At 44.1% G+C, this 250,253-nt stretch overlaps 2 protein-coding genes across 8 annotated transcripts; one reads left to right on the top strand and one right to left on the bottom strand.

Moving 5' to 3' along the window:
• The first annotated feature begins 19,698 nt into the window (after positions 1 to 19,698).
• On the top strand, positions 19,699 to 218,232 carry PDZD2 (PDZ domain containing 2). 7 transcript variants are annotated; one of them, XM_082783408.1, is made up of 26 exons: positions 19,699 to 19,725; positions 79,916 to 80,719; positions 149,277 to 149,679; positions 162,208 to 162,350; positions 163,015 to 163,147; positions 165,107 to 165,274; positions 177,663 to 177,774; positions 179,735 to 179,883; positions 180,402 to 180,521; positions 183,043 to 183,157; positions 184,873 to 184,946; positions 185,099 to 185,324; positions 186,150 to 186,267; positions 188,288 to 188,420; positions 191,378 to 191,459; positions 192,457 to 192,560; positions 193,342 to 193,510; positions 194,687 to 194,983; positions 195,098 to 195,477; positions 196,658 to 196,802; positions 198,812 to 202,373; positions 203,040 to 203,157; positions 206,503 to 206,604; positions 209,752 to 210,022; positions 212,007 to 212,141; positions 213,495 to 218,232. In XM_082783408.1, exons 2-26 carry the CDS (start codon positions 80,217 to 80,219, stop codon positions 213,659 to 213,661), a joined length of 7,929 nt encoding a protein of 2,642 aa, XP_082639534.1. In that variant the 5' UTR covers positions 19,699 to 19,725; positions 79,916 to 80,216; the 3' UTR covers positions 213,662 to 218,232. The 7 variants fall into 7 exon arrangements, 6 of the variants coding, with proteins under 6 accessions (XP_082639534.1, XP_082639533.1, XP_082639532.1 ...); XM_082783407.1 differs by having other exon boundaries at positions 193,345 to 193,510; positions 194,687 to 195,477; XM_082783406.1 differs by having other exon boundaries at positions 194,687 to 195,477.
• A 4,660-nt stretch (positions 218,233 to 222,892) lies between these two features.
• Positions 222,893 to 226,091, bottom strand: PMAIP1 (phorbol-12-myristate-13-acetate-induced protein 1). The gene is made up of 2 exons (XM_082784133.1): positions 225,961 to 226,091; positions 222,893 to 225,776 (listed from the first exon to the last, which is right to left on the bottom strand). The coding sequence occupies exons 1-2, from the start codon at positions 226,004 to 226,006 to the stop codon at positions 225,664 to 225,666; spliced, it is 159 nt and encodes a 52-aa protein (XP_082640259.1). The 5' UTR covers positions 226,007 to 226,091; the 3' UTR covers positions 222,893 to 225,663.
• Between the last annotated feature and the right edge of the window lie 24,162 nt (positions 226,092 to 250,253).

Genomic DNA, 250,253 nt, shown 5'->3' with positions numbered 1-250,253 from the left:
TCATACTTAAGTAACCTTTTTTTTAAATAAAGGTTTTTAAAATATGGTCCTTAACATTTAATGCCACACTGTTCTTTCAGTTCTTAAATGCTGTTTCTTTAGAAAAAAACAAACAAACAAACAATAAATTAAAAGTATATTGTAAGGTATTTCAAACTCTGGTTTACAAATAAAAAGATACAGTGTTTTCTCAGTTGTAAAATGCTGTGTTTAAATCTTTGAGGAGCTTGGGCATGAACTTTCAGCTTGGACATTTATTTTAAGCTTTTTCAAACTTGTTTGTTTTAAATGGAGGAAAAATGAGAGTTGCTGCGTTGCTTTTACATTTGACAGCTTACAGAATTCTTTCTGTACTTGATAGTATATTCTCACTCACTGCTTTTATTATCTCGTGATGTTTTCTGATTTTCTGTAGCTCCTTGAGAGGAGAAAGAAATCAGTTGGAAGTGTCAGAGAAATAGTGAAGTATTCATGAGTAAGTTGAATGCACAAATTTTTTAAAACAGCTTTGAAAAGCTGTATTTGAAACATCCTTCAGACTGACAGTATCTTTTTGTAGTCCCTTTTCTGTCCTCTCATCTTCATTCTGTATTTATGTTTCTGCTGGGTTTCACGTTAGGTTGTGGAAGACACAGGGGTTTTGTCTCCCTTAGAGCCAATATGTTTAGAAATGTTACCCTTCTTTAGCCACCTTTAGAGAGGCTTCCACCCCCAAATAGAAGATAACTCCCTACAATATTTATCAGCTTTCTCTTCCTTCAAGGTAGAACCTGTGTGATAGAGTTTACTCTATCACACAGAGTTTACTGTGTGATAGAGTTGTACTAGGAGTATCAAAGAACCCTCTGATAGGTTTGATGTAAGTAACAAGTGGTTTGTGAAGAGCGATGGTACCTTTTGCTAGACCACCTGATATAAACCTGGGTGTATGGGGGACACAGAAGAGCTTTTGGAGTCTTCAAGTCCAATGTGCTTTAAAAAAACCCAAAGCCTCATGGGTGCTACCAGACCTTAACTCTAACAATAAAGGTAAGTTTGGTACGGTAACAGGGATTAATTTAGCAAACATCCTTGCCTTCGTTTCAGGTTCTAATAAAGTGGTTGAACGTGGGAGGCTGCTTTGTTCTGCTGAGATTCAGGTATCCTTTCTTCGTATTAGCTGCTGCTGCAGCTCACAGATCAGGTTTTAAGACAGTTCTGGCTGCTGTGAGTCTGTCTCTCACTGGCTACCTGAAGTAAAGATTGCTATCTATAGCCTGAAGAACCTGAACCTCAAGGAAAAATAAGTATTGTTATACAGGGACTCATTCTTCTAAAACAAACTTCCCCGTTAATCTCAAAAACAGGATTTTGAAGGATAAATCCACAAATGGCATAGACATACATTTAACTTTACAGTCCTTGAGATTTCCATCCTCCTGTGTTTCTAGAGATGGCTTTACAGTGCTCCTTTATGAGGTGTTAGTGAAAACTCTGTGCCATGCATGATGCTTTCAGGGTGAAAGTTGCATAAATTGGCTATAAAAGACTGGTGGCTGAGTGCTCATGTGTTCTTGCCCATTTCTCCTACAAAGCAAAGATATGTATTAAGTGTGTTCTCTGTGAACTGGACTGAATCTGTACTGAAACAAAATAAAGCACCCTTTCAAGCTATGAGCTGCAAGTGGTAAATGTGTATCACATGCATGCAATACCTGAAGGTATTTTTTTTTCATTTATTCAGTAGTTTGAGTATTTTTCCTAAGGTCTTCACCGGTTTGGGAAATGGAACTTTTCAGATTTCCATTGAAGTGTCAGTTCTATCTAAACTGAGCTTCAGGCACTTCAGGTAGTCAAAAGCCTGTTTGTGTCCTAGTTTCCCCCTATTGTGTCCATCTATCTTTCTAAATGGAAAGGAGTTTTCAGATTCAGAGAAGTACACATTTTTTGAAAATAACTCCTTTATTCTGTGGCTATGCTTATTTTTCAACACTTTAATTACTCAGGGAACGAGGTGCTGCCAAGTGCTTTATAAGTGTCAAATACAAAAGTGACTTCGGGTGGCCTTGGGTAGGAGGGATCTTTGGATGGGGAAGAGACATGGTCAGAATACTACCTGTGTTCATCTCTGGACAAGATCATTTGCAGTTTCCTCCCATTGCATCTTTTTTATCCATCCTACAAAGCAGCAATACAAAGCCTGTGAAGAGTTGATGATAAGAATTGACTTCTGACTCAGGAGGAGGAGAAACAAGATAAGCTGGCTTCTGAGACGGTGCAAAGAACAAGGAAAGAAATGCTGATCAGTAGTCTTTTTCTTTCCCTCCCCCACCCCCCCCCAAATACTTTCCCAAATTCAGTTTTCTGTTTCTATTTTTTTTTCTCTCAAAACTTTGGCACCTGATGGTTGTTTTTTTTGTTTGTTTGTTTGTTTTTTTTTTCTTCTTCCCTGTTTCTTGGTGACTTCCTCTTTGTGCTCACAATTTACCAACTTCTAACCTAGATGTTTCCACCCTTGCCTATTTATTACTAAGCTCTTCATTGCCTTCAGTTTTAGAGTCATCTCAAGCTTAGATCTCTATTACCTGATCCTCAGAGTTGCTTTCACCTCTTCTTCAATTCCCAAGTGATGCTTCGAGGAACCTCACCCTTCTTCAACAAATGCCTTTGTCTATGCTAGCTGCCCCAGTGGCTGAACTAAAGCAGCTGGCTTTCTGATCCAGCTTACAAGATGTGGTTTGTTCAGATGAACAAAAGCTGATGCTAATTTACATTGAAACTTCTCTTTGCTTGCTTCCAAAGCAAGCTATTGTCCATGCAGCAGGGAAGACTTAGAGCTGAGTATTGTGACTTTTACCAGTTCTCTAATGTAAATAGATCTTGTTCCTGAGTCAGTGCTCTAAAGACTTGCTATCTCCTTACTCAAGCTTTTATTGTAGTAAGGTCATATACAAGATTAATTCTCCCTTTTGGGCTATCTGCTTGTTAAAAAGGGAAGAGTTTGTGTTGCAGCTCTAAAAAGCATCTTCTCTAGTGGGCCATTTAATTTTATGGAAGTTGTAGACAAATTATTTTGAAGGCTGCTTCACTTCTATAATGGGATAAGTAGGAGAAGGTAGAGGCATAGATGTGTTTACAGTGTGATTGCGTTAAGTCCTGTTTTCCTGGCAAAACAGACTGAAATATTTTACTGTTCCATTTTTGCTGTCCTGACTCCCAGTACATCACTCAGTTCCTTCCCTTCTGGTGCATTCGATGTCTTCTGAGACAGGATTTGCCATCACCTAATGCACTAGTCCAGCAGTATTTAACACGTGTTGCTGTTCTCTACTCCTTCCTTTCGTACAGCTTTTTTTCCCCTTTGCCCTGGGATTGATCTTGGAAGTAGGTGTTAGGAGAGGACTTCAGTGGTGTAAAGTAAAATGGTAGGGAGTTTGTAAGCTTTCTTTGCCACTGTCAGAGCGTCTTTATAGGTCCTTCTTTGTTTTCTGCCTGTTCAAATGGAGTCATGTTATAACCAGCTCTTAGAATCCTGCTCTGACTCCATAATCTCCAGAGGACCTCAGTCACTTCCGAAAGTAAGATTTAGCTAAGTAATATATCAGTTTTGCAATGCTAAATAGTACGCCTACACGCCATAAAAAATCTCAGGCCCTATGTTCAAGGGACCTGCAGAAGAAATTTAGTCAAACCAGGTCATTTCTCCTAGCAGCAACCTTGCGGTAACCCACCTCAGCTGTGGAGAAGTCAGCCTGATGGAGAAGTCACGCTCATGCCTGAACACACATGGCTCCAGGAGGGCTGCTTCTTCCAGTGAGGCCTGCGATTCCTGAGGCACCTTATGCAATGTTCTTAATGGCATTTTGAAAAGCTCTTGCATGGCTACAAGCTTTATGGCTCTCTGCCCCACTCCTTTGTGAAAGAGGAGCTGGCCTGGGGCCAGCGGTGAGGAAGCCTCTCTGCCTCTGGGCTGGCGTGGGTGCTGCTCTTGGTCTGGGCAGGCTGTGAGCTATGGACCTGAGCTTCTTCTCCTGGAGGCTGCTCTCCCAGTGATCCTGCCCCGTGCGCACCAGGGAGACATTTGGGGTTGAAGCGCTTCCCTGAGAACAGCAGGAGAGACTGGAGAGCTGTGCATAAAGGGGTCTGGCTCATGCCCACCAGTCAACATGCTGCAGATGCATCTGGGGCTGTGCTTGTGCCTGCGTGGGAGAGGAACAGTCGACTGTTCACAAAGGTTTCAGTCATCCAGGAAAACAACACGTCATGGGGGTGAGCAGTTGTACTTGAAACAGAGTGCCTGTGACCTCCATAAGCTGGAACATGTACAAATAAAACAGGCTGAAATAAAATGGAATTATAAACACATTTAGAATAACAACTGAGGTCTGTCTGTTGGATGCATTGCAAACAGGAAATGGAGCTAAATTCACTGCATTAGTAAATTGCTTGCTGCAAAGATGTTGCCTGATGTTAGGCACCAGCACTGACAGCGGTCCAGCTGAAGATTTACACGTATTTTAATATACCCAAACCTGAGACACTCAGCCAAAGAGATACAGGATCCCTTCTGCATGAGTGGCGCTGATATGCAGGGGAATCTGCACACAGCATTTACAGAGAGACATTCGAACCAACTTCTTACGTTCTTCTAAAGGAAGAGGTCTTCTGTTGTTGGTATTAAAGTATCCTCTTTTCCCCCCCTTTTTATAGAGAATGGACAGGACGTGCTGCCAAGATCACATTGGCTGACAGTCAGCACGAGGGTTAGGGATTTGTGAGCCATGAGCAGCAGAAATAACTGGTATGTTTTCATTTACCCTGTGCAGTGATGGAGAGAAGAGACCATTGCTTCAGCTTTAATTGAAGTGTGTCTTCAGAAAGCAATTGCTTAGAAGATAACTAAAGGTATGAGCAGGTTGGTGACTATCCTGCTCTTAGCGTGTCTTGCAGGCAACATTCATCAGCTGCACAGAAAAGAGTGCAGAAATCTGAGCGTTCACCCTGTGGGGTTACAGTAATGAATGGGGTTCGAGTCTGCTCAGTCCTCAGCCCTCTGGCTGCAATCAGATGAGTTCCAGCTCTCCCACATCTGTCTCTGAGCCTCTCAAGGCTCTCAGATTTGCTGCTGGCTGGTTTCAGAGGCACAGACAATTGCCCAGGCTGCTCTGGAGGCTTCTCTGAGGCTTGTCTCCTGCCTGTGGCTTCCTGCACCCAGCACTGCAGATCTAGAGGGCTTGCGAGAGAGCTGCACATACCCAAAGTGAATGCCACAGGGCTGCCAATGGTTGGGGGAGATGACTGACATGAAACATGGAAAATGCTGGAAAAGCCTAAACCAGATACCAGTGTGTGCCCCGATAGCTTAGGATGGAGGGGGTAGCTGGCACTAGGGACTGCTGGATGTGTGTACATGTAGATCTATGAGGGGTTTCACCCCAGGGGGCTGAGAGAGATGGAGAGCTTCAACCAGGAGAAACCACAGCGACTGGGGGAAGTCCTTGGGGAGAGGGGAAAGATAAAAGTTATGCCTGTCCTTAGGACAGGGAACGTGGTGCAGTCAGACTTGTCTCAAGTGCCAGGCAAGCACAGGAAGCACGTCCTCTCGAGTCCATTTCCAGCGTGTAACAGAGAGGAAGGTGCTTGGGAGTGGTCAAAGATTAATGAAGTGCAAACTGGGCCCTACCACCTGCACTGCCTCCTGTGATGAAATGCCTGGCTGGGGGGGCTGGGGGCAGTGACTGTGAGACCACTTGGCTTCAGTAAGGCTTTCAACACCATCTCCATAGCACGCTCATAAGGAGCTGTGGAAGTATGGGCTGGAAGTCCAGGCTGTTGGGTGAGGTGAGGACTGGCTGGGCCGCTGGGCTCCTGTAGTAAGCTGGGGCTAATATTGTGCAGTAGCTTCATTAGCCACACAAGGAGACACAGAACATCTTTGGAAAAGTTGAGGATGGTACTAAGTTAGGGGAGAGTGTTTGGCATGCCGAATGGATGAGCTTCCATTTGGAGGGACACGGAGAAACTTGGAAGAGGGGTGACAGACACCTGAGGAAGTTCAGCGAGAAGTGCAGAGCCCTGTACCTGGGGTGGAAAACACCGAACACACCAGTTTGGGCTGGGAGCCGAGTGGGAGCAGGCCATGTGTCATGTTGAATATAAGCCACCAGGACATTCTCATCACAATATGAAGGTGACCAGCAGTTTGAAGGAAGTTGTTAGCCCCCTCTTCTGCGCACTGGAGATCTCACCTCTATCATGAATAACCATGTCCAACTTTGTGTTCCCTGAATCAAAAAGGATGTTGAGAAAATAAGATCTAGCAAAGGGCTACCGGGATGGCCGTGGGTCTAGGGGATGTGGCCTACAAGAAGAAGTAGAGAGAACTGGGGTTGTTTAGTTTGTGGAAGAGGAGGCCTAGGGGGGCTTTCTAACAGCAGCTCAGAACTACTTGGGAGGGAGTTAAAAACAACAGCATCCAACTGATCTCAGTAGTAACAGGTAACACAGCAGTGGATATGTTCATTTCTGGAGTGACATGTCAGACATGCTTTCATTTCTGACTCTAAAAATGAACAAATCAAACTGCACCTTTGACATTTCAGGCTGGACTTCAGGAAAAAGTCTTCACTAAGAAGGTGATGCAGCCCTGGGACAGGCTCACCAGAGGCTTTGTGGTAGCTCCACCCTTGGAGACCTTACACTTTTGCCTTGACAAAGCCATAGCTGACTGGACCCAATGATGGCAAAAACCTTGCTCCAACCAAGAAGTTGATCTGGATGGCCTCCAAAGATCAGGTGGTTGATGCCCCATGACGGTCAGAGTCCAAGTGGCGTTTGGACAATGCCCTCAGAAACATGCTTTAACTTTCAGTTAGCCCTGAAGTGCTAATCTCTGAAAGTCTCTTTCAACTGAGGTATTCTATATAACACTGAGCTTTAAACATCCTTCTCGACTAACATTCCTGTAACCCTGAGATCAGCTTCATCGCTTTGAGTGTGATTGCTAAAATGGATATTCCAGCAGGCTTCCTGTTCAACAAGCTGGTCAAATAGCAAAGGGGGAGATTGGGCTCTGGTGGTCTGTTCTGGTTTTATTTAAGCAGAAAACAAGCAAAAAACAAACAAACAAAAAATCAGTATGCATGTCTATCTGGCTTTTATACCTGCTAGAAACATTATTCAGTTCTTTCATGGGTTTGGATTTAGATGCAGATTTTTAATGTCCAATTTGACTGATGAAATGAACACATCATACCATCTGCAAAACTGCCAGCATTTGTGTTTATTTTTTGAGGCAATGTTGATATCGGACAGGTAATGCACAAAGGTGATCTCATCCAGGCAGCCAACCCAAAGAAAGGCACAAGTCCTGCCTGTAGTATGCTGGGGGGACTTTGGGACGAGAAAAGCTTTGCACCTCCAGCCACTGCTGTCAGGATAGCTTGGGCTGAGAATTTTATTGAGCTTCTCCAAAGTCATGCAAGTCCATGGGTGTTATTTAAGAAGTTGTTTCACTACTTTGAGCATTTGTATCCCCTATAGAAAGGATCCTGTTGTGGATACTGCTGTTAAACAAAAGGAGGTGAGAAACTGTTTTGCAAAAGTGTGAATTTCTGGGATATTTTCAGCAAATATGTACATCTGTCACTTTCTTCAAAGACAGGATTATGTATCTACACCAGCAAAATGCTTGCCTTTCCTAACAAATACCCATCCATATTTATAAAAGAGTATCAAGGAACTTAGTGGTGCATAATGAACTTGCACTCCACGCAGGGGTCCCTCTTTACGTACCAATCTGTACACCACGAGACTCTCATTCACACCATGGTTTTCAGCGTGGGCTCTTGGCATCTCTTATTTTGTAATTCAACTTTACTAAGGCCAATAAACAAATTGCCACCTCCATTCAGCCTCCCTCAGGAAGAGAAAAAGGCTCATGTCACTCCAGAAATGAACAGCCAGAGCGCCCACAGAGTAACTAACTGCCTTTTGGCATTCTGCTGTAAGGAGAAACATCAGCCAGTATCAATTACAGAGAATCCACAAAAAAAAAAAAAAAATCAGCTGCAATCACAGTTTGCCAAATAGTTGATTCATATCATAAATTGCGGTAATTGTTTTTTAATTTAATCAAGTGCACATATAGCTATGTAATTAAAAAGCATGTAGGCGTTCTAGATTTCTTTAGGAACTACCAAGCACTTTCAGTCTTGCTTTCTGTCTGCTTTGAGCCACAGGCAATGTAAAGCAAACTTTCTGAAGACCATTACAGTCTTTGCAAAAAAGAAAGGGAAATTTTTAAAGCAGGTGTCCCATGTTTATGTAAAGAATGATTTACAGCTGCTGCTAGAACCTGACTAGCATGCCCTCAGCTGGCTGGGGTTTCTTAGCACATGGCTGGGATGTGCCAGGGGAAGGGAAGGGAAGGGAAGAGAAGGGAAGGGAAGGGAAGGGAAGGGAAGGGAAGGGAAGGGAAGGGAAGGGAAGGGAAGGGAAGGGAAGGGAAGGGAAGGGAAGGGAAGGGAAGGGAAGGGAAGGGAAGGGAAGGGAAGGGAAGGGAAGGGAAGGGAAGGGAAGGGAAGGGAAGGGAAGGGTCTCAGACCTCTTAAAGCACAGACTGACCCAAGCACCCATGGAAATCCATGGCTCTGCAAATGCCTGCTGCCTTTGAACATCAGTTTTCTGTTCTTTTAATGCCTTTTTCTATGTGGATATGTGGTCTCTTATAATCAACTAGCTTTTATCTTAAGAGAGACCAGGTGTACATTTCAGTAAGGGCCTAATGTTTAATTTGCTTGGTTTTCTAATGAATGAGCTGGACTTCTTAAGTTTTACATAAAATACAATTTCTGTTGGTATTTCTTACTTGTGGGACTGAAGAGGCAAATCTTAATGTGGAACATGGAAGTCAAATATTCCAAGTTGTGGAGAGTCACTGGGATATTTTTGCAAAGCCACCTCTTCACTTGCCTGCTCCAAAATATCTAGGTTCTTCCTTGAAACCACATGAGTTTGTGCTAACGGAGGTGACTTTGAAGGAGGAGAAGGACTCCTAGCAGATTTTGTCCAGTCTCCTGACCAAAAGCTATATCTGTTTCCTACTGTGTGTCCTGAGTTTTGCCTAAATTAGATTTTCCAGTAAGACATCCTGCCTTGATGTGAGGCTAACGAGATCAGGAGTCTTGCACATCTTCTGTTTCATGCTTGGGTAGTTTTACTTGGGCAGGGTTAACTCTGTGCAGACATTGTGCAATTGTCCTACGTTTCTAAGCCTGACCTTCTGACTGTAACTCCCAGCCGTTATATTGTGATATTTTCCCTACGAAGATGCATTTATATCATAATTAAGTCACCGCAAAATGTTTTCAAAACCAGACTGAACAGCTTAAACTCCTTAAGGGCATATCAGTACAGAAGAGTAGACAAGTCATACTGGCATGATTATACCAGCAAAATAAAACTGCCAGGCTCCAGCGGAGTTCCCTGCAAGGACACTCATTTGGGTGTAGAAATTCTTTTCTTTTAAACTTCTTCCAAAGGGTTGTCGGTGGGAGGTGGTCGCCTGTTGCTCTCTCCTGCCTGGGGCAGGGTTTGGGGTGGTCGAGGAGCACCTGGGCTTCAGCAGTGCCTCCACCCCAGCTGCCTCATGTAAACCAGGAGATGCCCTGGGGAGGCTCTGTGCCATTTCCACGACCCCTTGGATGTGGGACATGAGGTTTTGTGAGCGCTAAAAAAGCACACAACAGTCCCTGATGCTTCCCATCCCTCTAGATGAGCACAGCACCCTGCACACTGCTGAGACCCTGCTTGGCCCTGGTGGCTCATGAAAATCATGAATCGCACTGCTATAATGTATTTTCAATCATTTGCACAGAAGAGCCATTTCTGATTTAAAACTCAAGGCTATGGTTGCCTCAGAGCTCTTTTCTGCAAGTTCAGAGCAACCAGAACATAAAGACATGAAAGTTCACCGGAGCCTGTTTCAGCCTGTAAGTGGGTCACAAGACGCCGAAGCGCTGAGTGAAATAACACCCACACAAATCAAATAAAAGAGTAGCTAACCTGTATTTAAAAAAGAATAATCTTTCTGGATGCCTTAGTCATAGACGTCTTAGGCATGAAAAATTCAGGAGACCGAGCACTTAGTGGGGAAATGGCCGCAGAGGATGCCTCAAACCTAAGAACAAAATTATCAGGCTGACATTAGCAGGTAGATCACCTCCCCTTGATGCTTCAGGGACCTGGAGTATGTGCAATTTTAATGGAAAATAATGAAATTTGTAAGTGTGAAATGTAGAAGAAACATCTAGCAAGGGCTTTAGAGGGGAAAATCTTGAAAAAAAAAAAAAAAAGTCTTATACAGGAGCCTGTGTTCATACAAAAAATAAAGAGATAGTCTTGAAGAACTGGAGATTGGGTAAAGCTGAACAAAACCCTGCATGGTGCCCAGCTGATGCTGTGGACAGAGAGATGCAGCTGTGGAGAGCAATGCTGAGCAGAGCTCTGATCCCAGTAGCTTGAGAGCCTGCTCGCGGGTTTTATCTTTGTTCCTGGTAATTACAGCACAGCCCCAGCCAGTGCTGCAGCTCATCTGTAATTACCGTGGCCCTACAGGGCTCCTAGAGGAGGTTTTGCATATTTTGGCGACTGGGCCTGGCTGCTAAGAGGCTGTGGGCTGAGTGGTGCGGATGGAGCTGCCCTTCTCAGGGCTGTTCCCCAAGGTGCCCCTGGTCCCCCAGTAAGGCTGCCTCGCCTCAGGGATGTGAGTCACTGGGGATTAGCTTACCTCCGCTGGGAAATGGAGATAAACGGTGGTAAGGCGGTTTTTCTTCTACTCTGGGCTTACACTGTCCTCGTGCTGCGGGTTCCTGGTGAAAGAGAGGAAAGAAGGGTGTTTCTCCTCCTACTGTACAAATACTTTGTACCTGAGCAAGTCTCTGGGTGCCTGGGTGTTTGACAGAGAGCAGCACTGTCCTCCCATCATCACTACCTGTGATTTTTGTTTTTTTTTATTATCCTTTTTCAATTGACAGTAAGACCAGAATGGAAAAAATTCCCAATAAGTGAAAAATGGTGTTAAAACAGCAACAACTCAAATATAGGACTGTGGGGAGGAAAGATTATTTCCATCTATTGTAGTATTCTGCATGCATTGTCCCGGCAAAAAATTGGACCTTCATCAGAGAGGTGGTTTCCCACCATCTGCCTGAAGCTGAGCACAACACAGGAGCAAAGCAGGGTCAGGTTTGCCCTCAGCTGCACCATCTCACACGACCCCCACACACCAATGGTCTGAACGCCCAGGGTACTGACTGACTAAAAAGGAGGATGCTTCTGCCAAAAATCTGGGAGGCCAAAAGGTAAAAAGAATGGCACGTTATTGAAATGTTTTCTCTGTTTGTCAAAATTTCCTCCTGTTTGGCATCAGCTTACGGTCAATGCTTTCAGGGTCCCACAATGCTCAGAGGATGTGTGGCTGTGGATGTGCAATTAGTGGGGCTTTTCTCATCAGGCTGCGGTTGGGTTGTTTTTGGTTGCTGATGAGAGCACACAATACTTTTATTGCCTATAAATACAGATGCTGTGATCTGTAGGAAGCCCACTTTGTCAGCTGAAAACCCACTTTAGGAAGAAAACTAAACCTCTCGACCTTGAAATAGCTTCCAAATTCTAAAAACAGCACATCTAGCTAGCTAGCTGCCTTAGCTACAGACATTAATCACTGCCGTATTTTACACAGCATGTAAAATTTAAGTAATAGAATCACAGTCCCCATCACCGTATTTGCAACTAAAAGCTGATAAGTAGAAGCACTGACCTCAGCTGGTCGATTTAACCTGATGAGTCATGGTCTTGGGGCCACATATGCTTCCTCTGCTAATATTCTTGTTCCTATTTATTTTTTTTTTTTTTAAAGTACGCTGGCATGCTGTGTACCATAGAAGAGCTTCTCTAATGGGCAGCTCCAGAAATAGCAATATCCCATTAGTTCCTTCTCCTTTGTAAGGGTTTCACAGTAGCTGCTCATCCTGTGCTGAGCCGCGGCATCTCCAAGAGACGGGGCCACTGCTGGGGGAGAAGGGGACGGGCAGAGCTGGGCTGTGGAGCAGTGAATTCATCTTGAAGTTCACCTGAGAAGCACCCTGGTATCTTCTTGCTTCTTGCACTGCAGGCAGCCATGCTGAAGAGAAAGGTGCAGCAGACACGGGCTGTTCCAGTGCTGCTCCTGGATGTGGCTACACGTGTGCCACAATGGAGGGAGCTTTGGTGTTGCTCTCAATGAGATTTTTCTCTGTGAAACACTGGCTTTCTGACCAGAGAGAGAATTGAGGCACGATCAGTATTTTGCTTTGTTTAGGATGGTGGTCTGCAGCAGACCACTTGCGTTGGACTGGGATCCCCCAGGGCTGGGTGCTCTTACTGCCCCAGACAGTGTTTGCAACGTAACTTACAATATCCACATAATGTTTAAATGAATGCCTGCTGCCCTCACCACCATATCTGTGCTGATCCGTGAGGGTGAACCGTGGCCCTGGGGTCCTGTGTGCTCTCACCACCGCTGTCCGGGTGGGTGCAGGGGGCTGGTGGCATGGGGAGAGGATGGGACAGGGATGAACAGGGCTGAGACGGGCACAGGGAGTGGAGCAAAAACAGCTGCTTGCACCCCTGCAGCCCTTCAGATCACAAACCAGCAATGAAATATTTATATATATATGTAAATATATATACATATAAAGGCAGAATCCTTTGGCTGCCTGCGTAACAGTCCTTTGTATCTCACCAGCATCACTTAGACCCCTTTGATGTTCATAGTGTTTATGGCGCTCAGGCTTCTTTGCTCCAAGCAAATTGACTCGAATTCAGGCGTTGCCTTCCATTAAACCTGACAGATCCCCAGTGTGGAGAGGGCTTGTTCATTTACCTCTTTGGGAAAGAAATCAGAGCATAAACAGCTGTTGTGCTGATTCACTTCCATGCGTGAATTCACCAGACTGGGGAGGTAACGGGCTGCTCATCCCGGCCACGAGCGGGCTCCTCAGTCCCTCTACCTTCTCCCTTCTGTGCCAGCTCCCTGGGTAGAAATCTGCCATATTCTGAGTCCTTACTGTCAGCAGAATGGGATTTATATCAGGGCTATTTAGTAGAATTATATTAGTATTTGACATTTCAGCTCTCTGAAGTTTTTGGTGGTGTTATTTGCGAGGGCAGTTTTTATCACTGCAGATTGCAGTTCTTCAAGAGCCATGCAGAGGTTTAATTTTTGAGGTCTGTCTCTTTGTCTCTCCCTCTCTGCCAGGACTTCAGGTGATTTATTTGATTCCCTGTTCCTTTGGATTTCCTGCGCTTGTTACAATGCACCCTTGTCTCAATGACACAGAATAATGTTCATTTGAAGTAACAGCTCTGGCTTGCAGTGCTTTAGGTTTGATACAAAAATAGCACTGTGTAGAAAACTTTTTTATTAGCTTTTTCAGAGTTCTAGACCCCGGGTAGTTCAAGCTGAATAACAGTGAGTTTCACTTAAAATGGGAAACCAGGTATTGGTTGCTCAAAACAGACACTGAGGCAAGATCTGGGAGTGCTTGTGAGAGACTTTTGCCCCTTCACAAGACTTCACATCACATGCTCTCAGAGCTAAAAAAAATTCAAGTGTGCAGCTTTTTCCGTTAGCCAGCTCGTATCTTGTCAGCCTTGTATCTCTCCCTCTTTAAAATGACTAAGCGCAAGAAATACAAAGGAAATATGAGGAAGTCTAAACGCAAAGTCATCCGGAACAGGCTGCTGTGGATGTGCAACAGGTGTGTGATGACAAAGGAATGCCAATTGCAGACCAGTTGGTGGTAGTTTATTTATTTATTTAATTATTTATTTTTTCCTTGAGAAAAATCTACTGATGAAGAGTTTCCATCAAATATAATCTGGAGAGAAACTCAGGCAAGTAGAAAAAAAAACAACTCACAAACTAAAAAAGGATGCTGTGCATATTGTAGTGGTAAAAAATGGCACTTTAAACTAAGATTAAACTCTCCATACTGTCAAATCTCTTTATGCAGTGTTACAAAGAATGTTCATGATCCCCAAAGATGCTCTGACCACGCACTTCATTTTTGCCTTGCCCTTGTTTAGCACGATTATTTTGCCTTCCTTTATCGCTTTACATCTGAGATTCCAAAGCCCTTGGAAAGCACCCTGGCTGTCTGGAGACATGCCATCGTCCTTATCTGGCATAGCAAAATATTATGACCTCGAGATGTGAAGGATTCAGAGACCTGTTGAACACAACCTGCCTTTGTACACCACACTGCTCCTTCCGAGCTGCATGAGTCTCCAGAGAAATTGTCAGTTGTGAGCAAAAGGATTAAAATATCTCTTCCCTTTTCTTCCCTCTTTTAGAAGTGCAGCTACTGACAGATGGCCTGCGATGCTTAGCACTCATTCAAACAGCACCAAAATACTGGGAGTTTCTTTCCATGTGTACAGACGCACGCGGACACACACATGCACACACAGAAACAAACCCAGGCAGTGTTTTAATGTAATTGTCAAATCAAAGCATACTTCGGGGCAGACACCAGGCCAGATTCAAGCTACATTTGTCAGCTGAGTTCATCAGATGAACACCACCACCCGACTGCAAGAGCTTGTAATGATTAACACGTGCGACGAGTTTCTGATTGAAGGGTGAGCAGGCTGTTTACGGGCTTTGTCCGCAGCAAGTGCTTCCTGCTCTGGGGTGGAGAAGACATCAGAGCGGTGGTTTGCATTTCCCCCGGCTGCAGGTTTGTGATGAACGTGTCGGGGATCTCGGCTCTCAGCCACTGCTTATGACATGAGGCTGATCCCTCATTTCTGGAGGGCTCTGATGGGGAAGGCTGGAGCCCTGCCTGTGCCGGGAAGGGGCAGCACTGGCTGTGGTGCCACATTTATTAAAAACTTGGCTAATCTCTCAAAACACTTGTCTTTGCGCAGCCCTTGATTAATGTCATCGTGATAAAGCGTTGGCTTGCCTTCCTCTGCCAGTTCCGTATTGAAGATGGGGACGTTTCCCTGCATATTGCTTTGGCAGTGCTGTATCTATGGCACAGAGTTGCTTTTATAAATCCTCGGTGCTGGTTCTGTGCAAGAAATGGTTCATCAGCACCTTCCTTGCTGTTTTGTCAGGGCAGCACACAGAAGTTAGCAACCATGGTGAAAAATATTACTGTTTCTCCAACAGGCACTTGCAGATATGGGTTTGTGTGCATGGTCAAATATAAGAAGGTGCTTTGAAACAGTAAATGACTTCATACGTGTCCATGTGTTTAACAATTATGTTTAATAAATCCTAAAATGCACAGGAAGAAGGCTGTAGACAAAGGGAGGAATTATGTGTTAATTATCTAAAAACAGAAAACAAAGAAGTCCAAACTTCATTACTTCAGAGAAAAATAAATGCAGCATCAAAACCGGTCTGATAACCACTGGATGGTATCAAGAGAAGGATGACTAATTTGCTGAGGAAATTAGAAAAAAAAAATCTCAATGAGAATTGCTAAGAGGATCTTTGGTACTTGATTTTTATTTTTATTTTTTTCAAACTTAGACTTTCGTATTTATTTCTTGAAATGTATTTGGCCCTGCAATTATTAGATCAACAGTCAAGTTCATTCAGCGAATGAATTTGACTTATGATATCTTAGGTCACTGTAATTGAAATAAGTGATGATCTTGGAATTACACGGAAGAGAGCCTTTAGAGAACTGTGTCTTATGTATATTGCAAAATAATCTTAGAGAGGCTTTTACCCTCAGGAGCTTTGAAAATGAATGTTTCTATGAAGATTTATAGCTGAATGTTTGAATCTGAGACACTTTGAAGGTTAATATTGACTTATTTTGGTCTGTTAAAGGTAGTATTTATACACAGTATATATCTGAGACTTTTGCAGCAAAATAAATTTAATGTGTAGTATCCACAAACAGCTTCCAGTAAATGTATCCAAGTGTATATTTTCTTACTTTAAAGTTCAGCATGTTTGCTCCCCAAATTTCCCCCCCCCGCCCCCCACCTCAGTATGTTTGAGGCAGATGGTTAAGTTATCTTCTATGTTTCATGCTAATTTAAACCAAGTCATACATAAGAGTTGCAAAGCTCTGTGCTCTGGGGGAAATCCATTGCATCTGGGGAACTTTCTGTGCTAGTAAGGCTTGCAGTTAGTCTGAAAATACAGGAGGAAAGACAGAAAGGGGGAGAAATCCCTAGTGATAGATTCACAGCTATTAGCTTATTTTTCCTCTTGCTGTAAAGCTGTAGTAGGATTTCAAAAGGTAGCAAAAAGGGTCCTGCACCTGGGACGGGGAAACCCTGGCTGCATGTACAGACTGGGCGATGAGACGCTGGAGAGCAGCCTAGAAGAGAGGGATCTGGGAGTCGTGATAGACAGCAAGTTGAATATGAGCCAGCAGTGTGCCCTGGCAGCCAGGAGGGCCAATCGTATCCTGGGGTGCATCAAGCACGGCATCGCTAGTAGGTCAAGGGAGGTGATTGTCCCGCTCTACTCTGCGCTGGTGCGGCCTCACCTCGAGTACTGTGTGCAGTTCTGGGCACCACAGTATAAAAAGGACATGAAACTGTTGGAGAGTGTCCAGAGGAGGGCTACGAAGATGGTGAAAGGCCTTGAGGGGAAGACGTACGAGGAACGGCTGAGGTCACTGGGCCTGTTCAGCCTGGAGAAGAGGAGGCTGAGGGGGGACCTCATCACAGTCTACAACTTCCTCGTAAGGGGGTGTCGAGAGGCAGGAGACCTTTTCTCCATTAACACCAGTGACAGGACCCGCGGGAACGGGGTTAAGCTGAGGCAGGGGAAATTTAGGCTGGACGTCAGGAGGGGGTTCTTCACAGAGAGGGTGGTTGCACACTGGAACAGGCTCCCCAGGGAAGTGGTCACTGCACCGAGCCTGTCTGAATTTAAGAAAAGATTGGACTGTGAACTTAGGCACATGGTCTGAACTTTTGGGTAGACCTGTGCGGTGTCAAGAGTTGGACTTGATGATCCTTAAGGGTCCCTTCCAACTCAGGATATTCTATGATAAGTATTGGATCAGCACTGTGACTTTTTTTTTCTTTTCCTTTTCCCATTTGCAGTGGGGAATCCAAATTAAAGCTGGAACAAAGCAGTGTGCCATTATTACAGTTGACAACAGGCCATGCAGAGCCGAAATTGCGATTGTGGCTCTGAGCCTGTTGTGACTTTTTGTGTTCTGAGCATAGCTCCTTCTGACTTCCAAGATTTCTCTAATTCAGCCCTTTTGGCCTTGTATTTACTGCAGAGGGTTAAGGAGGAGATTTATGTAATGTGTTCTCTCTCTTGGGCTTTGCTTATGCAAAGCAAATCACTGTTGGTGCTGTCGCAGGGGAAGGGGTATGGATACACTTGTTCAGAGTCAGGCACCGTCCTGCAGAAATTACTTTGCTTTCAGGGTAATTATTTCCAAACAGAATTAGAATAGAGCATCCACCTGAGGACCAAGATAACTCTAGGTTATTACAGTCGTCCTGCTGGTTAATTTTTCCGCATAGATAAGGAAATCAACAGGATAGTTCATTTTAGCCTCCTTGTGAATGGAAATTATAGTAGCACAGCCAGTGCTGGCTTGTCCCCAGTCTATTTTATACCAGCGACGTACACAGGAGAGCGTGTGTGTCTGCGTAAAGGGCAGAGATGAGGAGAGAGAGGAGCGATGTCAAAGGCAAAGCTTTTTCTCCATGAACTCAGGAAAACACCAGCCTTGTTAGCGGAGCTCCCAGCATGTCAGGAATCACACTGCGGTTTTTGAATTGCAGCCTGAATTTTGGAAGCTGCTGGGGGGAAGTCCCAATTCCAGTCACTCCACTCCAGACACATACTGCCCCACTTTGTAGCATCAGTGATGGTAGCGTTACGTACACCCCCCTTGCTTTTTCATCTGCACCTTCTGCCCTGCCTCCTGCCGGCCTGTCCCAAGTCACTAAACTGCACCAAAGCAACATCAAAGCATCTACAGAAAAGCTTCAGCACAACGTGAACCTCCCTGGCTGGGGACTGCTGAGGGCAGGCGACAGCTCAGCAGATCTGCCTGGGTCTCTGGACGCTGTCACAGGTCAGGGCAGGGAGCCCTGCTTGTGCTGGGGAAGTGTGACCAAATTGCAGATTGTCGAAGCTTGCATCAGGATGAATCATTGTTAGCGTAACTAAAGTGTGCTGTGACTTTGAAAGTGCTCCAGCTTTCTGGAAACAGGCTGCTGAAATTTGGTCCTGCTGATACATCCAGCTTGGGTTACATGATCTGAGCAGCATTTGAATCCTGAAAGCTGAATATTGCTCCATGTGCTAAACCTGCTTTTTCTCCCTGCTTGCTGGTGTCTCCCCTTTTCCTGGGCTCCAGCTCCTCTCCCAGGTTCCTTTGGCATCCCGTGAGCTGTTTTACTTTTAGCACCCTTACCTTATCTGAAGCAAAATAAAATGAGATTTTTGGCCACTCTGTTAGTGAAGCGTGGAAAACACCAAGGGATAGGCTTAATCTCTACCCAGCTGGAGTCCAAGAAAAACAGAACACTGCTGATGTTATCGGCATCAGATAATACAAATACTGCAAATCCGACCTATCAATGTTGGGAGATCCATACTCATGAAATCACATTTAGCTAAGATTTTGATGGTCATGTTGCAGAAGAGGTGCACAATCTTCAGAAAGAGCAGGGGAAAAAACGTATTGCTCAGATGTGTAAAAGAGGAATGTAAAACATTGCTGGCAGCCTCCAGAATTCCTGATTTCAGATGTAGACAAAGTCGACCTTTCCATAGAGACCTGCAGAGTAAACCCAACACGTGCAGCGCGGTATCTTTCCCACCTTTTGGCCCGATATCTAGCAGGCAGAAGCGAGATAGATTTACATTACAAAACTGAATGCCAGCAGCTGCCTGTGAAAGTGCTTAGCAAAAGTGTTGTTTATGAGCATCGGCTTTGCTTCCACAGTGTGACCCTGCCAGGAGCCAAACGTGCTGCAGCAGGAGCACTTCGTAAACGTTATCTCATGGCTGGGATGGAAAATGGGAAAACGGGTCTGCCTGACTTTACAGAGATTTAAATGACGTTGTTATGGGGGAGAAGAAAGAGAAAGCAAAGACCCCACTCCAAAACAAGGGCTTGGTGCCCATCTGGTTATCAGCACAGGCGCTGCAGTCAAGAGCAAACATCTTCAAAGGAGTGGCAGGCAGAGCATCTGGGCCAGATCGCCGTGCGACTACCTGCTGCAGCCTGTAATAAAGACAGCCCTTTAGAGATGCTTTGGTAGATCTGAGCTCTTATTTATTTATTTTTAGATTAGGCTTTAGAACAGCAGGCCTGGAAGCGTGCTCCCTGCCTCGGACGGGGCATGAGCCAGGAAGGGACTCTGGCTTGAGAGAAACCAGAGCCTCTGACCGCTTCCTTTTGCACTGCTGGGAAGAGTGGACCTAAAAAGCAACCAAACATTAAAAAACATGTTTCCACTTTAACAATCTGAAGTTTTGAGTAAAGAAGGAACTTTTTTTTTTTTTTTCTAATTAAAAAAAGATTTTTTTTTTTTTTTTTTGGTGAGTAATTCAGTGCTCGCTCCAACCCTCATTTTGGAAACAGCGCTTCCTGCTGAGGGACACCGAGAGATAAAAGCGATACGGGGGAAAAAACATTTTAGGGACTTGTCACCAGCCCGGCGCGCCCCCAGACGTGATCGCACCGCACGGTGGGCGGCTCGGGGTGGGGGTGGGGGTGAGGGTCCAGCCGATCCGACCCCAGCCTCCCGGTTGGTGCCGGGGTGGGATCCACCGGGGTGCTCTGGGGGATCCCCCCGGGGGGTTGGATTAGCGGCACCGCCCCGTGCGGGGCTCGGTCGCTGCCCGCCCCGTCGGGCCGCCCCTCTCGGGAGCCCCGCGCCGCCCGTCGGGGCCGCCCCCGCCGCTCCCCGGGCCGGGTGCGGAGCGGTGCGGAGCGGCGGAGAAGGCGGCGAGGGAGCGGCTGCCCCCGGGGGCGGGCGGGTGTCGGCCCCCCCTCTCCCTCCACGGCCCCTCCGAGGTGAGTGGGGGGCGCGGAGGGGAGCGAAGAGGGTCGGTGCTTGCCCCCCCACCTCCCCGGTGTCGGCTTTGGTCCTGCGGGGAGGGGGCTTTGCGGGGCTCTGCGGGGCTTGGTGCTCCCCAGTTGCACCGGCTGGGGGCTCCCCCCCGCCGGTACCGACCTGCTTCATCCCCCCCTCGGCACGGTGCCAGGGGGGCTTCGTCTCCGGGGGTCGGTGGGTGCCTCCCCCATTGCCCTGGGGGCTCCATCTCCTGGGGTCTGGAGGGTGCATCCCACAACTTTGGGACTGGGGTGCTTCCCCTCCCCACCGGGTGGTCGGTAGGGTGGTACTCCCGTGACCTATACCTAGGGGGGTGCATTCCCCATGGACCAAGACGACCCTATGCCCGGGGGCTAGTGGGTCGCATCTCCGTGTAGGTCAATGGGGTGCAGCCCCACAGGTGCTATTAGGGTCCATTCCCCCAGAGTTGGGGTGGTCCTATCCCTGCAGGGCTCAGTGGGGTGCATCACCTGGGCTGGGGGGTGCTTGCGGGGTCCCCTTTTGTCCTGCCTTTGCTTTGCTGCCCCCCGTGCACCCACGTGGAGGGCAAGGATCTCCGTCACCTTCTGTGACATGCGGTGGATTAGGTCCTGCGTGTGTGACTTTCTCACAGCGCAGCCTGGCTCTGGGATATGGGGAAGAGGGGTGGCAGTCCCATAAATCCCCCTCCTCATCCCTCCCCCCTCCACCTGCCTGCATGCAGCAGACTGATAAAATCAGACAGCATGAAACATCTGGCTGCTTTTTTCTTTTCTTTTCTTTTTTTTTTTTTTTTGCTCGCCCCCCCCCAGTCATCAGAAAGTAGTTCTCTGTGTCACTAAATACTCCTGTCTGCACAGAGCAGGCTGTGGTACATGCGGTGTTGTGAGCCTGGGAGCGGCTGTGGACGAGGTGAGGGAGAGGAAAACATCAAGACCCGACCTCAAACTCTGAAGTTAACTGTGGTGCCTCTCCTTTGGGTGGCCGGGGTGCTCGGTACAACCTGTCTCAGCCTGTAACTTGGGGATCAGTCTGCTTGGCTGCCAAAAGCTCTGGTGCCCCTTAGAAGGTGCCATAAATCTATAAATGAGCCTAATGTAGCTGTTAACCTCACTGCTTCCCCTTGGTAGCCTTTTAATGAACTGCAGCCCCCTCAAATTTCCCCCAGCGTGCTGTCAGGTCCCTGCTGCTGGCTGGGAGAGCGAGGGAGGGGAGGAAGGGGACATCCCTGGGACACTCTTGCTCCCTGTCCCCTCTGCACTGCTGGGGTGTTGGTACAAGGGGTCCACGAACTGTGGTGGGTGCAGGGGGCTGAGGTGCCCTCTCCAAGGTCCCTGCACCAGCCTCTAGGTTTCAGCAGAGCCATTAGGGCTTGGGCATGGGCTTGGGTTTCGTCTGCCCCTGGCGAAGGAGCAACTGCAAGAAGATCTTGTTAAACTTGCCTGCTTTGGTCAAAGTTCCTTTACCTTCATTTTAAGGTAAATGGCAACACCTGTGTGCCCTCTGTAACCCTCCCTTTCATGCCAAGGATGCACTAGATTGCAAAGATTGTGCTAATCCCCCCAGAGAACTCACCGGATTTACTGTTTATTCGTGGAGTGGCTTCTCCCTCTCTCATGTGGTTCTTGCACTGGGCATGTTGTCTGTTCAGTGGCCGAAGCTCAGTGTGTGGAAGAATAGCCTGCAATATTACTGAGTTAATTTTCTGAAAAACAAAATGCCTAAATGCAAATAGGATGTAAAACGTGTCTTTGAAGTCTTTTTTTCTCTAAAATTATTCAGTGCTTAGCCTGGAGGAAACCTATTCTTTCACTTTTATAAAACTCACCAATGTTTTACAGAAGTAGGATGTGATTCCTTTTTTTTTTTTTTTTTTTTAATTTATAGAAGACCTAAAAGTCTTTTGATTTTCGTGACATGGGGCCCTTTTATGTTCCCTTTACAATGTTGGTGGGGGATTGCTACTCTAAAAACTATGAGCAGACATTCACACTGGAAAGACTTTCCTAGAAATGAGGAGAGCGGTGGCAGCAATCTCACCGAGCAGGTATCTCCTGCAGGATTGTTTGGCAATGCTGGTTGAAGTCAAGTGTCTGTGTTGTAAGGGCCAAATTTAAAAGGACTTTAGAGTTACATGTCTTCATGGTATTGCAGTCGGTGTCTTGCTAGATTTTCAGTAGCTTCATAGAATAAAGAAATGGCTCCAGGCAGGAGTCTGGCTGGGTGCAAGAGTGCACAGTGATGGGAGGCTTTAAAGTGAGGTCCATCCACCTTAGCTCATCTGCACAAGGTTTGTGAAACACTTTGCTCAACTTATTTTAAGTAAAATTGGCTCTACTTTCTGCCTTTAAAATACAAGTTGTGACATCTGTGAAAAAAAATGTCTTGCTTTTATTTTTGTTACTGTTTTGGCCATAAATCTTGTATAAACCACATGCATTGGCTCTTGAAAGGTCAGTCAAGTTGCCCTAAGTCAAAAGCAGTAGATTTTATCCACAGAAATATACAAAAAGGTCTTATAATGCAGGCATATTTACAAATTGTTTATTTATGCCATTGCTAAACATACGTTTCTGTGCTATATTTGTACACGATTCTATACTAATATTTCTAAATGCCTTCAGTATAGGGCTTGTTCTTTCTCAGGTTTCCTGCAGGTACTAATTGGTGCTCAACATCGTGTTCTTACCCCAAATGGGTTCACACTGCTTACAAACTCCATTAGACAAATGCAGAATTAAATAAATAAATAAATAAATATATATAAAATAGAACTGGTCAGCAGTAAAAGTCAGGAAATACAGAGGCTGAGACTCCAACAGCAATATTAACTTGGCTGCAGTGCACATCCTGTGAGCTCTTTAATGGCATATGTCTCATAATGTAAACAGGAATAAGCACGTAGATGAATAAATGCAGAGAGAGAGCAGAAAAGAGCATTTTTCTGAATTTGACCCCCTTGTCCATGCGAGAGCTGGCTGCTGTGTAGAGCCTTGGAGAGCCTGGCACTGCCTTACACTGTGCTGGGCACCGACTCAGACGTACCTGCTTGCTGACAGAGGGAAAGTGACAGCAGTGGATGAGTAAATTGAGGTTTGTTTCTCTTGAAACAGTATCATTTTAATGAACTGCTTTTTGTTCCCTGTGGTCTGTTGGTTGTATGGTGGGTGTATGATCCTTACAGCATTCCCTGTTTTGTTATTCCCAGCTGGTGTGTCCAACATGCTGGGCTCACATAGTGCCTGTCCTCACCTTGCCTCCCACTCCCATTGCCCATGCACCACAGTAACAGCTCTTCTGGCTAATTTTGACTGGATCATGTACAAAAGTGCTTACGTTAATATTGTGCTTTAACACAGATCCGCATGGACCAAGCATTATTGCTCTGAATGTTGTGTTGTCTTCATTAAAAAATTGCCGTATGAATACATTGCACGAAGCTGATGCATTTAGCCTGAAGGTCGAGGAGTCTAATCTGACCTTCGCCATGTCACAAGACATCGTATCTCGTGCAGCTCCCGCTGCACGGAGCCTGAGGTTTGCATGCGATGTGGAGCCAGCTAGGGCAGCCCGCGGTGGTTCAGCAGCAGCTCCCAGCACTGACAGAGGTGGTTCGGGTGAATAAAATTAATTTGTGGTTACTACCCGGAATAAAATAATTGTAATTTTTCTCTTTAAAACAGGCTCCTCATCTATTGCTGATACGCTGATATTGTTATCTTGCTTTGCAAAGGAGGCAGGAGCAGGCCTGTAATTCCACAAGCTAATGCCTCTGCTGTCATACCTGCCTAATTGCCATGGCTCCTTCTTGGTTCAGCCTCCCAGATAGGCTGCTGTGGTAAGGTATGCCAGCTGTGCTTAAATTTTATTACTGTTTGCTGTGGCCAGAACTTGATTAACTTTCCCTGCCGTGTTAGACAGTTAGCAAAGGGGATTAGTACCTGGGCGGGTTACAGCATTTATTGTGTGTGCTTAATCTAAATTCCTCTCGAAATGGAATTGTATTAAACTAATTTGGCAAAAACTTTGAAATGACAGCAAGGCTACTTTTGGTAATTGATTTTTTTTTTTTTTGGTCTCCAATTGAATAACTGTGCATTATTAAAATGCCAGTGATTCACACTGACAGAACAGTTCAGATCAGGCAGTGTCAGGATCCCCCTGGGTTTTGGCTTTGGCCATATTTGCCTGGTGGGAAGAGCAGGTAGGCAGGACTTTGGGTCCCATCACGGGGAGTGGCCAGGTGTCCTCTGTCAGCGCTCAGAAATGGAGTGGTGCCTGTCAGGATTTGTGCGGGGGAGATTTCCAGAAAGAAAAATGGAGAAAGTGTAGAAAACAGAGTCTCTAACTGGATTAAAGACTTGTGAAACTTCCGCCGCTCTGCAAAAAAAAAGCCCACAATTTGACATCCTCCCTGTCTCAGACCAGCACAAAAAATCTATTCAGTATTACATTTTAATCATATTCCACACAAAAGACTTTTGCTGTGCTGTTTAAAACCCAGCCTCCTTTCAGCCTGTGCTCTGTCGGGATGTTTTCATCTGAAATGGACTGCTGCGGCTGACTGGAGCAGTCTGAAAAAACAGTGCTAACCTTCCTTCCTGACACTTCAATCGTACCATCCACTGTGTGAAACTAGGGCATAAATGCATTAACGCTTGTCACTGGGAAGAAAATCCCATCCGTGATGGGGACCAGAAGAGAGTGATTCTTAGATTCATGATACAAATCGGTTCATTATTTATTTCAATCAAAGTCTGTAGGTGCTGTTATAATGAAAAATTGAAGCGCACTTTGCAGAATAAATGTGAGCTGACGCTGTGCCAGCCCCAAAGCCTTCCTGACCTACAAAACGAAGGAGAGCTTTGATGCTCACTTCACTCTCCGCAAAGTCTCAGACGAGCGGGCATTGCCCAGGAGATTGACAGAGTCAGGCCCTATTAAAACAGATGCTGAACCCTCTTTGGTTGCTGTTGTGTTCCAGGGAAAACATCCTGCTGCTGCCTCCCAGTGTTACACATCTGCTCAAGAGCATCTGTCCAGCTGCTTGGTCTTCTGTAAATGCTGTGGCGTGCACTGGGTACTGGCTTACCAGTACCACCATCCCTTTGCAAGATGACTACAAGTTCAGCAGTGTTCCCATCTTCTCCAGGGTAGATGGGCAAAATGCAGCGCATTTGGGATCAGGGTTCTCCTGACGTCCAGCTGTGTGCATGTGTAGCAGCTGTATAAATCAGCCATCGCCATCTGACCACAGCTAAGAGGTTAACACACCGCTGCTTCTCTCTGCTCCTGGAGCAAAAGTGACTGCCTAGTGGAGTGGGGTAGGTCTGGCTGTGATACAGAGTTATATATTTTAGTGGTTGTGGTTGTCTTGGGATAACCAAGCAGCATGATCTGTTGGGGTATTTGCATCTTTTTCAGTACAATCAAAGATCAAGGAGAGACTTCAAAATGATGTGGGTTTTGAGAGAGTTTCTGTCCAAAGTCTGCAGCAAAACACAGCACTCAAAGTCTTTCCTGACTTAATGCAAGCCTAATGCTCAGTGTAGCCCCAGCATCTCCTCAGTGTCCCCTCTGGCAGCACAGGACCCGTGGCAGCACCTTGCTCGTCGTAATGCCCGGCCATCATCCCGTCAGCTTCAGCTGGGGCTGGCAGGGGCTCTGATGGCTGCTGACCTCGCATTGAAGACTAAAGCCCCTGTCTGGTCCATGCTCAACTGCCAGCATGAAGGATGTCAGATGACAAGTGGGACAGGTATTAGACATTAATCAGCTGTTTGGCTTTAAAATATTAATACTGCTCTTACTCCCTTTCTTACCCGTTTTCCCAGCATGACCAGGTTGGAAGGACTGGAGGCTTTCATGACTGATTACCTGTCTCATGGTCATCCATAGCCCAAATCTGCGGTGCCAGCTTCCAGCTCTTGAGCACTCACAGGTATTTCTGCTGGGAACATGCTCACCATGTTTATGCAGGAATACAACCTTGCGGGTGAGCTGACTTCAGGCCAACTTTCAGTTTTCCTTCCAGGCTCCCAACAGCATAGACTATATTATCCTTCCTTTAATCATCTTCCCCACCCTTTACTCTTCTAGTCTTTGCAGAAGAAAAACAAAGCATCTCATGCACACCACTGAGGAACCTTCCTCCATATGCACTATATTTGGATCCTCCGCTATTTGGGATGAGGAGCTGAGCAGGAACATGTCTTTGTAGGTATGATGGGGCCTGGGCAGTGGGATGAGATATAGCACATCCTATTCCAGCAGCAATCCGCCTCCCATTTTGCATGGAGTAACACACCTCCTCCCCTTTCTTCTCTGAATAGAACCACAAGCATTGCCAAATGGGATTTCTGTCCCATAGCTCATCTGGAAGTAAATAAATGCAGCAAACCAATGGGTGGCACTGCTCCAAAAGGCACGGTTATCCCGGCTGGTGTGCTGTCGCTCCTGACAGGTGTGGGGCTGCGGGGAGCTGGGTGTGATGGGCTTGTCTTGGCCCACAGCCTTTCCTTTCAGCCCGTGCCAGCATGTTCATCAAAGGAGGTAAACCTCCTTGCACTGCCTAGCCGTAAGCATGGTGAATGACAGCTCCTGGGTAACTTGGAGGGAAAGGGCCTGCTGGGTCATCTAGCCCTTTGCTCTGCTTTCAAAAGGATCCTTCCTAATTAAAGCACGACTGGTGATTGTAAGATGTCTTGTTTGGGTGGTTTAATAAATTACCTCCCTCCCTGCGAAAGAGAAAGTGTATTTACTAATGTGGCTGTAAATGTCTCAGCTGTGGGGTGGTTATTTACTGCACTATTTTAATGCAAATGTTTGTGGTGGTTTGCATTGATCATACAGGCAGCACACACAAATTTTATTTGTGGTGTATTTAGGCGTATTTTTTCCTCCTTCCTGCTGTATCTGTTCCACTGTACATTGTGCAACAGAAACTGCTTGATGTGTAATTGCCTGTCACTCAAGTGCCACTTTACAGCCTAGGAATATATCAATGAAAATATTCTCCCTCCTCCAATTAATTCTGAGTCTTAGGGATGAGTTATTCCTATCTGTCTGGAGAACACTCTCTTAAAACATTTGGTACTTCATTCATGTATTTACTTTTTAAATGTATTCTAAATGAAAGGTAATGGCCTGTAGTTATAACTGTAGTAAGGAGCATTCATCGGAAGGACCATGGCACTCCTGGTGTGGATGCAGCTTGAGTGCTCCATCTGATGGATGTGAAATCACCAGTCATGTTGTGAGAGGCTCATATGCTGCCAGAAAGCCTGCAGCTGCCCTCTTGTAATGCATGTCCTGGAGTGTAAGGCAGGGAAAGGTTTGGATAGCACAGCTGCACTTTTGCCCAACAAACTATTTCTTGAAGTTTGTGCATTTGTCCTAAGCTCTGTATCTCCTGTGTGCTTCCTTTTGTGGATGTGGGCAAGCAGAAAAAATGGTGGCTCAGCTTGGGAAATGCGGAAACTCTATAGAGTTGATATTTCCACTTTGGAGTGCCCCTCTGGTACAATGGTGTTTTTTCTCTGTACTGAGACTTTGGAAAAATGGAGTCCGTGAGTGGGAAGTCCTGCTTTGAAATAGCCTGCTTTGTGAATAACATTTTTATCTGCAGCCTTTTAATACCTCCTGTAGATGGGACGATAGCTCAGAGATAATTGCTCTGATAGCACGCAGGAAGTGTTATGGGTTGGAAGATGGGACGTGGCATCTGTTAATGTCTGTCCTCAGCATTCAGTGGGGATAATCCTACCTCAGGGTAGGGGATGCCGTTAAATCTAATGGAGCTCAGAGTAGATGCTGATTGATGTATGTACCAAATCTGTAGTGATTAAAACTATTTGTTTGGATCTTGTAAGCACACAAATAAATATATAAAAAAGTTAGGAGACTTTTGAACTTTATGTATTATTTGATTATCAAGACACTTTCATTTTAGCTCCTGGCACTTACACCACAGTGAGCTCATACTCATAGGACTGTGCCTGGATTTATTGACTTCCATCGTGGGTGTGAGGGAGGGAGAGGGCTGCAACTTGTTCTGAGCACTACTCCAAGCTGCTAAGACCAATTACAGTTGCATGCTTTTAATCATTAATTGGAATGTTAACTTGATAAAGGCTGGAAGGACAACAGAAGTGACTTGAGTTCATAACTGAACTCAAGCTGTTCTATGGAAGACCTAAGACTGGCCTTAAAAATACCTGGTCTTATTTTTGGCTGCTGTTGCCTGAAGTTTGCCCGGCAGCATGGACCATGGGAATTGGTTGATATATGGAGTCCATTGTGTAAGCTGTGAGCACAAGCACTTGTGTAGGTTGTATTAAGTGTCTACGTCCCTTATTTGTGGAAAAAACGATCCATTAGGGCCCATTTCTGCTAGAGCCAGAGCAAACACGGAACAAAGAGCCTGTGGCTCCTACAGTCATCTACTTTTTTTTTCAATTTCAGCTCCCTTCTATTTATTTTATTAAGCTGCTGGCACTGCAGGGATGGTTCACTCTTCTGCTGCTGCAGATGGAAACTTTCTGTTTGCTGGGAGGCATAGCTGCAACCTGTATTTGGCAGCTTATATTGAGGGGCAAACTGCAATTCCAGTTGAAATGAGGTGCTGTTTTTCTTAAATAAGAACTTGTTTAAATGGAATCAGGCTGAAAACCAAGAAAGAGTCTTTACAGAAGAGCTTCCAGTCTATACTTGGCCTGGTGGGGATATGTACGAGTTGCCAGCGTTTGGGAGAGGTGACCTTTCACAACGATGTCCCTGTCTCCTTCCCGAAACTATCCAGGAAGAAGCAGGTTCTCAGTTCCCTTAAATCTGGCCAAATTCTGAAGTGAGAGTGAGAAACGTGGTCTAGCTTGTGTTGACACAAAGTAAATGTAGATTTTCTGAGACCTGTATGTTTTGATGAAGGATGGATAGGAATAGACTGATCTGGTTTATCAGGAAAGGCTTAGGGAAGTGTTTGGGCCCATAGGCAGCTGCTTTTTTTTGGATTCTGGCAGGCTTTATTCTGGCTACCTGGTGGCTAACTGCTGCTCAGTCTGGGCCACCGCCTGAAGTGATGTGCTGGAGGACTTGTTTGCCTGTGGGTGACGGGCATGAGCCTGGAAGAAGGAGCCCTCTCCCTGTGTGGAGGCAGTCCTCTTGGTACTTAACCCTGTGCACTGCAAGAGCCCAAACTGCTATCCGAAATGTGAATGTAAAGGTAGTCTCAGGAGCTATACCTGCATCTCAGTTTTCCTAATCACTTTGGTATTTGTAATCCCCCCCTCAGTCCTCTTAATCGCCTGTTGCTATAAAGAAAAGCAAAACAGACAGGACACGCTGATTACGTGCTTGAGAAACAATGAAAGTTTATGGTATAGGAAATGCTGCCAAAACATGAAAAGGAAAGGGAAAAGATGAATCTGGGAAAAAAAAATATTTTTCCTTTTCTTGCATTGTGTGTGTCAGTAATGGATGGAAAATTATTTCAGACAAAGCTGTGAATTTTGTTTATCCTTACAAAAATACCATTTTTTAAAAAAGCTTCCCTTTGTGTATTATGACCAACCTTATTTCACAGTTAGATATATTAATCGCAGTTAAATGCAATGGACAAAATCTGCATGAAACAACTGCTTAAAATTATAAGTAGCTTGCATAAACATGAATTATTAAGGTCACGAAAGCTCCTAGAAACCAACAGAAATTAGTGCACAGTAGCATTTATTTTTCAAAACATGCATTAATTAATAAGGGGTTTAGTGCCCAGCTTGTTTCTCCCTCCTGCCACCCCCATCAGCTTTCCTTTCATCAAGCAGAGAGGGAAAGTGTCACCTCTCTCTCTCTCCCTCCTCTCTTTTCTTTGGCCTGAAGCACAGGAAGGTGCCAGACTTCAGCCTATCCAAGTCCGTCATTCACAGCTGTGACATCCAAAAATGTTCATTTGGGTTTTGTTGGGGGTGCCACAGTGGTGATGCATCCTCAGAACAGCCATGGGTTTCATGTAGTGTCCTCCTGGACTGCCTGCATGTCCACTGGGGTAGATGATTGCAATCAATTTGCCAGGAGCTAAAGGGTAGTGATACTAACTTACTTAACTTTCACGGATAGGGCAAGGTGCTCACAGGAGGAAGGTGGAAAAGAAAATGATCTAGACAATGTGGTAGTGCCTAAAAATCCCGCCCTCCTTCTGCAAGTGCCACAGACCCCAGAATGTGTAGGTGTGGACGTTAAGTCTCCTGTTGGTCCCCCAGATGGTGTGGGCAAAAGCACCAAGTGGTGGCCACAGTGTCCATTGGCACCAGCGCTGACGGAGTGTTTCGAGGGAGCTTTTCTCCATCGCTTTCTTGGCACAAGAACAAAGAACACAGGCCTGATTAGGAAATGGAACATTTAGGCTGCTCTGGTTGAGGGGCTGAGCCCTGCTAATATGAACCGCAAAGTCAAAGTGGATAGAAATACATTTCAAAGTCAACACTGGAAGACTTTTGCAGTGATGAGTTGAAGAAGAAAAAAACAGGAGTAGGGCAATGCTTTTTTTTTTTTTTTTTTTTTTTTTTTTTAATTTACTGTTGTTGTGGTACTGGCTAGAGAGAATGCAAGTCAGACTTTGATTATGAGGAAAGAAGAGGTTGCCGTAATCGAGGTGTGAAATGAGGAAAATCGTGCTGGTGGTGTGGTTGGTGGAGGAAGGTCATATCTTAGTGAGGTTAAGCAGGAAGAAACAGCTCAGATGAGAGATTTTATTCATTGGAGCCTGTGTTTGGGAGAGAGGACGTCTTCAGAGATGACCCTAAAATGTCAACAATATTTAGAGGCAGGAAGCAAAGTTGTGTGTAAGGGATAAGGCTGAGTCTTGGGACCCTGGGGAGAGCAGACAACTTGAGATTCTCTTGCATGGTTTGTGCTACAGGTAAAGCCTCTGACACCTCTGCATGTTTACCACGGGTCAGCATGGAGAAATGGGGATGAAGGAGGATATTTGGTAACTCTCCTGACTGTAGTGCTGGCATCTGCAACTCAGGCATCCAGTGTGGGGATTACTGAGCTCCAGAAACACAGTATCAGTATTTCTTGGACTTGCTGGGTTTTAGTCATTCCACTTCTGCTTCATGCTATAATGAAATATAACGCAAATGTCAAGACATCAAATGTGGTCTTTTAAAAATCTTCCTGGGTACTGCACCTGCTCTTTATCTGCAAGGAATCTAATTTCTGCAGCTGCTAGAGAAACAGTTCAGTGAGAGATAAATGTTAAACCATTATTCAAATGCTTCTGGTTTGGGGCCAGTGCCTAGCTTTGACTTAACAAACAGCAAAGAGTTTCTTTGGGCTGAATTTGGAGGGAGAACGTGGCCTCAGGGTGCTGCGAGATAGGGCACAAAGGCTGTGGTGCTAATGTTTACCCTGTAGGATAATGCTTATGGGGGCAGCCTTGTTAAAAAGCAAGGAAAAATGTTTGTCCCGTGCTTTATTCCAGCATGGTTTCTGAGAGTAACTGTTCAGGGGTTGCTTTTGATATGTAATAAAAAACCCTCTAACCAACAAAGGGGCTTTAAAACAAGCAGAGACTTGGCATATTTGTTAATATGCATGGCAGCAGTGCATTAATTTTAAGGAACGCTTTTTAGTTTTTTTTAAATGAAATGAGGACACTAATTAAAATTAATCTATTTATAAATCTTTCTGCATCCAATTTTAAAGCGTAAATAAAACATTTGCCTTGTCTATCTCCTTTCTCATCAAGAGACAATAAAGACCATGCAACTTTTAACTCTTTAAAGTAATAAGCACAGAAAGCTTTCCTAAATGACTTAATAGAAGATACAAAATTTGGTTGCATGGCTGAGATGGCTTTTAAAGAGTGGGGAGGATGACAGCAGGGATGTTGAGTGTGCATCAGAATAGTTTTCATGCTTGTCTTTGGGAGCAAAACTTCAGTAAATTAATCCCTGTGTAATACGAGTTATCACTCTGGGCAATGCACGTGAAGGAAGGCAGCCAACAATTGGCTTGTTTTTGTGAGAGGGGCCAAAGCGGAGGGCAGGGAAGCACTGAGGTGAGGAACAGCTCAGGCTGGCAGCTCCCAGAATCAGGAAGGGGTGAGGAACTAGAGAGGTAGCAGAGCAAATTAGAAGACCACTCCACAAAGGTGCCATGTTCATTAACTCGATAATTCAAAAAAAAAAAAAAAAAAAAAAAAAAGAGGCTTATGGCAAAGAAACTCTTTGAAGTTTCACTTATGTGACACTTGAGACTGCAGTGTTGTCAATGCTGAAGATAGTGTTCTGTGCCTTGGTTTAAAGGGAAGATAAACGTGACCTTGGGTCTCTGATTGTTGGTGCCTCTTTAATATATGTTAATTAGTAAAGACTGAGAAAAGTAGTACAGCTGCTGAGGGAACTATATATTCCCTTTTTTTTTTTTTTTAACATGCTCCAGATATTATCAATTGTGCCTGAAGAACCTTCATGCAGTTACAGTCGTGTGGATGTGGCCTGTGTGTGTGCAGTCACGTAGCACGTAAAGCTCTTGCACGTATGGTGGTGGCAAAACGGTTAGATAAAACATTTATAAGTTTATATTTTAAATTGTAACATGAAAGTTGTGTGCCTCTCATCCTTCTTAGGCCACGCAGAAGAGAAAAGATAGCACGGTGCAGGTCTGTTGTGTGTGAGGATGCTCCCTTCTCTTTCAGATACAGATTTTTAATAAGAAAAGTATGCATCTCTGCTTCTCGTCACTTTTATCCCTGGGATGTTTCGCATCCCTCGCTATCCTCTCTTGATTTCCTGCTCTTTGGTGTTGGTGTCTGTTCTTTTTAAACCTTTGAGCCTGAAATCTGCCCAGTGCTGTGCTGACCCCACCCTGGCTCCCAGCCCTTTGGGCCAGGACTGGAGCTCAGCAGCTGCAGACTACAGGAAGGTAGGAGGAGGAGGAAAAAAAAAAAAAAAAAAAAAGGAAGGTAGGAGGAGAAAAAGCACCAATCCCAAGAGCAAAATCAGCAGACTTAAACTGTCCTGGCTCAGGAAGGAGCAGCTTGCTATGGTTCAGGTAGGGACGCAACTGGGCAAAGAGTTTGTTTAGTGGATTACCAGATGGAGAGCTTAGATAGAGTTGTCTCCAGCAGTGTTTGTACTCTAAATGTTTATCCATGGTGAGGAGGTCCATTGTTAACCTTTCCCAGGGGAGTTGCTGCCCAGGTGGGGGCTTTTAGCCCTCCTTACTTCAAGGCTAATGGGACTTAGCTTGATGATAGCAAGCTTGCGGCTCCTGAGCTGGGTTTTTGGAACCTGCTGGTTTGAGCCGTGCTTCTGGGGGTCTCCTTTTGGGAAGGCAGAAGGAGGTGAATTGCAATTGCAGGAGTTAGTGCTTTGCTGGCCTTCGCTCAGGATCATCTCCCTGAGTGCAGCGATGTGCGCAGAGCAGGAGGAGGGCATGGCTAGGACTCACTCTCCACTGTGCCAGCAAATGAAAGGATTTCTTACTGCAGAAAGCCACCTCATCATCAGGCTGTGATAGGATTTTTTGTCCTGTTCACTTGGTTTTCTGTTTTTAAGTGCTGTGCAAAATAACTTCTTTGCTTCCAACTATGGATTGAAAGCTGCTAACCACCCACCGGACAGCTGCTAATGCACAGATTATCCCCACAGCCAACAGCTTTAAATAATCAAACTGGGATAATTTTACCTCTGTGACCCAACAAATAAAAAGCAGAATCAGGAAAATCCTCTTGCCCCCGCAATCCTACCTAGGTTTTCAAGGGCAGGGTAAAGAGTTTCATCAAAACCAACAGCAGTGGCAAGGTCGCCAGGGTTGTCCTGCCTGGGTTGATGGTGAGATATGGTCATGAGATGCAGTCAGGAGATGAGGCTGTGCTGTAACCTGATGAGACCATCTCTTTGCTGCTGCAGAAGACATTAAATGAGAGTAGTGTAAGCTGGAAGTTGTGTATGCAGTCCTGTTTTCACAGGAAAAATTGTGGCTTGGACTCTCTTTCGTTAATGACTTCAGTTTTTAACTCCCATTCTCCTGGAGAACAGGCATTTCTTGCAGCTAGCAGGGTTTAGTACCACTGAGAAAACACAACTTGGTGTTACATATCTCAGCATTGCATCCATGGCTTCTTCTGTGCTGACTGATCCCTGTAAACATCGAGAAAGAAGAAAATTCTAGCCCAAAAGTCATATCAGGAAACATGCTTTTTATGCTTTAAAAGTCTCCTTTGTTTTTTTTTTTTTTTTTTTTTTTTTCCTTCATTTCCCAGGTCAGCTGACTGTGACAATTTTATTTGAAACGGAGTCTTGTCTTTTTGCGTTATTAAATCCTAGCTGCTCGTTGCTTCTCTCTCATTCTCCCTGCCCTTTTCCCCTTTGTTCTAGGAAGCTCATTTCCTTATTCCCACTATTAAGGCTGCTTAGCATGTTGTCATTGGGAAGCAACGCTCATTTCTTCATGGAAAGAAGCTGCTTAATGTTTCATGTATTACAGTGAATAATTAAATAAAGAAAAAATATATAAGCCCACAGAACTAGCTGGCAGCTGAAAAGGAGAAAGCATTTGCAGTCTGCTGGGGAAAAGTGACACTCCTGGCCTGGTGTCTTAAACCACAAGGGTAAGGTTTAAAAATGAATATGTCTGGCATGACATTCAGAAATCTGGATTTTTCAACTTTCCATGCATTTAAAACATTAATCTTTAATTGTCGTATTCTTGAGCTACTGGCTGCGAGAACGGAGCTGAAATTTATGGGGCTAAAGGAAAGCAGGGTGGGAAGCAGAATGAAGTGTCCCCAGGGACCGTGACCTCGCGAGCTGCCAGGGATGGAAATGCTGTCAGCACTCCGGCAAGCAGGGAGCTTGGCAGCCCGATAGCGCGTGGCACTGGCAGTCTTCATGTAGGATGTCTAAATAAGGGCTTTTTTTGGCCTTTAGAGTTCTTTGCACCCTTTCCCGGCTGCTACAGTCATTCCCCTATCTCTTTTGATTTTACAACAGATCTTATTCTAATGCATGTAAATTCAACTGTTTGGTGCTGTGAGATGGGAGGAAAACCTGGGGAGATGGCACTTCTGTGCTGGGGGTTGGGAGAGGGGTGACTGATTCCAAAATGATCTAAATTGGCTGTGGGTATTTTTTATTTTTATTCTTATTTTGAATTTCTAACAGACCTAGAACTCAGCTGTAATTTTGCAATGACCTTTGCTGTTTTACAGAGTGAGATCAGACACCTGCTGTTCTTGTGGCAGCAGAAGCATTGTGCTAACAGTAACTCAGGGCCACATTGTAAATGGGGATGTGTGTTGAGTGGTTTTTATTTTTTTTTATTTCTTCTGTTTTGTTTGTTTGTTTGTTTGTTTGTTTTTTCCTTTGCTGTCCACGTCATCTCAAATTGATAACATGCTTTAGCAGAATTTGCTGAGACCAGAGACAGACTGAGGCTCGTGCAGAGCAGAAGCTCCCTGTGCCACCTCACATCTCTTCAAATTTGCTCAGCATTAGTCCCACCAGCTGGGGTGGGAGCCTTTGTGTTCTTTTTCTGCACCTTGTGCACTGAGGTGTGTAGGCTGGGTCATGTAATTTGCATCTGCATCTTTCCACTGCTTTTTGTGTTTCCCTTCCTGTGCATGATCTGCAGCTCTGGCTGCTGCAAGGATGCAGTGAGCAGGATGGCAGTGATGCCCTGCACCACTGTGAAAAGTATTTACTTGGATTGGGTGTGTGCAATACACACTAGAGTGACTACACTAATAACCAGAGGACATCTAGCAGCCTTACAGCTTTCACATGCTTCATCGCTCTGCCAGTGTGGCTCCAGCCTAACCTCTGCTCAGAGTGAGAGATGAGGTCCAATCCATCTTGTAGCAGAGCAGGGTGAGGGTTAGGGAGCTGTTGCATCATCCTGGACAGCATCCGAAATGAGGAGAGAGGGGACTGCTGGGTTCCAAAAAGACTGTCAAAAATTCTTGCTGAGGGCTGGGCTAAATCACGGCTGTTACCTCTTCTGTTGACTTGTCTATGTGCTGCTGAAGTAGTTGACATTGTGCCCAGCAACTCTTCCCAAAATTGACAGAATTTGCACTAAGTGGCTTATACTTGATAAGGCAGATACAGAAAAAGTGAGAAATGGTTTGAGAGGAAATGTGGATTTTAATTACTGCAACTCATCTGTGGTAGCTCTCTTTGATGGAAGTAAATGCAAATAAAGTGGTGGCTCACCAATTTGTGGTTGAGTACATGGCAGAAAGGAGAATGGCATTTTAAATGTGTCGCTTATATGGATGGCTTAGGTTTTTCATTTAGACTTTGTTGATAAATGTACTTAACCACACTTCTCGTTTGAATCACACGAATAGTACTGCTGAAATTAGTGGCACTCTTGCTGCGGCTCATTTAAGATGCGTGGTTGCAGCGTGACCCAATTCCCATTGAAATAGGTGGAAGAATTTCCCGTTGTTCTGATAAACCCAGATCAGGTCCTAAATCCGTTTAACCCTTTGGACTACTGCACTGATGTCTGCTTATCGTGATACTGCACTGGGGGAGTGGTACAAATACGGGCACGCACTGCACCAGGCAAAGTGCTTTCCGTAGGGTGTACCGAACAAGGAGCTCTCTCGGGCCCCAGATGCTCTGCAGTTTATATTCTGCTTGCTGTTACTGCGTGATTACTTCCCTGCCTCAGACTCTCTTGATTTTATCGAGGAGAAACTGCATTTTCTCTGTGCATGGCAGAGCATCTTCTGGAAGTGACAGCGACGCTTAACAAGTGCTGGTGCGTGGGGAGTTGATTAGCTCCAGGCCTGTAGGTCACCTGCGGTGATCCTTGGACTGGGAGACTTCAGCTTCATGCTGGACACGCAAGTGACAGGTAAGAGGAATCACTATGTTCAAGGGCTGTGCTGCTGGTAAGAGGGCAGCTGCTGCTGGCTCAGCAGGCAGGCCTGGAAATCCGGTAACCTTGCTGTTACAGACCCGAGAATTAAACCCTTCTCACTGAAACATGAGGCCAGCCTACCAGATTGCCTGTAATAAACTACGAAGAGCTGGGAATAAAAATGTGCATGCATCTATTTCTTCTGCAGCAACTTTGTAGCTGGAGGCTCTTCAATTGCTGCAGTGGTGAATGGCGAGAGTCCCCACCGGAGACCTGGCAGCACTCAGCAGTGCTCTGGGAGCCATGCATGGGGTTTTGTTTGTTTGTCGTCTGGATTAAAAGGATTAAAGGCTTAACCTTTGTACAGCCTTTCAAATAATAATGTGTTTATGTTCATGCTGTGTGTCAGGGAAATATTTTTTCCCCCTTCTAGTTTTCATGATATAACTAAAGATCTGGGCAGGGACAGTAATATAAATATAAATATAAATAATATAAAGTAAGGTCTTGGGTTCAAAACCCCCCACACCAGCTGTCTGTAGCAGTCCTGCTATGGCAGGACTTTTAAAATAGATTTCAGAGATTTGCCGTTTGCATTGTAGCCCTTTGAGTGAGTGGCAGTGGCTTTTTTTTCTTTTTTCTTTTGGGATTATTCCAACAGTGCCTAAAGTTTTCAGAAGCACCCAAGTGATTTAACAAATTTGCTGCCATCTGTAAAAAAAGACTAAGATGCTATTGGCTTGTAAAAGGGACTCAAGATCTGTTTTCAGCTGCAACGTTTCCTCGCATCCCTGTGCTCCTTCCCCATGTGATTAAGGGGAGGCCCAAGGCTGCCTCTGGGACCAGCCAGTCCCACCTGCAGGGATGCCATCTACAAGCACTGCCAGGACTTACTCTCCTCTGCACGTGGTATGGTGAAATTCCTGCTTGGTTTTGGGATGCCTGGGAGGCAGCCGTGTGGGTGGTGGGGTGCGGGTGGCCTAGGGGTGAAGACCTTGTCCGTGGAGCTGCTCCCCAGAGTCAGCCCGGACCTGAGATCTTGGGGATGGGGGTTTCTTGTTGTTGTGTGTGGAAAAAGCTCCCCACTGGCAGCTCACTGGCTGGTGGGAAAATGATCCCCCCCTTAGCCAGCATGGGTTAAAGCATCAAGGGGCGCATGTCTGTGGGTGCTGTTTTTCTACAGCTGGCAGAGCTGTAGGATTCCAGTAGATGCAATTGTCAACACTGGGATCTGCAAACAGTTGGTAAGAATAAATAAATAAATGTCCTTTTGACTCTTTCTGTCTACAACTGACTGGATATAACAAAGATGATATGACTTTATCATCTGGATTAGATAGCAGCTTTACCATCTGGACTGTCATCACATTCGGTAGCTGTTACCCCTCCATCAAACTGTATCTGAACAGTTCTTTTATAGTTGTAACAGTCTATATAAATAGTAATATAAAGACTACAATTCATAGAAAACCTGTGGATCTATGAATGTATAGCCAAAAGACTGTAGGATGCAGCCATGCTCAGGATATGAGTGATGACTGGTTTTCCTCCAAGGATTGTGCGTGCAATGTCAGCTGCTAAAAAAGGTGGTTACTGTCAAGGACTTTCCTCCAGGGAAATAGATTTTTAAAGAAGGGTGTGAATATTGCGTAAAAATGTTCTTTAAGGAGAATCCTTAAGCAAAGTGATGTAACAACAAGAGTATTTACTTTTCTACTCTTCCCTGGAACTGCTAAGTCATAGGTAGTTAACCATTCGCTGCATTTTACAGAAGATTTTATCTTGGAGTAAATTTTCCTACCCATCCTAAACTTAGAAGACAGTGCACAGGAAACACAAGAGAGTTCATGAAGGGAGTATGGACTGAGCTTGAGCAATATACATTAAATTTGCCAACAGTTCTCCACTGCAATAAATACATCTTGCATGCAATAAATACATCTTGCAACATAACATTGAAATCTGTGGATTGCAAGCCTGTGCTTTCTGGAATATAATAAATTTCATCCACTCCACCAAAGGCTCCTGTGGAAATTGTAAATGAAATTAAACCACTATATATGAGTGAAATTGCACCACTGGTTGATTTAGGACACATACACCTTGTTTTGAGTCTTCACTTGTTTTCTTAATCATTTCACAGCAAGTCAGGCAAGTTGGGCTGGATGTTAGGCTATGTGGTGGAAGACATGAAGAAACAGATGGAAATATGGTGACAAGTTTGAAACTTTGTCTTTGGAAACCTTGAGAAAAACTTTGTCTTTGGAAACCATTTATGAGAACTCCACTTGGCCTAGTGTTGGATAAAGGAGGTAAAAGAGATGTAAAGGCAATCAAAGTGAATTAATTGAAAAGCCTAAGTGAATATTAATACAAACTGTTATATTCAACAATATACAAGCATGTCTGGCATTTATAGGTGCACTCTGCTGTTTGTTACATATCACATTAAAGAAGAGTCCTGAACCAACATATCAAAATGTCAAACCAACACAGCATTTTTCTTTGATGTTCTTTTTTGTTAAAATGAATTATTGATAGCCTTTCTCATGGCTGGCAGGAGAGATTTCTGATTTTTATTTGCTTATTAGATCAAATCTCCTATTCCTTATGTAGGCAGAGCTCTTTACAACAATATCTAGATGGGATATGTGTAATTAGAGAGCTCAGATTCTTTCTTGTGGGGAATGTTCTTCCCCACCCATTATCCCTTGTTGCTGTGATTTCTTGAGCTGATATTTTCATTGGAAGTCTTTAAGTGAATATATAGCCCACCCAAGGAGCCGGAGGTCAGGACAAGGGTGTAGCAGTGTTGTGTGGGCCCACAGACCACACCAGTGGATCTCCGGGTCTGAAAGAGGGATCTGAGCTGGTTTACCCAAGGATCTGTGGAGAAAAATCTGCTCTGCTTCCAGTGATGTGGCTTGGGAAGGTGTTTTGCTAAAGGAAGGTCTGATTTGTGGTAGGATTCAGAAAGCCCAAGTGTGCACAGTTCCTTTTTTTTTTTTTTTTTGGAGGCTTCAGGAAATAGCAAAGTCTTTATTAGATACTGTCACCTGCTCTGGAAAACAGCAATCTTGTGGTCCCCACGAGAGCTCTCAGCTACATGCTCTGTCCTGGGCTGAGCAGTACCTTTGCCAGTGAGACGTCATTACTGGCCCTTGTCAAGGCTCAGAGGTTCACGGTTTGCAAAACCCTTCCACTTTTCAAATGTAACTCCAGTTACAGGCAGTTGGGTGTTTTGTGGGGGCCCACCTCACCCCGGAGCTTGGCAGCCCCAAGCCCATCTGCTGCGCTCCACCTACAGATGCAGAAGTGGTTTTGGCTTGTTTAATTTTAAGGTCAAAAGTCTCTGTCGGAGAAACAGAGGGAAAAAAACAAGGCTTCCTCCTCAAGGTCTGCTGTTTGTCCTGTTTAGTGTTCATTGTTTCTAATTGCTTCCAGAAGATCCTGTGTGAGCTGTGAGCCCCAGCTTTAGCCATTGTTGGGGCTCCTCCAAAACCCCTGGGTTTGTTCAGGCATCAGGGAGGAGGGTGCGAGAGGTGACCATAACTCTCATGAAGGGTTTTAAATTTGGATGGACTAAAGTTGCTTCACTTGGTTTTAGTCAGAATACAGAGACTGGAGGAGGGGCAGACTAGGCAGACCACTGTATGGGGTGGCTGGAGGAAGGGCTTACTTAGGCAGACCACCGTATGGAGGGTGGAGGGACACCCATATTGTCTCCTATTCCCCCCAGTCCCAAATGCATCTCTGTTACAGGACAGATACGGGGTGCACAGTGCCCTTTCTGTGGTTTCGGGAGTGGGGACCAGCAGCCCCTGCCTTCCTGTGCCATTCCCTGCCACCCTCTGTGCTCACCCAGCAGCTCTGCCCTCTTTCTTCATGCTAAACCCTGGTGTCTTTCCCCTTCCCAGTGACCCACGTTAGGCTTATTGCAGCTCCCAGTGGCTCTGCCTTTGGGGACTGTGTTTAGGCCATCCTCCATCACCTGCCTGAACTCCTTCAGGAGCCTTGGGGGGGCTGTCCTCGCCTTCCCCTCCCCTCATAGCCCCTCAGCTGCCTAATTTGGGGCTATGTCTCTGTATATGAGTGGGGATGCCAGCCTTGCTCCAGAACATACATGGTTATGCCACCAGCTGTGACGGGATGATTGCAGCTCTGTGGCAGTAATTACGTGGGCCCAAGGAGGAGCCGTGTGGTGAGGTGAGGTGACGCAGGGGTGGGATGGCACGGGTCCAGTGCCTGCCTTTTTCTCCGCATCCTTCCAAAGAGCTCGGTGAGTGATTTACCATGCTGCCTGGCGCCGGCCCCACTGCAGAGCTCTCCAGAAAAAGTGCGAGGCCATGTGTTTTCACTGCTTTTGTTGGTGTTTGGTGATTTCCTGCCTGGCTGGAGGATCTCAGGTGGTGTGGGGGGCTGTTTGGGGCCTGTCTTTTTGGGGCACTTATGAGCAACCTTTAGTACAAATTGTTTAATTTCCTTCAGTGTCTATTTAATCAAGAACAATGATTTCATTTTACATCCAGATTTATTCTCACTTGGATGACTTTTACTGTATCAATGTGCTTTGGGAGGCCTCTGTGCCTGCACAAAGCCATTTGGTGCTGTGGCAGCAAAGCCACTTGTGAACAAACCTCCCAGTCTTTTGCCACAGGAGACAGTATCTTGTATTTCATAGCCAAATTTATGGCCTTTGCATGGCTAGTATATTCAGCCATGTCAGGGGGAGGCCACACAGACAGGGACCCCTTGCAGTCCTTTGGTAACATATGAGCTTGCAGCTTCTTGGGGTTGATGTGTGACCATGGTGCAGGGAAGAGGTGTTCATAGCCCATCCTTTTTTCTCCCAGCATTTTTTTTGTCTGTTTGTTTGTTTAAGATGTAACCACTCAACCCTATAAAGAAGGACATGGGACAATGGATTTCTGTATTACCTCCTTGCTGCCTTGCAGGTAGAGACCAGCTTCTACCAGGCTGGGGGCCTTTTCCACGCATTGCTGTCCATGCTCTCCATAAGGACAGTCATGTTCAGGTTTTGCCCTGCGGAAAATATCATCCCAGTGTATAAAGCAGAAATTGCTTCAGCATCTCTTCTATAGTTAGGGCATATTTTTGTTCTTGTAACTTCTCTTGTTGTTTATTCTTTTTCTCCTTGTACATCTTCTAAAATTTGCCAAAAGCCTCTTTTTCCACTAAATGCCATTGCTGGTTTCCTCAACTAACTTTAATATTTATTGAAGAAAACAGGAAGCTTCTGAAAGTCAGCACAAATTGTATATATAGTTGAGTAAAAGCGGCTGGGTAATGACTCTGCAAGTTTCCCCACCCTGGTTATTTTGGTTTGGGGCTGTCTGGAGCAGAGGTGGCGGATGATGCTGTCTGGTGGTTTGTGATACATGCATGTAGGGGCTCCAGCAGACCACTGGTGTCATTCTTCTCTTGAGACCGCTCTTAAGCTCTACAATGAAGGAAAGTGAAAAAACCCCTCTCCACACACATGGTAGTAATACTTTATACATATTTGTAGAAAAGGCTGGTATCTTTCTTGGTTGTTGGTAAATAACTGGAAGAAGAGTAAAAGAGTTACTAAACGGCAATTCTCTCAATCAGGAATAAATGTGCATTTCTCTCATGCTGTCCAATAATTCCATGTGACACTGAGATTGTACCATCATTTTTGGATCTTCACACTCCTTTGGGTTAGGCTTGGATACTGAAAAACCCTACACACTGTCATGTTGCTTGCATAGTGCTATGTCTGTGGGATTATCAGTGGTTTTTGTGTGTTTTTTTGGATGCTGCTTTGAAAGCTTGTGCTTGCCACATGGTGCTAGTGGATTTTGGGCTGATATTGGGCCGCCTCCAGAAGGACACAGCTGTGGGACTGGGGTCTTTGCTCAACCTCTGTAGCAGGAAGAGAAATAGTTCAGCATTTATGCCAATAATATAGTGGTTTAATTTTTAGTAATTTCTCCAAGAATTAGCTGTTTTGTTTTTTTTTGTTTGTGTGTTTGTTTGTTTGTTTTTTGTTTTTGTTTTTCCTCCCATAAAAAATGAAGCATAAGCTTCATTTAATCAGTGTACAGGTGCCTAGTTTTTTTTTTATCTGACCAAATACATGTGCTCTCAGAGTTACTGCTCTTGCATTTAGTGCATAAAAATTGGCAGTGCTTTGGGGCTGTTCACATAGCCTTAAAGGAGATGTCTAGAAAAGTCCAATGAATTGCTCCTTAAAAAAAACAAACACACACACAGCTTTTCTCTTCCAGCTAAAATGGGCATTCAGATATATAATATAGGGAAGGTAAGTGAGGTGAAATTAATCCAATCTGTATTTCCTACAGTGACAAAATACTTAAATAACTTAATGCCAGGTTGACCCAAGATGGCATTCTGTGTAAATCAAACTAATATTACAGTTGCAAAGTACCATCTTTACTATCTAAACTATGCATACTTCTCCTCCTGGGGAGGTGGAGGGAAGAAACCAGAGGTGACAGGCATGTAAGTATTGCTACACAGTCCTTGAGTGACGGCAACAAAGGTGGAAAGGGTGTTGTTAGAAATTGCATGGACAACGCTTGGAGGGTTATTCAGCTGAAGCCAAACCAACTGCTGGTTGATGCCCAAAGCATGAGCTAATATATTTTTATCCCTTTCCATTCTTTTTGTTTATTGTTAAGGTGGTGTAATTCCCAGATGTTAATATTTTATACAACCATTTTTCCATTCTTTTATCTCCTCCCCAGAAGATAAGTCATGTGGGCATTAGCAGTCCAGAGTATGCTCCTTTGATAGGGACGGGAGTTACTCCCAAAGCAAAATCTGGCTGCTGAGGAAGCAGGGTTTCCAAGGGGCAGGTCCAAAATGATAAAAACTTTCTTCCTCCTGTGTTAGAGGAAGAGATGCTGAAATACTCAAAAACATGACAGGGTAGAGGGAGAAATGGAGTACCTTAACTTGACGTTACAGATACATTTTGGAAATTCTGAAGCCCAAAGGGATTAACCGAAGTTGTATTTTAATGAATAGAAGATTATCAAGTATGTGTTTAACTTCATTTTGTGCCTTAAGTTGCATGTGAGGAGGCTTTTTTCTCCTTGCAGAGTAATCTTTATGATTCTGCTTTAATGATTTTCTTGTCTAGCTGGAAAACAGAAAAAGAAATTTTAAAAATAATTAAACTTCTCTCCTTATCCACTTTCTCTGTGGCTGTCATCTATAACTCTTTAATGATGTACATGCTTTGCATAAATGATATATTCTAAAATGGCTTGTATAAGAAAAAAATCCCTTCCTATTTTTGCAGTGTGTTTTAATAATAACTTTTATCAGCCTACAAATGAAACTTTTCCTCCAATTTTGAACTTTCTGTAATGGAATGAGATAAAATCTAATTCTGTACTTCACATACACCATGGGCCAAATCGATCCCTTGCTTTAATTCCATTAAGTGGGTTTTGCAGGGAAAGGAGTAATTTACAGGAAGCACTTGGCCCCAAACCATCCTCAAAGTGATGGAAGATGGCAGATTAGGTACTGGAGGGGTGTAGGGGCATGTGGAGGTGGATCCCACTGCAGCTGCCTTCATATCAGTGAGAAATTAAATGAAGCTTTGAGTGGCAGAGCCTTCATCTTAAGAAGAAGGGATGTTAGCCAGCTCGGCTAAAATGGCGCCATCAGTCCGCTCAGGATCCTCACCCACCTCTGCCTTCCCGTGTCAGCCGAAGGACGCTGGCTGCACTGATGCAGACACTGATTGCATTGCTCCACAGCCTTGACAGGGTGCAACAACCTGAGATTTGATGTGGCATGACAAGACACACGCTTCTGCTCCAGTAGCCAGGCTGTTCACGTGCACTGCAGTCTGCGGGGAAGTCTCCTAGGACAGTTCGGTGGTACCAGGTGCGGTTAAGTAGAGCACGCTGGCTAAGATGAAAGTTGAATTTAAGAAGAGGCTTGTTTTCCTCTCCTCCCCCTTCCTCTGTTGTTTCACCACCGCAATGGGATGTCTTCCTGATTCCCCCTCGCTCCCCAAAACGCACAAGCCCCCCTTCCTGTGCAGTGTAACTAATCTGGTTTGCTGACTGAGTTCTGCTGGGGCCTTTAAAGTGGTGCCAGCTACTACGTGCTAAATGTAGCATGGCAGCATTTCAGAGTGAAGCTAAAAACCCAAATCCAATAAGCAAGGAAATAACCGTAAAGATGAAACCCTAGTTTCCATTCTGCCTCTCCGCTTGCTGCCTGATGGGACAGCTTTGCACTAAAAGTTGGCCATGGACCATATGCTAGAAGTATGCAGGCTTCTTTTTTTTTTTTTTCCTCTTTAAGCTTGAAACTGTGAATAGACACATTTTTTAATCTTATAGGAAAATCACTTTATTTTCAGGGATGAGCTTTTGGGCAGTTTGGATTTCTTTTTCTCTGTGCTGGGATTAGTAAACAGCAGCAAAACTCACACTTCTCTTTCTAAATCCCCATTCAGAATGGAAGGGAGGTTTTTCAAGCTCAGGTTTTGTTACTTTAAGACTTAACTGAGAGTATCAGTTCTGATCATGAATGGCATTGGCTTTCATGAAAATTAGCAGAAACATTTTTTAAAAAAATATCAAGGAAATCAGATTAGTAAGACTTTTACAGTCAAAAAGTTTTGTGGAGGATGCAGGTTAAACAATTTCTTATTTATTTAGCTTGCAGGGAGATGATAAATTTGCCAAAAAAAAAAAAAAAAAAGGCAAAAGCACAAAAGAACCTCCAAAATGCAGCCGTTGATCATGGCAGTGGGGGCACATCATGGGATTGAATAAAAGGGACAAGAGGGGATCCATCGCCAGTGCTGGGAATGTGTGCTGAAAGCAGGAAGACTGGGACTCTGTGGGCACCTAAAATGGCAGACAGATGTTTCTGCAAGGGTACCCCGAGGTAAAACTGTTCTTACAAGGTTTCATCAGGCCAGTTTTTGTTTTATTTTATTTTAATTGAACAAAAAATGAAGAAATTCACCAGTATGAGGAGGATTAAGTGTGGATAATCCATTTTTGTGACTCATTCTGATAAGAAAAGAGCTCATCAGCTCCCTGTAGCCTTACATCTGAAGACAGTTGCTGACAGATTGCATAAAATATGTCTCTGCATTTTTAGGACCCCGAGACAGCATCTTGCGAGCAGATAAAACCAAATAAAACCTGACAAACCATCTTTGTACGGGAGAGATGAGAAGGAAGATGTAGATACATTTTGTTGGAGGATTTGAATACGATGCGATGAGGAAAGGCTCTGAGTTACAATTTAAACTCCTTAAATATTTTCTTAAACATGAAGGATCTCAGTTAATTAAAAGTTATTACATAACTGTTGCTGGGGAGTGAAAAGTTTATTTTTAATTACACTGTGTTGCATAATGGTTACATGATGACAGAGGCAGCAGGATGTAATGTAGAGATTTAAGTATACCTTTTTTAATACAGCGAAATTAAAAAGTGAGGTGTTGATGCATTCATTCATTCCTGACTTGTCCTGTGTGCTTGGATCTGTTTCATGGCCTTTGCTTCAGCTCTAAGCTTTTGGAGGTAGGATCAGTCTGTTCTGTACTTGTGCAGCCTATGGCCATGGTGAAGATTTCCTGAACATGGCATTCAGCAAAATAATAAATATTCTAGTCTGCTTTCAGCTTCTCGTTTGATCTTGAAATGTTTTGGCCAACACACCCATACACACGCAGCTGTAACTAATATGCCAACAAATCACTTCTGTAATTTATCATAATTGAGGAAAGCCTATTTAAGCTGGATGATTTCTTAAGTAATTTATTTAACATTGGTTATAAAACTATATTTTTGCCTTGATACAATGAGCTGTTGGCTTTAAAAGCTGAACATGCAGCCGGACAATTAAGTTTGTTATTTTTAACCAGAGTCAGTGTCTACAGAAAAGCTGTTAACGCGAAATAGGAAGGTGAGATGGATGGGCTATGAACTAAATTTTTGCTTATAATGTAAGTAAAAGACAAACTTCTTTTTATTTTTTTTTGTTTCTCTTAAAATTATTTCCTATGATACGAAATACTCCCTTCACTCCTTACTTTTTTGAAGACTCAGTGTGTCTGCTGTGTGTTTACCAGTGCTGGAGCAGGGTCGGTTTGGTGCTTTGGGTCTCTGAAAACCTTTCCCTCTCCCTGAAAGGTGGTGGGTGGCTCTGCGGCACTCACCCTTTGAGGGACATGCTGAGGCCCTGATGGCTGAAATAGCGGGTTTTGAAGTTCAAGTTCAATGTATCCAGTCAAAATATTCACCTGGAGGTGCATGGGGTCACCGGGCATCATGGACTCCCAGTGGCTGATCAAGCCAAGCAGAAAATCAGCTAGGAAAACGGTGGCTTGACCTTTTTAGACTTAAAAAGGCTTCTTTCCAGCCGTGAGCAAACTGTCCGTTTCTCTTTGCTTTGACAAGCCATCTTCCTACAAAAGGGGTGATGATGATGATGATTGTTGTTGAGCTGGCCTATATTGTGAAGGGGTTTTAAGTTAAATGATGATAGAAGCATAACAGCTCCAAGCAGATCTGGTATGAGAACCCTCTTCTTTGTGGCCTCGGTCACCCCTTCCCCCTCTCCAAATTCTGTAATTTCTGTAAGTACCCAAGACTTTCTTGAGTTACTGAGGAAAAAGCTGGAATTGATTTACAAGCTGACTTAATGCAGCTTTCATCAGAAACTCACAGCAATTGAATATTTCTGGCAAAGTCATGTTAGAGGTTTAGAGCTTGCTTTGTGAATGTGTTTATTAATTAATGTCTGCCTCTCTTTCATGGCTTTGATTTTTCTGTTTTATTTTTGAATGGAAACCATTGCATAGGATTTAATCATAGTGATTTTCGAATTCTTTTGTCTTAAAAGTATTTGTCAGCCAAATGATATGAAATTGAATGGATGTAAAGATTAAAAATGTCAGGTCCTTTCAATAATAGGGAATTAACTTAGAGAAGATCTTCAATGTCAGGTTGTATCTGTGGAGTCAGACATGCAGAGATCCCTGTCTGAGGTACAGGAAATCTTATGGCTGGGGTTGAATTTATTGGGAATTAAGAGACATTTCATAACCATTTGTGAAGTTGTTTATAAACATGCTTTCACCCAATTATTTGATGTGGAGGTTAACCCTTAGATTAATAGCATGTTCCTGGTGTTAACACCTAGATGGACAGCAGGCTTAGTGCACTGACCGTTTTTTTTGCTTGGTCATATATCTTTGACTGTCATGTAAATATGACAAAAAGAAAAATGATTATTTAAATATTCATTTGTGAGCTGTTTTCTGGCTGCCGAAAGTATGCGTTTTTTCCTTTACCATCCTTTTGAAGGACTTAATTAAATTATTTTCAGATACCTAGAAAAAGATAGGAAGAAAGGGGGGCTGTCTGATGGTCTGTGTGAATCAGTCTGGTTTCCCCATAGGTATGGGGACTCCTAAATTGGGATTAAGATGCCTATATGATTTTGAAGGTGCTGTGCTACAATCCTGCATCCTTGCGTTGGCAAGGAGTGTACTGTGGTAACAGGGCTGTGCTGTGTAGTGTTTTTCTTTATCATTTTTCTTAAATACTACGGGGTAGTACTTGCCAGTTGTGAAACTGAAAGCAGAGCCTTACCAGGGTTGCAGGGTTGCAGCCAAGTGTTGGTGTTTGGAGAAGGACTTGATGTGGGGAGTCCTCACACTCCAGAAATACATTGGAAGGGAGAAGGACACCGAATAGTTGTAACAACAAGCAAATAACCCCATCCAGCTACCTGTCCCAGGAATACGTAACCGTGCATCTGGATATGATGTTAGTGGCAGCTTGCGTGTACAGAGGAGTTAATGGACAGTTTTGCAATAAAAGGCGGCAAAGAGTAATTAATGCTTAGCCCTGATGAAACCCCATCAGTCTGGCCAGGACACCAGAACCATCGTGTCCGCAAAGGCGTTGAAAACTTCTCTTTGCAAATTAGATAGCTTTCTGCAGAAGTGAGGAAAAATAAGCCTCTGCTTTAAACTCTGGCTCACTGAGCTCCACTCTGCAGAACATAATCTAGTTGTGATTGGGTATCATTGGCTTTTGCTGTGAGCTTGTTTATGGGAAGAGCATCTTTTATGGCTGGTTTCTCTGGGATTTGACTGAAAATGCGCCTTGTGTGCATGTGTCCCCGGGACAGATAGCACTTGGTGTCCTTTGCACCTTGACCAGACCTGCCGGCATCTTACATGAGAGGTTTATACATTTTATAAATTTTATACATTTTCAATCAATTATAAACAGGACAAGGTAGAACTTGAGGTTTGTTTGAGAGCTTTTGTCATGTTGTGTTCCTAATCTTTAATGGTCTGGTTTATCACTTGAAAGCCATTTTTCTCAGGGGTAGGAGACCTTTTGTGGGGTGGGAGTGAATTACTCATTTGTTTTCCTAGGAAAATGGTTTTCCTCCCCCCTTAAATGTAACCAAAGGAGGCGGCATCGCTTGGCAAAGGGACATTTAGGTTAAGTTTCCTTTTGCCGGAAATGTTTCTGCTTAGTTGTTAAAAACAGATTGAGGTTTTTGACAGCACAATGTGGCGTCCAACCCATGTGTGGGTGGCAGGGAAGACTTTGTAGGGGGGTTGCCAGATGTTTTCCTCTGCCTCAGGGAATTTCTTTGAAAATTCTCATCCTTTTGGTACAATACACTGCTGTACAAATTGCAGAAATGTGTGTGAACCCCGAGTGTACGTGCTGCCAGTGGGCAGAGAGCCGGCACTCGAATCCACTGGGAGCTCAGTAGGAAGCCGGGAGATCTTGATTTGATCAACTTGATTTGGAGATCTGATTTTGACCACCTGTGTCGCTCAGTCATCATCTCTAGGGCATCACTACCACACATGAATCAAGCTTCAAGAGGGTCTGTGACCGAGGTAATGTCACTTGTTGTCACTGGCAGTGCTGGCTGTCACTCATGGATTTTCTCGCCTACGATGGCTCTATGAGAATTGTCTCTGGCTGACCTGTATGATCCTTCCCAAGACTTTTTCTTGGGGATTGGAAATGTCTGCTTTTCTCTTACAGCACCTTGTTTCCCTTGATTTTTGCTTTACCGATGCTCATCTGCAATATGGATGGGTATTGAGTGCAATGAGTACATGAATATCCTGCTTTAGGGTCAGTGTAGAAAATACGTGTTTGTGTTCTAGGTGAGGGCACAGCAGTCAATAGTAGTGCAGTTGGCCATTGGGGTACATTGTGTCTGTTTTCTGCTGAGTATCTATTTTTGCTCCAAGGAGGCATATGGACCAGAAAGTTAAAAAATACAGGGCCAGAGGGACACCAGTAACAGTGGGATCCAGTTGCCTATCTTGAAGCAGGACCAATATACTTAGGCCATCTTTGATTGATCCCAGCTTACTTAGTCTGTTCTTTTAAAAACCTAAGGGAAGGACTTGCTGAAAGCAAAGCAAGTAGCTTGTTCCTTATATGCCCTGTCCTTGCATTTTTTTTCTAATGTGTAACCTAAATAGTCCTTGCTGAAAATTAAACAGATTAATTTGTGTTTTATTCTCAATGGGCTTGTAGTACAATTGACTGCTGTCCTTTTTATAACCTTACACAGCTTTGAAGACTCTCATTATGTTCAGACCTTCCTTTCTGAGAATAAACTTGTTCTTCTAGACTTTTCTCAAAGGGACACAAAGACTTGCAGTAAAATATCCAAAATCTGGAATATTTCTGTTGGTCACCTAGGTTGTCTTGGGAACTTTTTTATGGTGTACAATGGAGCTGATTCATGGAAAAATGTTTGTTATGATCTGTGGTGCCTATATTTATATCTAAGCAGTTTATTCGTTCTGAATCTGAACCTCTTTATAAAGATGACTTTACCAGACATAACAACATGTGTAATGAAAAAAAAAAAAAAAAAAAAAAAAAATCCAAAGACAAGATTCTACTGAAGATCCTTTTTACACAATAGCAATTAATATTCTACTTTCTTCCTTTCAAAATCTAAAAAGCAAATATTCAGGGCATCATAAAGTGTTTTTTTTTTTTTTTTTTTTTTTTTCTCTCCTCCCTTCTTTGTTTGAATCCCCCCTGAAGAAATCATGCATCCTCTAGAAATCTAGATGCAAGTTTCTGACTGTTGGGGCAACCAGAGCTGAGGTTTCTCCATGGATCTGAATGACTTCCAGCTACTTGGTTGCTGCTGAATATTTGGCTCTCTGGGAGGGTTTTCTAGTTACTCTCTTTTCCTTAAAGCAATGAGAAGAATGAGGGAAAAAGCACTCTAACTAAATTCTAGTTCCAAATTTATTCAACAGATCACAGCTTCCATACCATGGATACAGACTATCTCACTAATATTCCCAACAAAGAAAGGAGGCAGTGCCACAGATCTGCAATTAATATTTTGCTTCAGGAAAATATTGTGATTTACCCATCCTGGTTCTCCATATGTACAAAATCAGCATTTTTTTCAAGCGCTATTTTGTACTTTGCTTTAGTTTCTTGGGAAAAATGTAGCAGCAGAAACTGGTACTTAGTTTATAAAAAGCACTATCAGTACCACGTGGAGGGATGTTTGTGCTTTGTGATGTGGTGGATCCTCTCTTCAAATTGTAGATGGTCAAAGTTAATTGCAAGTGTCATGGCAGGTTGCAGCCAGCTCCAGGGCTGCCTGGCCTGGCCATGTCGTTGGTTTCCCATGCTATGCACCCAAAAGCCTGAGCTGCTGGCATGAAAACTGTGGAGTGGACACCTGCCTGCATGGGCTGCTGCCACCCTTGCTCCTTCTGAGGTGATCTGGGCATTGCCACAGTCTCACCAGTGCTTTGTTGCAGCTGATAAATACATAGTTGATGAAGGCTGACAGACACTGCCTTGCCTGATATGGTGCCTATCAGAGCAGTACAGCTGGGAAAACAGTACATGCAAAGAAGAGTGTACCTGGATCTCAGTCACACTGGTTTGTACGTTAGTGTTTCTGCTGCCCAGAGAAAGCTTCGTAGTAGTCAGGGTGCTCACAGTTTTGAGTGAGGGTCTGTTAAATAAAAGGTCTGAACCCTGCATAATAAAAACAGAAAACCCTCAAGATCTGGAAAAAGGAGCTAAGTGCATTTATGTAGGTTTGCATTCCCACCACTTTACAAATGCTAAATTGTACTTTATAAATAATTTTTTTCCTCTTTTTACCCTTTCACTGCCAGCATCACTTCGTGGATGCCACCAGGTGTGATCAGCAAATAACCTGTCAATGCAGCAGTGCACCTTCCTGTGTGTCAGGGGCCCATGGGGGATGCTTTGCGTGCATGAAGCTTATTTAGGGAAGTACTTGGGATTTGCAGACCTAATGGGAATTGAAGTTTGTTTTCTCTCCCATGGTAACCACCAGTTTCTGTCAACTAGCTCAGTACAAATCACTGTCTTTTATATGGAGACAAATTTTTGTGGAGAAATAGCTAAAAAACAAAAAATAACAAACAGAACTGCTGTGCATTTAGGGAAAAGATGCGTCTTACCTTAATGTCTACTTCTAATGGAATTGTTTTCCTGTTTTTTCATTCACTGAACTACTTTATTTGGTGCCCAAGCTTTGCACCCTTTGCCCTGGCCAGCAGTGACTTCCCTGTCTCCCACCGGTCCCTAGGGCTCTGCCTAGAATTTGTTTTCTTAAAACGCCTTCCTTGCAACCTCATCTCAGGCTGCAATTTCCTCTTTCTCTAGTTTCTCTGGTTTTGCTAAACCCCAAGTATCTTTGATATCCTTTGTTATGTCTTCCCCGTGCTTCACCCAGTTCCCTATGACCTTCCTAACATTTAATTGAGAGGTTGTTTTTCCTTTAGCTTGTGGTCTCACATTAGTTAATCTTGGGCTCTGAACATGACTGGTTTGTCTTGGGGTATGATTTTAACTGGGATCAAGAGTGAGCATACTGTTACTGCTGCTGCATTAGCATAGATGCTGTGTCAGTTGTTCCCTGGCAGCCTGTGAAGGGACAGCTCTCTGGCACCCAGCTTGCTCTGAGGTGCCCACTGATGGCTGTCTTCTCCTCTGGTGCAGAGCTACGTCTGCAGCCCTTCCTCTTCTTGGCACAGGGGAAATGCTGTTAGAAATGCTGCAGCCACTCTGGGACATCACCAACTAGTGCAGCTGGGACAGTTCAGAAATTCTTCTGAATTGTTTTGGGAAATCTGCTGGGCTAAACCTGGCACGGAAAACCACCCAGTGTTTGAGCACAGAGATTTGCCCAGTGCAACTGAGGATCCTGCTGAGTAATGCTTAAGATGTTTCCTTCATTTGTATGTTCATATATTATGTTTTCGGCCAGTGTCCAGGCAGTACAACAAATTCTGTTAACAGCGTCATCCTATGGGGATTAGCTAATGACTTTCCATACTGATTGGGTAATGACTTTTCGGAAAGTGAGAGCTCAGCAGAAAACAATCCTGGCAATTACTGTCTCCTCATGTCAATACTGCAAGTGCTGCAGAGCAGCTCCATGAGTGAAATGGCTTAACTTTGCAAATAAGTCTCTCTGTCTCTCTAGCCTCTGTACAGAGTCTCTTTCTTTTCTCTGACCTGAGAATGTCTTTTATGCTCTAAGCTTTTTTGGGTTTGAGAGAAGGGTTATGAACATTGTCTGCTGTGAGAGACTTTTGGGGTTTGGTTGGCATTCAGAGAGCAGTCCCACGATGCAGCTGAGCACTGCAATGTCCCCTGTCCCCCAGTTGTGCAGGTCTGTCCCCTCCTATGCACTGGGCTCGTGTAGGCTGTGGTTGCCTCGGTGCCCTGGGAGGGAGAGCAATGCTGTCACCTGGGTTAGGGTGGAGGAATGGTGGCAGGGAAGTGTTGGGGGAGGGTGAATCCAGCCTTGCTCTCGTGCCTCCTTCTAAGCTGCCATCAAGAGTGCAGCTCAGCACCCAGGCTTGGTGAGATGCTGCTGGAGGCATGCAGAGCCAGCAGGCTTTTGTGCTGGGCAAGTGAGCATGCTGGCACCATTAAATTCTCCTTTCATCCTTTCCTTTTTCAAAAGGAAAATCTCAAAATGCCCAAATCCCAGTAAAAAAAAAAAAGGAGCATTTTAGGCATCCCAGCTTGGTACTGGCACCCCTGGAGATAGCAATTCTCTCTTGAAAATGTGTGACTGATTTGTGAGGAAGTCTGTAAGCACATCCCTGGATGAAGGGCTGGAATCAAAGGCAGAAATCATTGGCTGCTTAGACCCTCAGACCTCAGAAGAGGTTAGGAAAAGGGCAGGTTTTCAGCCAGACTTCTGACCTCTCCTCCAGAGCGGTGGAGCCTAACCTCGCATTGACCCGTAGTGTGTCTGAAGGAGAACAGTCAAACAACAAGAACAACTCAGAAGAAAAACAAAAATATGCCCAAGAAGAGAACTGAACAAACCAATACTGTAGGGTTTTGCTTCCTTGTGGAAGCAAGTAAGGATGCAGAGCTTAAGTTTCCAGGCATTTACAGCCATTCATATTTTTCTAAGCACCTGCTTTGCCAGCAAGACAATAGTTAGAAGATGTGTCCATCACTGCATCTGCTAGTGCAGCCTTTGATCATTGCTGTCCATAATTATTCTGCGTTTTACCATTTCTCTGATGATCCCCGTAGTCTTGTTTGAGAGCCAAAGCACGTCATTGAGTCCCATCAGATATGCTGAAACTCTGACTGCTGTGTGCTGTTTGTTTGATCTTTCAGATTTCTCCTGGGACAGTGCAGGAGGAAAATGGCCAGTGAGATGTAGCTGGCAAGGCATGGCCAAACTGGGCATGTATTTAATGGTAACTTCTGCCACGCTCCCTTCTTGCTCAGGGTTTGGCAGGCTTGCATAAGCCTCAGGCTATGTGTAATAGCTATCAATGAAGTTCTTGCTTGTGATTTTAATTGTGGTTTGGAGCCCACCTATAGTTTTGGGATACACAACATCCCATAGTAATGAGTTTCCTTACTTAACTGTGCATGGAAAGCTTTTCTTGCTTGATGATCTGTCTTGAAGCCTCCTGCCCTTCAGCTGTGGAAAAGGTGGGAATAAATGGAGGGGCATGAATTTATAGGATGATATGTTATTTTTAAGTGTAACAAAACAAAACAAAACCATCCCACCTAGAAATGGGATAGGTAAGTTTGTAAGCAACAATAGTATAGCCTGCGTGCCACAGTTTGCCTCCTGATGGACAGAGTTTGTAACACAAATCTTTTGCAGATAGTCAGGAAGAGGAAAAATTGCAGGTATACAATGTATTGGTCCTACACCTAGCTACTCCACTCCGAGCGTGTTACTTTCTCCTACCCCGGATAAAAGTTAGTGGAAATTATTTTTACATTTCCAACAGATACTCCACAGGAAAGGATAATAAGTAGGTTTCCACTGCTGCTCCTGTTTAAGCAGAGTTGGTAAGCTTGGTTATAGACAGCAGCTTAGAATGAAGTGTTGGATAGATCATGATGGTGACCTCAGAGAACCACATGATTAAGGAAATTTTTCTTGTGCTTGTTCTTCCTGGTAGCTATTGCTTTGGAGAGTTATTTGTGATGTATACAAAGGTGTTCTCTGCCACAGCTGCTCAGCGTGGTCCCTCCTGGTACAGACCTTCCTTGAGGAGCATCATGCCTTGCCCAAGTTTCAGAGGCATTTGTTCATCTGAAGTGCAGTTATGTTTTGCCTTTGTTTTGCCAGCTGTATGCTTCCCATTCATCATAGCCACAATACAAAAGTCAAGAGGGTTTTTTTGTGCAAGCTATTTCTTCCCCCTCCTCCAAAAAAGCTGTGGCAGATCTTTCTCTGGAGACCACATACAAGATGCTATGAGCGTGCAGACCCTGGAGATTATAATGCAAACTGATTTGCAACCTCTGAGTGCAGCGAACGTTGCCAGCTGTTGGCTGCAATAAAGAGCTGTTGTGTCCCTCGGTTTGGAGCCTGCTGTCATCTCCAGCCACGCTTTGAATGGTGCCAAGCACATCCCTGCACAACCACCCGTTGGAGGGGGGACATCCCTACGGGTGTCCCCGGGAGCAAGTCCCCAGTGGTGCCACCCGTCTTGCTGTGGCCCTTGCTGAGCAGACTTGCCCCTTTCACTGTGCTTCAGCATTCAGCTGTTTTTGTCCTCGCCTGCTCCCCTCCTCCAGCTATTCTAGTTGTCTCTCTGCAGTGTTTCAAAAGACTGTGGGTAACTGCTGGTGCTCCCCGGCACTTCTGCACCTTCAGCATTTTGGATGAAATCTTACTACTTGGGCTGATTTCTGCTATTATCGTTCCTTGTCCTGATTTTGCAGATTATAAATTTAAATGAAGGGAGCTCCGATTTTCTGCTCTTCGCTGCTCTCGGGCCCTTGCTGCATAGTAAACGACCAGCTGACAAACACTGCGTGTAAAATCATGCATATTCCTGCTGACGTTGTTGACAGCTGAGCTCATGCATAAGAAAAGTGCCATAAAGCATAGGTAGCTACGCAGACTTCTGCTCTATTTAATGCCGAAGTCAGAACATTGGTCAAAGGCTCCTCTATGAATGGGAGATGACATTTCCCCATCTGCTCGTGCGAGGGGAGGAGTTTGTCACTGTGGTTTGAAAAGCAGAATAATAGTTATGAGACAAATGAGCAGGCCGGAATGCAATGTGCTGTATGGATAATTGCTCCTGAGTTGCAAATGTGTGCAGTGAGTAGGGACTGTGTAGAAATGCTGTTGGGAACACTTGTGAGGGCTTTTAAATGCTGCTGGCAAAGCAGAATGGTGCTTCTTTCTGAACATGAAGCAAAATAAGACTGAAATTTCATAATCATTTTAAAATGAGGAGTAACAAGAAAGTTTTTATGCTTCTTTTTGAACCTGTCTTCTTCCTCTCTTCCAAACTGTTCCCACTTACAAAACCAGAGACCCAAGGATGTGCCCCACAGACATAGTGATCACATCCCATGATGCTGTCTTCCTGCAGCTTATCAGCAAATCATTTATCCATCAAAAAACATGACTCCGGGACATGAGCTGCCCTTCAGTTTGCCAAACCATCCGACTGAATGCAGGGTACAGGATCTGCAGTCAGGTAATCAGACACCATCTGCATTCTCTGTCTGTTGTCCCCATGGTGAGATCATTCATTGGGTTTCCTCCTCTCCATCTAGGCCCTCTCCCACCCTACAGGAGAAGACCACCCTTGCCCCAGGGGACAGAAATATGATGGACCCCTCAACATTGAAGTTCCTTTGCTTGTATATTCTGTGTTTCAGCATTCAGAGCAGCAGGGACCTAGAATGGAGGTCTTGCCTTACGCTCGCCTTGTGGGCTGTTTTCTGCCGAATATTGAAAATAGCTGATACAAAATGGAAGTCATGAATGGGATCTATCCAAGAGCCAGGTGGCCAGGGTAAAGTCCTCCTCCCTGTGAGGAGGAAATATTGGGAAATGAGTATGACAAATATGTCACGCACCTTCTTCATAATGGCCCTATTCACCTAGATTTATAGGTGAAAGACCAGGGATTTTCTTGCTGATTTTGTGAATTATGTCTGAATCCAGTCTTCCTTTTCCATTGCTCTGCTTATGCTAAAAACATTCCCAAAGAGAAACAGTGTGTTTTCATTGGGTCATATACTTACACATGAATGAAAAACCACATGCACCAAACTTTTTAGTATTTTATTTTGGCAAAAAAAAAAAAAAGAAAGAAAGAACTATATATGTGTGTATATATATATAGTTAGTTCAAATCTTCATATAGGTTTTTGTGTGTTTGCTTCACATTTTTGGATTAGTAATGTAAGTGAAAAATCCTTTGTTCCTCTGGCTCTGCTGTCACTTGACTAGTTTGTTTAAATTTGATAATGCATGATGATAGACCTGTAGCTAATCCGTGCACTGCTGCTGCCTTACACTGCGTGCAACGTCAAAGCTATGTGCTGAGTGATTTGGCGTTTCACCTGAAGAATCTCAATTTTTTTAACTGAAGGTGTAAAACCTTCCGTGGGAAGGCGTGGGGCACACACCTTGTATCCTCATCTGCTTGGGCAGGTTTGGATATTCCATGGAATTACACCATGGGTTACTTAGAGGAGCTGTCAGTGAACCATCCATGGCCCTGACCTTTCATTGCTCACCACCCAAAGCCAATTCCTTCCTGAGGTCTGTCTGATGGGAGACAGATGTTCCAGGGTGCTGGTAATGCTGGTATTTAGTATTTCCTAATATCTTACTTCGGTGCAATTGCAAATGTACATGCAGAGGCGATGGATTGCAACCTGCTGGATCTGGAGAACGGTTATACCTGTAAGCTGGGCTTATTAATGCATACACTGGCTCCTCTGGGTAATCAGGCACCTGAAAGTGGTGCCTTTTTCAGCTGTAACTGCACAAAGCGGGGACGTTAAATATTCCAGTGTGGTGTTTTCTTCTGGGCAGAGCGTTATTTGCACTGACCTGCCTCTGTGTGTGTCTATAGGCTGATGTTTGTGCTGTCGAAATGCCAGCTGGCTGCATGCGGCCACGCTTGGTCCCACGCCGTGAATGAACAAGCGCCGTTTGGTCGGATCTCACAAGCAGCTTTTGTTCATTCATGGAAAACACTGCAATTATAAACATGCTAGTTTAATAACTGTGTTTTAATTAATGGCAGGTTAGCAAGCGATGCGTGGAGGAAAGGTTAAAATTTACTGGAGTCTGTTGCCGTGTAGCTCTTAATTGAATTAAGTGCGTATTAAGCTGGGCCTCTTCCCTGACCCTGGAGGAGCAGGCAAGGCGCGCTGGAGCGTACGGATGCTATTGATTTTAAAGAGCTGTGGTTAAAGGCAGTACAAAAATGCTCTGTGGCCACACTCCAGGTTGTTTTGCATACATAATAAGCCCAAGGCAGTGGTAGTGTAGAAAGTAAGGGAATATGCTGTGTGCTGAAGGAGTTCGCATACCTGTGATAATTATTAGAAGTACTTTCTCAAGCAGTGCTATTTAAAAATAATTGTGCTAAGTTCATAATTTTAGCTTTATTTTGCAGCTATTAGTTCTTTTTATGGTTAATCTCTGGGAGAATAGGTTGTCCTGTGTGTGTGTTTTCTCTTCCTATACATAAAAAAGCACATATATATTTAGGCACGCTGTCAAAAGTCTGTTTTTTAACTGGCTGCCTGAGGCTGTTTCTTCTTGCTTCTCTTAGAATATAGACTGAAATTTTCCCATTCCCAAACCCACCTATCTACCGCAAGAAATATATTCTGAGGAAGTATCTGAGGGAAAATGGCAATAGTCTGTTTTTTCAGCAGAAATAGGACTTGTCCAGCGAGACTGTTTGTAGTCAAGAAGAAAAACAATCCTCAGGGAAGGTTTGTAACACAGGAAAGTCAAGGCAGGACCTGCCACATCCTAGGCATTGTATGCTCACGTCTCGTTTATTCAACAGAAACTTGTTTCACGTTTGCATCATTTGTGTCCTTAGCACAGGGTGAGGCGTGCTGGAAAGTCCCACACTTAGGCAGAGTGAAGGTTGTCTCAGTTTGGAAATGAGAAAATTACGGAGGAGCTGCTCTTGCATTTGCTGGAAGCTTTCTATTAATGCTGTCATTTTATGTGATGGAGTCATTTTCGTGAACATTTGGAGTTAAACCTTCTAATGGATTTTTTAATGTGTTTTGAGGGTCAGAATTAAACACTGCAAAGGAACCTTTTCATGTTTTATGAGTATGTTTGTGTTCCCACTGTGTCCGTGTGCCCTCTTTCTGCAGAGTCCTCTGGATGTTGTTTTACCTTTGCACTTGCAACGTTTGCAAGTCGTTCCCTTGGAGTCAGCTTGAGTTTCATCTACAGGCAAACCAAGGTATGGGTTTGGATTTTATTTTTTTAGCTCCCTCAAGATACACAAGTTGTACACTCAGGAAAAACCAATTTACATGACCTAAACTGGCCCAAACAAGCTGAACAAGACTCTGCAGAGAGAGAACTTGCTTGTATTTGTTTTGTAAAGATCGCAGTGTCAGAGCTCAAATTCTTTTCAGAGATGTTGGATAACTGAATCCTAAAATGTAGGCAGCTAGTGCTTGAGTGTTTGTTTTTTTTTCTTCTATTGCATAGGTTGCAGAATCGAAAATAAAGTATGTGAACCATTAGGGCAGAGCTAGGGGAGCTCTCTTGGTGTTCAATATTTACCATTTGACCAAGCCCTTGGTTAAGACATTTTGTCAGAAAAACAGTTTTCCCTCAAGTGCTTAGAATAATTCTGTTTAGCCTTGAAAAGGCAGAATTTGTTTCCTATTTTAGTTAATTTTTTTTTTCTAGTTGTACACAAAAATAGGGCACACAGAGGGGTGCACACTTTCTTTTTGTGGCTTCCAAACAAAAACGTAACCATAGGAGGATGCTTTTTAATGAAACAGTTAGGAGGGAGATTTGTAAAAGCATTTAATGAAAATCAGGTTCCCAGGAAGCCAGGCAGTTTGGGAAAGGACCAGACTTTTAAGGGATTCAATTACCTGTAAGAGTATTTTAAATGCATGAAGTGTCAACAAGAAAGAATAAGCTAATCCAAAAAGTAATTTACAAAAATGTGCAGAGCAACTTAGTGGGTTTAAACGTTTGAAAAATTCACGTAGTAATGGAAGAAGTGCTTAATGACAACTTCTGAAAAAGGAAGCAGAATATGAAGACCATTGTGCTGGGCAGAGGCTGCCTTTGGGCTTTGTGATGTTGGAGCCCTCCGGGGGCGATCAGTCATGATTCTGCTCATGCTGGGGTGAAGGGGGAAACTTAACCCACCTGAAAGCTCTGCTGGTTCCTGGTTCACTTTTATGCCTGGATCTTTGGGTTGACCCCTGTGCAAGCAATCTGATGTGCTCTGCAGAGCTCTAGGCAGGACCTGGGTACCAGTTCTGTGGATGAAGCATCTACTTTTAAAAGTCACTGCTAAGGCTCATGACACACAGTGGCACAGTGTGACTTTCACTTCATTTTGTGTTGTAGGTGAGTATTTTACTTCTGGTGTTTTCCTGGGAGGAATGTGTCTGGTGGAGAACCAGAGTGAGTTAAAACTGCTAAATAGTGCTCATGTGGGAAAGTTAATCTTTTGGTAGACCCTTTAATTAATACTATTACCTTCCCCAAAATAATGTGGTCAAATAAAAGTTGCTTCAAAGAAACACTGCTGGTGATGCTTCTTGTCATCCCATAACACTTGGAGTAAATAGTAGGAAAAAAAATGGTGGCCTGGCTTTGATGTCTGATACTGTTAGGAGTACATTGCTCCTTCCTCCTTCAGAGAGCAGCTCACAGCTGATGGGAGAAGTACTTAGCCCCAAAATGCAAGACTCGTATCCCCCAGGGCTGGTGGAGAAGAGGTTGTGAATAATTTGACTTGAAGTCAAGGTGGTGCTCGGTGGAGCAGGAAATTAGGAGTGCTATTTTTAAATGCTGAAGAACTTATTAAAAAGCAGTAATAGTTTTCATTAGACAAAGAGCTCTGAGTTTGGGAGGCTTGTGATTTGAGGTAGCATCGTTCATCAAGTAAGTGTTTTCTTCAAGAGTGCCAAGTAAATCTGTCTTTCTGGAAGCGTTGGTGACTATCAGAAGAATTAAGTAGGGGATGTGAATCTTAGGGACATAAATCTTGGCATGCCAAGTATGTCTGTCTAAATTGGCAGCTGGTGTTGCCACGCATTAGCATCTAGAATAAAACAAAATGACAAATTTATCTAATGTGAGAATAAAACTAACACAGGAATTCTGCCCAGTCTCTAGTTTTCAGTCCTCTTTCTTCTTTGATTTGTGTCTGTGATTTTCTAAGGATTCTGAAGATGAGAAAGATACAAGCACCTATATCCCCTCCTCTTTTAACACAAGATAGAAGATACCATTTGGACATAGGCTTGCAGCAAAGGAGAACTACTTCAGGCATTAGAAATGAAAAGTCTTACTATAAAGGTGGGAGTTGCATGGAGAAGTTACCTAGAGAGGCTGGAAAATCTGCATCAGTGGAGATAAAAAAAAAATATGTTGTGGAGGAATCTGCAGGGATGTGCTGAGCCTGTTCAAGCCTATTTCAAGCAGGGAGATGAACCAGAGGCCCGCTGAGATTCCTTCCAAAATAGGTTAGTGTGCTTTCTCTGACAGAAAAAGGGCAGTCGAGCTTTGAAGGAACTTGTAGTAGGTTAAAATCAAGAAATCAGAAGCCTTACCTCCCTTTGTCCTTGCCCAAGACAGAAAAACATGTTAATGTAAAGAATATTTGACATTAAAAAATTATGTACAGCCAGAGCAAAATACGGTCCAGATCCCCATGGCTGCAAAAAGTCGCTTTGATTTTTTTCCAGACCTTTGGGTTTCTCCGCAGCAAGTTCTCTGCCTAAGGGCTTTTCAGGGAATGGGAGATCTAAAGCTGGCAGGTCTTGAGATTCATCTTATATTTTCCTGCTGAATGTAAGTCAAAAAATATTGCTGGGAAGATGTGTAGTAATCATGATAACAAATATACAGTTCCATTAAAACAGCCTGACCCATTTGGTCATAAGGTTCAGAAAATAAATGTTTTACGTGATGTTTAAATAGCTTTTATTCTCTAGCTTTGTAAGGCATTGTATTTTCATGGAGTGCAAAAGATTCATATTTGTTCCTTCAGTACATTTTTCTATTTGTTAGTGCCCAAGATGTCTCTTTTCTCTCAAACAGAGATAATTTTTGATGTAGTCCTACTCTTTGGCACCTGGCTGTGAATGTTTGCACAGGTCCCTAAGTGAGATTTTCCTTGTACTGCTCAGTCACTTGTGTTCAAGGAGTGCTACAGGCAGAAGTAAAACTAAGGAAAGTTTTTTTTTTTTTTTTTTTCACTGATTATTCAGTGGAAAGCTGATTAACAAGACTTTGAAACGTAATATCCCCAACAGACGGCTCACAGCACTGCATGAAACCTGGTTTGCAGGAGACAATAAAAATTATAGAGCAAGCCATTATAATGCGTTTGGAGGGAAAACTCAGGCCCTGGCACAGTGGAGTTTGCATTGGGTAACAGTTCATGCTTTGGGCTGGGCTGTGATGACTGGGGCTTAGTGACTGCCTCTGACAACCTCAGACAGGTGTAGTTGGAGGGCTCCTGTCCTGATCGCTGCTAGCTGTGCTCCTGCACTTTCCCTTTTACAGGCACTAACACTTGTGTGACTGTCTTCCTCCTTGGAGATCTTCAAAAGCCACCTGAATCTGGTCCTGGGCACCCTACTCTGGGTGTCCCTGCTTGATTAGGGGCTGGACCAGATGGGCCCAGAGGTCCCTTCCAACCCTTCCAATCCCATTCTGGGATTCTGTAGTTGGGCTCTAAAATTTTTTGCAGCTAAAATGTCAGATTTTGAGTTTCCATTTTCTTGCCACCCTCATGACAATGAATGTTTTGCGTAGCTGCCAAGATTGAAAAAAAAATTAAATTTGCTTCCCAATGCCAGATGAGATTTGCTTCTAGTCTAGTGATTTGCAAAATATGTCTGAAGTTTGCTGTAGCTGCCTATGGTTTTTAGAAAGCCATTGTTTTCAAAGTGAGGGACTTGGGGAGCTAAATGCCCTTTCCAGGGTGTCGAAGATCCTGCCTTCAGCCTTCCAAGCAGCTGTGGTGGTTCGGACTGGTAGGTCTGTTCAGGCATTGCTCCAGGATTAATAAAACGTCCTACAGCATTTGGTAGGTTTTGGCCTTGCTCATTTGACCGCAGCATCCCAAAGTAATGTTGGTGGGACAAGGAGGAGGAAGAAGGAAGGGAGTGGGGAAATGCTCGGGAAGCAGTGTCTGGTGTGTGTGGATGGGAGGTAGGGAGCTGTTTGCTGAAGGAAGAAAGCCAATTCCCCTCTCTGAGGGCACAGCCCTGCCTGCACTTGATTCACTGCGTGCTGGTTGAAAAGGGCAGCCTGGCTGTATTTCTGTCTGCTCTCTAATAAATCTCTGCTCTTTGAGGCCTTTACTGTATTAAATGTAAAGACTAGTGCTGCAGCTCGTGCTCCTGAGGTGTAAGGAGCAGCAGCAGATCGGTGCCCACTCACTCGATCTTCATTAAGGTGCCTTGTGGTGATTTGGCCTGAATGGTGCTTTGGGCTGTGACCTAGCTGTTGTCCCTCGTTTGGGCTCCTGTAGGGGTCAGATCTACATGTGGAGCCTGAGGCCAAGGGGGCAGAGACCCTAAGATAGCTGCTTCCTCTGCACCCCACAGGCAGCAGGGCTGGTCCTTGTGTGATGAAGCTGCATTAGATGTGCACCAGCCCTAGGGTGCTGCCCTGAGCATAGGTCACACCTCTCTGCTCTTAGTGTTCCTGCAGCAGCCACAGGGGCAGAAAGGGGAGTAAAATCAGAAAAGTGAGAAAAAGGGGAAGGTAGGGCTGGTTCAGCCCATCCCAGAAGGTTCCTGATGTGTCTGTGCAGGTTGAAAAGGTGGGTCTGAGTGTGGCTTCTGTGTTTCATGCTCCTTGATGGCCACAGTGGGTCTGGCACCAAAATGGGTCCAGGTGAGAAGAGACAGGGACAGTATGGAGGTATAATGAGGTCCTCCAGGGGAAGGCAAATGTGAACGCAGATACTGGATTCCCTCACAGCCATCTGCTGGGTCAGTAAGCAGTACAAATCTTCTCTCTGTTCCTTGTGTTTTGGGCCACTGGGCTGAGGGTGGTCGGCACCTCTGGGCAAGCTTTTGCTCACAGGGAGCACAGCATCCCACCTGTGGTTCTGGGGAGCAAGTCCTGGCCTACAGATCAGACATCAGATGGGATGAGTTGTGTGTTCGTGTGAGCTGAGACCTGGAGAATGAGGCTAAAACCAAACCTTGAACATCTCCTTCCATCTTAAAATTATGCACTGCAACATAATGTATCCGGGCAACCTTTATTTTCAGCATTTTTTCCCCTTCCTCTCCAAGTGTCGTACTTCTGCTTCGGAAGCTGGTCTGCTTTATTTTTATCCCTCTCATATGACAATCCAGAAAGCTTGCTTGCATCTTCATTTTTTTTCGTGTAAAGTAAAATAAATTTTTAATGAAAGATGAACAGTTTTAAGATACAGGTGTACACGTACACTGTTGTGGTGTGGGAGAAGGGAAGTCCAGAGCAACCTGCCCATCCCAGGAGGCCTTGGCAGGGCTGGAAGCCTCAGGGGTGAGTAGCTCAGATGTAATGCAAAGGTTTATTTGTTTATTTCATTTTTAATATTGCTACCTGGTATATTAAACCTATTCTAATAAATGCAATCTGCAGTATCTCTTGGCAGAATGTAGTTTTAAGAAATTCTATCTCAATTTCCCTTCTTTCCTTGGATTTTTGTTACAGTTTGCACCTGTAAGCTTTTTGTGGAAGTGGTGACAAATTTTATATCAGTGCGTTTTGTCAGCAGAGAATACAGAGTCCATGAAATAGATATTCCTGGAAGGAAAGCCTGCAGTGGTAATTTGTGTGAGGGGTTGTTCCTCGCCACAGGCAACACCTCCTGTTCTAGCTTGCCTCTTGCGATACACAGGGGCTTTTTGCTTTGGAGTGAGGAGTAGCAGGCTGAGGTTGTGTGATCAGCAGCCTTGTCTGCAAGAAAGGCATCAGACACCCAAACTCTTTAGCTTTTTGAGGTGGTGTACAAAGACAGAGAAAAAGGCAACAAAGAAATATTTGAGATTTCTTATCCTAGCTTCTTGGAACATTCAGACATGTACAGGGGTTTTCCTCTGATTTTCCAGTGAATATGTCTCTTTAAAATATTTTCCCAATGAATGAAAATTCCAATTTTTAACTAATTGTACATGATTGTATTTTTAGAGTTTTTCATCTTGAGGTTGGGCATCTGGCTCTAGTTTTCTTTTTCTAAGAAAAGCACTGGGACATTTAAATAATTCAAGGAAGAAATTATATGCGCTCAGCAAACAGATGTCAAAAAAAATGAAAGCAGCTTAAAATCTAGGCCTCCAAAGTCACTTCCATATATTTCCTTTTTACAGAATGTATTTTTAATTAGCTTTTAGAAACAAAGTGCCATGCTGACATATACATACTTGCCAATGTTTTATTATGGGACAGAACAAAGAAAATGAAACCGAAGTTACAAACTATTGTACTATAAAATGTGAGATAGGTATTATGATAACTAATTGGTTCACCTTATAAAGCCCAGAGTTAGAAGACTGTAATATTGCTGTTTTCCAGATGATCTGGAGACAATTGAATGAGTTTCTGTGCTTTGCAACAATTGAGCTTAGTACAAGAGCTCTTCTGGCTCTGGTAAAAATAATATTAAAAAAAAAAAAAAAAAGGAATTAAAAATGAATTTCCTTTTCTAGGTAGTAAGAGCAGAAAGCATTTATGCTCTCTTCTAGCATGTTCTCCGAAGACATTGCTTCAGGGGTGAGGTTTTGTTTGCGGTGTGCCACTGCCCCTCTCCACGCAGTGCAACCGTGGGATGGCTCCTTCCCTAGGCGGGAACTGTTGCTATCCCCTCCTTGATGCTGCTTTTTATCTAAATCCAAAATTGAAGGATCATGGAAACTTGCTGGCTCACACAGACCCCTGTATATGAGCATGGGAAATATTTTGCAGTATCTTACCTGAATTTGCCTGCAAGAAAACTGAAGGCTGGAGGTCAGTCAGGCGGGGCTTTGAGCAGCCATGTGTGTCCGACTGGTAATGCCAGCTGCCTGGTTATCATTTAAGTTGCCAAAGCTTCTGCTACCACATTGTTTCTTGAGGCTACCACATCCCTTGTTGACTAGGAGGTATTTTGGTGCTGCTTTAGGTCTGGGGTAGAGCTGTTAGGGAGACTGATTTCCATCAGCTGCGGAGTTGCTTTGGTGCCTAGGAGAGCAGGGATGATGGGGGATCTCCAGAGCCCTACATTGATCAGGCAGCAGCTGGCTTTTGGGCCAGTTTTGGAAAATCTTTGAAGGTGTCTGACTGATGCAGCAAGGGACAGGGGCTGCTTTACCTCCAAGGAGGGGGTTTTCCACCAGCACCTAAAAGGTTGGATCAGACTCAGTGGAGGAAATCATCCACTGCCATCAGCATGAAGGTGGTGCTGAGTTTGTGACTTGTCCCCATTCTTTCCTTTTTGAAGGAGAGGGTTGCTTAGGTTTCATGGGGTCTTTCTGAAGTTGTGTGTGACACCCTGCTCCTCCTTTCCTTACCCATCCTTCCAAACCGTACCATGCTAGCAACTCTTTTAAAAGTGATTCTATTTAATCAGGTCCATGCTTGTTTGTTGACGGAAGAAGAGAGCATTGGGCTTGAAAAACAGGGATGAGTGTAGCAGCCCTGTCCATTGCATGGTGAGAAGAGCAACCCTTCATCATGCTCTGGCTTCCCAGTCTGCCAGGCTGTCAGCGCCTGCTTCCAACTCATCCCATGCTTTCCTGATTGGGAAGAGAGGTTCTTTCTGCAGTGCTGGTGTGTTCGCTTCTCTCTGTTGTTTGTCTTGTTGGCACCAGGTCTTCCCTGCCTGGGGGTTGCTCATAATGAAACAGTAATCTTCACAGCAGTAAAACTTAAATTTTGCTCAGATACATAGTGCAGTGATGTGGCTATCAAATGTCTCTCTTTGGCGGGATCTCAGTGTCTTGCTTGGACTGCTCTTTCTGGAGAGATTTTGAAGTGTAAGAAAAGTGTTCTCAAAAATAAAGAGGTGGGACAGATTTTGTTGTGCCAAGGTACATATAGAGTATTGAATACACGTCAAACAGTGCCTGGGAATATTCTAGTGACAATAGATATGTTTAGTTCCTGATCCCAAGTGTATTTTTAAGTGCATGATAAGTCTGCTAATATGAGCAAAATTACATAGCTGCTCAAGTGTTTGAAGGGCTGTGACTTTAGTTTTCAATATGTAGATTTTTGTCTACAGTGCTCTTGCTTTTTTTCTTAAAAACCAAACAAAAATGTGTACTTAATTTATAATGTTCAAGTCCAAAACTGAAGTAGCACTTTTTTAGTTTTGAAAAGTCTGTTTGGTTTAAATGAGGCTCGGTGGTTAATGGCTGACTTAGAAGCTCAAACTTAACAGTAGAAGGTTGGGGGGGAAAACAGGGGTGTGTGGTCATTCTGTTTTGTATCTTTTTCTTTTAGTGGTTATATCCTGTTACAAAGAATGATTATGATGAGGGCTTATGTGGGAGGGTCAGCTTGTTGCATGTTCTTAAATCTTTGCCATGACTTGGAAAGCCTGCCTAACTTAATTTAAATAGGATCTGCTGTTACACACATCTGAACGGCATGATACTTAAAAGTGCATATGATGTTTCTGTAAGTCCAGGGTATGGTTAATGTAACAGTGGTGTATGGCATGGTAAAGATTGTTATGTGTGTTTACTCCAAATGGACTTGCTCTTTTGTTTTTTTTTGTTGTTTTTTTTTTTCAGTGTAGTAAGAACATTGGCTCAGAAACTTGAATATTTAAAATGCCCAAAGGCAAGACTTTGCTTTCCAGGCTTTGCTCCTTGTCTTTACAGAGATGATGATTGCATAAAAACACGCGGTTGGGTAAAGCACTGAATCATTACTTATAAACCATAACATTTATTTATGTATTTTTAACTGGGGATTAATTCAGCACTGAAGTATTTGAAAGCACCAAAGGGATACATGAGCACTACCATGCCAATGACTTCTGTGCTTGAAACCTCTGTCCCGGACTGCGTGAAGATTTTGTGAGATCGTATGTAGCCAGTTAGCGTGAATGGGTGAAAAATGAGTCTCCTAACCAATACATGGTGGTAACAGGAGTCCCTGAAGAGCACAGTTTCCTAGCTGTCTGCGCAATGTGATCTGGGTTGTGGCATCTGGACTCCGCTGAAGCTTGCAGGGAGACTTCCAGGAGACAATCGTCTCCTCAAGCTATCCTGGGAGCACAGGCTCTAGTGGTTGGGTGTAGGTCCTACACTCCTGGCAGAAAATACTTGGTGGTTGCCAAAAGCACGTTCCAACAAGCTAAACTTTCTCTGTCTCTAGCCTGCACTCTCCCCTCCTTTTTCTGAATAGATAATTTTCAATCAGACAGAAAAAAATCATCTGAGAGAAACCGGACCAAAGGCCACAGTGTTTCACCCTGCCCAGCTATTGCTGGTACCAGAGGAGCATCCTGGGCTCGGTTGTGTGAAACCACAGAAGCAACCATAAAATTTGTCCACGTCCAAACCTGCGATGCTACCTTGCCCAAGAAAAGCATTTTTGCTCCCCATGGTCGTGAGGTGGCTTGAGGTCCAGTGGTGTGCAGGGGGGAGATGATGGTACAGTGCCAGGTGGGCCTGATGCAGCGTGTGGTCAGCAGCCATGATGCCTCAGGAGTAGGCCCAGCCAAGGGAGAAGTTCCCAGGTTCCTGCTCTGAGAGGCCTGTCTGAGGGGAAATAAAAGTGCTGTGGTCAGAGCCAGCATCAGCAGCGTTGTGTCTCCGAGAGGTGACAGCTCGCTGCCTGCTGCAAGTTTCTACCAGGCAGGTTACCCTTCAGTTTGGGAAAGAAAAATGCGGTCTGGCATGCACGCTTCGGGAGGCTGCTGTAGTTCACCTGGAGGTTAAGAGGACAGGGTTATGATTCAGTGGCTTGTGCCCCTCAGAGGTCACAGACAAACCTTTTGCACCTGAAGACCCACTACATTAACTTGACAGAGGGAACAGGAGCTAAACTATAACTGCAGGGTGCAGAAGCTCACCGCCAGCTGTGGAAATCCAGCACTCGGGGTGCACCTTACTACTGGCTGTGGTCAAGGAGATGCCCTGGTTTCGGAGATGCCCTCCCTAGGATCGTGATGGGTCGTTGGCTTCCCGCTTACCTGTCAGGAAGCTGAGCTCTGCCAATGTGTTGAAATGCTTCACACAGCTAAACTGACTCCACACAGAGAAAGTGTGGCTATCTAGTGTTGAAGGCAAATGTGTTTATTGCCTCCAGGTGGATACACGTGATGGGGAGTAGAGATTTAAATTGCTATCCGAACATCCTTACCTTTAACAGAGGTGCAGTTTACTAGGGAAGGAAGAGATCATTGGTGATGATTAGTGATTAGTAAGGTGTTACAACATCTAACAGAGCTGAGACAAGAAAGGTCTTCGTGGAAAGTCCTTTCGTATGCTCTGCTTGACACGATTGTCTGGGAACACTCACAGCAGGCTGATGTTTAATTATTTCCAATGCTCAGATCTGGTTAGAGCTGATTAATAGATTGTGGAAATACCGATATGGAAATCTGTCTTGTTAAATCTGGAAATAATTTTCCATGTCTTAATTCATGGTTAAGATATAATATAAAACAGTTTTATAAACATTTTTTTTATAAAACAGACTTTTTTTTTATTATTAAAATTGTGGCGTTTCCAGTAACATAGTAAAATCACAGCAGTCCATCTTCCAACTGCATTCAGTTTACATGGTTTTAAGCTGTATGTTTGCGTGGTGTTTATCAAAATTTAATTTAAAAAAAATTGTTAGGCTCATTTGTTTTTTTTTTTTATATAGAGTCACAGTATTAGAACATCAGATGTTTGTGGTTTGTTTGTAATTCTGTATTCATGACTCCTGCAGACAATGTGGTCCAAACTGAACATGTTATTTGCATTTTCTTGTTTTATGAATAATTATTGGAGATGTCTTTCCCACAGGAAGGTTTAGAGAAAAGTGGAAGCATTTAAAAATAATTACAGATACAGAAAACCTTTTTTGTCTTACTTAATGTAAGTGTTGTTTTCAGAAAGAACTAGTGTGTGCAGTAAATTGCTATAGAAGTGTTCAATATGTTACATGAAAGCTCAGTCTGCTTCTTCAGAAAGCCTTGCAAATGAGGAATTTGGTTTTGTGACCACTGAGGTGTAGATGCATGCTTATTTCAACATCATGTAGGAGTGGGTGACATTAGTGAGGGCTTTAGAAAAATGGGTAATTTTTTTGTGTGCTTAAATGTAAATTTAAAGTCTAACCTTGTTTTTTATATTGTATGCCTGTAGTTTTGGCTAGTTCTCTGTGTGCATATGTGTGTGTGAGAGAGCTATTCTATTTTAAAACTTGGTAAGCGGATGTTTCTAAGAATCTGTATACTTAAAATTAGATTTCTGTTGTGGTTACACAACTGCAAAGTAAATCCAGAAAAGCATCACTGACTTTAATTATGTTACTCTTTTTTTTTGTTGTTGTTTCTATAAATGATGTCAGAAATGAATCATGAATACTCTGAAAATTCACAGTGGAGCTTCCCAGCACCAGCTCTGAATGTTTCAGCAAGTGGAAGAGATCCAAAGGATGATTAGGCATGTTGGCTTACAGAGGATGCTGAACAATTGGAGTGTGGTATGGGTGCCATTCTTCAAGAAAATATTTAAATATAGCTCTTCCATCATTCAAGTGAGATTTTTCTGTTCTGCTACAAAACGGCGTAGTCTTTAAGGGTCTGTAGATAGACAGATATTTTTCAATATCTGGCAGCTGTAGACTCTTGCTTTGATATAGTCTGGGAATTAGATTACATGAAAATTAGATGATTTTAAGTCTTGTCTTTGAAATAAGTTATTTCATTCTGTTTTAAATGAATGTGAAAAGGCAGGCCTGCCTTTCTTCAATACTTAAAGTAAGTTCAGCGTAAAAGAATATTGGAAAGATTTAAAAAGTCATTTAGAAATTGCAAAATCTTTTCCATTGTCCCACCTGACCTGGACTTGGAGAAGAGGCTGGCTGTTGGAGACAGTTTGTGTAAAACGAGGGTGAGTACTGAAGAGAATAATTTGATCATACTAAAGGGCTTCTGTATCAGTGTCAGAAAGAGTTTTAGATTTGATCCTCTCATTAATAATGGATGTCCAGACGGATGCTTCCTCTCCTGCCGTCTTCTTTTTAATTCATCTGAATGATCATGGAAAATACAGCCCTTCGGTTCGAGCCAGGCTGTCTCTGCAGCTTAAAAGCTCACTGTGTTTGCCCCTGGATCTCCTCTCACACCACAGCAGTTTTGGCAGGTTGAAAAGTATGTTTTGAAGATCTCTTTGCCAAGCTAAAGAGGTCAAACAACCCAGTTGTTGTTTAAGGCATAAAAGACCTAAAACAACAAAGCTGCACCATCATGCCCCCAGTCCAGCATTTTCTTGCCATGTGCAACACAACTGGATTTGGCTTTCTTTGATTTCAGAACGGGGCTTCCTGAATGATTGCTCACCATCCCAAAAGCTGTCGCACTTGTCCCCAGGGGGACACCAGTGACTTCAGCAAAGGCAAAGGTCCAGCAATAAGCAGCGAAGGAAGAGCTAGAGCTGCCTTATTTCAGTGTGGCAGACAGAGGCTTTGGTTGAGCTCTCATTCGCTGATGTACAGCAAATAGCAAGTATTTTTCAATATTCACCTATTTATAATTTAATAATATCAGTAAAATCACAAAATGTTCCTGGTCTAGTGAAACTCCTTTTCAGGGTAGCCCTGAATTATGGTATAATTTCATTGGCCCAGTAGCCATAAGGATGCTACATCAACTGTGTTCGTGTTTCAGAGTCTGCAGTTTCTCTGCTGTTGGTCAGGTCTTTAACACGTTGTGGGAATGTCTCTCTGTGGGAGCTCGCTTATAGGGACTCTCACATCTAGAATCTGTGTAAAGCTGTGACTGAAGTCAAAAGAAAATGTCCATGAATATTGTGGGGGAAAGAAAGAAGCTGGGAGAGCAGCGATGTAGAATTGTATGGACATGGACATGTGCACATCAGCATGCTGGGATTTTGTTATTCCAAGCCCATGCAGCCATGGAAGAACTGCCAGGCTCTGGGACTGGGGGAGGGCAAATTTAGGGGAGCCTCACTCCCTTCCCACAGGACAGCCTTACCCTGATCACCTCCCACACAGCCGAGCAGCCCACCCACAGGTAGGATGGTAGGGAGAGGTCAGGAGGGATGTTCACACTCGTGCAAGATGTCTTAGGCAGTATTGGTGCTCAGCAAGAGGACGTGGTGTCCCAGCAGTGCAACCTCTGGCTTGGCAGAGGCACAAATGACACTTACCAATTTTTCCAGTGGGATTATGGCTACAGGAAGGCTTTATGTAAGGCTATGTAGGATGCACTCAGTAGCCTTTTTTGTAGCTCTCTTACCTCACAATAAAAATGGGGGTTATCACATTACCTTAACTAAGGATTTTACTAATTTCCAGTGGCTCAGATACTATGATAGCACAAAAAAATAACTAGTGTAGAGAGCCATGTTGTGCATTGTTGTACTGGTGGTGCGGTTTCCAAAACAAATCCAAGTATAAGGCGTGGTTTTTACCTAACTTTTTTGGGCCCCTTTTGCTGTGCAGCATTTCCTGCATGAGTTTTGCATTTCTGCTCTTGCCTATGTCGGTGTCCTCTTTGTGAACTGTTCTTTGTTCTCAGGGCTTGCTTGGGCTGATACTATAAACATCCCAGCAATTACTAGGGTTGATTTAGGTAGTCTAGATGTTTGCACAAGTCTTTTGATTTTTGATTTAGTCAAATACTTGAAAATCAGAACAGTGAAGAAGGCATTGTGGGGAACCTTTCTGCAAAAGTTGATAGAAAGTTTGCCACTGCATTTATTTAGCTATGCTATACCATTTTTCTGTGTCCAGCTTGACTGGTTAGCGACATGTCACAGAGTGGGATTCATCACATCATATTCAGATACCTCTATTTGATTTAGTCACACATTTTTTTTAGGCAGTGGAGTAGAAAGTGCACCTGAAAGAGATCATGCATCTTGTCTGAAAGTAAGTATCCATAACAGGTCAGATAACCATTTTCTGACAGTGTCCGTTTCTCTTTATTGGCCAGAAAGGGAGCCTGAGGAGATGAACCCAGATGGGAATTCAGCTGATGTTAGGGAACAGACATCCCAATTGTCATGTCCCTGTGTTCCTGTTGGTTACTGGTGTTGAGGTCAAACGCAAGGCTGTGGTTTGACTGTGCTATAAATCCAGCTTTAGGGCTCCTACAGCTGGATTCAAAGCATTGAGGCCATGAGATACAATATGCTGACTGCTATAAAATTCACTGTCAATTCAAATTTGCTCAAGAACTCCTAAAGCCTGCCAGTGTAAGATATAAATTTTTATGCCAGGTCAAATATCAGTAGTATTCCTATGGATACCATAGAGCTGACCTGTAACTGTGCACTCTGGCAAATTCAGCAGAAACATAACCGTGTGCCTGTATCTGATTTGTGCCACTGTGTAATCCAGAATAAAAGAGATTCAGTTTTGTCAGTGAAGGACAGTTACAGTAAAACTGTCTTTCAGCAATGGCACATCTTGTAGTGAAAAGTCTCTATTCAGTTCCTAGGTGATTTTTCCCCGCTGTTACTTTTTTTTTTTCCTTTTTTTTTTTTCTTTTTTTCTATTAGTTGCTAATTAAAAAGTAAAAGAAATGAAAGCTATGCTTGAATAAAAAATAGCAAATTAATGTCTTTTGCTGGTGGTGAACTTATTTCTCTGGTACAGGAATGCACAGATGACTTTGAGAAAACAAGTACAATGCCTTTATCTGTATATGAAAGACTAACACTATCTTTCAAACATAACCTTTTAAGCAATTATAAAGTTATATCACTCAGGGGATAAAAGGAATTTTTAGAATTTTTAGTATGTATGTTTTTCTGGAAGTTTAGGCTCAGCTAGAAATGCCTGAGGGGTTATCCTGGAGGATTGTGTGTTGGCCATTTGCACAAATCACCTTTTAAAAATCGGTAATGGGACATTTTAATGACCCTCTTTATTTCCTTCCCCCCTACAAGAAAGTGATTATTGCAGATACTTTATATTACTCCTTTGAGGAGGCTGATGTAGGAAGAAACAGCTCAGTTTGTTGAAAAAAAAAAAAAAAGTTGTTTTGCTCTGAATATCCATATATGCTTTTTGACAATTCCAGCCTCAACTAATTTCAAGAAAGTATTCATATTCTTCTATAACCAGTGATTTAGGTTGACCCTTCCTTAAGAAAGACTGAAAAAAGGAACCACTCTTCTCTTCTGTCTCCTGTGTTTAACTCAGTGTCTTGAACCAAAAAGCTGGAGATTGAGAAGAAGGGTTGTTAGTTCCAGAGTCATAACTAAAACCTTTCTCTGGGAAATGAAGAACAAGATATCCAGTTCATTTATGTGGGTGGTATTTGAGCCCTTGGGAGCACATCTTATGTGGGTGGAAGAATGGTAGGTAAAGGTTGATTTTTCAGGCTGTAAATGCTCCAGGGATGAAGGTGAGAAGAGCTGATAAACACAGAGAAGAGCAGAGAGCTGTATAACCTACGTCTGTGGGTATAAACTGATTATGAATAGATTTAAGTTAAATTACACATCATTTCCAACTATATGGTGTGGTAGGACATTTTTCCAGCAAAATAACAGAGGCGTAAAACCTCATTACTTCAAGTTAAAATTGGATGAGCTTTATTGGATAGAGGGTGAGAGAGGGGTGATAGCCAGGGACTGGATTTGATGATGTCCAGCAGGTTCCTTATGAGGGAGGGACCAGGCTCCTCTGCTTGCTGGGTGGTGGTGGCACGTCTTTGGGAAGAGGCAGGCTGAATTCGCAGAGCACGGGGCTCCCTGAGGCCTCCCTGCACAGCCTATTTCATCTGGAAGGAGTGTTTCCTATCTATGCCTGTCAGAGTCTTTTTTCCAGAGCCAGAAGTTTTTGTTTGAGAAGATGAAATCCCTTGAAAGTGCCGTGTAATTACCTACATGATTATCGTGTCTGCCATGGCTCTGCAGTGAGCTCAGGGGCGTAGACGGGCATCCCGCAGCGGGGTGGAGGAATGGTGTTTTGAAGGCTGCCTGCCTCTGGGGACCTGGAGTGGGCCCTTGTTTTCATCATCCTGTCTCAGGAGGAGCGTGTGGGGAGAGTCCTCCAGCAATGCCGCTAAATGAATGATGGATGAGCCTTATGTGGGGTGCAGATGCCCCTGAATGCCCCATGCTCCTCGTCTGACTGCAGCACCAAAGCTGAGTCAGTGTCAAGTTGTGCCTTTGGCCAACGCACAAGGGTTTGGGAGACTGGAGCTAAAACTGAGACACTTTCAGGGGGTCCCCAATTCATTAGGCACTGGGGCAGTGCCTTAAATCTGGGGACAGTTTACAAAGAGCAGTCCATAACATGTCACCAGTGTCAAAATTAGACAGCCAAGAAGAAAACTCCTTAAATTATTAGGCCAAAAAGGGCTTAATTGTGTGTGCTGGTCTGATCACTTCTGGAGTTTGAATGGTTTTGAACCCTGTGGTTACTGGAGGCCATGCCAACGTTTGCTACTGAAGCAGTCATAAGGGTGTTGTTATAAGGCACTGGATGTTACCCATTTTATTAGCTCTCACACTATTCTTGTTAAGACAGAAAATGATGCTGAAAGGAAAAACATAGGAGGGACTGAAATAGAGAGATCTAGTTTGTCCCACAGCCCGAGACAGGACTGACTCCAACCTTAGCTCTTCTCAGCTATTTGTGTAACCCACCGCAGAGACCAGGAGACTCCATTCACCCAAGACAACATCCTCTTGTGCCTCAGCATTCTTTATCAGTGTTACCCAACCACTAACCTAAACCTACCCTGAAGTAATTCATACCTGTTACTCTGTCTGGGCAGGGGGAATAGGCTGCTTTTTCCCACCTGTAATTTTGGGGCATTTTTAGGCTTCTGAAGAGTTTTAACTTGTGTTCTCACACTCCACCTGAGATGATTTTTGCTTTTTAGCCTACCTGGTCCTAATTTCTTGTGTTTCTTAGTAAGTCACATTTTCTAGACTGATCATCACTCCACTCCAACTGGGCAGTTTGCTGCTGCGACCTTCCCAGCCCTGTGTGAGGCTGCAGAGGTGCATCACAGCCTGACAGGCTTCATCCCTTTCGGCAAATTCCATGACAGTGATTTTTTTTTTTTTTTTTTTTTGCCACAGCAACCAGACTGTGCTGACATGTATGATTCACTATAAACCCTGCAACTCTTCCCAAAGGTTTGCTGCCTAGCCAACTCTGTGTGTGGCTTTCCCTTTATAGTACTTTGCACTTGTTCTTGCTGAACTTTATCCCAATTTTTAGAGAACCTTTCTTTTTTAATTTTTGCCAAGATCATTTTGGATTCTAATACTGTTCTCCAATGTGTCTGCAGTCACTCCCAGCCTTGTGTAATCTGCAGATTTAATAAGTGTACTGTCTTTTATCGTCCAGGTCAGTAATGAATATGCTGAGCAGAATGAGACTATATAGATCCTGCAGAGCTCTGCTCATGGTGTCCTTCTGTTTTCACAGCATACCATTAATAACTACTCCCTGGGCATGGCTTTATAGTAGTCTCATTTAATCATGTTTCTGTAGTTTATTTATGAGAAAGTTGTTTGAGACAGTGTCAAAAGCTATATTAAAGCTCAGATAAATGACATCTAACAACTCCTCTATTATGAAAAGAAATTAATTTGGTTTGATATGTTTTTTTTTGTTTGTTTGTTTTTTTCATGTCTTTTCTATATCTGCTGGTGCTTACATTTTTGTTATCTTCTATGAACATGCAAACTGTTTTTTTTTGATTGTTTCAGAGTTTCTTGGAGAATTGAAGCTAGACTGACTGATACAGCATTGTTTTGCTGTTTCTCTTTCTGCCCTTGAAGACAGGCACTGCACTTTCATTTTTCCTAACTTTTGGCACCTTACCTGTCTGAGCTGTCACAGGCAGCCAGAAGGGAGGTATCTGAGATTGCTTCAGCTGGTTCTGTAGGGCTTGGCCCACCCTCTTGGGCTGGAAATATCTGACTTGGGCAGGGGACTGATCTCATGCTGGAACAGGGAGAGAAGAGGACAGTGTACCTTTGTTGTGATAATGTTTCATAGTGCTAGCTGTACTAATCCCCTGTGCATAGCAGGTGATTTTAACAAGGAATAAAGCAAAAATCAAAACAACATTGCCTCTTTTGGTGTCACTTTTCAATAACTTTCCCTCTATCTGAGCAACACTTTTTTCAGACTGCCTTCTTGGTATTCATATATATAAAAAGGGTAATAATTTTTTTTTTTTTTTTTTTAATCTTTTGCAAGTTTCATTTCATTTTTGTGCCCTGATGTTCCTAATATTTCTGCCTGTGTTCGTACTATTTTTTAAATTCCTGCTCAGTAACCTTTTAGTGTTCTTTCTTCTTGTCTTTGAGGTAAACATAGAGCTCATGATGCTGCCAAGTCTTCTGATCCTTCTTTTGCATTGAAATGTTATTGTGCCTGTGCCTTTAGAGCATGAAATATTGTTTCTTCGAGAAACTACAGCTCACCTTGATTTCTTTTCCTTTAAACTTTACTGCATGAATTTTGCCTAGCTTTCTCTCTCTCTCTTCTTTTTTTTTTTCTTTTTTTTTTTCTTTTTTTTTTCTTTTTTTTTTTTTTTTCCTAATGTACAGAAGCCAGGCATTTCTATTTTGCTGTTTGCAATCCCTTGCGTATGGCAGATTTCATCATTTCACAGTCACTGCTACATGAGTTTCCTTCCATCTTTTTACCCCCAACACATCCTTCTCTGGAGGCACTTCCCCGCTGATTACTTGACCTATCAGTTATGTGAGGATGCTGCTCCTAAGGCACCAGGACGCTCTGTGTTCTGCTGCGTTACTTTCCTGGCAGATATCTCATGCTTGTACTCTCCCATTACCATCGAGTCAGTTGTTATCTGGTCGCCTGACCCATTCAGCCTCCTTAGTTTGGGGGATTTATTGTGCCCACTTTACTCTGAGATTTTAGTGAAGGTCTAAGTTCTATAGTAATATAAGTAATATATTCACCAATATTGCATTAGGTGTCTAAGATATTCAGAGTGCTTAACTGTGTTTCCTGGTCTATCTGCAGCTGCATTATCACCCCTGCTGTTTAGAACTATGCCCAGGCTCTTTCTGTCTTTATCCTTTCCTCTGTTTTTTTGTCCCTTCCTGTGTCCTACCCTGAGCCTAACTCAGAAGTCCCTGTAACTAAGCAGTGGGACTGTTCCGCCTTCCCAAGGTAGCATCCATCCTTGCTCAGATGTTTTTGTAACCTCACCCTGTGGCTGATGGGCCCTCTTAGGAGCATCATGCATGGCCCTGATGTGTCGTCCCTGTCACTGTCCCTATTCCTGCTTGAGCATCTTTGGGTCACTGTATGGTGGTGCTGTATGGTCAGAGAGGTGGGCATGCCTTGGCAGTGTTTCAGCAACGCTTTGGATCCAGCTTTTGGACTGCAGCATCTTGTAAGAGTCTTTCTTATAAAGACTTGTGCTCATGGAGATGTGGACTGTTGCTACAGGCTCTTCTGCCTGATTCAAGCCCTGCATCCACCTCGTGAGGCAGCAGCATCTTCCACCTGCAAGGCCTGCAGACTGCTGGCTCGAAGCTGTTGCTTTCTTCTACCTGTCTGGAGTACAGTTTGCTGAGCAGCATATGCTGCTAGAGAATCACTCCTGAAAGAAACTGGTCAGCCAGACTTGACTCATGTCAGGGTTTTTCGTTATTTCATAGATCCTAATAATCCTAGATAAAAACCTTTCTCACCCTCTTGTGCGCTAACCTCCAGCTCTGGCTGCCTGCTGGCTGCTTGCATGTCTCTTTCTCTCTGACCCATGTAGAAAACAGGGTAATTCACCCACATAGCTCTTTTTGTGCTGGGGAAATGGGCAGCCATGTCCCTTAGATGCTTTGTTTGTGGGGTAGGTGTAGTTACTAGCAGGGTTACTAGCTGCACACCAGTAAGAGAAAGACCCTGTTGCCTGTTCTTCAGCATCAACCAGTGATGGTGAGACCCGTGTCAGGCCGTGCACCCCGGCAAAGCAGATTTTCTTGGACTTTCTGTAGGACTGTTAATTCTCTGTCTTGCTGGGGAGGTCAGGAACTAATGGTGACCTTTTATTCCCTTGCTGAGAAGAGCAGTTGGTGCCCTCAAGTGGTAAATCACAGAAGGAGAGCGGCTTCGGCTGTGCAAGCGTGGCTTTGGGGTCCTGTCCAAGGCGGGATTATGGGCTGGGGCTGGTGGATACCTGCAACATTTTTGGCACTCCTAACCATGCTGTTTCCCCTTGCAGGACAAGCTGCTGCGATGACTGTGGTGGAAAGGAGATGTTGTTCCTGGTGGAGTAGAGACCCCAACAGCAAGGTGTAGAAAGACAGAAGCTCCCCAGTGCTTCATCCACTGACCCCTCTGTGGGGCAAGCAGTGGCGTGGCCGCACGAAACCTCCTGCCTTGTTCTTGTCGTCAAAGAGAACCCCAAAACTGTCCCTGCGAGATTACATGGGGCTTGCTTTGGGCATCCACCCCTGCTCTAGCATGGCCCCAGGAGGCCCAGGGGGCCGTGGTGGGCAGCTGAGCTGCAGTCTGGGGAGCCGATGAGGGGATGCCCGGGGACGGCGATGCCCATCACGCAGGACAACGCGGGGGTCTTCCTCCCCCTGCTGTGGCAGTGGCTGCAGAACAGCCGGCGGGAGGGGGCCGAGGGGGCCGAGCAGAGGCTGTGCCGTGCGGCGGTCCAAAAGCTGAGCGAGTACATCCAGCTCAACTTCTCGGTGGACGAGAGCAAACTGCAGGCGACGGACAGCGTGGCTTCGGATATGGAGATCTGCACTGTCTACCTGGCCCAGGAGATACGGAAAACTGAGGTTCTGGGTTTGAGCTTTGGGAACATCCCTGCCCTGGGGGACTATGGAGAGAAGCGGCGGGGAGGGAAGAAGAGAAAGGGGAATAAGGGGCCCGTGCTTGATGTTGGGTGCATCTGGGTGACGGACTTGAAGAAAAACAGCCCGGCTGGGAAGTGTGGGAGGCTGCGCCTGAAGGACGAGATCCTCTCTCTGAATGGGCAGTTGATGGTCGGCGTGGACGTCACTGGTGCAAGGTAAGGGTGGAAGAGCAGTCCCTGGTGTGTGGCTCTTGCAGCATGTGGTGCAAGTCACGGCTGGTGCTGACTTGAGTCTGAGAGCAGAGGTTTTGACCTTTGCTTTCCAGCCTCTGTGAGAGCTGTGGTTTCCTTCTTAGGAATCCACAGAAATTAAGTAACAAAAGCAAATCAATAACTAGCCTACATCTGCTACTTGCACATCCACTGGAAATGTTTGAGGGGTCATTGTGTCAACAAAATAGTGCATTGTAAGCATCAGAGGGTCTCCACTAAGGCAGGATTCTTCCTGGGTTTGGATAAGCCTTTTTTTTTTTTTTTTTTTTTTTAACTAAGAATGAATACACACTCAGCAGCACTGGAATCTGTTTTTTTGCTGGTGCATCTTATTTTTCTTGAATCATTTGAATTGAGGAAAGCTATTTGACAGCTGAATGTTGTCTGAGACTTTTTCAAAGCAAGACATTTTTATGTTTACCAGATTGAAATAACTTCATTTTAATAAATTCCGTTTGATTTTATTTCATTTGCTCTCTTTTGCTGTTTCTTGTCCCAGAAAACCTGCAACCTTCAAGAGTTCAAATCAAAATTGAAGGTTCTCACAATGATACAGATTATTCTTTCTTTTTTTCTTTCAATTGCTGCATGCTGTAAAATCTGTTACGGCCCAGCTTTGCTCGTTGTGGGCTGGTAGACATGCTCATTGGTTATTTATTTGATGCTTCAGTCATCAGGCTTGCAAACCATGATGGTCTTGGTAATGTTTGCAAGTTATAATTCTGCAAAATGCACAGCCTTTGCTCCCAATAGGCAGTGAACATCCTCTGGCCCTGTGAGTGGGTCTGCAGCTGCGGTTTGGGGTGACCATTGCTCCTGAACCTGCCATGTGGCAGAACAAAAGCAGTCACTCCTCCATCTGTGAATGCTGGGAAGGTGAACCTGGCTGTGGCTTTGCAGGTGTGATAATAGTCCTCTGTTAAGGTCAAGCCTGTAATTCAATGAGTGTTTGTTAGCACTGTGACTGCAAGCCAGATGATCACTCGCACCCCCATATTTGAGAGGTTTAGTGGCAAAAAGAGGTTAGTGTGCTGCTTTCCCTTTGCCAGATGTCTCTTCCTAAAATCCAAAGGAATCGGTTTCAGAGGCCAGCAATAATGTTATCTTGTTGTTAATGCAAAAAGAAAGATAATACCCAATGGACTCCAAAGTGTTTAGATATCAGTTCTTATTATCCTATCCCCGAAGGCTTCATTTTGGGTTTGTTCCTTTCTGAAAGCTCTGTTATTAGACCAGCAAGCTGTGGCTGTTGCTAATGAGAACCATGTGCTCCATTTACCCTAGTTGAGATATCTTTTTTTTTGCCATTACAATGGCAGAGTTCCTACTTTTTGATGGTATGGGCTCAGTGTCATTCTTCTTAAGATACTGCTTTAGAGTCCTCTACATCCAATTTAGGCCAAAATTTAGGACATGTCTTACTCAAAACCTGATTTGTTTTCAGCATCCAAAGCATTCTTGCCTAACTTACTGTTAACTGCGATTGGAGAAAGGTGCTGTTGACGGATGACAATTTGGGACCTTGAGGATGCTCTCGATGTGGCGTTTGGTTTTACTTCTTTGGGACCTGCCTGGTAGTCCCAACCCTGCATACCACCTTGTTCTGATCTGCTCCAGGATGCTTTGGGTGTCCTTTGGTAGGTTTCTTTTTTTGGGGTGCTCAAAGCAGAGACAATTTTGCATAGGTTTATAATAGGCTGAAAGTCAACATCAGTTTGCCCTTTGGGAAACCTGCTTCAAAGCAGCAGCTATCCTAGAGTGTTTCTGTATTGCTTCTATGGTGGCAGAAGGAGAGGCTTTTCCATGTGGTTCTTTAAGTTGTCAGAGCTGGACAGCACACTGAATGGAGATACCTGGTAGTCCTGGCTCAATTTCTGTCTACCCAATCACTCTCTGGCTGCTTGAGAAACTCTTCAAGGTCGATATGAAGGGCTGTGAGTGCTGTAGCTCCCAAAACACTGGGCTAGATTGGCCAAATGAAAGCTCTGATTTATTGCTTGCCCACCAATTGTGCCAAGGGAGCCCCATCTTGCCTGGTGAATGTGTTGTGGTAGGCACTGGTATTTTATGAAATCTGCTGATTTACCTCCATAGCAGGTGGGAATTTGGCACGTACTTGGGGACCCTGAGCACTGAGCAGAGGGTCTCATGACTCTGCCTCTTTCCTTGGGATTGAGCAGCAATGTGAGTGGGGTTGGCAGAAATGTGAGCATGTACATGGGCTTCAGGTTATCTCCAGCTCCCTCCTGCCATGTGCCAAGGGGCTAAGTCAATGTGCTGGACAGCGGGAGAGGACAGGTAAAGGTGCGTGGTCCTTTCTGCAGGCCCTCCTGTGGAGGCAGTCAGTCTCTAGAGGATGCAGGGACAGATGGCTGGGGCTGCAACAGATTAGGCAGCTGCAGACAGATTGCCTTAAAAAAATCCCCCCAGATATGTTTTTTTTTTTTTTTTTATATTCAAGCAACTTGAACTTTAGAATTAAACTATCCATTTCTTTTTTTTTTTCTTCCACAATCAGTAATAGCTTTGCACCTCAACTAGCCCATCTTTTGCAATTGCTGTGCACAAATTATTCCTTGTGGAAGGCTCTTTGTGCACTGCCTGGGGTAGGTCCTGTGCCTACAGGTCCTCAGCTCCCAAAGCAGTGACAGGGTCAGGCACTGTGCACAAGAGCAGTAAGAGCACAAGAGCACAAATTGGAGGGTGCCACTCATCTGTCACTCCCTGCTAGGGAAGCTGAATCCAGTTTGACTTCTTAAAAAAAACCTGTTTATTCAAACTCCACCTGATTGCCATGAAAACAGTAGAAACAGGTTGATTATTGCTGAGCTTGTTTCTTTTTTGTTTCTTTTCACTTAGGGAAACACTATGCAGTAATGTAATCATCAAAGGTCTTTGCTTAACAGCGTATTATTATATTAGAGAGGAATGATGTAGGTGGTGGCATTTTTGGTGATGTTAGTGACTGAGGGAAAATGATTGCTCTCTTCAGAGTTAGCAAATTGTGTGTCTATCAAATACAATTGCAGGGAAATGAGCTGTATTGAAGTACTGAATAAAGGTTAGTCAAAACTCTGCATATTTATTTATCTTCTGTCTATATAACTGTGTCTTCAAAACACATGGGTTATTTTTCCCCAGACAACAACTTCCTATGTATTTTGAAACTACTCCTCTCATTTTGGGCTATTACGCATTCACTGGAGGGAGGCTGTTAGTATTCCTCCAGATGACAGATGAATCCTTCCTTTTCTTGAGCATGAGTGAATGAGGCTTCATTGAGCAAGTCCTGGGAGGATTGCAAAAGAATTATTTTGTCATGAATATCATTCAGTTTGAAATATTTGATTACGACTTTCATCAAGCATAGCTGCAATGTTGGACACAGCTACTACGTACATCTAATCTTTAAAATCACTGCTGAATAGATTTCCAAATTTAAACTGTTGTTGAAGAAAGCAAAGTAAGATACATTTCAAGTGATGACAGTGTGGTATAAACATGAGATACTATTATCATTTTGTCATTGAGGAAACCCAACCACTGCTTCACAATATCATGTTCCCCAGCTCCAGAAATGGCCAAACATTGCCATGTGTGGAAACATGGTCAGAGAGCTGGCTGCTTTCTTTTTAACCCACAAGCTGGAGTAGCTTCCAAAAAATGAACAGAGAAATGTTTTGACAGCCGTACCTTTGCATGGCCTTTTCTTAGTCTCTCCTCCTCAGCCAGTTCTCCTGGGGGACTTGCTAGGCCTCCTCCCCAGCACGAGATACGGCATGCCGAATGTCAGGGAAAATCAGTTAATCTTTGAAGATGCTGAGAAAGATCTTCAAAAACCAGACGTGCAATGGAGAATGAGCTTTAAAGTGTCTGTACTGAAGGCAAAGCTTTGACTTTACCTAAATTAGGGACTTTCAGAAGAGACAAGGTCTTTCCTGAGTGCTTGCTGCTTCTGCACGCCACAACTACATGTACATGCTCCAGGACAGCTGTGAGTGTGGAGGTAATGCCTTGGTCCTCCTAACAGGTCAGTGCTATTCTTAGTTGCATAATATATGGATCTCCTGAACACCGTCCTGCTTTTCTCTAAGTGTTAGCAGCTGATCACAGAGCATGATACTGAACTTCTAGCCAAATTACAGGTGTCAAAATATGCAAAGCAGTTTGTGCAGCTTGCCTGCGGCAGTCAATAACCGTGCCGGGCCATGTGCACACTTGGATGAAACCTTTGGCTCCGTATTGAAACAGTCCTTGCTGGTGCTGGAAGTGCAGTATGCAGTCCCTGGCTGTATTCAGGGTCAATTCTGCTCTGAACAGCAATCTTCAGGAGGGTGCTGGGAGCTCTGGCTGTGAGGAGATGCAGGGTGGTACATTAGCAGAGGGGATGGGAATGGAGAATGGGTGTTTTTACTGCATCTGGTTAGAGCTGCTCAAGAGTTTGACACTGTGGTTTGAAAGCAGATGGTTCAATGCACTTTTTATTGAGCTCTCCTTTCCCCAGAAGTTTGAACTGAATTTTTTTTTTTTTTTTTTTTTTTTTTTTTTTTTTTTTAATATCATAACCTGCTTTGCTTCTATCCCCACAATAGAAAGGTTTCCTTGTCTGGACAAAAAACTCCCCGAGTGTAGCCACTCTTTGATATCAAAGTGCAATGCTCCAATTTTGCATTTTCAATGGAGCCAGCTTCCTGCCCTGTCATGGTGAGATACTACTGCTACAGGAGTGTGCCTTTGCTCTCTGTAGCCACTTTGGTGGCCATGCTTGTCTCTGGGGCACCTGCAGGATTTTGCAGCACCATTTTACTTGGTGGGGTGCTCACAACACTTCCAGGTGCTCTGACTGGCATGTGGGGATGGTAGGCTGTGAGGATGGTGAGCGAGGGTTACTTTTACATGATGCCCTGCAGACCGTAGTGATTTTCTCCTCAGTTGATCCTCAGTTGATTTGTGGTGTGACAAACCATGCCTTGGGCTGTGCATCCTCAGCTCACCAGCTGGGGCCCTCAGCTTAATTTTTGGCAATAAATCCATTCTTTGGTAGAGTAGGGCATTAGGGCACATGAAAGCATGCAGGATGAAGGAAGGGAAGGTTTTCAGGTTTCTGTGCCTGTGATAGACTCTTGTTTCCTGGGAAGTTATTGTGGATTGACCTGCTGCTCGGCAAAGCAGTCTCCTTCATGCATCCATTTTCTCAAGGAGAAATTACCCCAAGAAAACTATCCCTGGCCATCGCAGAAAGCTTTCTCTTACTACCCTCCTACCTCCTGGGCATGTCAGGTTGTACAGATCGATTGCTCTGTTTTGCTTTGTTTCCTCACCTCCTTCCCAAAGCAAAAGTGCTGCCAACACAAAGCACTGCTCAGTGTAAGCAGCTGTTTTGCCTGGTGTTAGTAGGGCCTTCTCTTGGTTATGTTCATAAGAAAATATTTTTGTTTTAATAGGAAAACAAATGGAAATGTATCCTGGCCCTTTGCCCTTGGCCAAGGGGCAAACATTTCTGTGGGAGCTCCTTGTTAAAATATTAACAGCACCGACTACACAGAGAAAAACAAACACAGTGGTCCTGGAGAGCACAGCCTCCAAATACAATCTCAGGGAACAGATTTCTTACAACTGACCTAAAAAATGCCCCCAGTCAATTGTGGAGTTGAATTTGTTGCCTCTATTTTTTATTTTTATCACATTAACAATCTTCCTGCTGCAAAGTGATGGATTGGGGCACAGAGGCTGGGACCTGTGGCTCATTATCAGGGGCACGGATGGGCAGCACAGGCTGATGTGTCCTCCAAGCTATATGGAGCTTCTGAGTCCTGGGGATGGAAAATCAGCAGCATGTAGGGGTCTTGGCTGGGAGGTTTCTCCTCCAGTTGAGCCTCTGTGAGCAGGGAGATGGTGAATGTGAGCTCAGCCTGTGCGAAATGAGAGGATGCCTGTGAAAGTCTATCATTTCATCTTGAATGCTGAAGTGTGGAGCCACCTCTGCAGCATGGCTGCTGTATTTTGCTCTCATACTGAATATTAAATTCCATCACCTGCCCCTAAAATATAACAGGTCTAAGAAACTATGAAAGAGATGTTTTTCTTCCCTTCCTTCATGTCTTCAGGAAAGGTACGAGCAGACTTAGCCACACGTGCTGAGAAATAAATTGCTCTGAAGAAATGAGCTTTATCCCAAATCCTCTCTCAAGAGCAAAAGACTTAACCAGAAGGTCACTAATCCCCAGACTCGGCAGAGATCATTTAGCTTGTTTGTCGTCTTTGCTGTATTAATCTGAGCGTGGGTTTCCCTCTGCACCCTCTGGTCCTGCCTTCCCTCTCAACCTCCCTACTCTGTGTCCAGCCTCTGCAGGGGCATGGCCTGTTCCCTGGTAGCAATGGGAATTTGCAGCATCCCACCACTACAACTGCCTCCTCGTCAGGCTTCCCAAACCCCTCTTCCTCCTTGTCTTTGCATCATATTTACTTTTTCCCTCAGCTTCATTTTAGCCGACAACCATAAATACGTCAGAGAGACTCCCACGAATTTAAACACCTGATTTCCTACGTGTGCTTGCATGTTTGTTCCAAAATTTTGGGGGTGATGTGCTTGTCATTGCTTCCTACACACTGTTGCTGCCAAACAACAGAGATCTCCTCTCTCTGTAGAAAGTGTGATCCAGGGGGAATACGTGACTTATTCGGCAAATCCCCAGGGTTGTCTGCAGCAAATGCTCCCCAGCCCCAGCTCTGCGCATTTTCCTTTCAGAGGGATTGCATCAGGCTTGAAAAGACTCATACAGAGGTTGGTGGTGTTGCCTTAGGAGGTGTAAAAGCTTCAGAGATTACAGAGTGGGTTGTCTGGAACTTTTTTTAATTTGGTGTTTTTGTTTTGTTCCATTGAGCTATGAAACCTCTGCATAGAAAGCTATACCTTGTTGCCAAGTGTGGGGTTGCGCATCTCCATTTAATTTGATGTTCTGACCATGGTCTAATTACAGAGCACAAGCCCACGCTTTGGGAGGGAGCTCTGCCTTCCCCAGTGATCTGCTGTGGGAATAGTCTGGGTTGGTGAATTCAGCCTCGTGCCTTGTCATTTATCCCTGACACCAAAATGCCAGCAAGAGCCCTTTTCCATCCTGAGTAGGATTTCCAGCCCTGCACGCTGCAAGCATCCCATGCTCTAAGGTCATCGGGAAGCACAGTCAGGGTGCAGCAGAACTTACTAATTGACAATCTGCTGTAATGCACAAAACAGGGTAACTTTTTTCCACTGTCCAGGCAAGGAGCAGGTGAGGCCTTCAGCCACAGAAGGATAAATTTACAGCCTCTCCAGCAGTGCATCTGCCAGCACAGCACGGTGTTTCAGCCATCAATAATTAAAAAGATAGATGTACAAAAACATGAGCAAGGAATGCGTTGTGTCCATTATTCTTGCTCTTTCTATAATGCTTCTGCCCTTACACGCCAATATGCAATGTGCAGTCATTCACAGTGTCTCTTCTAATCCGTAAATGTGGACTGCTCTTCATTTCGTGGAAGTCCAGAGTTTCACAAGAAGCAGCTGTGTGCTGAAGGATGATGTCCTTGAGCCAGGAGCTCTAAGCTGTTGGAGGAGGAGGAGGAGGTGACTGGAGCTAGGTTAGCAGGTAGCAGTGAGGTACAGGGCTGGTTGTCCTTCTCCACCCCTACTGACTGACATGCCGTGAATCCTAGAAAGGCCTACATGGAAATGTCTTACAACATCAGGCTGAGCAGAGCAGCCCTCCCATTCTCAGAAGACTTTTGAGGCTGCTCTGCAAGCAGGATGCAATTGTACCTTGTGTAGCTGTGGGTGCACGGCTGGTGTGATGGTTGTGATGCTGCCAGGTGCACTGGGACTGAGCCGTGACCCCCCAGAGCTACAAGCATTAACTGTGGTGGCAGCTTAAAGCCTGCTTATCCCCTGTCACTGCCTTGGGAAGGACAGGAGTGGTGAGGGTTGAAGGATGATGAGCAGGAGACGGTTCCACAGGCAGAGGCTGTGCTTGGTGTTTGCTCATCAGGGGGAACCTGCCATCTATGGGCACAAGTGAGAGGACGAGTATAAGAAATGCAGGTGTGAACAGCAGAGGCTCGCATGTAACACCAGAGACCACCACTTCTGTGAATGGCTTTGGACCATGCTTTTTTTTTTTTTCTTCATTTTTTTTCCTATGGAAAATTCATTGCTCTTCCTATCTGATGTGATGCTTGCCCCTGGGCTAGGAGCAGTATTACATACTCCTGAAACTTGGTTTTCCATCTCTTTTCTATCAGATTTAGGCTAATATGGGAAGGGCTATCAGTTGTGGGCTCTTTAGCATCACCGTTCTTGCAGCTTTTTCTGGGCAAAATGTATGATGCTCAGCAAGATCATCTGGGCCTCCAAAGGGAAATAGGTTTTAACAGAAGAATACCAATAAAAAGATAACTTGGCAAGCACATCAGGGAGTGTTTATGCTGTGACAAGGTTTGGGGCAGCTCAGGAAGATCAACTTGTACCTACTGAGGCAGGACAAGAGTAGGGCAAATGTGATTGTTAGCAGCAAATTTCACCCTCAAGCACCCAAGACACAGGAAGCACAGCCAGACTGATGTCTCCTGAGTAAGAGCATTTATCAGAAATCAGGGTTCAAGCTTTTTCAAAATGCAACAGAGTTGTTGAAATCTGACCAAAGGAAATTTCTGCCGATGGCTAAAACTCTCTTATATTGCTTAAAATGATGGTGATGGCAGAGTCTGTTTTTTGACTTCTCCTTAGCAGGCATCAGAGGTAACTGAATGGTCAAAAAAAAAAAAAAAAAAAAAAAAAAAGTAAGAGTTGCTAAATAGAGAAGCTATTTTGACTGTTTTCCTGGTCTGTTACTTGGTCATTGAATTGGGTTCAGGCCAGCAGAGCAGCTATTTGATGAAACAAATGTTGGTGATGTCCTGCTTCTCATCCTCATATACATCGACCTGCTGCTCCTTGAGCCATGATAGCTGAAGAGTTAGTAAGTGTTGTAGATTTTTTATAGCCTGAGTTTTTTTGTTCTGGTAGTGCAGGGACAAACAGAGATGTTTTGTCACCTGTAAACTTTGTGATGCCATCCGAACACTGAGTCTAGATGAGGAATATGAGCAATGAGTCTGGGGAATTCCATGTAGAAAACAGTGAAAGCAAACAGAGAGAAACCAGGGTGTGAAGTTCTCACAGAGGATGGTGTCTTACACACTAATTGTTCTGTTGAAAACTGTGCTTCATATTTTCACCTGTAGAAAAGTGCTGCTAGAACACAGATTATTCTCAATTTCCTCTAGAGGGCAATGTCATATAAATATTTTAAGCAATTTTGGGGTTATGTCAACCAGGGATTTAGCCTGCCCTATCTAAGAATTCACAAGACAGCAGTGAAAAGTGTTTCTCTGTGTGCTTTTTAGGCTTTGTATATATGCAATATAATGTCTGTTATTGTTTCTTGGGCTTGTTCAGTTCAGTAGCTGATCTGTTTAAGCAGCGCAGAAATACGTTTGCATTTTTGGCAGATTTGTCTATGCCGAAATGCAGAGAGGGAGTTGCTCATGAAGACCTGACTCTTCTCTTATATCTGTGCAGCTTCAATGACTCTCGGCAGCTGCTCCTTATTTAAACTCTTATAAAAGAGATTATGATCCAGTCCTTTGACTGCGAAGCTACCAGTTGCTGTAGTTTACATTGGTAGTTGGAACAGAGAATAATGATTGGTAGGATAGAGGCAGTTGATGCAGAGGATAAATGTATATACCAATTCAAAGTGGTTCATACAACCTAGGGAACAGAAGGGGTTCGTGTTGCTACTTACTTCCCCCAGAATTTGGCAATTCCCAAATTCATTAATTATATTACTTGTTTGATGGATGTTATTAACTGACCAATCTTTGAGTTAACTGTCCCTGTAGAAACAGCTGCTAAAATTAGTATGAGTGCCACTCTGGCCCTTAAAAGGTGATCTTAAGGGATATTGCCTCTGATTTTCAGTCACTGTTGTATAAAAAATGGCAAACGTGGATAAAAGCTGTTCTTAAAGCTCAGATATGTAATTTGAAACATGCTTTCATGGGCACAAACATCTTTTCTGTTGTCTCTCTATTGCCATCTTAACCCCCTCTCCCAAACCAACGCTACTAAAAGGGAAATTTGCTCTTGACTTCCCAACTTGAAAATGGCTTTAAGGAAATCCTTTTAGAATTAGAGTCCTTTCCCCTCCTGATGGTGACTAGTCCTCTGGAGCATCAGCATAATGGCCTTATTGGATTAACTTGCAAATCCCATATGTTTACTGAATTTGTGGTTTGACATTCTTTGTCAAAGACCTATTCCAAAAAAGTAACTGGCAATCTGCAGTTGCAAAGTTCTCTAAATGAAAAAACCTTTTTTTTTTTTTTTTTTTTTTTTTTCCCAAACAGGAAGAGGAATTAATTCAAGTGAAACATTTATTCCCCAAAGTGCTCTATTTGAAAACAAGGGCCTGTGAATAAAAAAGAGCAAGAGTTTCATTGGCTTCAAAGCCAGTAGTCTTTAGGTAGCAAATCAAGATTTGCCCTCTGCTTTCGAGTACAGGAGTTCTAAGTGTCTTGAAGACACTACTCTTCCATTGACTTTACAAATTGAATAGGTGAGAATGACTTTTTTAATTACTGCGGCTGGCAAGGCAAGCCTTTCACGTGGTTTTAACCCTGTTTTATCAGAAATATCATAACACTTTTGTAAAATTTGTGTTGCTGGGAAAAGGGAAGGATAGAAGCCTAATTTTTTTAGAGACATTAGCAGCAACAAATTATTTCTGGTTTAATTTCTCATGCCATGTGGATTGGATGCTTTGGGTTTGGACCACATATTCATTGGCACCTTGGTGCAGGGCTCATGTTTGCATCTTGCTGACTGTCTGAATCTGACAGTTTAATGCTTAATCTCGGGGGATTATTCTTTACCTTCAGATTGAAGGAGCTATGTTTGGGGCTGTGGGTGTGCTGGGAGATTGGCTTGCTCTGAGGTCGGATATCTGTATGTGTGTAGCCCTGAAAATATCAGCCTTACATGGCTGCAGGTACTGAGCAAATTGACCATGGTTCATAACTTCATCTTTTCCTATCTTGCTCACTGCAGAATGGTCTAAAGAGGGGCTTTATTGCACAGAAAAACAATCACTGTAAGGTACTGCTGTGGGCTTCAGTGGAATTGCTTCCAGTTGGCCTCCATGGAAATTGAGAAAGTCTGCTTTCCAAACTTCCTCCTCCTACTCTGTATATGACCCAGGAATACAAAATACTGTCTCCTGTATGATCTGCTCTTAGATCGTTGCCTGCATTCAGAAAGTAAGAGGATATATACAGCAGAGCAGAAAATTGTTTAGTAAACTAGCCAATTTAATCAGGATGAACTACAGGGTTAAAATAAATCAGATTTCAATAATTCATCTGTTATGCTATGGAAAAAGAAAAAAATAATGGTTAAAGAAGTGTACAAATGCCAAATGGATCAGAAGCTAATGGCTGGTGTGTGGAATTCAAAGTCAACAAGGGTTTACTGCAAGGCTCTGCTTTTAAATGGCCTGTTTTAAATAGTGTATGAGAAAGTCAGAATCTTAGTGCTTTATTAGAATTATTTTGTGACTCAGATGCTTTCCCTGGTGACCCAAGAATCAAATCATGCACTGTGGAAATGAGTTTAAGGGGCATCATCATAAAAAAAGTCATGCAAGTTAGTACAGCAGTAAACATCTGTCTTGAGAGAGGTGGATTTCAGAATAGCTTGGAAAACAAAAGAGATAAAAAGACTAGAGGGTAGAAATATTTTATGATGGAAAGAGGACTCAGAAATTCATTAATTCTGGCTGGCTGAATAGTAATCAAAAGTGTTTTGTCTAATATGTAATTAAATTAGATATCTACGTCTGTTAAAACAGTTCAGCCAGCTCTAATAACCAAGGAAACTAATCCCACGTCCAGGTGTCAGCTCCCATACTTATCTCCCTGAGGATTTTCCAGCCTTGAGGATATTCTCTCATTTAATGATAGTGCCATTAATAGTTTCAAAGAATATGAAGAGGCATATTCTCCCTTTTTATATTATCTTCAACAGCAGCACACTTGGGACCACTGGCCATGTACTGCATTTGAGGAATTGCGCTACTCTTGGTGAAGCTAAGTCAGGATCTCCTTTAGATTAGAAAAATCTAAAGGAGATTTTATGCCTTGTCATATACCGAGTCAAAAGCTGGTGTAAGAATCCACCACGTACCCAGTGTAAATAACTAACTCAAATTCCACATGAAGTTCTGTCCCCTTCATATGTTAGTGGCATTTGCTACTTCCTTGCAGGTCGTGTTGCTTTCTGCGGTGAGCCTGTGCTCATTGCCTGCTTTACGTTCCATTTCTCTCCTGGATGTTTCTACTTTAAATCATTTACTTGTAATTTATGCTTGCCTAAACCACATATGACTTAAAGCTATGTATCAAACCCCTGTCAAGGTCTTATGGCCTAATGGATAGCACGTGTGGATTGAAGAAATGCTGGGTCCTGGTCAAGCCCTCTCTCCCTGCTGCAATCAAGTCACGGCACTGGTGGCAGGGTGGCGATGACAGCATCTTGCTTTGTGCAGGTGCTGGAGCTCTCTGGGGGAAAAGCACTTTATTAAATGCTCAGTCTTACTGTGGAACGTTTCCTCGCAGGTACCTGCCCATCCGTTGGAGGGTTATAAAGTAAGTAAAATTCTTTGAAATACCTGTTTCTGCAGATGTACATTTGAGCAATACAAATAAGTCCTACCTTATGAGATACCTGACTGGTTATGAATTCAGCCATTATTCAGTCTTCCCCAGTGTCTCCAAGAGGCGTCAGTGTAAACAAGTGAGACTTATTTACCTGCAGGGTTTCGCTAGAATAGTGACAGAATGGAAAAACTGAACTCTGTTTTTCCAAGGCCTGGAAGCCAGAACACCATCCTTTTCTGAGCCGAGTGCAGGCTTTGAGAAAAAAAAACCTTGTTTTTGTCGTGGTGTTCCAGCCAACATGCAGCTGAGGTTTGATTTCCAGATACGAACTTTGAGGTTTGCTGTGAAGTGAGAAGGTCCAAAGCCAAGCCTGACGGAGCTGCCAGCTTTGTGTTTGGCGCAAACGCTCCCTGACAAGAGGTCACGTAGTTACATAAAACTTAGCATATTCGACACTCACCGGGTTATCTTTTAGAGCCAAAACAGTGCAAAATCCTTGCAGGATGGCTTCATATGTGGGATGTGGGTTTATAGGGGAAAAAGGAGGCCATTAGGACTTTGGGAAAATGTGACGAAATGGTTTCCTGTTCAATGTGAATATTATTTTGTAAGAACTTCCTCACAAGTTTAAACAGGCTCCTTGGGAAGTAACTGAGCTGAGGAGGAAGCAGCGTCAGTATCAAGATAAGCATGTGAGAAAAAGAAAAATAGGATTAAATATAACCATGTAATGTATCTTATGGCTGCTTGTTTGTGTAGTGGGAACTGCTAGCACTGGGAATGCCCCAGCCCACCAGCATCCCCTCTTTCACACCCACTTCACACCAGTCCCCCTTGTGTCATGGTCAGTTTTGCAGTCAGTGAGTCCATGGTGTGTTGTGGGGATGTCAGGCATGGACACAGAAAACTGGTGTGTGCTGCACTTCTTGGTGTTCAGTGATTTCTTCCTATGGACTTGCTAGGCACCTCTTCTGAGGACTGAGTTTATGCAGAACGTGAGAGAAAAAAAAAGTGAGCATGGTATAAAGGCTAAAGGTTTTGATCTCAGTCACCTGCTCTTACTGCAGCATTCATCAAAGTAGCCTAAAAGTTGTGTCCTGGAGAAATGGCTTCCTTGGTCTGATTGAATATTTAAATTTTAAACTTACCATTGCTCTCATTTTTCCCCAGGTCAGCTGCATAGTGGGACTTTTAACCTTTAGAGCGTGCCAATTGATTAAAACGGTCCTGTATAAGTACTGAGGCCTGTTTCTTTTTCTTTCTTTTAACTGATGGCAAAATCCCTTCCTGACTCCCAGGAGGGTTTAGGACTTTACCAGATTAAAGCCTGAAGCTGAGGAAGATCATTTGTTGTTTGTAATAGCCCTTCTCTCTGGGTACAATCAAAAGGCAAATTGTTATTTAGCCCTTAAGAAAAAAAAAAAACAAAAACATGCCTTTTTTGTAATGATTGAGGGTGAGGGAGGTGAATCCCGAATCTTAGACGATATAGGAGTGGTTCCTGACTTCCATATGTGTATTATGCCAGAGTAATTTGATTAACTAAAGAGGAGACCCTTAGTTTATGTTTACCATGTAAAAGGAGAATTGGACCTGTAGTAAGTGTCGTCAAATGCAGTAAGGTGCCACAAACTGGTCCATAAGAAACAGCCGCAGCTCCAAAATTTTAACATGAAGTGATGGACCAGACATAAATCTCTGATCCAATGAGATACAATGATATCCTAGGGAAAAATCCAAACCAGATCCAAAATTCAGAGTAGATCCTGGCCGTGAGTGCCATGAGCACCATGCCTGAGATCTGCCATCAGCAGCAGATGCTGCCAACACACGGTGGGAGCCTCTAACAAAGGCACGCTGGACTCATCCAGCCCAAGCAAGAAGCCTTGCAGATTAAGTTGATATTACTTGGAGGCTGTATATAGCTTTAGCAAGCAAAACTGAGCCTGGGTGTTAAGATGATCTGGATCAAGAAATCCAAATTAGGTTTCCTCCTTAAAGAGAAATGAGCACATTCTGGCACTGCTTGTCATAACTGGCTTTAGAAAGAATATTTGGAAACAGATGCAGTATGTTTCTGCAGATTAAATCCAGTCTATGAAATAAAAAGTATTCTCTCTGCCTGCACAGAATGGTCAGAAGACTCCTGGAACAAAGTCCTTCCTAAATCTCATGTATGTTTTAAGGAAGGCTCTTGAATCATTAATAAGTGGCGGGTGGATGGCACATTTGGACATGCACTGGGAAGTGTGCAAAGATAAAATGTGTGGTGGCTGGTGATGTTTAAAAAGCAAACAAGATCTAGGCTTCTGCTTTGAATATCATAAGGTACGGAGCTTATCGCATTAATGGAAGCTATTCTAGCATAAAATGAAAGCCACGTTTGGAACAGTCTCTGCGGTCCCGGGTTAGGACACGGGGGAGAGTAGTATAAAATGCCTCCAGGGTGGAGTGCGAGTTGCTGGAGGGGGCAGCCTCTGCTGTAACCTACATTGGTTTTGTAGTTAAAGAGAAGAGAAAAATGTTGCTTTGATAGGAAATCCTTGTGCGCAGGCACATACATATCTGTGTGATACGGATGTGTATTTGCTAAGAAGGAGTTAGCTTCTGAGCAAGAGCTTCTGTAACCCTTCCTGCTACAAAAACCCCACTGGCTGGGGTGCTGGCAGGAAAAGGAGTGCTTAAGCATCGTGCCAGGTGTTTGCAGAGGGGTAAAATGCTCCCTCAGCTGCTTTGCAAATGCATCTCCCTGTGGAGGTGTGTTTCAGTGTCTATGTGCTCCTGGCAGCCTTCACCAGCAGAAGACCTGGACGTGCTTCCCTGTCCCAGCATCCGCATGCAGTCTTGCTCATGGCTGGGGCTGGGAACTGGCACCAGCCTTCCATTCTTCTGGACCATCTTTCAGTTTATCTCCCTCATGCTTTTTCTGGGATGTATTACAGGCTCATGAGTGGTCCCATTTCTTGTCCTGGTTAAGTCACTTCCAGTGCTGCAGATGGAGGAATTCAGGGAGAGCCCTGGGGGCACCATGCTGGACAAGATTGCCTGAAGCATCATCATGGGGCGGTTATGTATGGCCAAATCTGTGGTCGGTTCACATGTGGAAAGCTTAATAAGAGGCAGAGGTGGTAGCAGGAGATATTTCCTCTCAGAAAGAGCAGTCAGGCATTGGAACAGGTTGCCCAGGGAGGTGGTGGAGTCCCTGTCCCTGGGGATGTTCAAGGAAAGGTTGGACGTGGTGCTTAGGAACGTGGTTTAGTGGGTGACATTGGTGGCAGGTGGATGGTTGGACCAGGTGATCTTGGAGGGCTTTTCCAACCTTTATGATTCTTTGAGGTGCACAGAGCCCACCCAACCCCAGGCAGCACCTTGCTGCCTCTAGTTAGCGGCTGGCAGGTTTCAAGTACATATTTCACCTATCTGGTGACCCTTGAGGTGTCTAATGAGATGTACATCGCGTACTGTGCACACAGAGCCTTGCTGCTGAAAGGTTCGGATTGCTGTTCTGGTGCAAAGAAAACAAACCCCTCTGAACGCTGCGTTCCCCAAGGCTGCTGAGCACCCCGTGTCACATTTTACACTCAGCAGAGCTTCGCAGAGTTATAAATAATCTTGTTGTCAAAATATTTCTTGGGAGTGAAAATGTCCTTAGGATGCTTTGTGAAATGGTAACCTTTGGACCAAACAGGGTAAGGAAAAATCAGAGCAGTCTCCGACCCTGCAAGAAAAGTTTGTCTTAGTTGCGTAATGTAGGAGAAAGGTTAAGAGCAAACTGGCATCACCTTAGGGAGGGAAAAGAATGGAATTTAAATTGAGATCTAAGGGCGAGTACATAATTTAAGATATTATATCTTTGTGAAGTATTTTTCTTTTGATGCCTGAAAGATTATCTGGGTGAAAATGTCTCGCTCTGTGCAGTGAATTGAGATCTTGCCAGGAGTTGTCTTTGAATTCAAGGGAGAGTAAAACCTGGGTTTTCCCTTTTCTTTATTTTGAAAGGGTAATCCAATTCTAAATTTGGCCCTCAAGTTATCATTTCTAAAAACAAGGTTGAATAAGTGTTTCCATCCTGGAAAAAAAAATGCAGTGATAACAGATTTTTTTGATCAAATACATGTTGCTGTGTAGAGTCCAAACCTGGTCTGTGCACCGTAAACAAGTGAATGTATTAGGTGAACAGAAATGAAAATTAAACAGAGGACACTACTGAGAGAAACACAAACAGTAAATAAGGGTTGAGAGGTGAAAGACAGCTCAATGATTTTTTCGATTTAATAACTGTGGCTGGTGTTAAATGTAGCAGATAGGCAAATTGCTTTAACTGTGTGATTTCTAGGTTATTACTCTCTCTTTTATTTCAACAGTACTAGTAGGTCTTGCTGTTTTCTGCTCTCCATTTTTTAGTTTCTGCTTTGTATTTTGCAGTAAAATATAGTATACTAAACACAACACCCTACAGTGTTCTGCACTAATTGATATAGTATTATTCTGTTATAAAGTAGATACCTGAATTAGGGAACTCCCTGAGTGAGAAGGCTTTATCTCCTGTAGATTTGTAGCAACCTTTAAATAAATTCTATGAGTACATAAAAAAGTAAATAAAAATGAGTTCAGAGCAGTAAAATGTAGATACATTACATCACAGTTTGGAGTTCCATGGAACATACTGTTAAAGTGGGGATTTTTTCATGTATACAATTGATTTTGAAAATGGTCAGGCTGTAAATAAACTGGAAGTGCATAAAATCAGTTCCAACAGGGCTGCTCACCAAACACTGTAAAGGGTTCGCAAATGGCTCTCTGCCCATGGGGCTCAGCCTCTGGTTAACGGGGTGTATTTGGAAGACGTATTCCAGAAGAGAGCTCGTGGGGAGCAGAGAGAGTGCATTATGAATGCAGTCAGTCCCACATCACCCTCCAAGGAAACCTCTAAGCAACCTAAAAAACCAGCCCAGTAGAGAGATTTTTTTCTTAAAATTTCTGTTTTGAAGGCTATCAAGGTTTCTTATTTTCAATATCAATTAGCCATAACATAGCAAGTTACAGTGTAAGCTCTCTGGGACAAGTACAGTGTATCTGTATTTTCCTTAGAAATTACTGACAGTATTTTGAGTGCTATAAAAATAATAAATGTAGATGAATGAATGTATTCATACACTGAGCTGTTACACTTCCCAACAGCTATCAATACCGTTTCATATGATTTCCTTTTCATATTTTGCCTGAGAAACCAGTCCTTCTATAATAGGAAAAAACATCTCTGGTTATAGCCCCTGTAACTAAGGAGCACAACTGAAGAACTTCCTGGCATGCAGGGACAAGACTTGAGAACCACCCCCCATGAAATGACTCAAAAATATCTCATTTCCTACTATTTGTATGGTGGGAGGAATAAGTGAGTGTTTACAAATAATTCTAGTATAGCTCTTGCAAGGGCCTGTCTGCAATTTGCATATAAGAAACCCACAAAAGATTAAGCCCTGTGGTGTTTTCAACCAAACCTGGAGCTGTCTGGGATTTTTTTGGTCACTGGCATTTCTCTGAAGACCCCATGAACTTGCAGCCAGCAGGAAGGGATGAGGGTGGAAGTCCTAGAGAAGCCCTAGGGGACTCTGGGGATCCTGGCTGCATTCAGATCTCCAGAGCCGTTTATGCTCAGTAGTGTGTTAGAGCTATTAAACCCCTATACTATCTTAAACACTTTTTTTGTTTGTTTTTTTTTTGTTTGTTTGTTTAAAAGGGCTTTTGTTGTTCTTGTGTGCAGAAGAAATGGTAAGGGAAAGGTTTTCTCTGTGGTATTTGTCACGTAGTGTAATAGTGCGTCGTGCAGAAATGGAACTTTTTGAAGGTGCTGTTTGCAGAGACTTAGGGAGCTCGACGCCTGAACATACCAAATCGACCTAGCAAAGTGTGGGGAGATGCACACAGAGGTCACGGAAGTGATTTTTGTATTTACACTGGCATAGCTGGGAGCAGAACGTGGCCTTTGCAGTCCTTGGCTTGCTGGACTCCTATTCAGTTTTAACCCTCTTTTGTGTCATTTTTGTGGTTTCTGGCAGAGTTCTGAAATTTGTTGTTTTATTTTAGGAAAAAATGGAACATCATATTTTTGTTCTGGTTGTATGTGGTCTTGGATGTAGATGCTTATTGTGTTCTCAAAGGGATTTCATTTAAATCTGAGTGTTCATTTTGCTACCCATCAGATCCACAAATGTCTTGGATCTTGAGGATATGTACTGTATAATTGACTTTATCTGTGTGTTGTGAACAGAGGTGGCAGACATCTGGTGCCCAGGACACAGCAGTATTGGGAGAATGGAAATGTCTCTTGTAAAGAGCAAATGTTTCCCATGCTTCCAGCTCTTGAAGGTGATGTTTGAGATGAAACTAAAATGTAGTGGGGTTTTAGGTGCTCCATACCAGAGCTAACACTGATGAGCCCTTCAAAGTTGCTTCTTTGCTGACTTCTGTTATTAACACAATATCAGATCTGACTTTAATTTAGTTTAGTTTGTATGAATGTGGCTCTAAGAAGATTTGCATTCACTGTTGTTTTTCTAAATGTGAATTAAGAACTTGAACATGTAAAGAAGACATCAAAGAACCCAAAATCATGGTAGTCGCCCAAATGCCATGTGGCATTTTCACTGTGCAATGACATAGGATGCAACTACAACTTGATTAGCTAAGGATCAAGCTGTTTATTCCACATCTTTACTTTGACTGCAGTGGGAAATAGTTTCATCAGTCCACAGTTTCTCCATCTTGAATTTTGTACTCCTAAAATTTAAGCAAGAATGGAATTTAATGCCCAGCTCTATGGAGCATTAGAGGATGGGCTGTTCTAAGCAGTTCTCCTGGTTGCTTACATATGTATGAAGCCAGTTTTCTGTTGGAGAGACTTGCTCTATGTGTTTGTAAATGAATGCTTTATCTGTAAGGAAACATATGACTCAAATACTGTTTTGGCTTATATCACAACAGATTGCTTTGAAATGCACAGCTGCATGTGTGTGCTTAAAATGCTCTTCATCTTCTCCAAAATAAGAGCTGAGAAGAGGTAGGGCTGAATCCCCTGAGATTTCAATGGGATGTGAGCTCCTGAAGAGATGTGGGAAAGCCATGCTCTGCTGTCACCGAGCTGGGAGGTGGCCATAGGTTTGAACAGAAGGTTTGGTCATATTTTGTGGCCCATAGGATAAACATTTAATGGACCTTTTCTGGCCTTTCAGACTCATTGGGGATTCTGCGGGATAACCCCTGTTGTTTCTTATCTGTTTATGACTGTAGTCTAAATAGCTATGGAGACAAAAGGAAGCACCCTGGGGTGCTGTGCTATTCCTGCTCCACATCTCTGGTATTATTCTATTAATGAGGTTGTGGGCTCAACACAGGAACGTTTTTTTTATGGCAGGGACTCGGGACAACCTCTTCTGCACAATTTTGGATTGTTTTTTGTGCAGAGGAAAACAATTATAAGAAAAGGCAATGGGGAAGGCTGTGGCAGGAGCAGTCTGGAGGCAACAGATTTTCCTAGGAAGCAGCCGATGTGCATTGCTCTCCTCTCGAGCAGAGACTGCTGAACTTGCTGCCCACATCCTGGCTGAACTCCCTGGCCCCTGTGCTGCTCCACGGAGGGATGCAGCCTCCTCTGGCCATGCTCGCTGTCTGAGCTATTCTCCTTTTAAATAAAATACTTTTAAAATAAAGGTGGTTTATTATTATTATTTTCTCTCAGGAGATGTCAGGCCGTGAATCACATCTGGAAGGGAGGCATTTCCTGGTTAGGAGTGCTGAGCCCCAGAGAGAGGCACATCCCGAGGACTGAAAGCTTCCCTTGGGGTTAGCTCTAGGTATGGTAACTGTCAGTGGGTCCCATTTTGGCACCTGATTGACGACCTGTGCTCCTGGGGAGCTGGGGCACTGACACTGGGATCTGTGTTTTGCTCCAAGGAACAGAGCTAGGAGTCCGCCTCCCTCTAAACTCTTGGAAGGCTGAAAATCATGCCGAAAATCCTGAAAAACAGGAGGGACAGTTCTTTCTGTGCCGGGTAGTGCTGTATGTGGGAGCTGGGATGCCTGTGTGCAGACTGAATACAGCGTGGGACTTGGTGGAAGAGTTTCGTCCTTGTTCGTCTTGATTATAGCCAGCTGACTACGTGGGCAACTACAGTAATTCCTTTTTTTTTTTTTTTTTTTAAGTTGTAACAGTGGGTTTGTGTCCAACATATGGCCAGAACTTCTGGCATCAGCAGTCAGGCATGACCACAGCTGTATAGAGTTTACGAGTGAAAAATAAAAATAAAATTGCAGTATGGGTACAACCTGACTTGCTGTTAGGTCTGCTGGAGATGGACAGCCACACACCTGAAAAATGCCCGAGATGTTAAGCGACAGCCTGGGATGAAGGCACTTGGCTGTGGCACCATCAGGCCAGGCTCCGGGGAGGAAAACATCCCCTGGGAGCTGCGTGAAGAGGTCGTGGGGAGCGGTGGTGGCACGCCGCGATTGGAAACATTTCCAAAGGTCGGGGAGGGGGTGTGTGTATTGGGGGGAAGAAGTGTGCGGGGGCGCAGAAGTGGGGCTGGGGTCGGCGCTGCGCGCTCCCGTGCGCGGCTGCGGGAGCTGCGGGGCGGGGAGCGGGGGCCGGGCGCCGCGCCCGGGAGGAGGAGGAGGAGGAGGTGGAGAGGAGGAGGAGGAGGAGAAGAGGAGGAGGAGGAGGAGAAGAGGCGGCGGCGGTGCCTCCCCGCCGGCAGCAGCGGCTCGGCGGCAGGTGATGAAGCGGAGGAGCGGGCGGCGGGGGGCGGCTGTGGAGCCCCGGGGAGGGCTTGGGGGGAGTCGGGAGGGCTTGGAGGGAACCGAGGGGGTTTGGGGGGGAGCCGGGAAGGGAGGCACGGAGGTGTCCTGCTCCGCTGCTGCACCTCCGGGGCGGTGCGGGGATGTGCGGGGCGAGGGGTGCGCGGGGGCTGCGCGCTGGGGGCTCGGCGCAGGGCAGAAACTTTGGGATGGGGCTGCGCTGTGCCATGGGGACAGAAAGGGCTCTGTCCAGGCGCAGCGAGCAGTTCTCGTGGTCGAAACCTTCGCAACTCGAGTCACAAAATGCTTTCCCGCAGGACACACGAAGACCAGATTTTTAAAATGAAAGCGTTGCTGGAAGCCCCGCGGAGGAGCTTTGCTTGGCAGGCTTGCGTAGCGAAGGTTTTCAATAAAGGAAATATATCGTCTTCCAGTTGGATGCAAAAAATAGAGCTGCATTCTCACTTCCTAAATCAATCATGATTTCTTGCTTTTGGTTAGGAGAGCTTTTGGTGGCGTTCAAGTGCCACAGCCATCATGTTCTCTAAATATCTCATAATCCTCAAGCAAACAAAAGTCTGTTGGTGTTTAGTGGGCTTCATACATGTAGGGCATAGGCGTACTTAATTCTTAGTTCACATTTACTTTATGGAGATACAAATTCAATGCTTCTGCTCAGCTCTGCATTTTGGCAGAGTCCTCTCTAGCAGCGGAACTGGGGGGACCTTCTAAATGAAGCTAACAAGTAAAATATGCTTTGAAATGGAGTGCAGATGGGAAGCGTCTAAGGATTGTGTTGCACAACAGTGTGCTCTCTGTGTGTGCCATTCAGCTCACAAAACTCTAGGTCTTATGAATGCGTCCGCAATCTGAACTGGACCCCGTGCTGCTCAGAAATATCACATTAGTACCTCTAACAACAGCAGCTCTCGTGGGAAAGGTTAATTCCTCTCTCTCCTAACAGCACTTCTGATGCCTGACACCTCTGGTCAGCGTGTTTGTTAGAAATATCTGTATCCCACGCTTTTAATTCCAAAGTGTTCTCAAATTGGTGAATAAGAAGAGAAACTGGTGTTTGCTGGTTCAGGTGGGTGGCATCTGAACTTTTGCAGAGCTGTTTCATGAGCTATGCAGATGTTTTTTGCATCCAAAAGCTTTATTTTAGGTTCCTATTTTCATACTGACTAATAGAAATAGGCTGATAGGTGCACCCTTGACAGCAGAAGTCGAAGCTCTCTACTTTCCACTTACCCCCCCATCTCCCCCTTTCTTCAGGGAGTGTCTCTCTGGCACCATCTCCTGGCTCAAAATGGGGATCCCCCTTCACGTAGGGGGTATGGAGAGATGGGAGACATCCAGGTGGTTTTGGTAAAACTGGGGTGAGGTGCGTGCTGAAAGCATTTCTTCTTGGGCTTGACCTGCAAATGTATTCAGTGTGATAAGTCCAGCTTCCAGCTGGAGTGGGAAATAGGTGCTCACTTTTTCATGGGAGGAGAGCTTATGTTTCTTATGGTGACTAAATATTATCATGATATTTAGAAAACCGTAATTTAATATTTCGCTCCTCATACAGCTCTGCTGGAAGGGTTAGTCATCCTGCCTGATATATCTCTATGCGTGATCTTTCGGTGGAAATGTGTTAATGATATATCCTTTATGTCATGATTTTTCTGCATGGTCAGGAAAGTGTGTTGTCTGCAAATTATTAATCCTCTTGAAATAGAAAACCTGTGGCAGTATGGAAGGATCTTGCTGTGATTTAGCAGATGTATGACTATGCACGGACTTTGTGCATGAGCAGAAGGAATTCTTCCTTTGAGGAGGATCTTGTGTATGCCCTGTCTTTAGTGGAAAACCACTTCACATGCAGAAGGCACAAGGAAAAGAGCCTTAACCAGACAGTGATACCAAGGTGCCTGCCCTCCTCTTAACAGCCAAACTTATGCATCCATCCACCGCTCCCCAAAGGGAAAGGAGAAGGTGGCAGACTTTGTTCAGACCCTGATCCTTGAGATGCAGTTGGAGGGAGCAGAGCAATAACTTTCTGAAGCTCACAGGTATGTGAAGTGGAAGAGATCCTTTTTGTTTCCATTTAGATGCCCTGCGTTTCCCAGCAAACACCAGCTAGACCTGTATATGCCACTGCAGTTTAATGCGTCATTGTTATTTTTTAAACAGTGATAAGCGATGTGGTCTTAGCTTAGGGTAAGGACTGAGACAGCATGATGTGGGGTAGGTGTTCCCTATGTGTTTTTGAGTGGCACTATCCCCTTTGAATCCACATTTCCAAGGAATGGAAATGTGATGAATTTTTCCAAGTGATGGTTGTGGAGCTCTGCCACAGTGCATGTAGCCCTTCCTATGGCCACAATTTTTTCTGTCCCAGGGCAGTGTCCCCTGTGTGCATGCAGTTTCCTCCTCATGTGCACAGACTGACAGCGGGGCTGTCCCTGGGAAGAGACGAGTCTCTGGTGGGCTGTGGTGGCCCAGGGCTGCTCTCTGGTCATCCAGAGCCTCTCCCTTGAGGCTGAACATTGGCATGTCTCTGAAAGCATATCAAGTCTGCAGTTTTCTGCAGAGGGGAAAATAGAAGCTTCTGAGCAGATTCGCTCTATATATTCTACCAAGTCTGCTTTTAGCTTTTTACCATGCTTTCTGCCTGCTGCGGCCACCACCAGCCCCCAAAGCTGAGCTGAATTATTTTCTGCCTTACGTACCACCAAGAGAAACATCAGCTGCAAGAGATTCCAGCTGCAGAACTTGTGTGTGCAGCATGTCTTGCTTAGATGTTACTTCCTTAATAAAATTGCTCATTTGGTGTAAAGAGTTGTTGGCTGGTTTGGGCTTTTTTTTTTTTTTTTTTTTTTTTTTTTTTTCTCCTGTTTTTTTAATTCTCTTCCTTCTAGCCCTGGGATAAGACAGTCAAGTTGTATTCTCCCTGGCTTGTTTTCTAAGTTAATTTAAGGTACAGTCCACAGTCCTGGCAGAGCTGTGATTGCAGAGAACTTGAAGCGATAGCCTGTTTAAAACGTGTGGGCAGAAATGGATGCTTTTGTGGGTACTGCATGTTCACGAAGGACAGCAGAAAGGCAGCAGCCCTTGGAGAATGCCTCACAGGATTCAGCTGCGGAGCTGCTTGCAGCCAGACTCATGAAAATGCTGGTTGCAAGGACTCTAGGGAAGTTTGGGTCATCTGAATATGCCTTCAGTTCGTGTACATATGCATGCATGGTTTCACTCACATTAGGCTGAGATGTGTTTCCTCGTAGTCCTGTCACTTTTCCTCTTCCCCTGCCCTTCCCCATCCTCCAGCCCTTGCCCCAGGGTTGCTGTGGCTTGGGCAGAGAGCTCTGGTTTGCAGCGAAGCCCAGGCTGCCTGCAAGGTGCTGCGCAGCCCATGGAGCAGGGCTCGCTACCTCTGCCCTGCCTGATGGATGGGAAATACTGTGCTTGTAGGAGGGCTGTCAGTCCTGGAGTAAATGCACTGAATGTTTCACTGGGCTAAAGGCTTGTAACAGCCCAAGACTGCTAATGAGGAATAATATGTTCAGTTAAAATACACAGTGGAATTCCATTGTTGCAGGCCAAAATGTAGTTAAGTGAGCAAGAGCTTAACCCTGGGTGCTGGGGAAGTGCTCCCCTTTGTGCAGAGTGCTCTGTAGATGTTGACAGCGATCAGAGGCTGAAGTTACCTGTCACTGGAGCCAAAAGCTGGCACAGGTCGTGGTCCATTTTATGGAGTTGTGGAGAACTGAGGTGTGCAAAAATGCTTCTCCTTTGGGATCCAGCCTTGGTCCATCTCATGTCCCACAGGGCATCTCCAGGTCTTCTAGTCACAGGGAGGTGGTTGTAGCACACCAGGTGGTCTCAGAGCAGAGCTGGCTCAGGTGAAGTTGATCCACGTAGCTCATACTGAGCATCAGAAAATGGTTTTGCTGCTCCTAGGCCTGCACAGGACAGAGTCTGGCTGTGTTTGCTTAGCTCTGTGCTGGGGTGAGCTGGTCCAGGACTGCTGGCTTGGGGCATGGCATGCCCACGGCTCTCCCCCTGACAACAGAAGAGGGAATAAGTCTAATGCTGCCAGCATGAAACACAAGTTGAGTAACACTGTGAGGGGAAGGCTGTTTGCATAGCTGCTAGCATTGCTTTCTGGAGACTGGGGTTCCTGTCGGCAGAGTTCGCTTGATTTGTCCCCCAGCATCCTAAGCACTTCCTCCACTATGGAGAAGATCTTGGCTCTGGGTAAATTGTGCTGGCGCTGAAGATTTGCAGTAACTTGCAGAATTTGACCTTTTGTCTCAACAAACTGTGGTGCGGCTTCCAAGTACTGCCATAAGCCTGTACAAAATACACAGGGAATGTATCCGTAAATCCAGGCAGCTGCTGGTGAGCAGGGAAAGGAACTGGGCAGTGCTGATGTTGCTGACACAGGAGTTGGGGAGAGGGGCAGGAATCTCACCCTACTGGGCAGGAAGGAAACACATTTTCAAGTTCTTGTCCGTAATCCAGGACAGTTCAGGAATGCTTCAGCAGGGTCAGCTTTTTCTCTGGTTGTTCACAGATGATCTCGCAGTTTGGGGAGAGGGTAACTCTACCAGCAAAGGATCTTTGTCCTGTGTCTTTGATTGCTGACCTTCCTCTTTTGGGGACAGGATGTTTTTGAGGTGGTCTGATCCAGTTATAGCTCTTGTGCTCTTCTAGGTCAAAGCTGAAAGAGCAGAGGGGAGGAGGATGCAGCAGCCAGAGTAAAAAGTTATGGAGATCCTTAAACACACAGTCTTGTAGGAAACGGCTTTTAAAAGAGATGTGTAAAATATGAATGAGCATGAGATGTAAATGACTTGCTAAGAGGCCAGCTTCCAGACACGGGATAACCATAAGGGACTGCTTGGCTTGTACTGGGTATTCATCCAACTGGCTGGAGTTTCTGGCTCTTTCCCAGATTCTTCAATGTGAAAATATTTATTGAAAGCGACTTCTTGATTCCACAGGTCTTGACCAGTGACCTAGAGATAAGTGTGATGTGCTGAGCTGATACTCATGCCTTTTCAGTTTGGGTACAGAATGGATTTGTTTGTTGACTGCTGTTTGTGAAGTGACATCTCCTGTGTAAACCACTTCCCTTGCTTGGCTGGTGATGAGCCAACTGATAAGAAATTGGGGAAAGTTGCTTTCTTCAGTAATGAGAAGTTAATCCTTCTGGGAATAAAGCTGTGTAGGGTATAGAAATGCTTTGTGTGCCACCTCAGTTTTTTCATGTTGTTCGTGAAATAAGGACAAAAAGTAAAAAAGCAATGGTGGGAACCACCAGGCACCACCTGTCTGACAAGACCCAACAGTGGCGTGGGAGGTCTTTGAAGATGTAACTGGTGAATTCCATGTGCTGGCATTTGAAGAGCACAGCGAGGACAAGAGAGTGAGAATGAGAAAGGGCTGTGGATGGGATAGAGAAATGGTTCTCTAGGGAGATGGATGCATCTGCAAGAGGCAGCAAAGGAAAATCTCTGTAAAGTGCCTGCTGGAAGAGGAAATGAGCCGAGGTAGGTAGATTGAGTTTGTTTGCTTGGTGCAGTTGTGTTACGCTCTGTTCCTGCTTAAATGACACCTTTGACGTAAAGAAAGCTTTCTGGTCTTGCTGGCTGGCTGTGAGTTGCTGAAGGGAGGAATAACGAGTGCAGAGTTGAATCAGAGCTTGATCCTCAGGGACGGAGCCGGGTGTCTGGTCCACGCAGGGAAGCTGCTCTCAGATCTGCTCAGCCCCTGCTGGCAGCTTTGGCTGCAGCCAGCATCCTCAGCCAGAATTTGAGCTGCGGATGGGAAGCTCCTCTTTTGTTTGGGTGCAGAGAACCTAATTCATACGTGCTGTTTTGCAGAAGGTTAAGTGGTGGTACAAAACAGCAGTGAGGGCTGAGACCCCAGCATTTTTCCGTGTGTCCATGCAGCAAAGTCTTCTGGCTGCTTGAGGTGCCACTGGGGCTCCGAAGGGAAGCCTCTCTTCAGGCTGCTCTCTCCAGCTGGACTTAAGTGAAATTGTTTATGATTTACACCAGTCTACAGGAATGTGACTGTTCTCTCCGAGCTGTAGGTTCTGTTTTAATCTGTGGATAAAGGCAAACAGGGTCTCATGCCTTAAGTCCGGCTGCTGCAATCCTTTTAAAGCATTGCTTTTACTTAAAAACCATGAAGCGCCTTCCAATGCAGCTTCTAAAGAAGAAGCTGAGACCAGCCAAGATGGTTTCTGAAGTTATCCTCCAGGGGAGAAACTTCTAAAGAAGCCGCCACTCAGACGTGGTACTTGAGCAGCCTTCCGGAAACAGCTGTTAGAGATGCAGAAAGCCGAACTGGAATCTGGTTCAGGGCTGAAAAGTTAGTTTTGCCATTAAAACTAAAATTTAAGAGAGTCCAGCTGCCTGCAAAGTGCAGCAGCTGGCTGAGCAGCCAGGGCGCTCCTGGAGGAAAAGGGAAAAATATGTGTTATATTGTCTTCCATGAGCTCAGCTGCCCTTTAAAAACAAACACAATGTCGGCCAAAGGCTGTTGTTTGCATTGTAGGTGAATTGCAGGAGAGCACTTAGGGGACATGGGGACACATGCTGGTAGTTTTAAGGACACTTTTTACAACCGCTTTTAATTTAATGCAGATTTCAAGACCCATAATGTAAGAGCTGTTTCCACTATGCAGTACCATTGCTGACCACAGCCTCTGGCCAGTGCTTCGTTAAGAGAAGGAAATTGTCTTGTATTGTGATGAAGTCTGAGGAAGGGGATGTCAGGTATTCTAGTCTCAAAATTGCAGCAAAATGAAAGCATTGGATTGTGGTCAAAGGATAGAGGGAAACAGCATTTATCTTTCTATTAACTTTTGGCTATTGACTCCTTTTTTATTCATGGCTAGAGAGTTCCAGGGGGGAAACCTGAAATGGGTTTATAGTGCTGTTTGTGGCTTTTCTAAATCAGATGGGGGAAGGTGATACTGAAGAAAAGTGTGTTGGGGTGGTCCTCCTTCATCGCATGTATACAGTTATTAGCAGCAGCTGTGTGTGCAAGTCTTTTGGAGTCTAGTTTCTATCTATCCTCCTACATTTTAAGCCTTCACTGTTGAGATCATACCAAAGGCATAAACATCCATGGGTCTCTCCTGTAACATCTGGAATGGTGTTTGCATATATATATTGGAGAAAAATGGCTTTGCATTGTGTGGGTATTCAGCCACCCTCTACTTGCACTCCTGCACCCTTCTCACGCTCGCTTGACTGTCTGCAGAAGCATGTCTTGAAGGGTTGTGTCAAAAGCATCAGTCATGGTTTTTTACAGTGATTGACATTAATTAGCCTATGTTTTCCTTCTCCTCGCCCCCCTCTCTCCCCATCACCTTTTTGACTTCATGTTTTTCCATTGAAACAGGGTTTAATTTGGAAGAACATGATTGTAAATGGTCCTTGTTTGCACCTGCCTGTACTGTTAATTTTCTTAGGTAATGTGAGAAAAATCTAAAATAATTTTATTCAGACAGGATCTTCTGTGAAGCTATTTTATTTGCGATTGCAATGGCGGGCGTCCTGCCAATCAGGAGTGCATTACACTAAACAAATCATAACCTTTTATTCCTTCTTACCTGACACCTGATTACCTCCCCTGTTTCCTCACTGGCTGAGTACTACAGGTTCACAAGCTACTCGATGCTCCTCTATACCATATATGTACAATTTTTCTTTTTTTCAACTGTTTAATTTCTCCTTTCTTATGATTTGAGAACTTGTGATCTTTGTTTTACTGTTCTCAGACTGCTCATCCTGTTTTTCTCAAGCTTCTACCTTGTTTTGGAGCTGTGAGGCCTCCTACTGTCTACTTACCTACTTAGCATTTCTCCTTATTCTGACTACACAACTACCTTGGACTACAAAAAAATGATTCTCTACTGCAAAAACACAGCTTAGTTTCTCACAGGAATATCGGGGACTAGTGGGGGAATTCAGCCGTGATAGTGAATTGCTTGCTATCATGGTGATGGTTTTTAAAGCCTTCAGCAGTAATAGTGTTACCTCTTCCCTCTGGAACCTCACCCTTTTCCTTTTCTTTAGCAGTGTTTTTCTTCCATCCCCAGCCATTTCAAGTGGACTGCCATGCCCTTCACCAGTCTTCCTTCCTTGGGCTCGACTGGAGCATAACCTCAAGTTTTCTGGGGAAAAGTCTTCCTCTTTTCAGTGTGCAGTGACTCAGGAAGTCAGTCCATATGTAAAACAGCTCGTACTGTGTATCAGTAGTGTGTGTCTGGACTCTCTGTATGCCCAAAGTCCGGTGATGGCACAAGACCTGGCTGCAAGGTGAGAGAAGGACTGGCAGGTTTTGAGGTAGCAGCACAGCTCCCACAACTTGGTCACTGGGCTTGTGGGCTGCATGTGGTGAGGAGCTGTGTTACCAGTGTTGGCTTTGGATCTCTTCCATGCTTGGCTTTGTTTTGGGCTATCTCAGGCAGCCATGCTATCGATTTTCTTGCACTGAACAATCAACCTCCTGCCTCATTTTGACTTTTGGCAAGCTTTGCTCAGCTTGCATTATTTTGGTGGTTATAAGCCTTTTTTCAAATTCCAACCTAAACCTCTTTATGGCTGGCTTATGCTGCTTTATCTTTCTGTTTCTCCTTCAAAGAGAGCCCTCCTTTTGCTCCAGTAGCAAAGCCAACTTCTTTTTGTCTCATGAGAGAGGTCATCTTACCGACCTTTTCTTGCCTTACTCCACTCTCACTTAACCTTTCCTGAACTCAGTAACCTGAAATCTCACATTGTTCCAGCTGGGACCTTACTGGTGTCTTGTATATTTTCCCGTGCCTTGCTGAGACTTCAGGCAGCACACGACTTTTTTATGGTCTTGCTGTGAGCTACAAAACCACCTAAGTCTTTCTCTTTCTGTGTCATTTCCAGCTGTTGAGCTCCCAAGCTGCAGAAAATATTTCTTTAATCCCAGAGTGCATGACTGCACTTGGCTTGATTATAAGCTGTGCCTCCCATCAGTTGTTTTAGTCCTCAGATGTTCTGAATAAACTTCTGTGCATCTTCTTGAGTTGACAAACTTTCCCAGCAGTCTGCTTTCTGCAGATTTCATTTGTACTCCCCTACTTTCCCTACCAAGGGAATTAGTGAAATTGTTAGATAAGACTGTCCCAAGGCACAGCTTTTAGGAAATTTGTTTATAGTTTGTCTTTCTCACCAGAATTTCACCATCTGCACAAGCTGCTCTTCTTCTGGATTTTGGGAGGAGCTTGGTTTGGCTCTAACATGTGTCCTAAATAGTAAACAGGATGGATTGTCGAGCTGGGCTGCAGGCAAGCACTGTGAGTGCAGGGTGTTGGCAATGAGCATGCATGTGTCAGAGTGGTGATCTTAAATATTTCCTCTTGGTGGGTGAAAAATGGCTTTGTATTCTCATTCTTTGTGTTCTGTTATTATCGACTCTTAACAGTTCCTGGTGAAGGTTTTTGTTCGTTTCAAAAAAATTAATGAAAGATTATAGATACATGAAACCAGTGATTTGAATGTAAAGTGAAGATGGCATTTTTCATTTGTAGTCTTAATAGCTGTAGGAATGACCAGAGCTGAAAAACATCAACTCTGTCAGCTCTGGGCATTGTAGACATGACTGAAATAGTATTGTCACTGTCTCACTTGCTTATCAGAGTATGCTCTCTGGCAGAAATGGTCTTAAAAAGCTTCCTCTGTGCCCTGCTCGATTGCTAGAGCCAGAAGACCAGAACAGATCATCTCCATGGGCCTCATCCAAGCCCATCTCCAGCTCAGAGAGGTTCACTGTGATCTCCCTGTGCTTTGAGTAAACTTGCAGCCCTTTCTACAAACAGCAAATATACCAAGTTGGTCATTTGGAGGACAATAAAAAAAAACGAAAAAAGGGAAAAAAAAACACCACAGATTTTGGAAGCATTCATTGTATATGCCTAAAATGGCCAATAATCTGAATAATTAATGGAAAAGGTGACAGATCTAGGGCATTAGCTTAATACTTTTCAAGAATGCACATGTGTGTTTCAGAGAGAGTAATCTGTTCTTGCATGATGTTCACTTAAATCAGTGTCTGAGTAAGGCCATCAGGTACTCCAAATCTGCTCTTAACTGCTAAGTTGCCTTTGTTCAGTAGCTTTAAAGCTCACCTGGAGAATTCTAGCCAGTAAAATGAGCAAACAAGCCTTGCCTGATAGCTCTGCAGGAGAGGAGGAGCTCAGTGGCATCTGCAAGATGCTCAGCTGAGACAGTGAGCATGCAGGCTACACTGGTTTGAAAATGGACAACATTTGCTGTCCAGTCACAAAAATTCATATGTGACAATTTACTCTGAGTGTGTGTACCTGAAGAGACACTTTGGAATTTTGTACTTGTATTAGTATGTGGCGAGGAGCCTGCCTTCAGCTATTATATATATTTTTTTTCTGCTAAAGAGTAATCTAAAGGTAGGATTTTCTTTCATGCCTGACATCTGCTCCCTGCTGCTAATCTGCATGTTTTTGCTGATAGGGATGTGAGGGTCGGGTTCACAGAATCCCTGTTAAAGTCATGGGGCAGCCTATTATTGGGTGGATTACTATTTAAATGTGCATCAGTCTTCAGTGCTTATTTTATTATTATTATTTTTAAAATTATTTTCTTGGCTGATCCATTTCAGTTGCATGGTAGAGGCTTTTTATTGCTTAGGTAAGAAAATGTTCTGTTTGAGGTCCAAATACTTTCTGTGGAGGTGTGGAAGCCCCGGTTCTCAACAGGGGTTATTTAAGGCAACGTTTGTATGCTGGGTGGCCAGTGTAAGAGGCTTTAGCCACAGCCTTAGATCTGCTCAACCATGAAGCCTGTGCAAAAAAATCCTTCCCAAGCAGTGAGCCAGTTTTTGTCCTGACGCCTGGATGCAGCTGGAGTGTAAATGGTGATGGGAAGAGGATAGGCTGGTGGGGAGGATTTTGCCAGCCTATGAGAGACCTTTGGCATTGTCCCTGGTTTTGGTTCTGGTGTTTTCTCATATCCCTTGGACATGGCTTTCAAGACCTTGCCACTCCAGCTGTAGCGTTGCGTGGGCTGCGTCGCTGCATACCAGCCCGGGAATGTTAACCGGAGTTATAATGGGCTCTTATTTTGACCCCGTGATTTAAAACAAACTCTCTAACATGTGGTTGTGGCTCGCGTGTTGTCACTTTACAGCACTTGCAGTTTCAAAACAGATGACTGAAATCGCAGTGGTTTCTGAGAACACACTTGCTTTCTCCTCGAGGTCTTCCTCCTCGTGGCATGGTTCACTTCCCCGGAGCCTGGCGTGCTGTGGGGACCCAGATGGTCCCACTGTGTGTGCTGTGCCTCCCTTCCCCGGAGTCTCCACCACGGAGCTGCCGCTCACGAATCAAATATTTCAAATGCTGACATTGCCACGAACGAGCTTCCCGTGATGTTCAGCCTGAACGCGGGTGAAGTTAATGGTCCCATTGGCACGCATGGGGAAGACGCGGCAGAGCTGAAGATGAGCAGCGGAAGCATTGAATTTGTCTTATCGTGTTAAGATTTATAGTGTTTGCTGTCTCGTATCTTATCCTCATTTAAAGTACACACTTAGGCATGGCTTGTTGATATAAAACATGCCAAATCTCCGTTGCTGAATTTACGGGTAAGACACAAGGCCAAAGTTCTGTCTTAACTCCAGTATAGGATTTTCCTTTATTAAGGGTGGTAAAGCAATGGCTTATTGGGACTTTGGGGCCAGATCCTCTCTCAGAATAAATAAAGCTAAGCTCATTTATGGCAATTGAGCATTAATCTCTATAAGGCTTCTCTGAAGATGTATTGCAGGGAATGTAACAAGGAAGAGAGCTCATTATTTTCAAAGAGAAGTGACAGATGAGAGCATATTTCTAGTGCACAATTACCATCACTCTTTCTTTTTAATCACATAACTTAAAATGTCTAGCAGCCACTGCAGTGGCAGTATTAGTGAATGGAAGCTGGATATATTCACAACAGTGTGAGTAGGATGATCTTCCTTTTTTTTTTTTTTTTCAGTAAAACTTGCCGAATAACTAATTTTCAAAGATCAGACTCCTAAAGCACAGGACTGAGGTTATGATAGGCTGGAGGACATTCATGGCTCAGTAAAGGATCACTGGTGTATGAAATGGTAATTGATCCGGGGAGCACCAGGAGCACTGAGCCAGATCATGTTCTTTGTAGGTTCCAGTGCAGTGGTGGAGACTATATGAATCTTGGCACAAAGGGTTAAACAAGATTAACCTACCACGTTCTGCAGGGATGGCACTGAAACAAAATACACTGTGTTCAGAACTTTTGGGGTGGTTCACTGGAGAAGTGATTTAACGTGCATGCAGGTCTAACCTCTGCATTTGTTGTACAGATGCAACCAGAGGTGTCGCTTCCCTCGGAAAGGGCTTCTGTGATTTATTGCTGGTCTATGTCTGACCGGTCCCCACAAGACACTTAAGAAGTTAATGGTGTTTGTTATGCACCTGTGGATGTTATGTTAGTAGTGAGGATCCTTTTAAGTGTATTATCTTCTGAGGAAACTTGTTTTTCTGTGTCAAAAAAGGCTGCTGTAGCACTTCAGTTCTGAAATAAAAAAAAAAACCAACTACAAAAAAAAAAGGAAAAATCCCCACCCTGCTGCTGTTTTTAGATATTTGCCTGTGGCCTACAGGACTCACCTCACCATGAAGTCCTAACAAAACTGGTTTTGTGTGGGTAGTTAAGCAAGTAAGGCTTAGCATTTGTGAGGCTGGACTTTGTGCCTCTCGGTTCTCCGGGCACTTCTGGGGTGTCTGATCTGCGTGGAGCAGCAGCTGCTCTCTGTCTCCATGGGCTGCTGGAATCCCAAATTTGGGACTTCCCATGTTTGTTGGCTTGTTTGGAGATTATCCAGCATCCATTCCTCTCCACTGGGGGTGGGAGGGTCCCCTGAATAGACTGTTTCCTTTCCTTTTTGGGGGTGGGTAGAATCTGTGGGGTTTATACAGAGGCTTGTAAGCTTTGCTTGGCTTAATCCTGTTTAATACAGAGGCTGTATGAGAGTGTGTTTGCTGCAGACTGGACCCCACCAGACCTCTCACAGTGTTCCCAGTCTGGTGTGCTTGCAAAATAGTTTTTCAGCTCTTCCAAGGCAGTAAAATCACCAGAACAGGTGGGACAGACATCCTTTATTGAAAATGCGGAGAAGTTGAAGCTAAGCTAGAAGCCACTCATAGCCAGTCCCATAGAAGGAGGCTGCCTAGGGCAATTAGCTAATTAGCTAATCTTTGCTCCACCAATTCTCTGTGCCACTCTGGAGAAAACAAACCAGAGGAAAACTCTTTTTGCCTTCAGTTTTTAACTCAAAGCAGTCTCCTTGTAATGGCAATTTTAGAAAAAAAATGCAGGTAAATTGGTTCTTGCTTGGGGGTTAGAGCTGTTCTGTTTGTGTAGTGCATTTGGGTTAGTAAAACTGTGTGTGTTAGCTGTAAAAAGCATGCTTAGCTGAGAAGAAGTGTATGAGAAACCCTACGTGAAGCTGGGGGCTCTGGAGACTGTACTGCAGCAGAAAGGTGTCCTTCTCACGGGAGCAGCCCACGAGAAGCTCTCCTGTGCTGAACATCCAGGGTTTGTGCACTGTGGGGCTGATCCCGAAAATGCAGGCATCATGGAAAGCCCGTCCCTGTTTCTGTGTCTGCTCAGTGCTCAGCCTGCCAGCCGGGGTCGCAGCATTGCCAGCGGGGCGCTAGAAAATCCTGGTGGAGCCAGACCATTTTCCACGCTGCTGGGAAGTCTCTGAGATGGGCTGCAGGATCTTATTCTCTTGATTTCAGTGGCTTGCTTTGAACAATTCCTTATTGTGTCTGACAACAATTGCTCAGTTCTTCATCAGAACCATGGCAGGACTGTAAATTAGGTTACTTTTTTTTTTTTTCTTTTTTCTTTTTTTTTTCTTTTTCTGCATTGGGGCTGAATCTTAAGTCCAGTGGAAGCTGGCAGTGCTGCCTGCCTGGTGGGGTTGGGATCCAGCGCTCTTGATGTGCTGTGAGTACAAGCAGTGTCCTGTGAAGCTGTTTAATAATTGATGTTTATGAGCACAGTTGGAAGCACAATTGTTACCCGGAGCACAGGACATCTTCAGTTAATCAGCGTGTCTTCAGCAAGCCCTGGAAACGCACGTGTGAGGCGGGTGATGACGCAAATTAAAATCCCGTTGCCAAATGCAGGTGGAAACGCACGGAGGCAGCTGGGCTGGTTGGTAGAGCCCTCTCCGGTTTCCCAGCCACTGGAGCTGTGAGATGATTGCTGCTCCCGCTAAAAAAACGGAAATGGCAAGAAATGTTTGCTGTGGTTTGGTTCTTAATCCCCCTGTACTTCTCGTGATAGTTGTTGACACTGGGTTATTTTGCATTACTGGGTTTGGACAAAAGTTAGCCAAATGAGTGTCTTGTTGGTTCTCCCTTTCCCGTTCTGCCTCATTATGTTGTGCTGTTTGCATTATAAACATCCCAGGGTGGTGTTCAAATCCAAATAAACAGAGTTGTCATGGCAATTAAAAGAAAATTGAGGAAGCACTTCTGTTCTTGTATAATGCCTCATGTGATGCCACATTCATGGAAACGCTGTGTATAGGCAGGATAATGTCACTTTTCTGAAGAAATAATGAAATCTGAGCACCACAAATAACTGCCTGGTGGTGATGGAGCTAAGTTGTTGCACTTCTCCTTGTGGTCCTTGCAGCCTCCAGGAGCTCTGGGCGCACTGTGTAGGGCAGGCACTGAGCCTTCCCATCCATTTATTTTATCTAGTTATTTATTATTTCTCCAGACTCTGATGCTTGCTGTGTGATTTGTGGAGGGTCGCTTCTGGTCTCTGCTCAGTAAATGAGCAAAACATCGCTGTTTTCTTCTCCTGACAGCACTGTGGCCATCAGCAGCTGACAGATGCTCGTAAAGTTAGGTCAGTGATACTCCACTGCCAGATGATTGTAGTTAAAGAAAAATTTATAACTGGAGAGAGCTTTTTTTTTAAAAAAATATTTTTAATTTTTTTATTCTTCGGGTATTGATTGATTGACTTTTAGCTGAAGCCAATACATTTTTGGACAGATGAGAAACAGATCTTTTGTGAGAATTCCTTGTGTGTCTGTTTGCTTTAAGAATGCTTTTAATACTTGGCTCAAAAGAATTTAATCTTTTTTTTTTTTTTTTTTTTTTTTTTTTTCCAGAAGATGATCATTTTATAGCATATGGCACATTAAAGTTAATACAGGTATTCAGAGTGCATGAAAGGTTTTTTGTATATATGTTTTTAACACAAAAATAACTTGCATACCAGCAAATGCCATCAGCTCATTCTCTCCCTTCACTCTGTTCTCAGATCATTTCAGTTGTTTAATCTTTTACAGACATGCTTTCTTAAATTCAGGACCCTAACTCTATGGTTTATATTATGGTTCAATTTTCTTGGACGAATCTTATCTCAGAACAAGTTCATTACATATGAACTGGGCAAATGCAAAGCATAACAAGTAATTAACGACAACTGTCTTAGTGCAGAGGTCACAGAAGTGAGGTACGTGCATACATTAGGACATATCCTAAAATTTGAACATCAGGCTGCTTGCTGACAATACTGGAAGGATTTGAGGATGAAGGACAGAAACACTAACCATGCAGCTGAATGAGGAGAAAATGCAAAATAAAACAGTGTGGTTGTATTTTAGCAGTGCATCTCTATTGGGACTGTTGGGGTCTTAATGCTGAAGTCATTTTCTGGAGTTCAAGCATTGTGCAGAAGGCCAGGACAGGTATTTGTAGTGGTCTCTTCTGGCCTTCACAGCTCTGAACTGGGTAGCACTGGCCATGTGCTTCCAGCAGTGTAGACACAAAACGCAGAAAGCCCTCGATCTTAAGAGTTTGCAGTACAACCAGGAGAGGTGCAGAATAAACAGGATGCGCCAGAGAACTCCAGAGAGGAAATGACTGGGATGTGGTTGTTTGTGAAACTGTAGTCTTTGAGAGAGCTGTGTAGATTTATAACTGCTGGGCTTCGTGGGAGAAGCGAGCTGACAGGAGGACTTGGGATGGATGGAATAGTGCAGGGAAGGAGGAACGATAAGAGGAGTCATGCGCTGGGAGGCTTGAGGAATGGAAACAAACCACAAAGAGGCCTGACTGGACCCAGACTTTCATGGCAAGGCCTCTGAGGGAGGTGATGTGTACCCTGTACTGCAGGCCCTGCTGGTGCTGAGCCCTGCTCTGCTCCTCTGCTCAGCCCAACTAATACCCAAATGGTAAATACCATTACTGTCTGTATTGTTCTGTTTAAAATATCATTTAAACTGCAGGGATTCCACATGATAGATTCTTTTTTCCATGTGCAGTGAAAGCATTTTAAAGCAGTTAAAAAAACACATCCATACTAATTTAACTCTATAGATGCATTTCTAAAAAGTATTGAGGGCAGATAAGGAAGTCTTTGGGAGCATGCCATTTGCTGCCTCCCATCAAATGCCAAAACTTGTTAGCGGATGAGGCTTTTGGATTTCTTCTCGGCAGTCAGTGGGTTCAGAGTGGTTTCTGTCTTGTGATGCAGGATGTGAGATTCCTCTGGGTGCTGTAAATCTTTTAAATTTGTGGAGGGATGGGTTGCTTTAACTGGAAGAGATGAGCAGTAACGCAGGCTTGCTCCCCCATTCCTTTCTCCTGCATGCTGTGGGTGACTCTCAGAGACTGAACAAATTGCAGTTTACCAGGAACAGGTAGGTGTGAGATATGTGGCCACTCCTGGAAACTAATTTTAAAAATTGAGCAGATTTGAGGAGCATCGTTCTGCTGGCAGCATGCTCAAGCTCTCCTTCCATGTAGTGGCTGGGTGTTTCAGCTCAGCTTTGCTGCAGCCCATCTCGCTGTGCTGGTGCAGGGCTGGTTTCCAGAATGTGCCTTTTGCTCTATCTTTGTTCCAGCTCCTGGACACTCCAGCCTAAATGATTCTATGATTCTAAGTGATTCTGTGTCTGGAGGAGGGACTTTCCTGGTTTTGAGAGTCTGGAAAGCACCGCACTCATCTCAAGTATTTACTTATATGCTTTGTAAGGTTATGGGATGCTACTCCTGGTGATAATTCATAAATGCCTGTGTGGGTAGGGCTTTTGTTGTTGTTAGGGAAGGTCTTGGCAATGAAACCACAGTCAGAGCTGACTGGGGAGTTTACCACAATAGCGAGGATGTTGGGCCACTTAGCGAATACTCATGAGAAAACCACTCCAAAAAATTACATGTGTGCGCGCACACCTTGTGACTCCGATAACAGCCTACAGTTGAGGTGAATCTCCTGGGATAAAAAATCATATCTGTGCTGTGACTTTGTGGCTTCTCTCCTCTCTTGCTGCATGTTGACATCATGATAGGTGCCATATACATGGTGGCAACGCTAACTTGGTCTTAATCGAGAATTTTGGATGAAGATCCCATTGTGCTGCTGCACTGTGATATGTGTTTCTGTGTGACCTATGGTACATATGTGGTGCAGATGCTGCTGATGCAAGAGCTGTTGGCAGTCCTGTTCTCCAGCTGCCAGCTGCTTGGCAAAAGAAACAAAAGTCAAGGAATAGGCCAAAGCAAGTCCTAAATTGACTGTAAACCTGAAGAAATCAGTGATTTGTTTGCTCAGCTGGGAGCTGCTGCCTTTGTTGTCCCTGGAGGTGTCAGCTGCCTCAAGGAAAAGCATCGCTGTAGTGTGGGTGAGGGCTCCCTGGGGAGGGAGAGGGACCTGAAGGAGGCCATGGCAGGGAGTGAAGGGCTTTTGCAGCAGTCTAGGTATGTCCTGGGCAAGGGCCTGACTGCAGCTGGTGCCCTCCCAGGAGTCTGGTGATTGCCGGGACTCTGGCTGCTTCCTCATGTTCACTGATCCTGATCTGACCGTGCTTTGGGGCCATGTGTGGCATCTGCTTTCTCAGCTGGCACCTTCTGAGAAATAACATCATGTTTGTCCACAGCAATGACCCGGCAGAGTGTGCTCGATAAAACACCTGAGGGTAGAAATTCCCTTCATCTGGGCACCCTTATTCCTCCTGGAGATCTGAGCAAGGGAAAAGCTGTCATTGCAGGTCCTCTCCCTGAAGCTTTTCCTTTTAGATTTTCTTCCAGAGACCCCCACTGGCCTGGTTTTCGATCTGTAGCTAAAGGGAGAGCATTCATCTTTTTAAGCAAGGCAAAAGTCCCGTGGAACCGGTCAGATCAATCCGTCTGCTTTTTGCGAGAATAACAAAATTCAAATGAGACTTGTTATCTGCACGGCTTATATATTTAGGAGTTGGGTTAATTACCCTCATTAGCTTCATCTCTTGAAAGAAATGCTCTTGATCTTACCCCTTGTGCCAGAAATACAATCTGGAACGAGTCTGTGAAAATAAATAACACATTGATAAGGTTCACGCAACGACTTCTGAGTACTCTGATTCAGCAGCATCTGTCACAGTGACCGGTTCTGCCTCGCCTTGGAGGGACCCTTCAGATTATCTTTCTTGGACTTCAACTGGTAGGAGCTACCATTTAAAAATGCAGTCCACATGATTAAGAGGCATTGCTGTCTCTGATAATATTCAGTGCAGAGTACACTTGTCAGACACTGGAATCTATTTACTGAATTCTTTTCAGACAAGTCGTTTTTGGCACTTGGTAAAGTTTCCTTCCATGTGTCCTCAGTGGCTGAATGCTAATTTATTCAGAAAGGCTCGGCTCCAAATACATGAGACAGTATTTTCAGTGTTTCCTACTGTCTGGACAGCATGGTTTTTGGAAACTTTTTTTCCTTCTTTCTCCTTTGTCCCCTTAATTTCCTTTGGTAAATGTATGATGATGGTGACACTAACACTGTGTACTTACAGTAAGTGACATTATTTTGCAGTGGGAACATGGATCTCCATTGATAGCTTCTCCACTGGGAAGCACCCAATAAGCTTATGGTATCAACACAATAAATACGGTCAAAGCACCTCTGACAATGGAATCTCTGAATTTTCTATTCCTTAGTGATTCCTCTAGCCCTGAGAATACAGTTAATTAGCTGATCTCAGCTGAATTGTCCTGAATATTTTGTTTATTTCTAACATCTGAATCAGTAGCAGAAAGAGAGGAAAATTGTAAGGAGAAAGGAATAGAAATTATAGGGTATACAAGAACAGAGATTATTAGGTCTGAGGAGTCAGTTCTTTCATTTTTGTCTGACCTTGTGAAGATGTGTAATCACTTGGTCCAAGCTTTGAAGTGAGAGTTGTTTCTCCTTTACTCCTACCATAATCAGTTCAGATACCTGTCTGTCTTTCTCTCAGCTTTACAGTACTTGATTGTTCATAGTAAATTGACAAGATGTTGACATTAAAATAAGGAAGTGCTTTTTATCACTTACAGTGTAGGAAATAAGGCACAGCTCTGCTGTGTCCTAGCACCACGTATGTTTTACAGGGTAACTTCCCTGTGTAGCCTGGCCGTGCTCTGTGTTTTCCAAGGCATCCGAGCTGCTCTGCAGCAGACGCTCAGTGCCAGTGGCCTCGTGGTAGCACTGGGAACCTCAGTGCTGATCTCATGCCTGTACCTGCTTTTGTCATTCCTGAACTCTGTGTTCTTAGACCAAATTCCCTGCAGGTCTGATCGGTGAGGTGATCTTTGGGTGTGCCGGACCAGTCATGCATGTATGTGTAACAGAGTTTGCGTGCTGGTGAGCCCTTGTGGCCACTCTTTAATTCAAAAAAATAAAAATAAAATGGTTGGAGGAGGTGATGCCCAACTTTTTATGGCTAAGGCACTTGCTCATGGATAATTGTTGGGGAGGACATTGTTAAAGCCTGAATAGACTTTTTTTTTTTTTTTTTAATATATATATATATTTATTAGAGGGAAGCTTAGATGCATCCTATTAATTAGCTGTTGATGCTCCTTTGTTGCATCTGATCTGACTCATGCCTCCTCAGCTCATGTTGAAACCTTTGGCAATAAAGGTTTTCTTGGCCAAGACAAGATCTTACTTTTTGCGAATCAGATCATTCAGACCAGTTAAGAATGTGAATGAACCAAAGCCTTCGAATTTAAGGAGCTCCTCCAAAGGTGTCTGTTTCTCACTGGGGGATCTCTTAGCCAGGGAGGATGTGTTACTAAATCCGTCCTCTGGGTTTGGTAATCCATGGGAGATCTTCCTCGTCAACCAGGTTTGAGTTTGAAGAGAAACAGGCAATTAAGTGGGGAGGCATTGGTTTCACCTGCCTACCACAAAGAGCTGGTTGGTGTCCTCCCAGTAAATTACAGCTTGCAGGAGGCAGTGATTCATCTTCACAGGCACAACAAGTGGGAGAACACTTGTTTGGCTAAGGCAATATTCAGGCCTGTTTGCACACTTATTATTTTCCTGTAGAAACTCAGGAGCAGATTGGCACATGGTGTTTCTCCTAAAGCCTCCAAAGCTTTAAAAAAGGAAATACTTTTCACCAGTATTTGCGTGGGCCCATGGTCAAGCAGGTCCGGGATGCAGTGCTGTTGAAAACGGATCTTCCTTGCAATGTTCCCAGGTTGCTTTTTAATTGCATCACTTCCCTGGTTCTCTGGTACTGGCATGTGGATGGGAACATGAAAGCACAGCACCACAGTGGCACTGATGAAGGTTGTCCTAATCCCACCTCTGGCGTTATCTCCTCATGGATTTGGTGTATGGCCCTGGGTGGTCACATCAGTCCCAATGCAGGTTTCTCCATGGCACAACATGCATGATGCTGGTGACCTGTGTGGTGCATGGGGATGTGTCAAGATTTAGGTAAACCAGAGTAGCATGTGGGAAGGGATGCCAGCCAAGTGTGGTTTGCTGATGAAATGCTTGTTTCTTACCTTGTGACTCCAGGGCCATGAGAAAGCCCACATATGCGTGGGATCCCAGTGCAGGGACCAGCGAAACCTGGAGCAGCCTGGGCTGGGAGTCCATCACTGTTGTGCAACCCATGGCCTGGGCTTGTTTTGATGGTGTGTGATGAGCAGAGGGGCATCACAGAAACCATGCAGAACCTTGAAAGTAAGTGTGGCTGTTGGGAAAATAGCCACAACAAGTGGGATTAAACTCCATGAAGAAGAAACTGCTCTTATTCACTACTGAGTGATGAGCAAAGTGAATTTGGGCCTCTGAATATCATGATGTGATTTATTAGTAATCACTTCCATAGTGTTTCTCATCTATAGATCTTAAGTGGCAATTAGTATGAAGGCGAGAAAGTGTTATTCTTATTTTATTGAGGCACAAAGACATCAAATGACCTGCTGCAGGGCATTTCATGAGTCAGTGGTAGGGTTGGGCATAATGCCTGCTTTGAGGAGGATAATTTTTGTACGATTGGTTAGTGTCTGTCGGTGCCAGTTGTGTATGTGATTTGGTTAATAATTGTGAACATGACTTGAAATTTTATGGAGTTGTTCACTGATTGTGGGTCGGAGCATTGCCAGGACTTGCTGACGATAGTGGCTAATTCATGCTAATCTGTAGGCTTGGTACAGTTTAATCTAATTCATCTCAAGTAACGTGTTTCTTCTTCTAAATTCCAGTGACCATTTCCATTGCTCCAGTTAACGAATAGGTACCTGCGTGTTTTAATGGGAAATATGAAAAACCTTTCAGCCCTTAACAGCTCTGCAGGTGTCCCAGCTTTTGTGAAAGTAGTCTGCTGTATTCTAGAAGCCCACAGCTTATATTGGAGCTGTTTTTCCTCCTTGTCCAATTAAGCCAGATAATTAAATCTCTAGTTTTAGTCATAGCCTGCATTTTTAATCCTGTAACTGAGCTTGGCCTGCCACAGGAAGTTCTCTGCATTTCTCAGCACAGCGGATCCCTGGTAAACATGGCATTAAATCCAGTCCCATGCTGCTTCTCCGTATTCATCTCTCTTTGCTTGGCCCAGCACTTTTATGCTGGGTGTTTCCTGTGCTAATGGTTATTTTATTTAAATGCCAGATGCACTGTGATTATACTTTTAGCTGAAAGCATTGGGAATTTTTTTCTAAGTGATGGATTTAGTTACATGTACTTGATGTTTGGAGCACAAGCACAAAGCATGTTTCGACTGAAGCTGCCTAGACCTAATTTGACAATCAAATAATAAGCTGGAGGTTTCAGGAGTGAAATGGCAAGATCTCTTCAGCAATACTAATCATTTCCTTGCTTCTGCATTCATTGCATGCCCTTTATTTGATAGGAGAAGGTTTTAAATCACCCCTTGTGCCGTACCTGAAGGATGTTCTGCAGTTGCTGAGTGGTGCAGTGGATGACAAGGAGCTGAACTGAAGAACTTGCATCTCTGAGGAGCTTTCCACAGTGATGCTTAACAAATGTGATAAAGCACGCAACGTTTGAAGCTGCTCCAAATAATCCTTCACTTGGGGAGTAAAGAAATGCCAGACTTCTCTTCCTATTTCAATGTATGCCTTGAGCTCTGTGATACAGAAATGGGGAAGAGCAAGGACTTCTTTACTCTTTCCTTCTCCGTACCTGTAGCATCTCCTTACAGATGTTGCTTTTGGAAGTTGATTTATATAGCTCTTTACTAGCTTCATTTTCAGCTGAATTTGCTGCGTGAGAGGGGCAAAGCTGTACACAAGAGACTAGTTAAACGGAGATGTGCAAAAAAATAACAGTACAATATTTGGATTGCTTTCTAACACTTGAAAATGAAGGCTCAGATTCCTTAGTTCTTAGTCGAGCTCTTTGCTCAGGTCAAACTGAGGCCATGAATAAACTGTGTTGGTAGGATTTTTCCATGTCTGTTCAAAAGAGACAGCACTTGTCAGGAGAGCACGCTTTTGAGCAGTGTCAGTTCTTTGTCTTGTTTTGTGTCGTTGTGTATAACCTCTCATCTTTTTGTCATTCCTGGAGCATGTAGGGATCCTGTCTGGTGTTAATGTTCTGTGTACTGCCCATACACTTTAGTAGACGTGGGAATCATCACGTGAAGCCCATGGGGGACCTGTCTGAGGGCAGGGACTGCTGCCCACTAATGCTGGGTCTGTGTGTGCCTGGGTCACCTCCACTTCCAACGTGATGCAGGTCAGGATGGACGTTTGTCAGACTGTGCTCATAATTTATGCTAGATTCATGCCATATGCAGAAGAACAGATGTTAACTGACATCATGCATGGCCTTCTTAGAGCACAGAGCTAATCATTCATCTTTTTTTTTTTTTTTTGGACATTGACCTGGCAGGAGCTGTTGGTTGCTCTGTGGTTGGTGCAATTCAGATCCCATTTCTTGTGATCTAACACTAGATTTGCTTTCTTGCTAAACAGTGGCTTGAAGAGCAGAGTTAATTAGGCTGTGGGCAAGCCCATGCAATCGCGGTTGGACCGCACAAATTCAGCTTGGACATTTCATCCTGCAACGTAGGTGCGTCTGCAATCACTGTGCCGTGGTGTTTTCAGCTCCGGTGTGCGTCATCCAGGAGCCCTTTCGCCACGTCAATATGACAATTGCTGTGATACATGGGGCTTCAGTATGTTTATTAGGCCTCATTGATTACTGTCTGTTCTGAAGACAGATTGTTAATTAGCACAATGGATTGCCGGAGTGGGGGTGTGTGTGTCGTGTGGTGCTGGTATGGTCTGCAATCACATCTGGAAGAGATTCAAGGAGGGATGCAGCTGTCAGCCATGTAGTTAAGAATGAGGTAGGGTCAGTGATACAGAGTAAGGTTTCTTGTCTTTTAAAGAAAAAAACAGTGGGTTTAAAGCAAGGACAGAAGTACAAATAAGAAAGTAAAAACATCTCCCAGTTTTTAGGACATTGTTCCAAATGGGCAGTGCTGTTAAAGTAAGAGTTGGCTCTTGTGCTGTGTGTATTGGGAGAGAGCTTTCAAACAACTGTGTCGGTATCTCATGCTGTTTCTTTTTTTTTTTTTTAAGGAATGCTGTCTTCTTCCTCTCCACCTATTAACTGTTTTCTGTGAGGAAAAACCTCAGTGCAAATCAGTAGCTCAAAAAAAGCCTCTGCCAAACCATAACTTGAAGGGATTGTATGCTGGGGATTATTTTTTGCTTCCTACTTAAGGTGATTTCAAGGCTTTTGCAAGCTGCGGGTACAGCTTGGTGATATCATGCTCCTCCAAAAAAGAGAAGCCCTGATGCCTGGTTATTCAAGGTTACAGGGAGGAAGACACCAGGAAAGCCTTCTCTGTACATGTGCTGAAAATTGTGGGTGACCTCAACAAGTCCATGGGACTCTGCCCTATGCCTCTTTGTTGCAGCTCTGTTCCAGGGGAGAAACATCTCCGCATTCTCTGCAGGAGAAAGGCAGACCTGAAGCATAGCTGGGACTAATGGGATCCTGAGCTGAACTTTGCAGCTTTGCTGTACGCCTGCGGCACACTGACCGAAGCTCTGCGCTTCGTGGATGTGCCTGATTGCAGGGTGTGTCATTGATTCGTTCTGGACAGTGGCAGCTTCTCTGACTTCACTGCTGCTTTTGAAAAGGGGGGGTTGCGTATTTTATTGTTGCAAAATGTGTTGACTGCTTCATCACTGAACATCCTTTCTTATTTTATTTTATGTTTGTCTGGAGGAGAAAGTTAATCCATCCTTAATTTAGGCACTGTAGCTTGCACGTCCTGATTTTGCAGAATTAGAGCTACAATTTAACTCTTAGAACAAGTAAAATTCCACCATTTTAGTTATACAGGTGCTGCTCATATTATTTTAAAGATAAAATGTAAGAATTTGAGCATATCCCTGTAGTTACTCAACATTTGCTGCCATGGATAAAATTGGAGGGAGGAGGAAAAGCCAGATGGAGCCGGAAGATGATCAAAAGTCCAAAAGGTCTCAGAAGCCCCTGTGCCTGGGAGGGCTTAAAAATGGGACACGGATGTCAAAAGTCCCTTTGGTGCTATCAGATGTGCCATCCCCGGAGTTCAAAGTACTCTAGAGCTGCAGACAAAGCAGCCTGAACCTGGGAATGGTGTGCGTTGGGAGCAGTTTGTAACTACAAATTGTCACTTAATTTCCGTGTTGTTATTCCCATCCAATTAAAGTCATGGCCATTGAGCTAAAAGATGAGGCTATTTGATTGGATTTTGGGGACCATAATCGCTGCTGTGATGTTCCTGCCTGGAGGCAGGGACTCGCGAACAGATCTTTCCAGTAGGAGGATTATAGCTGAGGCGGGAGTGCTGGGTTTAAAGAAAGAAAAGTTTAAAGCTGTCATATAGTGGTTTCCACTCAGATGAAAAAGCAGAGGATTATAAAGCTTTCTTTCTTTTTTTTTTTTTTTGGAGGGGGGGGTGGAGAAGGAGGGGGAGTAGCATTGTTACAGGACTGACAATGGAAAAAATCATTCTCCAGGAAAAACCCTCTTGGGACTTGCGTTATGAAAGGATTGTTCCCCACAAGTATGGGGTGAAGTAAGCTCTCAGAAGGCATTTGAGGCAACTCTCAGGGGTGTATGCCTCCAAAATTTTCTTCCTGTGAGAGTTTTATTTAAGCAGAATGGGTATTGAAGCTGCTCTGGGAATCAAAAGGGGCATCCTGAGATCCCCAGCAATGTTAAGACCCCTCAGAGTTTAGTCTGCAACCAGTAACTTTGTACAAATTGGTTTCATTTATTTATTTATTTATTAAATATCCTCATTAATCGTGTTCTGGACCCTGGTACGTTATGCACAATGGTCTCGCCTTTCGTACCTGTTGAGGCCTGGAGGTGTTTCTTGCCCCTAGCAAGAAGTAATGTCAGGGCCTTCAGTGCTCCCTCAGAAGGACTGATGTGTTTAGTCACGGTAGCTGTAAAGTGTCTCCATGTTGTGATTAAACCTGATTTCTGTGTGTGGTAGGATTTTGAAATACCACCTTTGTGAAAACAGCTCCCTTCTGGAGTGTATGTGCCTTCGGAGATAAAGATTTAAGGATGCCTGTAGAGCATTGTGAACTGGAAGGGTAACTGCTGTAAGTATTAATTGTCACAGAAGGAAATGTTTTTTTCGCTAATTGGCAGAAATGGCTTTAATGAGATAAAGCTGGGTTGGACTACTGCATAGCACAGGCTAGGCTTAGTGATAACCCCAAGCATAAACCACACACATACACATCTGCTTTGGAGAAAGTAGAAGTTGACACTTCGCTCAGGTTTTTCAGCGCTAATTGAATTACCAGGGGTTTGTGAAGAGCTGTGGGAAGGCTGTTGAGGAGCACCGGGAGCAGCACGGCTCAAGGACCTGAGCTGTCTGGCATTGCCAGTCTGGGTGTTTTGGAAGAAGCTGGAGTATTCTCATGAATTCATGTGGAAAGGGAGAGGGAGCAAGTATGCAGAACCGGGAGGCTGCAGGAGTTGTGCAGCCGGTGCTCACCCCTCCTTGTGCTGCGGGTGGGGAAGCAGCAGCTCTGCCCTGAGCAAACCTGGACCCTACTCTTTGCTTCAGACAGCTGCAGGTCCCAGCTGGCGCAAAGCCGGTGAGGCTCCTCCAGCCAGGGATTTCTGCTATTAAACCGAGTGTGTATTTGCTCTTTGTATTCTGCTTTTAAAATCTGAAACTTTGGACAGAAACCCTATAGCGCAAGCCTGTTTCTCTGCGGACATTAGTCTCTTGAGACACTTGGCAGGAGAGCAGAATATTTGAATGTGTAGTAACTTGCTTTTTCATTTTATAAACCCTTATGTAAACACATTGTTTGGATTGTTGGGAATGGGTTGTTTAACTTTTCTGTCTACACTTTGAAAAACAACAAGAAAAAAAGCCTGAAAGGAAAAAGAAACAAAACACTACTTACTTGCTTGGTGTGTCCCTGTAACACTTTCCAAATGTAAAAGCCTCTTAAGAGCAGGAATATTATTTATACTGCGTTTATGAAAAGACTGATCAAAGCAGCACAACTGTGCTCAGCTTTATTTAGCATCAGTGACTGTATTAATGTCAGGGTGCTTTATTATTTTAGTGAATTCAGAAGTTGTGGGCTCTGCAAAGCGTAAAGCTAGCTAAGGCTCTAGTGAATTTATATCGCATTATGTACCATGCTATCACAAACCGCTTTCTGCTCTGTTGGCTGCACTTCTTTGCTTGCCATCTGAAAAATCTACTTTTGGGGGATTATCTTTTTTGGTGGTGGTGTTTTTTTGTTCCTCCCCCCTGCCTTGCTGAAGGATGGCGGGAACAGGGCAGGTTTGACCTTGGTGCAAGTGCCTGAGTTTTGCTCGGCAGGGCAGTGCTGATCCTGGCTTCGTTCAGCTGAGTGGCCAACACTCCCTGCACACAGGTGGAAGGAGGTTAAAAGGCATTAGTGTGCCCTGACTCATCGTGCCCAGCTGCTACAGTCAGGCAGTTCCCTTGGCCATTGGCCACGCTGTGAAAAGGCCAAGTAAAAACAGACCCACAAGAAACCCAAATGCTCAGTGGGTAATTTCTGCTGGTTCCCATACAAGTGTTACACCTTATACTGAAATTTTTTCATGTCTTGGTTGTATAGGGGACAGAGTATGGAGAGGGGATGCAGGAAGTGTGCAGGGATAGATAATTGAAAGGGTTAATACTAAAACAGTAATATGCCAACAAGCTGCGCGGCTGGTTAGAGCCTGACTCTAACAGGCTGATCAGATCAGATCCCAAACCAGAAATCTCTCTAAAAAGCTTAACATGGGGTTTTATGAGTGCTATTGTTTCTCTGTCTGTATAAATGGTAGGGAAATGGCTTTTGTTTTGTCCTGTGAGCAGTGGCTATGAATGGAAGCTGGCAGCACAACCCAGCTCTGAATATCGCTGGCGTGGGACAGCAGCCTTTTGACATGGCATAGTTCAGTGTTTTGTTTTTGAGATTTCTCCTTTTGTAACTGCTGGTCACGTTGGTGGTCAAAGCAATGCTGCTTTTAAAGCAGACAAAAGCAATTCCTATTCATTGGGCAAGTTTGAAATAGTTTTTTCCCACGTTCTCTGGACTTGAGAGGTTGGCTGCAATTTCCCCTCCTCTGGATGGTCACATTTCTCACTTTATGAATCAGGTACCATTCTTATACCTTCATTAGGTTACCAGGGAGGGTGTCTCTTTTTTTCTATTTTTTTTTCTATTTTTTTTTTCCCTTTTACTCCTTTCTCTCTTTTCTTTCCCTTCTTTAACTGTCTTGCCCAGTTGTAGTTTGGCCTTCCTGCCTGCTTGGAAGTAAAGATGATGTGTGAGCTTGAAAATAAGTGGTGATTGATTCTTTCCTAGACCGCTCTTCTCTCAAGAGCAGTTCAGTAAATGAGGGGAAACCTAGATCTGCTTACATCCTTCAACACAGAAAACCCTTAACTGTCTGTCCAGCTGCCTTAACCAGCAAGCCTGGTATCATTGCCATGGCTGTATTATTTGTATTCCAGTAGCAATGGTGTAACTGCAATTTTTAATTTACTGTACAGGCTTCAAGGAAGCGTGCCGTGCTCAGTGCATGCTTACTGTCTTTCACGTACAGCTAAATCTCAATTAGCAGGCCTAATGAGAAGCTAGCTTGGATAAAGCTTAAAGGTAACCTGGGTGGTGAGAGCTCAGATTGTGTGTTTGCATCCATGCCTCCCCATTGTGAGCACTGATGTGCCTAGGACATTGATGGGCACAGCAGGCCTGCTGCCTGCAGGCAGGGCTTGGTCACAGTGGGACAGGGCCTGCCTAATCCTCAGCCTCCTCGCACCCTGCGTACCCCCCTGTGACAGGATTAAAGGGCAGCCCTGGACACAGAGCTGTGGGTCCTGTGCCTGGTGCTCCTTGGATGGTGTCAAGGCTGTTGGAGCTGAATTTTGGGGGTGCTTCTCCTCAGCAACAGCAGTTGGGTGCTAGGCAGCAAGTGTCCGAAGTGGCCCTGCTTTGCCGCCCATATCCTCCTTGCACAGCTTTGGTGTGAGAGATTAGTGCCCTGTCGGTGCTGTGAAGTCATGATTTGAATTAAATTACCCCAGGGCATTTCACTTTGAACTCACTTAGTGTGAATCGTTGGCCAGCAGTGAGAAACCTAGGTGATGTGGGTGCCAAGGACATGTTAGCAGATACTGAGGTGTGCTGACAGGGTGCGATGGGGTGAGTGGGGAGACCCTTGCCACTTCCTCATTTCTACTGAGTTTCTACTGCAGGCCTCAGTGCTCACCTGGGGATGAAATGCAGGGTCTGGCATATGAGTCCTCAGCAGTGGGTGACCCCTCATGGAGGTGCCATCAACAATACAGAGCAAGTGTTCAACTCTAGCCATGGCTTCCCTGGTTTAGGGGCCTCCTCTTTGAATCCTTTCCAACCCGGTCAGTGTATGTATTAAGGAAATTAGTAAATTGAGTAAATTATTAAGTCAGTAAATCTAATAGGGATTCAGGGTCTGCCCTCCCTTCACTGAGTCTGAATAATGATGATTATGTATGTTTAAACTGCCAAGTTAGGACTTGTATCCAGACTGCTGCTTCAGGCCTCATGTCCTGGCTTTTAGCTTCTGGTCCAGATCCAATACATTAGAATTAATGCATGTATATTAGTGAGGCTAAATAGACCTTAAAATATGGCAGATATTAGTGAGATGTTGGTGGGTTCTGTTAACAGTACTGTTTCATATATATATTCCTAGAGATCTCAATTTTAAGGTAAAATTTAATAAACCAGAGGAGGTAACAAGCTTTTATGTGCAGCAAATGGCTTTTGTGACCTATTTTCAGAGAGAACTGGAAGTTTACGCTGGGGGCTACTGGGCAGTGCTGCTGAGGCCCCATTGCTGTCTTCCCATCCAAAGAACTGACTTAGAAGGAGGATAAGAAGAATTTGTTAACTAAGTTTAAACGTGAAACTGAAATAACGCAAACTAGATAAATAAATTCGGTGCAATAGCTGTTTTCTTTGTAGGGCCTCAATTGTTAGGTAAGTCAGTTGGCTGTTGCTTTGCTGAAGGCAAGTCTGTTTAGGTGGTAAATTTGTCCTGAAGCCCTCCAGGGCTTAAATCTTTATTTTTTTTTTTTTTTTTTTTTTTTTTTTATTTCTCAGATTGTGAAAGTAATTCCTCTTGCAAACTGAAGTTTGCCTGTGGCCAGTCTTCTAAGGCATTGACTTTGAGCATTGTCCAAGGCTAATTAAATCAAGGAGTATTGATCAAAGAGTTGGCTTCCTGCTTTGGCTTTGTGTTCTCCTCGCTTGAGCAAGGCACTGCCTTGCTTCCCCGGTGTCCGCTTATGTGTTTAGGAGAACCAGAGGAGGAAAGAAGAACTTTTGCTTCTCTTCCCTTGCAAAGAATGTGGAAATGCTGGGGAGGATTGGGGCCATGCACAGAAAAAATGCTGGGGTGACCTCTAATGTGGGAAGATATGTTGGGATTTTCAAGGGGCAGGAACATCTGGAGAGCTGACAACATCTTTCTCAGTTGTTTGCCAATGCATTTCTGTAGGGCCCTGCCAAAAACTTCCCCAGAGTTAGGGGCTTTAGTCAGAGTCGCTACAAGGAGGGCTTTGTGAGGACAGTGCTGCCTCTTGTCCCCTCTTGCCTCCTGGTAACATGGGCAGCTTAGGCCAGTGCTGTTTTGGGGAACTATGTCTTGCATGGAAAATGTTGTAACCACAGTAGCGGGGCAATTCTGCTGGACTGAATGAAACACGAGGTGGCCAACAACATGCTGGGACAACAGATCTGGTATGGATCCAGTCCCACTGAGGTGATAAAAATCCTTGTGTTCTACTGCATGTAGTGTAGGTGTCTTACGTGTATAAAGGATAGCCACAAAATCCAGTAGGATGCAACAGGTTTAATCTCAACCTTTTGCAGGTTGATAACCATTTTGTAGGATTTTTAACTATCCTATAACTTTTATTTATATCTGTATCATTGTCCTGTGTTAAATGCCAACTGTTACATCCTCTAGCATCTTAAATTTAATAGCTACTCTGTTAAGCATCCCTAGACCCCCAACTTAGACCTGGCACTGATACTGATAGTAACCAAAACCAGGCCCCCAGCACTTCTCAGAACTGAGTCCATTAATATTCTGTAGTGTGTGTTTCTAATATATGTTACGTATGTGTGGGCGCTGTAGTATCTCAGTCATGTTTATGACCTCATCTCTGTCTAATGCATAAAACATATGGTACTTGTATGGCATCCATATGAGTAGCGTTTATGCATATGTATCTGTATGTGTATATATTTCTATATTTGATCCATGTGAGAGCAAATATCTCAGCCAAAAAAAAAGTTTGCAGGAGAATAAGTGCTACCATATTTCAGAGTAAAGGTTGTAGCAGACTAATTTTAAGGTTTTGTATGTAATGTATGAAGCTGTTAAGACTGCCCCGGCATTGAGGTAGGACCAAATAAAAATGGGGGGATCAACGGGTGCATGTCTTGTGGCTTTGGTGTCTTTCTAGTTTTGTTTTTAATACTTCAGTGCCAATGCATAATGGTAATAGGTTGGGAGGATCACCATCTACATGGAAAGGGGACAGGATGGCAATTAAGATGGATGTGGGTCTTTTGTTTCTGTGTGTGTGTGTGGCTGCTGAAGTGTTTGTTGTTGTTGTACTCGGTGACAATTTGTTAGGATTATCTGCTGAGTATGTGACTTTCATGAGCATGGCAAATGGAGACAGTGTGTTGAGATGCTTCTCGTCTGATGGAAAGCCAGCAAATAAGATCCACAAGTTGGCTTTATCTTTGAACGCAAGGTAGGTGTTGTTTTTTTTTTGGGGGGGTGGAAGAAGGGGAGAAATGTTTCTGTCTGTAATAAAGTTACTACTGTGATGAATTGCTTTAATTTTGGATTTAAAAAAAAAAAAAAAAAGCCACTTTGCTGCAGAAGGATGGTATTTAGGTGGTGAGGAATGGAAACTGGAAGTCCATGGGGCAGCTGCTGCTGCGCTTGGGCTAATGGGCCCTGTCATGGACAGGCTTGTGCGTCCCTCCCAGTGAATGGCAGAGCTTGTCCAAAAAAAGGCTATGTTCTCCTCTTGGCAGGGCTTCCCTAAGGTGGCTTGAAGCCATCCTGCACTCTGGAAGGGAAATCCTGGACCTTTGAGGCAGGCGACAGTGTCCCTTGCTTTCCGTGAGGAGGGAGTGGGGTGGTGAGATCTTGCTGCTGGAGTTTTTGGACTTACGTGGGCTGTGACAGCCTTAGGGCTGCTCTAGCATATGGTGGGTGGCTATGGCTGTTTTGGGAAGATTGAAAATAGCACTGTATTGAAATGCCCATGGCAGAGTTGCTTGGCACACACATTTACAGCTAATATTTCTCTGGCATTGCAAGTGGGCTAACGCCCTTCTGCATTGCTAGAAGAGCAGAAATGTCCTGTGACAGAAATGTGATCCATCCCCCCAGCTTGTCCAACAAAGAAATTTTTGTTGCTAAACAAAAGGCTTTCTTAAGGAATATACAGATGCTCAGTCTCTGAATTTATGCTTCTCTACGTGGGTTGAGTCACTGCACTGGTTTTTAATAGAGCCCCTCCGGATTTATGTGGCTGCTGCTCAGATTAAACTCTGATCCAGCGCATGAAATAAGATGCAGTAGTTGTGCACTGCTGCTGTCCTGCTACTTGCAGGCAGTTGCTGGTTAAAGTCTGCTTCTGACTTTTTTTGTGTGCAGGTAGTAGTTAGAAAATGTGTTACGTAGCATCCTCGTTTCTGGTTACACTGACAGCATGTGCGTGTTGCTACTTGTTATTTTTTAAGCAGATCCAATACCTGCTATCTTGTTGGTTTAATTGAATTCAGTCTTAATGTGAGAACATGCTGACAAGTCCAATCAATACTTTCAGTGAAAGTTTAGCAAGGGTGGAGGGGGGGGGAGGAAATTAGGTAAATGGCATGTTATAAGCTGGTAATGGAGTAGTTGTGATGATATATAATTGGAATTTTTAGTGTCCCCCTGTTAGGATGCATGTGTTATTTTCCCTGCAGCTGCTGTCAGGTCCCGTCCTGGCGTTCAGAGCTGTGGTTTCTAACACCTTTGGAGCAGGAGGTGGTGATGTCATGCATGGGGTGGGGGGCTCCTGCAAGTGCTGGTGACCCCATGGGTGCTGCAGCAGGAGAGGGACCTGAACTGGAGGGGAGTGAGCACAGTGCAGAGCGCTCAGATGTGTACCTGCTCGTCTCTGCTGTAGGTCAGCCTGTAAGCTGCAGCTGGACCGGAGGAGCGAAAGTCGAAAGGAAATGTCTTTTCCTGTGAAGTTTTTTTTTTTTTAATATTATTATTTAAGTAGCAAAGGCTTATCTGCCAAATAAACCTGCTCTGTAAGAAGCAGGGATGGGCAGAAACTCTTGGAATTAAAATCTGTGAGGCTTGCAGTCTGCGTCTCTGGGCTTTGCATATCTTGTGAGGTTTGTAAAGTTTGGTTTGCTTGAGAGCCTATCTGCATCTACACGGGAGGGTTTGCCTCTGGCTAGTGAGCATTAATTTAAACAACCCCCCCCGTCCTGTAAAAGTTGATCTGTAACAGCTGCGTGATTCTTTTGTAGTACAGCAACTGTTTTTACCTTTTTTTTTTTTTTTTTTTTTTTTTTTTTTTTTTTTTAATTTCAGCTTCTGTTTGTTTTCAGCGTCTTCTGTTTTGTGTGTGGGTCTTCCATCCCCTCGTGCTTGCTCTCACTGTTGAATATTCAAACTCTCAGTCTCAGCACATGGGCTAAAAAATATTATTGCTTTGAACTAACAAATAAAGCAAGTGAATTTCCACATCCGCTGTGGGAAAGGAAAATACTGTTTGAAATATAATTTAGAGCCTATAGGAAAATGCATCTGATGAACAGTTTGTGCTAATTCTATAGCTTTAGTACCAAGGCACCAGCTCTCTTATCGTCAAGAGTATTTCATGTAAGCTCTGTATTTTAATAGTAACTCAGTGTGGCTAATTAGTTTGCAGACTCTTTGAAGAAGCCGATGCACTGACTAAATAAGCTCTTATTTTTTCAAAGCAACTAAAGGCACTCCTAATTTACGGAGCAGATAGTTTTAAAGCTGCCTTCGCTTTGCATGCTAGGAGCCAATGTGAAGCCTGAGCACACTGATATATGCTCAGTGCTTGCAGTCAAGTTTACTCCAGCACTGCCTGCTAGGGCTGCTGCTAATGTGCTCGAGGGAGGTTTCTGGGTCTTTGGCACAGTATCACAGCATAAATTTGTGCCACTGGGCTTGATGTGTCCGGGAGGAGGACGCCGTGTAATGAATGCTCCTGCACCATTGAAGTCAGTGGCAGTATTATCAATCTCTTCACTGTTTGCAGGCAGGTTCAATCCAATAATGAAGAGCAGCTTTGAGTTGCTAACCAGATGACATGGCTAATCCTGAAGCATGCATAAAGGGGCCGCAGTTATTAGGAGATTTGTGGCTTTGAAAGTTCTGATTCCCTTAGTGCAGTTTGTTAATGGCAAAGATTTGTGGTGAGTGTATAATAGATGAAAATCATCAGAAGGTTTGCAGGGGATTTCTTGTGACGTGGTGCTGCTCTGCCTCATGCCAAAACTGGAGAAATAACTTAAAATAAAACAAATCAAAATAAAATTTCAGCCCTGTGGGCCCCATCAGCACAAATGTGCTTCCTAGCCCCGAGGCAGGGAAGCCGGTTGCCTGCGTCTTTTCCTCACCGCGCTCTGCTTTGCTCCGGGAGGTGTTTTCCCTGACTCGACCAAAAGGCCCCGGTTTCGGAGGGGTGCTTTGTAACTGGCAGAGTGCTTACAGCAGGCTGGGAAATCTGTGTTAAATCCAGCAAAACTTCTCTGCGGTGGTTGACAAGTTAAAATCATCTGCAAGCACTAATCCATTGGCCTTCCAAGGAGGGCATGTCTCCGTCTTGTGTTGCACAACAGAGTGAAAGTTAGGAAATGTTTATGGCTGCTGCCATGCGTGTTCGTTAATTCTTCTCTCTTTTGGCCTCGTCCAAACTCGCTGCGGTGAAAACAGAAAGTGAGGATGTAATTAGAAGCTGATTTTTAATGCAAGCATCCAAGAGGCAGGCATGCTGCAGACAGGCACACGTATATCTGGCGTTGCCCAGCTCCTGCCTCTGCAAACTCTTTTGCTGCTGGCTCCTGGCTGTGCCTCCTGTATTGGGCAAGGTGTGTCGGGGGCCGACACCCCAGGCTTCAGGTGTCCCCTAGGATGGGGTGATTGGCTCAGCTGGGGTTGGTGCCAGCCTCGGTGTCTTCCACAGCCAGGCTCCGTTTGGGGATTCAGGGAGCTGCAGAGCCATGTACTGGTGGCTGAAGCACTTGAATTCAGAGCCATGTGCTCATCTGGGCAAAAATAACCCCAGCCAGGGAGCACCAATGGGAGATGCTTGTGCTCACGGAGCACTGAAAAACCTAATGAATGCAGGCACAGTTCTCTCGCTGTAGAGAGGGCGAGCCCTTTATTCTGGCTGGATGTCAGGAATACCAAAGCTGTGTTTGGGCAGTGGGAGAGGAAGGGCTCAGTGCTGTGGAGGGAAGCTGCTGAGCCAGGGGAGCTGCCTTGTGGCCAGGGACCTGTTGCAGCAAGCAGAGGAAGCACGGCTCAGCAGCCCCATCGGCAGGGATGAAAGCCATTCATCCCTGGGATTTACTGTGTGCACAGCCTGTTGTCACGGCCAAGAACAAAGTAGCGATGTTAAATGGCTAAATAAACCAGCCGTCCCCACAGGCGATGGTCCTCAAAAGACAAAAACGTCCTTTGCAAGAGTGGCTGTGAATTAAGGGAAGTGTTGATGGCCTCGTGGGATGGGGGGGACCCTGCTTGGTCATGTGCAGCCCCTGAGCCCCTGTGCATCACATTTGCGTGTGTGAGCTCAGGCTCTTTTTTTTTTTTTTTTTTTAAGCATCTGGTCAGGTCATACTTTCAAGCTTTTCCCCAGCACTAACATGGGGTTAGGGTTTCCTTTTTTGGCTTTAAGTAGAAAGCTGAATTTCTCACCTCAAGTATGTGCTTCTGCCTTCTTGAGTTTTGTGGTCAAAGAAGAAGATGTGAGGATGCTGAATGCCAGGCACTGGCACCCTTTGGGAAGGAAGCAGCAGCTGATGAAGTAGTTGCCACTTACAGTATCATGACAAATCCTGGAAAACACAAAAAACAGAGTGGTCTTTTGGAGGCAAATAACCCTTGTTGCCAAAATTGGTCTCTACGAGTACATAAATCGTGAATTTGTTCCATCCATATCTGCCCCAAGCCAGCAAGGGGTTATTGAAGCCTGGCCTCTCCCTGTTCATAGGGATCTTCTCAGAAGCTCAAGCAAAAGCCGTGAAAATAAGTCCCTTCTGCCCCAGCATCCCACTTCCTGCTGCAAAATAGACTTGATTAAATTTTCTGTCTCTCCCTTTCATTGCTTGCAGACATCCAAAACCTTCACTTCTCCGTGGAAAGAGGTACTTTGGGAATTACAGCTAATGTTGAAACCTAAAGAATGTGGTTTGCCAAAACAATGTTGCAGATTTATTTTTTTTTTCTTTTATTTTTTCATTTAAAATATTGCAAAACTTTTATCCTGCTGGCATAAAATCTCTTTCAGTGGGATGTGTGCTTTTTCTCCTCCCTTTTGGGCATTTGTGGTAACTCCTGCATAGGGAAAAATAGGAAGTTTAATCCCAAAGGGGTGACCTCACAACACTGGAATAGCTTGGGTGTGAATGGGGATGGAGGTGAAGGTCTCCCTGCGTCTCAGCACCTCTTGGCTGGGGAGGAGAGGCAGCAAGGGCTATGTTCGGGGCAGGAATCCCGTGCACAGCAGGCCTCGAGTACAAACCCTTTCTCTCAGCATTCTCATTGCTGCCTAATGAGAATGGAAACCCGGAGCTGTATTTGCAGGGAGGAAAAGGGGAAGGTGTGGACTGGATGCTTAGCAAGATGTAGAAGCAGTTGTTTTAAAGGGGAGTGATCCTAAAGCAGCACAGAGGAAAGGTGGAGAGGCCTGGAAATAGGGTGGTGAGGGGCATATTGTATCAGCGAGATCTGGGCACTCAGGGTGAAGCAGGAGAAGCTCTGAGATCTGTGTGAACACTATACACACATGGGTGGCTTTTGACCCCTTCCTTGTTCCTTAATGTGAGGCGTGTGCATTTTTCAGTTTGGTGATTTACTTCGTATTTTGCAAATATGAACTTGTTCGGGGCTTCAGATCTGGAGTAAGTCTTCCACCTCGGGAGGAACACAGCAGAGAAGGAAGGTTGCTGCCATGCAAGATTTAAGATTTTAAAAATAAACAGTGTGAAAATTGATCTGCAATGAAGTCAAATTGTTACTTTGACATATTCTCTCGTTTTGAAAGTCAAAGTTATGGTGCCTCTTCACTAACATATCTGAGATTTGTTTTCTAATTCAGAATTATTGTTTTAAAAAAGTAAATAAAGAAGAGCTGAATATCTGAGCTAATGATAAGAAGCTGCCTCTCTGCTATTAACAGCAGTAGTGCCAACACGTTGGGCTCTACTCTGTAACTTACTGCAACTACTGCAAAAAGTAAGCAAGGATTTATTTGTATTCCAGTGTGTGTGCTCGGCATGCTCTGCAAACAAGTCTTGTCTGGCTGGGTCCTTGTGCTTCTCATGGAGCAGAAAATCATGCATGGACCTAATTAGACAATAGCCCCGGTCTTTGCAAACTTCCCTGGGATTAATACATTGGAGAATACTCTTGTAGTGGTTAGAGGCCTGGAGCAATTAGACAGTGTCTGTGCTAAGGAGTATGTAGCCCAAAAGAGAGTGGGTCTGTAGGATAAAAGTGGTGTGCTAGAGCTGACCTCCACATCGTGACTGGTTTGGGGGTTGCTTTAGGGTTAGCTCAGCTGTGGTCCCATGGGCTGGGCACTGATGGGCATCAGCTGTAGCACAGCAGCAGGAGTGAAGGGAGTGTGCTTCTGGCACATGTCTGCCACTTGAATTTCACCTGAGAAGAACTGGGTTGGAGTTTGGAGAGTGCCTGGCTGTGCACAGGAACATGAGATTTGCTTCTGAAGGGTATTGGCATGTGCTGAAGTACACAGTAGAGAAACCGTCTTGACAGTCCTTGATCATGGGGGTGCTGGCAGGGAAAGGGGTTAGCAGGCTCTCTACAGATTGAATATTTCCCTTCCTTTGCAGTTTTTGGCCATTTTTTTCCTCTGTCCATTCCACATCATAGAATTCAAGGATGCAAAGAAAAATATAATATAATGCAAGGCTGCCCCGTGCCACATTAGAGTCTGGTAAAGCATTGTCTGAGGAGGACAGGCAAACCCAAATGAAGACATTTTGGAAAATAAATGTATTTGGTGAAAGCAGAGTAAGGAGAAAGCTTCTCTGCTGGTGACAGCACTTGTATTTGGATATGGATTAAAGGGGATGACTGCACGCATTCACCCCTGTGTTACAGGGTTACAACAGGAGGCTGAGTTTATGCCCTCTTGCTGAAAGTGTTAAATTGCTCAGTTTTCTCATAACTGGAAATGATGTTTGTGAACAAGGTGATTTTTCCAGCTAAACATGCATTTGCAGTAGAGCTGTGAACTAACAAATTGGAGCATTCAGTGCCATGATGGTTGGACTGAGTTTGACTTCTTGGACTGATTGTACTTCTGAGTTGGAGTGAGTTGGACTTCTGCTTGTACTTTCTGACACCAACCAAGTAAAAAAATAGAATTTGTCGGCTTAGTCCTCATTATCCTGTCTCCAGGACTCAAACCCTAAAAGCACTGCATGCTTTTCTGTCTCTTGGGACTTTTAGGTGCAATTGTGAGAGTTGTGTGTTTAGTAGGATCAGCTCCTTTGTAAAGCTTGAGTCCAAAAATCTCTACAGCCTAAATGCAGCGTCACTCCTCTGTTCTGCTAGCAGAGCCAGTAGATCAGCAAATCCCAGAGGGTTTTGTGTTATTCACTGGGGACAGATGACTGCAATTGCATGACCTGTTAGGTTTAGGATGTCTGTCAGAGCTCGGGGAGGTGTTTCTAGGTGCAGAGAGGCTGTGCAGCTCTTTGGATGTTGGTGCTGGGAAGGGGGAGAGACTCATTGTGGCAACTGTGTCCTTCATCCATGTGCTTGCTGGCTGTTCTGGAGGTTCCTGCTCTGCTGAAAGCTCTCCAAAAGCCCTGCTTGTGCTTCTGAGGCATCTTTACAACATGCAGGGCAAAACCACATTTTTGTTCTGTGCCAGCACCATCGCAATGATTTAACCTCTCTCCTTTCCACACCTGTGATGCGGATGTGATTTAGCTGGGCTTTGCCATCTGTGGGGAGCATGCCTGGCGTTTTAATTTTAGAAACCAAAGGTATTTGGCTGCTCAGCTGGAGCGAGCCAGTACTTCTACACAGAGCCTGTGTAGCTCCACCAACCTCTTGCTTTCCTGCCCCAGCCCGTGCAGGAGTGTATGCTGCTGGGAGCTGGGTCGGGCTGGGTTAGAGCTCCCTGTCTGGAGGTGTGAGGTTTTGGGTGTTTGCTTTGGGCTGGGTTAATTTAAAGCTGGATCGGTTCCCTCGTCGGGTTCATTTGTACAGTTGCCCAAATGGTTGTGCCGGCAGCCAAACAGGATATGGGGTGGGAGGAAAGCTGCGATGTTTGGTGTTGGCTGATTGCGGATTTAAGGTGTTTGTGAAACTGTAATGCTGTGGCTTCACCGCCCTAGACCTTGCAGTAACTCTGTGGGGTAAGACGTGCTGTTGGCCCTGGTTTTTTTTCATGGAAAGGCTTGCATGGGGTGCTGCGAGGGATCTGTGGAGCAGCAGGGGAAGAGGAATTGAGTTTTCCCAAATTCAGAGCCACATCACTGCCTCGATACTGGGCAGAGTGAGCTGTCTCACCAGCCTTTAGTCATAGTCCCATGTCGCAAGGCTGAACTGAGTCTTATCCTCCAGTGAAAGCCACGAGTAGGCAGTGAGTCTGTGGAAACACAGCAGCAGCCCTCTGCTCCCTCTTCACCTTTTCCCAGAGCTGGGGATTTCACAGCGAGCCTGGGCAAAGAGGTCTTGCCTGGGGCCCCTGGCAAGGCTGGCAGGGGCTCTCACAGACTTTGAGCGTTTGTTCCTGTTGGTCTTAAATTCTTGCTGCTTTGGTTTCTCTGCTGAGTAATGAAGAGCAGACATTGCCCCATGCAGACATTGCCCCATACATTCATTGATACCGTTGCTTCTCTGAGTTTGTGGGGTGGTGGTGTCTGTCCTGACAGCAGCCAGCCTGAGGGCAGCTCGAACACCTCCAAGGCAACCATGAACACAGTGCAAAGCTCAAGATTACCAGCAATCTTAATCCAGGGGAAGGTTTGGGTCTAATCAGCACCAAACATGCTTGTAGAGGCTTATAAAAGGCCACAGAAAAATACCTTTTAGATTTAACTTCCAAATTAACTTACCTTTCAAGGTTTCAGTAGGTCTTGTTGCATTCCTTGCTATAAATTTAATGGTGAAAACTATGCCATAGATGAGGTAAAAGAACGCAAACACAACAGAAAGCCAACACTTTGGCTGTGCTGAGTTTAAAAAACAAACAAAACACACGCACAACCCAGCATACCTTAGAGAGCTGCAGCTGAGGTGAGGCTCTGGGAGGTGCTGCCTAACCCTGGCCACGAGCCGAGGGCTGGGAGCTGCTTGTCCTCCCGAGGGAGGTGGGAGCCCTGCTGCGCACCCCGGGCAGTTTGAATGCACTCCCTGGATGTTTTTACGTCTCTCGGCTCCGTGAGTGACTTTTTCCCATGCCGTTTCTGCCTTTCCCCCTGCTTATTAAAGCAGGCAGAGAACATCGCGTCCCTCGTGTGTGCCATCGCCCGCAGAGCCCAGGACAGGACAGGGCTTGTCGGCGGTGAGACGCTGGCTTGAGCGCTGCCTGGCTCCTTCCTGGCTCCCATAGCTGCAAGAGTGCCTGCAAGAGTGTGTTAAAATAGCAGCTGCGTTTACAAACGCCATCGGTTTCTACTGAGGTGAGTTGTGGATGGAGTGCAGTGTCCTCAGGGGAGGTGGGTGGGAAGGTGGCAGCGGGCGGTCCTGGTCCCTGCAGCCCCCTGGGACGTGAGACCTCTCACAGGCTTGGTAGCAGCAAGATTTTCCTGGGCTTTTGGAGCTTGGTCATCAGCTTTGGCTGCGTGTGTTAATGCAGGCTTGAACCCTGCCCAAAGATGTGGAAGCCTCTTAAAAGTGTCCCCTGGTGTTTGGCAAAATCTGCCTTTGATGGGCTGGCTTTTCTCCCATGGTGACAGCACCAAGGTGAAGGGAGCCACTTGCCCTTCGATCAGTCACTATCTATTAGTCATTAATATGCCCTGACTTACCTGAAAAGCAAGTTAGCTCGTTTTCCCGTGTCATGGAGAAAGGGTTTGTTAATTTTAGCTTTTAAATCCCCCTTGGGGCTGGAGGCTTTGGTTCTGCAGGGATCTGCTCTGCCCTTCATCCTTCCAGCTTGGAGAAGATTGGAGTTTCAAGATGTTTTACCATGCTGGAGTCTTTCAGAGGAGAGCATAAAAATTAGTGGTCTATCCATCCTGCTAAAGACATTGCAGGTCCCCAGGCAGGGGCTCGGAGAGTGGTTGGCTGGGCTGAAATTCTTCCTCTGTGTCCTGGTGAGCTGGGCTGTGGGCTGGCTGTTGGGGTGTCAGTGATGCTCTGTGGATGTCATTTCTACTGTATTTTCTGATCTATCGGGATGAAAGGTTCTGTAGAAATGCTAAATAGTATTATTAGTGTAAAATAAACATACTTCTTCAGTATTTCTGGCCTTAAAGTGGATCCAGATGTTTCCTTACGGCTGCTGAGCCTGCTTTGTTTTTTTTTTTTTTTTTTCTATTCTGTAGTTCAGTGCAACCGTCTATATTTGCTCAAGTGAGATGGGATGTGACAGAGTTTGTCGCAGCATGCTCTCATCAAGTCTGTAAATCTTATATTTGCACACACACACTCGTATGTATAAAAATGAAAAAATGACTCACTTTACCCTAGAATACCATTTCCGAGTCTGACACTTCGCACACGTGCCAAGAAACTTGGAATGCACTTAGCTAGCTTACCAGTTTGTGTGACTGCAGCAATCAGCTTGGTGTAGGGGAGAAATGGGATTTGGCTGTGTAACTGGAATGGTCTCGGGGAGGCGGATGTCCCATAGTAGCTCAGATGGAAGAGGAGCAGTAAGTGCCCCTTGATTCCAGCCACCGGTTATGTTTTCTAACCTGTGGTTGAGCTTTGCCAGAGGGAGCTTTATAGCAGAGTTTAAAGTGTGAAATGATTTTTCCCTAGTTTTCAAGATTGTTAACATTATCATGGTTTCTCTCCTGCCGAGAAGAACAAGTCTGCCCTGCTGCTTAAGGGTGGCATTTTATACAGGCTGAGGTTTTAGCAGAGATGGGGCCAGAGTGGGATGAAAGCAGCAGAAGCAGCTGGGTGCCCGCTCCTTCTGAGCGTGTGAATGGGAAATGTTTCCAAAGTGACGTTTCAGAGATGTCTCCCTTGCTTGGGGAGATGACACCACAGCGGAAATACCAAGGTTCAATGCTTGTCATCCCCTCCAGGGTCCAGGACCACCCTTGTGGCTTGGTTGTTTTTGTGGTCTTTGATGGTTTCCTATCTGATTGGGACTGGGCTTCCCCACATATATGTCTATATATATATATATTCTTTTCCTCCAAAAGTGTACCTAGCCTGTCCTGTGACTGTCCTGAACAGGCATTTTTGCTGCTGTTGTTCATTGCAGAGGGCACGGAGCCTCTCCTTGCCTCACCCCACAAAGCTGTGGCATTCCTGCCCTGGGCACTGGTTATCGCGTGGGGCTTGACACCTCAGCGTGTAGGCACAAAGCGTGCTGGCACAATTGGGCAATGCTGATGTATGCTGGGGAAACGTCCTGCCACTAAGATGCACTGTGGACAGAGGTTTTAAGGTGGTTGTGAATAATGCAGACTGGACCACATATGTAAGGGACGTCTGATATGTTTCCTAGGATGAGACTAGCCCCTTTTGCACAGGTAAACTGGGTTCCCCATCTGTGCCAAGGGGTCTTGGCGCTGCCTTGTGCAAAGACTGGCAAATACAGACAGCACAGGTGGGTGTTTTGTTGGTAAAATGTTTTGGTTTGGGAACTAATATCAACTGATGTATTACCAGCTAGTAAAATCTCTTGTGTTCTTAAAATCAGAGATAATAGGATTTGTTACGGGTAGTCAGCCACTGGCACTAGGAGTGGCTGCCCAGGGTTTTTCGCTAGTGTACACAATGCAGGGCTCTCTCCAAGTCCTAACTATATCCCCTACTGAGCAGGGAAGAGGAAGTTAAAAATCTGTTGTGATTTGCAGCTCCTTTTCAATAAATTGAATCAATGGAAGTAGCATTAGAGGATTTTTTTTGCTCCATTCACCTTCTCAGTCCAAGCCGAAGACCACATTCAGAATAGCCAAAAACTTGGAGGCAGCAGCTCATGCCCTGTGCCAAGAGCCACATACGCACAGCGCAGAGCCACATATCAGCTCTGATCCTGCCCTGCTGAAAACTCCTTTGGTGCATTGATTGTTAAAATCTCTGTGGATGCTCTGCAGGAATTAAAAAAAAAAAAAAGACACTTCTGTTTTGCGCACATTAAACCCCCTGAGAAGTGGAATTTGGGGTCCTGTCTAGCTCATGTGGTTTTCTGCAGTCTAGAGGCTGTATAGGTACATTTTATTGAATCCATCTCTTAATTCCCTTCTGGCACAGGGTGCTCCTGGATTGATAGAAAGTAATTAAGAATCTGCAGGTTCTCACTTGTTTAATACAGTCTTTCCTGTCTTTTGTCCTGCGCTGAGAGCCTGCTGGGCTTCCGTGGGGTTTTCTGGTTTCTTTCTTAAATAGGGAAAGAAGTCGCAAAAGGAAAAGGAAGCCAGCTAAGTAGGCAGTGTGTATTTAGCAGAACTTAAAGGTGGCTCAGGCTCCTTGGTTAACAGCCCTGCCTAGAGAAGGAGGGCAAGGCAGAAAATGACCGCAAATTTTTGGTGTATTAGTTCCCCGTCTTGTAATATGAGTGCGGTGTTACACCAGTGATGGTTTTCCAACACGAGGTGCCTGGTGTTTGGATGCCCCGTATTGCATCACTGGTACCTGTCCTTGCAGCAGCTGGATTTACCCTGTCCGGAAATACCAGACACCGTCTGGGGTATGTGATCCCATACTGACACTCAGAGGTAATTGCTCCCTGACCCAGGGAAGACATTTCTTTTCCTTCATGGAAATGTATTGTGTGCTTTGAACTGCCGAGAAGCACTCAAGAAGACATAAAACCATGAGTTACTACAGGCTGCATGCCTGGAACATGTAGGCCATCTCAACATATGGAGTAAATCAGCTCAGCCCTGCTGACTTGAGCGCAGCTGCATCCATTACTGCTCGCTGTGAGCCCTGCTCCAAAGCGTAGGCATGAGTTTCTGTGGACAGTGGATAGAGGGGAGGAAAAAAACAACAACCTTCTTTCTTCCCTTCTCATAACTTCACGTTTTATAAACAGAATAAATGTGCAACATGTGGAGGTGATACAGTAAATAATTTTTTCCTCTGTAAAATTACTGTATTAGGGACATATGCTAAGTTCCCCCTTGTTACACTTGGTTCCCAAACTAAGTATACTTGGTTCCCAAACTAAGTATGCTTGGTTCCTAAACCAGGTAACTGATTAATGCATGCACTTGGTTCCTGGCACTCAAAAATACAGCAGCGATTAGTTTGGAGATAGAGATCAGTGTTTTATCCCCCCCCACGTCGGTGCACCTGCACGGAAACAAGTCCAGCAGAAACAACTCTGCCCAAACCAGGCTGGGCAGCGCCCCTGCAAGGCACAGGGCTACTGGAAGAGGAGCTGCTTTTCTCTTTCCAAGTTCCAGGAGCAGGAGTGCTATCAGGCTTGTGTGTGATGGATCAGAGTGCAGTGGTATTGCTGCAAGCAGAAGTCATGAATTTTAATCAACTTTACTGGCTGCCTTGAAATTTGAGTTGAAAGATAAATGTGAAAAACAGGCAGCCCGTATTGTTTCTGGAACAAAACGGCCCCTCTTCTGTTGATTAAAAGAATTTTTCTTTTAACTTGGTAATCAGAACTGCTTCCATCTTAGTTCTGGAATTTGTTCAGTGTCCTGCCCACCCTGGCCACCTTGCCGAGCTGTGTGTCACCTCGTGGCCACCCAGACGGCTGACCTGGCAGAGGCTCCACAGCTGTCTGCTTTGAGACAGTTTGGAAGAAAATGGGTTTGGGATTTTATTGAAATATTCTCAATGTTATTTATTTATTTTTAATAAAATACTTGCTTGAGTGGATTGTCCAGGGAGTGGGGGTCCGGTCCATATTCAGTAGGGGAATCTGGCACAGGCAACTTTATTCATCCTTCAAATCTCTTGCTCCAGGGCTGAATTTAAGGTTGTATTGTTGCCATATTCATTTGGACATCAGAATTCCTAATTAAATATAAGCAATTTGAATGGCGATGTTGTCTGGGGGGGACATCTAGGCTTTGGGAAGGAGTGGACTGAAACTAGCAGTTAATGTCTGTGGACAAAAACACACCCATTGTGTGTTATTTTCAGCCACTGCCAGGCTGGTCCAGATTACTTTGAGTAATTGAGAGAGCTTTCTTCACCCGTCTGTGAAGAAGTTTGCTTCAGGGGTTATCATAGCTGCTTTTCCTGTTTTGCCATAAGTCACCTCTATGCAGGAATAACTTTGAAGGGTTGTACTTAAGGCCAAACAACTTTTAAGAAAGGGAAGGAGAAAAATCAGCCAGAAAGAACCAGGTAGGAGGAAAAAAAAAATAAATAAATAAAAGGTGGAAGACTCCTGCGTCTTTCCTTCTCTCTCTCAGTCACAAGTGCTGTGTTATTTTCTCCTAGGACCTTTTATGGTTTAACTCCACACCTAGTTTCTCATCTCCTCTGATAGCTGTAGGCTTACCAACTGCTTCATGTTAGTGAAAAGTTTATTGCAGCTGCAGTTGAGGATTATTTGATGCTCTGGGAAATTTTTGATGCTCTCTCTAGTGAGAAAGGCAATAGAGTTTTTGGGTCCAAATTAATGTGAAAGGGCACATACAAACCTGTTAAATACAAATTCCAGCTTGTTTGTACTCCTAGTTGGTTACACCCTTGGCTGAAAACCCAAATATTTCAAGAATTTGGGTTGAGGTACATGCTTTCCCAAAAGAGGCATGAGGTTAGATTCCCCTTTTGCATCAATGGGTGCAGTTTCTTTAAGGTCACTGACTATTTTCTTGAAGCAGAAATGTCAATTCCTCCAAGGCATGGCATGTTCAAAGACTTTGGGAGGGGAAGCGATGCTTTACTCTAATGTGGGCACCTGGTGGCTGCTCCTTGCACAGCTGAGGTGACTTAGCTCTTGCTTTGACTGGAGTGTGCTTGCTGTAAAGGAAACCCCCTGTATTTTCATCCCTGTGTATGGCAGCTGGGATGCTGTAGAGTGCCACGTGTTGCTGTACTGAGGCCATAGGCGCTAAGCCTGCTTACCCCAGTGGCTGATTTTTAACCCTGAGGCCTTCAAAGCATGTATGTATGCTGAAGCAGAAGATTAGTTTCACTAAGGAGGCTCATTTGAGATGCAAATGCCCTATGGGCTGCTGCACAAAGGAAGATGCCCTATGGGCTGCCTACTTTTTATTTATTTATTTATTTATTTATTTATTTATTTTTATTTAAATCCCCCCATTGAAACCACTCTCTGCTTTGCCTTGTTTGCCCCACCTTTCCATGTCTCTGTGCCATGGATCTGGAGGCTGGGGTGGCAGGAACCCCTTCAGTGGTATTTACCAGTTATGCCACAGTGGGATCAGGAGGAGTGGCTGCTGGGGTTGTCTGGGAGCCGTGCTCAGATCTCTGTGTGTCGGTGCTAATTTCTGATGCTGAAAGGAGAAGGAGCCTTTGCTGATGCCTCAAGGTGTCCCAATGTATTTGCACGCGGGCCAGCAGCTGGCTGGGCAGAGCCCAAGATGCTTGAGCATTGCAGGGCACAGCATGTTGTGGTGTCGGGACGGGATGTGGGCACTGCAGGGCGAGGTGTCACTAATCCTGCTGCACCCCTTTCCTTGCAGTTACCTGGCCGAGCAGTGCTGGAATGGCGGCTTCGTCTACCTGATCATGTTGCGCCGCATCAAGCGCAAAGCCCCTCTTCCTCCCTCCAACGGCAACAACAGCAACAGCTGCGACCCCAAAGCCAAGCCCAGCCCCGAACCCGCTGACAGAGCCGCTCAAAATGGGAAGAGGACCAGGAAGTTTGGGGTCATCACCAGGACGCCGGGCGGCAAGGAGGGCAAAGAAAAGCCAGGCTCGGAGCACGGGAACGGGCACTGCACCCCGATGGAGGTGGAGGTCGCTCAGCCGGAGACCTCAGAAGCAGAAGGCCACATAGAGGAGCTGTTCCGTGGCACGGGGGGACAGTGCCGGTCCCGGCTGTCAGATGGTGGTGCGCCAGACATTGGTGACCAGCCTGCCCAGGTAGGTTTGTTTTGGGGTTTTCCGGAGAAGCATGCAGCAGGTGTACAAACAAATGAAGGGAATTTTGGTGTGCTGTCCTCTGTGTGGCAGCCCAAGCTGTTGGGGCGTTCAGCCACAGGCTTGGGGTACAAAATCTGAGTGGAGGCAGGAGGATTTGAAAATTAGATAATAATTATGTGGAATCTTTGCATTCTGTCTGTGATGAAGGGGAAGGTCCTTATTTTCCAGTCTTGTCAGCATTGGCTTCTGGATTTCTTTTTATGGAACAACAAAAAGTAATGACCATACGGCACCAGGGCAGGAGGTGTCAATGGTAAATGGTCATTTTGACCTTTGGGGCTTCATGTCTGAGCTTGACAAGACCTTAAAGCTTCTGTTAAAAATGGAATTGAAATTCCCCTTTAATTCCCCTTTTTGAAGGGTAAGGGATTCAGCACCAGACTATGGTGCAATTATTCGTGTTACAAAACTTGTTTGAAAAGTGCTTGGATTCCACATGGAAGTTATTGTGAATTTTGCTGCGGGTTGATGAGATGGATGATTTGTTAATGTTTGGGACGACAGTGGGCTTGGGGCTTTCATTGCTTCTCTCTTCATCCTAATGGAGATCTTGGGGTTTGCTTGGCTAGAATTGCAGCTTTGCTGGATGGGGAAAAATAACCCAAGCCTTGATCAGGTTTCAGTATGCATCTATCACCAGCAGAGCTGTCTGCCAATCTTTCCAGAGACACTGATAGTATAAACAGATGAACGCTGCTCTATTAGGCTTGGGGCTTGCTGCAGCAGCTGCTTTTGGTTTTAAGACTTCAAAGCTGGTAATGCAGGAGTGTGAGTGGACATCTCATCACCGATGTCTGTTGAGGGAAGCACTGATCTGAATGTGTCCTCTGAATTAGTGGTCCACAATACTTGTGCAGGATGATGGTGGTCGTTAGCTTAAACTAACTGAAAATACATTGAAGGAGATAAAGCCAATTTTAAAAAGTGCTGTTCCTAAAGAAATATAACTAAGAAAACCTGTTCTTCCCATCAGTTAGACACATTTGATTTCATGGTGCAACAAGGAGGGAAGGGTGTTTGTGTAAGGTCTTTGAAAACCTCCTAATTGCAGTTTGTAAAACCTTTCTGAAAGAAAACATTAAAAGTTTGTAACTAAATCCAGTCCTTTGGTATTTTGGGGGCTCTGGTCCATGTAGAAACTCAGTGAATATGTTGTGAAGATGTTTAATTAGACATATGTTATAAATTAAGATGATCAGAGTTTGTTTTGAGGAAGTCAAAAGCACATATGTGTGTGTGTGTGTGTATATATATAAAACTCTTCATCTAGAGCCATTTCATGCTAGTGTTACCTTGATGTTTTGAGTCATCTTGGTCTGAGAAGTGAATTACTAAATTCAGAACATACATGTGTCAATGTGAGCAATAAATGCATTTTTAATGCAAAGCACATACAAGGTGGCTTTGTAAAATGTAAAAGCTTATTTGAGTCACTGGAAATGTAAAAGCTATAATCTGCAGTTGTGCTGTGTCTGTCATGGAGCCTGTTGGGAGGCACAGTCATTTAGTAAAATTGATTCTCTCTTTCTCCCCCTCTTAATTTCCCCCCTCCCCGAATGTTTTGCTTAGAGATATGACCTCTGTATGTGTCAGTATTAATTATGTTTTCCTGATATCTGAGTGTGGAGAAATGTGAATAGCTGGAGCTTGAATAGCATGCCTTGGTCACACTTTGCTTTTTAAAAATGAGGGGACCTTACAGATGCCCATCATTTTAACATCTGTGCAGGAGCTACTATCATAGTAATCAGGGTCTTAATTCAGTTTCTTAATAAGTGATGAATAGTGACAGTGAATAAAATTTTCAAAACTGTTTGAGTTCGACTAAAAGAAAGCAAACCAAAATAAAACACAGAAACTGTCAAAAACAAAAACAACAGAAACAAACACAAGGGGTAAAGACACTTGGGAGCCTCAAATGTCACCTACAGCTCCACTTCCAAAGCATGACCTGGCGCTCAGGCATGTGAGATCCAGTCATGTCAGGAGCCTTTTGAGAACAGCATCCAGAACTGAGTGTCAGAAGTTGCAGCCTCCTTCCAGGGTTCAAAGCACGAGCCAAACCTTTCCCAGCCATGGGATGACTTATCTCCTCCTGGACAGGGGCAGGGTGCATTGGCAGGGCACCCTCTCTGCAGGGAGAACTGCTCCATCCCTGCTGCCTGCGCGGCGCTTGCCATCTCCTCCGTGCATTGACTAATTGAATATCCAGGGCTGTCAGCCCGGCACCTTCGGGGAGCAGTATATTCTCTCCAAGACAACGAGAGCCAGCTCGCGGCGGGCTGGGGGTCAGCTGCGGGTGGGAGGAAAGGCTTTGTGAAGAAGCTGCACCACCTGCACAGCTGCGGGAGGATCTCTCTGGTACTCCCCCTCCTGCTCCGTCCTGCTTCCTGCCCTGGGACATGGATTGAAGAATTACTGAAACTGGAATATTAACTCCAGGAACATCTCTCTTTCTTCCTTTGGGAAGATGTAGCAACTGGAATATAAGGGAGAAGAGGTTGGGTTGAGTCTACGTGTCTTTGGCTGTTGCTCTGCTGAACCCACGGGCCAGCTCATGGCTGCTGCCTAGGAGTAGTTGTGCCAGGAGTGCTTCTGAGGCAGCCTCATATCTTGGGTGTTGTTTGCTTTCAGTGTGCCTCCTCTCCCACGAGCTCAGTGTTTTTTCCTCTTATTTTGTCACTGTGTGCTGCTAATAACAGCAGGGCTGAATTGTAAAACAAGAGCTGAGATGAAAACTGTTTGTCAGATGAACCTGCCAGGAGATTCCTGCGCTACTGGTTCGTGTGCATGTGTCAGTCCCTTTCAGGCTTGCTTTCATCTCCCAGATCTTGGTCTGTCTCTCCTGTGCACTTGGCATTGCTGTTGCGATGTATAAACAAATCTGCTAGACTGTTTGCTGGTTTGTAACCTCAATAAATATTGTACCTGTCAATTAACAGTCAGTATTTAATGTTTACAGGTGGTTAAGTTAAGCTGCAGTATTTTTAGGATGAACCTAAATGCCCCTGAAAATTTGCAGATTCAAAGTAGCAAGGCTGTATCTGCCTGGCAGGAAGATCTTGGAGGCCTGGAAACCAGACCTGACCTTGGAAAGGACCCTGGCAGGCTGCAGTGGGAGTTGTGCACGGTGATTTAGAAACAGGCAATCTCAGAGCAGGAGTAATGACCCATCACATCCTGGGAAGATCTGGGAGCTTAAATGCAGAAATCAAAGTTTGCTTCTTCTATTCAGTGGCTTGAAAGAGGGGGGTGTTTTCTAGGCTGGTAATTATAAGAGCAAGGATGTAAGACGAGTAGGGGAGGGGCTGCTGGAGTCAGCTGGAAAACGATAAAGAAGAGGAAACCATGAGGTTTCCTCACAAGATATCGGTTTTGTGGTTTCATCATGTTTAGTGGGCAGACAGAATCTGTATTTTTTTGTTCTCTGTTTCTCTATCACAGTATTTTTGGAAGAGGTGTGGGCTGCTTTCTCAGACATTCAGTCCCTGAGGAGTGGTGAGAGGTTATCAGGTGGGGACCAGAGGTGGGACCCGAGGGTTGTTACAGGTGCTGTGGGGTAAGCGTGGTTTTCAAAGGTGGCTTGAAATGATTCAGGTCTACCTGGTGAGGTGGGAGAGGCTTTCATCAATGAACCAGAAGAAGCTTAGAGAGCATACTGGCCACTTTTGCTTCCTCTTGCCCCAACAGGATGCTTTGAAAAGTCCTTAAACACTTAAAAGAATAAGAGAGACTCCTCCAGAAACCCCTTGAGTTCTCTTGCTTCAGTTTAGGCTTCTGCCCTTTGTAAGGGACTAAAATACAGGTTCAGCAGTTGCCATCAGAAACTACGTGAAGAGGATTGGGTAGGACAAAAGTGCTTTAACAGGAAAGGCAGGCAGGTGAGAGGGGCTGGGGCTCCACGCCTTGGTATTCCTTTGCTGGAAGAAACGCGTGGTTGGTGGTGGAGCCATGGCATGGGCTGTGGTGGGGCACGTGTCCAGCGTGGAAAGGAGTCAGCATTTGCTGGCCCCGTAAAACATGTTCTGTGTTTTTGTGAAGCCAGCTTACCAGCTGTCTAAAAAAAGGCAGGGGGTATATTAATGCTTTGTGGTGCTTGGACATCTCGGATGAAAAAGTCTCAGTGTTGTTAACCCAAATAATTCAGCGGTGAGTTCCAGCTGCTGGAGCAGCAAGCGTAAGCAATTTTGCTGCCTTATAGACCGGTTGGGCCTATCTCACGTAGACCACAACTCTCCCCGGGATCATGACTGTGTGCACAGGTGCACATGGGTGCATGTGTGCACGTAAAAGACCAGTTAGATCTTTGCCAAGGAGCACTTGCTTTCGCATCACGTCAGCCAAACTGTGCGTGGTTCCACTTCATCCGAAAGTCGTCTTTGTTCGGTCCCATTACTGCTTGCTTATTAAGATGGCTTGTCTCGGGAAAGGTTGAATGCTTTTGAATTGCACTTTGCTTTGCAGTTAGGGAAGGCTGACAGACTTTCTATAGCAATATTTACCAATTAGCATTGGTAAATGCCAGCCTTGCCTTGCATTTTGGCTAATGGAAAACGTTCCTTGTCCTGCGAAGCAGAAGAGTAAGGCTAATGGCACGTTACAGGAATCAAAACATGAGACTTGACATAATGTGCTTACTTTAAGGATTTTACTGTTTTTTCAAACATAATAGAAAAAAAAAAAAAACTAACTAACTCATGCACTTGCTGTACCAAAATGCAGACCTTGCTGTGAGCAGGAAACTTCCAAGGGTATGTAGTTACAGCTCCTCTGAACCACTGAAGCTGAGTTACTTTGCATCTTTTTTTTTTTTTTTTTTGGCAACCTAAGCAATGATTATTATTTCATCAAGGCTTTTATGGCACTATCGTATGATGCATGTTTTAGACATAAATAACTCCATTTTCAGTTTTCATTGTAGACACCTTTAGACATGCAAAGGCCTTCCTGAGAACCTGTTTCTGTTCTTAACATCTTTTTTATCCTGTGTGTTTGCCTCCATCTGTCATTAACATGAATCCTGGGGCTATCTACTGTCTTGAAGTTTTAATTTGCACTGTGATAAGCATGTCTTCCTTCTCTCTTGCCTGTTTTGGGTTGTAAAGTCTCTCAGGGACAAGGGCTGTCTTTTAATTGTAGCTGTGCAGCACTGACAAAACTTGGCCTTGATTTCACTTGGAGTTTTAGGAAATGCTTTAATGTAACTAATACTGATACTACAGTTCTTTTTTTTTTTTTTTTTTTTTTTTTTTTTTTTTTTTTTTTTATTCTCCCAGTTACGCTCCACCTTTCCGTAACAACTGTCATCACAATTTCCTGGGATAAGTTGCACTTGCTGCCAAGTTTTATCAACTGACTGAAGGTTTTGCCTTTCTTTGCTGTGATTTAAGCATTAGCTGCAGCTGTGGTAGCTGTAGATTTTAATTTTAAGTAGGGATCTGTTCTTTCATTCTCTGCTTGAATTGAGTTTTCCAAAGGCTTCAGGCATGGTTGTGTAGGGATAGTATGGTTATGGAGAAGTTGTAATGACATAGTTTTAATGCCTCATCTTGAGAAGGGATCCTCACAGTTAGAAATGAACTACCCACAAAGGCAGCAGAGATGCACAGGGCGTGCTCTGCTATGACAAGCCATAACTGAGAGCGCAGGTATAAAGCATTTCCCACCCATGCAAAAAATGTTTTTTCATTTTGAATCTGGCATTAACAATAGAGCGGATCCACAACTGGAATGCAAAGGAATGGCTTTAGCTGAACATAAGTTCACACTATTTGATTTTTTAATCATTACGTGTGAATGTTTGAAACCAAGTGGATGTGCCTAAAAATAGAGTATGCCGTTTGTTTAGTGCTGCAGTGTTTCAGATGTAAGTCATGATTACAGAACTACTTACGCTTAATTTTTGACTCAGGGTGCTGAAAACACAGAGCAAACCCAAAGGATTCCTGACTGGCAGTTGTAAGAATAGTCCCCGCGAGAGACCCGGCTTTACTGACATGGTGACTTACTGCAGGATAGGCTTTAATCTGCTGCAGTCAGCAAGGTTTTTTTTCTGCAATGTTCCAAACCAACTAACCAGCCATTTCCCAATAGCCCAGCATAGGAATGAGAGCTAGTGAAATCCTTGAGTAAATGTAAATAGGTTGTAACCTTTAAAATCCAGAGCTCCCCAGGGGGATTTGCTGTGTTGAAGCCCCCCAGGGCCCGGGATAGCTGAGAAATCCTTTGGCTGATCTTGCAGTGAAGCTCTCATTGATGGCAAGAGGTGAGTGGAGGGAGGGGAGCAGCCCAGAGAGGTGCAATCCAGATGGTGATGGCTCAGGATGACAAATGACTCCAGCAGATTTTTGTAAGGGGTGATTATGGAGTTCAGGTGCATGCAATGGCTGATAAAATGTTTAAAGCCCTTGCCAAGGAAATGATGTCAACAACCCATCTCTGGAGATGGGTCCCTGGGGGTCGTTCTGCTTAAAGTCCTGGAGTTTTCATCCCCTCATCTGTGATGCCTATTCTGAGTATTTTAATTGCATGTATGTCTTTGCATTTGGGGGAAGGTATGTTTTCTCTTTTCACTGCTCCCCAGGCTTTGTCCCCTAGGACACTTCTTTTTCCATGGGGAAAGCACTCATGTTTCAGTAGAAGGATGCCAAGCATCTGGTGGCTCTTTGTCCAACCAAGAGGGCTTGTTAAATCGGCAGTGGACGCTTGAGTGGAATCACAGTTGTGTCTGCACTCTTGGCTCTTAGCTGTTTGGTGGACATGGAAAGTTCACATGGTCAACACTGTGCAAATCATACTGAGGGCTACTAGTTTTGCTTTTCCTTTCTCTGCTTTCAAGTGGTTTGGAGATGCCCAGAGGCACTGAGTAGCTTGCGTCAACTGGAGGTAGAAGCCAAAGGCTTCACTGACTCAGGTGCTAAGACATTTTCACAGGCAGTAGGGATGGGCAAAGAACTCTCATATTGGGATAACTTAGTGATAAAAGAACTCAGGTGCTTTTTCTTTTCCCCACTTTTGATTCGTTTTGGAATTGGTTAGCTTGCTTGTAGAGCAGTGAAAACAGAACCCAAGGCAGCAGATGAAAGCATGATTCCTGCTGTCAGATCGGCCTTAAAAACATCCTGGTAATATACCAAATGAAAAACATACTTGTTATCCACTAATGAAATAATTGCTTTGTTAAGAATCTGCAAAAATCAGATTTTGGCATGATTTTGTGATTATGAGTCATTCACATTAATGTATCTGTGATGTGAAGAGTGATGGCTTTTGACTGCATCTTGAGATTGACGTGTTTGAGCTAATCACCTGGCATGTGATCATGAAGGTTAATTCACCAGCCACTGATCTGCATCTCCCATGTGTCCGGTGGGGAGCAGGGCTGGTGGGAGGAGGCAGCATGTGATGGCAGGCAGCTGGGAGAAGTGCTTTTCATTTATTCTGCATCGCTGAGGGATGCTACGGGGTGCTGTTGCTGGTATTTCCACCCCACTATCGCTCCCTGGCCACATAGAGGAGGCTGCTGTGCTTGAAGGCAAAGCTTATACACTGGTTTGAGTGTTTCTGCATGGGAAATACTGCTGGTTTTCAGCTGCGCCTGATGGGTGTGTTGACTGGCAGCTCCTGTCTAACCTAATGTGGTCGCTTCTTTTTAAGTTGTGAATCTTCTGACCTTCTCCAACATGTCAAGGTTCCAAGGTGAGGAGGTAGCTGTTTGCTTCTGCTGCTGGGGAAGACCCATGAGGTCCCTGTGCTGCAGGCAACAAAGCCCTCCTGGTCATGATTCATGGTGGCACATCATTATCAGTGATCTCAGTGGGGCTCAGCCCAATTTTGGGTTAAAAACCATCACTTACATGAGATTCAGCTGAACTGCTGCTGTGACAGAAAGTGCTTTTTGTAGACAACTATTTTCCATTTTCCATTTTGCTGCCTGGCTTTTTAACTACTTACTGCATTTCTGTTTTCCATTTGTTTACACCTTGCTCCTTTCAAGCTTTTCTTTAATATAACATTTCAAAGCAATCTTTCCTTTGTATACACAGATTTGCAACTTGTTGAACACCACACAGTCAAAATCAATCAAACCCCTTTAAACTCCCCTGCAATTAGCTGGTGAAAGGCGGGAAGGAAAAGCGGTTCTGACACATTTCCATTTATTTATTTATTTTACACTCGGGGTGGTGGGGAGTGGGGGAAATGTTCCTTTTTGTTTTATTAATGACGCACTTATGAAACTGAGCGTTTGATGGCATGCACTCGGAGCAGGCATAACGCGAGCTTCCCCATATCGCGCTGGCAGCGCGCATCCCCTCTGATCTGTGGCACGCTAGTTTATTCCAGATGTGGGCTCGCTCCACGCAGCGGCTGCTGCCTGATGTGCAGCAGCTTCACGGTGGAGAAGGACAGCCTGTGGGGACCGACTTGAAGCTGCCAGCCCTATTCTCTGTTCCTGTTTGCGGTCTGTTACATAAGGCGACCTATTTGTTATTTTTTTTCGCACCCGATTAATCCGAGTAGAATATTCATACTGTCTTAAAAAAAATAATAATAAAATTAATTATTTGTAGCTGGTGTGCTTTGATCATCTGCAAGTGGAAAAATCTGATCGGAGGTGCTGCCTGCTCGCAGGAGCCAAGTTGGGAGGAAAGTTGAGTCACCTATGAGTGATGTAACTGCGGAGAATGAAAAATAGCCATTAGCCAAACTGCAGCCTCTCTGGCTTGGCTGTTTGTACTTCTTCCTGCTGTAGGAGTGTTCACTGGAGATCAAGAAGTTAAAAACATAGGTCTGTGATGCTCTGGTCTCATCTTCTCTGAGGCCCCCTCTGGCGAGTGTCCATGGGGTCCATGCAGCCCTCCCAGAGAGGGGGATCCCTTTGTGCAGGCAGCTCTGCTGCTCTGGGTTTATGAACAAAGTCTATGGGATGGATCTGAGCACAGTTTGCTTTCAGCAGATGGGGAGCAAAAGTCGAAAGGAATTTTCGCCTTCTCATTCCTTTGATGTTCTCAAAGCAAGCGTGTATGTTTTTGAGTGTGCCTCTTGGCCAAGTCTCAGGTGAACTGTGTGATGTTTCGGGCCGCCAGCCCACCTTATCAAATGAGACCTTTCCACTTAGCTTCTCAAGTGCCAAGCCTCATTACTGTGACCTGACGTCACTCTTATTCTTATGAACAGCGAGAGCGGGCTATGGTCTGCCCTTGCTGAGGATGTCTATAGTTTGAAACACCCGGCTGGACCCACAGCAGTGTGTCCCTGTGCTTTGGGCATGAGATGCTCCCGCACAGGGAGCCCTGGGTGCGTGTGTGCAGGCTGATTGTGTCATCAGTGAGCGAAGCTGTGGGGACTGTGCCGAGTCATCTGCAAGTGAAACTATGAGAAGTCTTCTGAGAAGGATGGAGAAGTTCAGATGTTAATGGGTATACGAAGCTGGCAGCTCGCAGTGTTGTGCAGCCCAACATAGGAGATCGTTCAGCAGTTGAAGTCGCCGTCCTCCTCTGGGCAGGCTCCGAGGACAGTGACATCAGGCCCATGAATGCCAAATCTAACTGTGCTTTGAGTTTCCCTTGGGCATTGCAAGTGTCTGGAGCTGAGTGAATACACCAGAATCCTAGCTTTCATTTAAAGATTAAGTGAGCATGTAGTCTTCTTGTTTGGAAGAAAAGCTTGAAAATATGATCCCTTGAAAAAAAAAATCAAAATTGAAGACATAAAATGCATCATTCTACTTTTTTATTTTCTTTTATTTAAAGCACTTATGGTTTGTGCTGTTGAACCTGCAAAGCTCCAAGAAAGCTGTTTTTCAAGTCAAGTTTAAATGCATTTAAAAATCCTTGGACATGGCCTCGAGTGGTAATAACACTTCTCTGTTATGGAATCACAGAAGATGCTCGTTGAAAACATCAGTGTTTCCCAGATGGCTGCAAAGCATCCCATGCCGAAGAGCACCTGTACAGGGGAGGGAAAGGGGGCTCTGCTGAACACCTCCTTTCTCCACGAAGCCTCAACCAAAGGCTGGGACATCTGCCTTTTAATACTTGGCTGTTAAAAGCTCAGTGTGATGTAGCTGAAAGGTATGTGGGCATTGGTGGGGGGCTTTTATAGCAGCCCCGCCATGGTTAAATATGTAGTTACAGATGTTTCACAAGGGGCACTGATTTCCAGTTACCACTGAATTGTTTATCACAGTGAAAAGCCCACAGCTGACCAGAAGCAACCCAAGATTTGGTTTTCTTAAACAGAAAACTGCAGCAATGTCACTTTAAAGCTAATAATGGAAATATGTATTTCAGTATGTGTGGGGTTGTCTTCAGTGTGTGCTCTGCCATGCTCCAAGGTCCACACTCAGACTGAATGCAGGTGCTTTTGATTTCAATGGGATTTTGAAGGGAATAATACAGTGCTTGTGTTAAGAGTGGTGGAGTCTCACCATTTGCTGCTGTGAAGTGCTTTGCTATGTAAATGAGTATTTGCAGACAGGACAGTGAAGAATAAATTTCAGATTTATTTTTTTTTTAAATGTGTGATAGTGAGAAGTGACAAGGAATGCAGGCGGGGTGCTGCATGGCATGAGCCTTTGCATAACTGGCATTCCAAAATGCCTTTGCAAATCATTGAAAACAATGTTATAACTGCGTTGTTAAACTTTATCAGAGGGTATGCTTCTGAACAGGATTTAACAACTGGACACTTAGAGTAGTATCTTGTTGGGAGAATAGATGCCATCATAACAGCTGGGGCTTGTTTCAGGGAGGAAGAGATATGACATTTGTGTTATGCTATTTTCATTATGGGTGCAAGGCACTTTATAGCAATAAAATCTCTCTGGAGCATTGTCGTGCTGTAGCTTAGCTGTTTTTTTCAGTAGGTAAATGCAATTGACTCTTGCCCCTGCATTTAACATGGTGTCTCATGTATCACTCTTAATTTATCTCAAGGTATTCGCTGTCCTGACATGCCCTGTTACTCAACAGGAGACCAGGCTTTTATCAGTGTGTTCAGCATCCCAGTTAAACCTGTTGAGATATTGCTCATGTGCATGACTGTCAGGTTAACAAATTACCCACAGGTGTATATATATTTCCAGGATCAAACTTTTGGCTTACCTCTGAAGACACTGGGTTGGTTTTTCCTGTTCCTTGTACCTGTGGTCCAGGTACCGTGTAACATTCATCTCTTATTTTTCACTTTGTTCTTAGATACTGGTGTAGATACCATTTTTCCTGGGTCTGAGAAACAAATGTTGCATTTCATTATAAAGTTTCAGCACTGGGCCCCGCTGGTCAGGTTAAAAAAAGCACATTTTCTTCACTTAATACAGGCTCTGATAAAGAGCATTGGCCTGAAATCTGCAAGTTGTTGCCACGATCCTTAGGTTCGCTGATATATTTAGCAGTTCCACTTCTCAGAAACAAGCAGCAATTTCTACATGCTCTTCACAGTTTGGCATGAAATTTTAATAGTTTTCACTACTTGGGCGTTTGTGCGCTGCAGGAACGTTGCTTGTGTGCAGCACAGACCCAGGCAGAAATAGATGACCCGGTGCTGAGTGACTTCAGCAAGCAGCCTCAAATCGCCTCTGAATTGTGCATTTTGGTGCCTTGCAGGCTTCCTAGGGTTTCCTGTAATTCTGTTATCCTGATTTCTTTCTCCTCTCCCTGAGAGAGTCCTGACAATTGCTTGTGTATCTTGCTATTTTGTTTCTCTTTCCTTTCTTGTTCTGCTGATACCTGCCACTTCGGTGTTTCCTTGTGCCCAGTCCTTCAAGTAGGACACATTGGAACTAGGTTCTTGTTTTGCATTTTGTATTGCTCCAGAGATTGTAAAATATTTTTTTGGATTTATAATTATTTTGAAAAAATAAAGCTGTCCTAAACATTACTTATTACCTTGCTTATATTGAAAAGTTATTCTCTGTGGTGGGTAAGTTATTATTTACAGTCTGGACAACAGCTGTCAAATAAGAAATACTTGATCAGCAGCAGATAAAATGAGGCTGGCATTTTCTTCTCTGTGTCTCAAACACTGCAAGTCCCTCTGGAGAGGGAAACACTGCTGTGTAATGCAAGTCTGGTTCCTGCTTCAGTGGCAGCCGTGCTGCCTTGTGATCAAGGTGCCCCTTGCACAGCCTCTTGCTGCTCTGCCACCCATTTGCCCAGCTGCTGCAAGTCCTTGAGTTTTGGCGAAGGGGTTCAAGGCTGCTGGTTGCTGCAGGAAAGATCGGGACGTAGACAGCTGTATCTCTGCGTAGCTCAGAAAAACTGCAAATGGCCTTGCAAGGAAACCTCTCCATACTGCACCTGCTCTGTGCTGCCTCCTCCTTTCTGCCTCCTTCACTTGGACAACAGATACCAAAGCAAAGTGTGGTGATGGGCAGCACAGCTGTAAAATCGCTTCCTCCTGTACCCTCCCAGCCCTCTCTCACTGTCCAAATCCAAATTCAAGGACTCTCTGCCCATTTTCTCTCAGCGAGAAGGTTGCCGCATATGGAAGATGCACATCCTGAAGGGGACCGACGGGCTGGGGATCCAGATAACAGGAGGCAGAGGGTCGAAGCGGTCCCCCCACAGCATCATCGTCACCCACGTGGAGGAAGGCGGCTCGGCACACAGGTGAGGCGGTGGTGGTGCCCTTGGTGTGTGTGCCCTAGAGCATCTGTGGCCATCGCTGTTAGCCAGAGTCAGGAGCCGGGAGCAGGGGGTTTGCTCTCCCATAGTGGAGACCTGCATCACTCTATAAGGGTGAGGATATGGAATTTTTAGCTTAAAAGCTTATTTTTGTGGTTGGTTGCTGAGGCCCCTCCCGGCATTTTTAGTCCAAGGTAAAGACAGATTCTCTTGCTGATAGAGAATAACCCAAGGAGCCTGATGGCTTGTGGTCTTTTTTCCTAGGTCCCTTTTTGGACCAGGTCCCTTTTTGGATGATGGGTCTTCCCCATGGGATCAGTGGCGGGTGAGGGTGTGCTCTGCACCACAGAGTGCTCACCCCCAGCCCTGCCCTCCATGATGTGGGGAGATGGGGCTCACTGCTACTACTCCTCTGTGGAGAAGGGTCTAAGGGGCTCAGCCAGATAAACAGAGTGAAATGGCTCTGGTTATAACAGTGATGTCCTGGGGGCCTTTCCTGAACCCTCTTTCTGGGCAAATAGCACTGCACTGATCAATGCTACTTTAGCGTCAGCTGGGTCACATTTTATTCATGCCTCCGCATGCCACCAAGGCTTGATGCTGTGGCAGGACCACACTACAGCTCCCCATTCCTGCTGTGTTTCCACAGGGACGGCAGGCTGACGGTGGGTGACGAGCTCCTGATGATCAATGGGCAGTCGCTGGTGGGGCTGTCCCACCAGGACGCTGTGGCTCTCCTTCGCTCAGCTGCTGGCCTGGTCCAGCTGGTGGTTGCTAGCAAGGTACGGTCAGCACATGCTAAGTCCTCTCCATGGTGTCCCCCGAGTCCCTATCCTCAAGGGTTTGTGCACAGAAAGGGCGTATTTTTTTTTGAAATGCAGGCACATGCACGCTATTGCTCCCCTAAGTTTAATGCACAGCTACTGGGAATACTATCAGTAGCTGCCATAAATATGAGGCAAATCAGCAGGGGATAGACCAGCTTAGTGATTTGCTTGTATTGCCACTGTCATTCAGTGTGCAAATGAGGCTGTATTTAGTCATGCAGACGTTACTGAAGTTTTGGCCAAAAAAAAACATTTTCTTAAAATATACGTAGCCTGCTAAATAAAGCAGGCTGTTCTCAGCCTTGTCAGATGCCTGCCCGTGGAGCCTCTTATCTCTTGTCGTATCTGTGTGCCAGAGGTCTCCTGACGATGATCTCTTGGCTTGAATTCCTTATTTTGTCCTTGTTAATATCTTGGAGTGAAGCTCTTGCAGATAAAGTAGCATGAAATTTCAGGGGAGTAAGAGTGGAACTCATTTATCAGCAGGGCTCTCAGTTTTGCTTTCAACACAGGAGAGATCAAGGGGACCTTACACAATATTTTCACTTGGTTTAAGAAAGTCCTGTCCACTCCAGTTGCTTGCTCCCCCATACCACAGCCTGCTGCTCCCCTGCTTGGGTTGAGACAGGTTCCCAAAAGTGCTTGGGGTCTCAGAAGGATCTGCCTGCAGGTGTGGGGCCAGCAGGGCCTCTGAGGTAGTGGCAGGGACCGCTCTTGAGCATGTATTTCCAGGTGGGAACATGCTATGTCAGCAGGCCACTCTGTATGGATTATTATTTTTTTTATTACAGATTTTTTTTTAAGCTTCCTCTTCACATTGTCCCAGCCAACCTGATGAGGGTTGGCATGAGCTTAATGTCTGGATGCAATTAGGGCTTCCTGGGAAGCTTCTTCTGCTTATGTTCCTGAAGAAGAGGCTCTGTCCTTCCATGTTCAAAGTGAGGAGCCTGTAGCTTCTCTGATGTTTCAGTTAGACAGTGAATTTAATTCAAGACCTTCTCCACGCTCCCAGTGTGGTAGTAGCCCCACCAGTGTTGATTCTGGAAAGAACACAATTTGAACTGAAATAGGTACATTTTGTATTTCATTTAGACAATTGGACTCTCTGCCAAAACGCAAGGCGGCAGCCTGCATAAAATTCTCCTTAAAATTATTTGCTTGCTTATGGAATGGCTGCATCAAAATAATCACTGTGAACAAGCTTACAGCGTAAAACTTTGTGTAAAAAGGTGTAAATAGGTGAAGTGTTCCCCAGAAGATCCCTTTGGGTGTTATTTGTTGGTACAGGAAAGCAGCCCTGCAATTTGGCCTGCTGAGCACTCCAAACACAGGATTTGCTTTGAAAGCAATAAAATGAGGGTCTGTCTCACCACTGCTTTCAGCTGACACTTGTTTACCTCCCAGAAAATCTGCCAAAGCATGGGAACAGCTCCTGAAGTGTTGGGGCTGGGTTCATAGAGGTTTGGTGGATTGGTCTTCATTGTGTTCTCCTAAGAAGTGTAGTCGATTCATTTTCCTTAAGCATATAGGTAGGTATACTTGTGAAGGAAGCATCCACAGGGAAGTGCAGAATGTGATTTTGGATGTAATGAAATGAGTAATGAGTCTGCAAACTCTGGATCTGCTTGCCATTATGTTTAACAAACTGGGGAGGAGCAGGCTTGCTGTGGTAGCATTTATTTTAAATTCTCCTGTATAAAATCTAAATGTTTTAGTCTCTGTTTACTATATCTGTTCCTTAAAACTGGGACTGCTTTTTATAACTGGACCATTAAAGCTCAAGCACACAGAGATATGTACGGAGGGGAGGATTATCAGGGAGCTCTCATGGGGCAGGTGAAATGGGGCAGCACCACCGTGACTCCAGTGGGTTTCTGCATGTGGTATAACATGGTTTTGTTGTCTCTCGGGTAGGAATCTGCCGAAGGGGATTTTCTGAAGTACCCATCTACCAGTTTGCCAGATTTGCTTAGCACTTGCTCAGTCCAAGACTCTGTCTCTTGCACTGACAATAAAGAAAAAGAAGAGCCAGAAGAAGATGATGTGAAGGGGGTGAATGTGTCTCCTGAATCACTGGTCGCTGTAAGTGTGGCTTTGATGATGTTCTTAACCTCTCCCTTGATGCCCGCTTGCATCTGTCATGTTCTCCTCCAGCCCGATACGGACAGGACGGGGCGATCAAATGAAGCCCTCTTTCTTGTGAAAAGTGGTTGATGAGCTGAAACGGGGATGTCATCTTCTGCAGCATCTGCCCTCTCTGTTCCTGCACTGTAGCAGAGCAGTGGCATGGGGGGTAGGAACTCTCATGTCCTCCGAGCTATGTGGTGATCACAGTCTTTGTTTTTCTCCCTGCTGTCGGATTGTTTTCCACCCGCTTCCACTGCTTTTGTTGGAACTGATGGGAAAGTCTCTCGCAGTGCTTACGTGGTAACACGCTCTCCTCTCTCCTCCTTTTGTAACTAAACTTCTTTAACAGCTTATCATCCAGTTCTTCAAGGTTTTATTTGCTCTGTTGGAGCAAATGGGCACCTTCTGGGGGAGTGATATGAATTTTTGGCTGCAAACTCTATCTGAAGGTCTGCTGAATAAATGCTGTTGGTTGATAATCTTGCCTGCATTCCCTTTGGGGCTGCATTAAGGAGAGATTAAGTGGATTATTGTTATTTATTTGTAATGTAGCGGCTCTCTGAAGCTTCATCAGTGTTCTGGGCCTCTGTTGTATTGTACAAATGCAGAATAAAATTATGTTCACAACTCTAAAGAGCTTACAGGCTGGTTTTCAAGCATGAGAAAGCAGGTGGATTCAATTGAAGCCTTTCTTTCTCTACTTTTTTCTTTTGATTCTTCCCCTCCCCACCCCACCCCTCTTTTTTTTGTGGCAATTATAATAAATCTCTTAAACCTTTGGATGGCTCAAATGTGATCTCTGGTTTGGTGATTTGATTGTGCATTTTTTTACACTCCTACAGCCTCACACTATAATCTACCTGATGTTGGTGTTCACTTCATGCCTGCATGTTATTTCTGACCTGCTTTAAGTCTATGCTTATAACAATCCCCACTCTCAAGCAACTCTTTAATGTAACAAGTTTTGTTTCCTTGTTAGTGATTTCTATGTGGTTTTCTGTTCCATGTGCCAAGGTGCCATTTTGAGGGGAGGAAGGGAAAAGCAAATAAATCAGGAATGCTCGGTGCTGCTGACATGGTAGCGTTTGAGTGCAAACTTGAGTGGGCATCTGAGCATTCTTCTGGCTTTAGAAATACTTTTTATTCTGCTATGTGTCATGTTTCGAGTTCTGGTAATTTTTTGTAAGTTTGTGGCTCAGCAAAACTTGAATATAAAAATAAATTTTGTCAAAAGTTAATTATACATGGCTTCAGGATGCAGTTCCCTGGCATTCCAGTGAATCTTTCAGCACATGCTAACAGTGATTTGCCACTTCATATGCTCCTGAGTTTTCAGCAAAGCTCTGCGTGTTTTTCAGTGAGGGCATTTTTAAATGTTATTGGATATTTCCTTTCCAGATTAACATAACATTCAGGGAAACTTGAGGTAACTGAGATACACAACACCGTGAAGGAGATTGTGAAGGGGATGGTTATTTATTTGTAAAGTAGGAAGGCAAGCCTGCCCAGAGCCCTTCAGCATGTACTTGAGTTTGTAGCCTGCCCTGAAGTCTGAAGCCACTGCAGTGGCAACAGCCTGACTTTGAGCTAGTTTGGTCTGCTTGCCTGCCTGTCGCCTTTATTGGCCATAGCTCTGTGCTTTTGTAATTCATTGCTAAGGGCTGGAGGGAAAATCACAGAATTCTGAGTACAATAAGCATGTTAGAAGAATGGCAGGAAAGATTTTTTCCTTTTTTTTTTTTTTTTTTTTTTTAAATTAAAGGGAGTGTAATTCAGAGGGATGTAGTCATGCTAAGTTATTGGTGGCTCTGAGGACTTCTCCTCTTCTTTCAGTTCAGCTGCACCTGAAATCTCTCCTCTTCTAATCCTGAGTGTGGAAGTCTTTGCATTCCCCATGTAATTGCTGTGTCAGCATCGGGAGCGCAGACAGGGCTCTGCAGCTCGGGGTGGGCAGTCCAAGCAGCGCAGACCCCTGGGCTCTACCTGCAGCCTGATCCATCCGCATCAGCTCAGGGCAGCCTGCTGGGACAGCTGGTCTGGGCTGTGCAAATCCTGTGTGCCACCGGGCAGGACAGGGGAAGGTAAATGTATTGAAAAGATAAACTTCACACGTGGCTATTCTTTGTCTGGAGAGACGGGGAGAATTTTTCACAGCAAGGCTTTGAAGCCGGTTTGAAGGTCAGCGTGGGCATGAGGCATCATATGATTTAAAGAGAAAAACCACAAAACATATCTATATGATTATACATACTGTGTGTGTGTATATATGTATGTGTGTATATATATAACTGCAAAACTGCTCTGGAAATTACTGTTCTTTGCTGCTCCAGCTCCCTTGATGGTAATCACATGTCTTCTCTTGCTCTCGTATACTCCCTGTATTTGTATCGTAGATAAGAGATGAGACTGTTGCTGCTGATTAAAGCAGGAACTAAGCTGGACCATTTTTTTTTTTAATCAGTATAAATGTACTTGTTTTAGACATCCGGGGCTGGGGCGCTGGTACTGAAGGTCTGGACCATGTCACTAAGACGGAGTTCTCAGTTTAAGCATCAGGGCTTTTAGATTTGAAACCAATTTTCAGCCCAGCTCTGGACGGGAGCTGACTTTATCATGACCAGTTTCTCACCTCTGATGAGAGGTTAAATAATTTTCTTTTTACTGTGCAGGGTTTTGCAGAGACTTACAGGGATGCTGTCAGGTGCTGGGTGGTCAGGTTAAAAAAAAAAAAAAAAAAAAAAAAGTAATTCAGAAGGATTTATTGTCCATTGATGTTTCACTGTTGCTTTTTGAAGTCCAGGAGCCTGACTCCACTTCTGCAGAGTGAAGAGTGTGACTCCAGCGTGGAGTGTGACTCCACTTTGCCCTTGTTGCTGCTGTGTGAAAGGCTGAGAAGACAAGCCAAACTTCCAAACTGCCTGCGTGCAACCAGTTGTGGACATGCAAAGCTCAGGGGGAAGTTCCCTCTCATTTGTTTAGGGTTTAGTTACTGTGGGAGTTTTTGGTACAGTAACAGGTCTGTGTGTTTCTGACCAACACAATGTATGTCTAATTGTAGAGTCTAAGTGGAGAAGATACTACGAAACATTCAGGATGAACTGTTTGGGGAGTTCTTAGCGTTGCCTAAAGCGTTCTTTCAGTAGCTTTGCTGTAAGAATAATTCATTGCTGTATATTCAGAACAATAACTTACACTCCTGATGGGCTTGCTGTTAGTGTGTCAGCACCCAACCATCTAAGATGACCTAGGCACAACACTTTGGCACAGATGGATAAATATTACCTCTGCGATGTGTGAGTATTACCACGGGGAGCCCTGCAGAGCCCACCTGAGGAGGGAGGGAGACCATGGTGCAGCTCCCACATGCCTGGTGAGGTTTCTAATGTTGTGTTTGAATTCAAAGGGATGTTGCTGGCCAGAAAAAATAATCACTTGGATTTACACATTCAAACCTTCATCCTTGTAAATATTCAGAACTCAACTGGACTAGGCACAGAGTGTCTTGATGTAAGTGATCTTTGCTTTGAGAAGGCAACAGAACCAGGGCCCCCAGAGGTCCCTTCCAACCCAATTTATTCTGTGATTCCATGAAAATTAAGTGGGGAAAATGTCTCTTCTATAGGTGGTGGATGTTCAATATTCTCCCTGTGAGTAAGTTCTCTAAGGCCTTAAGTTCTGCTCCAGTTCAGCCAGGGAAATATAATCTGAGCTATTCAGCTTCCCCAGGACACAGCAGAAAAGTTTTGTGACACTTGAAAACCATAATCTAGGAGAAATAGCACTTTTAAGGCTTACTCAAAAGTGTGTTTGTTGTGTTTCATTAATAAAAAATTCATAATACAATTTAATTGGAGCTCTGTTTTAACAGAATTTGGTTATGTAAAGCCCTGTTTAACATGAAACATCCCTTAAAGTTTTAACTTTAATAAAACTTGTGCCGCAGGCAGAAAAGGGATTACATTAATATCCTTAAAGTACATTTCTTTCAGAGCTAGTTTGGCCAAAATGTTTCTTAACTTCAGATACAAAATACTGGGCCACAGAATCATGTTGTGTTAAATTGTCCTAAGTCACTTCGGGGATTTTAAACTCTCACCCTAAATCCATATTTTACCTCGTGCAATTGACACTGCTATTTTAAAATGTCATTATTTATGTCCAAGTGAAATAGGATGATAGGGTAATATTTACCTCTGACAATTTTTTTTAATTCTAATTCATTTTTCCTAGCATTTCTGTTGCTTGAAATTGAATCTATTTGTCACTGTATTGCTGCATGGCAGAGCAACCTGGGAAATGAGCTCTGAACAGAAAGCAGATCTGCCAAGAATTTGCAAAGTGTCTGATGAATCTGGGGCGTTTCAGGTCCCTTGACAGAGGCACATACCATTCTCCACTGCTTCAAAAGCTTTTAGCCTTTGTTTCCGGTGGTGCTGTGTTGTTCAATATGGGATGATCTGACTATTTTCCTTTTGAAGCGTTCTACTTCAGCGAACAGCTCCATATTAATGGGCTGGATGAGAAATTCCAAAAAGTTATTAAACACAAGACGAGGGCGTCCGCCTCGGGAGGTTTGGATCTTCAGTTGCTGGAGGCAGGGAGGGAAGGCTGGGGACTGCTCCTCTGGGCTTTTCATAATCTGGGGCTCTTCCCTGGGCAACTGCTGCCTGTGGTGCTGGGGTTCTTCATGCCAGCTGAGGGCACATTGCATGCATAGATGGCCATGACCCACCAAGATTTTGGTGCTCCCACAAGTGACAGAAACAGGATGTCTCCGGTTAATGGTCTCTCACAGAAGCTGGGTTTCCTTACCCCTTGACAAAGCCCACTTATGTTTTTTTGTTGTTGTTGTTGCAAGGCATGCAGCAACAACCTGCTCTGTGAATATGCAGAAATGCATTTGTTTACCACCACCCCCCTCCCTGTTTTTATGTATTATCTGAGCCATAGGACTGGTTAGTTATTTTCTGTTGTGAGCCTTTCTGCCTTACCAGGGAATCCGTATGTAATTACCTCTAGCCATGCAAGCATAATAAGGAAGAGGATAACAATGCCATAAGTTTAAAAACACTCTTGAGGTCAAAAGTTCTTCTGGAAACACTGGGAGAGAATTTCAGAGAAAGCATTAACATTGAAAAGGAACAGGAAGCATAACTCAACAATTAAATGTGTGCAGAGCGTGGGGAGGGACCCTCATTACTAAGAGGACTCGAGCGTTCATTCCCATTAGGGCACCGCAGTCTCGAAAGAGGCTGCTGAGACATGACTCACCCCTCGAACAGGGCTGCATGGCTGGAGAAGCGAGAAACAGCTCTCGCCATCAGAAACCCCCTTTTGCACTGAAATGTTTTGACTGGGGTGGGTGAAGATGAAGAAGAGCCTGGTGTGAGGCTCTGTTGTGGCCAGCCTTGTCCTGGGGAAGGGCTCAGTAACTCCTTGTGGTGAGGGCTGGAAAAATTTGCAGTGCCTGTTTTGTGCCAAAAATGTGGCACGTTTTGAAGAGGAATGAGTGGGAGTGGGGTACAGCCTTGTCCAGCATGTCCAGGGGTCTGCGCCCATGCGGTGCCCTTCAGAACAGCTGAACAGATGCTCTGGGTCCTGCGGTGGCTCCAGAGAGATGGTAAAATGCAAGCTTTTAGAGTAAATGTAGACGGAAATTTGGGCAGGAGAAAATGACAAAACGTTTTGAGACCAACTCTTTGTTTGCCTAATGTGGTTGTTCCTCTTGTGTGTAAGCAGTTGTTTTGCTTCCAGAAGCCATATCACATTAAAATAAGCAAATGCAATTCATCTTATTGCCACAGGGACGTGCAGCAGCTATGATGGGCTGATGGTGGTGGCACAGGCAAGGGCTTTGTGAAGATGTGGGCATGAGTCGTGTGAACACAGGGAGGAAGAAGAGTGGTAGAAGGCCCACGGGGGCAGTGTCATTGAATTACTGTTCCATACAGGTTCTGAAATTCATCCACAATGGAGATGTTAATGTGAGTACGTTCTTCAGGGACTTCCTTGGTTCCAGCCCTCCTGGGCTTCTTTTTTAGCCTTCGTGTTAAAGGCAAGCACAGAGAAAGCTGTATTACCGAGAGGCCAGTACTCTGAAGGGTCCCCTGTAGACTTGATACAGGCTGTTTCATACAAAATATGAAATACCTACTGATGCTTGGGCTGGTGGAAGATAACCTTCTTGACTTGACCATAAATATCAGTGTAGACAATACCCGGAGTTGTAGTTTTTGCTCCTCCATGTGACATGTTTGAAAGCCAAGTCAGCAGCATAATAGAAACTCAAGTTTATCTACCGTACAGGTTCTACTTGCTCTTTGTTTTTGTGAATGAGGGTTTTTCCCATAAAGCAACAGATACAGTGCAGCCTGCCTCTCCTTTGGCTGTTTGGATAACTGCCCAGTTTTGAAGGAGATGAACTGCCTTTAACAAGCTAAAAATAACCCCTCATGGCACTGGGACAAGAGAGATGCTGTCACAGCCACGCAGTTCACATACATTAACAGAAAGACGATAAAGGCTCTAGGATTTGAGAGTTAGTGTGAATGTCGTGTCATTGCATCAGCAGTCTGTTTATCTGAAAATTATTGAGCACGTACATGGTCCAGTCTTGGCTGGGTTCTGTTAAAATGTATTCTAGGTGTGCTGTGCCTGAATAAATGCAGCCTGTGTAACATACGAGGCTTCAGATCCTTGATTCAGGTATGAAAGATGCCTAATGCTTATGTATTCCGTATCCTCTCATGTACTTAGGATGATATAAACTGTGGTTTTAGAGCTGAAATCCAAAGCTCTCCACCAGCTGTGTCATGGGAATGCTCTATGCAGCTGCGGCTTGACTTTGGTATTAGGGAGGTCTTGCTTCATTCTCAGGAGAGTTATTTATTTTGAGGATTGTTTATTGCTTGCTTTGTCCCTCACTGTGAGTAAAAAGGTTGTCATTAAAAAAAAAAAAAAAAAAGCAGCCGCTTGTTGTTTGCCATGATGTATAGTCTCTGGATTTGTGCTAAGCCACGAGCTGAGCATTTATTAAAGAAAATAACAGAGGAGCGGGAGTGGTGTTCACACAGCTTGAGTTCCATGTTTGTCTCCTCTATTTACCAGGACCAATCTTCTGGGACCTCTGTGCAGCAATTGGAGACATCTCGTGGGCAAGGAATATACTGCATGCAAATATGTCATCCTTTTTGATGTTGGGGGGGAAAAAAGGGATAAAGCATTAAAAAGAAAACAGCAGTGATCCATTTGTGCACCATCTCAGAAATGTATGAATTTGATTTCCTTCAGCTTAGAAGATGTTTATAGTGAAAATCATAATATATTGCAGCAGAACAAAAAGGATTAGGAACGATTTAGCTGGGAGCATCTTACTATTTTTAAGGCATGTGTTCCCTGTGATATCTATTTCTTGGGGAACTTAGCTGCATTAGCCATTTCCTGAATTTCTTTCTATCTAAAAGGATGTTTTGTCTCTTCAGAACTTAAGTGCTAATTTTAACAGCTATTTGGAAGCCTGAAAATGGAGTCTCCTTTACTTAACAGAATCCCTGGCCATAAATACAACACTGCACCAGGGAGTCTTTGGAGCCAGTGTGGTTGGCATCCATTTATATTGAGAACCCGTAGCCTGCCAGCATCCTCTGGGCCATGATCAGCATGTTGGTCTCCTGGTATCAAACTTGTTGAAGTAGGTTTTGGGGTGTCTCAAACAAAATAAATTGAGCACTCTGGGAGATGAAAGCAGCTCAGCTCTCCCATAGTGTGCACCTTCTATTTGCTGAGGGCGTGTGGGCAGGTATTGCTGCTGGCTCTGTGTCGGCGAGTGCCAGCTTGTGTTTCACGTGCAGGCTTGTGTGTGACATCTTCATAGACTTGGTAAAGAGCGATAAAAATAACCATTGGAGTTTTGTACTTACTGAAGCTGACAGTAATGCCCTTTCTAGCAACTCCTGCATTACAGCAAAGGCTTTGGCTGGCTTTTGAATGCAGGGATTTGTGAGAGTGATAGACCAGGCATTCTTAGAGACCACTTTAAAGGCTTTTGTTCTGTTTATTTAGCATTTCCACCTATTCAGAAAATAGGGCAGCTCCAGTTCTTGAATCTTTATCAGACTTCCTGATCTCCTTGCAGCACATGAAGTGGGAGGTTTCCAACTCTTGCTTTATAATTAGGTAGTGGAGTCCTCGGTTCCCATCCCCTTGCCCCAGGCAGGAGGAAGCCCCGGCTGTGCCCGCTGTACCCACACAGGTCCTTCCCAGAAGCGCTGCTGGGGATGGCAGCTGCTGCTTTGCTGCACTAGTGGAGCAAAACGTAGCCTGAGGACGGGGCTGTGGGGTCTCGCTGGTGGAGCCTGCCTCGACAAATACGCAGGGTGAGAAAGCAGGGCACCATATTTTCCTGAGATGCAAAGCTGTAAATAGCGGTGATATGGAGGTGATGTTCCTCTTCTTGTCCACCATCCCTGGATGTGTTGGATCTCTGTGTTTATGAAAGAATGGACCACTCTAGCTTGCTCCAGAAGCAATTAAATCTGTGTTTAGTTTGTCCTGGTGAGCCTCTTTTCTGAGGCAAGCATGCTGCTTCCTCTGCCATTGGGCACCTGCCAAGTTGCTGAGTTTTGGGAGGCTGCCCTGGGTGCTGCAGCCCTCAACACGGTTTGTCCCGGTCCTTCCAGCAGATGGGAAGCTTTGTGCATACCATGGAATCAGAGCAGTAAGCAACGGGAAACTCGGTGCTGACCGAGATGAGAAAATCTGTGTCCTCTGCATTGTTCGCGGTGCTAATTCCAGTAAATTATAGTGCTGCACTTTGTAATTTATCTGAGAGATGGATTCAATTAAATTGAAAAAGAGCTAATTTAAAAGTGAAGATATTTTTCTTTCCATGTAAGGTGAAGGGGCCTGTGGAGCTCTCTGCCCACCAGACGACACATTTAAGGCTTAAAGCACGCTGTGCCCCACAAAGTGGTGAATAATTGCACAAATAACTGGAACAACTAGAATTATAACACATCTTCAAAGAAAATCTCACAAACTTTTAGAAAGGTTAAAGCCCTTGGGGCATCTGCTAGTCTCAAGGGACTTTCTGCAGGGGCCAGGTGAAGGTTTGCAGGGGGCATTCTGCAGCTTTCTGTGCGGGTGGCGGTTGCTTTTGGATGGAGGCAGTCCCAACTCCACTGCTTTCATCCTGCTGGCTGCACTGGGGACAGGAGTGTTGGGGTGTTTTGTGATGAAATAAGTTTGGGGTTGTGCTGCTGAAGAAAAAGCTGTTTTGGCTGCGTCAGGACCAGATGGGGAGTTATGCCCTGCGGAGCTGCTGCGTGCAGTGGCACAGCCGCTCCTCTAACACGGCGCTGTTTTAAAGCAGTGGGCTAGAGTCGGTCTGACCATTTGCCAGTGAAGGTATGGCTGAATTTGGCATGCTGCATATGGCCAGGGTCTAATCCTTGCCGTTTCGCCTGCTAACAGTCGCATTGAACTCGTCTATCTTCAGCTCTGCCCTGGGGGTTGGATTGACTCGCCGGTGGGGAAGCTCGCAGCAGAGGAGCTCGGCAGCAGCAAAGCAGTTTGCTTATTAAATTGTATCATCCCGTGTGTCCTGCCTTGTTTTTGTAAATCAGTGATGATTGCCAAGCTGTTTGCGGTTAAACAATGCAGACTCTTATAATCCTGCTCCTCATCTTGCCTAATTAAGGGCCTGGTCGTGCTGGAGTTTTGCCCGAGCAAGGACTCTGGGGGTAGTTGTTCATCCTGGTTTAGTGCCAAGACTCTGTGTTCGTGATAGCACTGTTTCCTTTGAAATCAATTGAGATGTCACCATCGCTTGATCCCAGAGTTGCTTAATGAACTGGCAGAATGGGCTCTATTTTTAGATCTCCCTCAAATCTGTTCAAACAACCACGTGTGTTAAAGCTCCCCTTGTCCTCAGAGCCGAGATGGCAGTCGGGCAGGATTTATGGGTTTAGCTTAATAAGAGGCATGCAGAACTGAAATAGTAAGCTCCATTTCCTTGAAAGCAAGGAAAATTAAAATGGCATGGTCACAATCCTGGCGGCTGCTTTGAGACAGAAAAGCAGTATGTTCACGTGTGGCCAGGGGAATAAGGTGGAGCTGGGGTTTTCTTGTCAGAGTTACAACAGAGCCAAAGATTACAGGCACACAACTGCTGAGAGTTCTCGCAAGCTTTGTGGAATGGATTTCTGAATGTTTTCTGAGCAGGGTAAAACTCTTGGTGGTTTATTAGACAACTTCAACAACTTAGAGTATCTGCCTCATTGCGAATGCTAGAATGTCTTCTCCTAAATGTTTACGATCCATGTCAGAGAAGTATTTCTGCTAAAATAAGAAATAAACAGAGGCATAGGTAATTTAGATGTTTCAGACATATTGTAGTCTGAAGCCAAGTTGGATAAAACTCAATTTCAGAAAGCCACGGAGAATGTCTTGAGGCTTTCCCTGGCATTGGTGTCCACATGTGCGTGTCTGCCCGCAGACCCTACATGCAGCATGGGTGTTTGCAGGCACGAAGCCTCCAGGACTGCATGGGGTTGGGGTGTTTGAGGTGGCAGCAACTGTCTGCTGTCCTTCCTCTCGCCACACTAGATGGAAATGTGTGGAGTTGCAGAATGCAAAGAGCTAAAACAAAAGCAAAAAGCCCCAAACTAAGTAAAACCCTCTGTGGTAGGAAAGCAGAATGTACCAATGGGTCACTGCTGAGACCTGGCTCAGGACAGAAATGGGCTGCAGCAGTGATGAATTCAGAGACAAATTGTCGTGATGAATTCAGAGCAAATGCTTTCTTCCTTTTCTACACAGGAGGCATTCTCATTTTAAAGGGTATTTTCACTACTGTGGTAAATTGCAGCATAACTTCATGTGATTCACGAAGTCCTGGCTCACTTCTAAATGGTCCTGCTGTATTTTGGGTATGTTCTTAAGGGAATCGTATGGAGAGGTTCTGATACCTCAGCTGTGGTCTAGGCACTGATGGTTTGGGTCTGTTGGATTTTATTTACTTACTTATTTTTACATGTTTTATGGAATGAATTCCTCACCAGGATGGCCAAATTATAAGCACCAGTTATGTGAATGCAGTTATTTTCTTCAGATAAATCCTGTTATGTGGAGCTCATGAGTTGCAAAGCATTTGATACCAGAAGAAGACTATGAGGCTGTTGTTGCAATGCCTTGAAAAATCCAAAAGAACTGGCCGGGATGCACAAGCTAAGTGTAGCTGTTAATGTTGAAGGGGGAGGAATAAAAAGCCCAAGTCCAATAGCAGTTTCCACTTCAGCTTTATCTGCCAATTGTATCTTTTCCTGAAGTTGTTACCCTTTGAATGGTAATCACAAGGCCTAGACTCTGCAAAAGACAAGCTTTGTGGGTTTTTTGGTTTTGAGAGAAGAGGGATGGAGCCATGGGAGGGAGGGTCTGAGGAAAATCATGCCATTATTAAGCTTCAATAGTGGAAGTAGAAACTATTTCAACCGTATGAGTGTTTGGTGATTTGAGGGGATTTTTTTTTTTTTTTTAAACTGACGCAGTAGTTAATATAGCACATTGAGAATATAAAGTGACCGGTAAGTGGTTGTATTGGAAAACTTTCCATCCTTGCCATGAGCTGTCTAAAATTGCGCAGTGGGTAATGGGGTGAAAATGTGGAGGAATTGGTGTGTGCACAGGGTGTGTGCCAAGGATTGCTGTGCAGCAGCACCACTGGGAAAAACTTGATTACTGCAGCTCGATAAAGGAAGCCACTAGTGGAGAAAGGAGCCACTGGGGGCTGCATGATATGGGGACTGAGTAAATTTTAGCTGAACAATCCAAGGCTGCTGCGTGCTTGGCTGTGCAATCCTCATAACCTGTTAAATCAGCTTTTTATCCGTTACGTGTTGGCATTCAGCTGTGGTCACTAGCAATAAAACAACACTTTTTTAAACTGGCTGTCTCTGTAAGCATTTGGTGTCTCTGGAAGCTTGCTGAGCTGAATAAATTGCAATAAAAGCTACAATAAAATGTAAAAGTGCGTGGTGGAAGCACCCGAATGAGCTGGTGTGTGTGTGCTGGAGGTGCAGTGGAGGTATTGATGTGGTGCCCTGCAGTGGGTGCCTGGTCACACCAAGCTCTAGGCATATCCATCTGTAAAAATATCACATAATGTCCAAAGGCATTACTGAAAATCATTCATAGAAACATGTGCTGGCTTAATACAATGACATCTTTGTGAAAAATTAAGATGATGTGCAGTGGAATTTTCTGTACCTTAGTAACAATGAGAGGAATTCCGTCAGCTTTACTGGTTCACAACTATATCGGATTTTTTTAATTTTTAATTTTTTAGGTGATGGAAACTGAGAAGTCTCAAGACCCAACTTCTGTGGAAGTGTCCAAAGGAAACAACCAGAGTCCGACTCTGGGAAGTGGCATACTGAAATACAGAAGTCGATCCCAAGGTAAATCTGGATTGATAAAAGATAGCAGTAGTAAAGTTTTTCTGATGAGTATTTCTTTTAGCTCTCTAAAAGTGAGGTAGGTTTTCTTTTCTTTGGACATTGCATAGGTTTAATGGCTTAATTTGGAAGGAAAATTCCAGCTGTAAGACATTTGCATTCAGCCTCCTGAGCTGAATTGACAGAAAGATGAAGCAAAATTTTGGAAACTTCTTTTTGTGTATTTTTCTTTGTTCTCTCTCTCTCTGTTTTTTGTTTTTTTTTTCTTTTTTTTTTTTTTCTTAATCATTTGTGTTCCCTATTTCAATATGCTTTAACTTAATGGGCTGTAATGAGAGAGGTCTTTCAACCTGCCATCACTAACATACCTGTTATAGCAAATACTCTCACCCTTGTCTACTGTGCTGTGCCCAAGTCTTAGCAGTAACCTGTGACCAGAGCTCAACAAAATTCTCATCCCTAATGCACTCTGAGAGTCCCTCCCTCAAATGTTCACCTCCATTTCCATTTACTCAGGTATTTTTAGCATCTTCCACGCAGCTGCCCTGCCTGCAGTCCCTGTGGCTGTGTGCTGGTAGTTCACTGGACCCAGCCAGGAGCATCCTCTTTCCTGGTTCCCATCCTGGGATGCAGTGTGAGAAGGGAAGCTGTGTTCAGAGATAGGGAAAAAAAAACATGGAAATACAACTTCTAAAAGAGAGGGGGAGGTTATGGGAAAGGGTTAGTTTTTGGTACCTGGAGGACTGGGAGTGCAAGAAGTACCAAGATGCTGGGACATGCCAAGGTAGCCTTCCTGGATGTGTGCAGCAACAGCATCTTGCAAAACTATGGAAAGGGAGCTTTAAAACCAGCGGTGATTTCACACCCCAAAGCAGGGAGTGGGTTTAAATGGCACTCTGAGAGGCGGGTGCAAATCCTGCCTATGTATACAGTGGCAAAATTCGTTTTTTGCTGGGTGAAAACAAGCAGCTGTCCCTGGCTCTGTGCTTGCTCCCTCCCTAGTGCTGGTGCTTGCACAGCATCCTAGCCAGGAGGAGGTGACAGAGAACAGATATGGGGCTTATCTGGGCAAATGTGCAATGGATCTCCCTCAGCACATGGCTTGTGAGTCCTGCATCCAATGTAAGGACAGGGTAGTGAAGCAGAGCTTACCCTTTCTGTGGCAGCTCCAGCTTGCATTGGTTAAAAGTAATCTCAAAACTTAGGCAAAATCCAGCATGTGTGAATTTTGCCTGTCTTGGGATTCATCTGTAAAATAGGGGTTAATTGTGCTTTCCTGCATGGTGGGGGAATTCCAGGGATAAAAGTGCAGGAAATGCTGGGACCAGATCCTGTGGGGACCTCAGAGAAAATGAGAATTGGAGGAGCCCTGGTGCAGGGAGCAGGGCACTCTGCTGCTGACTGCAGGGTATCCTGCAGGACAAGTCATTGTGTTTCTAATGTGAACTCTGCACTCTTCTCCTCTTGAAGATAACTAGGATCTCAGACAGAAGGAAGGGAAACAGCATTTATTTGGCACATTATTCCTTTCTTCCTTTCCAGAAAAATTTCCCTCAAAGTGACATGACACCTCCAGAAATGAATACGGCCACAGTGTCAGGTCTTTTAATTTTAAATAAATGAAGCTTGAGAGCTTACTGCACTGGCAATGCTATTGGGTGGAAACAGCTGAATTTCTTTTCTGTCCCTGAGCTACTGGCTCAATTATCTGCTTTTCCTTACTACCATGAGTGACAGTGCTGAGGAGTTCAGCATCACTGAAATATCATGCAAAAGCTGTGACAGCAGAAAAGTTTTCAGTTGTAGATGATCAAACCTAGCTTGTAAGCACTCTGTTGGGTACAGTGAAGCAATGTTTTAAGGCATTGTTAGTCTGGGGTTTGCAGGAGGTGATTATTATGTGCTGCCAAGAGGATGAAGCAGCTCTGAGATGTCTGAGATGCCTTTCTGTGGTTTTCCCTAGGTGCCGGATCCCGCTTAGAGTCCGTGGGGGAAGACGATGAGCTGATGGTGGAAAATGGTGAATCGAGCTATGAGATAGCAGTGAAATACTCCCGGGGCGGCAGAAAGCACTCTCTGCCACAGCAGCTGGAGTCAGCAGGAGCTAGGCAGGTGGGTGCAAACCTGGGTATGAGCACTGCATATCCCTCGGACAGCACCATGCCAAACTGGGATGCGTTGGCCACCTATGGAGAATGTCTTTCCTCTGAGGATGGTGAAGAGGGGTACTTCATGCTGTGTTCAAGCCCTAAAGCTGATACTATGAGCACTAGAGATCTGAGCACTTAAAAACCCTTCTCTTTATTTTAATGACTTGATGTTATAGGCATTTTTTAGTTTGTTTTTAGCAGATAAGTACTTCAGTATATCATGAAGCTCTCCTCAATCTTTTTAAGTTGTGACTGGTATATTACAAAATGATGCTACTCTGTGAAATGTGGGAAAATTACGGCAAGGTTCAATCTGACTGTAACGAGCAAGGATTTCATCCCTTGAGTGCTCATCTGAATATATCTGTTAAGATCCACCCCACTGTCTCCTCCCCGACACAATTTTCCCAGTATGTCATCCCAGTGCCTGTGCCAAGCAATCAGAGCAACTGACTTCCCTTGTTTGCTGCTGTTTACTAGGACTACCACATCGTGAAGAAATCCACTCGTTCCTTCAGTGCCGCCCAGGTGGAATCTCCATGGAGACTGACCCAGCCGTCCATCATCTCTAACATCGTCCTGATGAAAGGGCAAGGCAAGGTGAGCATTTCTACGTGTCTGATTTCTCACGTGTAGCAAGAGATGGCATTTCAAAGGCATCTCCAACCCCCAGGACTTCCAGCATCTGGGTGAGACTGGTTTTTGCTCTCAAAGGTAGCACAAGAACAATAAACAAATCCCATTTTCAAATGTAAATGCCATAGTTACACCTGCGAAATGTAGGGCAAACAATGTTCCTGTCACACACTTGACATGGGGTGGCTTTCATTCTGATTTGGTGCGTCTGGTCATTACTGAGATATCAAATATTAATAATGGATCTATAAATATGTATGTGTATGCAAAGTTGGGGCAGCTACAGAAGAGTACCTGTTTGCATGCATATTTATGGACAAATGTATTTTATTTCTGTGGAGCCTGGATACATTTAAAAAATCACTGTAAATTAAGCGTTAAACCCAAAGATAGGTTCCTGGTTGATTGTTTATCTGAGAGCACTTCATTCTCTGGGTCACAGAGTCCTCTTTTCACTCCCCAGTAATGTGTTAGCACACTTCCTAGATACCAGCTGAATGCTAAAGGAATAAAAAGGTATTAAACTCAGTGTGTATTGTTTTCCCAAACCTAGCCCATACTAGTATTGGAGCTCTCACTTAAATATGCTAAAAATATGCATGTTTTTTTTTCTGAAATACTGTTTATATTCATCAGATGGATGTGTTTTGGACTAAAAAGCCTTGTTTTGACTTTCAAGCTCAAGTACAAAACAAATTCCGTGTTGTGCTTCAAGTTTAACAAGGAATTGGAAACAGTGACTTCTCTGGCTAGACTGACTTACAGTTGTTGTAAGTCTCCCTGTTTCAGGAGCTTCAGATCTTTAAAGAGATTTTCCCAAGCATGTATTTGTGGTTTTTTTTTGCCTCTTTCTTTTTTGACCCCGTTTTTTTTTGTTGTTGTTGTTTTTTTTTTTTTTTTTTTTTTTTTTTTTTTTTTTTTTATATATAAAGAAGAATTAGCTTATCTCTCTCTGTGTGATAAGCCACCCTCACCTGCCTTTCTGCAGCTAACTCCAAGGTGTTACAAAGCGGTCAGGAACAAGCAAACTGTAGTCATTGTGAACCACCTCAAATAGTTACTGTTTCAGGTGGTTTGCACCCACCTTTAGAGCAATTGTTTGTGTTAGAATAAGCAGCGCATATGATTTGTATAGTAGCATTTGCTTTTTATCTTTGTGTGGATGTGGTGCTTAAGAAGTATTTCCATAGAGTCATTGTGTTGGTGGCGTGGAGCCAAGTGCATGACCTTGATTTTTCATTTGTAGGTAGATCTGTATGGGTTTTTCTTCTGCTGGGGAGTTAAAGCACTTCAGGTTGGTGGACACCCCTGCACCTTGCAGATGTATTGCTCCCAATCAACCCCATGCAGACATGGGGAGGGCTGCTGCATCCATGCAGGGAGTGCTGGGTGCCTTGTGCTTCCTGCAGGTTGCTTTGCAGTTGGCAGTTGCACAGTAAACCTTCACTTTAATTATTTTTTGTTTCAAGGTGGAGATACGATGCTTCCTTTTGGGAAATCAGTAGCATCTTATCAGATTACTAGAAGCTCGTAACAATAGTAGTGTACTTTATATTCATGGAGTAAAATGATAGAGCTGTGTGCTGTATGGGGTTGCAAGCACGATGTTAGTGCCTGCTCCAACAGCATCCCTCAGCTGGACAGCACTGCCCGTGGCACTGCCCTGGCTTCAGATCACTGAACAACAAGGTTCACACTTACCCTGTCCACCTGGTAGGTGACGTTTCTCTTTAGTGTGTAACCACTACAGCGGTGACAAGAGCAGAAATATGGGGGGATGGATCAAGGAAGTGCTTTGGCTGGGAAATAGCTCAGCAGAAGGGGGAGAGGTTTTTCTGCTGTGCTCATCCATTCTCCAATGAGCTTCACAAGCCAGTCCTGCAGCCAGCCAGGGCAGCACGGGGGCAAGAGCTAACAGATGGAGCCCTGGGGAATGTATTGATCTAGATTTATTTAAATACACTGTGGTACATGTCTCCAGAATAATTAAAAATGTACATGTGCGTGACAGCCCCCCCATGCCAGCCCCCTTTGAGCTACATTCCTGACATTACAGCACTGACCTCATGTCATGCTCTTAAGCTTTTTTTTCCTGAAGAAAAGCAGGATCTGTGACAGTGAAGAAAACTTCAGTTAATCTTGGATATAGATCTCAGGGGTGGGAATCTACTGTCTGTCAATTTAAGAGCAATGTGTTACAGTTTTTAAAGTTGGAACAGGATAACGTAAAGCTTTTGATCCAGTGCTTAAAAAAGATCTTGAAATAGCATTATTTTTTTTTTCTTTTTTGCTACTTTCTTGGGCTGAGAAGCATAGAATGAATGTAAATCAGGAGATGCCAGCAGAGAGTAAAACTGCAATGTGATTCATCAGAATCTGTTAGGTCTTCATCTCTTCTTTGTCTGTACTTTACTGGCAGCCTTTCTCAGACAGGTGATGATAGAGTAAAGTGCCAGCTGTGCAACTTCTCCTTCATTTTCTTCAGGGTCTTGGATTCAGCATTGTGGGAGGTCAGGATTCTGCCCGTGGACGCATGGGGATTTTTGTGAAGACTATATTCCCAAATGGAGCAGCGGCTGCTGATGGAAGGCTTAAAGAAGGTACAGCAGAGACAACCCGACTGTATATAAAGGACCAGAATGGGATACTCTTTCAGTCCAGCAGAAAAATTTAAGTATAGCTTTATTTAGGCACCTGGCCATCAGCAAGAGGCCATGGAGGTTGTAACACACCCTGTTTGTCCATCCTGGGGAAGATCTATCACAAGAGTTAACTTGATTATATTGTGTTTTGAGGAGGGAAAGCTATAGAATGAAGTTGCTTTTTCCTTCAGTGAACCTTATTTGCCCAAGCCTTAACCTCTAATTCCTCAGATACAAAGGGTCATCGATAGCAATGAAGTGTATGTATCCAGCCAACATTTGGCTTAAAAGTGCTGGTCCGAGAAGGGGTGGTGTGCCTGGGAATCTTTTTTGGGCCCCGGTGTTTTATGAGACTCTTGGTATGATTTTGATGTGAATCAACAAGTAAGAGTCATCACCAGAAAAAGAAAAGAGGAAAGACAAGATTGGCAGTAGGATCATGCAGCTCATTAGAGAAGCAGATATCTCCTGGTTTTGTTACTACTTTTCCAGTCTCAATCTATGAGCTGGATGTGTAACCTGTTCTGGGCATGTTTGGACCCTAATCTGAGTCCTGCTGTGCCAGACAGACCCTTAGGCAGTTAAAAGTACAAAGTGACCACAAGTTTAGAGTGTTGGTCTATAATCCTCTGTTAAGGGATGGGTAATTTCTCTTCCACAGAAAGCTGTTCCTGTGTTACTTCTATCCTTCTCATATCATCACTTCCATCTTTACATCTCATCACACTTGTATTTGAGGCTGCTTTTGGTGCCAGCTCTCCAGCTCACTGCCAGAGGGAAGCTTGTGCCCCTGCAGAATGGGTTGTGCACTCACCATGGGAAGCCAATAAGTAGCAGCTGTCCAATAAACCCAGTGATCCTTCTCAGAATATTCTGAGCTCACAAACTACTTTTAAATTTATTTTTATTTTATATTTTACTGGGGCTAAAAAAAAAAAAAGAGAGAGAGAAGGGGTAGACATGGCTGATGACATCACCTCATCTAATTTTGCACAGATGGAAGTAAAATTGCAGAAAGTGGATCTGGTTCCTGCTCACTTTGCCCTCCTTTTACTGAAATGAAAGAGGTTCAACACAGCTGGGTATAAGTAGTAAGATCCAAAACTGGAAGCTTGTAATAAGCAGGTAGAAATATCATGGGAAATGTTCATTGGGGTGAGAAGGGCATTTGCTATTGCAGTGTGTAAGCTACTTGCTTCTCCCTCCACAGGTGCTTGGTAAGAGGAACACATTTGCTTTCTGCACATGTATGCAAGGCTATTTTTTTCTGAACAGGCTGTGGAGTAACGTGCTGTAGTCTTTCACTTAGGTTCTCATTTCTTTTATTGATGCTCACAAAAGAAGGGGAATTTTATAGTCTTGTTGGACTTAATGTTACGAGCATCTATTTTCAGACTTCAGTAAAAATCTATGACGATTTCAGTTTGTTAGTATGAGAATGCCAAGTTAAAGGTTTCTACTGAAGAGCAGTCTTTACAAATTTATCATTATTAAATTCTAAAGGCATTAAGACAAATGAAAATAAACTGAGAGTACTAGAAAGCTTTTTACTGAGCAGCTAATTGTAATCCACATAGTAGCAGGTTGCCTTATGTATAAGCAGGTTTTTTTTACATTTCTATAGTCTATGTATTGCTGACATATTTTTTTTTTTTTTTGTATCTTATTACCAGGGGATGAAATCCTAGAAGTTAATGGAGAATCTCTACAAGGGCTGACCCATCAAGAGGCCATTCAGAGGTTTAAGGTAGCATGCATGTAGTGTGTGAGAGGTTCATGCTTCTCTTCATTCAATGACCTTTAGCAACTTCTTTTGCTTGCCACAATTAATATATATAGGTTTACTGGCAGATGTTGGCTTTTCATGTCACCTTACTGGCTTCTCTGGTGTCTGTCTAGCAACTCAAGAAAGGTGTGGTGACCCTGACCGTGCGCACACGCCTGCGCAGCCCAAGCCTCACACCCTGTGCGACTCCCACCTTGCTGAGCCGCTCCAGCTCCCCCAGCTCCAGTGCCAGTGGTGGCACACCGGTCCCTGGCCCCGATGAGACAGATGGTTCTTCCTCTAGCCGCAAAGGCCCCGGCCCAAAGGACAGGATTGTCATGGATGTGACACTCAATAAAGGTGAGGATCTGTTGGAATGAACTGGGAGAATGAATCAAGTGGCTGGGAGATACCAGGCAAAATGTGAATTAGCCTCAGCAGCCCAAATGACTGTGCCCTTGTTGTGAAGAGCAGCCCTGAATAAGACAAATCCCTGCAGAGTGCTCAGAATTGCTCAGATGAGCTGCTTGAACTTCTGCATGAGGATTGGTCTCATTATCAATAATTGCACTGGTCTTGTTATCAATAATTGCACAAGGGACACTTAGTGCATATACTCTTTGTGGTGGGACAAGCATGCCTGCTTTAAAGACTTGGAGATGTTTTTAAAGGTTGGATTAAAAATTTGGAGAGTCACTGAATCAGAGATAACTTCTCACCTTTCTTCATGAGTCTTTGCTGAGAGATGGATGCCATGCAGGTATTTAATAAAAGAGAGCAGTGCCATTAGCGGTGTTTTCTGTGCTGCCATTTTTTTTTTTAATAATTCTAAGTGAGAACTTTGTTGGATTGCTTCTCCCAGTCCTTTGTGCCTCAGACCAGATCAGACCTTGTGCAACATTTCCAGTCCGAGGTGGTTCCCAAAGCACACTGAAAATTTGCCAGGAGCAGAGTTAGTCCTTTCAAAAGTGGATCTCAGAAAGCAGGCAAGATCAGATATTTTCAGTCCTGATTTCCACTCTTGGTCTCGGCTTCCTGGCTGGCTGTACCTAAGGCCAACCCTGAAACAATACATGAGTCTTGGTCTCCAGATGGGATGTGGGAACACAAACACTTGTGTGTCCTGCGTGAGTACAATGTGTGGGGAATAACAACACTTCTCTTTGTACTTCTTGTTTCTCACAGAGCCAGGGGTTGGACTTGGCATTGGTGCCTGTTGTCTCACTCTGGAAAACAGTTCTCCGGGGATATACATTCACAGCCTGGCCCCAGGATCAGTCGCTAAAATGGATGGCAGATTAAGGTTAGTTAAAGCAAAAATGTGTTGGAGTGGTTTTACATTGATTGAGAATTCCTTTTTACCTGTTGGTTGTTGTAGCATGGAGGAGATTTATACTAAAGCATTCACCAAAAAGAAAACATTTAAAGACTCCCCAAAGTTGTATTTAATACTCAAAAAATGTTATTCTATGTGCTGGAAGCAACATGGTCATTAATTTTTTTTTTAATTTTTATTATTATTTTTTTAATTCTCTATATAGACGACCAAGCCTAATAGCACCCTTTGAGAAAGGGGAGCAGCAAAAAGAGCAGCCTTATGTCTTTTTATCAGAGTAGCTGCCAGAGACCCTAGATTGCTCAGGCATGTGCAGAGTTCTGTTAGAAGCTCAGTCACCTGGAGGAGCTGGGGGGAGATGTTCCACCTTTCTGTGTTGGTTCATAAATGATGTTGGGTGCTGGGAGCATCATTCAGGAGAGGAGGATGTTATTAAGGCACGCTGGGACCACATAATCTACGCAGAACTTGTGGCTTGAACGCTGCTGTAGAGGACTTACATGATAGTTTTGCTTTTGTGATGGGCAGAGTGCTTTCTGTTTACTTGCTCACCAGGAAAACTGTGATAGAGTGATTTGGCTTTTGGAATAAGGAAGAAGATAATTTGGTAGTTACATCCCTGCAAACCCATGGGTTGGAGGCAGCGGGAGAGAATGAAAAACAAAACAAAACAAAACAAAACAACAACAACAACAACAACAAAAAAACCAACTTAAAAGTTCCAACCATACAGAAATGTGTATAGGAAACAGTTCTTTAATGCCAACTTGGTTTCTTGTAAGCCTCTTTGGAAAAGATTGCAGTGCTGGTTGTGTCTGTGTGTAACAGCTGCATCATTTATTAGGTTTAAATGGTTGATTATATCCAGGCATGCTTCCCAGTTTTCTAGCTTGCTTCTTTGAGACATTGCTCCTGTTGTCCCATCAGTGGTTTATGGCTCCGTAAGCCAAAACTTACAGGATGGTTTTGATTTCGGAAAACCACGTTAATCAGATACCGACTTTACGATACTAGAAAGGTGTTCAACTCAGTCTCTCTGTGTCTGAGCTCCCCCTCTCAATTATATGTTTGTGAAAGCGATTTCAGTTTTTTAGTTTCTAATAGGTGTTTCAACCTAAAAGGCAGGCAAAGCAATGACACAATTAATTGTCAGGTCATCCTTTTATTTCATGAGCCTTCACCAGAGTACAGGCTACTGAAGGCTGCCATGTGCAATTGCTAATTTGCTTTTGGCATGTGGCCTCACAGTGTAAGCTCACTTCCATTGTCACAAGTAACCCAACATAAATCAGCCGTAGTGGATTGTTTAAGTGTCTATTTAAAGCAAATGTTTCAGTAATTATGGAGAATGCTTTAATGATATCCCTAGTTGATGATCTTTTCTTTGAACAGTTCCAGATGTCTAAGCAATATGAGCAAGAGTTATGAAACTGGAAAAACAAACCTAAACAATCTATGCTTTCCTCTCTCTCTCTCTCTCTCTCTCTCTTTTTCTCTAATGGGTTCGGTACATTAATTTGAAACAAATATACGCTTATCTTGCTCAATGTATTCCTGGAGTAATTTCATAAATTTGTATCTAAATCATGAATTTCTTATCAGTGTTGCTGTTAAGTAATTCAATATGATGGGAAGGAACTGCCCATCTGAATCTAATTTTTCCTCTTCGGTGCCTAACAAGTATCTGAACGCAGAAGGAGAATTGAAATTTGCTTTTGCTGTAGTCCAAATGCAGCCAATTTTCTCTGTTGATTTAATAGGGTTTGTAGCACTGACGGTAAGTACAGAAGGGATCGCTGGACCGCCCTCGCAAAGTCAACAGGACTTAAAGCACTCACGTCACTGTGAGCAAGAGCAAGACTGGTTTCTTTGCAAATCAGATCTTTTCCAGATACAAGTATCTTTGGAAAAGTTTGGCCACAAGTCAAAAGCACAAACGTTTTTGTGAAAGGCGGATGCGATTAACTGGCTGTATGTCTCTCCGCAGTCGGGGCGATCAGATCCTGGAGGCAGATTCGGTCAGCCTGCGTCATGCGGCGTTAAGCGAAGCCTACGCCATTCTGAGTGAATGTGGTCCAGGTCCTGTTAGCCTTATCATTAGTCGGCACCCTAACCCTAAGGTGAGGAGAAAACATGGTAGCGTATCTGTGCTGTTTTGATCTGGTCCTGTAATCTGAGTCTTGCTACTGGGAAGGTGGCAAATGAGGAGTATCGGATTTTTCTCTCTGTGGCATGTACTGTGCAAGAAGGCAGGATAAAGGACATGATGCCTTCCGGTTTTGTAAGTTGTCACAATGCTGTACTCTCCTTGCTGCTTTTCTCTTCATCACCCACTGATCAAAGGCAGTTTTCCTGGAACTGCTTGAGTGAAGTGCTTCCATCTTTCTTCATAGTTGGAACAAGTGGCAACAAATCCTCTTCCTCCTTAAGGTTATTTTGCAGTTTTTCTGTGAGTGGAATATAATTTAGGACCCAGAATATAAATATCAACAGATTGAATTGATCAACTACAGTAGACTAATAGGAATACAGTTGGTTTGTTTTTTTGTTTGTTTTTTTGTTTGTTTGTTTGTTTGTTTGTTTTTTTTTAATATAAAAAAAAAAAGTAAAAAATCCAAAGATCAAAGTTTTCCATCAGGAATTAAAAAACGGGAATCTGGAATGTACTGCTACTGTGAAATCTGTGCAAGGGTGGCTTGAAAATAAGCCTGTGTTTACAGAGTGAGTGATTATTTTAAATCAATTTTTAAAAATTGATGATAGAAGATAAAGCCCTTTTAACCAAGCTGTAGGGAATAATGACTTCTTTTATTTCAATATTTCAAAGAATTTCGTGAGTGTACAAAACCTTCCTGTTTAAACAGGACTGAAGCTGTAAAAATATTTGCATTAGTGGGTCCGGAGAGCTCTGACTTTTGAACTCATAACTACAAATAGAGGCCTTAATAAATCCATATCTAGGAGAACTCAGATTTCTTATTTTATAATTAATTGTGTATTTTCTGCTAAATCAAATATACAAACAATAGACAAATAGGGTCCTACTGCTCAGAGTTTATTATTGTTGCTGTGAGGCCATGTGGTGCTAAAAAGAAAGAGGCTGTGGTTCTGCTAGTTAAAGGTAAGCACGAGAGGGGTAAGAATTGGGCTTATAGCCTAAGATAACAGTATTTCTAGAGAGTCTGTATGCTGTGCTGAACCAGCATGGTGGTTCCATTTGATTGCATTATTAAGGAATATAGACTTCTCAGAGTCTATAAGTAGCATGAAATAAGAACTCCATGGCGTGGAGCCTCCCCTTCTCTTCCATCCTTCATCTCACTGTGGTGGTGTCTTGAAAGCCGATGAGTGACCTAACCAGGTATCTGCTGAGATGAACTGAGTTAAGCTAATTGCTTGCCATTACTCAGTAACAGAGGGAAACTATTAAGTGGATCCTATTACAGTTTTCCATAAGTGATATTTAAAATGACAACAAATCCTTTGCCAAGAATTGCTAAGTAAAGTTAAAAGTTGAACTGGAGGGACCCTAAAGCATTTCCACCACAGGCAATACTGAATCCAAAGTCCCTTATAGTTGGTTCTCTGAAGGAATATTCCATATGGGAAGCCATATTTATCCTGTATTGCTGTTGCCTTTTTTTCTGACAGCACTGGAGAATTTAAATAAGTTTTTGTGTGTTGGTGCTTTATTGGTGGTTTTCAAATTAATTTATTTTTTTCTTAATAATACCCCAACCTGCAAATAGTAGTTAAGAACTAGTTTGTCACTTTCCACAGAAGCAGTTTGATTTGCCTGAGGTGTGGAGGATGCTAAAGAATCATAATGGGTAGAGCTTGCAGATGTGTGGATTTCTGGTTAATTTTAAACAAGTACTGCAGTCTGCTCAGCACCTAGTTTTGCTCTGGGGACATCCTGTACCTAATGGTTTGTGTAAAGGTCCTGAGCACACTCTCAGGGTTTGGTCCATGTCCTGTAGGGACTCCCTGTGCCCCAGGAGCCCAAAGGCTTTTGGTTTGCTGTAAGGTCATGCCACAAGCTGAAAACAGACGTATTTCTACAAAGGCTCATGTTGTTTTAGACATTTTTATACTTAATCTCTCATTTTATGACACAAAAGGTCCACAGTACATTTTGTTGCTGAATGTGTTCACTTTGGTGTTTTCATGTACTTCCAAGAGAAACACCACAACATTTTATTTCTTCTTGTTATTCTGAGTGAATGTGGCATTTAAACTATGTTTAAACTGCTGAGTTTGCTTAAGAATCTTTCAAATCTTCTTGGTTCAGAAAGATTCAAGTTTCTGGTCTCTCTTTATGCTGAATTTTAATTCATGTAAAGCAGTGAGTATAGAAATTACTTTTGACAGAGTTAACTCACTTTCTGTTTTTAAATATATACTCTTGCAGACTAGTTTTTCCTGTTCTGAAATTATATGGAGTTTGCCAGTAATAAGAATTAAGTGCATGGCAATAATTCAGGAGAAAATTAGCAAATATGGTAAACCAGTATTTATTCTAAACCCAGAAGAACACTAATTACTAATTTAGTACTAATTTAATTACTGATTTAGTTTTTTTTCTTAAAAAAAAAAAAAAAAAAGAGAGAGAAATTAAAATTAAAATGACAGCTAATGTCTTGGAAAGTCTGGTATTCTTCCGGTACGTTAAGAGTAGAATATCTTCTGTTGCTGACGTATGCTTGTGCAAAGCAGTCTTTGTCTATTTTAAAGTAATATTTTCTCAATAAATCAATATACAGTATTTAATTAAGTTACAATTGTCCTGTAATGGCATAATTTGACTTCAAGTCTGTTGCAGTTTTGTTTGCGTAACATGACACTTCAATATCATTTTCATGAATTTAGCTGGCTTTTGCCTCCTGGTTTCTGTGAGGTGGTGGGACAGAGAGAGTCTGAGTCAGGGGACCAAGACTTAGGAGCTCTCAACTATGTCTGCTTTACAGTGGCTTTAAATATAGTATAGCAGAAATGAGTCATGCATTTGTAGTAATAAGTGGTGAGACTTCCATATTCATTTCTTCTACCCAGTTTAATCTCTTGTACTCAACTTTAGGTTTCTGAGCAGGAGATGGATGAAGCAATTGCACGCACTACTCACCGAGAGAGCAAGGACACAAGCTCCTCTCATGTCACAGGTGGCAGCATGTTTTCTACTAAGTATTTGTCCTTTTCCAGATGTGGGAAGGTTTAGGGACATGCTCTAGGGTTCCCCAACATCAGCAATCTTTTGAGGGCCCTCAAAACAGCAGACAAGTTTGGGGAATGCAATCATTCTGTCCACTGAAAAAATTTTGGCTAAAACATCTGTTTCAGATGAATCAACTATCTAGATGAATTCAGATGAATCTAGATGATTCAGATGAATCAACTACCTAAACCCAACTTGCTTTGGGTTTTACTAGCCTGCCATGATCTGAAAGTAGGGGTGCCAAGAGGTGGTTGCCCTACCCCTGTAGGGAAAGGACAGGAAGAATCAACTCCATCTGGGTACACTTACCCATATGGATAGCAAAAAACAACAACAAAGAAGTATCAGTGTAACAGTTTGAAAAAGTCCAGATATTGTGTACACCACTATATGTTTTAATTTAATTTTAATCTTTGGGATCACGTCAAAAAGTATTCTCTGGTATTTGTCTGTTTGCTGTTTATTTTTGAACTCCAGATTTAGCACTTACTAAAATCTTACCAATGAAAGCAAACTTTTGGCAATGGCAAAGTGACCAGTAAGCTGATTTTCAGACAGAAATGTTAGCTTTGTAATTACCCTTATATCTGTGTCAGCTAAGACCTTTTTTTGTAGTAGACTTTGCCGGTGGCTGCTAATTTGTCTTCTGTGATTGCACCTAGTCAGCAGTGTGCTCCAGCAGGCGAGGGGGGCTGTCTCCTGCTCATCTTATGTTCATAGCTCAGTCCTGGGCCTGGCTGGAGTAATGTGTTTCTGTGATAATGTTTCACCTGATCTGAGGGAGAGCTTGGGAAATGTTAAATAAATCTCACTTTATGAAGGCAATTCAGATAACAAGTGGGATTAAGCGCAGCCCCTGGCTCAGATGGTGAATGAAGGGCTTGTTTGGATATATGGACCACAACTTCAATTTTTTTGGCAACTAACTAAACTGCGTCCAACAGGAGCTGTACAAAAAAGCCCGTCTCCTGGTGTGAAGGCCAAACAAGGAGAGACCTCATCTCCCCTCAGCTGGACGATGAAACGCTTCCTGGAGCCAGCAAGCCGGGTAAAAGGATTAGATGCAATACAAACAGTCTGCTTCAAATGCAGCTTTTACCGAGGCTCTCACTTGATCAGGGAGTTCAAAACCAAACCTCTGTGCTCTTTCCCTGTTGCACGGTCTCTGTAAAAGTGTTTGCTTCTTATGCCACATGTTCAAATCATGACACTGGAGCTGTGAGCTCCTGTTTGCCTGCACGGCCATAACCTTTGGGAGCAATGTGCAGAGCACAGCAGAGAAAGCTGTGGGTTCCTACCTCCTGCCACCTCAAAGGCACCCCTGCTCTGCAGGAAGCTCCTGCTGATGCAGGAGTTAGTTAGCAGGAGAGATTGAGCCTCTCAAGGCAGAAGGCTGAGTACTTGGTCTCTCTCCGTAGCTATTGCAGTGGAAAAGTCTCATTTTTTTCTGGGAAAGCCAGAGAAGCCATACAGTCTGTGCCCAGAAGTACAAACCCTGCCCTTCTCTCAGTGCGTAGCGTGTATGAAGGGAAGTACAGAAGTGAGTGGTTTCATCCTTTGTTTGTGTGTTGAACCACATCTGCAAAGGAGTGGAATTTGGAATTTATTTATTTTTTATTATGTGGGCCAAAAGCATATTGACAGGCTGCATTTCAGCCATCAAAGTTTGACAGTTTGGTCCTCAATATACTGTCAATCCCTGTATTTTTAAAATTGGCCGTAAACTTCCTATGTTGACATGGGTAATGTGAGTCAAAATTGTGGTGTTTGCATGCAGGAAGGGCTTTAAGCATTGTCAGTGACTGATCACCAGCCTCGCTTTTTTTCAGCAGGGATCTGTCAGCTCCGAGGCAGAGCTTTCCCAGTACTTCTCACATGATGGTACAAGCCAGCTCCCATTCTCTGATGCTGTAACTGGCTCCTGTGATGAAGACCAACTCCGTCAGAAGAACAGGAACAGTTTGTTGGATGATGGCTCTCTTCTTCCTGGTAACCTGAGTAAGCGACAGAAATTTGTCTGGTCATTTGGTTAATGCAGGGAGAGTCACTGAGTGCTCGTTTGCTTTGTGGAAGAGCTATGGTGATTCCTGTGCTGGTAAGAAACGCCTCGCAGCATAGTGCAAGCTGGTGCTGATCATCTGAAATGCTGGAAGACGAAAGGGGTTTACAACAATGCACATAAACGCCTGTTTCCATGGTAGTTTGTCCAAATTGCTGCTCTGATTATGTGAGAATGACTTTATTTGATTGGCTTGGCCAATGCTAGATTGACAACACTGTCATTGCTGTTGTTTCTTTTTTTCCCAAATGGCATATGATCATCTGATTGATTACATTTAAATTAAAGCGTCCACAGCAACCCCAAATAAACAAATTCAAAATGTCACGTGTAGCAATGTAAAAACAATCAAATGTTCAACCTGACATCAGATACTTTGCATATGTATCTTTCTTCTCCCCATAGTAATTGAGTGAAAGAATCTTTCATTTCCTTATTGAGATGCACCTTATTTCAGATTCAAAGGATATTGTATTTATTCTCCCTTTCCTGTGCTTCTGAAGTAATCTGTCTTCTACTTACTTTTCTCTGGAAATTCATTATTTAATGCTGAAAAGCATTTTCATGGGTGGAGGGGGTGAACTTTCTATGTAGGAAGATGCAGTTCTTTCTAAGAAGGATGTGAAAAGGACTCTTAGGCTAATTAGACTTTAATTTGAAACTGATTGTCATGTGCTTGTATTTTTGTTTGAAAAAGCATTTCTCACTCACTGTAAATTGATCCAGGCAGTAGCATAGATTGAAGCAAGATGTGAAAGAAATTTTGTTGTTTAAAGTAAAATACACATGTGTATGTGCATCCCTTTCTTCTTTGGGTCATAGTCATAATTTAGAAATAAGCTTAAAATAGAACCAGATGTGCCATGAGCTGATTTCAGGAATTACCCATAAATTCTGGAGCTATCTGCCATTGCTCTTGCTGTGTATTTTAGCTAGAGGGAGGACATGAAAAACCTGCTTTTTGCTTTCTGAGGAGAGATTAAGCTTCCCTGCAAACAATGCCACATGTCCTCTGCTGCAGTCAGATGCATTAAAAAAACACTGATAAACGCAATTATAATATAACTTTCTTTTTTTTTCTTTTCTTTTTTTTTTTTTTTTTTTTTTTTTCCTAGCTGCTAGAGAAGCAGGACTGGCAAAAGCAAATGGTCTGCCTTCTCCAAACAGTGGGAGATCATCTGGTCCTCACAACAAGCATGTGGAGTCTGTCCGACCTGGCATCCTTAGCGATAGCCCCAAATCTTCCCGCAGCCCCTTTCATCGACAGAGGAGGGTTGTTTTTTATGATGGTGATGCTAGTGATGATGATGAAAGTTCCCATACACAAAGAAGCCAGAGGGTCAAGAGCCAGGAGGATGCTGGCATCGTCATTACAACGTCATCTGTAGAAATTGATGATGAGAGCCAGGACAGTGAGTCACCTAAATACATTAGCACAGAGACATCTTCCCCTGTTTTCAGCAACTCCGTGGAGTCTGCAGACAGCACACCAGAGCAAATTGACTCTCCTTTCTTCCCTATCATAGCATTTGACTACTCAAGTGTGCCTGAAGTTCGTCTCAGCAGCCTGAGTTTGAGGGAGCTCCGGGAAGCACAGCTGGAATCTAAGAGATCACCAAAACTGGAGCATAGAGCAGTCACGAGAGTGAAAAGCATGATGAGCACTGAGTGTCGAAGCCTTCAGAGACAGAGGATGGAGGAGCATGGCTCTTACAACAAGCCTGTTGCGAGGATGCTCCCACACAGCAAGAAATGTGAAGCACCTGATGGGACAGGCCAGTGCCAGGGTGAAATTGTCACCCTGGTTCGCAATGAGCATGAGTCATTTGGCCTGGATTTGGAAATCCAAGCCATGCCCTTAAAAGTTGTGGTCACAGGGCTGCGACCAGGTGGAGCAGCAGAAAGGGTAATTTTTTAGTTTGGATTGCCTTGTGATTTGTTTTCACTTTGCAGGGATTGTGATTAAAGAAGTGATCTGTTGAGAGTAAGTGCAAGGGACTTGTCTCTGCTGGACAAAAATTCTCACCCCATACTGTTCTGAAACGCCTGTTAAATTAAATGTTTCTGATTCAGAAGTGCACCCTGGCTGATTAAAAACAGAGAAAGTCAAGAGGCAGATGGACTGATCCACACTCAGAGTTACAGCTTGGAGGGAGCATTGTTCTTTTGTTGTCTTTATTTTTACTAGAGGCAAACACAAGATAAGTAAGTCCTGGTGATATAGATGCTTATTAAGAGAGGAGCTACGTTGCAACTTAGAAAGTATTTTAAATCCCTCTCTATTATTTTATATGCGTGTATCCCTGTATTATACAAATCTGGTACTAGGAGGCCTCGTGCTGGCCTGGTTTGCTGAGAGGTGTGATACTACCAGTAATGCATTGATCTTCTTTGTCTCTTACTTGCTCTTATTAGTGTTGGATACTGGCTTCATGCTGGACGTGGAATTGCTGACTTAGATGCAATGGTGCAGACATAGAAAGAATGATATTCTGGAGTACAAAATCACGTTGCATTTTTAATCTATTTAGGGGCCACTAGTGTAAGGAGGGGATGTATATCAGTAGTTCAGATTGGGCTGTAAAAGTTGGGGGTTTGGGTTCCGTTCCCACCTCTTTTTCTTATGTACTATGCAGTGTTAAGAAACATACTTTGTTTTTTACCTTAAGAGCTTATTCCCTTTCCAACTGAATAATGTAGAAGAGTCCATTTAGTCCAGTGAGAGATTGTGACCAGGAATGTAATTCCTACATGAAACAGTTTCAGTCTTGAAGAAACCAGGTCTGATCCAGCCCAGTTCATTTAAATGAAAGAGGCTGTGTCCTCCATCCTGATACTGATCTCTCAGAGAACCCAGAAGCTCTTTTGACCTTCCTGTATGAGATTGATCATTAATTCCTCTCCTGGCAAAAGCACAGTCTGCTTTTTATTTATATGTTGGCAAACTGACAGTAGAGGTACCTGTGCTCTGCAGTGATTGAAATAGAGAATGTTAATAGCCATTAATTGCTTCTCTGCAATCTTTGCCCCTGTAGCAGGGCTTCTGAGGTGTATTTATAAATTTCTTGTATCTGTCATTGTATTAGGGATCCATGGGCAAGATGGCTGTAGGAGATGAGATTACCACCATCAACAGCATCCCAGTCAGTAAGATGACATACGAGGAAATCTGCTTGCTTATGCAATGCCTTCCCACATCTGTAACCTTGGAGATCCAGAAAACAGCAGCAGGTAAGAGAATAGTTTGGGTTTTGTACCATTTATTCTAGGTACCACTAATAAAAACTGGATTGGTTCAGCTGGATTTGATCTGCTGCTGCCCCAGTTTCCACATCAAGTCAGATTAAAAGACAGGGAATACCTTGTGTCTGTGTTGGTGAAGCAGGCAAAGCTCTTCATCACCAAACCAGGCTTCAGGGGTCCTCCCAAGCACCATGATGAGGGGGAGCAAACCTACTTCAGTGTCAAGTGTTCAAAGCTCCCATTTATTGTATGGTCCTCCTGCCAGCATTTGCATTGATCTGAGTCATTTCATGTGGAGCTGAAGCTAACCCAGCAGCAGCCCTGTTCTGGCAACCTATTTTACTACTCTGCCTCTTCAGTAAATACATTGACCCTTTATAATTACATGCATCTCTTTAAAGAGTTTGACTTTAAGCAATATTTTTGTGAATGGACAGTAAGATAATAAGACCTTTTTTTTTTTGTTGTTTTCATGTGTCAGAATTCTCCTAATATGCAGAAAAGCCGGGATAACTAGAATCTTATCAAAATGTTTATTCGCATGCTTCTTACAGAAAGTATTCTAGTTTGAATTGAAACATTTGATACCTCCTTAGTTTCTGCCCAGGGTTGATTTATGCTGCTACAGCAATATATGCTTCCCCACAGACTGTACAAATTACGTGGTGTGGAAATGAGTGTTTGAAAAAGAAAAGCATACTTTTCAAATTCAGGAAGAACATAATATTTTGCTTCATTCTAGCTTATGATCTCCTTCATGTACCTATTAATACCTGTGAGCCTAAATTGCTTCCAGATGCTTCAAACCTAGTTGTTCTTTAAGGAATTCCTGGCTTGGCAAAGAGTACTGTTCATATTTCCTTATTGCTCTGGCTTTTGCAGACTACTAGCAGAGGGGTAGGGGGACATCAGCACTTCTTTGTCAGGAAACTCTTCTACTTTCCCCTTCCCTTCGCCCTACCCCTATGGAAGAGAAGAGGGTCTCTTCAGTGGGTGGTCCAGCACAGGGAAGCAGGGCAGTACTTCAAATCATAACCTGTCTGCTTCAAAATGCTCTTTTGAGGTGTTTTCCTCTCTGAAGATTCCAAGATTTTGGACTTCTTAACATAGGTACCTAAGATACCATAGATACCTAAGGTTTGTTCAAGGGTTAGAGAGATGTGCCGACATGTTTGAATGAACACCAAAATATGCTGACTCTGTGAATACACCCCTCCTTCTCCATGCACTTTCTGGGCCTCATCTAGTAGTAATTAGCCTTAGGAAGACAGCTTGAATGGGAATGTGTGTCCCAGAAGTATAGGAAGGCGCCAACAAATGTTTGGGGTGGACTGGTGAAAATTAAGGAACTGGAGCAATGGGTTAGCCAGTATGTACTGTAGAGTAGCACTGACGGGGAGCTCAGTGCATTGTACAGGAGTGGGTTAAACATCTAAGTGAGGAAATGTCTGTACCAGGAATCCAGTAAAGCCCATGTGCTTGATATGTGTACAACATCACCCATGCACGTCACATCAAGCACCTGCAGGAGTGTTGAGAGGATCAGAGTCAAGGTGTTTATGCACAGCTTGTCACAGAGTTTGCTATGCCAGGACCTTGTGTACTCTGTGCAATCTATTGGAGACATCTTTGATCAAACAAGTAATGAGAAACAGTACTGCTCAGCCTGACTTACTGCACACAGACACTTTGGTAGTTGGCTGTTAGACTATTTAAATCTCAAAGATGAGAATTAAACAGATCATGACTACTCACCCTGGATGGGTGGATTCCTCACTCTCGTGTGTTACTCAAATACACAGACAGGGTTATGATTAATTGGGGTTGTAAATATCATTACAGAAGAGGAGGAGTGCAGTGCAAAAGGAAGACATCTAGTCTGAATACGTGGGTGTCTATTTTTATAGTAAAACCTGGTGATTTTGCATCACTTCCTATATCTGACAGGATTTTGCATTTCTTTTTTAACTTTTTTTTTTTTTTTAATTGTGATGCAGCTGTCAGCAGATTTACAAACCTCATCCTGTCTCCAGCAGTAGACAGTCAAAATCAAGCTGATGTCAACAGCATCCTCTCAGTTGAGGAAGAACCGAGTGCTGGGAAGCAAGAAGGAGCAGGACTGCAAAACGCTGGCGGTGGCTGTGCGGTGGAGAGAGCAACACTGCCACCTGATGCCACAAGCAAAGATGTGCAGAGAGGTACCATGAGGAGCAGCCGTGCCGAGGACAGCACGGCCATCCCTGTCACCGATATCGATGACTTGCTCAGCCAAATGGGTGCTCCCGAGACCAGGCGCACCCCATCGCGAGCAGAAAGCCCCCTCCGAGAGGAGTACACCACAATGTGCTGCTGCGGGACCGACGAAGGCTGTCCCAGTTCTGAGCCAAGTCCAGCAAAGGAGGAGCAGCTGGAAAAAACTATGACTTGTGCAGCTAATGCACCACAAGGGGTTTTGGGGCTGTCTGTGTTGGACTCTATTAACACAGGCAAACTTTTTACTGTGAATAAAAACTCTTTAAATAACTACTCTAGGAATTTTAGCAGTTTAAGTGAGGATGAGTTGCCTACAGCAAACTGTCTGGATGGTAAGAGAAGCGACCCGTTTCCAAAGTCTATGTATGGGGCTGCAGAAGATTCTCACTCAGACACAGAGTCTGTCACAGAAATATTTGAGAGTACTGGTGATGTGTTGCTCGGGCCTTGCACTGCTGCTAATGTCCCTGCAGTCTGTCCTGTATTAGAGTCGGACGAGGAGCAAATTGAAATTTGTTGTGTGAATGATGAGCCACAAAAGCCTGCTCAAGAGGAGCATCTCAAGGCTGTGACAAGCTCATCCTCTCTGTCCCCACAGCACCCTCATGGTGGCAAAGTTTTGCAAAATGAAGGCTGTGCAATGTGTGGGTCACTGGAGACAAGCATCAACAAACTGGGCTTGGAAGATTGCAGTGGTCCCACTTCGTGTCCTTCACAGTGTTCAGAAGTCTCTTCTGCTTCCCTGTGTTCTTCATCCTCTGTCTTCCTGCCAGAAAAAGACATCTTAAGGAATTCAGTTGATGCCCCTAAAGTTTACTCATTCCATAACAATGGTGCCTTAAGTACAGAAGAACAGAAATGTTTGGGGAACAATAATGAAAATATAAAATGCTGTGAATCTGTTGAAGAGGAAGGGTCTCTGCACTGCAAAAATATAAGCTTTTCCTCTGCTAGAAATGTCAATGGCTTGGAGAACAACTTGCCTGAGAAAGAAGGATGTCATGAAGAACAGAGATCCAAATCTGAAAGTGAAACAGTGGTTGATGACTGTAATCACACTGTTACCTATTGCTTAGCAAAGAAAGAAACCAACTGTTTGTCCAACTTGTCTAAAACAGACAGCAATCACCTGAACACATCATCACCAAGAGCAATATCACTCAGGTCTCCCTTTCCCACTAGATCTAAAGATCCAAAGGCTAATGGAACTCATGACTTGCCAGGGAAAAATGAAAAAAATAGCTCTGTGACTTGCGGAAGAACTTCAAATGGCAAAGTCCAAAGCTCAGGCACAAATCACTGCAAAGGAGCTGCAATACCGCACAGCCCATTGTCACAGAAAAAATCCTGTCAGGAGTCTAAGGGAATAGCACAAAAAAGTATAATGGAAACCCTTTTAAATAGCCAGAAGGCCAAAGGAGGACCAAAGCTAAAAGGGTTCACTATCAAAAGCAAAGCAAAGACAAATTCAGATTCTTCTGGCATTAATTCTACCAAAATCAGTGGGGCTGATCAGAAAAGGGCTTTGGTTTCTCCACAGTTGTCCCCCAAACTCCTGGGGAAGAAAGCACCCTTGTCCCGTAACTCACCTACAAACCCAGATGCTGGCAAGAGCATTTCAGCAGCCTCAAGGACTCTGAAATCAGAGCTAGAAAATAAACCATCTCTGGTCATTTCTGAGGATTCACTTCTGCCTCTCCAAAATGGCACCAGCAGCCCAACAGCAAGCAGTGAAATGAAATGTGGTGGCTGTGTGGAGCTAACACACCTGCAGCAGGCATGGGGAAAGCCAAAAGAAAAACAAGTTTCCATGCAGTCTGCAGTGTGTCAGGGTAAGAGTGTTAAAGTGGACGATTTCAGAGCTGGAGATGGTCAGTCCAAAGCAGTTGTATCCCCTCAGGAGACAACAAAAGTCGAATACGTGAAAGGGAAAACTGAGAACCCTGGAGTAGGCCTGAACATAATCAAGAGCATCTATAGCGCAGATGATGTTAGGCAATTAGATCTGCAAAACATAGGGGCATCTGCTGGAGGCTCCTCTTCACTGAGGTACCCTGCAGAGCAGCCGGAGGGGCAGGAGATTCAGCGCACTTTCATCGAGGTGAAGCTTTCCTCCTCCGCCTCCTCTTCCTCCTCCTCTTCTGCCTCTTCCTCACCAGCACCCTTTTTGCAGCTGCCATTGGTAGAGAAAAATGAAGAGGTGAATGCAGAGGTGCGTCAGCTAACTGAGGAGATGGGGACCGCACAGTATTTCTCAAAAGTGGATGTTGCCAGAGATCGAAATCTCTATGGCTTATCAAAACCTGTGACAAGGACTTACTCGATGCCAGCCCAGTTATCAGGTCACTTGAGGGAGGACTGCCATGCTGCAGAGATTCATCCTGTGCAGGGTTCCCAGGGCCATGCCACAGAGGAGAAATATCCCCAGGCAGTGACGAGTACATTAAAGATGGTTCATCTAAACCTGCCAAATGGCCAAAGTGGGAAGGAGCAGGCATACACCTCCAAAAGCACTCAGAGGATGCATGACACATCCCCCTCTGCCACTGACAGTACCTACTCTGCCACCGATAAGCTGAGGAGTTTTAGGAGAAATTACTACTACTATGAGCTAAACTGGCCACATGAACCTACCTCATCCTTCTCTGTCAAACAAAGGATCAAATCCTTCGAAAACCTGGCAAATTTTGACCGGCCTGTCGTGAAGGCCATCGATATACACTCATCCGTGAGGTCTCCCCTTGGCAGGAGGTCGTGTGGTGGGATGGCCACTGCAACCAGCCCCACAGACACGCCACGGGCTTTACGGCGCAGCTTGAGCTCCTATGGCAGCAGTCCAAGTCCAGCTGATACTATGGCCAAGTCTCCTGTGAGCACAGAGCCTACTTGTGCTGCAGAGGGTGGTGTAGGGGAAGGAAAGTCCCAAAGGAGTGAGGAAGGCAGTGCCAGGGTGGACTCAGCAGCCTTTCCAACCACAGCCTCGCAGGTGCGGCGCAGTCGAGGCCTGGGGCGGCCGCCGCTGTCCCGTTCCAGGCTGCGGGAGCTGAGGGCCCTCAGCATGCCTGACCTGGACAAGCTGTGTGGCGAGGGCTTCTCGGGGCCACCACAGCCCGCGTGCTTCAAGACAGAGCTGGAAATCACACCCCGGAGAGCCCTCGGCTTGCCCAGCCGTAGTGACATGGCTGGGATGGGTGCCAGCAGCCCTCGGGACAGCAGCTCGGGAACACCAGGGTCTGCCTCAGATGATGATGTGCCCTGTTCTGGCTCTCTGGGTGGGGAGCACTCAGAAAACAGCTGGTCCCTCAGGTTGGTGTCTGCTTTGCTATTGCTGTTTCCATCAGCCATCTTTCTGCAGTGTTTCATTTCAGCCCTGCAAGGCTCTCCTGAAGCAGTGTGTGTTTCACTCAGCTTTGGCCCAGGACTCAATCCCCTCACTCTTCATGCTCCGTTGCATTTCGGAGCTGCTGCACTGCTGTTTGGTGACAGCCACACTTCTGTATGGGATGAAGTGCTTTATCCTGGCAGAGTCGAGCTTGTTTTATGTGACCCCTCCAGCTGGGTTCTTTTGGTTGTGTTTTGGCTGTGTTAGGGCACAGCAGTCGCTGCCTCCTGCCTGCCCTGGAGGGGAGGCTGTGTAGCGCTGGCTGCCAGCACAGCCTGTGGTGACAAACAAGCTTGTTGTCCTGCCAGATGCAGTCGTCAAAAGTAGCTGTCTCCTTATTGTGTTAATAACTATTACTAAAATCATTGGGAAGGGAGATGGGGAACAGAGTGATTTTCAGAGTTACTCTAAACTATCTCCTTTTCCCCTTGCCATTATCTCAGCATATGCCATTTCTTATCCATTTCCCAGATTTCTGCTTGTTCTGTCCTTTTGTTGCTTACCCTAACACAAATTATACTGTACACCTGAAACATATCTCTACACCGTCTAAAAATACAGCACTATCTTTATTTTTCTATTCATTTTAGCTTGGATCAGCTGCTCGTCTCAAACCTGGACCAGCAAAAATTGCAAGCGGCTTTGTCAGCTGTAGTACCAAAATGTGATGTTGCCACTATGCTCCAAGATGTAAAGGCACAAGTAAAGGTAATAACCAGAAGATAAAACTAAATTATTGGCAGTAGTTTTAGGGGAGTTCTTAACGACAGGTAAAAATCTCTTCCAGACTGTTTCAGAGTTCCTCCATCAGTCCTGTTGTAGGTTACTGTTTGATGGTAGTTTTATTTCTGCAGTTTTTTGAATGCCTGCTATAAACCCATAATGTATTTCAGTGGTTTTTTTGTTTGTTTGTTTGTTTTTGTATAAAAAAGGGTCTTGTTTGTCCAGTGTGAAAGCAGTTAAGAGCCACAATAAATAAACTGATTTTAAATGGAGAAGTATTTCTCCATTTCAGTCATTGTTACAGCTGAGAACCTCCTTGAATTGCCTATAATTGCACTACACAATTTAACTGTCCACCAACCATCATGGTCAGACCCACTTCACACACCACACAGGGAAGCTCTGCTCATTCTAGTAGTACACACCTTTTGCTTTAGCAAAAGGTCACAGAAATTGAACTTACCTTGTTTAACTCTTGTTGAACTGGTGGCTTGCAATGCCAGAACATGGCATCTGGAGGATTTGTAAGAGACACCTGTGTGCTTTTAGTGCATTTCTGCAGGAACTAATTGCACCAAGGTAATCTGCTTCATTATCTGGTTGTATATAGAAGACCTCCAAAGTGAAATGATTGCCAGGATGTTCTTTTCTCTGTTTGCAGTGTTTGTGTTTTTGGGATACTTCCACATCCTTTTTAAATTAGAACTGAAGTTGATAAAATAATGACAGCACTGGAGGGAAAACTGCCATCTGGTCTGCATAACTGCTGGCCAAGTTACATTTAGAGTATTCCTGAGTCTTATTCACAAAGGTTGTATTTCATATATAGATCAGACTGAAAGGGAATGGGACCTCCCCAAAATACCCAGCTTAACCTCCTTCCATGGATAGCATAACTAAAGCTTGCAAGTCTCAAGAGCTTGGTGAGCCAAGAGGGTTTGATAGGTTTACAAAAGAATTTAAGATTGGATTGTACTTCTGGCCTAAAGTAATTAAGTGTTCTTTAAAGTGTTTTGCATGGGGTCTTGGAGAGATTATTTATTTATGCCACTTTTCAAAATCTGAGAACTCAAATATTTATAAAACTGAATGCTTTTTGGACTGAACTCCTTGTCTGCATAGTTTCTTATCCATGTTTAAGCCCAATATGGCACATACGCTGGAAAATTTTATGCTAGTTAAATACTGGATTTAAATGTACAATAGGACAATTCTTTATAGTTATGCAATTGATGAAAAATGAGATGGACTGCCCGATTTGGACTGAGAGCTTCCTCAGGAAGAATTTTTCATCTTTTGCTCTGAACTGGGCTGAATTTACTGCTAGTGTTTAATAAGTGTTGTAAAAAAGAATAAAATAGTGTATATATATATATAAAGACATTTTATTGATTAGATCTCTGTGACTGATGATCTTTGAATCTGATGAACACGCTAAATGGAGAAACTAAAGATTTGAGCTCTTTCCTTTTGCATTGCTTGTTTATTCTCAAATCCTAGGCAAGTTTCTTATGAGTTCTGAGATAATAAGTTGTCTGTGCATTGCAAGGAATAATTTGCGTTAACTTGCCTCATAGATGTGATTTGCAGTTATTGTGCTGGCTTTTCTCAAAGCCCAGCAGATAGCTGTGATCACTGGAGGCTTTTGCGCATCCTCTATGTGTCTGAGTAAAGGAATAGGAATATGTTTGTTCCCAATATTACCTGTGCCTGCTGAGGACCAAATTTAAGAGCTGGGAAGGAAGGAAAGTCATCTTCTTAGGAACAGGAAGCCTGGGTTCAGACTGTTGTTGACTGTCCCCCCTGTTGACTGTTTAAGAATGTGGCTTCTTAAGCAAAAATGGTTGATTTAGTACTTAGTGGCCAAAGATGTGAGTGTTTGTTAACTGTAGCGCACTTTTTTAAAGGGGGCTAGCCTAGATACTTAACTATTATTTCTAGCCTAATGTGAAGCTGTTATCACTTGAGTAAGGAAGGTCTTGACTGCTACAGAGGACTGTGGACTAATGTCCTCATCCCAGACTGCTTCTCTCACCCCAAGTCCTGATGGATGAGTGGTGACATCAGTTTCTGACAGTGGCTCTGTGCTTTACAGGGATGCCTCTAATGCATAAAATTTTGTAGGACCATTATGTGTCAAAAACACACACGGTAAAGCCAGGAATTTGAGTGTTGCTTCACCGAAACACAATAATAAACTGTAGTTCCCTGTGCCTCCTGCAATGAAATTAAAAGGCAAATGCTGAGTTAAAATCTTGAGTTTAGTGGGCTGAATATGTCATTTAATGCTAAATAGATTAAGAGGTTTGTTTCTAATGATATGCCATTAATTTTAGTGTTGGCAGATTCTGGAAATGACTGATGTTGGATAGGAGCCCAGGAAAAAGATCAGAGACCTGCTTTCCACTCCTTGCTTCTGGTGCTCCACCCCACAGGCAGTCACTATCCCCTTGCTCCAACAGATGCTTGCTTATAATCCCCCTTACATTGCAGCATCTGTAACAGTGTCTGGCTTTGTCCTGATAACTGTTCAGAAGACAGCACCAGACTGCTGGATGGGACTGCTTCTCTCTCATTGCACAGCCTGTATTTTGGCAGCAGCTCATTGCTTCAGAGAAATCAGCTTCACACCTTCGTTCTGATTTGGAGCCAAGCTTGGCCCTGGTGCAGACCAGGGACAATCCCTTTCCTGTGCTGTATGCTTCCATTTCCACAACATCACAGCTTAGTCCTGTTTGGATCACTAACGGACTCATCGCTTCCATTTCACAAGTGAAACAGTATTTCTTGCCGTCCCGTCTAACCTCCACAAGCTGCAATTAGTAATCATCGCCCCTTGCAACATTGGCAACGCTCTGAGAAAAGGTTGATGCCACTGCCCTCCATTATAACTGCCTTTCAACTCCTTTCAAAGGAGAAATTGGATAACAAATGTTAGTAATTTCCTGGAAAGTACAGTGCTTGGTCCAGAAATGTGCATTGGAACTATTCAGTTTTGACTGCAGAATGTCCAGCAAAGCAAAGTTGACTTCAGCCCATGTAAGTTAGGCTGCCCAAAGTATTATACTCTTCCACTGTCCTTATTTTGACTTTTCTTTCTAGCCTTTGACTGACTAAAGAAATCTTTGCGGTCACCTGAGTTCTGTATGGCTGCTGCTCTCTGAAGCAGGAAAAGAAATTCATATAACATCCCAGTTTTAATTCCTTGAGTTGCTTTTTTCACTTGCCATAATCAAGAGTACTGGGAATTTGTGATTTGTGCAGGAACTTGATCTTTGTTTTTGTTTTTCTCCTCATTCCTCTTCTGTTCCACCCCTGTTTTTCTGCTAGAGCAAAGAAGATGCATACTTTGTAGTCTTGCGCAAAGAAGAAGGAGCTGGCCTGGGATTTAGTGTTGCTGGAGGAATAGATCTGGAACAGAAATCGGTCACAGTAAGTGATGACTGCAAGTCATCTTTTCTCAAAGCTCACTTTAAAGCATGCTGGTGATTAGATCAAGTGCTCGTTTATCAAGACTCACTGCAAGTCATTCCTAGTCATAAAAACAGTGTCTCTTGGAGGCGGCTGCATGCCATCTGCTACTGAAATCAGAGGGTGTCTGGGTAGTGTAATTTTTATTATTGGAGATGGATGCCAATTATGTTTTCAGTCTTTAAAAGTGTAACTAGTCTGTTATTGGATGGGAATAGCTAGGTCAAAATCTTATGCATATAAATAAAAATCTTCATGCAGTTGCAGTGCATACAGCCTTTCAGGGGAAATATTAATTTCAAGCCCTTGAAAGTGAATTCCATGCAGCAAAACTTTTGAAGGTTTTTGCAGATCTTGAGAGTGACTATTTTAGACCTCAGCAGGCATTCTGGATTTAGCTTCACAGATTTATTCTGTGATTATTAAAAACTGTTGGATGTCAGTAAATGAGATTTTTGTTTGTGGATTTATTTTTTTTTAACATCTTATACAGCACTCTGAACCAAGAATACTGAATGGCGTTAAGCAACGTTGGTGTGTAAAAAGTGATAAAAAGCAGGTGAAACACTGCTCAAAAAGAGATCAATGAGACAGAAAAATCCCAGATGACTGGTGTCCTCTGGGACAATTTCTTTGCACAGGATATGCTTTTAAATTCTGCCCTGAAAGAGAGAGATCCATTAAGTGCTGAGATTAGAAGAAGGATATGTCCTCAGTCTTCAGAGACTGCAGCAACCCGTGCAGGAATGTTCTGGTATTTGTTCTTAGACAAGACCAGTATAAATAAATGTATTTTACATTAAGTGGTCATTGAGTTAGAACACAGTCACAGTCTAAAGACTAGACTCTTTTGCTACCAAGGTTGAATTCCCTGTCTCTGGTCCAAACTTTTTCTTCTGTGATGACAGATTCGGCAGTTGTGAGCAAGGGATAAGCTCAAGAGCATCCCACCCAGGAGAGCTCCTCACCTAAAGACTTGGATGCTACCTAAAAATACAGTCTTGAGCTCTCTCAGATTGAGTAGCTGATGAAGTCTTTCTCCTGAATGTTACTACGCATGAGAACAAAAGAACATCAAGAGCTACCACTCTTGGTTCAGCATGAATAAAGCATGATTTCTGGGTGGGTCTCTTGGGGAACCTTGTAATGTCCTTAACCTCCTGGGATTGCAGCTGGATTTAGGTTTGGCATTGGGTGCTGTTCTGCCTTCACTTGGGTGCAGGAATAGAAATGCCTAGAGAGATTCAAAGTAGCTGAGGAGTTTGGGCACATGAGGGAAGGCAGAAGTTGTTTTGAATGTCACCTGTATATTCCACTTACCTCTTGTGTTTGGATAGCTACGTCTGTCATTTGTTATTGAAGCTGTCATTCCAGCTCTGAATGCCTGCTTAGACTGGCTGGAAATTTTTTCTTAGACTTGGAGGATTGTGGCAGGTGCCTCTCAGCCCAGCCCGGCAATGAGAGGGAATAGAAGCCAAAAGGCTTCTGACTCCCTGCTGTTGGTCTGGGTATACAGGAGAAGTTCCTAGAGAAAATGTCATGCAGAATGGTGTCCACAGATGTGCTGCTTTGAACCTTTGGTCCAGTGGACCTCGAACTGTGTGCATGGGAAGTGGTATTCCAACTGCTAAAATTACAGTGCCTGGTGGGCAAGTCTTTAAATATCAGGCCTTGACCCATTTAGTCAGTCCCGTTCTGTAAATGGCAGCCAAACAAATCTCAGCTGCACTCACAGGAGTTTATTTAAAGTTTAATCCACTCTGAATAGAGCATTTTGTTTACTCTAGGAAAGATGAATTTTCAGCCACTAAATCACCCTTTTGCATCTATTCACATATGGTATTTGATCAGACAAATAGAGATGAGCAATTAAACATTGTATAGCAGCAGCAAGTCAGAGCATTTATGTGCACAGATGCTGTGCACCACTTAAAAGGCTATTTGAAAACTGCACAGGATTCCAGTCAGTGGGAGTCTGGGGAGTCAGATTCACAGCACGATGTTATTGAGTTTGCTGTAGCATGCATATCAAGGTAAAGTGTATATCATTTGATGTTTTTTAATTGAAGACAAGCACAAACACAGGCTGGGTGCAGAATGGATTAGAAGCAGCTCTGAGGAGAAGGACCTGGGGACGTTGGTTTGATGAGAAGCTCAACACAAGCTGTCAGTGTGTGCTTGCAGCCCAGAAATCCAGCCATGTCCTGGGCTGCACCGAAAGCAGCATGGGCAGCAGGATGAGGGAGGGAGTTGTCCCACTCTGCTCTACTCTTGTGAGACCCCACCTGGAGTCCTGCACCCAGCTCTGGGGCTCCCAGAACAAGAAGGACATGAAGTGAGTTCAGACGAGGCCACATGGATGCTCAGAGGGCTGGAGCACCTCTGCTGTGGAGAGAGGCTGAGGGAGCCTGGAGAAGAGAAGGCTGTGGGGAGACCTTATAGCAGCCTTCCAGTACCTAAAGGGGGCCTGCAGGAAAGCTGGAGAGGGACTCTGTCGTGGAGTGAAGTCATAGGACAAGAAGTAATGGCTTTAAACTAAAATAGAGGAGATTTAGATTAGATGTTAGGAGGAAATTCTTCACTCAGAGGGTGGTGAGGCCCTGGCCCAGGCTGCCCAGAGGAGCTGTGGCTGCCCCATCCCTGGCAGTGCTCAAGGCCAGGCTGGATGGGGCTTTGAGCAACCTGGTCAGGTGGGTGGTATGTCCCTGCCCATGGCAGGGGGTTGGAGCTAGATGGTCTTTAAGGTCCCTCCCAATCCCACACATTCTGTGATTCTAAAACCTTTGAGGAATTCAGAAAAAAACATATAAGTGGTTTGTGATACTACATTCCCTAGCTGGTTTTGGTTGTCTTTGGCTGTTATTGCATGGTCAGTTCTAAGCATCTTTTCCTCTGCTTTTTCCTTGTAACTAACTGCAGTTTTTATCCAGTCACCTAGGCCTTAGTATTCGAGGCTGTTTGTTGAACCAACTGCTGTGTGCCTGATATCCAGACAGTGAGCAGTGATTGCAAACTTTGATAGTTTGGACTCGATGTTCGCCTTGGCATGTAGAGTGTTATGGGTACTCATGAGGTTGATACGTCCCTAAGTTCAAATCCTTCTTGTAGGTCCACAGAGTGTTTTCCAAAGGAGTGGCATCTCAGGAAGGGACTATTCATCGAGGAGATCTTGTTCTGTCCATCAACGGCAAGTCTCTTGCGAGCTCAGTCCATGGGGATGTCCTGAATGCTCTCCATCAGGCGAGACTACACAAATATGCGGTCATTGTTATCCAGAAGGAAAAAGACAAAGCAAACAATTCCTCCAGACTTGAGATATCAGCTACTGGCAGAAAATGTGTGGGGTCTGGAAAGAATGTTTCCATGGAAATAGGAACAGGTATGATCTTTGTCCAAGAACACTTGGAAGGATTCCCTTGCAGAGCAGACTGAAAGGGAAAATGTCCATGTGTTTTAGATTAAAAGCATCTGTGCCTTATGTGGTTGAAGGGAGCAAATTAAATTACCTTTAATTTTTATTTGTTCTCTTTGGAGCCCAAATGCAGTTTTCTTTTTCATTGCTGTTGTATTTTTGTTTTAAATATTATAACTAGGCAGAAAGTTAGAAGGACATCTAGGGTCTAATCCAATTTCTATTAAAGTTAGTGATGCCATATATTTTTCCAATCCGTGATAAATTCCTTTAAAATAATAGTTTGTGCAAGAAAACAAACAACCAAAAAAAAAATAAATCTCAAAACTAAAACCTGTAGTTTGTTATCCATAGAGACTGTCCTTGTTCTTTGTAATAGAAGATTTCATACTATTTCTACTAAAAACAGATGAACAAATGACTTTGGTATTACAGTAAAATGAGCTAAGTCAAATTCAAGGCAGCCATCCCATAGAAAACTAGGAATAAATGGGTTAAGTGGCTATCAGTGAAAATACAAGCTCCTATTTGAGAACAGGGCAACATTTTAATGCGCTTGAGAGATCCATTTGTAGCACCCCAAATTTTTGTAGAATTAAGGCACAAAACCCTTTAGTACCTGTCTGAACATATACATGTATATGTATATACATGCTGCATCAGGAGCACAGGATTGACCTGTGATGGTTGTTTCCATCCTGAAGCAATGCCGTGTCCCTGGGATGGAGCAGGCAGTGGTCACAGCTGATTTTCAGAGACCTGGTGAAGCAGCTTCCCCTGCCTTTCTGGGCAGTACTGGGCACTCAGCTCAGAGCACCCTGAAAACAGGAAAAAAAAGCTGCTGCTCCTGTATTTTGAACCCATTGGCCATGGTCTTTATAGTTTTCTTTCTTTCTTTCTTTCTTTTTTTTTTTTTTCCCCCTTCCATTGCTGTTTTTATTATCTTATGGTTTCACAGGATTTTATAGGACAGTTTTATAATACAGATAAAAGAAAGAGGAAGGCACTCTGTAAATGGATCAGGCTTTCAGTAATTGCTCCCATGGATGTAATATAAGTAATTCAGAATCCCTTTCTACCCTAATCAATGATACATCCTGCACATTGGCAATGTAGATTGTTGGCTGCAGACACTAGGTGGCAACATTGTCTCACAAATAATAGCGTTGGGTTATTAAGGACGCATTTCCATCCTGTGAAGCAAAGCACATTTTCATATGTTTTAGATGACATTTGAGGTAATGATAACACTAATTTGTGATATTGCAGATTGCAGAATTTTTACATTCACATGAGGCAAAGAGGGTCCTGTTTCCCAAAACTATAGACTTATTTGCTCCTAAGCAAAATCGTAATTTATGTCAACTACATTATTATTGCATTTTAAAAACATCTGATAATTAGGAGTCAGCATAAGAATATTGGTAATTATAATTATTTCCAGACATATGAGACCAGAAACAATTATTCACACTAATGAGCGGTTACAGACTCTCCCTGAAGAGGATGGAACACATTTGTTTAATGTAATGTCTCACTTATTACTGTTATTTTAAAAGATGTAATCCATTGGATAATGAAGTAGAAACAAATAAAAGAAAACAAAACGTTCTCCACACTATTTTTAATATTTTTTTTCAATTCTTTTTTTGACGTTTAGAGGCTTTACTAAGTTCAATTTTAATTTTGCCCACAAAAATTCAACGACAGGTTTTTGTTGAATATGCAAAGTGAAAATGTCTCTGTGCATAAATACATTTTGAACCATCAGCCCTTCACAGCTGCGATAATATGCATTCACTTCTGAGAAACTGGGTGACAACACATTCTAGTTTGTATATAAACTGAACTCTGATTTGCTTTGTCACTGCAGCAAAAACAAACCCAGCCAAACCCAACTTGTAATTTACTGTTAGCTGCATAACAAGATGCTGTGTGTATTCTGTCACAGATCCAAACCTGGACATGAATGATGTCATCTGTGTCGAATTACTGAAAACCTCTGCTGGCTTGGGATTCAGTCTTGATGGTGGAAAAGCTTCCATTGCTGGAGACAGGCCCTTGCTTGTAAAAAGAATATTTAAAGGTACTACAAATACAGTAGATATTATCCCAGTTTTCCTTGTGTGTATCATGTAGACATTTTAATTCTTGAATTCAGTTTTTTGAAATGAGGGTGTTTTTTTGTGTCCTCCATTTATTACCACTTACTAACCAAAGTGGTCATTAGAAAAAAACACTCCTGGGAATGGGTAGGGATTGCATCTGCTAGTAAATGTTTGTTCAGCAGTCTGATTTACTAAATATGATGCGTTTCCTTCCTAGGCTTGTCTGCTATTGTAGGCATTAAGTTATAGCAGCAATACAGTATGTAGCGGGTTTGAGAAATTCAAGTCTTATCTGATTCTCTTTTCTGAGAGAAACACAAAGGAGATAATCAGTGTGGTTTCAAAACACCATCCTGCATTATACCCATTTATTAATTTTATTTTTTCTGTCTTTTTTAATTTTCTTTGAAATCAGTATTAGCTACTTTTGAATGCTTTGTTTGTCAGCAGGTGGCTAAACTTAGAGAAATTGTGTATAGAAAGGAAGCCAAAGCCAAAACTATGCTGATTTTTATCTGGCTTAGTCTGGTATTCAGTTAAGTGAAAAATGTAGCACTTTCTAAAAGATGCTGAGACTCTCAATGAAGCTGTGGGTGATCAGCATTTTTATGGGATTACTTTCCAGAGATATATTCCTTCTTTAAGGAAAAAAAAAAAAAAAAAAAAAAGGTGTTTCCTGAATTGCTTATCAATTTCTCTGCATGTGTTTTTCTCCTGTTTCAAAATGATTCTTAGAGTGAATGGCATGCTTAATTTTTGAGATCATTAATTTATATCCTTAGATACAGTCTTTTTTCACCTCCTCTCCCCACGATGGCTGATTTTGCAAGTTAAATTATCATTACAGAAGACTTACTTTTATCAGCAGTGAAGGGTGTGCCTCACTGTAGGGGTTATTCCTGTGTCTGGTGTCTGTCCAAAGTTTGATTTGTCTGTCCGTGTTACCTAGATTTTATAATCTGCTGCATTATCTGCTTCTTAACATGTTAAAATTCCATTAGAGGAAATGCATCCATGCTGCATACCACCTGTATATTTCCTTTGTTGATCACATTTTCTTAGAGCTATAGAGTAAACAGAAAGCATCTTTCACACATCTGTGCTGCTTCCTTCATAAACAGAGTTTTATTCTGAGAAAAAGGGTTTCTCTTGGTTAAAATAACATTTTCTCTGAGAGGCAGCATGGGGTTAGATTTCCAGAGCTGAGCTGAACACAAGTGGCTTGTATTGAAATTACCACTGCTAGAAGAATGGTTTATTTGCTATTCATCACAATGGAAAGTGATTTTTTCTTTTTCTTCTCACTCACTTTTTCCTCTTCTTGCTCCTAGGTGGTGCTGCAGAGCAAGCTGGAAACATAGAATCTGGAGATGAAATTCTTGCCGTTAGTGGAAAATCATTACTTGGCCTCATGCATTACGATGCCTGGAACATTATTAAATCTGTGCCAGAGGGCCCTGTTCAATTACTAATCAGAAAACCCAGGACGTCGGTATGATGGGAGCGCTACATCTCTTCACACTTTCTAAGACAAAACATTCAAAACTGGCTAGAAGCTGTCCTTGTTTCTAATGCCACACAGAAGTGTCTTAATGCTTTACAGAGAGGTGCTAAGAGCCTTGGAGAACCTCTGAGCAAATGAGTGTGATGAATGTCATAAAATCTCACCTAGTTACTGAGGATGAAGGAAGCCAAATGCTAGAGACATTTTTGTATTATGTGGCAGTTTTAATGGATCTTCAAGACCTTTACTGGGTTTGGTTTAAAGTATTTTGACTGAGATAAATAACACTGTGCCTGTCCCTGATATTTTTAGTACCTGCAGGGCATCAGGAGTACAACTTGTCAGTTGCCATCCTGTTGACAAGGGTGGGTATTTAGACTGTACTGTATCACTTAGCTATAACTTGACTTTAGGACTCTTACTTTGGGTCTGGTCCTTATTTGTTATAATAAGAGAATGTCTGGAACAATCTCACTCTATTCTTCTAAGTGCAGTTTTGCTAAAAATGCATGACAAAAGAGAAGTATAATTTTGCACAACTTTTATGCCTAAAACATGAGCATTTTATTGCAAAGGTGAAAAATCCTCTTAAAACTGATGAACTAACTCAGCGTCCACCACAATTGAATCTGCTCTTAGTGGCAACTGGTATCTGAAAGCACTTGGCAATAATACAGTTGAAATTTGTGAGCCAGAAAATCAAGTCCAAATACTAGGTGATTGTTCACCAAGGTGTAGACTGAGTTGTTAGTTGTGGGGAGCGATAAAACTCGGGGTCTGAATTTTCAAATTTAGGCTTCTAATATTAGACACCTTTAAATATATATTTATATTTAAATATATATATTTGTGTGTATATTTATATATACATATATATTTAAAAGAGGAGCAATTTCAAGTGCTGAGCACTTGCAGATCCCACAGACTTCAGCGATCGCTAAGTGTGTCTGAAAGCCGGGCTGCTTTTATTTGGCTGCAAGAGGTTGACAGTTGCCCAACTTGAAATACTCAAGCTGGAAAGTGGTGGTCTAAGGATGTGGTTTTTAACAGATAAAATCTGAATTGGCCATATTGGTGGTGGCTTTTAGTTGTTCTTTTTTTAAATTTTTTTTTCCTTTCCTGTCCAGTATTTATTTTGGCTTGTGTGGGAGTGGGTGAGTATGTGTGCACAAGGTGTAAGTCTGCCCGGCTGTGTCAGGAATGGGCTGATGCTGAAGGTTTTGGATGGTGAAACTGAAAACTCTTTGTGTAGGTGGGAGAAGCCATGGTGTAGATAGAACAAAACTGTAAGAGTTGCAGTGCTGCAGGCATTTAGTTCGGATTTTCTCATCTCTACCCCTGGTAGAGGTATCAGCAGTGGGCCATGCTGCCCAGTGTTATTTATAGTCTGCTCTATAGGGAGGAGAATGTATGGGTACGAACGATTAGACTCTGCTATTTCTCTTCCTATATCTGGGATGGCTAAACAACATAAAAGAGATACAGGAGGAAATGGGCCAGCATCCTTATCAGCTGAGAACAAGTTGTTTGTTCCAGAGTGCTCAGGTTGTTTGTCACATTAGGCTGGAGACCCACTCACAGCCAGCATGCCCGGGGTGAAGAGCTCTCAGCCTGGAGCTGGTCCAAATCTGAAGTTTATAGTAAGGCAAGACACCGCGAAGCTGTTACAAAAAGTTCTGGGCTTGTCACTTGGCCCTATCCCAAGATCATGCTATCGTTCAGTTTTCTTATCTTTTTTCAACAGTGCTTAGAGCAATTGCTTCCGGGGTGGTGGGCTCTTGGTTTGGTTCATTTTGGTGACAGCTTCATTAGTCTGCAGCTCGTGATACGCAGGAAAAAAATGGGTTCTGTGAGGCAACCAGAGACCAAGCGAGCAGAAAAGCTGTGCAATGTTTGCCTACAAATAAATAGAGTTAATTCTTTTTCAGTGACATGCACTCGCACAAGAATCCAGGGAGAGATGCAACTTTTTGGTTAAAAAAAAAAGGCAATACTGTACATAATCCTACAGCCGCTTTGCCTGCAGGATATGTGTTTAAGCTAATTCAGGTTCAGTGCTGTGAAATAGCTGTGGAATTGGGTCCCCTGTGACCCCAAAGCTCAGCCCCTCCATCGGGACCAGTTCTCACCTTTGGTCACCTCAATGGTGGGGAGGTTTCGGGAAGATGCAGCACGATGGGTCACAGGACCTTATGGGGATAAAAAAAGTTAGCTTTGCTTGTTTGCTGAAAAACAGCAGACATTTGGCAATGAAATGGCTAGGCCTTGTTCAAGAGTGACCAAAATCTGATTGTAATAGCGTGTATAATAGATACATAAAATGCATGTGGAATTTAATGCAGTGTAGTAAATGCATACCCGTATATGTATAATACGTACAAGTGCAGTACTGACTTTTTGCTACTTTAATGTGGTAAATCACAAATGTTTTAGGAAATGACAGGTTTTTTGTTTTGTTTTGTTTTGTTTTTGTTTTTCAGTACACAGTTGAAAATCTTTGAGGTTCCAATGCCGGGAGGACATATAGCTCCCTCCTTAACCGGTGTGAGCTCAAAGATCAAGTCCTCATTTTGTAAATCAAACTTAATTTGAGGTGTCTTAAAATGATAGGTGGTGAGTATTTTCAGACACTTATTTGCAGATACTGTTCATTGTGAGTGATATAGAAGGCTTTTATTTTTCAGTACTTGAATACTGTTCAGTATTTTATTTTACATGCACGTAGATATGTGTTGGATAAGTAACAGCAAAGAGAGCCAGGGAGTTCTGTGTGTTTCAGTAGTGGCGATAATGTAAAAGGTAGGTTTAATGTTTTAAGTCTAATACTTAATATGGATAGAATGATATGCTTCTCTACTACCTTTACAGCAAGAAAAAGAATAGTATTTAACTCTGATTGTTCCTGTTCTGGAAAATACTATTTTATTTTATTTTTGGTGAAGGAACAGGAAGCATCTTTACAGATGCTGCCAGTGTTGATCTGATTACAGTAGCAATTCCTGATGTCTCTATTGTGGTGACACTCACAAAAAAGCCCCAGGATGTATGTAATGGGGGTCCACTTTATTACAAAAAGGATAGATAGAGCGAACAGATGTAGTGAACGTTCTTTTAGACACCTAGCAAAGTAACTGTTACTTTTCTGAGAGCCTGGTTACATCAAAATGACAAAGGAAGTTGCATTAGTTCATCAATATTCAGTAAGTTCACAAGCATTTTTGGCCTTGCTGTTTGCATGCCAGTCCCCACCGTAATTTTTTGACAAGGAGGAGTGTTGGCAGGAGGAGAGCGGTGACTCTCCAAAGACTCATAGCTGCAACTTGACAGACCAAAAATCAGGATGAAAATATGCACTTGGTCCAAAACTCTTCATCAGGGGCCTGTAGGCATGCCAGACAAGGTGAATTTGTTCCTAGATAGAGCGGGTTGGGTCTGATCTGGCTTTGCTACTTCCTAGGCTTGGGGCACATCCTGGGTATGAGAGTAGGCTCCAGTGAGATTCTACAATTGAATATTCTGCAGCCTTTTGTGCCTGGAAGCTCTTCCCAGCCTCTTTGGGGACTGCATCTGTGTCCAGAAATAAAAATTTTAATTTTTATTTTTTTTTAAATGTGAGATTAGGCCTAAATTAGTGAGGGAGCAATATCTGATCGTTTTCTTGCTAAAAAATAATAATAATAATAATGAGGGCAGATAAGTATTAAGAAACCGCTGATTGACTCATTTTCTAATAACCTTCACTTAAAATTAACCCTAGTTAATATTCTGCAGTGGTTCTTTTCAAAATCTGAAGGGACCATTCCCAGGTGGGAATGTTTCTATGTTTAGGGTATGTAAATGTACACGTGCAAATATTTGATGAGTAGACTAGATTTTGTGAGAAATGGGGATCCCACTATAGGTAGATTTTGTGTATTAGCCTGATACACTTCTTGTATGATATTGTATATTTACACTTTTATTTATATAAATAAAACTTCTTCTAATGAAAACTGTTTAAAATGCCTTGTATATTATAAACAGTGAGTGCAATAACATGAAATAGATTGTACATTTTCCAATTTGCTGTCTCTTGTTATGTAAATCTGTATCGCCATAAACTGTTTTGTTTGGGTTTTTTAGTGATTTTGAAAATAAATGGTATCCTTAGTACTCCTCCAGGTATTTATTTCTGTTACACCAAAGTCTGGCTGGCCCATGGCTGTAGGTGGCGTCGCAGAGATGAGGCTGTCCTGGAGAGCATGAAGACCGAAACATTTGTGCTGTCAAGACGGACATCTAAACCAGAAGTAAAGTACTGCCCCATAAGAACTGTTGTTCAGTGTAAACAGGGTTAAGGCATTTAGGAAGTGTTAAAATGTGTTGTCTAGGACCTGCTATGGAAGATGTGCTTTTTTTTTTTTTTTTTTTTTTTTCCCTGCCTCTTAGCAAGGAAAATGCAGATGGCAAAGGCCTAATGCAGTTTTCCTTAGGAACAAGCCTCTCACCGTTCTGCCAAGCAACTGGGCTATAGGGGATGGGCTGTATGTGCAGGGAATTTTGTATATACAGCTAGTCCTGGCCTGGTATTTTTTGTTGTTTCCAACCTTCTCGGGGGGTAAGCTCCTCTCCAAAACCCCAGTATGGTCATAACCCCCGAATTGGGAACATTAGCATCCACCTCTCTACAGACACAGCCATCTTCATTACCAGTGCAGTGTGGCTCGAACCAAGCCTACCTCCCAGAAGGATGAGTTGGCCTGGAAAGCACAGTCCAGATGTCCTCCTCGGGAGCTGCTTCGACACGGGGAATGCCAGAGGCGCCCCAAACCAGTGCTGCCTGTAGGTGCCCGGACATGTCAGCTAGTCGCTGCGAGGTAGGCTGAGCCGGGGGAAGGAAATGGTGGGTTAGGCATTTATGTCATCCTCCCAGGGCCTCCTGAGTTGCTGTGTGTTGCTCCGTGTTTTGAGCGCTGGGTTGGGTGCTCGCAGCAGCTGCACGGCTGGAAACTCCCGGCTGGCTCGCCCCCCAGCCCTACCCTCTCGCTCGCGTGCCTCTGCTCGGTGCTCGCCCACCTCCCTCCTGCCGAGCCTTGGTAGCCTCACACCAGTTCCTCCAGTGCTGCCAGAAAGGGCTGATGGGCCTTTCTGAGAGGGGAGGAAGGCAATTGCTTCCCCCGCTCCAAAGGCATCGCCCTCGTCTTCAGGCTCGTACCCACAGAATGCCGTGTTTACCCACAGGCTGCTGCGTTTACTTTTGGTTTCCTTTCCGTGTGCTGCACTAGAAGTGTGTGAGTGAACAAGAGTCACATGCGGAGGGAAAAGCCCCAGCTCTTGTGCTGAATCACTCCAGAAAATAGTTGGTGCCTTGGCTTCCTTGCTGCCCTGAGCCCCTTTACTAAACAGAAAGGCAGCCCTCCTGTCCGTCCTTCTCCTATGTCTTCCAAACGAGGCTGGGGTCAAGCCTCAGAGCAGCCTGGCTCTGGTAGGATGAGTCTTGAAAGCCCTTAATTAAAATCTTAATTGCCCCAGACAGTGGCTCATTACAGAGGAATACAGTAGAGATTAGATACAATAGACTTAATCCATAAATGGGTTAGCACTTTGGACATCATTTATGCCCTAAGCTATGTACAATGATAGAAAGTTAGGTTTTGGTTTTATCCACTCCAAGTATGTTTCGGAGACTTTTTTTTTGTTTGTTTGTTTTTTTTCTCTGAAAGCCTTGGGGTGTTGGTACACAGGGAAATTGGCACAAAAAGGAGGAGGACTTTACAGTTTGGGGCACAACTTTTTTTAATTCCCATATCACTAACATACGGGGCTGAGATCTAAATGAGGTAAGTAGAGGCATTGACTTATTTACACTCAAGTTTATCATCCTACCTGAGAAGTTCTGGCTTATTTACCATTTCTGATGTCTTTGCTGCTCTCCTGCTCTGTTAATATTGCTTACCCTGACTTAGGGTCCACCTGCCTCTGATGTGGTCATTTATGGACCCATCTAGATTTCTGGCATTCTGTCAAATTCCGTGAGGGGGAGGAAAACCACCCAAACTCTGTTGCCCATTGCCTAGGGACAGCCAGCCCTGCAGGTGGCATGTCCTGTCTGCACCACTAGCCCCTTGTCTTGCCCTGGGTTAGGAGGTTCAGAGCTTTGGTCCAGCCATTTTGGTGCTTTCTTTTTTTTTTTCCTTTTTTTTTTCCTTCCCCTCCCCCCCCCCCCCCCCCCCCGCCCTTTTTTTTTCCCTTTTTTTTGTTTCCTTTTTTTTTTTTTTTTTTTTTTTTCTTTTCTTTCTATAGACTCTCAGGTCATGTAAGTGCTCTCACAGCACCCCCATCCTGTGTCCAGCAGCCCTGCCTCGATGGCTGCGTGGGAAGCAAGGGATGCTGTGTTACCCAGGGCCAGTCCCTGCTGCTTCTGGTAAAGGAGGCTGGGTGGGATCTTCTAACCAAGGAGCACTGCTGAATGCAGAGGGCCATCACCTGCCCTGGCAAAAGGAGCTGTGGCCCATTTCAGACTTCTCCTTTACAGGGAAAGCCAGCCAAGGCTTTCTCTTTCCGTGCGGTCATGTGTTCCTCAAAGCACTTGACTCAGCTAAAAGATTTCACAAATTAATCACAATTACAACACTTTCTAAAGTGTTGTTTTTGTTTGTTTGTTTGTTTTTCCCGTTAAGAAGTGTAAAATCCTTCCTAACAAATGATCGTAAAAACAAACCTCTTGGTATAAATAACCATCTTCTTCCCAAACAAGGGGTTGTCCTTCTGTCCTGCATTGTGCAAAGCTGTGACTGGAACAATGTTTTCCATTAGTCAGGGTATTTTCTGAAATTAATCAGCAATAAACTTAGAACCTTCTTTCCTGTCGTCTCCTAGTTCCGTGTACAGTAGCCTTACCTCCCTGGGCAGCTGAATCAGGCCCGTATCTCTGCGCTGGGCAAACAAGCTCCATGAAGCTGGAGTTCCTGCAGTTTTTCCCTACCTGGTAAAACAATTTCCTCGATGTGCTGCCTGCCCTGCCACAGTGCAGGGCACAGCCTGGCTGCTGACAGTAAAAGTGACTGCCCTCGTTCCTTGGCCTGGCAGGAGGGACCTGGAGCGAACGTGGCCTTGTGCCTCCGTCACAGCTCGGTCACGTCCCTTTCAGGAGCAGGGAGGGGAAGGCGTAAGAGGAAACCCGCCTGTAAATCCCTGCATTACAGCGCTTGGAAAAGGAGGCTGCTGTCCTGGGTCAGATTCTGTGGCTCAGTGCTGAGGGAGGAGGCATGATAGTGGTACCTTGACTTGGGCAGAGCGTGCTAACACTGGAAAACACGGCACAAAAGCCCCATGATGAATGTGCTGTCCTGGAGCTGTGCCTTGTTCCAAGCGCCCTGGGGCAGCAGCAGCAGCAACTTGGAATGTGGGTCTGTGCCCAGCTGGGGGACATCTGCAGGGGGGTGCCTGGGTCCCCTTTGGCAATGCTGAAACCTCTGTAAGGTGAAGGGACAGAAAGGGTTGTAGTTGGTCACAGGGACTGTCTCGTGGGATGCTTGCTGCTGCAGACATCTGCCTCCGTGCTTTCGGAGGGCTCGTGGACTGGTGAGATTTGCATTGCAAAGGGACTGTGCGTGAGAAGGGAGGGCAGCCTTGGCACGGCCAGTTTCTTACCCCATCACCCAGGTGATACGGTGCAGTGCTTGAGCAAAGACCCTTGTTTACAGCCCTAACAGCTTTCAGGACTATTGCTCACTGACCGTCCCGCCATCAGGCAGTCACTTGCTTCATGGAAAACCCTGCCAGACTGAAAGCCAGCGCATCACATCCCCATCCCTTCCTGTCTGGCCTCCAGCATCTCTACGGATGCACGTCATGCCCTCGCACTGTCTCGTGTCGATGGGAGGAAATTAAAACGAGCCCCTTCCAGGGCATGTGCTAAAAATACTTAGCAGCATGTGAGTTACTGCTTTCCAAATGACTTAGAAAAACATCCAGGGGCGGAGGGGTGTGTGTGTGTTGTCTGGTGTCTAGCAATTTGTTTAGGAAATGCCACTTGTGCATCCAGTCTTGGGTGTGGGAGAGTGAGCTGGCGGCTGCCACAGGGCTGCTTTGCACCCGGCTGAGCACAGCACGAACGTGACCCAGGGCTGAGCGTGTTGGGCTGGCAGTCCTAGAAGGCGGGTTTAGTTTGCTAATTTTTTTGGTTTTTTTATATCAGCTTGGGGTGAGTCAGGCAGGCTCCTTCAGATGGCTGTGCTGTGCCTCTGTTATGAGATTTTTGTTTTCATGCCCTGTAGGGAGGAGCAGGTCACTGCGTGTTGTGCCGTGCCGCCGGCATCGCACTCCAGTATGGACCCTGCGGGCACTGGGTGAGGGTGGCTTGGGGTGCTCTCACAAGGCTGGCGAGACTTGAGAGTGTGAGCTGCTCTGCTGGAGGCTAACTGGGATGGGACAGGGACTTGGTCCCCTCTGGTTTATTCATTTATTTATTTTGTCATTAGCCAGAAACCAGAGCCTTTGGCCACAGTGCTTTTAGCCCTCCTTGTGCTGGGGATGCTTGCCCAAGGAGTGGTGCTTCTCCCCTGCCCATAAAGCTGGGGAGAAGCAGCACAAGGAGCCAGGGTAAAGCCTGCTGACAAGCATAGCATCACAGTGAATGTCCTGGGCTCTTCTCCCCATAGCCATGTCCTTGGACCCCAGCTCTGTGCTTCCTCTGTGGAGGAAGCTCTCTGCTATCCCTCGTGGTAAGCAGTACAATTTTCCTGCCCTTCCAGAATGCCAGCATTAAACTTTGGAGAAAGTCAAAATCTGATGTTGGCAAAACTCTGCATATCTTTCTGCCTGCATTCAAGGAGGAGAGGGAAAAAAAAAAAAAAAAAAAAAAAAAAAAAAACAGCTAAAATTTCTGCCCTTCATTGATCCCCAGGGTTCCTCTTCCTTCCTTAAAGCTGCAGTGCTTCTGGTAGAAGTACCTCTGACAGATGCCCTGCCACCACCAGGCTGTTCTGCAGGCAGAAGTCACTAGAAAATACTAGAACACCTGCCTTGGTGTCCCATTTTGAAGTTCAGGAAGAGGGTTAGTTCTTGTTCCTCTTATGGCCAGGGATGAAAGCCTGGTCTCCCATTATCAATCTGTTGGCACTTTGCTGTTGTCTCAGAGTGTGCCCTCTGACTTCCAGCTATTTGGAAGGGATTTGTGTAACATAACAACTAATTTGGAGCCCTCAAAAAAACAAAGTTACAACAATGACTCATTTTTCTTGCTAGCATTTCATATTTATTATCTCAACAAGAATTCAAGACATACATGCATAGGACATACAGTGAAATAACCAGCCCGTATCCAGAATGGGCCTTAAGAAAAACAAATTCATATTTTTAATCATACAATAGCAGATGGTTTGGCGAAGTAACAAAAGGAAACTTAGGGAAGACATCAACGAGTATTTGCTCATGTTCTAGCACTGATCACTTTAATTTCAGTCTTTTTCCTATGCTCAGTGTGGATGCTAGCACTCTTGACAAGTTTCAGAGAAACATAAAAACATTTCACAAAAAAAAAAAAAAAATAGTCCTTGCAGATCTAGACAGAAAAACACTACACTGGTACTTAAATTAGATGGCCCCAAGACAACGCATTTATGGGGATACTATACTTTTTTTTTTTTTTTTTTTTTTTTTTCTGGTAACATTTTTGTGTGCTACAGCCTAAATTATTGGCCAGGCTCTATGAGCCCTACACCTAGTTTTCTATCAAATTTCTAAGCAGCATACATTAAACAGAACGCTCTTACCCAAATACATTTCAGCTACTACTGTCAATGCTAATGCTGTATGTTTCTGGGGGCCCCAGACAGGCACAGTGCCCCTGTTGAATCTGCAGGGCTCCCTGGGCCAAGGGCTTGCAGCTGCACTATTTCCACCATGCTCAGGGCTGCCCCTGGTGAGCAGCTTTGCCTGGACACCGGTGTTTAACAAAAACTCTTTGCATTTACTTTTTAATACTGGGAAAACCGACTTATGTACATGTCAGCAAAACATGCTACTTTGCAATACTAAGGTGAATAACAGCTATGTGTGAAACATTACATTCTCACTGGAAAGGTGTTGGCTGGCTTAGAGAAGAAACTGTACCTCTGGCTCAAGCCAACAGCAAAGCTCCCAGTAACACTGCTGATACTGGGTGAAGTCCTCCGAGCAGAAGGCAGTCAGCCCCCTTCTGCTCAGCGAAATCACTGTCAACGAGTAACAGCCACACACTGTCAGTCGTGACAACAAGCAAAGCTATGTAAGCTATGCAACGACAATTTTCTAAAGGCAGGTTCAGAAGAGCTAGCTGAAAAACGTATTATAAATACTAGAAAGGTGTCACTACAAGGCAGGAAGAACTGTAATTTGAGCCAGAATTCAGGAGGTGCAGCTACGCACCCTTACACAGTGCAAACGTACACACCAAAGCAGAGGTTAGTAAGAGAAGCGAGAGTATGACTTCATGTTTCTTTTCACGCTGCATCTCCGGAAGGAGATGGTTATTTTGCATACTTCTGAACACTGACTGAAGAGGTAGTAACAAAACGTGACCGGCTACAAACATTTTCTTGCTAGAAAGAATACTGTTTGGGGTCACGTCTGACAAGAACAGGCAAGCAGGGTTAGTACTTGCCTCGAGAGCAAGCTGAGCTGCGTGCTTAGTTCAGCTATTTCAAAGCCAGCTGAGGGGAACCCCTCCGTGAGATAAGCGTAATGCATCACCATTCACCAGGTGTGCTACAGCAGCTTCATCGTTCTGGAACTTAGATGAGGATATCATGAAATGAAATGGAAGTGAAGTACAGGGGAAGAACCTCTGCTTGTAATTATCACTGAACGTATAAAAACCCAAGGATACTTTCCTGTACTTACTGTAACATTCAATTCTATTATTTTTTCAAAGAGACATAGCTGCCTTTTTCGAAAAAATAATGTACTCAAGAAAACTCAGATTCAGCTTTAAGATCTACTTTTTTTTTTTTTTTTCTTTTTCTAAGAGTTACATTGTTACTTATAAAAATACAGAATGGTATCGTATTGTTGTCAAGAAATTCTTTATAATGTTGAAAGAATTCCTTCCCCTAAACTCAAATACCTCAATATCTGTATTTGTATAATATATATTCATACATCATATTTAACGATATACTAAAGTATGTTCCCTTCTGCAATGCATGCGGTATTTCTTTTACTATCAGACATCTTTTACTATCAGACAACATTATGCTTTTTTCTAGTTAATATAATTATATTTTTTGTCATGATTTGAACACTTTTCCATACTGCTTTTTGAGAATAAAAAAGTAGCATTCAACTGATAGTTCTGTGAAATACTCCATTAGTGCAAGCAGGGTTACACATATTTGCATAAATATATTATATATATATAAATATAAATACGTACATATATATATAATATAGACTAGAATTACACAACATCATGTTAATTCACAGAATTGTAGTTTTTAGTCTGTGAAACAACTTTTTAAGAGCAACTAACCTTTCAATAAAGATAGTGGTTTAATTAACGACATCCCCATCACCACACAAATCCCCTGTCCAGCAGAATCCGAGCTTTAGGAAACGAGAACAGTCAGAACCTGAACGCTGCCTTTCACCTTGTGACAGCCGGTCCTGCGTTCCAAGATGCTGACTTTTCTTTAATTATTATTACGGTTTTGGCTTGTTCCCGAAGGTGAGACATAGCTGCGGGCACTGAAGGATGCCGCGGCAGGTTGTGCCCGGCTGCATCCTGCCCCGCGGCCCCTCGGCCCTAGGGGCTCTTCCCAGCGCTACCTTCCTTCCAGGCTGGCATCGATGGGCCGATGATGCTGTAACACTATCCAAAGAAATCATGTTGCGACAGCCATCCCCTGGTGGCTCCGGGTACCAAAAGGCGATGCAAAGAGCTTTCTCCATCTCCCAGTATAAGCGAAGTCTCTCGTTCCAGATCTGCAAAGCCAATGTCTTCCCTCTCTTCCTGTGCCCCACCGAGGATGGGGGGCTCACGTTTTGGGGCAGAACAGCTTTGCGATGAGGTTCAGGATCCGCTGTCGCAGGTCCGCCTTGTCGCCGATCCTGCGCAGCTCCAGCGCGCACTCCGCCACCGCCTGCCGCTCTGCAAAGCACAGGCACAGCGCTCACACCCGCACCGCTACCGGCCGCAAATCAGAGAGAAAAAAATAAAAAATCGCTTTTTTTTCCCCTTATATTAACCCCGCAAAAAATGTGACACCCGGATTTGTCCCCTCACCTTTCCCCCATCATCCTACCCTCGCCCCAGTGCTCCCTTCTCCCCGTACCTGCGGCGGGTTGTGCAGATTTGCGCAGGGTCCTGCACGGCATCATCGCGGCAAAACGGCTCGGAACGGGTCAGCACGTCTTGTTAAGGCTTGTCACGGGTCGGCGACGGCGGGCAAATGACGGCGGTCGGGGCGGAGCGCGGCTCTAATAGCGGCGGGGCGGAGGGGCTTTCCCCGGGCTGTGACGTTCGGAAAGTACGCGGGGATCCCGCCCTCCCCCCCAAAAAAAATGGGAGGGCGGCGACGTGCCCCAGCGCGCCCGGGGCGGCGGGGACAGCGCCGCCGGTGCCGAAATGAGAGGAGATGGGCGGCGTGCTGGGGCAGGACGAGGAGTGGGGCAGGAGAGGGGGAGAGGGGATCGGGGAATGGGGTGGGCTCGGGGAGGTGGAGGTGGAGGGGATGGGGTTGCACCTTGTGGGTAAGGGGCAGGTGGAGGGGGTTGTGCTTGGGCTAAGCAAGGAGAGGTGGGGTGGGCTTGGTAAGGTGTGGAGGATGCGCTCCTGGAAGGCAAGGAGTGCGCAAGAAGGGGTGGAGGAGCAGCATGTGCTTGTGGTGGGCAGTGGGGTGAGCTTGGTAAGATGAGGGGGATGAGTGGTGCCTGGACCAGCAGAAGTGAAGGAGAGGGAGCACAAGATGACCTGGAGGGTCTTGCTGAGATCTTTTTGCTCTCAACCAGGAGGTGCTCCTGGTGCAACACCGTATGTTTATTTTTTCAAGGTGATGATAACTTTGCCATTGAACAAGCCGTAGGGAAGTGAGCTGGCCTACATTGTGGTGTGGATGGCTGACCCCCACCCCCCCCACACCCCGGGCATTCTCTAAAACCATTAAGGTTGGAAAAGCCCTCCAAGATCATCTGGTCCAGCCATCACCCTACTACCAATGTCATCTACTAAACCATGTCCCTAAGCACCTGTGCTTGCTGTGATTTTGGATTTATTTATTTATTTTTTTTTTTACATGGAAAGGGGGATGAAATTGCAGTGTGCCTCTTCTGAGTTTGTTGCACAGTTCAGGGAGGGCTGCCAGTGGTACAGGAGCCAGTCGTCTGCCTCCTGGCCATGGCAAAATTGCTTTTTGGTGCCATGGCACAGGGCATAGTCCCATAGTTCCTATTTAGGGGAAATGAAAACATGTTGGCATAAAGAGTGGAAGTGCCAGACATAACAATTGATTTGTGGCTGGATGCCAGTAAATGCCCACATTTCCAATCAAAGCACAGCTGCCAGTAAGAATAGAGAGCAAGGTGTAATACAGGCCCACAAACAGCTGTCAAGAAACTCTTTTCTGTGGGATTGGAGCCTCTGAAGACAGCGGGTGACCTTAACATCTGTTGTGACCTGAAGCTTTTTTCCAGCTCAGCCCAGAAACCCTTTTCCCTGCGTGTTTCAGGGTGCAGTGCCCTAAAGAAGGCTGTGGCTGAATGAGGCTTTTGCTGGTCCCAAAGAGGGTGGCTGGGCTGTGGCAGCATCCTGTAGCGTGCTAGGCTAGTGCCTGGTGTCAGAACCCTTTAAGTTGGCCACTAAGGAGCCCCTGCTGTTTCCGAGGAGGCATTGCTTTCATCCCGCATCCTTTGGTATAAAACTTAACTTGTCTCAGTGGTTTTAGGGTCTTTTTTCAGCTGCGCAAGCACCAGTACTTGTAACCCAGGCCCGTTCAGAGAGAGCTGACCTTTGACCAAACGATTCCTGTTATGTAAGAAACTGTTCCTTCAAAACAGGTCTGTTGGGTTTTGGGTGGCGGGAAGGAAGGCAAACAGCCCCGGAGTGTGTCAGCCTGCATGACGTGTCAGCTTTCATGCTGGTGGCTGCGCGCGATGCTCTGGGCTGCATCCCATGGCACTGATGGCTGCTCCCTAAATCACTGCCCTGCGGTGCTCAGCTGCCCCAAATGCGAGGAAGGCACTGGTGAATTCAGGGCATGGGCAGGAGGGACAAGTGCCTAGCCCCTTGCAGTGCTGGGTGCATGTGTGTTCCTCCCCATGGAACAAAAACAGAATTACTGCGCTCATTTCTTTTGTGTAATTGGGCAGGACTAAGGACTATGTGATTTTGCTCTCCAGTGTGTGGATTTGGAGACAGATCTAATACTTGAGCATATTATTGAAATGACTTTTCCTCCAGTGAGGCAGAAAACCAATGGCACTCTATTCTGTCCTGTTAGCACTGACTCCTCCCGAAAAAGTGGACAAGAGGACAAAACGGGGATGAGAGTTGGGACTGTCTGCAGTGCTCACCTCTGACCATGAGCCACCCTGCTGCCATGGTCAGAGCCGTGTGTGTGAGCACTGTGGAGGAGGGCAGGAAGCCCTGCTGTTTAGAGCAGAGCTGCCTTGCACCAGCTCCAGATCTGGCCCGCATCGCAGCATCATTGGCGCTGGGTGATGGAGGCACCGCAGCCAGGCTGCACTCAGTGTTGCACAACAGGGGCAAAGTGAAAAATAGACTGCTGCGGTTTCAGGCTGCCAGCAAGCTCTGACGTTTTTCATTTCAGTTCCCCTAAATAAAGCAGCGTGGCTGTGGGAAGTGAAGGTCCCTGGGAGGCTGCTCTGCTGGAGCTGCTGCTCACTGCCACTTCTCTGAGCGTGGCCACGGTGGGCGCAGCCACAGGGGAGTAATCGGTGGGAGCAGAGGGGTGCAGCCCCCACCCCTCGGAGCAGCCCTCTGCTTAATTTCTGTTTAACAACACCTGAAGATGGAGGAAATATGCCACTGGGAAAGGAGAATCATCTTGAGATGGCGTGCCCAGAGCCATGCCGGTGCTTGGGCAGTGCGGTCTAACCATCAGCGTCTGATCAAAAGCCACGGCGTAACCGACCCGCAGCATGAATAACACCAGCTGGCAGAGGTGATGAAAGGAAAACGAATGTTGCAGAAACGAAAACAAGAGTAAGAGGGAAAGGAAAGTGGCTTCTTATTCTCCAAATTCTATTTGTGCTGAATCAGCTCCGAGCTGTTGTTGCGCCTCCCTACCCGACCTCAAACAAATCTTTGTCACTGCTTCGTTACGAGAAGCTTCTCCTGCTCCTCCGGTTGCTGCCTATTGCTGACAGCTCTGTGATCACGGAGCAGCTGTTTTGTTTCCCTCTCTCTCTTCTCCCGTTCCTGCACACCACAGCTTGGTGGTTCCTGTCGATGTTCACGAAAGCAGGAGCAGGAAGGGCAGCGTGGCTGCCAGGAGCACGAACCAAAGTTCATCTCAGTAAATCGCCGTAGGGTGTGACCGTACAAGCGTGGGCGATGGCTGCTGTGTGCTGGCCTCAGCGGGCTGTCAGGTGTTTGCCGTGGCTTAGATCCCTCTGTCTTGTTTGCCCTTCTCTGGCAGCCACCCTCCAGGGCTCTCTCTGACTGGTACAAGTGGAATCACGGGTTTCATTTAGGTGGAAAAAACCTTCATGGTCTCAAAGTCCAATCATCAGCCTGAACTACTCAGTCCCACCACTAGCCCATGTCTCTTGGTGCCATGGCCACACGTCTCCCAAATATCTCCAGGGATGGGGTCGCCACCACTGCCCTGGGGCATTAGCCTCAGCTTCACTTCTCACACTGCAGGAAAAGTTGGGGCTCCAGCATTTGCTGTGATGCTCCCCACACTTCCACAGCAGTGAGGTCAATGCAGATTTACGTAGTTATGCACAATGATATTGCTGTTCTCGTTCATAAAAAGGCATAATAGAAACTAGGGAGCACTGCACTTACAGATGTCTTACCTGCTGTTTAATTATTACCTAATTGCCCCACCACCAATCTGTAGACTCTCCCTTATGCTGTTTTCTCTTGCCTGCTTTATTTTAGAGCTTAATCATTTCATTTTCTTAGCAAACAGTGAGCTGCACAGCTTGCTCATGTACTGCAGCACATCCCCACTGGCAGGATGGATGAATGCTCATCTTCTCCATGAAGTGTTTCCATCCGTGTGCCAACCAAGCTGCATTAATTATTTCAGTGGTGGAAAATGTTTCTGAAGGATGACGGGCATGTTTCTGGTCTGATGCCCACCAAAGGCAGGGGCAGTTTTCCTACCAACAGCAGGAAAAAGACCAGTCCTTGTAACTGCTAACCTGAACAAGTAGTTATTAGTAAAGCAAATATTGGCGTCGATCACCATTTATCGAGCTGGTGGCGTATTTGCAGAACTCTCCTCTGTGTGCATGGGCGTCTCTGTAAACAACAGGAATCCTGTTAATACAGCTGCACTGGTGCTGCCAGGTTTTTGGCACAAGCCTGTCTGGGCATTGTGCCTGTGGTTATTTTTGGTGATTATTTGAAAGAGCTCTGTTCCGGAATTCAGAGTATCATTGTTTGCTGCGCTGCCAGATCTTTTTCAGGCTCTGGCTACCTCAAATTTCCCCCCACTCTCTACAACCCCCTCTGCACTCTGTTATAATTTTTGCGTAGGAGAAAAGGAAATCCCACAGACAATATGCTTGGCACTTTTTTCCTGGCATTCTGGTGCCTCACCGAAGTCTAACAGGAGGGATCCAAAGCAGGTGTCCTGGTCTGGCATCAAGCACCACAGCATCTCCCTGCACCACAGCATCTCCCTGCACCACAGCATCTCCCTGCACCACAGCATCTCCCTGCACCACAGCATCTCCCCCATGCTTTTGCAGTGTTTTTCAGGTGGGACAGGAGCTGCTCTGGAAGGTTAGAAGATTGTCACGCTAATCTGAGCAGTACTTTCTTTAAGCTGGGTTTTGGAAGTGCCTTGTTTGAATGATGTCCAGCTGGGTAAACAGAATTAATACCAGAAAGCAGGGATGGAACCAAAGAGGAATGCAATGTGTTTTGGTGAACCTTCTCCTTTGAAATTTTGAGTACTTAAGTCTGCTTCACTGTGAAGATTAGAATTCTACATGTGGAAGAGGCGGTCAGAATGTCCAACATTGTAAGAAAGTATAGGATCTCCTCTACTATTCAAATCATCCATGATTTTGTGAATAAGAGATTAGGTATGTTTGGACAGAGGTTGCAGGGACATGTCTTTGCTACAAGGAAAAAATGAGTATATGATTTGTGCTTCAATTTAAAATGTCTGTTTAGGAAAGAAAAGTGCCAAATCACGAGACTATTGTGGGTAGCTCGTTGCAGCCCAAACCCCAAGAGATGGCAAGAGCAAGCTGTTCCCCACACACACACTAATGCAGGCTATAGTGGCTGAAAAGTGGGGCAAGCTGAAATCATGCTGGGATGAAAGATGTCAAGAGAACACAGACTGTGACGGAGAGGATCGCTTGGCTCACTGCTAGACTGACAAAGGAGCTGGTATGAGAGGGCTGAAAGCATCGCATGATGTGATGTGGTTTCGCTTTAAAGCTTTGCGACTAGTTGCTTTAAAATGAGCTCATTTCCTTTTTGGTTTTATTTTTCATACCCAGAAGTAGACAAAAGGAGGAGGGTGTGATATTTTCTGCTTGTTCTAGACAGGAAAGAAAACGAAACACAAACACATACACACATGCACACACATGCAAACCCCTTCCCCTGGAGATGGAAAGCCCCCCCGCGCTGTCCTGCAGAGCTGGTGCAGGAGCTTTAGGCATGAAGGGCTGCAAGAAATGTGTCATCGGCAATAACCTTGCACAGAAATGGAAGGAGGATTGTCCCTTCCTGCCAAGCAGTGCTCCTTTTGGTGTGCCCAGCACTTCCTCTCGAGGTACGATCCACTCACAGAGAAGGATGTGGTGGGACAAGGCGGTGAGGTGCTGTTGGGAACAGCAAGCTCCCTGAGTGCTCTGCTGTTACGATGCTGAACCATGCTGACAGCAGGAAAAGCAAAGCCACCACAGAGCTATTTCTTGTCTGTGCTGGCCCTATACATGGGGACAAGCTTCTCCCGTCGTGAGCCACATGCTCCTCCCACCCGTGGATGCACCAGTGGTGTGGTGGTGATGGCTGGTGGGAAAGATAAAGCTGCTGTGGTGACCTTTGGCATTAAGAGTGCAGGCAAACAAGTCAGAAATAAGAAGGAAAAAAAAAAAAAAAAAAAAAAGGTGTCCTTTTGAGGGTAAGGACTCTGTGTTCTTCCTCACCAGAGATCTCGCAGCAGATGCACTGGCTGACTCCAAGGGGCATAAAGGAGAAGTAAATAGAGGAAACAGGAAAAAGTGTTTTGTGCTTGACAACAACAAAGTATTTTTGTACTTTTCAACCTGTTTCTGTTCTCTGGGTCTTTGGTGCTTTGGGAAGGTCCCAGTGGCATCTGCACCTGCCCCTCCTCGTGGGTCTGGGGGCCACCTGTGAGCCCCTCGGCAGGGCTGTTCCCATCCCCTCTGACCCTGTGTTTGCAGGACATGAGCAGGGCAGAGGTATCTGAGGAGAAGAAGGGGGGGGGTCACGGAGAGGAAGTGTGTGGGTTGTGTCCCACAGGCAGGTGTAGGGCTCGGCCCTGTGCAGCGGCAGTCATGCTGGGTGACCATGATGCCATCCTACCTCCCTATTTCATCATCCTGTGGTGGGTGCTGGGGCCCCAGGGAGCTGGGATGGTTGCATGCACATCACCTGCACAGCTGCAAGGAGCTCGAAGATGTGCACAGCTCTGCAACAGCTCATGAAGTCTGGCTTTGTGGTTGTTGATGATTTTTTTTTCTTGTTTAACAAAAGGGAATCTAATTAAGGCAAGTGGTGGCAGAGGTCTGGCAGGGGACACCAGGGTGTTCTGGGTGCCAGTGGGCTGTCCCACACCAGGAGGTGGCCCCATGGGATGAGACCTTCTTGGGGTGGCCGTGGTGACCTCCATGGTATCTGACCCCCTTGAGTGACCCAGATGACCCTCTGGCAGGACCTTGGTGACCTCCCTGAGGTGTCACTGGTGGTTACAGGTGCTGGGACATCCCTAGGCTGAGGAAGTGTGGGGCTGCTTCCTTTGCAGCCCCAGGTCTTCCCTTACTGGTCTCTCATGGCTTTCTTCATTTTTTTTGGAGACCTGGGGTCACCACCTCCACCTCTTCCTCCTCACTTGTGATGAAGATCCTAGGTTCCTTCACTTGGGCAGGGGGTGCACGCAGGGGACAGTGAGGACAGCAGTGATAGGCAGGTGGCCTTGTGGCTGTCAGCATGATCATCGCACCCCTGGGATTCAGATTCCAGCTGCCCAGGAGAGGCCACATTGAGCAGAAGCCAGTGTATATCTAGCAATAGTGGCACCTGGGTTTCCAGCTCAGTAGCTCGCAGAGTCATAGAATCCTGTGTTTGGGCAATAAATCTGTGCAATCTGAAAACACAGAAGTCTCGTGTCAGGGATGCCCGCAGAAGTTTGCGTGCTTGGTCAGAATAACAGCTGTCAACATTCAGTTTTGACTCAGGATGAATCACTGTGAAAACTGCTTTCTGTGTTGCATCAACACTTGCCAAAAAGCAGAAAGTGGTGGCATCCAGAAAAACAACAAGCAAAATACCTCATCAAGCTTTTAAAACCCTCAGTAAAGGCATCCTGGGACATATGGGAAATCAGAGCCATGAGGGCAGTCAGGCAGTGACGCATTGGACCTGCAGCTCTGTGACACCTCCGAGGTATGAGGAGAATCTCCAGAGTGCCTGCTTATGAAATTACCCTCCAAAAGACAAAAAGAAAAGAAGTGCATTAAATCCAGTATTGGCAACTCCAATAATCATTATATATGCTCGAGGTATTTTTTTGCAATTCCTATTTCTTTTATTGTGTGTGTGTGGTGCTTCTGGGTTTGGAGTGATTTCATCTTCTTTCTAAGTGACATACTACCAAACTGGTACATTCTTAAACTACAGGAAAAATGAACAAACAAACAAAAAACAGAAAACAAGCAAGCAAGCAAACAAACAAACAAACAAAAAAACCCAACCAACCAACCAAACAAAAAACAACAACAACAAAAAAAAACAACAAGCAAACACCAGAATTTAAGCAGAATGGGCAAAAAGTAAAGTACTATTTTTCATTTTCATTTCTAATTGTTGTTGCTGTAGCCTCTTTATCCTTGGCAGTAGGATATTTGAGATGAAGGCTGCTGACACATGATACTGGATTTACATTATTAGTAACACTATTAATGTGTGATCAAATTACATTACTAATCTACATAGATCATTTGTAATGTAATTGGTTGGAAACATAAGCTGTATACAATTTTTGGAGCAATCACCAAAATAATATATTACTCTTCATACTTGTGCCAGGTTAAAGGAAAATCACATTATTTCACGGGTATATAGGTAAAGTGATCTGTTAGTTGAAAGCCCTCTTGGCGACCTCCCATCTTACACTGAAGGGATGATAGATATCCTCTTCATTGGTGTATTTGGAAGATTTATTGGCCAGGACTAGAGAAAGGTAGTAAATATCCTTAACTGGGATTTTATTTGTTCATTCTAAAGTGACTGTTTCATTATTTCAGTTACTTCTAATATCTTCCCATAAGTACAGCAGCTTACAAATCCAACAGCCCGTAAACCCACTTTCTATATGCATAGGAAAGAAAATGCAAATTGAGAAATCAGACAGTCAGCAGCCAGGAAATGGAGGCTGTTCTGTGACCTCCCGCGGTAACTGCAGCCTTTGTGGTTTGCAGACTTCTCCCAGGAGCAGAACATGGTCTGCTTTTTTTTGTAGAGCCAAGTGGAGGATGGGTTTCATAGGTGAGCAGAGCTTGTGAGAGCTGCTGCTGTGGTTCATCCAGGTATCTTCTACCTGATATTTCTCTTCCACTATTTATGTCTCCTCTGCACACCATGGCAATTGCTGCTCAGGCATGGTACACAAGTCTTTGTGGGGGAAGCACTCTGTGCAGCCTGCTGCTGAAGCAGAGCTCTGTGCCCTACCACGAGGACAGATTTTCTCATGTTTGCTCTCTTAAAATCCAAGGTCATTCCAGCTGTGTGTGTGTGGCTGCTCTTCCATTCCCACCAGCAATCAATGTATGGCCACAAAGATGATGGAGGGAAATTTTCACTGTGAATCCAGGATTAGTTAGCAAGAATATTATTGGAGTGGAGGACCAAAGAGATTGTGTTCTTTGGGACAGTAGGATCAATATTTTTTCTTGTGATTTTTAAATATTTGTTTTTGTTCTCTGAGAATAAGGGACTACAGAACATTAAGTCTTGCCTAGCAGGGTCAGCCCAGGCACTTGCTTGTAATGATGGCTATGGGACACATGAGAAGGAAGATGCCCAGGTTACTGAAAACAGAATGAGCATGAAGTAATTTTTCCCTTCTTCTATTCTCCCTGTTTCTGTCAGTCTAGAAAGTTAAGGATTCCCTGATTCAGAGGATAAATTTCAGGGATACATATAAAGTATAACTAATTATTTTTAATCCTGCAAGATAAAGTTTTCTTCTGAAGTCATTTTGACTTTAACACTATTCTTTGTGCACTTTTGGCTTGTACGCTCTTTGGAAGTGTGGCTAAATTCTGCATGGCAGCTGGTAACCTGTAAAGTGGTCATCCATAGCTCTAAATCATCATCTTATTGTTTGTCTGTGAGCTCTGCTCCCATGACTCATTCTTTATTTGGGTCATTTACAAGAAACATGAAGTAGGTAACTGCAGTAAACTTCAGAAAGCCAGGAATGCTGAGGCATATTCATGGGAATAAACGCAGGGCAGGCCTGTTGTGTCTCTGGGGACGTCTTGTTGGGCTTTTTAATTTACAACTATACACATAGAAGATCAGCTGATGTGAGAGTCTGCTTAAAAACAAAACTGAGAAAAAAATCTTTATGTGAAAGAGGAAGCAGTCATCAAAACTTGCCTGTGTAATTATGGGCAATACACATCTTATATTTACAGAAGCAGAGGAAACAGGACAACTTCTAAATGCATGTTTAGAAACACGCTTCAGTGGATAGCCAGCATGATTAAAATCTATGTATCTCCATGCTTCTTTGGTTTAGCCTTAATTGGTGTTTCCACAGTCCAGTAATTTCTGGTATACAGAAGTGAATGAAAGGCCTCTCTACAATCCTTCTTTGCAGTGTTTCTCCGATTGTTTATCGCAGAATGATCAGAAATTCTTGCTTTTAGGTATAGACTAACGCAGGCTACAATGTTGACAATGTTAGGGATGGGGAGAGCGAGGTCCTTTCAAAAGGAGAAAAATTAGAAGTTTTAGAGCAGTGACAAATTTTACTTATTTGCAGGTGATGAAGCATAGAGATGAACATCACAGTAGAAAAGCTACACTCAACTAAGACCATTTAATTACATCCTGAAAGAGACTAAATACAAAAACTGGAAAAATAAAGGGAAAAAGCCCCCAAAACTCCCTGGACCCTTTATGGGAATCAAAATCTTTGTCCCACTCCCTCCTGCAGAGACCAGAGAAGTAGTGACTTTATTATTTGGGGTCAGAGGCTCTGATGATGAAGTGGCTAGATAGTGAACTGGCAGGTCACTTTTTGTTTAAAGTTGATCCTTTCTATTTTCCATTGTGTCATGAAGGCTTAGTCTAACCACAGACTCTCAGTGGAAATCCCCAGTTGATGTTTTCTCTTTCCTTCATTCCTTTGACATTTATTGCACAAAAACAACGTGGAAGTTGTTGTTGTTTATCAATTGCACAAAAGCAACGTGGAAGTTGTTGTTGTTTATCAATTGCACAAAAGCAATGTGGAAGTTGTTGTTGTTTATCAAGCTGTCAGTGCAGAGGATGAAGCTTGAAGAGGCCACCCAGGGAAAGACCTGTTTATCAGATAAATCATCCCTTCCCTAAATTCCTCCACTTCTAGGGTGCCCAGGGCTTGGGACTGAGCCAGTCTCACCACACTTGGACAAACATGTGTGAGTAGAGGATGGCATACACCTTTTTCCTGTTTGTTGACTCAGTTTAACAAACCCAATTACCCAATTAACACTTGCATCAATTAATTCTAGGCTTTCCCTTAAAATATTAAAATATTGCCACATATCCTGGAAGAGCTGAGCCAGTGGGTCACCTGCATGAGCGCAGCAGCACTGTCAGAGATGCCCACCTCCACAATGTCTCACGCTCTGCTGTTAGCCTGGGACCTCAAATCCCCATCCTGGTGTCTGGGAAAAAGAGAACAGGACAGAAGACACATTAAAGTGTGCTATCCCCCCGCCTGGCTCTGCTGTGGTGCAGCTGCACACCTTGGGCAGCAGGGTGCTAACCGCTGCCACTTGCTCAGAGAAGCAGATCCCCTGCTGCTGTGGCTTTGGCAAGTCAGGGCAGTGCTCTGCCCCACAGGAAAGTGAAATAATCACTTTCAGTGATGCTTGACTCTCTCCGTTGCAGTTTCATGAGTTACCAATCAGTAGGCTTCACTAGAGAGATGGTTTGATTAGATTTTTTCTGTTTTTTGGTGTTTTGTTTTCTTTCCTTCTCTCTCCTTCCCCCCCCCCCCCCCCCCCTTTTTTTTAAGAAGGTACTTATTTTATTCCTCCTTGTTAAGCCTCAGCAGTTTCACAATACAGAACTGCTCAGATTGCTGTTAAAAATAAAAAATAAAAAATTGTATTGTGCCCCTGGGTGGGGATGATGTCAGCCTCTTGGCAGAATTTCATCGTGTTGCTCACTGAGGTGGCCTGAAATGTCACAAGGTCCAAGTATCACCCCGTGTTTGAAGAAGATGCCCTCATGAGCATGGAGACACTGTTGAATGGTTTGATCCATTGCAGCAAGGGTGCTGCCAGAGTAAAGAGTGCATTGAAAATGGCTTTAAGTACTGGGTTTTGCCCTCTGCACGGTAAAACTCAATTTACCAATTTCCTTCTTTGTATTGGCAAGGACATAATCATGATCAGTCATGCTTATATAAAAGGCTTTCTTTTAACAGTGGGTGAAGAGCAGGAGACTGAAAGCCACTTGATTTTCAGAGGAAGATGCCCAGACTTTACACAGCTGTTTCAAGGGAAGCAGCACTGTTGTGTCTGACATGGCTGTGTGACAGGCAGACGTGGTGGCTATGCAGCAGGTTTCCCAATGCAGCCTTTGTCCTGACACCTTCATATCACTTCCAAATAGGAGAAAGGAGACAAAGTCTCTTTTGTTTTAGGGTTTCACTCCAAAATGTCTTTTCAGCCCCCAAAAGAAACAGAAGAGAGTTGTTTATTGAGGAGTTTTCTTGCTTCAGTTCTGAGAAGCTTTAGGCTATGTCCTGCCGCATCCGTGGTGCCACACTGCCCATCAAGATGTGCCAGGGCCCTCAGTATGAAAGGTGAAATGGAAGAAGGGGGGACAGTGTTGGGAAGCAGGAGTGTTCAAATATACAGAGCCTTCGAAGATTCTTTGGGCTGAAGGAAGAAGAACGAACCAGAAAATATGGGAGAGTTGTAAGGGATGGAAGTACAACATATTTCTGTGTGCTGGGGACAAGTGGTGATGGGAACCTCGAAACCTGAATGGTCTCATCATCTCACCACTGATAAAGCAAAGCCTGCTGGGGCTGGGTGATGCACGGAGCTCAGTGCAGGAAGCTGCTACCAACACTTTTCCCAGGCTGCTTCCTGGAAAATAGCTGGTCTGGGGCTCATGGAGTGGAAACAGAGCTGTTCTGCAGAGTAGGAAACTAATGGAAGCCACAGCCCGAGCATGCAGAAAATCTTGTGAAAATTAAGGGTTTGCAGGAGATAGTTGGAGGGGGTACTCTGAAAGTGCCTACCAAATGGGTATTGCATCATTTCATCAAGAGGGCTAATTTATTGTTCTGCATGAGCGGACGCGTCACCGCAGCCCAGAATTTACCCAGCAGAGCTCTGAGTCATCCACTGAAGCAGTTGTCAGCCCTGTAAAATTCCCTTATGTTATCTAGCTTTGTTCAGGTCACATATCAAGTCAGCCTCATTTTACAAAAGAAACCCTAAGTTACTGATTCAAAAACCACAAAAAAGCAAACACTTCCTAGGCTGGGAGAAAATAAATACCTTGAACTCCGTGAAAATGAAGGCTTTTAGGCATCAATTGCTATCTGAAAGGCTTAATCCTGAAAAAGTCTCTGCTTTAAGGCACGCTGAAATCAGTCACCCTGTTTCCTGAAAGTTTATGCCACAATTCTATAACTACTTATACTACAAGGACCCCAAAGACCAGAGCACTAATCTTTTCTATTTTCATTTTTATGAAAAACCTCAGACCTCACCTTGAAGTTTTTCATACTGCAGGTGTCTTTTTGGTTTTAAGTTGGTTGTTGGTGGCTGAGTTTTTTTTCACCTTGTAGCTCAGGACTGGCTGATTGGTGTGGCTTGCCTTTGAAATCATGCTGTTTTCTCTGACTGCCCTCGGTAACAGATCCCTTTGGGTGAAGTGAGCCAAGCAGTTCCTTTCTATCATCATTACGTGGTGCAATCAAATGTCAATGTTGTCTGGTTGAGAAGACCTTCGCCTGTGGGGCTGATGGGAGTTTATCTGGCTGAATTGCCAAAAAGGAGTATTGGCATTTACCAGAAATTCACTAAGTGCTTCTTATCTTTGTTTTATTGTTGCTGGATGGCTGAAGAAGAAATGAAACCTCTTTGCAGCCTTTGCTTGTAATACTGAAGGTGAGGTCCCATTTACCTACCTCAGAGTCCACACTTTCACTTAGCAGCAGTTATCTAAAGACATAGTCCTCTGGAGGAAAGGGCCTGAGATGAATTTAAGAGAAAGCAGAAGGTTTGTTCAGCAACTTCATGAATTTCTTAGAGACTGGGCAACCTGACTTGAGGGTCCAGATGCCATGCTGGAAAACTGAGTTTCAGCATGACTGTGTTAGACCTTCACACACAGCTCACCCCTGCACAGAAATATATCCCAATAGCTAATTTGCTATTACACGTTTGAAATTCACACCGTTTTATAAATTCCTCCAGTTTGGGGGCAGGAGCAGCACTGGTATTACACAGGCAACCAACAATTCCTATCAGCTGTTTGCAAACAGCTGCAAGTTATCTATGCAACAGGGGAAAGAAGCAACAACAGCCTCAAACTATTTGGAGTTGAAGAACAGATTTTAGAGTATAACTATGTGTTTAGGGATAGTTCTTGGCCAGAGAAACTCAGTAGGTCCAGCAAAATGATATCTTCTGCCTGCTCCCTAAGTCTATAGCCTGTGGTGCCAGAGCTGAGCAATAAACAATCCAGTGCCTCTGCAGTTTGCAAGTCCCTCTCTGGAGTCTGGTGTTGACATGTTAGCCATGAGGATCCAGGGCTGAAAGAGGGGGGTTCATGAAGAGGGGGTTCACTTTAGTAGCGTAGTCTTTCATAGCAGTAATTGTTTTAGTTATTTGTGAATGTCAAATGATTTTTATTTTATTTTATTTTATTTTATTTTATTTTATTTTATTTTATTTTATTTTATTTTATTTTATTTTATTTTATTTTATTTTATTTTATATTTTATTTTGTTTTATTTTATTTTATTTTATTTTATTTTATTTTATTTTATTTTATTTTATTTATTTATTTTTCTGCTGATGCTGTATCTTTGTGCAGCTAGGGGGCTTGTTTCTGTTTTGCTCAAAAACTGTGCTTCTGCAAGTTCTGCTTAAGAAGTCTTGAAGGTGCCTGAGGTAAAATTTAGAATTGTGGTTGTAGTTTACAGCTCGATTATTGAGGTGAGGTTTCCAGCTTTACCAGTGCTGGGTAGGAAGGATAGTGGATGCAAAATGGCCTTTTTTGGGTCATTGTGAATACACAGCAGCAGGGTGAGGTTTCCATAGCCAGGCCGTTCAAAGGCTGAACTTTACATTTTCAGGCCAGGGATGAAGAGGGGGACCAGCCACAGTGTATTGGCAGGGTCCACCTGTAGATGGCCAAGCCCTGTGCTACGTTGAGCAAGCAGCTGCAGCTCCCTGGCATTTGCACAGCTGCCTGCTGCTCTGCTGCTCGTGCTGATTTAGTTTCACATCTGGGCCTCCTGCAACCTGCGAGCCTCGTAGGAAAACAGTGAGAAGGTCTTGGTGTGGGGGGAGGGTTCTGCACGGATCTGTGCATCTTCTTCCTCAGGGCCCTCTGGGCTAGGGATCAGCAAGGAGCAAGGGCTGCTTTTGCCTTGTTCTCCTGTCACAGCTTACTGCTGTGTTAGCCAAACTGGCAAAAGTAAACTCATGTCTGGCTGGAGCTCCAGCACTTCAAGCCAAGGTGCAGTCTATCATCTTTAAACGTTCTGGCAGCAGCTGATGCCAGGCTTTGCTCTAGGCTGTCTCTGGGGTAGAACAGGTTTCCCCCAGCTCCCTCTCCCATGGGGTGAAACTTTCCTGTGCAGGGACAAAGATTGGTTAATAAAGACTGATTAACAAAGAGTAATTAGTAAAAACTATTAAAAAATTATAAAATCAGTAGTATGTCTTACACTTGGCCACTGAGCTATGCCAGATTTTATGTGCCAGCACTGTTGACCTACTGTTGGCTCTCATGTGGGGTAGGTGCTTGCAAGTCCCATTCCAGAGGTTTGCACAATGCAGAGATGGTGTCTTTGCCAGATGGGAAACCATCCCTTGTCTGGTTTTACTGTAATTCCAGGAAGCCATGGCCTGACTTCCCTCTGTGGAAGAAATTTATTGTTCAGTGCTCCCTGTGTAGCAGGGAGAGGAGTTAAGAAGTTGTTCACCAGAAATGCCCATGTGCAGACCAAGAATTTCACCTCTCCAGCAGCACAGGGGAAGGTAACCAGAGGGTTTGCTGAGACTTAATGTGGCCAAGGATGTGCAGGGTTGAAATGGACAAAATGATGAGGACAGAATCTTCATTTTAAAGTGCCAAACACACAGAACTGGACTTTGAGCAAAATCTGGACCTGTCTGCCAAGGTCTTTAATACAGAAATGACCATGGGTTGACACCAATTCTGAGTGTTCCCAAGTAGCCTTCAGAGATTTCAGGTCAAAACCATCATTTTCGCATATGACATGGTTTCTTCTCCCAGATACCATCCATTTCCCTAGGAAGGCAGTGATACCCTTGACTTTCCAAGGAAAATGTTTTCTTACTACTTTCATTAACCTTTAGCAAAGAAAGGAAGAGCAGACAAAAATGATACCTACTGGAAAAATTCCCAATATTTTCTTTAGCAGATGTCTAAATCTAAAAATACAGGTCTTTTAATGCATCAGATGACTACAATTACTTGGCTGTTTAGGGGGCTTGAGAATCTAAGTGTTTCTGGCTTTTAATAGAATGTCAAGGTATTGCATTTATAGCAAAGTGCTTTTTAACTTGAGACTTCTAAGGACTGGACTAATATTTCTCATGAGTAAATTGCACAATTTCTGTGATTCACTGCCCTTCTTTGCAAACTGGAAATTCTGCTGTGGTTGTTTCTTTCCTTTTTCTTTTTTTCCTTTCCCTTTTTCCTTATTCTCCTTTCCTTATTCCTTTTCCATTACCCCCTTGCCTTGCTTTGCCTTTGTTACATTGGGGCTACTTTGTTGTATCCTCCAGTGATATTTTAGAGCTGAAAAAGGATTAAAAGCCCTTATCCCTTTTTGGATCAAAATTTAACAGAGATAAGTGGAAAATGCAAGATGTTTATTCTCTTACTGGTAAAGAAAAGCTGGTAACACTGTTCTGATGTAAAAGCAACTTTGAAATTGAAGGGTAAGAGCAGCTGAATGTTGTCTTAAAGGATTTAAGTCCTTTCCCTGAACTTCACATTTAGGCACTTTATGTTCCTGATAGGGACATTCAGTCAGGCTCAGACAGGAGTGACTGCTCACCTGCTGCACAACAATGGATTCAGCGATGTTAGAAATTATGGTGAGAAGAGAAAGATATACTTTCTGTGTTTTCATAATTCCCATAAGGCTGCGAGACTGAAGACATCTTATTTAAGTAATTCTGACTCTTCCAGAAAGTCCTGTGTTGAGTCAGAGAGGATATTCACCTGGGGAATTGGCATGGCCACATAAGACAGGTGCTGATTTTTTAGCCAGTGGGATTTTTTTTTTCTCCCATGTCATAGTAACCTGTCTTAAATTTCACCTGCCATTTCATTCTCCAAAATCTTCAAGACTGTTCAGGGGTTTCTTGCAGCTTGGTGTACTAGTAGGAAGGAAGAAAAAGTCATCCTATGAATTGTCCTGCCCCATGAGTACCAGTGCCTTGTAGGAGAAAGTTATACTCCCATGTTCTCTATGTTTTGGGGAGATTGAAAGCCAGGGAACTACTGTGGGAAGGCAATGTGGCTTTATGATGTGAAGTTCTTTTCCAAGAGGGCTGGTCCAGGCCAGGCCAGGCCAGGGCTGCCATCAACATCAATGGAGGGCTCATTCACAGGCAAGGCCCACAGCTTGTTGGGAAATAATGGAAAACTGGGAAAGTTTTGAGTGTTGCTACAGCAGCTCAAAATATCAGGTAAAAGGGAAAATGTAGAGAAAAAAAAAAAAAAAAAGTAATTTGAAAAAAGAAAAATGCCTGAAAATTAAACAAGCCCAAAGATATCCTCAGAATCCCTCTATGTGCCACGAGGAAGTTTCAGAACTGAATGTTTGGGGTTTTAGGGCAGAGAACCGGACCAACTTATATTACCGTATGTCTTGGTAACAAGGAGAAAAGGCTTGTTTTCTAGCGCCTGAGCTCCCTCTGCTGTCCCTATGAGCCAAAGGCTGAGACGGGAGGATTTGGATGGGTTTCTGAGGGAAGCAAAAGGGGTAGCTCAAAGAAAAATATCAGAAAAAAGCCCATGTCAAAATGTGCCAAGCTCTTACTTGCTCTCTCTATTTCTGCTCCCAGTGTCCAAGCCCCGAGGTGCTTGAGGTGCCGGGGAAGCCAAGGAAGACAGCTGCCAACATTCAAAACCAAGTTTATTTTTCAGGAGACGGATTCTTTCAGTTTCACGTGGGAAAATCTTAATTTTCATCCAACTGCTAAAACAACTGTTTAATATAAAATAAGAGAACAATGTTACATTTGCACTATTTGCTTATATGGGAGTTGTTTGTGCCTAATGGATAATTAGAGAGTATATTGGATTTCTCCTGCTGGTTTCTTTATTTGCCTTTCTGTTTTTTCAGTTTTCCTTTAATGATCACATCATGCTTCTTATGGACACTGCAGCAGTCTGAGAATAAAAAGCTGATTACTGCACCCTGCCAGGTGTCTTATCAGAGATAGCTACAGGACAGTTGAAGTGAGTTGTTTCACTACCCATGCTTGTATTATGGACAAATTAGAATAATTAGTATTTTAGAGCTGCTGTAAGTGAACTCTCTTCAGTAAGTTAAGAGGACAAGATATATTAAATGTCTTTGGGTTTGGACAGTATCTGCAAGCTCCAGCTGGAAAGAGCAAAGGGTCGGTCAGCTCCAGAGGCTGCCTGAGCTGCTAATTGCTGGCCAGAATTGGCTCTCAGCAGAGAAACTTCAATTCCTGTTGGGTTTGTGTATATAATATATCCCAGATACTTCCAAGATATTCTGTAATAAGATTATATGGTATTAAAATCTTGCCCTGATCCAGAACAAGTGCAGATAGTCAGAAGTCTAACATGGACTGTATTTGCCAAATAAAGCTGTTAATGAATAGAACCTAAGCCCATCCTTAAGTGCCTATATAAGAGACAAATGTTTTTTCTCTCTTTTTCTTAATAGCAGCTGCATTTGAAAATGAGAACTTGCATTCCTATGAGAGCCTATAGCAGTCAATGGGACTTTTTCTATTAACTTCAGCAAGTTTGGGGTCAGGCTGTAAATGATTAAGAAAAAAACTTGACAGATGTTACCAATGGCCTCTGCTAAAGCTGCTGCTCATTTCTGCTGGAGCTGCTGTTAAGTAATGCAGAAAGTTTTGAAATTTCCTTTCCAGGTACAGCTATGCCTAGGTGGATGAGGCTGTTTAAAAAAAAAAAAAAAAAAGCTGTCTCAAAGCCTGCATTCAGCTGTATTGTGTAAATACTTGAACTCTTTGCTATTTCCTTCCTATGTTGTGTTCATCCAGATTGTTTTAACAGGCAAACATTGTTCCAGTCTTTGCATTTTTGTTTTTCATTTGAACTCAGATTAGATACTGTGACAGGAAGGCTAATGTGTTCATTTCGGACAAGTTTTCATTCCAGAGATGGCTGCCGATTAGCCAAAATGTGACCCTGAAACACTACCGAGAGTTGCTTTGAACCAGGCTCCTGGAAGAACTGAAATGGGAAAGACAAAAGTACACCAGACATTGCACCAAATTTTTCATTAACTTTTTAGGGACTGACAGCACCTGAGCCCACGCTATCTTGACATCAATATTGTGATGGTATCTGCATGTCCTTGTGTTTCATCCTTAGAGTTAGCCCAGCAGAGTTGGGTTCCTGGGATTTGTATGAGAAAAGAAACAAACAAGAAAGGAAACTAGACTCACGTACAGGTGAATCAGAAGCAGTGAAGGAAAGATACTGCCAAGTTATGCTTAGATTTTGAAAGTTGCTATAAATGTGTCATCTGATGTAATATTCTTCATTTAATTCAAGGCTACCGGTACATGTTGTAAATCTGAACATAGATACCTGTGAGCATAACTTCAAATACACCTGACTGCTTCACTTCTAATGCTGCAAAGTTCAAGGCACATAGTCATAGTCCGAGGAAACATGAGTCAGCCTATAATTGTTTTCAGTCTCAGACCTGTAGGATAGCAGTAATCTGCTCTACATCTTCAGATATCTTCTTGAATCTCTAGTTGCAGGTGCATGCATTTATTGGTCTTTAAGAAGTGGTTTAGCTCTAGCCATTCCCAAGGGGGCTTAAGCAGGGCATGTGATATTTCATCCAGAATGAAATGGATTCAGCAGAATCCTGAGCAAAACTGATTTAAATGAACTCAAAAAATTCTGAGTTCCTTACTTGGACTGGATTGAATTTCCACCATTAAAGGGGCACATCTGTTCTGCTTTACACCTGATAGGAAGAATCTCACCTTTGCTGGTACAACTAACCCCTTGGGCAGGAAGAAGGACCAGAGCCCAGCTGGTGGAAATCAGATCAATAAAAGGAGATGGATACATTAGATCTTGGGGAGAGGTTTGGTGGGTAGATATAGTCCCAGCTGGATCAAGTAATGACAGCTTTTTTGTTCTAGCTGTAAGGCCTGATGCTACTAGTAAAGGAGGCAAACACCTGTGATTTCAGGCTCTTCTTCAAGCATGACTGAAAAATGAAGGTGAATTTATACTTTATATACACATGGGTTGTAACCTCTCTTTTTGTGTGTTAAGTTCCTACTGCTTTGCCTCAATAAAAAAAAAATATATATAATAAAAAAAATCAGCTCTCTTCAGGTCTTGTTTTTTATGCTAGAGGCGCAATGAGCTCCAGACAAATGACTACTTTATGGCTGTTTCTAAGAAGTTGGGTTTATGAGCACTGTTCCTTTGCATTTGATCACCTCGTGTTTGTAGGCCAATTAGAGAAGGGTCAAAGGATTGGCATGTTTATGTACATTCAGGATGCAAAATAACTGTGTGCTTTGAGCCGTGCTACTGCCTATTTTGCTGGGTTCTGAGGGCAAAGCTGGGTGGAGGGGGAATTAATTGCTAACCAGTTATCTTATCTGAAAAGCTATTAAGATAGGAGAAGAAGAGATTGGGTGATGGGCTGTTGGGGGAGATGACTGCTCGTCTCAGGGGTTTGTGAGCTCCCCCTTTTCCTAGGCAAAGGTAAGGCAGATGAAATGCCTACAGGTAAGGTAGGCAAGGGCTCCTTCTGGGCAACTCGGAGCTATGTAGAGAGAGGCACCACTCTTACCGATGGGAAATCACAGCATCGCGCAGGGAGCCAAAAGGTGGTGCTGTTACTGCAGGGAAGACGAATAAATGGGGATACCAATATCCACAGGAACGCTTGGAGACAGCTAGGGAGCGGGGGAGAGTTAAGGGCTCACTGCTTCTTTCTCTGGTTATTGCAGTGCTTGTGGTCTGTCCTAATGAACTGGGTACCTGGAGCTCCGGGGCAGAGCTCAGCAAAGCAATAAAACGTAGCACAAAAGTATGTCTGGAGGGAGGGGAAGGAAGAAAACGGATAAAGGAAATCTCAGGATTTTACCTTGTGAGATAATGGATAGAAAAAAAGATTAGAGAGAAGCAGCAGATGATGTTGTTTAGGGTTCTGCAGGGCAGACGGTCCTTCATGCACTCTGCAAAGAGACAGTTGCAAAGTTGCTCAGAAGTCAGCTGCTGTTAAAGATAAATATAAATAAGGAAATAGAAACACAAAGGGTCCTCAACAGTAAAAAAAAAAAAAAAAAAAAAAAAAAAAGGAAAAGCGGTGGGAGAGCGTGGAGATACTTGGTTACTTGGTGGGAAAGTGGGTGTCAGCAGGGTATAGCCGAAATGTTTCTGAGATGGTCTCTGCTTTGGTCTTGACAAAGACATGTTGAACGGGACACTGACCTCTTCAGACCAAAAAAAAAAATCATATGTATCTTGTACAGTATTAATATTTAGGGACTGTGCAGGTGGTTTAGAGAAGAACTGGTGAATCAGCAGGAAAAAAATGTTTCCTATGTCACCTCCTGTGACATGTTTCCTCTAACTGAAACCTTCACATTGTGGCAGACAAGGTCTGCGTTTGAACTTCTGTTTCTGAGAAAGTCGTGGATTTTTGTCCAGCTTGGTAAGACCCCATGTGTGTCCTGCATCTTGTCTTTTGGGACGGGAATTTTCCCTGGCCACCACTGGGATAGTGAAATTTGCACAAATGAGATTTTAAATGCAGCCTTGGAGGTGTGTCAGAGGTGGCTTTAGACAACAGTGTCAATTTCAGTGTGAAGTTCAGTGCGTGGTATTGACTGTTGGTGAAGATATTCACAGGTTACTTGAAGAAGCATGCAGGTGGCAAGCCCTACCACTGTTGCTGTCTTGCCACGAGGTGCTGCAGTAACTGAGGCAGTAGGCATGGCATTCTGCATCCTTGTTCTGCTAGGTCTCAGGTACAGCACCATGAAATCCTGCAAGTGCGTGCCTGAACTGATGTGTCTCCTCTATACCTGCAACTACCAGCATTGCTAAAGGACCACAGTAATGTCTGTTAAATGAACTGGAAATACTGTTCAGAATACTGCTGAGCTGTGCAAGACACCACCTGCCCCTATTTTTTATGTAGCTGCAGATTTATGGCAGCAAGTGAAAATTCCCACCATGTTGTTCAACTCTGTGTGACTTCAAATGTAAGCTGTTACTATCCTTGCACTTCTGCCCTGCTCATCCTCCATAACCTTTCCTTGTCACTCCCCACCATCCCCAACAAGGAAGGGAAAAAGTCCAGTAAGTGCATTGGATGACAAAGGCAAAACAGAAAGGTGAGGGTTAAAGAGTTAAAAAGATAGGATGAGGAATCTGGATGGGGATGTCCCCAGCCAACAAGTCTCCCTTTACATTCTTTGTCTTAGCTGCCATTCATCTACAGTTTGCTCTGCATGTGTCCTAGTGCCTCTGCTGGGCTGTGTCCATCCAGCAGTTGAACTCTGTGCACTGCTGTATGGTCACACCCATTAGAGCTCCTAGAAAGCAGCTGCCACACAAACTTGTGTTTCCTTTGGGAGGTAGGGATTGGAAAGTTGCTGTATCTGCTCTCTGCTTAATGACACACAGCTCTAATTACTACCACCAGGAGTTAATCAGAGGCCTTAATGGGAAAGCAGCAGCGTAGGTCTGCAATCAAAGTCTCTAATCTGAAACAAGCTAAAGAGTAAATGAATGTATCAACCTGTCCCTATGACATAGGTGTCTTGTACCTGAACACAAGAAGTGGAATTAAAGAACGAAAGCCTCAAAGATAAGTCACTGTGTTTTGTTGTGTACCAAGGAGCTTGCATGTAGCTCAGGGTTCTTGCTGTGCAGTCATCTTGTTTGTACTGGATGTTTCAACTTCTTATCACTAGTGTCTTAAAGCTTGTTTATTGAACTCCAGGTCAGTTTATTCAGGTTGAATGACTTTTCCACTGCGTGTTTTCATTTCAAGCACTGGGGGATGGGGAGGGGAGACATTTTATGTGCTGTTGTATGACTCTTTCAGGAGGTTGATCTTGGGTCATTGGTTGAACTAGCAGACAAATAATAGGAGTGTCTGTTGTGGTCTCCTTTCCTTTTTATTTATTTTTTATTATTATTTTTTTTTTTATTTTTAACATCTGATTCTAATTTGTTTCTTTTCTGCTTGAGTTGAGAGTTCTTGGTGAGGACAAAAGAGTCATATGTGGTTCCTAGAGAAGAGGCTTAGCCTACAGCACATCTTGCCTCTGAGAGCGAGGGAGATGGTCTTGTGGTTTCAGCAGAGTGGCAGAATTAAATGACCGATGCTTCTTTCTTGGTGTTGCTGTATTTTTTTTATTATTTTTTTTTGAGCAAATTGCTGTGGGGAATTCATTTATAGGGTATATTTGTGGTATCACAAAAAAGGCTGTGGCTTCAGTAGAAAGCAATTTGGGTTGCTTCTGTCTTCACTTCTTCTTGTGTAGGAGGCATTGGTGAATACAAAAGAGGAATGTGTGCATTTCCTAGAGGATATTCTCTGACTGGGGATATCAAGTTGTAATAAATCTGAGTTTGCTGGGCAGTTCCCACACTGTCTTCTCATGCTTTCACAAGCTCAAAGAACAGCTTCCAAAAGTCTCTGTACCAAACACTTGTGGAGCCTGGGCTGGCAGGTCAGGCTGTTTCCAAATGCACATCTGGAATGCAGAGACACTGACCTTTCAGTTAACCAGCAGCTTACAGATGCGTCTATTTATGAAAGAGAGAGAGATGTGGAAACTGTCATGTAAGCTGCTTCCTGTATTTCAGACTGTGGTAACAAATCATCTGTATGGTGCTTCAGAAAACTTTGCTGCAACAAGGATTGGGACCAAGATGAGCTAAATGCAAATTAGCCCAAGAAAGCCCTCCTTGTCATGAAGTTAACATTATTACTGCTGACTGGCAAGAAATAAGAAATAACAGAGGGGAGCAGTTCTGCCTCACTGTGGTGGAGTTATTGTGATATCCAAGTTCGTTCACCTGGGTGTCCCAAATCCAAGTCCTATGAATTTTCTCACCAAGAGATAGATATTATTAATTTTCTCATCCACCTGATGAATATTCTGAACCTCTTTACAACTCTGAAAGATGCTTTTAGAGGCCTTTCAGTATGATATATAGTGGATTTGAAGCATCTCCAGCCCCTCATGCCTGTGGTTTATTCTGCTTACCATGAAAAGAGGTGTTTTTGTTCTTGTGCAGATAAGGTTGACTGAAAGTGAACCTTTGCTTTGGAAGATACTGTGGTGTTCCCTGACTGTACCAGTTTGCTGTTCTGTACTCTTGCCTACTGTGGGCGAGGAACCTGAACCTAAGATATGAGTCCCTTGAGCAGAAGAACTGGAGCTGCCAGAGACATCAAGTTCCCATTTTCTGTTTTCAAAATGCCTT

The sequence above is a fragment of the Aythya marila genome, assembly GCF_965140915.1.
Source record: "Aythya marila genome assembly, chromosome: Z".
Taxonomy (NCBI): Eukaryota; Metazoa; Chordata; class Aves; order Anseriformes; family Anatidae; genus Aythya; species Aythya marila.
Note: the sequence above shows the minus strand (reverse complement) of the source record. Positions and strands in the feature narration are given on the sequence as shown.

What these genes read in the sequence shown, in the direction of transcription:
- PDZD2 (XM_082783406.1), top strand. Translation starts at nt 80,217, where the DNA reads ATGAGGGGATGCCCGGGGACGGCGATGCCCATCACGCAGGACAACGCG. An exon ending in TGATGGAAGGCTTAAAGAAG is followed by an intron (nt 183,158 to 184,872) that starts GTACAGCAGAGA and finishes TCTTATTACCAG; the next exon opens with GGGATGAAATCCTAGAAGTT. An exon ending in AGGCCATTCAGAGGTTTAAG is followed by an intron (nt 184,947 to 185,098) that starts GTAGCATGCATG and finishes GTGTCTGTCTAG; the next exon opens with CAACTCAAGAAAGGTGTGGT.
- PMAIP1 (XM_082784133.1), bottom strand. Translation starts at nt 226,006, where the DNA reads ATGATGCCGTGCAGGACCCTGCGCAAATCTGCACAACCCGCCGCAG. An exon ending in ATCTGCACAACCCGCCGCAG is followed by an intron (nt 225,777 to 225,960) that starts GTACGGGGAGAA and finishes TGTGCTTTGCAG; the next exon opens with AGCGGCAGGCGGTGGCGGAG.